Genomic DNA, 245,751 nt, shown 5'->3' with positions numbered 1-245,751 from the left:
ACTGCTGATTCAAGGGACATGTTTCTAAGTTTACAGTGAAGACAGTTAATTATGGAATATATTGTCACCTACTGATAAACATCTGAAAGAGAAATGAGATCGTTTTCCAGATAGTTTTGAAGAATACAACAGTCTAATAATATTTGTTTTCCATTTGCTATCTTCTCTGACAGTTTACAGCTGCTGTTAAACAGAATTATGTTTGCACTGAGAATCATTCTGTGGATTTCTTTATGTGTCAGATATGATTACCCAAATGAATTGTGGTGAACATGAGTTGAGCAAAAGAAATATTTGTGTCAGGCTACTTATTTGTGTAAGGACAAAAGATTTTCAGAAACGAGAAAATGTCATTAGACCAATCAAATGTATTACTTTCTTCATCAACCCCATCTATCCGGTATTCATTATTCCTTCCCTGCTCAGAAAAACAATGTCTCCCTGATGTCTCCCTTAATGGTAAAGCTATTTCCTGGTCAGGAATCCAATTTCTGGATGGGTGACTTTGCAAAGTCTCTATTCAAAAGGATTGCCATTAGTGTACTGCTTTTGGGTTCACTAGCCAGTCAGGCGGTGTGGACAGAGACCTAGTCTCTCAAAGCAAGGGTTTCTATTCAAAGGGACCCCGTGGATTTTTGAGGCTGCAGCTGCAACTGGAATGTCGAAGAGACAGGGAATCACTTTGACCTGGGTCTGACTTCAGTGGCTGCAGTGAGATCCGCTCTCCCAAGGACAGAGGGATGAAGACAAGCTCTTCAACCAACAAATCTTTGTTGGAAGTGGTCAAGAAATCTAACAGCAGATCTGTGGCTTCTTTAAGCTGGAAATGGTGTACTAAGAGAGTCCAGGACGTCAGCAGGCCATGTCAGACGATTAACATAACACTTTCCTATAGCAAAACCCCTATGCTGACTCACAATGTTCTCCTACTACCTCATCATGGACTTTTCAGTCACCTCAATATCTTTGCTGTCAGGTCCATGGGGTTTCTCACTTAGAATCTGACTATGGACAGCCTGAGGAGAACAGGATGGCATCAGTATTGAGAGCCAAATTAATTTTCCAGGATGTTTCCCCCAACCAGCTCCAGGAACACTTTTGTCTGAGTTGGGAAAATTCTGCCCATAGTCACGAGTGTGTTTATACTGTTGGGATGACTTCACTCCAATTTATTCCACAGCACTATTTCATTTTGGAGTGAAAAAGACCTGCCCTCACTCGCCTGGGATCCCAACTTCAATCCTGGGCCTGATCCTCATTGCGGTACCCACAGTGTCCCCATGTCGCTGGCGGAATGGAGAGCTGATAATCTCTGGTTAGGGGGCAGCTTTGGGGGTGAGGTTTCAGACCCTGTCACTATCCAGGGGGGTACCTGATACTGGTCAATCAAGTGCCTGATAGCAACTCAAAAGTGATTTCAAGAAAGTAATTCTGCAACCAGTTGGTGGGCAAGATCCTGTATCCCCACAGCAAAATATATCTCAATGTGCAATGTGGGAGAATCCTCTGTTGGACAATGACTGCGGAGGGAGAAAAAAAATACTATCACATTTCAAAATCAATGAACAAATACCAATGCTGATGGGATGATTAAATGCAAGTAACTGAAACTTGAAGTGGGCTTTACATTCAGTTCTCATTTATGAATATGATGAATCCATGTATTTCCTGCAAATATGAATAATTGTTTGTGAGAACATTTTGTGCTTCTTGTATCAGCAATTTTTCTTTAATGATTTCCTGCTGGTTGGTCATCTTATGGTAGTGAACAGGAAAGCACCTTTACACTTGGTCTAAACAGTGGGGAAATCCACGCAGTCTTCACTAGTGAATCACTCACTAGAGCGTACAAATTTCTGTAAACAGATTGTAAGGTAATCAATCCAAATTCAGATATAATAATTGGAAATTATTGCCTTAAGTATATGAAGGAAAGCACTTGACCAATGTAAATGACTTTTCCATTCAAGACAAGTGGTAATCAAAGGAAAATGGCATTCATAGTAAGAGCCCCACAGAAACCTGAATAATCTGTTTTAGATTATTGGCGTCTGGAAAAGCATTTACGAGATGACAGCACTTGTTTTCAGCACAAAAAATAAAGTGCCTGGCATCTAAAGCTTTTGATGCAATTAGAATTTTATTGCTGGGAAATAAGCCATCAGAAGTTTCTAATGTTGCTTGAACTCGAAAGGACTATGTGCTACAGAATGCTGTAGAGCAGCACAGGATAAAAGAGATGAGCATTAATGTGATGAAAATGACATAAACCTGTGACATTTTCCCTTTATGAAACAATCTCTAGAGAGTCTGTTGAGGATAGTTTGTTAAACTCACATTGCATTATTTCAGATATTATAGCAGCAAGTGCAAACCAGGAAATGTTAATGGCTGGGAAATCAATCTGTGCCACGCTGTGATTTTCCATCCTCTGCTTCCTGGAAATATTGCCCTGCCTGGTTGTGGAAGCAGCACTTCTCTGCTTAGCAGAATTTCTTGGCATCAATCCCTGCTGTCAGTTTAATGCATGCACCATTTTTATGCTTTCTTGTGAATAATATCCACTTTTGGCCATGTCCTTTCAAAGCTGACAAGTTTCTCCTTACAACTCAATCCTCCAATATGTGGAACCTGCCTTGTGACTCTTCAAAACATTGCCAGTGTTTGAATGTCCCTTGCATTTTGTGCCAAGAACTGAACGCATCAACCAAGGTATGATCTGATCAGAGCTCCACGCAGTTTAAGAATGACTTTCCCTTACTTGTACTCTAAGTTCCATCTAGCTTCATCCAGCGTTCATTAAGCTTTACTGAGGTTTATTTTTAAACCATATGTAACGATTCTTGGCCATCTTTGGGTAAATTCAGTATCATTGTCCTTGCGGTTCAATTCTATGGTAATCTTTTTGAGGCATTTATTCAGTAAGTTAAATGTTGGGGATATAGAACTGAGGGCAAGAGAAAAAGTGAGTCTGTGGACTTTTTGCTGGGGTTAACAAGACAGGATCTATCAATATTCAAGTTTAGGTTGGATATGTGGATGGGATAAGAAAGTGTGGTTTGAAGGATATGGGAAGAGGATAGATAAATGTGATTATTTGTTTGGCATAGGGTTAGTGGTGGTAAAGGCTCTCTGGGCCTCATGACCTGTGAGCATGTGCTACGTCTGTGTATTTGATGTATCTTTGTTTAAGACTAAGGTCAGAATTTTCTCCTCCAGGGTGTGGCGTGGGCAATGGTGAGAAAGTTGGGAAAATACAGCAAGAGTTTTAAAAATCAGAACCTCCACACTCAGAAAAATCTTTCCAATTAATCATGCAAAATGCCTTCTCAGTGCCCTTCTTGGTGGAAGTGCCCATCACTGGCAGCACCTTCTGAAGTTCATGTCACTGGTGTCATACTTCCACTGCACAATGAATGGAGTAAAGTCTGTTCTCACTATATTACAACAAGGGAGAAAAACAAAAAGAAAACAGACACAATCACTCACCCATTTATTCCTCAAGCCATGACCAATTATACCTCTTCAGCTCTAACTGAGTTTGTCTTGTCACTGGACAGGACTTCCATAGACATGTTTGCTTTTCTGGAATAATTTCTGGAAGAGGGCTTCCTCTTGACCTTTAAATGGCAACTTCAGAGACTCACTTTTGAGTGCTGACTACCCTTTATACGCATCTCAATAATAGCCCAATTCACGTCATATATACACCAGCCCCAATTTTTGTCTCCTCCACCAAGAAAGTAGTAATGTAAATTCCTGCCATAAATCAGACCAGGTACCTGGTTGCTGCAGCTCACTAATTGCTTGGCCTGACCATCAGGCATCTCTGTCTTTACCACAAAGTCCCTACATGCTCCATTGATTGCATCCTCCTTGGCAAACCACTGACCTTACCACAACATTCTACATCTTATTGAAACAACTCATACATCTCTTCATCCCTTCAACATCTTACTTTATAGCTCAGGTGCACCTATAACTTCCCTGTTTCTGTCAGGTGGCATCTATTCTATGCATCTGTACAGGATGCATCTTTTGGCTTGCTTGCTTAGCTGTCACTCACTTTGTTCTTATTTGGATGCTGCCTGCATCTGTATGCTTCACATTGCTTTTTAGTGTTGCTGGGGTAGCACGGTGGCTCAGTGGTTAGCACTGCAGTCTCACAGCACCAGGGACCTGGGTTCGATTCCAGCCTCGGGTAGCTGTCTGTGTGGAGTTTGCGCATTCTCCCCGTGTCTGTGTGGGTTCCCTCCGGGTGCTCCAGTTTTCTCCCACAGTCCAAAGATGTTCAGGCTTGGTGGATCGGCCATGCTAAATTGCCCATAGTGTTCTGAGGTGTGTGGGTTACAGGGGGATAGGTCTGGGTGGGATGCTCCAAGGGGCAGTGTGGACTTGTTGGGCCAAAGGGCCTGTTTCCACACTGTAGGGAATCTATTCTAATGCACTGGGTTTTTTAGTTCTCAGTTGCAGGCTGCAATCTCCTGTGGCTTGCATAACTTTAGGTGCAAAGGGAGATGCAGGCAGCCTATCACTTTGGGGAGCGCTGGGCTTCAGGAAGTTCAGAAGGAGTTTAACTACATGCAGGAGTAGTAGCTAATAGAACCTGGCAGCTGGAGCTATGCAGTTGTGCTCAAGCCAAACTAAATGGATCCAAAAGGCCCTGCGTGGACTACCAAAAGGTTATTGCGGTGACCAGAGCTAATTCCCAATTGATATTCCATCATGATGTCATTAACAGTGTATCATGATACATGGGGAAAGAATTCGAGTGACTGGAAGCCCTCTTCCAGAAAATGTTCCAGAAAAGCAAACATGTCTGTGTAAGTCCTGCTCAGTGACAAGAGAAACTCAGTTAGAACTGAAAAGGTATAATTGGTCAAGGCTTGAGGAATAAATGGGTGAGTGATTGTATACGTTTTCTTTTTGTTTTTCTCCCTTGTTGTAATATAATGAGAACAGATCTTACACCATTCATTGTGCAGTGGAAGTATGACACCAGGGACATGAACTTCAGAAGGTGCTGCCAGTGATGAGCACTGCCACCAAGAAGGGCACTGAGAAGGCATTTTGCATGGTTAATGGGGAGAACAGTGGAAGGCTGGCTGAGATAAGTCACTCCAAGTCAATGAAGACCAGGTGCCATGAATCTCAGTCGACAAAATACTTTAAATTTGTAAAGAAAATTCCACCCCAATTAAACGCTATGGCAGATCATCATTCTTTTTGCTTTTTCTTGTGGGATGAAGATATTATGGGCAAGATCAGTGTTTGTTACCCATCCCTTATTGCCCTTGAGGAGGTGGTCGCGAGCTGCGTGTTCGGGCCATTGCAGCGCATCTGGTGTGGGTACTACCCAAACAGTGTCAGAAAGGCAAACCACTGATATGTCCAAGGTTCTAGTGTATATACAGAATATAGCTGAGGGTGAACCCAGGATATGATGCAGCAGTAAAACCACTTAATTTGGACTCCGAAGCCAGGATTCACCAGTGGTGTCAAAATTGCAGAAGAGTAAGCCATTTTCCCTAAAATTCAGAGCCTAGAGATAACCGTGTGCCGCATGCAACTGAGTTTAGTAATATTAATAATGGACACCAGCAGATAGCAACTTTTATTGCAAAGCATATGACATAGTTTCACAATAATGTGTCTAACTGATGTGATATCTTTTAGTCTCTACATTCCTGCAGTAATTTCTGGCTGAGGGCTATACCGAAAAAAATGTCTAGCTTACAATTAGTACCAGTGTTCCTGCGAAGTTCAAGCTTTCTGATGTCAGAGTTTGTCTGAAATTCTCAGAACAGCATTATCTGAAATCTCTTAAATAAACATCATACAGACCAAATCATTTCAATCTGACTTCCAATAATATCATTTGTTCATTTGAAAGTTAATATTTTGTACTAATATATAAAACTGACTTGTAAATATATTGATAGCTCAAAAATTATTCCTGCATCCAAGTATTGCTTACTAATGTATATCATGTTTAACGTTTAAGTTGGCAATTCAGATATAGCTCAACATATAACTGTGTTTTATTTATTCTGGAATAAGAGTTTCAATTGATTACTTCTTTGTCGTATGTTGATTTTTCTTGGCTATTTCTCCTCGATCAGTTGATAGTTGAAAATGAGGTGAGCTTGTTAGTTCAAGGTGATGCGTAACATTGGATTATTTTTTGAACCATCTATCCTAAACTGGTTCTATCTTATGCTTTTGTCCCTTCACTGGCTGGGAGTTGAGCAGTTTCAACTTGACTTTTCAAATCTCAAATGTAGAAATTCAAAACATGACTTGCAACCGTACCCAAAGCTAAAACTAAACCTTCTCTGTAGCTTATTGTATTACACAAACACTGTAAAAAGTGGTCATTGTAAATTAAAAACACGACGGACGTAATAAAATTTCCCTTTCTGTGTGGAATAAATGTTGATGAAATGGTGAGCAATCATTCAACCAGCAATCAAAATGTGATGATAGGAGAAGTCTACATAGGAACTGTTAACATTCTAGCTTGAATGCCTATTACGAAAGAATTTGTTGATAGGTTCATTTGATTTGAGTTTTGAGTGAACACAACTTGAATGTAGCCTTTCATTGGTTGCAGTGATGCGATTGTTATGATCGTTGCTTTGGTAAAATTTGAGTATAAATGCTTGTCATGTTTGGAGGAAAATGTTTTAGTTGTCCCCAGAACTGGAATAATTCATGGTGAAGCATGGTTGTTAACAAAAGCATTTGTTGCTTTCTTTAATATCTCACAAATCAAATCTGTTTCCTTAATTGATTTCATTGATGTCAAAGTGTGGACATCAATGGTAAGGCCAGCATGCATTACCCATTCCTGACTGCTATTGGGAAGATTATAGTGAGCTGCCTTCTTGAAAAAAATGACCAGATGACTGACTAAACCATTTCAGAGGACATCTAAAAGTAAACTACGTTGCTGTGGAACTGGGATAACTCATAGGCCAGACCAGATATGCTCAGCAGATTTCTCCCAGAAGGGTCATTATTATTCCAAGCTTATTTGATCTACAGTACTTAAATTCCTCAGCTGCTGTGGAACTGGGATTTGAAATTAAGTCTCTGAATCATTAGCTCAAGTTTTCAGGGCTACTTTTTTAAAAATTGAATTAGCTTTATTGTCATGTACTCACCTGAATACAGTGAAAAATTTACAAGTTGCCACTTATGGTGCCATTTTAGGTACAAAAGTGCCTAGGTATAGATTCTTGAGTACAAGCTCTTGGGGAAAAAAATTAGAAAATAAAGAAATAAAAACTCCAGCATTACAGACCTCCAAAAGTATAAAATCATGGTTATATTAGAAACATAAAGAGATAAGTAGTTCGGAATAACAGTCCTTCCACGATAAGTTAAGAAAGGAGCAAAAGAGACATTTTTATAAAGGGAGAATTAAAGACAAAGCCCACTTCGCCCATTTCACAGCTGTGGGCTCAAGGAAACCCCTTCTCCCTTCCCCCACTGGAATCCTGGGCCAGACACACCACGATGCTGATACTGGAGTAACGTTTCATTGTGATGCTGAATGGAGTTACTTTAGCAATCCAGCTGACACCCAACCTGATACTTCAGGAAGACAAGCAGAACTACTTTCTTCCTGGAATAATTTTCTCACAATTTAAAAATGGTTTTGGCACCCAGCATTTGCTTGCACACATGAGAACCAGAATTGGAGGGTCTTTCCATACCGAAGGTATTGATTGTTCAAAAACGGGTAACTTGCAAATAGTCTTCACCTTCTAAAACCTATCTCATTCTAGATATTTTCAATATTGTCATTTTTCAAATCATTTCACCACAAATATTTAAATATTGTTTATAAAATGTACATAAATGTATTTGGGAAGAGAGTAGTAAAAGGCTACAGCTGGATGGCCCTTTTATGGAAAATTAATAATGCAATAAACTCAAGTGCCTTTTAGTAAGAAAACTGGTCCCAGAGCATTTTTAAATTGCAACAAATATAAGCATTTGCTTTATTTAATGAAGCGCAAATTCCATTCAAATAGATCATAACTGAACTCCAAACCTATTCCATTTACCAGTCTTTGCTCTCTGATACCAATACTCAATATGCTGAACAAAAATCTGCCTTAAAAATATTAAGAGAGCCAGTATTCACAGCCATTGGATGAGAAAGCTCCAAATTTCCACAAAAAGTTACATGGAAAAGTGTTTCACTTCTGAACATCCAAGTCAGAATTTTAAAACTATGCCCAATTATTCTGGGTACACAACAAATGTTACCAAGTCAGGATTACTGCAACTTTATCGGGAATAGTTCATTGGTAATCATATTCTAGTTTTCCACAACCCACTACAAATGTACAAATCCCAGTTAGACCACCAAAGTGACAATTTGGCCTGAATGACTGCAATTCAGGATGAAAGCAATTCTTACCAGATTTTTACCAAAGGAGAAAATAAAAACTATTTGTTGAAACACACTTTACTTTAGCAATAAAAGCAGAAAAAGAAAGGATTTCTTACCTACTACAGTACAGCTTAAACAATAACACTTTGAAATTCCCAAATACACAGATATTCAACCATAGCAGACAGACCAGCAAAAGCCTTTAGGATGCGTTTTCCAAGAGGTGACGATCACATGCAGATGCCACTTGTCTCATTCTTTTTTGTGCTGTGAACATGCTCCACATTTATGACAAGAGATTCCAGTCAGGTATCCCTCAGAAATGCAGAGCCATCGCACGTCCATCATAGTGCATTCGTTGATTTATTTATGGAAGGGTACCTGGTAGGTAGGGGTTAGGATCCGAGGTAAGTAGGGTGCCAGGTCTCAGTTGGAAAGGGGGAATGTCCAGTCTTGGTCTGGGTGATATAAGGGCCCTGTGGGAAGAATGTATAAATTGGGTTGGGGGTGCTGGTTGAATAGTTAGTGTCGGATTTGTCGAGTATCATAGCAGAGTGGGGCGTTTCTGAATGAGCCTAGCAATTTTGTCATGCCATTTTAACAAACTTGCTTCATTAATGCCTGCTACATCCCTATCGTGCCTCTCTCATCCAATGCTAGCCCAATTCTATCACTCAATGTAGCTGTAAGAACTTGCTGCAGCCAGGCTACCCCAGAAAACACCTAGATCACTGATGCCTGTGCCATCTTTAAAAGTCTGCCAGGTACCACTAGAGTTGCACTGTACAACTTATGACACCTGCCCCAAATGTTGCAAAAAAAGGGAAATTGGTGTCCTGTGTTGCAGACATGCACCTGAAGGTCCTGGTGGACGGAATGGGGAGGGGGGGAATGTGTGTGCAAGGACTGAAAAAGGAGACCATGACACCACTCCCCTGCCAGCTTGGTCCAGAATTGCTGCATGGGTCACTATCATCTCAGCCATCTGGAGGACTGTCCAGCAGTGAAGGAAGAATATCAACGACACCCTGTCTGTAGACCCAAGGTGAGTGGCATCAATTTCCCTTGGGTATCTCACACTCAATCCATTTCTGCTAATGTATCCACCTCCCAGCAGCGCTCATGGTCCATGACTCTCACTGTCACTTGCAGAATCGTCCCTCACTTGCTATCATAGGCCTTATTTCCCCCTCCCTCCTAACCCTGCACCCCCTCTGTGCTGCCTACTCATTTTCCCGGGGCACTTCACTACTGTTCTCCCACAGTACCAGTTGTGCCAATCTCCTTGTTGCACTCAATCCCTCCCATTCTCTCATTCCAGGTAGAAAGCTGGACTGTGAGTCCGGTATGTCTGGCTGAGGGGAAATCTGCACAAAGTTAGGGCATGGGAGGGATGCTGTGACCATTAAGGTAGGCTCAAGGTGTGAATGTCAAGGGAGCAAGCACAATGCCCATAGATATAGTCCAGTCCCATCAGTGGGCTGGGTGCCTATCCTCACATGGGAAGTGTCCTTACAGCAACATTGCAATGATGGTTGCCAGTCCACCCTGTCATGCAGACTTAAACTGGAAAAGGGTCCTTTAAGTGGATCCAAAAGGTGACGTGAGGGTCCTGAGAGGCTAGCAGGGGCCGATGCCAGCATCCATCTTGAGATGTTACTGCAGGATGTAGGTCTGGAATAACAAGCAGTGAGCTTGTGTTGCCAAGTCACTGCTCTGACTTTCATGTCAGGAATTGTCAATGTCTAGGTTTCTTGTGGTGAATGCTGGGATAGGAAGCTGCAAATTAATAAAGCGAGATTTACAGCAAATTAGACCAACAACAAGCAATAAATCCTACTACAAGCCTCCCATGCAAAACCTTTCTTTGCCATTCACAACTCTGTCTGAAAATGCAGCAAGTTGCTCCTGATGTCAATAAAGGCTTAGCCCAGTTTCTCACATGATTCCAGATCTGTCAGCTACACCCACATCATTCAGGGCCCTATTAAGTTTCAGCCTTTCAGCAGTTAAATGTTTAACTTCTGCTGATGAGCTATTTACTTAACAGCAGCACAACCTTCTGAATTCTCTAATTTAAATGGATATTTTTGGAGGGTTCCAGGCACAGGGGAATTGCTGGGCTCCCTATGTATAACTCTCAGTCATGCTTGAGAAATAGTCATCTGGCCAACAGAAATTCCAGGCCATGGGTTTAACACATTTACTAAGAGCGAGAAAAGAATGTAGACAGGGGAAATGAAATTCTGAAAATAACGTGTTCAGACCACAAGGTGGAAAGTTATTAGCATTAACGCTGTTGTCTGTAGGGTGATGGATGTTCGATAGTTGATCAGGCGGACCAAAGCTTTCTTGTTTCTTTTCTGCCTTTTTCCCCACACAGAGAGGACTAGAGGGGTTGAGATGGAAGTTTTCTGTCTGCAGGCCCTCAGTTGTTCCACCTAAGGCCTTGGTTTTTACAGCTTGTAACACTCTGCAGCTCAATCAAACACAGGGCCGTTGCCAGGCAAAATTTCCCCAACTCAGAAGCCTCTTGCTGCCGTTCAGTCTCAAATTATCCCCCTCACTGTTTGAAGAAGAAACAGTTTATTGTAAGGCTGAAAAATATGCAGCGCTTGACTTTTAAGTTGTGAAATTCTCCTGGTATTTCCAGTCCAGCTTCAATTTCTATTTATAGTCCCAAAATGTGGCCTCTTACAGGACAGTGTGCGGCTTGAATGGGAGCTTGCAACTTGTGGTTTTCCAATGTTTCTGCTGCCCTTGTCATCTTAGTTAGTAGAGCCCATTGGTCTGGAAGGTTTTATTGAGTGCTGTACTGTATCCTGTAAGTGGCACATACAGCTGCCACCGTGCACTGGGCCACTGTGGTGGAGGGAGTGAATGCTAAGGTGGTGGATGAACATGGATCAAGTAGGCTGTTTTGCTATGAATGGGATTGAGCTGCCCGAGTGTTGTTGGAGCTGTGCTCATCCGGGATAGTGAGGAATAATCCATCACTCTTCTGACTTGCAGATGGTGGAGGTTTTGGGAGACGGAAAGCGAGTTGCTCACACCAGAATTCTCAATGTTTGACCTGCTCCTGTAGCCACAGTATTTATGAGTCAGGTCAAGTTCAGTTTCTGCTCAATGATAACCCCCAGGATGCCAATAGCTAACAAAAGTTCTGTAGAATTGAAGTAGCACTTTGTTATTTTTGGTTGCCAAACATCTGAAGATATAGGCTGATAGTTCATTAGCTTTTTGACTATTTGTGCATCCATGCTTTATGTTTTGAGTACATAGGCAACTCATTGTCTTTGCTCTTTCACTACTCTCTCATTAAGGAAACATTCTAACTATACTATTTGCAGGGGGTTGGAGAGGAAAGCAGAATTTTACAGGCAAAGAAACCTGTGAACACAGAGGTCGAGTTAGACATAACAGCACGATCTCTGTGACTTATTATTCCCTGTCTGGCCACTGACCAGATTAACAGGCTTGTCCAGCAATCAGGAAGAAAGGCCTGTAATACAAGGCTATAGCCAATGACAGCGGAGTAAATGAAAGAGAAGTTGCAGACTATCCCCGGAGGATATTGCAAGTTAGTTTTGGGGGACAGAGAGTGGTGGGGAGATTATGTGGAGAGATCCTGGTCATTTTAAGGGGTACAGATTATTAAGAGTTAGCTTAGAGTTTAGGGTTCTAGGACCAGAGGAATGTAGTTCTTTTCATCCTGAAGCAGATTTTGGACTGGAAAAGCATTTAGCAGCTTGATCTGGCAGTTACCACCTTCCTGTAGCTACTGGGCTTCTTGACAGCTCAGAAATCATGCCTGCAACTGACAAATCAAGATGGTTTCTAAATTTTGAGCCTTGCAGCCACAAAAACCTTTGATAACTTCCCTCACGCTTTTGAGAGTGAGCTACTTACATCTGGTTGAACCCAGACGTAGCTGCAGATGCGGGTGTGTTGAGGTCAGTTTCCCCCTTTTTAAGAATGGCACTCCAGCGCTGTCTCATCTGTAAAACTGAGTTAAAGTTCCCTCCTCTAGGTTGTCTTCCTCACATCAGAAGGACATAAACTCACTCGCCCCACATTGTAACCCATCTGCTATCGGTGTGCACACTCGCTTGCTGTGTTCATGTCTCCATTAAATTGTTGCTTCTATCGACATCACCAGCCGTGCCTCCAAATTTTAAAGTCCTTTGTAAACTTTGACATGCTACTCCTCCTTCCATGTTGTGAATAAATATGATGAGCATTCCAAATCCCTGGTGGTAAACCATGGGTCATGCCACTTTTTACATCTCACCAATCAGAAAATAGTCTTTTTCATCTTTGAATGAAATTCAGCGCCTCCTCAGTAGTAATGTTGGGGGGTAAGGGGGTATTTAGTCATGTGTGAAGGCACAGGGCCCTACCATTACTCTGCCTTTGCCTGGGTAAAGCCAGGGCAGGAATGGTCATGGATGCCCCTCCCACTCAGACATTAATGGAAGCATTTAAGCCTCATCTCAAAGGGAAAGGTGAGGCATCATCACATTGGGGAAGGAACAAAGAAAACCTGTAAGGTTTGCTTGTACGCTGCCAGGGAGAGACAATAAGATGTAATAACGTAAATAGGCCATTCAGCCCAACAGGTCTGCTCTGCCATTCAACGAGATCATGGCTGATCTGATAGTCATCAACTCCATGTTGCCTGCCTTTTCCCCATATTTCTTTATTCCCACACTGATTAAAAACTTGTCTATCTCAGCCTTGAATATCCTGAATGATCCAACCTCAACATTCCTCTGCAATAAAGAATTCCGCAGATTCACTACCTTCAGACAGCAAAGAATTTCTCCTCAACTCTGTCTGAAATTCTTTGAAACACTTTGAGAATATGCCATTTGGTCCCAGACTCTCCCACAAGTGGAATCAACCTCTCCACGATTACCTTGTCAATTTCCTGAAGAATCTTGTACATTTCAATACAGTTTTCTCTCATTCTTCTGAACTCCAGTAAGTACAAGGCAAACCTACTCAACCCTACCCGAAAAGACAGACCCACCATACCAAGAATCAGCCTAGTGAACCTTCTCTGGACTGTTTCCAATGTCAATATAACTTTGCTTAGATAAGGGATGATAATGAGGAGCTCTCTTATCCAAAAGCATTCAATGCCTCATTGAGGAAACGTGTGTTGGGAAGGGGAAGGCAGATAAACTACTGAAAGCTATCTTTTACTCCGTCTACCAACTCCTCTCTGCTTGCACCATCCACCTGTGATCTGCATCCCTTATTGATTCACACTCTGTGCTGCCACTCCTAATGACTCTGATGGACCAGTAGCTTTTGGGGATGCATTTCCAGCCCAAAGGGCCTAAGTACCATGGAGAACCCAGTGCTGGCCATGTTAAGTGCTTATCGAGCACTTAGTTCCAGTGGGCCTACCCCAGTGGAGGAGCAACCAACATTAAATTCCACCCTTTGTTTCTTCCTCCCAACCTTCTGACATGATGATACAAGGTTAACTCTCACACCGCACATTTACATTTTTGCTAATCTTTCATGCAGAACCTTCTGGAAATCTATACAAATAAAATTTCTAAATACTCCTTCATCCACTGTGCAAGTGATCTTCCCAAAAAAAAATTAATCAGTGACTTCCCCTTCAGAAATCCATGCAGACATCTCTTTAATAAATTGACAGTTTACAAGTTTTAGTCCCTGTGCCCTTAATAAGAACAATTTCACATTGCAGTCATACTGACGGGTCTGAACTTACCTGGTTTGTCCCTTCCTTGCTTCTTAAGCACATAAACTCTACCGCAACAAAACCTACTCATTGGTCTCATATTGGTTCAAAAACATCCGAAATCAAAGCCCTCAAACCGTTTACTCTTCAGTGGGATCCATGGATGCGGAGAGTGATTAGAAAGTTGTAATCTAATCAAGAGCTTGGACAGTGTCAAAATCTAATTATAACAGAAATTAATATAAATGGTTTTATACATGTCAATGCTTTTATCCAGGTCCCTCAATTTAAAACTGTGAGAGGCAAGCAAGCCGTATGCAAGATTCATTCCAGTATTCATCATTTCTATTCTTACTTCATCAGAATTTATCTGTGGGCAAAAATAAAATGTTTTCTCTACTAACAGCACAGTTGATAGGAAATATTGCATTTCTTATTGCTGTAGACTTTAGGGGTCTCTTGCTGATCATTTGTATGTTTCTGTGTTAAAGTGACAGCTGCAGCAGGGTATTAAAAGTGATTTGTGATATCATTAGAGTAGATTTACTGAAGAATAATCTGTAAATTACAGTGAAATAGCATATCTAAAACATGACATAAGCTATTTTTTTATATATAGCTTCTCTGATACAGATACTTCTGTGGTTAAGAAATTCAAACTACGACCAGTTTAATTGCAGCCAGCAACTAACTCTAAGTCTTCTCACATTCACCTAACCTGTGCCTGACCCTGTGCTTAGCCTTCTACTTAGATCAATTATTATATAGCTGCCCTGATATTTGAATTAATCCTTTAATCACTTCTTAACTGTTACATAAAATTGTGTCCTTCTATTTATTTATCTCCAGCTGTACAGCTGTCTTTCCTCATATGCCTTTTTGTTTTCCATAAGCAAAGTCTGAATTTTGTTCCAGCCATTTTGCTAGTAGCCTGTTCTGGGTCACACACCGTTTAAAAGGTCTGCTGATTGATAGAAAGTAAGCAGCCGAACATCGTAACTGCCTTTGTCAAGTAACAATGCAATATCCTTTTTATTACACCCCATTATAATTCATTCCAGAAAAGTTCATTGTAACACATGCAAAATTAAACAACATGCAGCACTCATGGTCCCTATCTGAACCTAAACTTCTGGTGATTTCCCACACAAGCATCATTAGTATTGTGGTTGTAAGCAACAACTTACATTTGTGTAGCACCTTTAACAAAGTAAAACTTCCCAAGTCACCATCAAAGAATTGTATTGAAATATGACTCTATGAACCTATAATGTCCTCCACTCCATTTAATGCTATTTTTCCATGTTAGCTACCAGCTCCATCATTGTCCCTGGGCTCTCTCTGAGGCCTAGTCAGACTATTTACCATCTTGGTGGCAGATAACCCTGAGATGACCATCGACCACATGTCTGTCCCATTAGGATTTATTTCCACTCGACCCCTGTTCTAGCTGAGGTACTGTTGGAGCCTTCGTTTGTGTTTTTGTTATCTCCAATTCTAACTATTCTATTGCAATTCAGACCAGCCTCCTACATTCCAAACTGTATAAGCTTGAGGTCATCCATAAACTCTACTACCTGATTGGTACCGAATTGTACCAAATCTCATTAACCACGCCCCTACTGGTGATACCCATTAGCTCCTAGTCAAAAAAATGTTTGGGTTTTAAAGTTCTTACTCTTGTTTTCAGATCTCTCCATGTAGTCCCTACTTCCTTTATGTGTAGTTTCCTCCAGCCCACACACCCAAGGATATCCTCGAATTATGACCTTTTGATCATCTCTGCTTTAAATTGCTCCACCGTGGCATGGGTGCATCTTCAGCTACCATGACTCTAAGCTCTGGAGTTCCCTCTGAAAACCTTTTGCCTCTTCTGTCTCTCTTTTGTCCTTTAAGACACTGCTTAAAATCTATCTTAGAGAAGTTTATTGTTATTTCCACCTACATTGACTTAATTTGAACTTAGTGTCAAATTTTGCGTTATAATACTCCTCAGTTGTTTTATTACTTAACGCTACCATATAAACTCATGTTCTTACCATTGGCTCTCTGTCATCTTTCTGATGGACCTGACAGAAGTTGAAGGATTTAATCAATCTCTAGTATCTCACACACATCTAGCCCTTCCTCTGATGGATGGACCAATACTGACATTTATTGGGTTATTTCATAGAACCATAGAACCCCTACAGTATGGAAACAGTCCATTCGGCCCAACAAGTCCACATTGCTCCTCTGAAGAGCATCCCACCCAGACTCATTCCCCTACCCCTGTATTTCCCATGTCCAACCCACCTAACTTAAACATCCCTGGGCACTATGGGCAATTTAACATAGCCAATCCACCTATCCTGTACATCGTTGGACAGTGGGAGGAAACCCATGCAGACATGGGGAGAATATGCAAACTGCACAGAGGCAGTCACCCAAATCTGGAATCGAACCTAGGTCAGTGACACTGTGAGGCAGTAGTGCTAACCACTGAGCCACAGTGCCACCCCTAAAGTCACCATAATCCTGCTGACTCATTGGAGATTGGTGGTTTTACCTGAGAGGCACTCTACCCTCAGGCAAGGAGAAGAGCTTGAAAACCAGAGTCCTTCATGAAGTCATTGAAATAGCAATTCAAAGTGAAAACCATGCATATTCATTTTCCCATCTTTGATTCATAGTATAGTTTTCACATTGCCGCTTCAGGTCTCAGCTCTTCAGAAAGGGCTAACCATAAAAAGTTCCTGGTTTTTTTGCCTTGGTATGATACACAAGGGTTTATGTAACCACTAACCAACAGAACATTGATTCTAACTTTTTTCTCATGATAACACAGCACTAGTTAAGTACTGAGATAACACGGTGTGAAGCTGGATGAACACATCAGGCCAAGCAGCATCAGAGGAGCAGGAAGCTTTGCTACAAAAGACTTTCTATTGTATCCAATTTTATCTCTTGAGTTTGACAAAATTAGTCTTTGTATGATATGTTTCACTGAGTAACATCCCCTAAAAGTCTTCAGCCTTTAATAATACATTCATAGCTTTTATTGAGGGAAAAAAAAGAACCAATTAACCCACATTTTATTCATGCAGCAATCAGTGGCTAACACTGCTGCCTCACAGCACCAGTGACCCAGGTTCGATTCCACCCTCAGGTGACTGTCTGTGTGTCCCTGTGTCTGCGTGGGATCCTCCAGGTGGACCAGTTTCCTCCCACAATCCAAAGATGTGCAGTTTAGGTGGATTCCCATGCTAAATTGCCCATAGTGTCCAGGGATGTGCAGGCTAGATGGATTAGCCATGTTAAGTGCAGGGTTACAGGGATAGGGTAGGGACTGGGTCTTGGTGGGATACACTTCGGAGGGTCAGTGTGGACTCGATGTGCTGAATGGCCTGCTAACTGTAGGGATTCTATGATCACATTTCCTTTATCAATTGTGGTGTGACAACGGATGGGGCTCACCATACACTACTTATTCATTCTGCACCTTTCAGTTATTTCAAGCTGGTCAGGTTTGTTGTATCACACCAGGAAAGAAATGCAATCCTGATTCAGCCTTAATGTGCAGGAAAATTGGTGTTGGTATTGATGTAAAACATTTCTTATTTCTGACTGCTCTGTCCAGCCTGAAAGCGATTGTAGTATTGAAGAGAATGGTTGATTGCAAGCCTTGTAAGGAATAAAAGACATGCTTTTAATTTTGGAAATCATTTCTAGTTTGCCGACTGACCTTAATCCCAAACATTGCAAAGTTATCAGCTTATTAGCCAGAAGGGAAATTTCTCCCTGAATGTTCTCAATTACAGCTGTGAAGTTGAATAGCAAAGAGGAGCCACACTCTAACTGATAGGTTTCCATTTGGATCACCCCAATGTCATTTTTTCTTCACCTGAAGCCACAAGTAGTGGATGAGGACTTCTTACCTTTCACTCTTCTTCACCCTCCATCCCTTAACACATGAAAGAAGTATTCTCTACTACATGAAAGCACTGTCAATACCCTTATCAAGACAAATAAATCCAAATTCCTGGATGACGTTGACCTAAGGAAGCAGAACTGGAGTTGAAAGACCAACAGCAACAACTATATCATCACTCTTTCCTTTTCTATTTACATTGGACCTTCAATTAATTTTGAATAACTTTGAATCTAGATTTACAGATGGTGCTCACTTGGTTGAGTTGCCATTGCTGCACTATTATTTGATTCTGTCAATTTATTTTCTGGTAAATGAAAGTTTCCTTTTATACGTTTTATATTTTTTGACTTTGGGTTAAGTACTTTGCATATATGTAACAATGATACATTCCATTTAGTTTTTTCAACACATTACACATTGTCTACCAACCTGATTATTTTCAACGGCCTACATGGCCCAGTTTGTGGGGAAGAAGAAAACACTTGCATGTTTTTCATTTGTTCAATTTTTGATACCATTTCATGCCTAGGTGTCAAGAGGAAGAGAGTGATGGGGTACAAAGCTTAGATCTTTGCTCTGAAAAGACAATCTGGTCTTCTCCTGTCCTTTTATAAATGTTAGCAGTTTACTTTTGGAGGAATGTCATTCTAGTTTGTTTCTTTCACAATTACATACAGTTTACTGATAGAAGAGATAAATTGATTGATTTTGATTTGATTTGATTTATTATTGTCACATGTACCTAAGTATAGTTAACACACAAGGATATACAGATAGTAGGGTGATTGAACAGTGAGGCATCCAAAGTTATGGCTGCACAGAAGATGCACAGAAAACAAGATAAATATTAGATTTGAAATTTGAGAGACCCATTCAGCAGCCTAATAACAGCAAGGAAGAAATTGTTCATGAAACTGTTGGTACGGGTGTTTAAGCTTTTGTATCTTCTGCCTGATGGAAGAGATTGGAAGAGATTAATAGATAATTAAAAGATAAGTTTTAATCTCCTTTTCTCATCATTTTATTAATATTTCTTCCATTTAACTAACAGTGTGTGGCCAGCGCTTTGCTCTGCTTCTTTTTATAAAATGACTTGTTTGCGGCAAAATTCAAGAGAAAACTGAAAGGAACCATCTAGGGTAATATTTTCACTGGTCTGCTCCTAGGCATGCACATCACACAATTCTCTCCCTTTCAGCTCATCGTTTTCCACCCATTAACCAACGCTACATTTAACAATTGGAGATTATAGCTTAATATTGAATCCTTCCTTTTCAAAACAGACATTCATTCTATGACAAGATAATAAAATGTGAGGCTGGATGAACACAGCAGGCCTAGCAGCATCTCAGGGGCACAAAAGCTGACGTTTCGGGCCTAGACCCTTCATCAGAGAGGGGGATGGGGAGAGGAAACTGGAATAAATAGGGAGAGAGGGGGAGGCGGACCGAAGATGGAGAGTAAAGAAGATAGGTGGAGAGAGTATAGGTGGGGAGGTAGGGAGCGGATAGGTCAGTCCAGGGAAGACGGACAGGTCAAGGAGGTGGGATGAGGTTAGTAGGTAGATGGGGGTGCGGCTTGGGGTGGGAGGAAGGGATGGGTGAGAGGAAGAACCGGTTAGGGAGGCAGAGACAGGTTGGACTGGTTTTGGGATGCAGTGGGTGGGGGGGAAGAGCTGGGCTGGTTGTGTGGTGCAGTGGGGGGAGGGGATGAACTGGGCTGGTTGAGGGATGCAGTAGGGGAAGGGGAGATTTTGAAACTGGTGAAGTCCACATTGATACCATATGGCTGCAGGGTTCCCAGGCGGAATATGAGTTGCTGTTCCTGCAACCTACGAGTGGCATCATTGTGGCAGTGCAGGAGGCCCATGATGGACATGTCATCTAGAGAATGGGAGGGGGAGTGGAAATGGTTTGCGACTGGGAGGTGCAGTTGTTTGTTGCGAACTGAGCGGAGGTGTTCTGCAAAGCGGTCCCCAAGCCTCCGCTTGGTTTCCCCAATGTAGAGGAAGCCGCACCGGGTACAGTGGATGCAGTATACCACATTGGCAGATGTGCAGGTGAACCTCTGCTTAATGTGGAATGTCATCTTGGAGCCTGGGATAGGGTTGAGGGAGGAGGTGTGGGGACAAGTGTAGCATTTCCTGCGGTTGCAGGGGAAGGTGCCGGGTGTGGTGGGGTTGGAGGGCAGTGTGGAGCGAACAAGGGAGTCACGGAGAGAGTGGTCTCTCCGGAAAGCAGACAGGGGTGGGGATGGAAAAATGTCTTGGGTGGTGGGGTCGGATTGTAAATGGCGGAAGTGTCGGAGGATGATGCGTTGTATCCGGAGGTTGGTAGGGTGGTGTGTGAGAACGAGGGGGATCCTCTTGGGGCGGTTGTGGCGGGGGCGGGGTGTGAGGGATGTGTTGCGGAAAATACGGGAGACGCGGTCAAGGGCGTTCTCGATCACTGTGGGGGGAAAGTTGCGGTCCTTAAAGAACTTGGACATCTGGGATGTGCGGGAGTGGAATGTCTTATCGTGGGAGCAGATGCGGCGGAGGCGGAGGAATTGGGAATAGGGGATGGAATTTTTGCAGGAGGGTGGGTGCCCCACCGAAGTCTCAGCCTGCTCCTGCCCCACCGAAGTCTCAGCCTGCTCCTGCCCCACCGAACTCATCTCCACCTATCTGGACTCCATTTTCTCCCCTTTGGTCCAGAAACTCCCCACCTACGTCCGTGACACCACCCACGCCCTCCACCTCCTCCAGGACTTCCAATTCCCTGGCCCCCAACACCTCATATTCACCATGGACGTCCAGTCCCTGTACACCTGCATTCCGCATGGAGATAGCCTCAAGGCCCTCCGCTTCTTCCTCTCCCGCAGGCCCGACCAGGCCCCCTCCACCGACACTCTCATCCGCCTAGCTGAGCTCGTCCTCACACTCAACAACTTCTCTTTTGACTCCTCCCACTTCCTACAGACTAAGGGGGTGGCCATGGGCACCCGCATGGGCCCCAGCTATGCCTGCCTCTTTGTAGGTTACGTGGAACAGTCCCTCTTCTGCACCTACACAGGCCCCAAACCCCACCTCTTCCTCCGGTACATTGATGAGCGCTGCCTCTTGCTCCCCAGAGGAGCTCGAACAGTTTATCCACTTCACCAACAAATTCCACCCCAACCTTCAGTTCACCTGGGCCATCTCCAGCACATCCCTCACCTTCCTGGACCTCTCAGTCTCCATCTCAGGCAACCAGCTTGTAACTGATGTCCATTTCAAGCCCACCGACTCCCACAGCTACCTAGAATACACCTCCTCCCACCCACCCTCCTGCAAAAATTCCATCCCCTATTCCCAATTCCTCCGCCTCCGCCGCATCTGCTCCCACGATAAGACGTTCCACTCCCGCACATCCCAGATGTCCAAGTTCTTTAAGGACCGCAACTTTCCCCCCACAGTGATCGAGAACGCCCTTGACCGCGTCTCCCGTATTTCCCGCAACACATCCCTCACACCCCGCCCCCGCCACAACCGCCCTAAGAGGATCCCCCTCGTTCTCACACACCACCCTACCAACCTCCGGATACAACGCATCATCCTCCGACACTTTCACCATTTACAATCCGACCCCACCACCCAAGACATTTTTCCATCCCCTCCCCTGTCTGCTTTCCGGAGAGACCACTCTCTCCGTGACTCCCTTGTTCGCTCCACACTGCCCTCCAACCCCACCACACCCGGCACCTTCCCCTGCAACCGCAGGAAATGCTACACTTGTCCCCATACCTCCTCCCTCACCCCTATCCCAGGCCCCAAGATGACATTCCACATTAAGCAGAGGTTCACCTGCACATCTGCCAATGTGGTATACTGCATCCACTGTACCCGGTGCGGCTTCCTCTACATTGGGGAAACCAAGCGGAGGCTTGGGGACCGCTTTGCAGAACACCTCCGCTCAGTTCGCAACAAACAACTGCACCTCCCAGTCGCAAACCATTTCCACTCCCCCTCCCATTCTTTAGATGACATGTCCATCATGGGCCTCCTGCACTGCCACAATGATGCCACTCGTAGGTTGCAGGAACAGCAACTCATATTCCGCCTGGGAACCCTGCAGCCATATGGTATCAATGTGGACTTCACCAGTTTCAAAATCTCCCCTTCCCCTACTGCATCCCTCAACCAGCCCAGTTCGTCCCCTCCGCCCACTGCACCACACAACCAGCCCATCTCTTCCCCCCCACCCACTGCATCCCAAAACCAGTCCAGCCTGTCTCTGCCTCCCTAATCGGTTTTTCCTCTCACCCATCCCTTCCTCCCACCCCAAGCCGCACCCCCATCTACCTACTAACCTCATCCCACCTCCTTGACCTGTCCGTCTTCCCTGGACTGACCTATCCCCTCCCTACCTCCCCACCTATACTCTCTCCACCTATCTTCTTTACTCTCCATCTTCGGTCCGCCTCCCCCTCTCTCCCTATTTATTCCAGTTCCCACTCCCCATCCCCCTCTCTGATGAAGGGTGTAGGCCCGAAACGTCAGCTTTTGTGCTCCTGAGATGCTGCTAGGCCTACTGTGTTCATCCAGCCTCACATTTTATTATCTTGGAATTCTCCAGCATCTGCAGTTCCCATCATCTCTGATTTCAATCTATGACATATGGCTTAAGGAAGTCATGTCATATTTTGTTCAGCCAGAAGGCTATCTTTGGTGAATTGCACAGAAAGGTTATTATCCTATTAAAGAGAAATGAAGTAGGCAGATTGTGGAAAAAGATGGACCACTTGGCACAAGCCTTTTGGAAAACTATAATTCACAGATTAACGTTACGAACCATTTGACAATATTAAGGCCCATAAAAGCTAACACTGGTTGGCAAACTGAAAGTCAGGAATTTAATTGGACAAGAATATTGTTACAAAATCCTACAAAAGTTAGCTGAAAGCTACTTAGGGGGACCTAAAATTATGCATTTCAACAATGACACACATTTACATAAAAATCCATGTAAAAGAACATTGTAGAGCACTTCAGGAGAGGGAATGCTGGGCATTGAACAAGAGGAAATTTGGTAATGTGGAAGGAGAAAGCAAGATTTTGGATAAAAGAAAAATATAGTAAGAAGGTTTTGAAGGTAGAAAAAAGGACGGGAAGGTAAATACTTTTGGAAGTATTCCAGAAAGCAAGATGTAACAGTGAAATGAAAGGGTCAGAATGGTAGGATTAGAAATAAGCATGTTTATTATTCATCGTTACCATTAATGTACAAGCCCTCCAGCTCTTTAAACCAGCATTTATTTTGTACTTGAAGACCCATGTAAAAAAACTAAACTATAAGAGAATCTGGTAATTTAAGTTGAACCACTTTTACATCAACAACCATACACAAACAATACATCATCACAAAGGCAATGTGAAGTTTGCTTGCTTGCAACAAAAATTTAAATCATGGGTGTACCAAGATAACAATCTTGAAAAGAGATAATAAGGAGTGAGAAAAGGAGACCGTGAGGTGAACAGTCTCATTTATTAGTGGCTAAGATTGCACAACAATTTCATAAGAATACATTCCCTTGTAATGATCTGTTCTGATAATTGCTGGTTGCCTTTCAAGATATGAGAGGGATGATTTTACCATTTTAGGTGATAGCTCATACCTTAAGGGCAATTAGAAGATCAACATACAAATGTCCTATGGCACAGGATGCAGCTCTTCAACAATTGAGAGCTCATGGGAAACCTTTGGAACAGTGGTAACAGTGGGGGCTACTGCAGCATTTCAATAAGAAAGTTGTGGATGGAAAAAGAACTAAAATATTTATGTGCAACAAACTCATCATGGGAATTCTGCTAGACGTTTGAACCAGAAACATTGAGAAATGCTAAAACTATGGGTGGGATGTCAGGAATGATCAGGTTTGTTTGGAAGGGTGGGTCCCTATTTCCAGACATATGCAACCAAAAGGCTCCCATGTATTGGAAAAAGTCTATAATTCAGACCAAAATTATTTTAAAATTGTGAACGGAAAACAGCAATTCCAAAATATTTATGCCATGATCAAGGAATTCCACTTGATTAAATCCAAGAATATGTTTTCACTTAAGGCACATCTACTGCAAATCACTCCAGTAAAGGTATTTTATTATGGAGCTAAGTCAATGTGGAATTCATCCATAAACCACATACTGAAAGGATTCCTTAGGAAGCTAATCCCTTAGGATTTGAGTGTGACATAACAGGGTAGTGCTCAACAGCTTCTTTGACTTCATGCCAGATTGGGCTCCAAACATTGGAAATATGGAAATACCATTCTGGTATTCAGTATAATAATTTGCTACAAATCAAACATTTTCCCCAAGGAACTATGCTGGCACTTTATGTTAGCAATTTTAAAACAAGATTTGCATCTATATAGCAACTTCCACAACCTCAGTAGATCACAAAATGTTTACAGTCAATGAAGAGTAAAAACTGTTTTATGTAGGAAATGCCTTTTTCGTAGTGATTTTCCATCATTGTACCTTAAGTCAAAACATATTCTTAGGTGTGAGAGTGATTGTGTTTTTTTTCTTTCATCAGTGTCTTCTCACTCTTCTGTTTCTTGCTCTTCCAACATTGCCCAGCCAGGTTGTAGTTATTGAGTACCTGAAATGACAAACTCCCAAGAGTTTTGGTGAGGAGACAGTTCACTAACTAGAAAAGATTTTGGGATCAGTGGAATTTAGATCTGAGAAGGTGTATTAGATTTGAGTAAGCCCTCAACTTCAATTGCTACAGCCCCATCTTCATCAACTGCCTCAGTGATCGCTATTTGAAGATGACAGTCAGCAGTTCATTGGGATAAAGAGCGGTGGCCGTGCCTATTTCTATTAGTTCATTCCTGATATGTCTGGTCATTCTCCAACTTTGCCCACAGGAGAGAGAGTAGTGTTTGGTTGCCATGGTTGAACAGTTAAAAGTTTGTGTAAACTGTAAGATGTGTCTACAGGGCTTGTCAAAGTAACTTGTGTGTGAGGGTGAGTTGAAGCTATGAATATTAGGAATAAATTAGGCTCACAAGATTTTTGGTGGATTAAGCAATGCAAGTGTGGTCAATTGAGAAGTGAATTAGGGTTGTTGTGCTGTTGGTGGGATATGCAGTTTGAAGATACCATCACTTAACTTCATAACTCTTGTGAGATCATTGAATTTTTTTGAGGTAACTCCATCCAAGTCCTTGACTTTGGGTGTGCACCATTAGTTATCTGGCCCCACTACCTTTTTGGCTTTTGTCTGGAGCGTCTCCTTGTTCCCCTCCCCCTCTCTCCTTCATGCATTCTTGTATTGCAGCCTTTAAAAACATGCTCACTCACTCTTGCATGCACAATCACTCTTTTTCACACTTGCATCCAGCAACTCAGTTACTGACAGGAAAGTCAGTAGAGGAAAGATGGAAAGTGGAGACGGCACATAGTGAGTCATTGAGAATTGGAGAGTTAAGTGTTTAAGCTGAGCAAATTTGTCAGTATAATTGTGGTAGCACACATGAAATCTGAAGCAGAACAGTTGCTAAAACATCGTATAATGTAGACACCCTAGAAAACTCTCCAGAAAGTCATGAACATCTTAGATTTTTGCTTTGATTCACCTACATTCAACACGTGTCAATTTTAGAGAGTTTCAAGGAGAGCTTCTCTCTATGAATTCAACTGTATTTTCACATGCAATTCTATACAGCCTGTCTTGCTCTGACACTGTACACAAATAGTTTCAGTGCTGGCTGCTGCCAAAATGCACCTGGCTAGTTAACAACCTAAATGGTGCATGAATTTGGTGGTATGGCCACATCAACAATGTGTTTAGTGTAGACTGCACACAGCAAGTAAGCAGTTTGCTTAAATTCTCATGTTTGTTTTCAATGCCTATTGAAGTTAACCCCTTTTACTTGATCTGGTGCCCTTCAATAATTCATTTTCCTTTATCTGCTGCAGACTAACTGCACCACCAGTGCAATAGTTTTATTGTGTTACAACATCAATTCTCTCACCTATAATTTGCTGTGGAGCAACCAGTTCCTGCAAGATATCTTTCTGTCCCTGTTAACAAGTCCTTATGCAGTGAATCATATCCTGTTTATTTGTACTGTAGAGGAATTGCTTTAAAGTAAAATCTTTAGAAATGTGAAACCCTGAAGCAAGTAGAAGGAAAGGCTTACATTTATATGACACTTTATGTGATAATTTGGATGCCTCAAAGCATGTAGCTGATGAAGTAGTCTCTTGAAGTGTAGTCACTGTTGTAATGTAGGAATTGGGACAGCCAGTTTGTACATAGCAAATTCCCACAGATAGCAATGTGATTAAAAAAGTCTGTTTTGTATGAGATTGATTAAGCAATTAATATTAACCATGAGACCAAGGATAATTCTCCTCTTTCTGCCGAAAGAACTTTTACATCCCCCCTGGAGGTTAGATGGAACCTTAGTTTAACATCTCATATGAAAGCTGACAGTTTTCGCAGTGTATTACTTCATCAGTACTACACTGGAGAGAATCCTTAATTCTTGAGCTCAAGCCCAAACAGTGAAAATGGGATAGTCTAGGACAGGTCTCTAGTTTTATTGGCTGTGTGTTAATCATCATTTGGCCAGAGCACAGAACATGAAATCTGGCAGGGGTGTTTTCATTCGATTGACAGAAACTGCCAGATCTGCCTTGCATTGAAATGAGCAGAACAGTGTCAAAGATTCATCCTGCCAGATTTCTCTTTCTGTGGCACACAGGTGATATCTATTATCAAAGCAGTGAAGATCAAATGTACACTTCTCCGACTGATCATTCATACTGCTGATAAGCTTTTTAAAAACTGTATTCCTTACTGAACACTGTCATAGAAGCTAGTAAGTTGGCTTTTTATTTTTAAAATTATTTCGCATTGGAGTTGCTGCTATTACTATAGGAAATTGTTCCGAATGCACCATATGAATTTGCTGTCGTAGCTACCCTTTCCAATTTGACTAACCCAATTAACATGAAGATTAAAGTCACCCATAATTATTGCTCTATCTGTTTTTGCATGCTCTTATTTTTGTCGATTTGTAGCCTTTCCCACAAAGTGGCTACTGTATGTGAGTTTGTACACTATTCCTATCAATGTCTTCTTTCCCTTGTAGTTTCTTTAATTCTGCCCAATGGACTCAACATCATTCGAGCCTAGGTCATCTCTCACAACTGTCCTCATTTTATATTTTACTAACAGATTCAGAATCCAGGAAAGGAGGACTAAAAAGATAATAAAAACAGAGAAAATAAGCTACAAGGAAAAGTTAACAAGGAATATAAAAACTGATAATAAGAGCTGCTTTAAATATATTAAAAGGAAGAGAGAGGTCAAAGTGAATATTGGTCCCTCAGAAAATGAAACTGTCTTTTGGGAACAAAGAAATTGCAGAGAAGTTAAGCAGACATTTTGCATCAATCTTTATGATGGAAGATACTCTGAACATCCCATTAGTACTAAAGAACACTGGGAGGAATTAAGTACCATCGTCAACATTAAAGAAGTAATATCAGACAAACTAATGGGACTAAAGATAGATAAGTTCCCTGGCCCTGATGGCTTGCTTCCTAGGATCTTAAAAGAGGTAGCAACAGAGATAGTGAACGTATTGGTTGTAATTTTCCAAAAACTGCTGGATTTTGGAGAAGTTCCAGAGGATTAGAAAACTGCCAATGTGATACCCCGATTCAAAAAAGGAGGGAGGCAAAAAGTGGGTAACTGAAATCCAATCAGTCTAACATTTATTGTTGGAAAAGTATCGGAATCAATTATTAAGGAAGCACAGGCAGAATATTTGGGTAATCACAACCTAATCAAACAGAGTCAGCGTGGCTTCATGAAAGAGAAATCTGTTTGGTTAGTTTATGAGAGTTTTTTGAGAAGTCTCAACCAGAATGGATAAAGGGGAACTGGCAGATATGTAGTCTTTGGATTTGCATTTGTTAAGGTGCCTCAAAAAATGTTACATCATGAGACATGAGTCCATGGTGTTGGTAGTAATGTCTTAGCATAGTTAGAGAATTGGCGCATGGACCGGAAACAGAGTAGGAATCATGGATTCTTTACAAGGTTGCTATCCTGTGACCAGTGCGGTTCCACAGTGTCGGTGGTGTGACCACAACTGTTGGCAATATATATTAATGACTTGGAGAAAGGAAATATGCTATAGACAAATTTGCAGCCAACTCAAAAGTAGGTAGAAAGGCAGTTTGTGAGAAGGATACCGTTTACGGAGAGATTTTGATCGGTCAAGTAAGTGGGCAAAAAATTTGGCACATGGGGCATTTGCTCATTTTGGAAGGGAGAAAAATAAAAGAACGGAGTATTACTTAAATGGAGAGAAATTGCAGAAAGCTGTAACACAACGGGACTTGGGGATACTTGCGTTTAACCTATAGAAAGCTAGCACACTGAGGCAGCAGGTAATCAGGAAGGCTAATGGAATATTGGCCCTTATTTCAACTGGGGGGCATGGTTTGGAGTATAAAAGGAGGGAAGTCTTACTGCAACTGTGCAAAGTGCTGTGAATCTACATCTGGAGCAGCGAGAGCAGCTTTGATCCCCTTATTTAAGAAAAGGTATCATTTCATTGGAGGCAGTTCAGAGAAGGCTCACTAGAATAACCCCTGGGAAAGAGTGTCTTATGAGCAAAGGCTAAACAGGTTGGGACTGTAACTATTAGAGTTTAGAGTAATGAAAGGTGATCTCATTGAAAAATATAGAAATCTTAAATGGCTTGACAGGGTAAATGCTGAGACGATGTTTCCCCTCCTAGATACATGTAAGACAAGAGGGCATTACGTCAGAATAAAGGAGCACCAATTTAAGAAAGAGGTGGGGAATAATTACTTCTCTCAGAGGGCTGAGAGCCTTGGGGCAACTTGGCACAGAGATCTGTGGGCACAGAGGCCTTGTGCATATTTACGGCTGTGATACATAGATTCTTGATAAGTCAGGGAATTATGGTTTACGGGGCAAAGGACAGGAAAGTGTATGTGAGGAATGTTAGATCAGCCATTATTCTACTGAATGGTGGACAAAGTCAGAAGTCACACGACACCAACAAGTTTGCTCAAAATCGCACAAGCTTTCAGAGTGCAGCCCCTTTGTCAGGTACAGTGAGAAAGCAGAGCACACAGACCCAGAGTTTATAGGCAGAAAGATTAAGGGCAGAGAGATCAAAAGATCATACAACTGGTGTGAGTGGAGTGTCACAGGATAAGTCTCTGCATGTGGCCTAGAGTGTTAGACAGTGTGTAAAGTGTCAACAGCTGAATAACTAGCAAAGGGAAGACCTATAAGCAGAGAGATAATTACAAAAAATTAAAAATAAAGTGGTTGTGGAGACAAACGAAATGACTGGAATTACATGATAGGTATAAGTGTCACATGCCGAGGGGCTAACCAAAGTAATAAGCATTTCAAAACTGTCCAAATTAATTAAGATAGGGAGATTATAACAAGTTATCAAGATAATGCTGCCAAAACAGGACAGTAAGGAAGATTTTACAGATACTGAATAGCGTGGTGGGGTCACATGTAGTGTGACATGAGCCCAAGGTCACAGCTGAGGCTGCCTTTGTGCGTATGGAACATGGCTGTCAGTCTCTGCTCAGTGATTCTGCGTTGTTGTGTATGTTGAAGACCTCCTTGGAGGATGTTTACCTGAAGATCAGAGGCTGACTACCTTTACCTGCTGAAAATTGTCCACAACTGGGAGGGAACACATTGACATGGATTTCACTATCACATAGTGGGAACGCCACACACAATGTGCACTGCAGGTACTTGTGTGACTTGGCTAATCTTGTCTATCTCATATATTGCAGGCAAGGATGCCCTGAGGCATGGTATATTGGAGAGACCATGCAGATACTATGACAACGAATGAATGGATGCTGTGCAACAGTTGCCAGACAAGAACGTTCCCTCCCAGTCAGGGAAACACTTCAGTGGTCAAGGGCACTCAGCCTCTGATCTTTGGATAAGCGTCTCCAAGGTGGCCTTTGAGATACACAATGCAGAGTCACTAAGCAGAGACTGATAGCCAATGTCCATACCCGTGAAGACGGCCTCAACCGTGACCTTGGGTTCATGTCGCGCTACACGTGACCTCACCACACTGCTCTGTAGCTATAAAATCTTCTTTATTGTCTGTTCACACAGCATCACCTTGATGATTGTTATGATCTCGAATTACTTATTACTTTGGTTAGACCCTTGGCATGCGGCTATGATATACATATCATGCTATTCCAGTCATTTAGTATGTTTCCAGCACCACCCAATTTTTAATTTTTTTTGTAATTATCTCCCTGTCTCACTTAATTGGATTATAGGTCATCGCTTTGCTGGTTTTTTAGATGTTGACAATTTACTCACCATCTAACACACTTAGTCACCTAAAGAAACTTATCATTTGACACTCCACTCACACCAATCATTATGTTCTTTTGGTCTCTCTGCCCTTGATCTCTCTGCCTATAAATTCTGGGTCTGTGTGCTCCTCTCTCTCACTGCACCTGACAAAGGGGCTGCACTCCAAAAGCTCGGGTGATTTTGAATAAACCTGTTGGACTATAATCTGGTGTTGTGTGATTTCTGACTCTGTCCACCTCAGTCCAGCACCAGCACCTCCACATCTGTTGCATAGTGAAGCAGGGTCAAGGGATTGAATAGATTCGTATTTCTTATGGTCTTATGGACTGCTGCACATGATGGTACAGGAGGCCGTTCAAGTGGAGAAGCATTAAAAAAAAGTGGTAGTCGTAGGGGATTATATAATTCAGGGCACTAATGGCATCCTTTGTAAGCAAGATCAAGAGTCCTGCATGATGTGTTGTCTGCCTTGTGCCATGGTAAGTGACATCTCGAACTGACATGAAAGGAGTTAGGGAGAAATCATCCCAAGGAAGAAGAAATACACTAAGGGGACAACAAGGCAACTATAGCTGACAACCATGGTCAGAGACAGCATAACAGCAAAAGAAATATATAATGTGGTGGAAGATTAGTGGGAAGCCAGAGGATTGAGAGCTCTTTAAAAAACAGTGGAAGACAATGAAATAGACAATTTCTCAGCTGTAATATGAGGGTGAATTAGCTAGTTAGTAATATAGAGAAGATTGCAAGAGATTTTTTTAGAAATATTAAAGTTAAGAGAGGAGTAAGAGTGGAAATTGGACTGCTGGAAAATGAGGCTGGAAAAGTAGGAATAGGAAGAAAGAAATGGTGGAGGAATTAAACAGGTACTTTGTATCAGTTTTCCCATTCTAAGACATCAGTAGCATACTAAAACATGAAGAGAGTCAAGTGGCAGAGGTGAGTGTAGCAGCCATCACTAATGAGTAAGTTCTGAGAGGCTGAAAGGTCTGAAGGTGGATAAATCATCCATACCAGATGGACTGTACCCTAGGGTTCTGAAGGAGATAACTGAGCGAATTGTGGAAGCATTGATGGTGATCTCTCAGGAATCACTGGAGTCAGCAAGGGTCCCAGGAAACTGGATGTGGCTAATATAACATCCCTGTTTAAGAAGGCAGGGAGACCATAGGCGGGTTAGCCTGACCTTGATCATTCATAAGATATTAGAATCCATTATTAAGGATGAAATTGTGAAGCATTTGGAAATGCCTGGTAAAATAGAACCAAATCAACATTGCTTCAACAAGGGGAGGTCATGCCTGACAAATCTATTAGAATTCTTTGTGGAGGTAATGAGCAAGTTAGACAAAGGAGAGCCAGTGGATGTGATACATTTGGATCTCCAAAAGATCCTTTGAGAAGGTGCTGCGCAGGAGGCTGCTAAATAAGTCTAGAGGCCATGGTGCTAAGGGAAAGATATTTCTGTGGATAGACAATCGGGTGGACAGGCAGACAGCAGAGAATGGGGATAAAGGGGTCTTTTCAAGGATGACAGCCAGTAACTAGTGGGGTTTTGCAGGGCTATGATTTCAGACCACAGCCATTCATGCTACACGTTAACGATCTGGATAAAAATGAGGGTATTATTGCTATGTTTGCAGATGACACAAGGCTAGATGAAGTGAACTGATAGTTTGAGGAAGTGGGGAGATGCAAAAAGATTTGGTCAGGCTAGGAAAGTGGGCAAAGCATTGGCAGATGCAATATAAATGCACTCAGTATGAGGCTATGCATTTTGGTAGGAAGAATAGATGGGAAGACTATTTTATGAATGGGTAAAGATCTTGGAAAACTGGAACAAATAGGGACTTTGGAGTCCTAGTTCAGAATTCTCTTACAATTAGCATATAGGTTCAATTGGCAGTTAGGAAGGCAAATGCAATATTAGCATTCATCTCAGGAGGACTAGAGTTCAAGAGTAGGGCCGTATTGCAAAGGCTGTTAAAGGCTCTAAGCGACCACATTTGAATATTATGAGCAGTTCTGGACCTTTTTAAGGAAGGATATGTTGGCCTTGGAAGGGACCAAGAGGACATTCACAAGAATGATCTGGGAATTAAGGACTTGTCTTATGGGGAGCAGTTGAGGACTCTGGGTCTGTATACTATGGAGTTTAGAAAGATGAGGGGGGATCTCATTGAAACTTCCAAAATACTGAGAGCCCTGGATAGAATGGATGTGGAGAAGATGTTTCCATTTGTCGGAGGGACCACAATCTAAGGGAACAGCCTCAGAGTGAAAGGATGACCCTTTACTACTGAAATAAGAAGTAACTTCTTCAGCCAGATGTTTGATTTCATTTGATTTGATGTACTACTGTCACATGTACCTAGGTACAATGGAATGTTTTGTTTTGTGTGCAGCATAGGTAGGTCATACCATACAAAGATCACAGGGTGATTGAACAGAGCAATGAATACAAAGTTATGGCTGCAAAGAAGATGTATAAAAAGCAAGGTCAGCATTAGATTTGAAAATTGAGGGGTCCATTCAGCAGTCTAATAACAGTGAGGAAGTAACTGTTCTTGAACCTGTTGGTACATGAATTAAAGCTTTAGTATCTTCTGCCTGAATGAGGTTGGAAGAGTTTATAACTGGGATGGGAGGTGCCTTTGATGATGTTTGCTGAAGTGAGAAGTGTAGATGGAATCAATGGATGGAAGGTTGGCTTGTGTGATGGACTGGGCTGTGTTCAAAGCTCTCTATAATTTTTTACACTCCTGGGCAGACCAGTTGCTGTATCAAGCTGTCATGCACCTGGATAGATTGCTTTCTATAGTGCATCTATAAAAGTTGGTGAGAGTCCTTATGGACATGTCAAATTTCCTTAGCCTTCTGAGGAAGAAGAGGCATTGCTGTGTCACATTAACCTGGGTCATCCGGGACAGATCATTGGTAATAGTCACTCCTAGGAACTTGACACTCTCGACCATCTCCACCTCAGCTCCATCAATGTAGATACGAGTGTGCCCTCCACCTTGCTTCCTGAAGTCAATGATCATCTCTTTAGTTTTGCTGACATTGAGGGAGAGATTGTTATCTTTACACCGCACCACTCTATCTCTTTCTTGTATAGTGTCTTGCCTTTGTTTGATATCTGGCCCATGATGGCGGTGTCATCAACAAACTCTCAGATGGAGTGCAGACGGAATTTGGCCACACAGTCATGAGTGTACAGGGAGTACAGTACAGGGCTGAGTATGCATCTTTGAGGGGTGCTGGTGTTGAGGATTGTCATGAAGGAGATGCTGCTGCTTATCCTTGCTAATTGTGAGTCTGTAAGTCACGAAGTCAAGGATCTAGTTGCAGAGGACAGAGCAGAGACCTCGGACTCTGAGTTTTGACATTAGTTTGGTTGGGATTATGAAAGCAGACCTGTAGTCAATAAGTGGAAGCCTGATGTAGGTATCCTTATTATCCAGATGTTCCAGGGTGAAGGAGATGGCGTCGGCCATGGACCTGTCGCAACGGAAGGCAAATTGCTAGGGATTGAATACAGCAGTGAATCTGTGGAACTCATTAACACAGGACGCTGTGAAGGCGGAGTCATTCAATGTGTTCAAAACAGGGATGTATAGATTCTTGATTAGTCAGGGGATTAAGGGTTATGGGGAGAAGGCTGGAAAATGGGGTTGAGAAACATATTAGTCTTGGTCAAACAGCGGAGCAGACTCAGTGGGCGAAATTGCCTACTCCTGCTCTTATATCTTATGGTGTTGTGATCTAAAACAGGGTGCGCCTATTTTCAGATGGCTTCATGGGTTATATTAGCATCATATCATTCACTGTACAATGACCTTCTGGAATTCCAAAATTGGCAGGACCAACTTGATATCATAATCCCATTCTGGAACAAGCTGCCAAAGGAAATGTTGTAGTCTCATCACTTGAGATTCACAAGACTCATCTCTAGAATAGTTCCATTTCTAAGTTTCCATTATCAGAAGTACTAATTCAACAGGTCCAGTCTGGTTTAACTAACGCTAACCATATGCACATTGGTTCATCTACAATGCCAAGACACCAGAAGTAGCAGTAGAATCAATTGCCCTAGACCCAGATTCTGAAATTTGTCTTCCAAATCCATTACCACACTGTCCTTGATTAAGACTATTTGTTTTACCCAGGTTTTGATCAACTGGCCTGCAAACTCCATTCATGACTGGGTATCTATTTGACAATGTTCATGTGATGTACTGTGGAACACTTTATTTCACTAAATGTAGCATGTAATTGTTAGTTGTTTTTAATGGAACATCTTCATTTTGCACAGTCCCTTTACTTTGATTTGTCTTGGCAAAGGCATATAGGCCCTATTATGGATGTGGATGAAAGGATGGCTCCCATTTCAAGTGTACCTACACATACCTTTGGAAACCCAATCCACACAGATTTCACTAAGTGATTAATTTATCGTAATTTGCACTTATCTCCCAAAACAGAGCCGAATTTAATATCCTCATCCTCAATGTGAGTTTGGCAGCAGGAGCATTTCATCAGTGGGTGGGGTGGGGGAAGCGGTACTGCTGTGTGGGACCCTGTAATTTTTCTATCTCTGCCATTATTAAGATTGGGTCAGGAAAGTTGGTAGATGGCTTTATTGGCCCACCATCAGTTGAAGTCTTTAGGTCTGCAACAAATATCCATTTAAGGGCGCACTCCTGCTGCCACCAGGAAGCCTGAAAAGCAACCCCTGGAAGGCTCTGGTGTGATGAGGAGGACTTGCTCCTACTTGATGCCTTATCAAGGGACCCATCATCAAGAAAAGGATGTCCACTAGGAACCAGAGAAAACACAGTGTGGAGCTGGAGAAACACAGCCGGCCAGGCAGCATCAGGGGAGCAGGAAAGTTGCCATTTCAGGTCAGGACCCTTCTTCGAAACTACTATCTCCACTATGAACCAAGCAGCCGCCCTTTATATCAACCATTTCTTTGCTCTGTCACCCGAGCCCATCTGTGGCCTGCGTCGCTCAGCGTCTTTCTGGGAATATTGCCAGCAACTGCTTGTGGTGTATGGTTCAGAATGCCTCGACAATGAGGCATACTCTAAGCACCACCAACTATGATGATCTCATATATATGTGGGGGCTGAACAGCTTTGAATCTTAAAGGAGTGAGATTTAACATTTAGTGCTCCTCAAAGTCTCTATAACATTGTCTATCACATTAATGTAACCTGTAAATGGTGTACTAACATGCAATAAACTTCACCTTGTTAATTCCAAGTAACTCTTCTAGTTCATACAGGAAGTAGTTATTCTATATCACAACTGATAAAGCATGCCTGATAGTATCCCATCATCAGTCAGAATGGAGACAGCAATCATTATCATGAGCAGAGCCAAGACAGTGTAGTGAGCTGGCTGATCCATATAATAGCAGTCCCTACTCCTGATGGTGCTGCCTGTAATATTCTGTTTTTTTCTTTTGTTTAACAAATCGGATAAGTTGACTTTTCTTATATTATACTTTGTATCCAAATTTTAATCCACTCACTTATCTGTTTCTTTTTATAGACACATTCATGCCCTTTTGACAGCTTACATTCATGCCAATCTGCCAGTGTATCTACCGTACAATTGGTCACTTCATCCAAGTAATTGATGTAGATTGTAAATAGTTAAGGGCCCCCGTACTGATCCCTTACGACATTCCACTAAGTACATTCCACCGACCCAAAAATTGCCCTTTAATCCCAATGCCCTGCTTGCTATTCCCGAAGCAGTCCTCTATCCACAATAATATGCTATTAACTACAACATTAACTCTTTTCTTTCATCTTATCAAATTTCATACAGGAATAGCTGCTTGGAGACAAGGCTTACCCATTCTAAACATGGCTGATGATGCATTTACACAACTTAGACTGCTGCAGAATGACAATGCAGTGTTGCTCACACTTCCACAGGCCATAGGCCTTCTGTCATTGACGTTTCAAGCCTGGACCAGTCCGGCACTACGGCCCAGAAAGGATGTGTCGCATGGTGGTGGTAAGATATATCTTCACAACTGCAGCTGACAAAACAAGGGATTCCTGGTTGCAGACAAAATGGAGTAATGACAGGAATCCTTTTCTTATTCCAGCAATGGCACCAGGGAGACCTGGCGTACTGTGCACATGGGTGTCGCTGTCAAGGCCAGTGGCTTGTTACTTATTTCTAATTGAATTGAGTGGTTTGCTGGGCTACTTCCAAGGGCAGTTGAAAGCCAACCCTATTACTGTGGATTTGGAGTCAAATGTAGGCCAGGCCAGGGAAGGTTGGCAGATTTCCTGCTCTAAAGGATATTGATGAACCAGGTGGGTTTTCATGACAACCACCAATGGGTACATGCAATAAACCTTTTCTTGTTAATTCCAAGTAACTCTTCTAGTTCATCCAGGAAGTAATTATTCTGTACTGCAATTGATAGAGCAAAAATTTCTGTTTTATTGAATTCAAATGCTATCATATGTCATGATGAGATCCAAAACCTTATCCACAGAGCATTAGTCTGAAGTTCTGGATTATTAATCCAGAGGCATTACCACTGTTCCACTCCATCTCTTTAAAGGCTTAAGGTGAGACTGAGGATCTGAACGTTAACCAGGATAGATATCCAGAGGATTATGACAGATCAATGCATGGTCAAGTGTGAGAAGCCAGAGCAAAGAAAATTGAAATACACTTCTTGGATGAGTGATAACAAAGTGTGAAGTTGGATGAACACAGCAGGCCAAGCAGTATCTCAGGAGCACAAAAGCTGACATTTCGGGCCTAGACCCTTCATCAGATCAAAGGGTCTAGGCCCGAAGCCTCAGCTTTTGTGCTCCTGAGATGCTGCTTGGCCTGCTGTGTTCATCCAGCTTCACACTTTGTTATCTTGGATTCTCCAGCATCTGCAGTTCCCATTATCACTCATCCTGGATGAGTGAGCTGGGTTTTAACATCCTCTAATCATTAACTTTCTGTGGTAATATGGCAGGCAGGCTATAGTGAATGCAAAGGACATGTGAAACTAATTATTTTTGCAGTCCTTGATCTGCTGTTTTGCTGAATGAATACTTCCTTATTCATTTGATTGTATGTTTGGTATTTTCAGCTGAACCCACTTTCAAGCAGAGGCTTGGGGACTGCTTTGCAGAACACCTCCGCTCAGTTCGCAATAAACGACTGCACCTCCTAGTCGCGAACAATGTCAACTCCCCCTCCCATTCCTCAGGCGACATGTCCATCCTGGGCCTCCTGTAGTGCCACAATGATGCCACCCGAAGGTTGCAGGAAGAGCAACTCATATTCCACTTGCGAACCCAGCAGCCCAATGGTCTCAATGTGGATTTCACAAGCTTCAATATCTCCCCTCCCACCACTGCATCCCAAAACCAGTCCAGCTCGACCCGCCTCCCTAACTGTTCTTCCACTCACCTACCCCTCCTCCCACCTCAAGCTGCACCTCCATTTACGACCTACTAACCTCATCCTGCCCCCTTGATCTGTCCGTCCTTCCCGGACTGACTTATACCCTCCCTACCTCCCCATCTATCCTCAACTCTACAGGCTCCATCCCTGCCCCTTTAACTTGTCTGTCTCCTCTCCACCTATCTTCTCCTCTATCCAACTTCGATCCACCTCCCCCTCTCTCCCTATTTATTTCAGAACCCTCTCCTCATCTCCCTTTTCTGATGAAGGGTCTAGGCCCGAAACGTCAGCTTTTGTGCTCCTGAGATGCTGCTTGGCCTGCTGTGTTCATCCAGCCTCACACTTTGTTATCTCACTTTCAAGTGTCTACACTTTGCAGCTTCTCTTCACTGTTCCGGAGAAAACATCAGTCATTGAGACCGGGGAGAAATATTGCTTAGTGCCAAGGTTTTGTAGCTCAATGGCAGATGAATGTCCCGGTATTTTGTGTAGGTGTTCACTGTAGAGCATACAGGGTACAGAGAAACAGAAATGAATGATGAAATGGAAGGGAAGGGAGGGAAAATTACAGGAAAATTACAAATACCAGAGAAGTGATGCTGATAACTAGTTGTAGCTGTGACAGTCTTAAAAGAATAAACTAGTGAGATGCATTGATTTTAATTTTTCAAAACTCCCTTGATTCAGGGATGGTCTCATGAGATTCAAAGACAGCACATGTAATTTCTTTATGCAAAAAGGAGACAGAAATACATTCTCCCCGTCTCTGAGTGGTTTTCCTCCGAGTGCTCTGGTTTCCTCCCACAGTCCAAAGTTGTGTAGTTTACATGGATTGGCCATGCTAAATCACACATAATATCTAGGGATGTGTAGGTTAAGTGGATTAACCATAGGAATTACAGGGATAGGCTGGGGGAGTGATGACCCTCAAAGATGCTCTTTGGAGAATCGGTGTGGACTAGTTGGGCCAAATGGCTGTTTCCACACTGTAGGGATTCTACAACTGTATGATTCTATGAAACAGGAAACCACAGAACAGTTCACTTGACATCTATCATAGGGAAATGTTAGGAGCTGTTATTAAAGAATTCATAGCAGGGCATGTGGAGAAATTTAAGGGATTCAGTCAGAGCCAACATGATTTTGTAAGAGGGAAATCAGACTTGATCAATCTGTTGGAGGTTTTGAGGATGTAACATGTACTGTAGATAAAGGGGAACCAGTGGATGGACTATACCTTGGTTTCCAGAAAGCATTTGATAAGTTACCACATCAAGGTTTATTGTAGAAAATAAAAGCTGATATTGTAGGGATTAGCACATTGGTATTGATAGAAGATCTGCTGGCGAACAGAGTAGACAGTAGGCATAGACACGTCTCTTTCGGATTGGCAAAGCAGAACTAATGGTGTGCTACAGGGATTGGGTGCTGGGGCCTCAATTGTTTACAATTTAAATGACTTAATGGAAGTGGTTAGAAGTATGGTTGTTAAATTTGCAAACGACACAAAGATAGGTAGGAAAGTAAATTGCGAAGAGGACAAAGACATAGATATGTTCCATGAATTGGTAAATATGAGGCAAACGGAATGTAATGCGGGAAAACATGAAGTTGGCAATTTTGACAGGAAGAAGAAAAACAAAGAACATAAAAGTCAGGAGGTAATGTTTCAGTTCTACAAAGCACCATTGAGACCTAGGGCACTGTGTATTGTTTCTGTGTACCTTATTAAAAAAAGGACATAATTTCACTGAACACCATTCAGAGAAGGTTTACTAGACTAATATTTGCTAGATGTTGATGAGGCAAGGTTGGACAGGGTAGGCCTATATCCAGTGGATTTTAGTAGACATAAGAGATGAATTGATTCTGAAGGACCTTGACAGGGTACATGGGAATAGGATGTTTCCTCTTGTGGAAGAATCTAGAATCAGGGCTCACTGTTGAAAAATCAGGAGGTTACCTGTTTAGAACAGAGATTAGATGAATTCTTTTCTCTCAGAGGATCATGAGCTTTTGGAACTCTCTCTCTGAAGCAGAGACCTTGAACACTTTGAAGGAAGAGCTAGATAGATTCTTGTTAAGCAAGAGGTGAACATTTTCAGATATGTGTGGTTTTGTGGATTTGAAGGTTCTTTCAATCACCCATGATCTTACTCATTGGGTTAGCAGACTTGAGGAACTGAATGGTCTACTGCTATGAATTCACACTTTTGCATGCAGACATCCCAGGCCAGCTGACACACCCAGATGCAGGCTTGTCATCCTGAGCTTGGACCTCTGCGGGTTTTGGCATCAAAGGTGATCCTTTGTCTCCCACTTGCCTTGCCACTGATGCTTAGCGGAGTGGCTACAAGATGGAGGGCAGATCCATGCACATATTTACATGACACTAAGTGTTCTACCAGATCTGTGTCTCCAGGTGGTTGCCAACCTGCCCATGGAGGGAGCCAGATGCACAGAAGTCAGCCCAATATGGATCTGATAATGAAGGTGGACTTCCTTATCCTTTAATTCAGCTTAATGTCAGCATCTGTCAAGCCTGTATGTTGTTCTGTGCCTGCCTGTGCTTTTCCATGAAGTCATTAATGGCTGACACTATGGGATCATCTCTTGCCTGGGCCTAATCAAGTCTCTGGTCTCTGGCAGTCCTGTACAGTGTCCTGTAGCATTTCTTCCTCAGCCTGCTTTGAACTTGACTCAGTGAAGTACTCATTGGATTGCGCTCCTAAATCTAATCTGAAAAGCCCCTGAGCCAGTGGATGGTGCAGGTGGAAGCCTTGTTGGTTCTTCCTGTGAGGGATGAGTGGCTCCCTTTTCAGAGAGGGTGATGGAACTGAAGGCCTCTGGTGCTGGCCTTTTTGGGACGGAAATTTGCTGGGTGCCACTAATGCCTAGGTAAGAGGTGAGGGAATTTGTGCTGTTAAATGGATAAGAGCTTGTGCAGCTTAAGAATGAGTTACCATTCGTGGTAATGCAATATCCTGGATGAAACGCAATGCAGAAAGAAGGTGAATGACCTTCTGTGCCCTGCAAGTGTAAATATTACCATCTTCCCCTGCTACCTCACACTCATTGGGCCAGCTTTCATTCAAATTCTGTCAGGACACACACTCCGCACCAAGCCTCATGGGCTATAACTCTCAGTATTGTATGTGTCACATGAACTCATCCTCCCAAGCACCTTCCTGCTGTCTGTGCTTCCTACTTAGACACGGGAGAAAACTTATCACCTCTCCTTCCCACACAACACTACAAACAATTATTCTGACAACTTCAGTTACACTCAATCCCTCGTCCTGTCCTACTTTATGAGAAAATGGCTGAATGGGCTTAAAACCAATGAAGAATCAGTGAACATAAGGCTGTTCCTGCCATAAATGGAAAAAAAAACCTTGGATTCAACCAGAGAAGCAAATGCCCACTCATGGGAAGGCAGGGAAGCTCCATGGGCTCTGTTGTGATAGAATGGGATTGATTATTTTACATCTTTTATATTATTGACTGGTTCACAGTTTAGAATAACTAAGTCAATGGATACCTAATGACTTTAGATATAGAAGACTTGCATGGTTCTACCAAGTTATTTTGCAAGCAGGGACAGCTATGCATCTTATGCTGACATGGACACATATATCTTGTGGATCTGAGCTTGTATTTTGGCGCTCACTGACTTTAGTGCTTGCATGGATACCTTTGTATTGCGTTTTTAGCACTCAAGACCTTGAGTGCTGAGTTTCAGGCTGCCAGCCTTTGTGGTTTAGTTTGCTATTTAGCACAGCTTGTAGAGGTGGGAAGCACTGAATAGTAAACGTAAAGCTTGTGCCAGCAGCTTTCATGGTGACATACTGCAGGTGTTTCAAATGAATGGCCATCTGTGAAAGTCAAAAGGAAAGAGTCCTTTGTGGGTGGAAGGGGGAACCACAGTCAGTCAGGGGGTACCATGACAGTCAATCAAGGAAGACACCCGATTATAGTACAGAAGTTTGGCATAACATAGTACAGGGATCCATGCTGTCAAGCCTAGGGATTGGACAATGTTTCTGCCCTCCAGGTCAGGTGTAAGCAATTTATAATTATATGCAGATCAGTTGGAGTGCTCTTGAGATATGAATCTGGTGGGTTAGCTGGAGCTGTCTGCTTGTCATTCTGGGGAGCAGGCAATGATTAATTATGAGGGGGTGGGTTGGTCACTAATGGTCAGGGGCTTTTGTCCATGGAACCCTGAGGAAAGCGGGCTACTCAGTCTGAGGATTGGCATCATTGTACTAGGTCACTGACGAAATAGTTCCTACCATTGGGAGCAAATGCACATAGTCGGGTGGGACCTCAGTGAATGAGGAGGTTCATTCCTCACATATAAGGAGGTTCAAAACAGGTTATAGTTGCTCTGGTCTTTACATGGGGAAGGTATAGAGCCCACGGGGCAAGGGAATCTCCACAGTCATTGGCTTTAGTTTAACATTAAAAGTTATGTGAAAGGCTCACCTGAAATGGGAGGAAGCTGTAAAGTCACGGGGACAGCAACAGAAAAGGGAAAAAGGAAAAAAGGGGGAAAGCGAGTGCATCACAAATGGTGCCTACAAATCATTCACGCCACCACACAATTGGAACCTTGCTATATGGAATCGAAAATGAAGACTACAATGACATCACAAAATGGCTGCAGCCATCTGCAAAGTGGTTGAAGTAAGTTACTGTCACGTTTGTTTTGGGAGTGAAGTTAACAACTTTGATTTTGAACTCTCCTAGAGTGAATTGTGGTAATCATACCACTTTGCATTAAGCAATGCCTCCCATCTAGCATCGATCTGGACCTAACCTGCAGGTCAGTAATTGTTAAAGAATGCAGATCTCAAATTATTCCCTCAAGCATTCATAAGAATTCTATTGTGCCCACTGATTGCTTTCTTGTCATGAAAGCACATCAAGTATTATGATAATGAGGAAGTTGAAAACCTGAACCTGAAGTCCCATTTGGTAACCACATTCCACAGCAGGTTCTCAAAGTCAGTGTATTGCTGTTGTCATATTCTCAGACTGAAATATAAGTATGCAAGAACATGGCTATTGTGTGGAATATAACACTTCCCTTTTAGTGTAGAATGTTCTTATATGGCTTCTTGCTGACATAATTTACTGCCAGTGGAGCGTATGCACTTTAGTTGTCCACCGTGTAATTGGATAAGGTCACAGACCTCAGAGCTCTTTGTCAAGATATGACAATGACCTCCTGGTGGAGCCTGCAAGGCATAACATTTACATTAGTGTTGTGATGGATGTGAGGGTTCAGGAGTTCCTTCAATAACACTGCCTTATCTTTCTGACACTCCCCTTGGATTACTGTTCTTTGAGCTTACGTTGATGATGCAGTCAAACTATAAAACAAAAAAGTGCCGATGCTAGAGATCTAAAACAAAAAACAGAAATTGTTGGAGAAATTGAGCGGGTCTGGCAGCATCTGCCGGGAGAAAGCAGTGTTAATTTTTCAAGTCGAGTGACTCTACGATATTCTGCCATTATTAGAATGTTGTCTACTTGTTCCAAGTAGAAAATAATGACATAAGGACCATTTGTAGTCAAATCATTTGGCGAAAGTAATCTCGAGAGCCCATCAGCAGTCCTATGTAATTTGGATTCTGTACTTTAGCTGTATGTTGTTTGTGATGTTTTCTCAAGCCTACCCATTAAATGTGCCTTTTACTGTCACAGTTTCTGCACACAGAAGTGACAGTCAGCAACAAGCTTTTCTCAGTCACTGCAACTTGCCTTCAAAAGGGAAACACTGCTTGGAAGAGCTGGACACGAACTGGATATACGCTTGCCTCACATGCTTTTAGGTCACTTTGTGAGCATACAGTTAGCAGTATAGATTACACTGAAATAATTGAGGAGGCATCTCAGAGCTGGTTCCCTGCCTGCCTTAACTGCATAGCATGTGGTGCTTGTACAAATAACGGCTTCTATATGCAAAAACAGGCCTTAACAATTTTTAAATCATTGATTGTAGAACTTTGCTCCAGTCATGTAGTGAATGTTTCCCTGCAACCAATTTTGTTTTGTTTTGAGTAAGGATATCCTTGCTGATTCAGTGTGCACTTAACAGTTTACATCATGCTTTGAAAATAAACAACTAGTCACCTCCCTCATCTCCCTTCAGAGCTCTAAACAGCTCTTTCAAGTGAGACAGAGCTGCACCTGCATCTCCTCCAACCTGGTCTACTGCATCCGGAGCTCGCAATGTGATCTTCCCTACGTCGATGACACCAAATGTAGATTAGGTAACTGTTCTGCTGAGCATCTTCACCTGGCCCGTATAAGACAACATAACCTCCCAGTCACCACCCATTTCAACTCCCTGCCCCACTCCCCACCCTACCCCCGACACGTCCGTCCTCAGTGTCCTCCAGTGTTGCAGTGACTCGGAATGCAAATTTGAAGAACAGCACCTTATCTTCCACCTGGACACCCTACAGCCCGGACAACTCAACATTGAGTTCTCTAATTTCAAATAACCTTGCCACCACACCTCACCTCCCCTTCCAGCCCCACCTCCTCCCTTCCATTTCACCTTCTGACCCTCTCTTCCAGCCACCAACCGGATTCATGCCTCCCATCGTCCAACCAGGTGGTACCTACTACCAGTGTCCACCTATCACCACCGTACTGCCTCAACATCTTCCCCTTGCCACCAACTTCATCTGCAGCTCCCCCTACCCCGACATCCAGTCCTGAACAAGGGTAATACCCAAATGTTGACTGCTCCTTTCCTCCAGATGCTGCCTGGCCTGCCTCCTGCTTGTCTACCCTTAACAACGCCCTCAAAACACACAAAGGACTTGGACTGGGTCATGTGAACTTTTTACAACTGCTAGTAATTCAAACATAATTGTTTAGTCCAATTATAACTCAATTAGCTTGTCTGGAGAGCTATCTTTAAAAAAAATCAAATCCTTTTGTCCATGCAATTAACCTTTGAATGGTTCATTGAAATCAAGAGGGCACAGATTTAAAGTAATTGGAGAAAATAAACAACTATGATATAAGGAGAAAGCTGTTTTGCACAGTGAGTGAGTAGTTAGGGCCCAGAATGTGCTGCCTAAATAAATAGTAGAGACAGGGTTAATCAATAGATTCTAAAAGGAGTTAGGTTGTATTTGAAAGGAGCAGCATGGAGAGATATAAGGAGAAAGCAGAAGAATGAAAATAGTGAAGCGCTTATTTTGGACAGCCAGTGCAGATATGTTGGATAAATGGCCACTTTCTGTGTTGAATTATTCAATGATCATGTGATTCATCTGCTAAGTAACTTAGAAAGCTTCCTTAGACAATAATGGTCAAAAGGACATGACGGAAGGTCATTCACAGTCCCTGGGATATCATTGCCATTACAGAGTCAACATTTCGAGTCCCGTGACCCTTCCTCAGACCTGGAAGGACCGAAACATTAACTCCGTAATGGCAATGATATCCCTCGGACTGTGAATTGGTTCTGAAGAAGGGTCACCGGACCCAAAATGTTAACTCTGTTTTTTCCTTCACAGATGCTGCCAGGCCTGCTGAGCTTTTTCTGCAACTTTTGTTTTTGTTCCTGATTTACAGCATCTGCAGTTGTTTCTGTTTTTATGTCATTGCCTTTAATGAGTTTTGCAAACTTACTGTTTTCTCCCCCAGGGTTGAAGTGTGGAATATGTAAACAATAAATCTATTTTACAAGCAGTGAGGTAAATCAGTGTTAACCATTTTGATGTAAGTGGATACTATTTTCATATGTTTTCAAATAAATCTGAGATTTTAAAAGTCCAATTCCTGTTTCCAGTCAATGAAAAAAAGTTGGTATTCAACATGAGGATACCTAAAGATGTATTGACCAAGGCACCACCAACACCTCCCCGTTACATCCTGTACATCCTGTCCAACTGCTGGCAGACTCACCGAAGGTAGCATCAGACTGGTATACAATTGTGAGAGTGTTGGTTGCCTTGGAAGTCCTTAGCATTGACTTCAGATCCCAGCATGTCTCATGATATCACTGTCAAGCATGGGCAAGATAGCCAGTTGCTGATTAGCACCCCACTTCTTGCCCGTCAGCTGATGAATCAGCACCCTCCATGCAGAACACCAACTGGGAGAAGGACTTAGAGTGCAAAAATACTGAATGTATGATGGATGGGTGATTTCAATTTCCACATTGTCTCAGAAGCACGACTACTGAATGAGCTGGCTGAGTCCAAAAGGACACAGTTACTAGATTGGGTGTGCATTAGAGGGTGAGGGTGAGGGAACCAACAAGAGTGTAAAAGTGACTTGACCTCATCCTCACCTGTCTACCTGTCACAGATGTATGTGTGCATGATTGTAATTGTAAAAGTGACTGCTGCTTAGTCATTGTCGGCACAGAACCTCATCTTCACCTTGAGAATATCCTTCATCAAGTTGTCACTAAAAACATGCAAAATGAGATTGATTTCAAACATAATAAAATGTGAGGCTGGATGAACACAGCAGGCCAAGCAGCATCTCAGGAGCACAAAAGCTGACGTTTCGGGCCTAGACCCTTCATCAGAGAGGGGGATGGGGGGAGGGAACTGGAATAAATAGGGAGAGAGGGGGAGGCGGACCGAAGATGGAGAGTAAAGAAGATAGGTGGAGAGAGTATAGGTGGGGAGGTAGGGAGGGGATAGGTCAGTCCAGGGAAGACGGACAGGTCAAGGAGGTGGGATGAGGTTAGTAGGTAGCTGGGGGTGTGGCTTGGGGTGGGAGGAAGGGATGGGTGAGAGGAAGAACCGGTTAGGGAGGCAGAGACAGGTTGGACTGGTTTTGGGGTGCAGTGGGTGGGGGGGAAGAGCTGGGCTGGTTGTGTGGTGCAGTGGGGGGAGGGGATATTTTGAAACTGGTGAAGTCCACATTGATACCATATGGCTGCAGGGTTCCCAGGCGGAATATGAGTTGCTGTTCCTGCAACCTTCGGGTGGCATCATTGTGACAGTGCAGGAGGCCCATGATGGACATGTCATCAAGAGAATGGGAGGGGGAGTGGAAATGGTTTGCGACTGGGAGGTGCAGTTGTTTGTTGCGAACTGAGCGGAGGTGTTCTGCAAAGCGGTCTCCAAGCCTCCGCTTGGTTTCCCCAATGTAGAGGAAGCCACACCGGGTACAGTGGATGCAGTATACCACATTGGCAGATGTGCAGGTGAACCTCTGCTTAATGTGGAATGTCATCTTGGGGCCTGGGATGGGGGTGAGGGAGGAGGTGTGGGGACAAGTGTAGCATTTCCTGCGGTTGCAGGGGAAGGTGCCGGGTGTGGTGGGGTTGGAGGGCAGTGTGGAGCGAACAAGGGAGTCACGGAGAGAGTGGTCTCTCCGGAAAGCAGACAGGGGAGGGGATGGAAAAATGTCTTGGGTGGTGGGGTCGGATTGTAAATGGCGGAAGTGTCAGAGGATAATGCGTTGTATCCGGAGGTTGGTAGGGTGGTGTGTGAGAACGAGGGGGATCCTCTTGGGGCGGTTGTGGCGGGGGCGGGGTGTGAGGGATGTGTCGCGGGAAATGCGGGAGACGCGGTCAAGGGCGTTCTCGATCACCGTGGGGGGAAAGTTGCGGTCCTTAAAGAACTTGGACATCTGGGATGTGCGGCAGTGGAATGTCTTATCGTGGGAGCAGATGCGGCGGAGGCGGAGGAATTGGGAATAGGGGATGGAATTTTTGCAGGAGGGTGGGTGGGAGGAGGTGTATTCTAGGTAGCTGTGGGAGTCGGTGGGCTTGAAATGGACATCAGTTACAAGCTGGTTGCCTGAGATGGAGACTCAGAGGTCCAGGAAGGTGAGGGATGTGCTGGAGATGGCCCAGGTGAACTGAAGGTTGGGGTGAAAGGTGTTGGTGAAGTGGATGAACTGTTCGAGCTCCTCTGGGGAGCAAGAGGCGGCGCCGATACAGTCATCAATGTACCGGAGGAAGAGGTGGGGTTTGGGGCCTGTGTAGGTGCGGAAGAGGGACTGTTCCACGTAACCTACAAAGAGGCAGGCATAGCTGGGGCCCATGCGGGTGCCCATGGCCACCCCCTTAGTCTGTAGGAAGTGGGAGGAGTCAAAAGAGAAGTTGTTGAGTGTGAGGACGAGTTCAGCTAGGCGGATGAGAGTGTCGGTGGAGGGGGCCTGGTCGGGCCTGCGGGACAGGAAGAAGCGGAGGGCCTTGAGGCCATCTCCATGCGGAATGCAGGTGTACAGGGACTGGACGTCCATGGTGAATATGAGGTGTTGGGGGCCAGGGAATTGGAAGTCCTGGAGGAGGTGGAGGGCGTGGGTGGTGTCACGGACGTAGGTGGGGAGTTCCTGGACCAAAGGGGAGAAAATGGAGTCCAGATAGGTGGAGATGAGTTCGGTGGGGCAGGAGCAGGCTGAGACGATGGGTCGACCAGGGCAGGCAGGTTTGTGGATTTTGGGAAGGAGATAGAAACGGGCCGTGCGGGGTTGGGGAACAATGAGGTTGGAGGCTGTGGGTGGGAGGTCCCCTGAGGTGATGAGGTCGTGAATGGTGTTGGAGATGATGGTTTGGTGCTCGGCTGTGGGATCATGATCGAGGAGGCGGTAGGAGGTGGTGTCGGAGAGTTGGCGTCTGGCCTCGGCGATGTAGAGGTCAGTGCGCCATACTACCACTGCGCCACCCTTGTCTGCGGGTTTGATGGTGAGGTTGGGGTTGGAGCGGAGGGAGCAGAGGGCTGCCCGTTCTGCGGGGGAGAGGTTGGAGTGGGTGAGAGGGGTGGAGAGGTTGAGGCGGTTTATGTCTCGACGGCAGTTGGAGATGAAGAGGTCGCGGGAGGGTAGGAGGCCTGGGGGTGGTGTCCAGGAGGAGGACTTGTGTTGGAAGCGGGTGAAGGGGTCAGTGGAAGGAGGGTTGGGTTCCCGGTTGAAGAAGTAGGCATGGAGGCGAAGACGGCGGAAAAACTGCTCTATGTCCGACCGTGGCTGGTATTCGTTGATGTGTGGTTGTAGGGGGACAAAGGTGAGCCCCTTGCTAAGGACTGAGGACGAACGGTCAGTCCTTAGCAAGGGGCTCACCTTTGTCCCCCTACAACCACACATCAACGAATACCAGTCACGGTCGGACATAGAGCAGTTTTTCCGCCGTCTTCGCCTCCATGCCTACTTCTTCAACCGGGAACCCAACCCTCCTTCCACTGACCCCTTCACCCGCTTCCAACACAAGTCCTCCTCCTGGACACCACCCCCAGGCCTCCTACCCTCCCTCGACCTCTTCATCTCCAACTGCCGTCGAGACATTAACCGCCTCAACCTCTCCACCCCTCTCACCCACTCCAACCTCTCCCCCGCAGAACGGACAGCCCTCCGCTCCCTCCGCTCCAACCCCAACCTCACCATCAAACCCGCAGACAAGGGTGGCGCAATGGTAGTATGGCGCACTGACCTCTACATCGCCGAGGCCAGACGCCAACTCTCCGACACCACCTCCTACCGCCTCCTCGATCATGACCCCACAGCCGAGCACTAAACCATCATCTCCAACACCATTCACGACCTCATCACCTCAGGGGACCTCCCACCCACAGCCTCCAACCTCATTGTTCCCCAACCCCGCACGGCCCGTTTCTATCTCCTTCCCAAAATCCACAAACCTGCCTGCCCTGGTCGACCCATCGTCTCAGCCTGCTCCTGCCCCACCGAACTCATCTCCACCTATCTGGACTCCATTTTCTCCCCTTTGGTCCAGGAACTCCCCACCTACGTCCGTGACACCACCAACGCCCTCCACCTCCTCCAGGACTTCCAATTCCCTGGCCCCCAACACCTCATATTCACCATGGACGTCCAGTCCCTGTACACCTGCATTCCGCATGGAGATGGCCTCAAGGCCCTCCGCTTCTTCCTGTCCCGCAGGCCCGACCAGGCCCCCTCCACCGACACTCTCATCCGCCTAGCTGAACTCGTCCTCACACTCAACAACTTCTCTTTTGACTCCTCCCACTTCCTACAGACTAAGGGGGTGGCCATGGGCACCCGCATGGGCCCCAGCTATGCCTGCCTCTTTGTAGGTTACGTGGAACAGTCCCTCTTCCGCACCTACACAGGCCCCAAACCCCACCTCTTCCTCCGGTACATTGATGACTGTATCGGCGCCGCCTCTTGCTCCCCAGAGGAGCTCGAACAGTTCATCCACTTCACCAACACCTTTCACCCCAACCTTCAGTTCACCTGGGCCATCTCCAGCACATCCCTCACCTTCCTGGACCTCTGAGTCTCCATCTCAGGCAACCAGCTTGTAACTGATGTCCATTTCAAGCCCACCGACTCCCACAGCTACCTAGAATACACCTCCTCCCACCCACCCTCCTGCAAAAATTCCATCCCCTATTCCCAATTCCTCCGCCTCCGCCGCATCTGCTCCCACGATAAGACATTCCACTCCCGCACATCCCAGATGTCCAAGTTCTTTAAGGACCGCAACTTTCCCCCCACGGTGATCGAGAACGCCCTTGACCGCGTCTCCTGCATTTCCCGCGACACATCCCTCACACCCCGCCCCCGCCACAACCGCCCCAAGAGGATCCCCCTCGTTCTCACACACCACCCTACCAACCTCCGGATACAACGCATTATCCTCCGACACTTCCGCCATTTACAATCCGACCCCACCACCCAAGACATTTTTCCATCCCCTCCCCTGTCTGCTTTCCGGAGAGACCACTCTCTCCGTGACTCCCTTGTTCGCTCCACACTGCCCTCCAACCCCACCACACCCGGCACCTTCCCCTGCAACCGCAGGAAATGCTACACTTGTCCCCACACCTCCTCCCTCACCCCCATCCCAGGCCCCAAGATGACATTCCACATTAAGCAGAGGTTCACCTGCACATCTGCCAATGTGGTATACTGCATCCCCTGTACCCGGTGTGGCTTCCTCTACATTGGGGAAACCAAACGGAGGCTTGGGGACCGCTTTGCAGAACACCTCCGCTCAGTTCGCAAAAAACAACTGCACCTCCCAGTCGCAAACCATTTCCACTCCCCCTCCCATTCTCTTGATGACATGTCCATCATGGGCCTCCTGCACTGCCACAATGATGCCACCCGAAGGTTGCAGGAACAGCAACTCATATTCCGCCTGGGAACCCTGCAGCCATATGGTATCAATGTGGACTTCACCAGTTTCAAAATCTCCCCTTCCCCTACTGCATCCCTAAACCAGCCCAGTTCATCCCCTCCCCCCACTGCACCACACAACCAGCCCAGCTCTTCCCCCCCACCCACTGCACCCCAAAACCAGTCCAACCTGTCTCTGCCTCCCTAACCGGTTCTTCCTCTCACCCATCCCTTCCTCCCACCCCAAGCCGCACCCCCATCTACCTACTAACCTCATCCCACCTCCTTGACCTGTCCGTCTTCCCTGGACTGACCTATCCCCTCCCTACCTCCCCACCTACACTCTCTCCACCTATCTTCTTTACTCTCCATCTTCGGTCCGCCTCCCCCTCTCTCCCTATTTATTCCAGTTCCCTCCCCCCATCCCCCTCTCTGATGAAGGGTCTAGGCCCGAAACGTCAGCTTTTGTGCTCCTGAGATGCTGCTTGGCCTGCTGTGTTCATCCAGCCTCACATTTTATTATCTTGGAATCTCCAGCATCTGCAGTTCCCATTATCTTTGATTTCAAACAGTTCTAGCACTCAAAACAGGGCATCTAAGAAGCACTGTGAGACATCAGCAGCAGTAGCAACAGCAGCAGAACTATATTCAACCATAATCTGTAATCTCATGGCCCGGCATATTCCCACATTCCTGTTACCATCAAATCACAGGATCAACTACTTTTCAATGATAAGTGCAAGAGGCATATCAGGCTCAGCACCAGGTGTACCTAAAAACGAACTGTCAACCTCACACAATCGCAGAAGTGTTTTGGTGAAGAAGAAGGCCAGTTGACCCATTGTATCTGAACTGGATCTTCAAATGAACATCATTACTTACTGCCAAGCTCCCACTTTTCCTACACTGGACTTTGGGTTCAATTCCAGCCTCAGGCAACTGTCTGTGTGGAATTTGCACATTCTCCCCATGTCTATGTGGGTTTCCTCTGGGTGCTCTGGTTTCCTCCCACAGTCCAAAGATGTGCAGGCTAGGTGGATTAACCATATTAAATTGCCTGTAGTGTTCAGGGATGTGTTGATTAGGTGGGTTATAGGGGAATGGATCTGGGTGGGATGCTCTGAGGGTCAGTGTGGACTTGTTGGGCTGAAGGGCCTGCTTCCACACTATAGGGATTCTATGATTCTATGATTTCCTTGTGTGTTATTTTTATCCAAGTAATCATCCAACATTCTCTTCAATGTCTCAATTGAACCTGCTTCACCACACTTCCAGGCAGTGCATTCCATACCCCAACTATCTGTTGTGTGAAAATATTTTTCTCACGTTGCAGTTGCTTCTTTTATAAATCACTCTAAATCTTTGTCCTCTAGTTCTTGAACTGCTAGAGCAACAATCAGAATTGCTCACGTCACTTTGGACACCATACTGAACCTCGTTTCCATTCCTTCAAATAGTTGAAACTACACATGATAAGTTGAGGGAAGGGATCCCACAAACAATGAATCAGATCCGAGATCTGCAGCCCTGATACTTCCAGCTGTAAATGGTGATGGACAATAAAGCAATCAACAGGAGGATGGTCCACAAATATCCCTATGCTTAATGATGTGTGAACCCAGTTCATCAGAACTAAAGGTGTGGCTGAAGCATCTTCAGTCAGAAGGGCTGAGGGGAAAAAATATCATCTCAGCCTCGGCTTGCACTCACAGCACCACAGATACCAGTCTTCAGCCAATTTGATTCACTCCATAATGTCAAGAAACAACTGAAAGCATAGGTTATTGTAAAGACTGTGGGCACTGGTAATGTGGAAAATTTCCCAAACATGTCCTGTTTACAAAATGCAAGTCAAATCTAACCTGGAAAATTACAGCTTCATCAGCCTATTGTTGATCATCAGTAAAGTGCTGGAGGAATTCATCAACAGTGCTATTCAAGTCGCACTTGTTCAGCAATAACCTGTTCATGATGCTCAATTTGGATTCCATCATGACCACTTAGCTCCAGGCCTGATTACAACCTTGTGCCAAATATAAACACAAGTGCTGAGGTCCAGAGGTGAGGTGAAAGTCCCTGCCCTTGACCTCAACACAGCACTTGATAAAGTTGGGCATCAAGGAGTCCTTGCAAAACTAGAGTCAATGGTAATTGGGAAAAGCTCCCATCTCATTCGAGTCATACCTTCCACAAAGCAAAATGGTTATAGTTCTTTTGGAGATCAATCAAATCAGTCGCCGACATCATTACAGGAGTTCCTCAGGGTTGAGGCCCAACCATCCTCAATGACTTCATCGGTGAATTTCTCTATGATCAGAAGTAGGGATGTTTACTGATTATTGCATAATATTCAGCTCCATTTTCAGCTGCTGAGATACTGAAGCATTCCATGTCCAAATTCAGTAGGAACGAGACAATATCCAGGTTTGAGCTGCTAAGTGACAACTAACAATTGTACCATAAATTGACAGATAATGACTAACAGAAACAATCTAAAAATCACATATAATGGCATAACCATCACTGAATCCACATTAATAACTTCCTGGATGCTGCATTGTTCAGCATCTACAAGGCTCAAGTCAGGAAAGTGATGGAATACTCTACACTTGTCTGGAAGAGTGCAGCTGCAAGAGAACTCACAAAACATGACACCATCCAGGACAAAGCAGCCCGTTTGATTAGCACACCACCATCCACTCACCAATTCTCCAACTTCAATATTCACTGGTTTATTCAGGAATGTAAAATGGCAGCAGTGTGTACCATCTATAACACACATTGCAGCAAGATCCAAACCGATAACTTCGGGTACCGAGAAGGACAAGGGCAGCAGTTATATGAGAACACCACCAGCTACAAATTCCCCTCAAAGCCACCCACCATGCTGACTTGGAACTATGTCACTGTTGCTATATCAAAACTCTGAAACAAAAACAGAAATTGCTGGTGAAACTCAGCAGATCAGGCAGCGTCTGTAGGAAGAAAGCAGAGTTCACATTCAAGTCTAGTGATTCTTCATCAGAACTGGTAGCAGCTGGGAAAACTGTTGTTTATACTGAAGGTGAAGTTGGGGTTGGGAATAGGGGGAAGAGAGGTGAGTGGATAGATTTCTTTAGCCAAAGATTCCCCGCCACTGTGGTTCACAGGACCCTTAAATGTCCAACCTATATCCTGTACGTCTGCCCCACTCCTTCCCTCCCACATCAATGATAGGGTCCCCATTGTCCTCACTGACCACCCCGCCAGCCTCCTTCCTCATTATCCAAGGCCCCAGATAGACCTTCCAGTGACATGGTGATTTACCAGCACTTTACTCAGTCTAGTCTACACTATTCATTGCTCATTATGTGGTCTTAGCTACAATGGGGAGATAAAGTGCAGACTGGGTGACCACTATGTAGAACACCTATGCTCTTCCATAAAATTGGCCCTGAACTTCCAGTTGCCTGCCACTTCAACACACCACCGTGTTCCCTGGCCATCATCGCTTTCTCGGATCTGCTGCAGTCCTCCAGTGAGCCTCAGCACAAGCTGTGATTAATAACTTCACAATTCTGCTTGGGCACCCTGTGGCCACTAGGACTCAACATTGAGTTCAACAACTTTAGAGCCTGAATCCACCCTTCTGTATTTTTCACTGGTTCATATCGGCCCTATTGTGACATGGATTGCTTCCAGCACAGCATACTAATTCTTACCTACCTACCAGCACTCATTATCGCTTTTTCAGCTTCTTTTCTGTCCTGGCCTGCTATAAATAACCCATTCATCTGCCCATCCCTTTCAAATCTCTCCTCTGTGTTCATCTCCACTTATCCGCCCATATCTTCCCACCTTCCCCAGCTTTTCCTAGCCACCATCAGTTTCAATGAAGAGTCACCAGACTCAAAACATTAACTCTGCTTTCTCCCCACAGATGCCACCGGACCTGCTGAGTTTCTCCAGCAATTTCTGTTCTTGTTTCAGATCTCCAGCATCATTTCTTTTATCCTAGGACCTTTATGTAGTACTTTGGGTTTAAATTAGCCTCCATATTGGACTGAAGCAGTTGAAAAAGGCAGATCAATGCCTTCCCAAGGGCACTTAGGGATGGGCAATACACGCTGACCTAGTGTATTCATGTTCCCTGAGTATTTTTTTAAGAAAGTGACACTTATAAATTCAAAGTAATTTTTTTGTGTATTAGAAGTTCCAGTCCCACTACAAGACTTGAGAGCACAATTATCCAGGCTGGCACTTCTGACAGTACTAAGGGAGTGTTGCATTGTCAGACCTGTGTGTGAGGCATCTGCCAGCGTGACAGCATGTTAAAAAACTTCTACGGCATTATTTCAAAGAAGAACAGTGTCCTGGGCAATATTTATCTTTCAATCAACATCACAAAGAAACAGATAATCTGATTGTTGTCTAGGCCTAAATTGCTGCCATGTTTCCTGCATTACAACAGTCACTACATTTTAAAAGTACTTCATTTTCTGGAAGGAACTTTGAAATGTCCAGCTGCTGCAAATTTTGTGAGCATTTTGTTTCTTTACTTTTATGAATAAAATACTGACTAGTGTTATCAGAAAAATATCATTTATTGATAAATTGATTGAAAGTTCTGGATGTGACTAGGAGTGTAGCTTTTTTTTAAAATAGGTGTTAGTTTAAGGACTTTTGACATGGCGAATTAGGACGATTTATTTATTCCTGCCACCTGCACTCACATTCAATTTAGATTCTATGAATGTACCTTCTTTTTCACAAATCAATTTGCATATTAAAAAAGTGGGATTGCACATCAACAGTACAAATTATCATCCATGAATGGCACTAATTTGCAAAGAGATAGACAAATAGAATTAGTTTGGAGCGAAAAGAAAACACTCCCATTTGCATTAGGAGCCACTCTTCTGATTCAACCTCAAAGTAATTTAAACAAGAGATTTGATTCTGAATTTTATCTTTATGTCTGTATGGAAAATGCAATGGATCTTTTTTTCCAATTTTGTTTTCCCTGGGGGTGAGGCTCCCACTGGGAAAACGAAATTAGAAAAAGATGCCTTGTACTTTCCAGGCAAGGCTCCTGTTGGGAGTGCATTTCAGGAATTAAGACGCGCATTGTGTATCATTTTCCAGTATTCACTCCCAGCTCTTTATGGCATTGGGGATTGGGAACATGTTTGGTCTGTTCCAGCTGCCACATGTTTTAACAAAAGGCAAAATTTGCTGAACATCTCCTTCCAGCAGTAGACATTGCGCATCAAAATAAACGTAACGGTGAAGGAGTTCTGTATTTTTTATCGTATATTTAAAGTTAATGACCATTTAGGTTTCATGCACTAATGGAGATGCATTGGATCATCATCACTCAGCAAATTTTTCTGTCACTGCACACTCAAGGGCTTTATATCTGGTTCACATTCATCCAAGGCAAATCCTTTTCCATGACACAATTCTCAAACCTCAGTGTGCCAGAGTATTTTTTTCCCATTGGTGGTATCTATTTCAATGCTTATTTTCGTAACCTCTGGTCTTTCTTCTAGTCTTAATGACCTATTTCAAGAACTTGTAATCTGCACTGATTTATATCTGGTTTGTGTCTAAATATGTTCCGTTGGATTATTAATATCTCATACATAATCTATAATATAAAGAGTATTGACATTTATTTTGATGTCTTTTTCAGCAACTTTTACTTTGCTGCAAGAAACATCTGCTAGACGCTGATGATAGTGGATTTTATGTGATCTCTCTTGGGTATCCCTTGCACAATTCACTAAGTTTTATTTGGCAATTGCTTGTCTATGAAAATATCAACCTTGTTGTGTCTGTTTCAGCTATGATGTTGTCAAGATCTATGAACCCATTAACCCATTATTATATACTTAAGAATGCTCAAAGAACTAGATTTCACGGAAAAATATTGAAGTCATAAATAATTGAAATTGTTAATTAGTCATAACTTTTAAGGGAACAATATTGTCCCGATGAAATGCATCCATGTATACAAAAAGAAATTAAGCAGGATGACAGAGCACCATCACGTCAATAAAAATCATTGGAAAAGTGAGGAGTGCCAAAAGGCTGGCTGAGCTAATGTGATTTCTATATTTAAGAAGAGTGATAGAATAAGAAGAGAGACAGACTAAATTGCTAGACGTCATTGGTAGGAAAGATAATGGAATCCTTACTCAAAAATGTAATGGAAAAGATGTCTAGAGACTTAAAATACAATGCAGTAGTCAGCACAAATTCTAAAAGGAAAAATCATTCTTGCCCAAACTTGTTGGATTTGTTGTAAAGGTACCATGAAGGATATCTAAAGATAATGTACTAGACATAATAAATTTGGATTTGCAAAAAACTGTAGATAAAGCTCAGCATAATAAACTCATTACTAAGGTCAGAACATGTACAATCAGGGGACAAAAAGCAGAATGGATAGTATGCTCGCCACAAATTAGAAAACAGACCAGAGATTACAATGGTCACTCAGACTGGGAAAGGGTGGGAAATATAATCAGTGCAAGGATCAGTCCTCGTACCAGTGTTGTCCATAATTTACATGAATAGTTGGACTTGTGACATAGAAGCTCTATTTAAATATTTATGGATGATAACAAATTGGGAGTGCAGTTGAAAACAAAATATGGGTGAATATTCACAAAGTAGTGGAATGTTTGTGAACTAATAATTGTGAAGTGGTCAATTTTGTAAGTAATGAAGTCACATATTGCTTGGAAAATAACAACCTAAGTAGGGTAGAGGAACTGAAGGATATGAAGGCGCAGATACACAGAACCATTTTCCAATGCTCAGCTCGGCTACTCATTCCTCTTGCGCTCGGCAATATAACCTTTAGCACAGTAATTAGCTTTGACGATTTGCATTCTGTTTTCAGGGTTGACATCAGAAACATAATGTTTCTTTGCTAGCTAAGGTAAATATTTGCAAATGGAAGATCCACTCTTGTATTGCTCAATCTGCTGAAATGTTATTGATTTATTAGTTGCATTTTTATTTGGAGAAAATTTACAATCAGGACTAAGCTTTAATACAGATTACATTATTTCTTTGATGTGTAAGTCCTTGGTGAATATAGCTTTAAAATATTCTTCTCCAAACTGCAAAGCTCTCCGAGACATTATTTTGAAGGTATTGGAGTCAATTTGTTAAGTAGATTGAATAGAGTTCTGTAAAGTAATCCCAGTGAATTGTAATGTCATTGGAACATGTCAAAAAATGAAACTATAGTTACTGACCTACTCCAAACAACAGCTAAGCAAAGCAGGAGTTAATTCACCACATGCACGACTCTGACTTATCATCCTAAGCTATTAAAAAGAACTCTCATTAATATTCTTGAATCATCTTTGTTGACAAAATGTGTGCTTGTTTGTATGAACACAGACTATTTATTGACAGGAAACTTCTTTGGTTGCTCCTAGTTAATCAAATGACACTACTGCTCTTCATTCCAACAGAAAAGCTCCAAGTTTCCCTTATACTAGTGGCATGAATACAATACAGCCAGTGCTGGATAACAGAGAAAGTAATGGAACAAGTAGAAAACCATACAAACAAGCTACAGAAAAAGAAAAGACTTGTTTGGCGCAATGATTTTCTTCACTGTTACTGATGTACTTCCAAAGCGTAGTAATGGCTGTGATGCAGGGCTAGCCAGCTGCCAATTTGTGCACAGCGAACATCTACCAATAGCAACAAGCTAAACGGACACATAATTTATATTATTGATACTGGTTGAGGGATAACTTCTCACCAGCTCCTGGATTATAATGCTTGATAATTGTTCTTTAAAATAGGCACGTTAAAAAATTTGGTGGTGAGAAATAAAAACTGTCCAGAGGTATATTGTAACATATCTGTATGGAATGAAAAGAGAGAATTAAGAAAAATAAAACACCAGTTCATCAAAAGAGCTCTCTGATTTTACCTTACAAACAGTGTCATGGATTTCTTTTAAAAGGGCAGTTAAAGTTTCATTATAATATCTCTTTGAAGGAGAAACATAAATATTTTTATGAATTATTACATTTCTCTGATGTCACCTCTTCGAAATCCCATCAATGCTGAATCACATTTCAATCTTCACCCTTGATCCCTAGTACAAATTAGAACCAATACTCTCTCACACCCTCATTCTTTCCACGGTATAATCCTGATCTCTGCTCCCTTGAGGAACGTATACTTGACTGTTGGTGACAGACAACTGGCTTGACCATTCATTGCCAGATCTGATATGACCACATAAGATATGCCAGATCCGCTTCTCTTCTGCCAAAACTGCTACTGACTTACTGCAGAGAGCCAGGTGTGAAAGATAGAACTTCAGCCAAAGATCAGAAGCATGGGACTGAAATGCGGTCAAAAATTGTGCCCTCAGGTAATGGAAGAGGGGCTGCAATTTCAGACATTTCACATAAATGTGAAACATTGACTCCTTCAATCTATAGAAATTACAAATAGTCGGGGAGTCTGTGAAATGATTTAATTGTCTATTGTGTGGATCTGCCATGTGCAGCGTACTGTTTGCAAATTGCTCATTGGCAAAAGAATGACTTCTATATAGAATGCCTTCCACCAATGATTCCCATCTCCTCTGAATGATAGAACTGAGCACTAAGGCGTGTCTGGATGGTCAAAAATGGTGGAGGGTATGCAAGGAATCTTGGCTGCGCAGAATGAAATAGCATAGATGGGATTTCCGGCAGATGACTTCAGCTGTGATGTCCAGTCTTCTGAGAGAGACTTCAAGGCCCAGAATAATGAGAAAGTCTTTCTAAATGGGGGTCAGCTTGGACACAAGAGCTTCAGCTGCCTGAGCCACGTGAGCACCAAGTTCTGTCAAAGTCAAGCAGTACTACAAGATTCTCAATGCCTTTAGCTGGTGGATATTGCTATTGTGATCATCATCAGCTGGCAGCTGGATTCCTTTCAAGGACATATATGCCAGCTTTTCTGGCAACACCAAGCCTGCTCCTCCACTATCCAGTATGTCTTTGACTCTGGTCACCTTGTAAACCATCATCCCTGTTCTGGCTAACCAGCTGTAATGGTGTAAGTGTGGATTCCTGAAAAGTAGCTCTCAGGTGATGGCTGATATCTCTGGCTTGACATGACCAAGTTCAATTCCCTGATTAGTTCCTGGTAAAAGAGAGGGACCCTCTGCAAGGAGGCTTTTAGATCCTATCCAACCCAGGTTTGTAAACTGCAGCCATATGTCCTAATTGAATCCATTCACCTGGCTGAAGAAATTCATCATTAGTACACATCACTTCAGAGAAGGCTCAATGTAAAGGTATCCCTTAAGTGCTTGAAGGTGCAAAGTCACTATTAGTGCCTGACTGCTTTCATCACTATGCTTGGTGCCAAACTCTAGAGGAGGAAGCATAGGTAATCAGCCAGCCCTTGACTCTTGTTGTGCAATGCTTGAAGCATACAGTCCAGTGTCCTAGGTGAGTGGCACCCTTGACTTTGAGCTATTGCCAGTTCATTAGCAGGGGCTTCATCAGGTGGAGGAAGTCAGTCATGTTTCAAACTAAAGGGCTCAGCTCTGCTGCCAGGGATCTAGTCACCATTGGTCCACCAGGAATCCAGAATGATTTACCCTGTTGAGGCTGGTGTGTTACAGACCTGTTCATATTCACATACTGTCTGCAGATCAATGGGATCGTGACCGTGATAATTGTTGATGTAAACTGACAACTGTACCTGACCTGCATGGAGGCAATCCCATCAACATCTTCTACAAAGAGTGCAGAAAAGGCTCAACAGAGGTGATATTTATTTGGTTGGGTATGGGCACCCTTAACACTCTCCTTTCCCAAAGCAAAAGAGTGCCCTCATTATCATCAATTAATCATCATCTAACACACCAAAGTGTGCACGGTAGTCAGACTTGGTTAGCAAAGTTAATTTTCAGTCTAAAATCCAGCAGTCACAAATAAATATTCATGATTCACACTGTTGAGTGCCTTCTGCTGATCCAGAGAAAGAAAGGAATCTAACAGACCAGGCCTTTGGAAAATGCTGGACCTTAGCAACAGCAACATAATTGACTGACTTTGGACTGTGTCAGACAGGTTCGGTTGGATCATGTAAGCCCACAATCTTCATCCTTCTCTCCCTTTTCTCACGTACCTGTCCGACGAGCATGTTGGCAACATTGGCATCATACTTAAATATTACATTACAGCCAAGACTGAAATGTAGCTCTATCTCATTAGTATTGTCTGATTCTACAAAATTCCCAGCTCAATTGCTGCTGAAATCTGTACATTTTTGTTATCTGTGAATTTGGTTATTATAATATTGTTCAGGCCTGTCTCCCCATCTTCCATTGTCCATAAAATTGATTTCATCTAAAACTCTGATGCCCAATCTTTACTTGCACCAAATCATGCTCACGTATTGTTCTTGTGCCTGATAAGTTGAATTGCATTGGTTCGAATTTGACCAAAGCCTCAGTGTTAAACTTTTAATCTTGGTTTTCAAGTCTTGATCCACAGCTTTGTCACTCCCTAACTCAGCAATCCTCTGCAGTGTTACATGAATCAAGGATGTCTGTGACCCTACAACGTCTGACTTCTGATTTCCTTTGCAAACTGATTTTAATTGTTTACTATTGTTTGGGCATGCCTTCAGTTTGTCAATACTCTAAACTTTGCAGTTACCCCCGTTAACCTATCACCCCTTTTTCTTCCTTTAAGATGCTACTTATAACCATCTTGCTTGAAATCTACTGTTGAGGTCAGGCCTTAGGTAGTTCAGTGTCAAATTTGTTATTACTAGTGTGAAATATTTCATTATATTAAATGCAATCTCATAGCAACACTGCTATGAAAGCATCTTAATTTCTTTGTTTTAATTCAGTTGTTGCTGTTGGGATTTTTACTGAGAGTGGTACTTCAAACAAGAATTTTCAAATAGTTCTGTTTTTCCACGTCATTTTTCCACATTCGGATACAGAATTAAGAAAGCCCACAATCTGCTTTTCCCCTTAATTCTCTGAGGCGATGCGGAAGTATTTAAAGAACAACACACGTTTTTGCCCTTGTTGCGAAGTTAAAAGACCTAGAAATTGCTGGAGAAACTCTGCAGGTCCGTGCGGAAAGAAAGCGCAGTTGGCGTTCAACGCAATTTCTGTCTTCGTTTCAGATCACCACCATCCACAGTTCTTTGGTTCACGTAGGTGATATTAAACTTGGTAAAGCACATGACAATGAAACCACAGCGCTCCAGGCGCGCGGGTGTCGCCACACGGCAATGAACCAAAGGGACTACAACAACCATCATTCACTGGCGGGGTGGCACGCGCATGCGCTCTTGCTTGGAGAGCTGACGCCTTTAGGTGGGTGTTCCCCGTGCCGGAGCGCGGCCTGTGGTCGAAGTGGGTGGAGCGGCGCGGGGTGGCGTCAGCAGCGTGTTCGACAGCGGGCGCGCTGTGGTGCTGGTGGGGGGGCGCGCGCGCGCCGGCCGAGCACGCGCACGCGCGATGATGAGGCTCGGCAAAGTTTGAGAGGCGCAGCGGCGGGCGTCGGTGGAGCGGGGGCTGGGGGGGGGGAAAAAGAGAGAGCTCGGTTAACTGTTTCCAAACGGGATAGCAAGAGAGTGAGTGAGTGTGTGTGAGAGAGAGAGAGAGAGAGAGAGAAAGTGTACGAGCGGAAAAAAAATCAAACAACCTTCCCCCCCTACCCCAACCCCCCCCACCCGGAAAAAGTTGGCGGAGAGAGCCGGACCTTTGCTTCTGTTATGAACTTTATTAAACAAGTAGGGGAAAGGGAAACTGTAACCGATGACTACTGTAAACAGTGGCAATGACGAGTTTGACTTTAGGCTGATATTTGGTGAAGACGGTCCGCAGCCTGGACTAGGCCCTGCAGGTCTGTATGCGGGAAGGAGAGGCGCGGGTTGAGGGAGTGGGATCCAGATTGAGGGGGTTTAAAATACCGAGGGGGGGAGGAATCAAAGTTACAATTCGGTAGTTTGTTTTTATTTGAGCTGGTTTTTTTTTGTTTTGTAAAATCTCTTGGTTAAATCCTGAATGTAAATTGTTGAGGTTTCGGGCATTATGCTTGCGGCGTTTAGTTTGAAATTTACAAGGAAAGTAGAAAGGCAGGTTTCACATCCTCGTCTTTTTTTTTCCCCTGTGCTCACCCGATTTGTGGTTTCAGGGTACACGTTTGAGGCGTATGGCGATGAATTGTATTATTTGCACTCACACAACTGTTTTTGTACTGCTGGGGTCAAGTGTGCCTTGCACATGGATTGTATATTGAGGTCAACGGGGGTCTTATTTTCTTCTTATTGAAAGAAAAGTTCCAGATTTGATGATTTATTTTTCCTCCAAGGAAACTGAATCGTTCCGTAAAGCAATTGCAACACGACTTCATACGAATTGCATTAATATCTTGCAAATTTTACTTAAACCGCAGCATCGAATTTCTAAGTGGATGTTGCCCACGTTACCTTCTGTTCTCTTCCACCCCCCCCCCCCCCAAACTTGGTTTAAAGCTGGTTTGGCAAACGGCTTCTACCTCTGTGTGCATTATGTTCGGTGTCCGATCGGACGATAGCTACAAAACGTAAATAAGGGAAGGTGTAGTATCTCTGCTAGTTCTTGAGGGACGTGGGAATATATTAAAGTAGCCTTGGAAGTCAGCCCAACATCCAAGTCATCAAATTTGCCTAGACACGCCATGTGTAGTTCAAATGACAGTGGAACTTAAGACGAGGGAGGTGATCAGAAAGGTAGATCACTTCTAGCAGCCCATGGATAGTTGAAATGTGCTGTTAGATCTGATCGCTAATTTTGGCGGATATCATGTACCCACCTATTCACTTAGTGCAAATATCGCCTATATTCTTTGAAGTGGTCTCTAGGTTTGATAGGAAGATTGACAGTACAAGACCCGAAAAAGAAAGCGGAGTACGAGTTACTGCAGTGTCTGAGTAGTTCAACGACTGTAATTTCATCGGCCTCCTGGTCAATTATAATTAAATATCAGACTGACTTTGCTGTGAAAGGACTATCACGATTTCTAAACCTCGTAGGTGGACGTTTCTTTAAGACTTCAGATTTACTCTGTCCAGTACCAAGACTACTAAATACATGATGCTTTCTGGCACATCAGGTGAGCAGTAATTTCTAAATTAAACATTTTAAATCGTTTTAGATATTTTAAACTGGATCAACTGATGACATTGGTTTAAGAATTAATTTTCAGTTGATGATTTTGGTTTGATTAAAATTGCAGTTGCTGTTACCAAGTTGGATTTCAGTTGTTCTGGAGCTTTTCTACCAAGTTCAGTAGCATTGTTCCAAAATACTGTTTTGCACGTTGTTTCTGTTTGTATTTGTTCCAAGATTTTATGAGAAAGGGGGCTTTCTGTAAACTCTAGGTTGGCTACTTTAAATGTTGGGTACTGCATGTTTTGCCAAATAATGCGAACAAGATTTCTTTCCATGGAGTATAGTCAGATAGCTATGTATGGTATTTCAGTAGCTTAAATTAATATAATAGTAATTATAGTTGTGCAGTGACACGACTCATTCTTAGTAAAATAGGGTATAGTTACTGAAATGTAATTGCATCACCTTTCTCTTTGTAACTCTGGGGTTAAAAATGCGCACCTTGGCTTTTCCTCTCAGAACAATCACAAAGCGTCTTCGGCAAATTTGTTGGTCCAAATATAATATTTCGGTTGTACCCCACTTTTTAAAATTTTCATCCTGAATTTGTAAGCCAGAGGAGGGCAGACTGCTGAATTAATTTGTCCATATCATCGAACTCTGAAGACCAAGGAAGAGAAGGGGAAAATTTAGGAAGGAAGATTTGATTAAAAACTCTTTCACTTTGTACATTAGCTACATAATTTACTTTAATTGTATACTCTTCTGCATTAGGTTAGCTACCTAAAAGAAAAGTTTGGTTGTATGGAACCAATGATTGCTTTTCTTCTGCATCTAAAATTTAATATTTGTCAAGTTGAATTGGACAGGACAAAAGTCATGATGATTAAACCTCTAATTTGATAACACAGTCATTACTTGCTAGTGGAAGAGGGAAATAAGGACCAAGGAAAGATCCAGGTAGTGCTTAAGCTGTCATGTTCTAATATGTAGAATATGGCAGAGGTAACTGAACATGTTAAATAAATGTTTAACTTTCTAGTGATTTTAATACTGAGAGGAATATTAACATGAAAGAAAACTAACTTAGTATTGTATATGAAGATAAAAGGCATATTCTAATGCCTTAAGGAAATCTGTTCTCAAACCATAAGATTGAAAGGGAATAGTATCAACACACTGGAAGATTTTGAGATACCCGTCTCGTCACAACTTAAGAGAACAGAACTACACTGACGCAAATATGTTAAGACTAATATTCTCCCTTTGACAATATCTCCTTTAATTAAGACACAAGTCTTAGAGTGGAGAAGGGGGATAAAATTATTCCTAAAATGTGGACATTTTGTGCATATGATGCATTGATAGTCTGTATGTTTTCATTCTCTTTGATAGTGAATGAGGTGGATATTAAGAATTGTAGATGTAATTTAGGCCTTGGAAAATGTTGGTCAGAATTTTAAGAATTGTGATTCTGCAGTTTTTTTGTGGCCAACTTAGTTTCACTTGTGCGGGTTACTGTGAACTATGCTGCTGGTGTGAAATGTTTTGTTAAATGCTTTTCATTCAGCTTTAATTTGTTTCTACCATGTGTATTTATTGGATTGGAAAAAGCTTAATTTTAGCTTCACTCAACAGCTGAATATCAAACTTTAATTTTGCTTCAAAAACAGAAATTCCTGGAAAATCTCAGCAGATCTGGCATCATCTGTGTAGAGAAATCATTTCAAAGGTCCAGTGACGCTTCCTCAGAACTCAGTTCTGATGCTGCCATTTCTGCTGAGATTTTCCAGTAATTTTCATTATTGTTTCTCATTTCCAGCATCTGCAGTTCTTTTGGTTTTTTTTATTCCACTTTACTTCCATGTCAGTTTTTATAAAATATTTTCACTTTATCAATGAGCGCAAAGTTTTGATATGGTAAAAGTGGAACAGCGTTCATCAGTAGGAATGTTTCAGCCTTGTGTAAGCCTTTACGTAGGTGGCTGCTAATTATAGCAGTGGTATTTTGAAGTAGTGCATCAGTGTTGTGTTGACAGTAGCATTTGGAGTTGCTTGAGTATTTTCTGAGTAGGCACATCAACTGGCTTCAGCTATATGTCGGGGCTTTTATTTTGCAGTGTTTTTATTCATTTATTATAGGAGGGCAACGTACTGCATTTTCACTTTGCTTGGTTGAAATTGATCACAATGCCACATTATTTGTCACAAACAGTGATGTTTATTCATTGTAAGCATGTTATTTATTTATTTACAATTGTGAATTACAGAGCTAGTGTTTGAACTGTCATTTGCCTAGGTGCCAAATGATATCTACAGCTGTGTTTACCAAAACAACTGTTCTCAGCTCAACAAACTGCAGAAAAAAATCCTGCTAATTAACACGAGCTTCTCTACAATGCTAAATTTCAATTTTTGAATGACTTTATATTTGCATTTTACTTTGAGGAAGGGTTATTCTTGGGATGCAAGTATAAGCCTGCTCCCTTGTCAGGCATCACTTTAGGAAAATAAGGAAATTATATTTTAGTGCAGACTAGAGTCTTTCACTTGTGAACTGTTAATTTTTGAGAGTGTTCTGATTAATTTGTCCTTAAAGTGGCATGTGGTTTTTGTTGTTGGTTGTTAGTCCTGTTAGCGAATTCATTCGAGAAATCAAGCATTACAGTGCCGTGTTTTGAGTTGCTTTCTGAAATGGTCTGTACTTGTTCCTTTCTAATTCTCCAACTGAAAATGTTGGCTTTTAAAATATTCTTTGAATTGGCTGTTCCTGGTTAAAATGATTAATTGTTGTGCATATAGTAGAAATATTGTGGCTATCATTCAGCGTAGCAAATAGAGCTTGTATTTTCTTTTGGGAGAATTCAAATCAGAGTGAGATTTGTCAAAATTCTGCCTACTGAGATTGCATTGTACTCTTAACATTTATTTTACGTAATTAGTTTTATTTTCTGGCAGTATTTGTGCTGAGTGTGCAGTGTAAGATTGAGCATTTGTAGAGTGTGATCCAGGGTATTGCTTGAAATTGAAGCTGTATGGTATCACATGATAGGAGCGCAATAGTTTTATTCTGTTTGGAAGATGTAAATAATTTTAGTAGTTCATTAATATACGTGTGAAGTGTGCATATACAACATGTATTTCACTTTCTGCATTACTATGTTGAACGTAGGTACTTCAGCACAAGACCAAATGATTTTTTAAAAAATTCTTTGATTTGATGCATTGCTAGCAATGCAAACATTTGTTGTCCATCCCTAGTGGCCTTTGTATCGCTTCCTGTTTATAGTTGTGAACAGTTGGTGAAAATAGTAGTGTTAGTCTTGAAAGCAAAATGTCTTCTCAATGAATGTTTTGCAGCATTTTACATGTTTGCAGTAGGTATAATTTTTTTTCAGGTACATCTTTCATGATAAGACATGGGTAAACATTTGTGTAAACAAAGGAAGAAGAGAGTTAGGGTAAGTGGGTAATTTTCAAATTGGCAAACTAATTAGTGCAGTGTCATAAGTTTGTGACTATGGTGAAGAGACTAACAATTTTGTGGCCAAAACTGCTGGTGCTATGATAGTTATGGAAGTGAATTGTAATGAGTATACAGAGTCCGAAAAGTGATACAGTGAGGTTGAATGAAAATGTAAGAACCTGGCAGTTATAGTATAGTGTGGGAAAATGTGAGACAACAAGATGAGCTGGATGAACACAGGAGGACAAGCAGCATCATAGGGGAACGAGAGCTGATGCTCCTGGCCTAGATCTTTCTGAAGGAGGGTCTAGGCCCGAAACATCAGCTCTCCTTCCCTTATGATGCTGCATGGCCTGCTATGTTCGTCCAGCTCTACACCTTGTCTCAGATTCTCCAGCATCTGCAATTCCTGCTATCTCTAGGACAATGTGAGGATGCCCACTTTTTCAGGTGAGATAGAAAAATAGAAGGATAGAGACTGTAGAATGTGACAGCTCAGAGAGATTTGGGTGACTTAATCATGAAAGGTTATCATGTAGCTACTACAAATAATTTGGAAGGCAGTTGAAATATTGCCCTTTATATTACATCTGACTTGCAAATAAAATTAGTTAAGTCTATCCACGATTTGGTGAGACACCACTTGTAGTACTGTGTGCAGTTTTCGTCACTTATAGAGTAGGAGTCATACAGCCTGGAAACAGACCCTTTGGTCTAGCTCGTCTGCACCAACCAGACATCGCAGTTTGACTTATTCCCAGAGATAATAGGAACTGCAGATGCTGGAGAATCCGAGATAACAAGGTGTGGAGCTGGATGAACGCAGTAGGCTGAGCAGTGTCTTAGGAACAGGAAAGCTGACGTTTCGGGTCTAGACCATTCTTGACTTATTCCCATTTGCCTGCATTTAGCTCAGATCTCTCTTAACCCTTCCTATTCAGATACCCATCCAGATGCCTCTTAAATGTTGTAATGTACCTGCTGCCTTCACTTCTTCTGGCAGCTCATTCCAAACACGCACCAACCTCTGCAAGAAAAGGTTACCCCTCAGGTCCCTTTTAAAATCTTTCCCCTGTCACCTTAAACCTATGCCCTCTAGTTTTGGACTCCCTCATCCTAGGAAAATCACTTTGGCTATTCACCCTATCCATGCTTCTCATGATTTTATAAACCTCTATAAGGTCACTCCTCAGCCTCCAATGCTCCAATTAAAAAAGGCCCCCCAGCCTATTCAGCCCTCCAGTCTTGGTAACATGCTCATAAATCTTTTCTGAACTCTCAAGTTCAACAACATCCTTCCTATAGAAGGGCGACCAGAATTGTACACAGTATTCCAAAAGTGACTTCACCCAATGTCATGCACATCTGCACCATGACCTACCAGCTATATTCAGTAATTTCACCAATGAAGGCAAGCATGCCAAATGCCGCCTTCACCACCCTGTCTGCCTGGGTCTCCACTTTCCAGGAACTGTGCACCTGCGCCCCAAGGTCTCTGTTAACTATGTAAGTCCTGCCCAGGTTTGCCTTACCAAACTGCAAGACCTCACATTTTTATCTAAAGTAAACTACATCTGCCACTCCTTGGTCCATTGGCCCACTTGATCGAGGTCCTTTTGTATTCTGTGATAGGCGATGCAGTGGACAGTGAAGTAAACTATTTTGGTGTCATCTGGAAACTAACTAAGCATGCCTGCTGTATTCGCGTCCAAACTTAGTGAGGGATGTACTGGCATTGGAAGTTGTTCAATGAAGGTTCACTAGCCTGATTCCTGAGGTGAAGGAATTATCTTATGAGATAAACTTAAGCAAATTGGGCTATACTTGTTGGTATTTAGCAGCATGAGTGGTTATCTTATTGAAGCATAGGATTCTGAGGAGACTTGACGACGTAGTTGAGAGAATGTTTTCCCCGGGGGAATCTGGAAATGGGGTATCACAGTTTAAAATGAAGAGTCTCCCTACTGAGACAGAGTTAAGGAGGAATTTTTCTTCCAAGAGTCATTGTGCTTTGGAATTGTCTACTTCAGAGAGTAATCAAAGCTGAGTTAGAGAGGAGTATGAGGGTTAAGGGGCAGGCAGAAAAGTGGAGTTGGGGCATGATTAGATCAGCCATAGTCTTATTGAGTGGTGAAGGAGACTCAGTGGGCTGAATGACATGTAGCTGTTTCTATTTCATATCTTAAATGTTGATTTTTACACTGTATGAATGTTGTGATATAATACAATACACGATACTATTAGCTGCTGACGTGGTGCTTAGTTTATAAGATGTCCAGTTTCTCTGTGGGCTTGAGTCCAATTATTGTTAATATTTACAAATGAAACCAATGATCAGGAAATCAACAGTTGAACAATGCCAAGCTTCAGCTTTCATATAAGAAACACAGCTGTCCTTTGTATGCTGTGATATTTCAAAAACTCATCTAGTTCCCTTTTGAATACTTGCAGAAGACATCATCTTGTTCAAAAATTCAGTTGAGCCCTTTGGATATTATTTGTATAGCTTGCACTGGTATTTCCAGGTCAAAGTAAAATAAAAAATGTCTATGCTTTTCACAGTTTTGACGCTTGAAGTGCATTGGAAACATACTTTAGCAGTTTTTTTTCATTCATTCATGGGATCTAAACCTTGCTGACAAGACTTGTGTTTATTTGCTACTTCTGTTTGTGCTTAAGAAATGGAGGGAAGTTCCCTACTTAATCTGCTGAATTTCATGTTATGTCGATAAACGCAGTACTATTGGGAGAAATTTGACCCAGGGACAGTGAAAGAATGAAGATAAAGTTCCAAGTTAGAATTGTGCATGATTTCACGGAGAAGTTGCAGGTAATGGTGTTTCTATACACTATCTTTGTTCTTTTAGGGTACAGATGTTGAGAGTTTACAAGGTGTTGTCAAAGGAACTTTGGCAAATTGCTGCAGTCTCTTGTATAATATGTACTGCTGCCACTACACCAATGATGGAGTAAATGTTTAAGGCAATGGATGGGGTGCCAATCTGGCACTCTGCTGTGTCCTTTGTAAAAATGTTGTGTGAATACACCTTATCACACATGAAATCTATCAGTTTTACGATGTTATAGACTAATCAGTGGAGATTATTGGAACATTTCATTTGGAAATATAAAGGCAGTAATATGAAGACTCCAAAGATAACTGTGCATAGCTAGAGATTTGACCACAAGTGTCAGAACATCAGTGAGAGACTTTGGAATATTTTCATCATCTCCTTTTTTGCCTTTCAGAATAACTATAATTACCAGGAACAACTACTGTTATAAACTGAACATTTGCAGATAAAAACATTTTTTTTCTCTTTTCCTGAAGAGTGCATGTTTGGGGCTTTGATTTATTTAGATGACATTTATACGTCTATATTGACAACTTTGTATATTAACCAGTTATTATATCTTCCTTGAACAAATTTTATTTTAATAATAAACCAATATTTTCATTTAATAAATAGACCTGGTTGATGGATTGTTTAATTCAAAACCTGTTCTTGATAAGGTACTTAAGTGGCTATGATAGTAGTAGAGTGAGTTACTTTTACTTTGCACTGTATTGTGTGCAATAAGAGGACTCGAGCAATGGTGCACTCTTTCAGCTTTGATTGTAACATAATCTCAGATGCATGCTTCCTTAACAAGCATCAGCCATCATTCAGTAAGTAGGCTTGTTGTCATTCTGACCAATGTTTATAAAATCCTAGCAAGAATATGTCGGGCACAGTTCATCTTGGTACGGCTTGTGTGTTTTATCCAGCAGCTGCAAGTAATACTTTGACGTCATCAGTAATTTCCAAGTGAAATCAATAATGAGATGCCAAAGGTCCATTCTGCTCTTCACACAGAACATGATTGGATACTGCTTGATGCATGCTCTGACATGCCTTGTTACAGCTGTTTGTCCATTTGTCAACAAACTTTCAAATATGTCCAAATATCCTTCATATGAGTTTTATAATTACTATCCTAATGCCCTTACCTATTATTTATTTTATACTTTAATAATCAAAAATGCACCTGGATGCATAGAGTGAAAGAGGTGCATAGCGTAGAAATGGTCCCTTTTGTCCATCTCATCCATGCTGCCCAGATATCCTAAATTAATCTAGTCTCATTTGCCACAATTTGGCCCATCTGCTTCTAAACCCTGCCTATTCGTATACCATCCAGATGCCTTTTAAATGTTGTGATTGTACCAGCCTCCACCACTTCCCTTCGCACCGCTCTCCATGTGAAAAAGTTGCCCCATTGCTCCCTTTTAAATCTTTCCTCTCTCACCTTAAACCCTGTGCCTTCTAGTTTTGGATTCCCCCACCTTATCTATGCCTCTCATGATTTTATAAATTGCAATAAGGTCACTCATCAGCCTCTGCTCCAGGGAAAATAGCCCCAGCCTATTCAGCCTCTCCCTATAGCTCTAACCCTCCAACTCTGCCAAAATCCGTGTAAATCTTTCCTGAACCCTTTCAAGTTTAGCAACAGCCTTCCTTTACCAGGGAGGCCAGAATTGAATACAGTTTTCCAGAAGTGATTCCAAGGGAGGCCAGGTCATTGAGTATATTTAAGACTGAGAAAGATAGGTTCTTGATTGTCAAAGGGATCAAGGGTTACGGGGAGAGAGCAGGAGAATGGCGTTGTGAAACGTATCAGCCACGATTGAATGGTGGAGCAGACTTGACTGGTTGAATGACCTAATTTCTGTTCCTATGTCTTATAACCTAAGTGGCCTAACTGATGTCCTAGATAATAAAATGTGAGGCTGGATGAACACGGCAGGCCAAGCAGCATCTCAGGAGCACAAAAGCTGACGTTTCGGGCCTAGACCCTTCATCAGAGAGGGGGATGGGGAGAGGGAACTGGAATAAATAGGGAGAGAGGGGGAGGTGGACCGAAGATGGAGAGTAAAGAAGATAGGTGGGGAGGTAGGGAGGGGATAGGTCAGTCCAGGGAAGACAGACAGGTCAAGGAGGTGGGATGAGGTTAGTAGGTAGATGGGGGTGCGGCTTGGGGTGGGAGGAAGGGATGGGTGAGAGGAAGAACCGGTTAGGGAGGCAGAGACAGGTTGGACTGGTTTTGGGATGCAGTGGGTGGGGGGGAAGAGCTGGGCTGGTTGTGTGGTGCAGTGGGGGGAGGGGACGAACTGGGCTGGTTGAGGGATGCAGTAGGGGAAGGGGAGATTTTGAAACTGGTGAAGTCCACATTGATACCATTAGGCTGCAGGGTTCCCAGGCGGAATATGAGTTGCTGTTCCTGCAACCTTCGGGTGGCATCATTGTGGCAGTGCAGGAGGCCCATGATGGACATGTCATCTAGAGAATGGGAGGGGGGAGTGGAAATGGTTTGCGACTGGGAGGTGCAGTTGTTTGTTGCGAACTGAGCGGAGGTGTTCTGCAAAGCGGTCTCCAAGCCTCTGCTTGGTTTCCCCAATGTAAAGGAAGCCACACCGGGTACAGTGGATGCAGTATACCACATTGGCAGATGTGCAGGTGAACCTCTGCTTAATGTGGAATGTCATCTTGGGGCCTGGGATAGGGGTGAGGGAGGAGGTGTGGGGACAAGTGTAGCATTTCCTGCGGTTGCAGGGGAAGGTGCCGGGTGTGGTGGGGTTGGAGGGCAGTGTGGAGCGAACAAGGGAGTCACGGAGAGAGTGGTCTCTCCGGAAAGCAGACAGGGGTGGGGATGGAAAAATGTCTTGGGTGGTGCGTTCAGATTGTAAATGGCGAAAGTGTCGGAGGATGATGCGTTGTATCCGGAGGTTGGTAGGGTGGTGTGTGAGAACGAGGGGGATCCTCTTAGGGCGGTTGTGGCGGGGGCGGGGTGTGAGGGATGTGTTGCGGGAAATATGGTAGACGCGGATGTCCTATACAGGTGCACCGTAACCTCCCAACTCTTACACTCCAAGCTTTGACCAATGAAGACAAGTGTACCAAACGCTTTCTTCACTGTCCTGCCTATCTGTGACTCCACTTTTCAAGAAACTATGAACCTGCACCGCAAGGTTTCTTCGTTCAGCAACACTCTCTAGACCTTGCTATTAAGTGTATAAGACCTGCCCTGATTTGCCCTGTAAAAATGAAGCACCTCTCATTTACCAAAATTAAACTGCATTTGCCACTTGGCCCACCTGATCTAGATCCTCTTGTACTCTGAGGTAACCTTCTTCACTGTTCAAACGTCACCAATTTTGGTGTCATCTGCAAACGGCAGTTTTATAGTTATCCACAAGGGTGCCATGCAGTAGAATTACGATGTTTGCAAACTTTTGTTTCAGTACATCATACTGCTTCACTTAAAGCTGGTGTACTTGGTCATCGAGATAACAAAGTGTGGAGCTGGATGAACACAGCAGGCCAAGCAGCATCTCAGGAGCACAAAAGCTGACGTTTCGGGCCTAGACCCTTCATCAGAGAGGGTCTCTGATGAAGGGTCTAGGCCCGAAACGTCAGCTTTTGTGCTCCTGACATGCTGCTTGGCCTGCTGTGTTCATCCAGCTCCACACTTTGTTATCTTGGATTCTCCAGCATCTGCAGTTCCCATCATCACTCATACTTGGTCACCGCCTTTGTGCACTCCGACATAGCATGCTTGGAAAACTCTCCAGGTAGTATCAGGTTCATGACAGTCTCGATCTTGTGGGAACACCAAGTGTTGCATTTATTGGAATGGGCTAGGCAGAAAGACACCCCCACGATGCACTCAGACATCATTGATGAATGAGTTCATAATGCTTATGACCTTGGAGGAGTTAAATGTTAGGGCGAACCTGCTTCATCACTTTGTAGTTGTAGATGAAATGACCATCTTTAACTGGACTTTCTCTTCTTGCAGATCTTTGCTGGTGGACTCTTCACTGCTTTCTTAGTGCCTTTCTTGGCAACTTTCCTCAACCATGGTGACTGCCAACTGCCAGATTTTCTGCTAATTATTCTCCCAAGTAAAACTAGAATTCCGAGCTCTAACCTGAATATCGATTAACCTTTGAACTCAATTGGTGTTTGTTTAATATAAAGTAGCTTTGGTGCTCTTGTGGCTCAATGATTCTGTTCCTGGGTTCAAATACAATCTGTTGAAGAGGTATGCAATAATATCTCTATAAACAGGTTGAACATAAAATATCTGTAAAATTGCTTTAAGGAGACATCTTGTAGCAGATGTTGTATTGTGTTTTACAATCTCTGATTTACAGTTAACCACTACAGGAGTAAATTGTATGTCTAATACATATTTCCTATTCATTGTATTTCTCTACACTCAAATTTCTCTCAAATAATTATTAATAAAATAGACCAGACTAGCTTTGAGCACCTTCTTTTAAAAGCATTTTGTCAAATTTTTTCTAATTCTAACAGCTCCTGAGTTTTATGATTAAGACCCCATTAAAATTAAGTTAACTTTTTCTTTCTTATATCTTTCGAGAATGATGAAATCTGATGACTCCACTGGATCTCATTTTATAGAAGTTACTCAACCTAACACCTTGAGGGAGTGGAATTAACTGTTGTTACAGTTGTTTGTGGGAGCTGAATTAATGTTAAATGGAAACAGCATGGCTTAAACTGTTTCTACAGATACTGACAACTTTTGTCGTACTTTCGTCTCATGATCTACTATCTTCAATTCCCACAATTATGTCAACAGTCATTACTTAATGCACATTGTAAACTTATGCAAACTAGGTGTCTTTGTTGTCAGTGTTGCTGTTTATCTTCGACCAGGATTGCAAGTTATCTAAGGATCATTTTCAGTTGATCTAAAAATGTGCAAGACGACATTAATAAAAACTGAAAGAACTGTGGATGCTGTAAATCAGGAACAAAACACAGAAGTTGCTGAAAAAGCTCAGCAGGCCTGGCAGCATCTGTGAAGAAAAAACTCAGTTGATATTTCCGGTGACCCTTCTTCAGACTACATTGGTTCCTGGACCTATTATGTTTTAATATGATTGTGGCATGTGTGATAATGGAATTACCTTGTATTGCAGGTATCAATTGACAAAATATGGAAGCCAGTTCCTTTAAAGTCTTCAGACAGGTTACTTGTGAGTTTTGAAGTAGTGTCACTGGATCTGAAACTTTAATGCTGTTTTTTTTCATGATGCTACCAGACCTGTTGAGTTTCTGCAGCAATTTCTGTTTGTGTTTCAGATTTCTAGCATCTGCAGTTCTTTCTTTAGTTTATTTTTGTTATTTTCTGATTGAGATTGGCCATAGCAATAATCCATTTTATTATCTGTATGTAGTCAGATTAACTATTATTTAAAAGTTGTTTTGCAATACAATCTGCTAACATAGTGAGTTGGTTGATCTGGTATTTGACATTTTAATGGGTAATAGTTTTAAACTATTCCTCCCGTTTAATATAAAAGCACCTGTTACTACTGGATACCTGCTGCTTTTTGGCATTTTATTAAATTTTTGTACAATCTTCTTCTCTGGATGTGTAAAAAGGATAGTACCAGAGCAACATAAATTTGCACAGCGCCCCTGGGCTTTAGAAAATTGGCCACAGTGTATATTGGATAAGCGACCTGCTACTCCCTGTTTTAAACTACTTCTAAAATTGACAGTTCTGTTTGTTTTTGCAAAATGGGAATACATTTTGCTAGCTGTTTACATAAATTATTTAAATAAAGTGTGTTCGGTGAAAATTTTAAAATATTCTTTTATTAGCCAATATTCTGCTACCATGGCTGTCTGCGTGCATGTAGTTCCTAAAAGCATAAACGTCTGGCTTTAGTGCAACCGTTGAGCTAAGATTTGCAGTAGATGTTTAAATCTTTCATACTTTTCAGGGGCTTTTGAATTCCATGAAAATGTTAATGTATGTTCTTGGCATGCTTGTAGAAACATATAAATTCATATATAAACTGCAGTTGTGCAGTCTTTAACCTCCTTTGACACTTTGCAAGGCTTTCTCCTTCAGGTCGGTGAATCTCCAGTTGGGTTACAGTGCATTACATCACTAATATCTCGTATTAATTGTGTATTAGTTTTATATTAATCACCTTGAATGTTACAATGGTCTCTTACCAATACAATAGTATGTGTCAAGGTGTTGTAATTTGTTTTGTAGAAAATTCAGGTTTAAAATATTAGAGAATTTCAGATCTTTAGGGAGAATTTTTAGGACTTTGTATCTGAAATGGCTCCAAATGGCCTTAACACTTAACATATACTGAGTTACACTTGAATTACAGTTGCTGATTTATCAGTAAATGAAACAGGAGCCATATTGAGAAAAGCAAAGTCCCACAAGCTACAGTGAGTATTTGTCTTGGAGTAGTACAAGTTTATTTTTCTCTTTGGAACAGCTGCTTGGAGTCTTGTTAAATATCTAACCTGGAGGATAGCACCTTTGGCATTGTTACCTTTTTTTAAAAAGCACAGTGCAGAAATGCTAGCCTGCATTATGTGCTAGAATGGGCTTGAATTTATAGTTAGCCTTGAGTGAAAATAACTCGAACTAAATTGACACTGATATAAGTTTAAATTATGGGTCAGGGCGTAGAAGAGTTATAGCAACTGAAAATTTTTCTTGTACCTGAAGATTAATTCTATGTCTCAGCCATTTATTGCTTAGTGTTTTGTAAATCTAACCCTGGATAAAATTGGGATAATTGGCTCAAATACAAACAAATAAATGTACTAATTACACACACTTCCTCCTGAAATAGAATCCAGTATGTTTCAAATGCATGATTATTTTATAGAAATCCCAAAGAAAAGGAAAAGATTATGCACTTTTATTGTATATTAGTGAAATCAACAAATCTTGTATAACATAATGGAAGCCATAAGAAACATGGATGCTATTGCTCATTTGCTTTGTTTGTCTTTCAGATACCGAGCCAGATGATTCTACATCATTTCACATCTTTAATGAAGGCAACCTTCAATCAAGTATAAACCAACCAATAGGTGTTCTTCACCATGAAACACAGACACATCCTACAGCATTTTCATCACCTCATCGGCTGCAGACGTCTAATATCCAAGAGTCTAAATACAGTCCTGTAGGTGCTCCAAAAGCATTTGAATGCCCTAGTATTCAAATCACCTCTATTTCTCCCAGTTGTCAACAAGGAATTGGTCCTAATGAAGAAGTGCATGCAAATGGCACAGATAATGACTATTTGGAAAGACCATCCAGGGACCATCTGTACCTTCCTCTTGATCCAGTTTATTACAGGGATGCATCACTAAGCCCAAGTCCTGCTAGCAGCATTTCCTCCAGGAGTTGGTTTTCGGATGCTTCTTCATGTGAATCTTTCTCTCATGTATATGATGATGTAGACTCTGAATTGAATGAAGCTGCTGCTCGTTTTACACTTGGTTCTCCTAGTGGGTCACCGAGATGTTGCCCAGCAGATGAGACCTGGCAGCCAAATTATTCATTTGCACAATCACTGTCACCTAGACAATCACCCTGCCATTCACCTAGAGCTAGTATTACTGATGAAAACTGGCTCAGCCCTCGCCCAACTTCAAGACCATCTTCTAGGCCTACATCTCCTTGGGGAAAGCGGCGGCATTCAAGCGCAGAGATCTGTTATGCCGGTTCACTTTCACCTCATCATTCACCAACACCATCTCCAGGTCATTCCCCAAGAGGAAGTGTCACAGAGGATACGTGGCTTGGTAATACTGCTCTTCAAGGTGCCTCAAGTGTAAGTCCTGGGCTGATACCTTTTCAGTGTTGTCCCCCAGAGACTGACATACCTTTGAAATCAAGGAAAACTTCTCAGGACCAGGCTGCTACAGTGTCAGGGAAAGTAGATTTGACTTCAGATGATCAAGGAAGTTTGTCCCCTTCAGTTGAATCTCCAGTCGATGATCTTTCTGGCTCTCCACACCCATTAAAAAAAGACTTGACAAGTGAACAGTTTCTTTCTGTTCCTTCACATTTCACTTGGAACAAACCAAAACCTGGTGGCCATACACCCATTTTTCGGTAAGTTTGTACTCGTTTCAGGATGCTGTTTGAAGGAACTTTTTTGCTAAAAATTAGTTGGGAATAAAAATGAAGCTTCTGTTGAGCTAAAGTCATCCTGGGTGTACTTGTAATCATGAATTCTTGTTTTGTTATGCACGTTATCATTATCATTGTCACAGTCCAAATTACTGATTTGGTTGCTGGAAGGGATGAAAGTTTCTTGAAATATTGCACAGTGCCCTCTTTACAAATGCCATAGCCAAAAGTAAAATTAAATTAGCTCTGTGAATGTAATTTGTCTAAAATTTCTCGAGTTCTGATAATTTTTTTTAAGAAAAAAGCAACTACTGGCCAAACATTGGCATTGGTTTGATCAGAATAAAAATGTGGTAAACTTTTAAATTGTCAGTGCAATTCCAGTAATACAAATAGGTGGAGTACGGTCAGTATTTGAAGTTCTTCTACCTAAAAGCAAAGAAACGTATTTGGAATGTAAACAATGCAGGGTCATGTTAAAAAATAAGTAGATTTGCTATAACAGTCATGCACATCTCAAAATGAAGAGGGTTCTTGTGTACCTTGGCTCAAGTCTAGATCTTATTGTGTTAAAGAGCGCATTTTTTATCTACAAACAGCAGTAATCCTTTGGTGTACGTCTTAAAATGGAGGAATAACTGACCTTGCTTGCTTCCAGTATTTTACTATCCACAAATGTCTGCAAATTCAAAAACCCGTGGCTGGCATCTGTACACGTGCCATTCTGTCACCCTGAATTTAATGATCTGTTGTTGCTCCAGGCTCCGCAATATCTCATGTTTCAACTTCTCTTCGTTCTCTTCAAATCCTGCCATGACAACAGTTATCCATAACCACTCCCAGCTCAACAACTCTGAAGTCTGTTTTTACTGTTCTGCCCTTTTAGAATTTCTAGAGTTCCTGCATTCCAACCTTGGTGATTATGCCCTCAACTCCTTAGGCCTCAGTCTCCAGAATTGCCTTCTGTCTTCTCTTCCTTTTTTAAAACAGTCTTTGAAACCTAACTCTTTGACACCTAACTCTTTGACCAAGCATTTGAAAATCTCAAACACTTCTAAAAAATGTGGAGTTCAGGTTAGCTGAAAATTTCCAGATTAATATTGTTTTTTATTTTGTTAGGCAAGCGATTTAATGGCAATGGGTCAGATTAGCCAGGATCCACTTGAATGACCAAAGAGGTTTGAATTGCAGATGTTGCTGTTTTCATTCCTATCCTAATTTTTTTTTATGCTGAGCAATGTTTTAGTCTGCCTGTTGATGCCCCTCTGAAGCACATGGAGATTTTGTTTACGCTAAAGGCGCTATATGAATACAAATGGATAGTGCTGTCACTTGATCTTTTAAGACAGATTTCCCACAAGTTGATATTGAGACTGAGACTTACCTTGATCTATGTTAACAACCTATCATTACAGTTTATTAAGTTGCAGATGGTTCAAAACCTTAAAGCATTGTTAACTGAGGAGAATAGTGATAACCTTTACGAAGACATAGGCTGGTGGAATGGTTGGATACATGGTTGGTGAAAGTTAATGCAGAGAAGTGTGTTGTGATACGTTTTGGCAGGAAGGTGAACAGAAGCAGCATATAGCAAAAGATACAATTCTAAAGGCAGTCCTAGACCCAAGACTACATAGACATGATTTTGAGTGCATTGATAAGAACTACTAACATTAACCAATAAGTGGTATGAAAGATAGGAGTTTATAAATTTGACAATCAATTTCAGGTGAGCTTTATCAATTTTATGTGTGGGTTCAAACTTGGGTTGGAAATTGGATGAAAATCTTTATGTTGCCTATAAAGATCTTAACATAAATAGTGTTTGATTTAGTCAAGGACTGATTCTGATTGGTCCTGCAATTCAACATATTTTATTAATAAAAGGATTGGTATTGCTAGAAATGGACTTTGTGCTGGTGCAGCAGGATTGCACAGGGATGTGCTTTCTTCTGAAATTAGAAGGTGAAGTCACTGCACTTGGTGCACAAGTGAAAAAATAACTTTAAAAATAGACTGCTAAAGGTGTATGCGTCTAATTTTCACTATCGGTGTACACCAATCATTTTAATAGATGGATTATTGGAAGAATCATATACCCAAATCCCTTCAGCTTTTATTCTTTTATGGGATGTGGGCATCACTGGCAAAGTCAAATTTTGTTGCCCAACCCTAATTTTCCTTGAATTGTGTGGCTTGCTGGGCCACTGCAGAGGGCAGATAAGAGTCAACCATATTGCAGTTGGCCTGGAGTCACATGTAGACCGGACCAGTTCAGAATACCACATTTCCTTTCCTAAAGGACATTAGAAATGAAATGCTAAATACAAAGACCCACTGTCACATATTTAGCTAAGGTATAATGGTGAATTTTAATAACAGTTATAACCAGTCTCCTCTACTAGTCAACGCATTCTGTGATAGAAGCACCTTTAAACAACCAGCTTCCTGATATGCACCAGGGTAGGTGAAGCTTTCCTTCATGAAGTTCTTTGTCAAACCAACCCAAAAGATGTGTTAAAAGCTCATTTCTTTCCCTGTGCCAACCCTACCAAAAAAAAAGAAAATATTCAAAAGCAGTAACATTTTGATTGGAAATTGCAAATAGTGCTGTTCTTAAGAAATGTCGTTTACTCTGGAATTTCTCACTAAGATTCTGACTGTGGTAAAGTGTGAAGAGTTTGTATAACTTCATTTGTGTTAAACTTTGAATTAATTGTCTGGTCACATCTATTCTTGTTTATGTAACATTGATTCCCTGCAGAAATGGAATCTCTTCGGTATAACAATTTTTGAAAAACTGGTGTATATTTTGTTTGAAATGAAACTGAAGTTATGGAGTGAAAATGCAAGTAGATATATAAATAAAGGAAAATGTAAATGAGTGATTTCCATTTTGTGCTGTCAGAATGTCTGCTGAGGATCTTTTGGTGTGGAAGTGGCATATTGCCTTCTAAGAGAGTAATTAATTGGAAAATGTAGCAGTAACACAAATCCTTTTATTCTACTACTGAACATCAGAATTCTCCAACTTCCGCACTGTTGCAGACGAGTCGTCTGGCAACCTGTACTGCACCAGATTGCAAATATTGCTCAATATCCTGTTGCTTTTAACAGAGTGCCTGAGATTGCAGGTGGTTTGCCTCTCTCTGTTAAATAGGAATTTCAGTTGTGCTTTTAGAACATGTGACTCCATCTTCCACCTGACATTGGAGCCTGTGACCTTCAAAGCAAAATATGGGTCTGTTGAAGGAAGTAGTAAATGCACTCACTCTTATTCCCCCACCCCCTCCAATCTCATACTGAGACAACTTGGTGGTCAGGTGGATAGAGATTTCTGCCAAGGAAAATTTGAGACTTCGTGGCTGAAAGAGATCAAGTCCCAGCTCAGCCTTTTAGTCATCTTTTATTGGCTAATAAATAAAGATGGTTAAAGAGACAAAATACAGAAATGGCCTCTGAACTTTTTCAGGGTGACGGCAACAAACTTGGGATAATCCTGGAGGGTTGGCAAACCTCGATCATACTTTAAATCTTATTGATGGGATGGAGGCACAGATTTCAATCTGTAGTCCTGCTTTTAAAAGTGGTACACAGATTATGTTGATTCTCCTGAGGACTGCCTTACAGCATTCTTCATTGACACCAGTGGAGAATATTTTGATGGTACAGCTGCAGAATATGTAAGATATTCAATGTGAAGTAGTTAGGCTCTCCATAAGTTTATAATGTCTAGTTCTAACTATTTCAGAAAAAAAATCTACTTTTGCAATGACTGGAGATTTTAAAACAAGTCACAACATAGTCCCAGGGCATGCAGCTGGCTTGCTTAGACTTCTTGCATAAGATGCAACAGCAAAATTGGAGACTAGAGTGGTTACAAAAGTAATATTTGTTATGTTGGCTGTTTGAAACAGGTGTGACAATGCAGAGTTCAGCTCGGACCTCTATGTGCACTCAAAGCAGATTCCCTTTTGAGTTGTAGAGATCCTTAAGTCAAATTTAAAACAAATACTTCAATGTACACAGTGTTGACTCAAGCCTCTAAAAGCCTTGAATCTAAAAATACTAGGCTTGTTATAGCTTTAGTCCCTTGGTATTTTTTTCAGCATTTGCTACTTGCTGAAATTGTTCAAGGGAATGTTGGCTGGTCTTTTGGGATATAATCAACAGAACAGCAACTAAAATAAACTTAAGTGAAGGTTAAATAATTTAGATTGTGGGGTCAGAAGAAATCTTATTTACAAAATCAGATACTTGGGAACAAAGTGCTGAATGGGCAAATTCTGACAATCTCCTGAAAGTAGTAGTTAAGTTACAATGTAGTTTTGCATTAATATGTATTTTTAGTGTTGAACTGCTTCATCTTTGCATTCTAATTGTTTAGCAGGTTGTTTTGATGTCTTGACATTGCAAAATGACATTGTAGTTTGCTGGTTGTAAGAGAAGCATTTTAAGAGGAATGGATTAACAGTTAATTTTTAAAAGTTTATTCAGGGCATGTGGGCTATGCTGGCTATGACAGCACTTATTGCCCATCTGTAATTTCCCTTGAGAATGTGGTAGTGAGCTACTATCTTGAACTGCTGCTGTCTGCTTTTGTGTAAGTACACGTGCAATGCCGTTAGGGACAGGATTCCAGGATTTTGACCAGGCTCAGTGAAGGAACAGCGATATATTTCCAAGTCAGGATTGAGAGTGACTGAGGGAGAAACTTGTCAACAGACAAGCAGATAAAGATGTTTGCATGTAACTGCTGCCCTTGTCCTTCTGGATGGTGGTGATCGTGAGGTCAGAAAGTTCTGTCGAAGGAGATTTGGGGAATTTCTGCAATGTATCTTGCAGATGATGCACATTGCTGCTACTGAGTGTCAGTGGTAAAAGGAATTAATGTTTGTGGATGTGACTTCAATCAAATGGACTGCTTTGTCCAGGGTCGTGTCGAGTGTCTTTTGCGTCCTGGCAGCTGCAGACAAGTGGGGAATATTCCATCGCAGTCCTGATTTGAACATTTTAGGGAGTGGGAAGACTCTGGGATGTCTGGACATAATTTGCATGATGCAAGACTGCCAGCCTTTGACCTGCTGTTGGAGCCACTGTATTTTTATGGCTAGACCAGTTCAATTTTGAGTCATTGGTAATTCACAGGATGTAAAATAGGGATTTAGCGCTGGTCATGCCAGTTGAAATGTCAAGGGACAATGGTTCAATTCTGTCATTGATAGTGATGATTGCCTGACACTTAAGTGGCAAGTAACATTTGTGCCAGATATCAACCCATGTGTGGATATTGCCCAGTCGTTGTTACTGCTGTTGGACCACTTCTGTACCTGAAGAGTCACAAATGGTGCCAAGCATTGCAGAATGAATCATCCCAGTTTTTCACTATGTGATGAGGAGAAGGTCATGGATGAAACAGCTTAAGATGGTTGGGCCTGATTGATTTAAAAAAAACTACCCTGTGAAATTGGGGCTATTGTGGTGCAGTAATAGTGTCTCCACCTCTAAGCTGTAAGTTGTGGATTCAAGTCTCACTTGCTCGTAGGTATGTTATAACATGTCTGAACATGTCTTAAATCAGTCAGTTCATTGATGTTACAGCACAAATCTGGGACATGTGGGACTCAATTCCAGACCTTCTAGTCCAGTGGCAGGGATTTCAGATGCCTAGGCCCAATCATCTTATGCTGCTTCACCCATGACCTTCTCCTTATCACGTGGTCAGAAACTGGGATAATTCACTATGCAATGCATGGCACCATTTGTGACTCCTCAGGTGCAGAAGTGGTCCAACCCCAGTAGTAACGACGGGACAATATCCACACTTGGGTTGATAACTAGCTGATAAAAAATGCCTACATTGAGAAACTCCTGCAGTGATGTCCTGGGACTGACCAACAACCAATGAGTTTCCAGCAAAGACAACTGAACCAAAATTCTGAGGATTAGTTTTGAAAAAACTCAAAAATGAAAACAGTTTGTTTTTAATAAAAATATTCCTGCTTTCTGTAGTGATTCTGAAGTAGATATCTTGCCTATTATAATCTTGTTTCATCTAATTGTTGTAAAGGTTGATGAACTATCCAATTAAATTTGAGGAAATTTTTTGATGCATATTGCTTTCAACTTATATTTAACACAGTTGCAAAATTAGCTTTGTGTTTGAAAGTGGCACGTTCAAGCAGGTAAATTTGAGACAAATATATTTTTCAGGAAATGCAGGTCTGAATAATCTGTTATTTTAATTAAATTAACTGTTCAAGTGCTGTCCATCTTGCCATTTACTAAAAGGAAAGATAGACTGGCATTTATTTAATGCATTTTACAACCAGCTGAGTACTTTTGAAATGTAATCACAGTTGTAGTCTGGGAACATTTTCCTTGTTGGTGTCCCAAGTTTCTTAATACATTATTTCTAGCATGTGCGTGTTTCTGTCACTGTATTCTATCCTGCCTAATCATTTTTGTCTGTTCATTGGGACTTTGTCTGCTAATGGTGTAAGCTTGAAAATCTTATCCTTAACTTCAGATCCTTCCGTAGTGTACCTCCATCCTACCTCTACAATCTCCTGTAGTCTACAGTCTAGTTCAAGTCTGCAGTCTACCCAGTTAGCCCAGTCCTGCTATTTTATTGGTGCTTTCAGTTATCCAAGAGTTATGTCATGGAATGAGTTCTCCCCACCTATGACTTGTTGCTTCATTCTTTACCTTTTAAAAGCTACCTTAAAACCTATTTTTAGTCAACTTCCCTAATTTTCTTGCATCCCAATCAATTGCATAGAAGCATAAAAGATAGGAGCAGTAGGAGGCCATCCAGCCCCTCACGACTGCTACTCCATTCATTATGATCATTGCTGATCATTGAGCTTAACGCCTACATCCCTTAATCTCTAGCTGTATTTACGTCCTTCGTGAAAGCAATGTTTTGGCCTCAACTGCTTCAACCACCTCAATACATGACTATCTGGATGAAGAAATTTCTCTTCATCTTGATCATAAAAAGTTTAACCCTTATCTTTAAACTATGATCCCTGGCTTTCGACTTGGTCCCATTGGGAACACTTTTCCTGCATGTAACCGGCAGGATATTCTGAAATTTTCTCTCCTCTTCCTCCCCATGCCCCCCAAACCAGAAAAAAAAATTCTTATAAACTCTAGCAAATGAAATCCTAACTGACTCAATCACTGTTCATACATGAGTCTTGTCGCCCCAGGAAACAGATTGGTAACCCTTCTCTGCACTCCCTCTGTAGCAAAAGCATCCTTCCTCACATAAGATTAAAACTGCACACAGTATTCTAGGTGTGTCCTTATCAATGCTCTGTATAATTGTAGAAAGATATCCATGTTCTCAAACTTAAATCCTCTTGTTATGAAGCCAGAATACAGTTTTTCTTTTTCACTGTCTGCTGCACCTGCACACTTGAACAATGGTTTTGGCTTATTTTAATACAGGTAGCTTATTGAAATATAAATTGTTTTGTTCATCATTAAAATTTCAATAACGTATGTTAATACTCATCCCTTCGTTTGTTGTGAAAGTGATCATGATGTGGATCAGATTATTAAAGTAGTTCCCAGCTAACCTGCCGCCTCACAGCTTATCACAGTGTGTGTTTCAGACTGTGATTTGTCACCATCTGATGCATGGCCTGTTACAGATACAGATGTGCATTGGAATTGCTGAGATCAAATATAGATGAATCACTGTCCTCCAAACTAGATTCAATTTATCTTGTAAACATTGTATTTTGAAGAATGTTCCCAAATCTGGCGTTCTTCGAATTAATGCTGAGTTGGCATTAATTTTTAAAAATAAGGAAGTGGCAACATGAATGCCAAATGCTGTTACTAATGTAGCAGAGCGACACGGTCCTCGTTTATATTGAATATTAAAACAGAAAGGGGCCTTGTGTTAAAAGCTTTGTAATGAAGTTCCTATTTGCAGACTCTCATACAATTATAGAGCTAGTAGTAATGTAAAATGTCATAACCAATGAACTTAAGTTTACTGAATTGAAAGTATAAAATTTGTTAGCTATTAATATATTGGAAAACTTTATATCATTCTAATTTTGACTGTACATTTACTAATTTTGGCATGCGTTGCAAGGACCACTTAGAAATGTGGAAAAAATGCTATATTAATGCAAAACAAAAACAAAATCATATCCTGGGATGTAGAGATGGTGTCAGGGAGGTTTGGTTACTTGTATCAGTACTTATGGTTTGAGCAGAGTATGGATGCTTCGTCTAGTGCCTGTTTCTCTGTAGAAGATTTTGATTAGATGGCAGTAACTTAATGGGCTGACTAGGTTATACGATTATAGTTTTAACAATATTTAGGTAGGTCAGATAATCTGAGAATTGCAGTAAAGGGAATTGAAGACTTTTATTTAATGCTAACTCTCTTTGACAATACAGCTGTAACATAGCAGTTAAGATGTGAATACTTCTGGAGGTGGCCAGTGGCCAAGGAGAGCAATATGGATTATTTCTTAATTAGAACTAGAATACTCTAATTACTGTATTTATTCTAAACTCCTTCTTACCAATTGTTAATGAGTTAGATCTAATGCTTCTAGTTAAGTTTACCTCCTAGTTTTTAAAACTTATTTTTAAGCGATAACATAATGGATACTCATGCATTAGTTAGAAAAATAAATTATATTTAATCAACCAGTGCAAGCATGTTATAACACATTTGGGGCAAATGGGCCTTGGACCTTCTGGCCCAGAGATAGGGACACAAGGCTTTTTCGAAAAAAAAATCAGTATTTCTCTTATAGAGTATAAATGTTGTTTTATCCCCACTTCATTGGTATTATTATGAATTCCCTTGATGCATGCAAGACAAACAGCATTTGAAAAGGTGACTCTCAGCAGTACTCAAGTCCTGTCCTACTAAACAGTTTAAAAAAGTGACATTCTGTGCCCATGAAAAGCACCTTGTGCTTTAGATTCTAAGGACTCTAGAACATTTCCTATGGTTTGCAGGGTTGCTAATGTCAACCCACTTTTTAAAAACCCAGGTGGAGAGAAAATTGGAAAAACAGGACCAGTTAGCCTGATGTTGATAGTGGAGAGAAAATGGTACAGTCCATTATAAAAGATTTAATAACCATTTGTAAAACAGTGACAGAATCAGACAGTGATAATGGGACCTGCAGATGCTGGAGAATCCAAGATAACAAAGTGTGGAGCTGGATGAACACAGCAGGCCAAGCAGCATGTTAGGAGCACAAAAGCTGATGTTTCGGGCCTAGACCCTTCGATCCACAACACCTGGCACCTTGCCCTGCAACCGCAGGCAGTGCTACACTTGCCCGCACACCACCTCCCTCCCCCCCCATCCCAGGCCCCAGGATGACCTTCCATATCAAACAGATGTTCACCTGCACATCTGCCAATGTGGTATATTGTATCCATTGCACACAGTGTGGCTTCCTGTACATTGGGGAAACCAAGCGGAGGCTTGGGGACCACTTTGCAGAACACCTCCGCTCGGTTCGCAACAAACAACTGCACCTCCCAGTCGTGAACCAATTCAACTCCCCCTCCCATTCCTCAGACGACGTGTCCATCATGGACCTCCTGCAGTGCCACAATGATGCCACCCGAAGGTTGCAAGAACAGCAACTCATATTCTGCCTGGGAACCCTGCAGCCCAATGGTATCAATGTGGACTTCACAAGCTTCAAAATCTCCCCTTCCCCTACTGCATCTCAAAACCAGCCCAGTTCCTCCCCTCCCCCCACACTGCATCCCAAAACCAGCCCAGCCTGTCTCTGCTTCCCTAACCTGTTCTTCCTCTCACCCATCCCTTCCTCCCACTTCAGGCTGCACTTCCATTTCCTACCTACCACCTCATCCCGCCTCCTTGACCTGTCCATCTTCCCTGGACTGACCCATCCCCTCCCTACCTCCCCACCTATACTCTCCTCTCTACCTATCTTGTTTTCTCTCCACTTTTGGTCCGCCTGCCCCTGTCTCCCTATTTCTTCCAGTTCCCTCTCCCCATCCCCCTCTCTGATGAAGGGTCTAGGCCCGAAATGTCAGTTTTTGTGCTCCTGAAATGCTGCTTGGCCTGCTGTGTTCATCCAGCTCCACACTTTGTTATCACAGAATCAGACAAAGCCAGCATGGACTTACAAAAGTGAAATCATTCTTGATAAATCTACTGGAAATTTTTTGAGGGTCGGGTTAGCAAGTTGACACAGGGGAGCTAATTAATGTGGTTTACTTGGCTTTCAGGAGGTTTTTGATAAAGTCCTACATAAGAGACCATGTAAACTTAAAGCACGTGGGATTAGCGTTAGTGTGCTGGCATGGATCGAGACATAGATTGCTCAGGGAGCAAAGAGTGGGAATAAAGGATCCTCTTTTTGAGTGGCAGCCATTGACCAATGGGCTCAGTGTTTAGACCCCAGCTGTTCACAACGTATGTTAATGATTAAGGCAAGGGAACTAAATGTAATATCTTCAAGTTTGCAGATAAAACAAAGCTGGGTGGGGCTGTGAGCTGTGAGGAAGATGGAGAAGCTTCTGTGTGACTTGGACAAGTTGAGTGATTGGGCAAATGCATGGCAGAAGAAGGAGAATGTGATAAATTTGAAGTTATCCACTTTGGTAGCAAAAACAGGAAAGCAGATTTTAATCTGAATTGCAGTGGATTGGGAAAGGGAGAAGTGCAGCTAGTGTCCTTGTACAGTAGTCTCTGAAAGTAAGCATTCGGGTGCATCAGATGGTGAAGGAAGCAAATGCTATGTTGGCCTTCATAGTTAGAAGGTTCAAGGGCACAGGGAAGTCTTGCTGCACTTGTACAGGGCCTTTGGTGAGATCACACCTAGAATATTGTGTGCAGATTGGCCCTCCATATCTGAGGAAGGATGCTCTGGCTCCAGAGGGAGTGCAGCGCAGACCTATCAGATTGATTCCTGGGAAAGCAGTACTGATGTATGATGTTGGATTCATTACGTTGCTATTCACTGGAGTCCAGAAAGGGGGAATTGAGTTGAAACCTATGCAACTCTGACAAGACTACACATTGTAAACAAAAGAATGATGTTTGTGTTGACCAGGGAGTTCAGAACCAGGGTCGCAGTCTAAGGATATAGTGTAGGCCATTTAGAACTGAGATGAGAGGAGCTTTCTTCATGAAAAATTGGTGAGCCTATGAAATTCTCTGCCACAGAAATGGTTGAGGCCTAAACATTGAATGTTTACAAGCAGGAGCTAGATCTTGTTCTTGGGGCTAAAGGGATCAAAGGGTCGGGAGAAAGTATCTTTGTTAACTTCATTAGTTCATTCAGCTTTAGTAAATGATTGTAGTGTTTAAATGAATATGTACGTGTTAAATCCAATTTCAGGAACTTTGACCCCTCTTGCATAGAATTTGTGTTAGTCCAACATCTATGGATCTGAAACAGATGCTACATAGAGGAATTGATTTTGACAACGGAGTCTCTATAAGTTTCTGAGCAAGTTTGAAATTTACAGGGCTTCATACTGCTGGTGCAATGTATTTGTAAAGTTACTTGAAATTAGTAAATAATGTTCATTTCTGAATTAGTTACCTCTTTCTTTATCTCATAGTGCAACTTGGTGATTTTTAGTTGGTCTGTTTTGAGCTATTGTTAGACTGACTCGTTAGTTAGTTTCCTGTAAGGAATTTTACAAGTAACTCGGGCAGTTGAAGCTGTAGCACATCAGGGATGTCCTCAAAATTTCCCTGTTGAGGTCAAGTACGTCTGCTGATTCGTGAGAGATGAAAAAGGGGAAAGCTTATTATGTGGTGCAGTAGTCCTTTAAGATACTTCATCAGGAAAGCCATGCCAGAAGGAGAACACAAACATCCAAACAGCCCATCTACTCAAACCTTCAAGCACCAACAACTGTCTGTGGGGCGGAGTCTGTAGACTGTGCATTGAACTCTTCAGCTATTTCAGCACCCATTGAATCTGAGTGGAAGCGAGTCATCCGTGATCCCAAGGGACTGCCTAAGAGAGAAGGCAAGTGCAGTCAATGTTTGCCAGCAATTTGTTATTTCAATGGTGTATCGCCCCGGGACCAAACCCATTGTATGTTTAATTACCAGAATAATAGAAAAACATCCTATTTTGATGAACTATTTATAACATTTTAATGGCCTCCTTTTAGTTAATCTGCCAGCCTGCCCTGGTAGTTGTAGAGATATTGTTATTAAAGATTCAAAATTGGGAGACTTGGCACCTGCTCCATTTACGGGTTCTTTGAGAAAAAGATATTTCGAAGAAAAACTTGTGTTTATGTTGTACGTTTAATGCCTACTGGGTACCTCAAAGCTGTCACCCTCTAATTAAGTACTTTAAAATCTAATTGTTCTTTTACAGTGTAGAAGAATGGCATCCAACTTATGCTTGGCATGCTCCCAGAAACTGTAATTGATAATGCCCAGATAACATGTTCTGCTTTTGATGATTAAGAAATTAACACCGGCCAGGACATGATCTAGATAACCTTGACCTCTTGTAAAATTGCACCAAAGGATCTTTTTATGCCTGTCTGAAAGGGCAGATGGAACATTAGTTTGATATGTCAACCAAAAGGTAATACCACTTCAGTACTACATTAGTGTGTTTTTTTTTGGCTCACACATTCTGGAGCATGATCGGAGTTGACTGTACTCTGAGCAAAAGTGTCCAGAATTAAACCTCAAGTGAAATGTGTGACTGACTACTCCCAAAAACTATTGGAGGTCTGAAGATTGTCGAGTGCACGTTTTAGGTATTGTCAGCTATGGAGATTGCAGTTCATTAGCAGTACTTGTGTCAGATGAAGGTATTAAGATATGCTTTAGTTTATTCATATATTTGAGTTTGCATTGTGCCCTGCTGCACCCTTGGATTTTATATACCCTAAGAGGCTGATACTGCTTCTCTCACTTTACATTTATATTAACAGACAAACCTCAGTTTCGTGTCTTGCTGGAAGAAATGTCCTACGATGAAGCACTTATTCAGCACTGCATTGATATGGAGTTGGGTTTACACCTGTATCCTGTGATTCAGAATTAAGGTGGGACCTGTACAAGAAGGACGGGCTGCATCTGAACTGGAAGGGGACCAAGGTCATGGGTGGAAGGTTTGCTCGAGTAGTTCGAGAGGGTTTAAACTAGTATGGCGGGGGGTGGGAACCTGAGCTGTATACCGGAGGTGAGAGTTGATGCAGGTGAGGCAGTATCAAGAGGTAGACCAGCTAGTGGGAAGGAACCAAGGGATCGGTTAAAGTGTGTTTGCTTTAACGCAAGGAGTATCAGGAATAAAAGTGATGAACTTAGAGCATGGATCAGTACCTGGTGCTATGATGTTGTGGCCATAACAGAGACATGGGTTTCTCATGGGTAGGAATGGTTGCTGGATGTTCCAGGGTTTAGAACATTTAAAAAGAATAGGGAGGGGGGGAAAAAGAGGAGGGGGTGTAGCACTACTAATCAGAGAGGGTATCACAGCTACAGAAGCTTCCATTGTCGAGGAAGATCTGCCTACTGAGTCAGTATGGGTGGAAATTAGGAACAGCAAGGGAGCAGTCACCTCGTTAGGGATTTACTACAGGCCCCCCAATAGCAGCAGGGAGATTGAAGAAAGCATAGGTCGACAGATTTTTGAAAAGTGTGGACGCAGTAGGGTTGTTGTAATGGGTGACATTAACTTTCCTAATATTGATTGGAACCTCCTTCGAGCAGAAGATTTGAATGGAGCTGTTTTTGTAAGGTGTGTTCAGGAGGGTTTCCTAATGCAGTACGTTGACAGGCCGACGAGGGGAGAGGCCATTCTAGACTTGGTGCTCAGAAACGAGCCAGGGCAGGTATCAGATCTTGTGGTGGGAGAGCATTTTGGTGATAGTGACCATAACTGCCTCACATTCTACATAGCTATGGAGGAGAGGATTAGGCAAAATAGGAGGATATTTAATTGAGGAAGAGGAAACTATGACGCGATTAGACATGAGTTAGGAAGCATGGACTGGGAGCAATTGTTCCATGGTAAGAGAACTATAGACATGTGGAGACTGTTTAAGGAACAGTTGTTGCGAATGATGAGTAAATATGTCCCTCTGAGACAGGCAAGAAGAGGTAAGATAAAGGAACCTTGGATGACGAGAGCGGTGGAGCTTCTTGTGAAAAGGAAGAAGGTAGCTTACATAAGGTGGAGGAAGCTAGGGTCAAGTTCAGCTAGAGAGGATTACACGCAGGCAAGGAAGGAGCTCAAAAATGGTCTGAGGAGAGCCAGGAGGGGGCACGAGAAAGGCTTGGCAGAAGGAATCAGGGAAAACACAAAGGCATTTTACACTTATGTGAGGAATAAGAGAATGGTCAAAGAAAGAGTAGGGCCGATCAGGGATAGCATAGGGAACTTGTGTGTGGAGTCTGAGGAGGTAGGGGAAGCCCGAAATGAGGTTTTTGCTTCTGTCTTTACGAAAGAAACGAACTTTGTAGTGAATGAAACCTTTGAAGAGCAGGTGTGCATGCTGGAATGGATAGAGATAGAGGAAGCTGATGTGCTGAAAATTTTGTCAAACATTAAGATTGACAAGTCGCCAGGCCCGGACCAGATTTGTCCTCGGCTGCTTTGGGAAGCGAGAAATGCAATTGCTTCGCCACTTGCGAAGATCTTTGCATCCTCGCTGTCCACTGGAGTCGTACCTGAGGACTGGAGAGAGGCAAATGTAATTCCTCCCTTCAAGAAAGGAAATAGGGAAATCCCCGGCAATTACAGACCAGTAAGTCTCACGTCTGTCGTCTGCAAGGTGTTAGAAAGGATTCTGAGGGATAGGATTTATGACCATCTGGAAGAGCATGGCTTGATCAAATACAGTCAACACGGCTTTGTGAGGGGTAGGTCATGCCTCACCAACCTTATCGAGTTTTTTGAGGATGTGACTAGAAAAGTTGATGAGGGTCGAGCTGTGGATGTGGTGTATATGGAATTCAGTAAGGCATTTGATAAGGTTCCCCATGGTAAGTTCATTCAGAAGGTCAGGAGGAATGGGATACAGGGGAACTTAGCTGCCTGGATACAGAATTGGCTGGCCAACAGAAGACAGCGAGTGGTAGTAGAAGGAAAATATTCTGCCTGGAAGGCAGTGGTGAGTGGGGTTCCACCGGGATCTGTCCTTGTTTGTAATTTTTATTAATGACTTGGATGAGGGGATTGAAGGATGGGTCAGCAAGTTTTCAGACGACACAAAGGTCGGAGGTGTCGTTGACAGTATAGAGGGCTGTTGTAGGCTGCAGCGGGACATTGACAGGATGCAGAGATGGGCTGAGAGGTGGCAGATGGAGTTCAACCTGGCTAAATGTGAGGTGATGCATTTTGGAAGGTCGAATTTGAAAGCTGAGTACAGGATTAAGGATAGGATTCTTGGCAGTGTGGAGGAACAGAGGGATCTTGGTGTGCAGATACATAGATCCCTTAAAATGGCCACCCAAGTGGGCAGGGTTGTTAAGAAAGCATATGGTGTTTTGGCTTTCATTAACAGGTGGATTGAGTTTGAGTCGTGAGATCTTGTTGCAGCTCTATAAAACTTTGGTTAGACCGCACTTGGAATACTGCGTCCAGTTCTGGTCACCCTATTATAGGAAAGATGTGGATGCTTTGGAGAGGGTTCAGAGGAGGTTTACCAGGATGCTGCCTGGACTGGAGGGCTTATCTTATGAAGAGAGGTTGACTGAGCTCGGTCTCTTTTCATTGGAGAAAAGGAGGAGGAGAGGGGACCTAATTGAGGTATACAAGATAATGAGAGGCATAGATAGAGTTGATAGCCAGAGACTTTTTCCCAGGGCAGAAATGGCTAGCACGAGGGGTCATAGTTTTAAGCTGGTTGGAGGAAAGTATAGAGGGGATGTCAAAGGCGGGTTCTTTAAACAGAGAGTTGTGAGAGCATGGAATGCGTTGCCAGCAGCAGTTGTGGAAGCAAGGTCATTGGGGTCATTTAAGAGACTGCTGGACATGCATATGGTCACAGAAATTTGTGGGTGCATACATGAGGATCAATGGTCGGCACAACATTGTGGGCTGAAGGGCCTGTTGTGTGCTGTACTGTTCTATGTTCTATGTTCTATGTTCTAAGACTGCTTCACTAAAACTCTTAAGTTCTGTTGTGCTTGAAGAATCGTAAATAATTAACAGTTTCAGATCGCAACCTATACTCTGTACACTCCCATCCCTACAATAGGAAAGATATTTGAAATGGTGCTGAATGCTAGGTTAAAAGGATGCTTTTTTAGGAAGGGCTATAAAGGAGAGCAGATGAGTAGAAATCATGATTTAAGGATGGAGTTCCAGGTATTGTTGAGTTGATTGAAGATTGCTACTGACATCAAAGTGTGGAAAGTTATGCAGGTTTGATGGAAGTGGCTCTTGACCTTTTACAAGCTAGTTTTTAAAAACACCATGGACAAGCCTATGAAGGGGTCTCTTTCTCTCCTACATATCCTTGGATTGGGTTGGAATCAGATCTCACAATTACATTATATTGCACAAGCCTCTTATTTCTTGTTAAAAACACAATTAAAATGTGCCTTTTTTAAATTGTCTATCAGGAGCTTGTGTGAAAATATTCTATTTGTCTTAGTCATTTTCTTTTAAATGGAAAGATGACTGTACAAATGAGAATTTTGCTAGCGTCATTCAACAAAGCCTTCCAGCTTCAGCACTGTCTGTTCTGACTGGAGTTAACTGATGTGACAATTTACACTCAGAAAGCTTTCTGTTTTTGTTAATCACAAAGTGGCATTTGCCCGAGTATGAAAAACCTGTAGTGCTCTGCCTACAGAACTGGTACAGCTAAACATTGTTGCAAATGTGACAGGAAATTTATTGAAGGGAAGCTTCTAATGTCCTGTGTAAAGCATAATTTGAAATGTCTGTGTGCTAGGTGATTTCAGATACATGTACTAATATATCACACAGTCCAACTAAAGCGCATATAAATTTTGTCTTTTAGCACATCATCGTTGCCTTCTTTGGACTGGCCTTTGCCAAGTCAGTATCTACAATATGAACTAAAAATAGAAGTCCAGCCAAAGACCCATCACAGAGCTCACTATGAGACAGAGGGGAGTCGAGGAGCTGTGAAGGCATCTTCTGGAGGACACCCAGTTGTTAAGGTAAGTACTTTGTTCAGTTTCTGACAACACTATTTGTGTCCATGAGATTTGGTGAGAACATGAGCATTTGTTGCACTTGAATGTTGGGATCAGCTGCCTCATAATTACTGCTTTCTGGTTGGCATAGTGCACCCAGAATGCTGATAGGTGGGTGAGTCAGAGAATTTTGATCCATGGATGAGATTTATTATGCAAACCAATTTACCTTACAAAAGGAAAAATAGTTTGAACGCATGCCAGTTTTAAAATTGAAATGCTGTCATTATTGTGAAATGTGATATACAGCTGGCAACTCTTTCAGTTTTGTCAGATTTTGTATTGAATTTTATTTTAATAGTGCTTTAATTCTCAATTATGTGTGTAACTGGTTTCTCATGCCTTGTCAAACATTAACTTACTATCACTTGCTTAGGCTTATGGACAACAAGAAAGTTGATTGTAAAATTTTCATGATTTCTTGTTATTATTCTCTCCTGTCTTAATTTTACAGCATCATTTTTATTATGGATATTTGTGTTTGGGCTGCTTGGTTTCAGAAGTTTACTATCAGAAGATGGTGCTGAACTGCCTTCTTGAACTGATGCAGTCCAACCAGTTTTAGGTGTGCATGAAAATTGCTGTGGAGAATGATGTTCCAGAGTTCTGTTCCATTGAAATGAAGGAACAGGGATGGAGATCCAATCCAGGAGAGTGTGCATCTTATAAGGGAGCTTTGGTTGTTTACATTCAGCTGCTGTCCTTGTTCTTCTGGGTTATTAAAGTGGCATGTTTGGAAACCTTCACATGTCACTGCAGTGCATCATGTAAATAGTACATGTGCTATGTGCCAGTAGTGATAGCGGGAGTGAACATTGGTGGTGGGTGCAGTGCTACTCGAGCAAGTTGCTTAGTCTTGGATGGTATTCTTCCTTGTGTGTTATTGAAGCTGCATTCGTGCAGGTAAGTGGAGAGTAATTCACTTGTGCCTTTTAAATGTTGAATAAGTTTGGAGTATCAAAAGACTTTCGGCGGCAATAACCTCCATTTTGACCTGCTTTAACATAGCCATGTTACTAATGTGGCTGGTCAGGTAATTTGTTGGTCAATTATAAACCCTAAGTGTTGATGCTGGAAGATTTGGTGATGATAATATTGTTAACTGTAAAGAAGTTCATAGCGTCCCTTCCATGTGGAAGCAGGCCATTTGACCCATCAAGTTCACACTGACCCTCCAAAGAGCGTCCCACCCGTACCCACCTTGCTACTGTATCCCTGTAACCCGGTGTTTCCCATGGTTAATTCACATCACCTAAACATCCCTGGACACTATGGGCAATTTAGCATGGCCATTCCACCCAACCTGCACATCTTTGGACTGTGTAGAGGAAACCCACGCAGACATGAGGAGAATATGCTAGCTCCACACAGACAGTTGCTCGAGGGTAGGATCGAACCTGGGTGCCCGGCACTCTATGGCTTAGCAGTTAGTACTGCTGCCTCATTGCTGCCCAGAAGCCGGTTAGAATATCTCTTGTTGGAGATGGTTATGTCCTGGAACCTGTGTGAGGAAGTGTTTCCTGCCTTCACCATGCAGTCTCAACCTAAACTCCCTCAACTGGTGGGAATAGGTTCTCACGCTATCTTCTGCATCTGTTCTTCATAACTTTAAAAAAAAATTCAGTTAAAGTTCTATATTCCATTAAATACATCTCTGGTTTATATAATTTCCCTTGTCAATTTAACCTTTGGAATCCAAATTTTATTGTAGTAAATTTATGCTGCATTCCTTCACCAGAGTAATATCTTTAAGATGTGGTGTCTGGAGCTATCACCCAACTTAAAGGTTTCATGTAACCTGGGCTTTGTGTGAATGAAGCAGGACTCCTAATGCCTTTTATTCTAACCCTATAGATATGAAGGCCAGCATTCCACTAGGCTTTGGATGTTTCTTTTAGTTTGGACCCTGATGCCATTTTAGACTTCCGTTACTTTTAGAAAGTACTAAAATGTATCCATTTTAGGCAAAAAGCCATTGTGTTTATTGAGATCCATTTTGCCATTGCTTTGCCCATCCATTTAATTGTTAATACTACTGTTTATTTGTTTCCATTGCTACCTACTTCTGTGATCTTGGCACTTACCTCCATCATCTTAGGTAGTTAATAAATAACACGAACATTTGAGGCTATAACCAATGTTTTCTCGGATGCCTGACCAAGTAGTAATCTGAAAGCTTCAACCCCAACCACTTACAAATTGGTACCTTTAGATTATCACCCTTCCGTGATCACATCAAAAATGTAAAGTGTCTCTGCAGAAGCAAACAAAATTTGAGACTACTTTAGCCCTGACACAGGTTCCTTTAGGATATCACTAGTTGCATTATGCCAGTTGCAGTACTTGGCTGTTATCCCTTCTTGGTCTCCAGCCGTCATAGAGCAATCTCTTAACCAGGTGAATAATTTGCTTCCAAACCTGTATATTTTTTCTTTGGAATAAACCTCAGTTCTTCAGCTACTTTAGTACATATACAGTAACATTTTCAGAAATGACAATACTTATTAGTATTCATTTCAAAACAACAAATGACAGTTTGATCACTTGAAAGTAGTTGCTCACCAAAGTTATTTAAGAGGTTTTGTGTGGAACTTTAATGTAATATTTGAGAGATCTTTTTTGGCAATGTTAAAAGAAAGCTACACTCAGAAGCTTCACTGGGCAGCTAGTTAGAGATGTGCAACATCATGGAATTGTTGTTATGTGAAACTAGCAATAACCTTCAACGTTACATTGACAGAGCTGGTTGACAGCTGTATAGGAAAATGCTATCCCTTTGGTGCTGAAGGTGTTCTTTGGTATGAAATGATAGTATCGCATCATTGGCATAGAGCAAACCCCTGAGAACTTGGCATACTCTTTATGTTGGAGCTCAGGCAAACAGGCTGAACAGTTCTGTCTCTATTTTAGAAAGTAAGTTGGTATCCCCTATGAATGATTTTGAATGTTGTTGACAGTAGCAAAGAGAATATGCTAATAAGAAACAGAAATGGAGTTTCTGGAAAAGCTAGCAGGTCTGGCGACGTTTATGGAGAGAAATCAGAGTTAACACTTTGGGTCGAGTGACCCTTCCTTCGAACTGATGGTAGTGATCACATAACCTGCTATTACACACCACCAACAGCCCCATTAACAGACAGTCACCCTCCCAGCCAGATCGTTATCCACTCCCTCGTCTGTCTCGATGCTCTTCTGTCTTTTTGGGCTCTATCTGCATCTATCGTTTACCTTTTAGCACCTCTCCCCACCCTATCCTCTCTGTATAAATCAATATTTTCCTCGCTACCATCAGTTCTGAGGAAGGGTCACTTGACCCAACTGAGTATAAGGCCTGTTTGTGGGGGTGGGGCGAGGACATGGGAGGGCTCAATCCCTAAAGTTATTGAAATTGATATTGAGTCTGGAAGGCTGCAGGGTCCCCAGGCAAAAAATACGGCGCTGTTCTTCCAGCTTGTGTTGAACTTTGCTGGATCACTGCAGTAAGTCTGAGACAGATGTTGGTCAGGAAACAGGATAGTGTGTTAAAGTGGTGGGCAACTGGAAGTTCACGGTCTTCTTTGCAAACAGAATGCAAGTCTTCTGCGAAGCGATCACTCAGTCTACGCTTCGTTTCCCCAGTGTAGAAGAGACCACATTGTGAGTGACGAATGTGTTTGATTAGATTGTGTGATGTGCAGGTAAAGTGCTGCTTCACCTGGAGCTAGTGTCTGTACGCTTAGATATTGCGGAGGGAAGAAGTAAATGGACAGGTGTTGCACTTTCTGGTTGCAGGGAAAGGTGCCATGGGGCTGTTGCAGTGGGGTAAGTGTTGGGAGTGCAAGGAGAGTGGACCAGGGTGTCATGAGGGGAATGAGCAATGCAGAAGGCTCATAAGGAAGGAGAGGGAAATGCATGTCTGGTGGTGGCAAAAGTGACACCTAATGATCCCCTGGATGTAAATGCTAGTGGGATCGTAGCTAAGGATAACGGGGACTTAAGTACTGTTGCAGAAAGGAGAGCAGGTGAAGGCTGAAGTATGGGAGATGGGTCAGACCTGGCTGAGGGCCCTAACAACAACCGTGTTGGGGAATCTTCGGCTGAGGGAGAAAGTGAATGTTTCAGAGGCTTCCTCGTTGAAGTTGGCATCGTCGGAACAAATGCAGCAGAAATGGAGGAACTGGGAAAATGGAATAGAGTACATACAGGAAGCAGTGTGTGAGAATGTATAGTCCAGGTAACTGTGGGAGACGTCTGGTTTATAGTGGATATTGGTAGCCCAGAAATGGAAACAAAAGTTGAGGAAGGAATGGGAGTAGTCAGATGGACCAGGTGAAGGTGATGGCGGGGTGGAAATTGGAAGTGAAATTAATAAACTTTTCCAATTCTGGATGAGAGAGGGAGGCAGCGCTGATGATAACATTGATATACTAGAGAAAGAGTTGTGGATGGGGGCTAGAATATGACTGGAATAAGGAATGTTCCACGTAGCCCAGAAAGAAACAGGTGTAACTGGGGCCCATGCGCATACCCGTGGCCACCCCTGTGGCCTGAAGAAAATGAGAGGAGTTAGAGAAAGGTTGTTCAGGGTGAGGACAAGCTTGGCTAGGTGGAGGAGGCTGATAGTGGATGGAGACAGTTCAGGCCTTTGTTCCAGGAAGAAGCGGAGAGTCCTGAGATCATCATGGTGGGAGATGGGCATGCAAAGGGGTTGCATGCCCATGGTAAAGAGGAGGTAGCTGGAGCCTGCAAACTGGAAATTCTGAAGCTGAAATAAAGTGTCTGAGGAATCGAGCATGTAAGTGGGCAGGGACTGTAGCTGGCGAGAGGAGACTGAATCAAGGTAGGATGAGATGAGTTCTGTGGGGCAGGAGAAGTAAAGACGATGGGTCTTGCCATTCAGTCCTGTTTGTGAATTTTGGGAAGAAGGTAGAAATGAGCTGTGTGTTGGGGGTGGAGGGTGTGGGGGTAGTAGTAGAGATGAAATGAGGTTGATGACAATGGTTACCGCATTGGCCTGATGTTCCATCATTGGGCCATGATCCAGGGAGAGGTATCTGAGAGCTGGTGCTCAGCCTCTGCAACCTAGAGGTCAGTATACCAGACTACAACAGCACCACCCTTTTCATCAGGCTTAATTACAAAGTCAGGGCTGGATCTAAAGAGTATCAGTGCCAAATTAAAACGCTGTTTGACACCTGTGGGTCTTAATGAGTTTGAATATTGTCCCATCATAACTGACCTTACTCACCATGTTTCCGAGATAATAGGAACTGCAGATGCTGGAGAATCCGAGACAACAAGGCGTAGACCTGGATGAACACAGCAGGCTAAGCAGCATCTTAGGAGAAGGAAAGCTGGCGTTTTGGGCCTAGACCCTTCATCAGAAAAGGGGGAGGGGAACGGGGTTCTGAAATAAATAGAGAGAAAGGGGGGGTGCTGGATCAAAGATGGATAGAGGAGAAGATTGGTGGAGAGGGGGACAGGCAAGTCAAAGAGGCGGAGATGGAGTCAGTAAAGGTGAGTATAGATGGGGAGGTAAGGGGAGATAGGTCAGTTCAGGGAGGCCGGACAGGTCAAGTGGGGGGGATGACGTTAGTAGGTAGGAAATGGGGGGTGCAGCTTGAGTGGGAGGAGGGGATAGGTGAGAGGAAGAAGTAGTTAGGGAGGTGGGGATGAGCTGGGCTGGTTTTGGGAAGCAGTGTGGGGAGGGGAAATTTTGAAGCTTGTGAAGTCCACATTGATACCATTGGGCTGCAGGGTTCCCAAGCAGAGTATGAGTTGCTGTTCCTGCAACCTTCGGGTGGCATCGTTGTGGCACTGCAGGAGGCCGAGGATGGACATGTCGTCTGAGGAACAGGAGTGGGAGTGGAAATGGTTCGTGACTGGGAGGTGCAGTTGTTTGTTGTGATCCGAGCAGTCCCCAAGCCTCCACTTGGTTTCCCTGATGTAGAGGAGGCAACACCAGGTACAGCAGATGCGGAATACCACATTAGTAGATGTGCAGGTGAACATCTTCTTGATGTGGAAAGCCTTCTTGGGCTTGGGATGGTGATGAGGGAGGTGGTGTGGGGACAGGTGTAGCACTTCGTGAGGTTGCAGGGAAAAGTGTTGGGTGTGGTGGAGCTGGAGGGGGTGGTGTTTGGACAAGGGAGCCACAGAGAGAGTGGTCCCTCCAGAAAGCAGACAAGGGTGAGGAGGGAAAAATGTCTTTGGTGGTGGGGTCGGATTGCAGATGGCGGGAGTGGTGGAGGATGAGGCGTTGGATCCGGAGGTTGGTGGGGTGGTATGTGAGGACGCAGGGGATTCTTCTTTGGTTGTTATTGTGGGAAATGCGGGAGACGCGCTCGAGTTCTCGACCACTGTGGGGGTGATGTTGCGGTCCTTGAAAAATGAGGACATCTGAGATGTAAGGGCGTGGGATGCCTCATCCTGGAGCAGATGCGGCAGAGGTGAAGGAATTGGGAATTGTGATGACATTTTTGCAGGAAGGTGGATGGGAGGAGGTGTATTCTAGATAGCTGTGGGATTTGGTGGGCTTGAAATGGATATCGGTTTCTAGGTGGTTGCCCGAGATGGAGACAGAGGGGTTCAGGGAGGTGAGGGAGGTGTTTGAGATGGTCATCCCACCCCCTTGACCTGTCCACCCTCCCTGGACTGTCCTATCTCCTTCCTACTTACCCAGCTACACTCACCTTTACTGGCTCCAACCCTGCCGCTTTGACCCGTCTGTCTCCTCTCCACCTATCTTCTCCTCTATCCATCTTTGATCCCCCTCCCCCATTTCTGATGAAGGGCTCAGGCCCGAAACATCAGCTTTCCTGCTCCTAAGGTGCTGAGGAATCGAGCATGTAAGTGGGCAGGGACTGGACCTGGCAAGATGAGACTGAATCAGGGTAGGATGAGATGAGTTCTGTGGGGCAGGAGCAGGTAAAGACGATGGGTCTGGCCAGTCAGATGCTGCTTGGCCTGCTGTGTTCATCCTGCTGTACACCATTTGTTATCTCGTTTACTCATATGTTGTCAGGAAAAGGAGATCATATTGAGCAGATTCTCCAGAACCTTAACATGACTACCTCTGCTCAGTTAAATGCCTCAACAAAACCTTACAACAAAGCCTGCTTATAGGTTTCCTGTGCAGTTTTCCCTTCTGAATGTTCTTCGTTGGTCCACTTTGAGCGATTGTTATGTATTCTGCTTTCAGTGAATATTGTGTGTCATAGGGAAGCTATATAAGTTTTTTGCACATCTGTCTTGGACATGTAGTTAACCATTTAAAAAGCCTGTGCTCAAAGTCCTGATCTTCATTGTGTTCACATCAGCTTTGTTGTGTTTTGTTTGTTTGCCTCATCGTGGACACTCCCTTGCAGTTTGGTAAACGTCATAATGTGAAGCAAGATAATAAAATGTGAGGCTGGATGAACACAGCAGGCCAAGCAGCATCTCAGGAGCACAAAAGCTGACGTTTCGTGAAGGGTCTAGGCCCGAAACGTCAGCTTTTGTGCTCCTGAGATGCTGCTTGGTCTGCTGTGTTCATCCAGCCTCACATTTTATTATCTTGGAATTCTCCAGCATCTGCAGTTCCCATTATCTCTAATGTGAAGCAACCTGTTTGAAAACCAAAGCAGAATCACATCATCACAGCACAGAAGTAGGCAATTCAGCCCACGGTGTCTGCACCAGTTCTATTGCCTAGTGCCATTCTCCTTCCATTTCCCTCCAAATCTCCATCATTTCTATCCAAATAAACATCAATGACCTCTGAACTGACTTAATTGAATTTGCCTTCACCACATTTTGAGCAGTGCATTCCATACCCCACCTTTTTCTCACATTACTCTGGTTTTGTTTGCACATCACTTGAAGTCTATGCCTTCTCGTTCTTTTTTGTTTTATGAATGGGAACAGCTTCTCCCTAGCTACTCTATCCTGTTCGCTCGTGATTTTGAAGACCTCTATTAAATTCTCTTAACCTTCTCTCGAAGGAGAACAGTCCCAACTTCAAGCAGTCCTCCTAACTGAAGACACTCATTCCTGGAACCGTTCTGTAAATTGCTTCTGCACTCTCTCCTTTGCATTCACATCCTACAATCTGGCGCTCACAACTGTGCACAATACACCTAAGGTCTAATAAGTATATCGTACAAGTTCAACATCACCTCCCTGCTCTTGTACTCTATGTTCCCTATTAACAAAACCGAGAACGTGGTATACTTATGCTGCTCACTCCACACACTCTGAAACTTAGAATGATCTGTGCGTGTATATATCCAGGTGCCTGTGGCCTGCACCCCTTTTAGAATTGTTGTTACAATTTTATATTGTCTGTCAATGTTCTTTCAACCAAAGTGCATCACCTCACACTTCTCTGCATTGAACCTCATCTGCCACCTATCCAATGTTTGGTTTTATTTTAATTTTTGGAGACTGCTATTGTTACAACAAGGAGTCAGGCAGCCTTTTCTACCTCTTTATGCACAACACAGTAAAATTAAAGCCTTCAAAGATCCTCAACAGTTACTGTAATGGATCCCAATCAGACTTTTGAATAACTAATCTCAAACTTTGTGAATAATTAATTCCAGACACTGGTTTTGTATCATAAATAGAAGATTTAATAACTTAATGTGTATGCAAAAATTTCATGAAAAAATTAAACAAGGTAATCTAATTAATGTCTATACTTTCTCAGCATCCATTTACACAAAAGATGGATAAATAGACAAACAGACAAATAAATACAGTCAGGGGATAAATGAAAGAAAATACGAAACTGACCAGATCAAATGTTTCTCACTATGCATTGTTTCTTGGGCATAAATATGGTCTCTGGTTGCTTTTCTGGCAATATCGATCAGGACCACCTTCTTTAGTTCATTCAAGTAAAGTAGTAATACTTGTAACTCAGCTTTCTACTCTCCTGGTTTCCAAAAGCTGGTGAGGGAGATTAGGCAGAGAGCTTTCAAATCTTTATGCTGTGTCATCAGCAGCCAAACTCATCTCCCAGAAAACATAGCTTAAAAAAAAGCTTCAATCATAGCCATGCCCTGCTGAACTGACCAGCTTTTCCGAGTCCTTGATTACATTTCAACATTGGCCATTTGTTTGAATATGTGTTCTCTTCCAGACTTTGTGGAATCAGTTCCTCAATACTGACCTTATTAATAACCAACTTCTGCTGTATGTTTAAACATAATACTCTTCCTAGGGTTGCAGTAGGAACCCTTTTAATCGAAAATCAACCTGCAATTAATCTCCAATCCGGCCTTGCAACCAAAAACCTTGTTTTGTCAGTTCTTTTCTTTTACTGCAAGATGTTTCCCAAAGTCCAAAAGTTGCCTTTGGCCCATAATTCCTAGTTTGCAGCCCAAAACATAGTAGATAAAAGTATAAAATTAAAAATAATGAAAAATCAGTGAGTGTTCTAACGTTAAATATCGATTAAATTGCAAATGAGTACTGTTGACTTCCTTGTGAGCATGTTAGTTTTCAAACTGAATTCTACTGTCCTGTGATAAATGTGGACCATATTGTCGTCTTGTAACTGGTGTCATTGTTTTTTTGTCACATTCTTTTGAGCTGAAATGGTTCAAATAGAGATGATATATGCTTTCCGCTGAGAGGAAGGGGGCATTCACGCTGAAATACTGAAAATCCTGAATAGCATTGACAGAGAATGCCTAATTGTGATGTAAATACTTTATTGTCTAGGGAGCATGTGACTGAAATAGACAGTTGGGCAGCTGTTTAAGACATGATTCCCAGACGTCTAGATCATACGAAATTGGGTTTGATGCCTTATTTAAATTCTGTGTGTAAGTGCCCTAAGTATGTTGAGCAATAAAATCTGAATTCTCTGATACTTGTTCATTGTCATCCAGAAGAAGTATGACACAGCGAGAAAAAAATTGGAAAAAGAACAGTAAATTCTGTGCATCCACGAAATCGCAACTTGCGAATTTGCCTATCCATGCAAAAAAATAGATAACAAGAATCAAAATCCACGGGCAAAAGTCACACAGCCGCAATATTTAACCTACTTTTAATAAGGTCCCCAACCCTATCCCCACTCCTTCATTTGTGGAGTGGAATGGAATGGAACCCTCGTGAATGCTGAGGAATGACTTTTTTTTTAAGTTTGCCGTTTTCAGAGATTTTATGTGAAGTTGTGGTCGTTTATGCAGCCTCTGCATTTATCGTTATTGTGTACCTTGTTATATCCTCAAATCAGACTCTGGAACTTTGGTGTATTTAAGCCGTTTTGTCAATGTTATCCTTCTTGAAGAATTTCCAAATAGACTTTCATATTACCATACCACATGGAGTTGTTTGGAATTAAGTATGTGCTTTTGTTTTAAGTTCTTTTCCCTGCTTACCTTTGCACATTGGTACACTGTTCTTACAGCAAAGGACATGGGGAAATAAATAGCAACATCTTGAAAATATCCATATGGCAGAGGAGGAGGTGCTGAATGTTTTAAAATGCATAGAGGTGGATAAACCCCTCAGACCTGATCAGATAAACCCTGGAACTTTGTGGGAAGTGAGGGAAGAGATTGCATGGCCCTTGCTGAGACAGTTGTCTCATCGATAGCCACAGGTGAGGTGCTGGAAGACTGGAGGTTGGCTAATGTGGTGCCACTATTTAAGAAAGGTGGGAAGGAAAAGCCAGGGAACTGTAGACCAGTGAGACTGACGAGGCCCAAAACGTCAGCCTTCCAGCTCCTCTGATGCTGCTTGGCCTGCTGTTCATCCAGCTCCACACCTTGTTATCTCTGAGACTGACGTTGGTGTTGGACAAGTTGTTGGAGGGAAACCTGAGGGACAGGATTTACATATATTTGGAAAGGCAAGGACTGATTAGAGATATTCAGCATGGCTTTGTGCGTGGGACATCGTATCTCACTAACTTGAGTTCTTTGAAGAAGTTAGAGGATTGGTGAAGGCAGAGAGGTTGATGCAATCTATCTGGATTTTGGTAAGGCATTTGACATGGTTCCATGTGGTAGACTGGCTGGCAAGGTTAGATCTCACGGAATACAGGGAGAACTAGCTATTTGGATACAGAACTGGCTCAAAGATAGAAGATGGAGTGTGGTGGTGGTAGAGGATTGTTTTTCAGACTGGAGGCCTGTGACCAGCAGTGTGCCGCAAGGATTGGTGCTGGGTACACTGCTTTTTGTCATTTACATAAATAATTTGAATGTGAACATAGGAGGCATGGTTAGTAAGTTTACAGATGACATGAGGTATAGTTGACAATGAAGAAGGTTACCTTTTGTACAACGGGACCTTGATCAGATGGGCCAATGGGCTGAGGAGTGGCAGATGGAGTTTAATTTAGATAAATGTGAGGACTGCATTTTGGAGAGGCATAGCAGGACTGAATTTATACAGTTAATGGTAAGACCCTGGGGAGTGTTGCTGAACAGAGACCTTGGAGTGCAGATTCATAGAGGAGTTGCAGGTAGGTAGGATTGTGAAGAATGCATTTGGTGTGCTTGCCTTTATTGGTCAGTGCATAGGAGTTGGGAGATCATGTTGTGGCTATACAGGATGTTGGTTAAGCCACTTTTGAAGTATTGCATGCAATTCTGGTTGCCCTCCTATCTGAAGGATGTTGTGAAACTAGAAAGGGTTCAGTAAAGATTTATGAGGATGCTGCCAGGCTTGGAGAGTTTGAGCTATGAGGAGAGTCTGCATAGGCTGGGGCTGTTTTTTCTGGAGTGTTGAAGGTTTATAAAGTCACGAGGGGCATGAATAGGGTAAACAGGCAAGCACTTTTTGCCAGGGTGGGTGAGTCCAGAACTAGAGGGCATAGGCTTAAGGTGAGAAGGGTAAGATTTAAAAGCGACTTAAGGTGCAACTTTTTCACACAGAGAGTGGTGCGTATGTAGAATGCGTTGCCAGAGGAAGTGTGGAGGCTTGTACGACTACAGTATTTAAAAGGCATCTGGATATGTGTAAGAATAGGAAAGGGTTTAGAGGGTTATGTGCCAAATGCTGGCAAATGAGACTAGGTCAGATTGGGAGGTCTAATCAACAAAGACGAGTTGGACCGCAGGTCCTTTTTAAATCTTTCTCCCTTCACCTTAGACCCATGCTGTCTAGTTTTGGTGGAACAATACACCTGCACCTTTAGGTCTGTTTATTTGGCAGCATTGCCCAGGGCACTACCACTTATGGATATTTCTGTTATAACTCCTGTTTTGTCAATGTGAATTGGCTGTAATGCAATTGATGAATAGTGGACACTGTTTGGATAACACAAACTTTTTACTGTACAGTATGGCGATTTTCCCTATAATGCAATTCTCTGGCAATGATCTATAATACAAGGTCACAGAAGAATGCACCTATCACGTTATATGAGAAATTACTGTACTGTACAATCTTGCCTTATCAAAATGCAACACCTCACATTTATCTAAATTAAACTCCATCAGCCACTCCTTGGCCCAATGGCCATTCTGATCAAGGTCCCGTTGTACTCTGAGATAATCTTCTTCACTGTCCACTGTTCCACCTATTTTGATGTCATCCGTAAACTTACTTACTGTGCCTCCTATATTCACATCCAAATCATTTATGTAATTAATGAAAAGCACAGCACCCAGCAAAAGTCTTTATGGCACACCACTAGTTAGAGGCCTCCAGTCCAAAAATAAGCACCGCCTTTTTGTCTCCTAATTTCAAGCCAATTTGTATTCACTTGGCTAGCTCCCCTTCAATCCCATGTGATCTAACCTTACCATCCAGTCTACTGTGCAGAGCCGTGTCGAATGCTTTGCTGAAATCCATATGGGCAACATCTGCTGCTGCTCTGCCTTCATCAATTTTCTTGTCACCTCATCAGAAACCTCAATCAAGTGTAATTTCCCATGTACAAAACCATATTGACTATCCCTAATCCATCCTTGCCGAACCAAATGCGTATGAATCCTGTTCCTCAGAAACCCCTCCAACAACTTAAACATCACTGATGTCAGGTTCACTGGTCTACAGTTCCCTGGCTTTTCCTTATAGCCTTTCTTAAATGATGGCGCCACGTTAGTTAATCTCCAGGCTTCTGGCATCTCACCTGTGGCTGTTGATGATACAAATATCTCAACAAGGGACTCAGCAATCTCTTACCTCGCTTCCCACAAAATTCTAGGAAACACCTGACCATGTCCTGGGGATTTATCTGCCTTTATGCATTTTAAAACATCTAGCAGCATCTCATATGTACTATGTACTCATTTCAAGACATCTCCTATTTATTTCCCCTATTTCCCCAAGTTCCCTCGATTCTGTGTCCTCCTTTGCAGAAAATACTGACACGAGATATTTGTTTAGTAACTTGCCCTTCTCTAGGTTCCGCGCGTAGATAACCTTATTGATTTTTAGAGGACTGTATTTTCTCTCTGGTTACTTTTTTGCCCTTAACATATTTATAGAATGTTTTTGGATTCTGTATAACTCTATTTACCAAAGCTATCTCATGTTCCATTTTTGCCCTCCAGATTTCCCCCTCACGTATACTTTTACTGCCCTTGTACTCTTCTAGGGATTCACTCGATCCCGCCTGGTATACGCTGCCTCCTTTTGCTTGACTGGAGCCTCATTTTCTCTAGTCATCCAGCAGTGCCTACACCTACCTGCTTTGCCCTTTACAATAACAGGGACATAGAAACATAGAAGATAGGACTAGGAGGAGGCCGTATGGCGCTTTGAGCCTGCTTCACCATTCTTTACGATCATGGCTGATTGTCCAACTCAGTCGCCCAGTCCAGCTTTCTCCCCATAATCTTTGATCCCATTCGCCCCAAGTGCTATATCTAGTCATCTCTTGAATACATTCAATGTTTTGGCATCACCTACTTCCTGTGGAAATGAATTCTACAGGCTCACCACTCATTGGGTGAAGAAATGCCACCTTTATCTCTGTTTTGAATTGTCTACCCTGAATCATCATATTGTGTCCCCTGGTTCTGGACACACCCACCACTGGGACAATCCTCCCTGATTCACCCCTGTTCAGTCCTTTGGAGTTTCATAAGCCCCTATGAGACCCCTCCCTCATTTGTCTGAACTCTGGCGAAAACAATCTCAACTTGGCCAATTTCTTCTCATACGTCAGACTCGCCATCCCTGGAAACAGCCTGGTAAACCTTTTCTGCAGTCTCTCAAGAACAAGAGCAACCTTCCTCTGAAAAGGAGACCAAAACTTCAAACGATGTTCTAGATGTGGCCTGACCAAGGCCCTGTATAACTGCAACAACAAATTCCTCCTCCTGTACTGGAAATCTCACATTGAAGGCCAACATATCATTCGCCTCCTTTACTGCCTGCTGCATCTGCATGCTTGCCTTCACTGACTGGTGCACAAGGATACCCAGGTCCTGCTGCACACTCCCCTCTCCCAATTTATAGCCATTCGGGTATTAATCTGCCGCCTTGTTTTTGCTTCCAAAGTGATAACCTTGTAGTATATTTGGATAAATGTATCTGCCATTGATTTGCCCACTCACCCAAACTCGCCCAAAAAAAATTATTAAAGACATTTTTAACAGGCTTACTACTTTAGTGTTCTTAGTTGGCATTTCCATTTGTTATTTTTGACAAAAGCTATACTTGCGCTCAATTTGAAATACATGGCAATGCATTTGTGTGGGAATGAGTCCTCCTGAGCTTATCACAGCTCTAAATAACAAATTTGTGAGTAAATCTCCTGGAACTTTGTTGGACTTAATCAGGGTAAAATCATTTACAGCAAGTTCAATAAAGAGGTGGGAAAAATGAAAAAGCCAGGAGAAAGAAGCTTAAGGAACAAAGTAAAAGGAATGAAGTTTACATCTCAAACAATGATTTAAATCTGATGTTTGTATGTGGGTTATACAGTTATAGTTTGTCAGGAGATACAACAAGATGTGTTCCTCTCATCATCTGCCCCTGTTCTCCTAGGTGATGGTGGTCTTGGGTTTGGAAGGTGTTGTTGAGTTGCTACGTTGCATGGTGTAGATGGTACTTGGTACAATGAAGATGCTTATAAATAGGGTGTCAGTCAGTTGGGTTTCTTCGTCCTGAATGGCATCACTTCTTGAACGTTTTTGGAGCTGTACCCATTCAGGCAATTGCAGAGTATTTATCACACCCTGACATCTGCCTTGTGTATATGGTGGACAGACACTGAAGTGACAAAGTGCAGTAGAATCCCTCCTTTCTGAGCTGCTGTTGTAGCCACACTATTTATATGCTGGTTCTTATCATGGATAACTCTTAGGATGATGATGATGATGATGCAATTGAATATTGAGAGGAAATAGTTAGTTAGATTCTCTCTTGTTGGAGACGGTCATTGCCTGCACTTGTGATGTGTGTTACTTGTCATGCTTGCCTTAGAGATTGTTTGGCTCTAGCACTGATCAGGGAATTGCCCATTCTATTTTGACGCTCTACAATAGAAGATTGTTTTTGGGAACAAGTCAGTTCAGGCTATTACAAAATCAAATATTGTACTCCGTTTTATCTTGTACAATAGAGATCAGAATATTAAGAAGTTGGGGCTTGTTCTGTTGTTTGGTAGACAGATTACTTTCACTGAGTTTGCTTTCTTACTTTGTTTACAAGGATTTTTGTCTTCTAGTTTGACGTGATCTTTAAGATTTAACACTTGTAGTAAGTTTTAGTGAAAATCTTATTGCATTTTTACATCTGTTTAACGGAGTTCTGTGTTTCACGAGTATGTTCCTTTGAAAACTGAATTCTTCTTGGAAGTTGGAAACCTTGTCATTGTTTGTGTCTCATTTTCTAATGGGATGTGCCACCTAAATAATTTGTATGTTAGATTTGAGTAAATGATCAATGGAAGAAAGGTGGGTGTCAAGTGTACTGCTTGTAACTTAGCTATGTATAATTTTAGATTAAAAAAATTGCAGCGTCTTTCCCACCTGCTTCCAGAAAGAATGGAATGTGGAATAAAGTGGAATTGCTTAAAGGAAGGCCCTTTATTGCCAATTTGAAATTTGGTAGTTTTTTTTGCCCATTGATCCACTAACATTTTAAAGGGAATGTTTATTCCTTATGAATTAAGAAATCTGTTTCTTATGTTAGAACCTTACTGCAATGGAATGTTTGATAAGTTTATTTGTGCAAGAGGTTGTGCTCTTCTACACTCAATTTGCCTGTAATCTCATTCATTATTTATTTCAATGTTAATTAATAATGATAAAATGAATATCTTATTAACATGAATAAAATGAACTGTTTTATAGCAGTCTGTGGAAAAATAATCTCTTTTCATGTATAGAAATATGAGTGATACTGAAAATTTTTGTTTTCCATACTCTATGGAAGACTGACCCATAACTGTGCATGTGTGTGATGCATTGTAGCAAGGTGATGACCTGTTTTCCTGGGTTGAGGGAGGATTTATAGGATATTTGGGTTTCAGAAGGAGTTTACTACATGGTGAATGAGGAGGAAAATCTAAATAGGTTTTATATTTCGTTGAATGTTTCCTTCTGATTATAAAAATATAGGTGGGGGAAAATATCAAAGGCAATTTGTCATGATGCAGTGCATTAAAGATCACACATTAAATCTTAGTAAGTAGTTATTTTATATTGTAGCTGTAAGGAAGAGAGGTGGCATATCTGGAGGGGACAGCAAATGAGCCTATAGAAATTCTTTTTATCTCTCTTGTGAAGAGTTTGTCATAGTCGTTAATTGCCAGAGATTTCCTATTAACTTTGGCTTCACTGGCTAGCCAGTTACAAGTTAATTTTATCAACAACTTTATTCATGCTCGTGTATGTTTTTATATGTGGATTAGTTTGCTGTCTGGCACTACAGAGTAAATAGGTTTCATGTGATTAAAGTACAGTATTGTTTCCCTTTTAAAGGTCACCCAAGAATCCATGTTAAATATCATACCTATGTACTTTGCTTTTTTAGCTGAATAATTTGACTTTTAAAATGATTTTTATTTAGCCTTATCATTTATTTAGTTGAGTGGTATATGACCAAGAACAGCTACAGTGACTGGAATTGCACATTTGCTTGGGATTGCTTTTATCCTGCAATGACCTTTGGTGTTAGCCCCTTCGCTGCAATTTTATTTACGCACACACTGACCTTTGCCATGGAAACACAAGAGAAACATAAAGAAACAACTTGGCAGTGGTTCTCTGTACAAGCAATGGGTGTCTTTGCAAGTGTAATGTTACATGTAGGGGGGAGAATGGACTTCACTGCTGACACTATATAATATGTAATGACCCACTAAAGTAACTGAAAGATGATCTGTATAATTTTTAAACTTTACGATGTTTTTGAAGAGAATTTAATTTTCTGGTGTTTATAAGCTAATTTGCTATGCTATAACTGGAGAGTGCTGATAGAACAGATGGAGACCAAAATAAAATGTCCTTAAATTAGATGATCAACATATGTAATATTATACAGCAGTTTTATTTTAGTTTCTGTTTACTATCTCTGCTGAAAGGGCATGTGGTGGTTTTACTGATCTGGAAGGTATAAATGTCAGTACTTTAATATAACTCAGAATTCATATGCTTGAGTTGTGATGTGTAACAGCTGGTCGCTGAGGTCTTGTTAGATTAAATAACCATGAACCCTGTAGACATTGCATTCTTCCCTGTTACATCGTGTGTTTGATCTGCACTTGCCAATTGAAATTTGGTATGTGATTGATGAAAGAATGGCAGGTGCATTTTAAGAGAGCAATAATCCAATATTGTTCTCATTCATGGATATTTTATGAGGTGAAAGAGTTGTGCTTTTATCATGATAAGTTGAAATGTGGCTAACTCTTTTCTCTCTCTCTCTCTCTCTCTCTCTCTCTCTCTCTCTCTCTCTCTCTGTCTGTCTCTCTCTCTCTTCCCAGCAAAGACTCTTGTCTTTAAGCCTCTATGCATCTTAGCATAATAGAAATTTATTATTATTTATAATACATGAAACCAAAATGCTCTTTTGAAGTTCCATTGTAACTTCGGTGAACAATCATTGGAATTCATTTATTGCATAATTAATTTTACCTGAGTTTACCTTTGTTTTAGAAAATGTCCTCCGCTAGGTCCTTAATCTGGCAGCTGCTGAACCTCATCCTCGAACTTCAGTGTAATTCTTCACTGCTGATCTCTTATAGCTTTGTCTATAGGAAGTGAGACAATATAACATAACCTTAATATGGTGGCATCGGTAGTGAGGTGCAGTGAAAAAAAGCAGGTGTACCTGAGGAAGCATAGGACTGGTGAATTGGGAGTCCAGAAGTTTCATGGGCAACTTGAATAAATAGGAGGAGAACTGAATAACGTTGGCTTAGTATGTCTTTGGAATTATATGGAAGGTTATGTTGAAGATTCTTAATGACTGGTAACTATTGATAATTTTGTCAAAAGCAAAATGTTTTAGATGCTGAACATCCGAAATAAAAATAAAATGCTACATGTGCTCAACAGGTCAGGGGAGCATGATAAATGTTTCAATGATTGGTGTCCTGAAAATTATTCTTGCACTTGAGGGCCATAACAAAGTGATAGTTTACAGCTCAGAAGGAGGTTGTTTGATGGAACAATCTAAAATTAATTTCACAACGATTCCTGCTTCAAGAATTCCATGCACGCTTGGATATTATGAATTGATGGCTTTTTGTCACTGACTTCTGAAAAATTGGAATTTCTCATGATCCTAACGTCTATTAAGTCTTTTATTAACCTGCCTGGTCCAGTGGGGAAAAAATACCAAAAGAACTGCGAATGCTGTAAATCAGGAACAAAAACAAAGTTGCTGGAAAAGCTCAGCAAGCCTGGCAGCATCTGTGGAAGAGAAAACAGAGTTCATGCTTCAGGAGATGGGAGAGTTTACCATGCACCACTTTGCTCCCTGGCCAACATCTCTGTCTCTGGCTCGCTACAGTGAAACCCAGCGCATGCTGGAGGAACAATGCCTCATTTTCCACATGGGGACCCTACAGCCTTCCAGACTCAATATTGAGTTCAATAATTTTAGGGCCTAAACTGTCCCATGTCCCAGCCTCCCACCCCGCACACCAGGCCTTGTGACCACATAGCCTGCCACTACACACCCCCTGTTGTGAGTCACTAACAGCCCTCATTACAAATATTCATCCTCCCAGCCTGATCATTAGCAACTGCTTTGTCTGTCCAACTGTCTTTCTCTCTCTTTGGGCTGTATCCTATCATTTACTCCCTACCCCACTCACCTCCCTATTTTCATATATAAACTGACGTTTTTCCAGCCACCACCAGTTCTGAGGAAGGGCCAGTGGGAATAGTTCTTTATACTCAAGTCTTTTCCCATAACTACAGTTGTTCATTACTGGCATTATTTTGATGAATCTGTACGGTGTATATGACCTCTGTATCCTCTCTTTATTGGGGCAACTAAAACTGCACACTACTGTCTCCCTAACAGTTTGTGCATGTTTTTTCTGATTTCTTTGCTTTGTATCTCCTTGTCTATAAAACTGTTAATGCCACTTATCCTTTCTATAGTGTTATCCATCCTGGTGATCTCTGACCTTCCAAAGTTAAAGTAGCAGATCAGAACTGAAGGGATAGAAGAAGACCAATGAAAAATGATCAAGAACTCTTGCAAAGCTAGATTGACCAGTCAAGGAAACCTAAGAATTAAAATAAGAGGAGTTGTACCAATTGAATCATACAGAAGTATTTTGAAGAAAATAAAATCAATACATTTCTTAAACTAAATTTCCACTGTCATAGAGCCTAACAGCACAGAGACAGGTCCTTCGGCCCAAACTAATCCATGTTGACCAAACTGTCTATCCATGGTAACCCCATTTCCCTGCATTTGGCCCATATCCTTCTCAGCCTTTCCTATACATGTATTCATCCAAATGCCTTTAAAATGTTGTTAATATACTTGCCTCAACCACTAATGCTGGTGGCTCTTTACATATGCATACCACCCAATGTTTTTTTTAAAAAAAGTGCTTCTCAGATTCCCATGTATTTTTTCCCTCTGACCTTAAATTGATGCCCTCTAGTCCTCAATTCCCCAACCCTGAGAAAAAGACTGAGTGCACTCACTCTATCCATGCCTCTTGTGATCTTATATGCTGCTGGTTATGTGTATTTTGCTATACTGTTTGTGCTTTTTGTTCTTTGGTTCCACCTTTTAGTGTTTGCATATTACCTGCCTCATATACTTAACTTTCTCATGTACATAAACAAACAGAAACTTTTGCCCATTTTTAGTTAGGTGTATGCAAACTTCTCGGTGTTGTTCAATGTAGTGCATGCTGCACATTCATTATACCAGCAGGTGAAGCACAGCAGATGATCCTTCTCGGGACAGGTGACTCTGAAGCAATAAGCCACATGCTGTAAATATCTTCTACGTTCTGATGGCTGGTGAAGAAAGAGAAATGAAGAGGGTGCAAATTCAAGGCTAGGCTGGAGCTAATGTCGGGAGTACTTGGCATGGGTGCCAGGATAGGCAAGTGCAGCATAATTGATGTCCCTACGATTCAGGCCAAGGAGTTCCATGATTTCATTGCATTTGTGGGAGATGGACTAAAGAAGCAAGGGAAAGTTATTCAAGGAAATGTTTGGTAGAAATAGAAAGGACGCTGGGATTTACCATGATAGCTATGAAATAATCTGCTTTGATAGGAGTGAAGCAGTTAGTCATATTTTTGGTCTTGCTTAGGTTAGTAAATAACTAAGCTAGTTCTGTACAGTAATTTTCAAACTCTTGCTTTTTGGAACCATAGATGGGATATGTAACATGGTGAATAGCCAAAGTAGAAGAAAGGAAGAATTTTACTGGGAGCAAGAACTTCAAAGCTCTATGCTTTTCAAAGAAAGCAGTGAAAAAGTTGTTCAGATATGTTTTTCAAACCCAATTACATTTATCATAGCACAAATGTGACATCTCAAATTTATTTACATTAATTTGAATTTGTTTTTTAATTGTTTTATTTATCACCTTTGTTTTTTAAACAGGAAATAATTGTTAACAGTTTAGGAGCCAAAATGCATTATTCCAAAACCATGAAGTGCAAATTAAAAAGAAGCTAGAAAAATATCGAAGTATTTTGCTTTATCTGAATTCTTCGAAAAATGCAGTTTAAAGCTTCAAAATATTTAAAGGAAGGTGTCTTCAGATCTCTTAACTAACTGATGATGTCTAACGTGGGCTGCATAATCTGAGACAGAAGGTGATACATTTAAGTCACACTGTAGTTTACTGCATTTTCGGTAGCAGATACACCTCATAACTACTTGAATTGACTTAAGCACTTTGGGACATCATGGGGTAATGGAAGGTGCCTCCATAAATGCAGTTCTGTCTTTCCCACTTGACTGAAGATCAGGGGGATCTAGGTATGCTTTTCCACAGATCCCCAAAGGCAACAAGACCGGTAGCAAAAGTGGTCAAGAAGGCATATGGGATATTTGTCTTTCTTAGCTAAGATATAGAATATAATAGTAGGGAGATTGTACTGAACGTATGTAAAATTCTAGTTAGGCCACAACTGGCATACTGAATGCAGTTCTGGTGACCACAACATTGAAGGGATGGGATTGCACTAGAGAGAGTACAGAGAAGATTTACCAGATACTTACTGGGCTAGAGACTGTGAGCTGTAAGGAAAAATTGAGTAGGGTAGTGTTGTTTTCCTTGGAATGGCAAAGGTAGGAAGAGGATCCATAAGTCTATAAGAAATAGGAACAAAAGCAGGCTATTTGACCCCTCACCCACTGTGCCATGCAATAAGATCATGGGTAGTCTGACACTCCTCAAGTCCACTTGCTGTCCCTTTCCCCATAACCCTTGACTTCCCTACCAATCAACCGTTAATATACGCAAGGCCTCTACTCACATGGTTCTCTGTGTCAGGGAGTTCCAAAGACCTTCAGCCCTTTGAGAGGAGAAATTCCTTCTCATCTCAGTCTTAAGTTGGTGTCCCTTCATTCTGGGCCTATGCCCTCTGGACCTAGACTCTCCCAACATGGGAAGCACCCTCACAGCCTGTCAAGCCCCTTAATAATTCTATTATTTTAATTAGATCACCTCTTATCCTTCTAAATTCCCATGCTTAGAGTCCCAACCTGTACCGAAGGTTATAAGGGAAGGGCATAGATGGGATGGATAGGAAGGTCTGCTTTCCATTATTTGAGGGGCAGTAAATTTAAAATAAGAGAACACGGAGAGGGGGCGATAACATTTTTTATTCAGCGTGGGGTTGAGTCAGAAACTCTCATCTAAATATTTCATAATTATTACTATTTATTTTGTTTTTGTGACAGCCTTGAGGGCTGTGGGCCAAGAGCTGGAAAATGAAATTAGTGTCAATCAAATCTTTGTTGACCTCAGACATGGTAGACTGAATGGCCTCTGTCTGTGCTGTAAATATGTATGAATCAGTTAATGCTGCAATTGTATGCTTCAGAACAACTTCCATTACTATATTTGTGTTAATATAGTAAAATGTTCCATTGTGTTTTACATTAGGGGTTTGGAATTGAATAGGAAAGATATTAGAGTAATGAGATGAAGACATGACTTTTAAGTAGCTTTCGTGTTAGGATCAAGATGGCAGAAGCTATCTAGGGTAAAATGAAGAGACAAGGAACTCCTAACAGAGTATAGTAGAAGAAATGGAAGATAGATATAGAGCTACAGAAAGAGATAAAAAGATTGTGGAGTTAATCATACGTTGAGAGATTTGTGACAGATGAAATTGTGAAGTTTGATGTGTTGAGCAACAGGATGCTGTTAGAGATAATGGGAACTGCAGATGCTGGAGAGTCCAAGATAACAAAGTGTGGAGCTGGATGAACACAGCAGGCCAAGCAGCATCTCAGGAACGCAAAAGCTGACGTTTCGGGCCTAGACCGTTCTTCAAAGAGGGGGATGAGGAGAGGCAACTCGAATAAATAGGGAGAGAGGGGGACGCGGACCGAAGATGGAGAGAAAAGAAGATAGGTAGAGAGGAGAGTATAGGTGAGGAGGTAGGGAGGGGATAGGTCAGTCCAGGGAAGACGGACAGGTCAAGGAGGTGGGATGAGGTGGTAGGTAGGAAATGGAGGTGTGGCTTGAGGTGGGAGGATGGGATGGATGAGAGGAAGAACAGGCTAGGGAAGCAGAGTCAGGCTGGGCTGGTTTTGGGATGCAGTGGGGGGAGGGGACGAGCTGGGCTGGTTTTGGGATGTGGTGGTGGAAGGGGACATTTTGAAGCTTGTGAAGTCCACATTGATACCATTGGGCTGCAGGGCTCCCAAGCGGAATAGGAGTTGCTGTTCCTGCAACCTTCGGGTGGCATCATTGTGGCATTGCAGGAGGCCTATGATGGACATGTCTGAGGAATGGGAGGGGGAGTTAAAATGGTTTGCGACTGGGAGGTGCAGTTGTTTGTTGCGAACTGAGCGGAGGTGTTCTGCAAAGTGGTCCCCAAGCCTCCGCTTGGTTTCTCCAATGTAGAGGAAGCCACACCGGGTACAATGGATGCAGTATACCACATTGGCAGATGTGCAGGTGAACATCTGCTTGACCTGGAAGGTCATTCTTGGGGCCAGGGATGGGGGTGAGGGAGGAGGTGTGGGGGCAAATGTAGCACTCCTGTGGTTGCAGGGTAAGGTGCCGGGTGTTGTGGGGTTGGAGGGGAGTGTGGAGCAGACAAGGGAGTCGCGGAGAGAGTGGTCTCCAGAAGGCAGATGGAACCCCGCCCATAATGGACGCCGACGGAACCCCGCCCACGGCTGACGACCTCATCGCTCCGCCCACAACCTCCACAGCCAGCAACCCCAGAGTAGACAGCCACACTGAGCCGAACCTTCACCACCCCCCCAGACCTCTCACTGACCGAGGATGAACGGTCAGTCCTAAGCAAGGGGCTCACTTTTGTCCCCCTCCACCCACACATCAACGAATACCAGTCACGTTTGGACATCGAGCAGTTTTTCCACCACCTTCGTCTCCACGCTTACTTCTTTAACCGGGAGCCCAACCCTCCCTCCACTGACCCCTTCACCCGCCTCCAACACAAGTCCTCCTCCTGGACACCACCCCCAGGCCTCCTACCCTCTCTTGACCTCTTCATCTCCAACTGCTGCCGAGACATCAACCACCTCAACCTCTCCACCCCTCTCATCCACTCCAACCTCTTGCCCCTCAGAACGGGCAGCCCTCCGCCCTCTCCGCTCCAACCCCAACCTCACCATCAAACCTGCAGACAAGGGTGGCACAGTGGTAGTATGGTGCACTGACCTCTACATCGCCGAGGCCAAACGCCAATTCTCCGACACCACTTCCTACCGCCCCCTTGATCATGACCCCACCCCTGAGCACCAAACAGTCATTTCCAACACCATCCAGGACCTCATCACCTCAGGGGACCTCCCACCTACAGCCTCCAACCTCATTGTTCCCCAACCCCGCACGGCCCGTTTCTATCTCCTTCCCAAAATCCACAAACCTGCCTGCCCTGGTCGACCCATTGTCTCAGCCTGTTCCTCCCCCACCGAACTCATCTCCACCTATCTGGACTCCATTTTCTCCCCTTTGGTCCAGGAACTCCCTACCTACGTCCATGACACCACCCACGCCCTCCACCTCCTCCAGGACTTCCGATTCCCTGGACCCTAACACCTCATTTTCACCATGGATGTCCAGTCCCCCTACACCTGTATTCCTCATGCAGATGGCTTCGAGGCCCTCCGCTTCTTCCTGTCCCACAAGCCCGACCAATCCCCCTCCACCGCCACCCTCATCCGCCTAGCTGAACTCGTCCTCACCCTCAACAACTTCTCTTTCGATTCCTCCCACTTCCTACAGACAAAGGGGGTGGCCATGGGTACCCGCATGGGCCCAAGCTATGCCTGCCTCTTTGTCGGTTATGTGGAACAGTCCCTCTTCCGCGCCTACACAGGCCCCAAACCCCACCTCTTCCTCCGTTACATTGATGACTGTATTGGTGCTGCCTCTTGCTCCCCAGAGGAGCTCGAACAGTTCATCCACTTTACCAACACCTTCCACCCCAACCTCAAGTTCACCTGGGCCATCTCCAACACATCCCTCACCTTCCTGGACCTCTCAGTCTCCATCTCGGGTAACCAGCTAGAAACTGATGTCCATTGAAAGCCCACTGACTCCCACAGCTACCTCGAATACACCTCCTCCCACCCACCCTCCTGCAAAAATTCCATCCCCTATTCCAAATTCCTCCGCCTCCGCCACATCTGCTCCCAGGATGAGGCATTCCACTCCCATACATCCTAGATGTCCACGTTCTTCAAGGACTGCAACCCCCCCCCCCCCCCCCCCCCCCCCACAGTGGTGGTCGAGAATGCACTTGACCGCGTCTCCCGCATTTCCCGCAACACATCCCTCACGCCCCGCCCCGCCACAACTGCCCCCAGAGGATCCCCCTCGTTCTCACATACCACCCCACCAACCTCCGGATACAACGTATCATCCTCCGACACTTTCACCATCTACAATCCGACCCCAACACCCAAGCTATTTTTCCATCCCGCCCTTGTCTGCCTTCTGGAGAGACCACTCTCTCCGCGACTCCCTTGTCCACTCCACACTCGCCTTGAACCCCACCACACCCGGCACCTTCCCCTACAACCGCAGGAAGTGCTACACTTGCCCCCACACCTCCTCCCTCACCCCCATCCCAGGCCCAAGATGACTTTCCATGTCAAGCAGATGTTCACCTGCACATCTGCCAATGTGGTATATTGTATCTATTGTACCCGTTGTGGCTTCCTCTACATTGGGGAAACCAAGCGGAGGCTTGGGGACCGCTTTGCAGAACACTTCCGCTCGGTTCGCAACAAACAACTGTACCTCCCAGTCACGAACCATTTTAACTCCCACTCCCATTCCTAAGACGACATGTCCATCATAGGCCTCCTGCAGTGCCACAATGATGCCACTTGAAGGTTGCAAGAACAGCAACTCATATTCCACTTGGGAGCCCTGCAGCCCAATGGTATCAATGTGGACTTCACCGGCTTCAAAATCTCCCCCTCCACCACCGCATCCCAAAACCAGCCCAGCTTGTCCCACCTCCCCACTGAATCACAAAACCAGCCCAGCTCGTCCCCTCCCCCCACTGCATCCCAAAACCAGCCCAGCCTGTCTCTGCTTCCCTAACCTGTTCTTCCTCTCACCCATCCCTTCCTCCCACCTCAACCACACCTCCATTTCCTACCTACCACCTCATCCCGCCTCCTTGACCTGTCCGTATTCCCTGGACTGACCTATCCCCTCCCTACTTCCTCACCTATACTCTCCTCTCTATCTATCTTCTTTTCTCTCCATCTTCGGTCCGCCTCCCCCTCTCTCCCTATTTATTCCAGTTCCCTCTCCCCATTCCCCTCTCTGATGAAGGGTCTAGGCCCGAAACGTCAGCTTTTGTGCTCCTGAGATACTGCTTGGCCTGCTGTGTTCATCCAGCTCCACACTTTGTTATCTAGGATGCTATTGGAGGCCATTGAGGACAGTGTTATGGGTGTAATGGGAAATTGTCTCCGTAGGAAATGGACAGTGATGCTTTGGGTAAATCAAAGTTTGAGGTGAAATCTGGACCAGTGATGAAGTCATTGTTTTGAGCCTGTAGAGAACAAAGGGAATGTGAGTCACGGCAAATGTTGAACCTCTGGTCAAGAGCTGATCGAGCTCACCGGGATGAGGTTGGTAAATTTGAGTGACTGATGAAACTTCCTTTTTATTGACTCCTGTCTGCTAATGGAGAAAGTGCCTTTGTGTTCACCCTATCTCAGTCCCTTGTAATCCTATAACCCTCTGTCAAGCCCTGTTTCAACCTTTGCTAGACCAAAGCAAAGATTTCTGGTCCCAACCCGATATGTCACCTTTCCTGCTCTTCTGATGCTGCCTGGCCTTCTGTGCTTCTCCAGCTCCACACTGTGCTACCTCTGACTCCAGCATCAGCAATTCTTCCTAACTCTTTGCCTTGCCAACCTGTCCACTTTTTCCTCATAGCTGATCCACTAGTCCACATGACATCCTGGTAAAATTTTTCTTCACCTTCTGCAGTGCAGTTGCCTCCTTCCTGTAACGTATTGGCCAGAAATGCACGCAGTACTCCAGTTATAGACTAACCAGCATTTCATATAGTTCTAACATAACATTCCAGCTCTTGTATTCTATGCCTTGGCTAATAATGGCAAATATCCCATTTGCTTTCATAACTGGATCCAGTATTCATTAATAGTGAAGCAGTTTGAAAGCTGATTTACTCAATTTGGTATTAATAGTTGTCAAACGGTTTACAGGGTGAGTATTGTTTCCAAACATTTCTATTTTCTCGGCATTTCGAATTTGAAAATTAGCAGTTGGGTTACTGTGTTAGTTTCACTAATATCTGACATCTTAATTTAAATGTTAGTGTTTTCTGATCATTGTAGTTGTGGGTTTTCCAAAGCAAATCTAGTTTTGGAGATGACCTGCCTTGGTAAAATGAAAGCACAGAAGCATTTCATTATGTGTTGCCTAGCTTTAAATCATAATGTTATCATATTTGAAATAAAATGCATCATTAAAGTTATTTCTACTGAAAAAATAGAAATATTGTAGTAGTGAACTATAAACTGTTGAATTATTTGACTAGGCTTATTAAGTTGGAGTGACTTTTTTGAACAAAAGTAGAGGAAAATGTTTGTATTCACATCAGCTAGTCTAGTTAACCTTGGAAAAGGAGCCTAACCTAAGGAGGGAAAACTCGCTCATCACCAGTTCAGCACCAGAAAGCTGACCACAAAACAAAATTTTGGGCGAGGAGTGACATGGTTTATTTAGTTTCCTATTCGTGGAGTAAAAGAGATGTGAAGTGAGTAAATTTTAATTGTAACATCTCTGTGGTTATTTTCTATCTGTAAAACAAAGCAACTTAATATCTGGTTTCATCTTCCTAAAGTATTTCAGTGCATTTACCCAAAACATTGGAGAAGTGTTCGTGGGGTTGTGTGAAAGGAATAGGTCAGGATTTTCCCTTTCCTAGACGTGTTGGGAAGTGTGGTGGATTAACAAATAATTTTAGTGAAAAGGTGCCAAGGAGATTTACATCCATTCCCACCACCCCTGGAATTAAATTCTGAGTGGGATGACCCATGGTAGCTTTTCCTGACCCACTGCCGATCAATGCACTTCACTGTTCAATTAGTAATAATTTAAAGGTCTCAGCTAGCCACTGACACTGCTCTGATTTCACTGATTTACCGCAGGCAAGAGAAGTGGCATCCAGTCTGACCGCTACAGCAAGTCAACCCGGTACCGATTGGGTAGAGTATAATTTTGATTTTCCCCACTGTTGGGCCATTGAGGGCTTCGATGGAGCCAGGACACAGATCCTTAAATCTGTACCCTGTTCTTGCATCTGAATCTTATGTCCCAACTGTCACTACCTGTACCTCCAAACTGGTGCAGCTCCTCGTGGTGACTGTCAGCCTCCATGCAGGGTGGAACATTGCTATCAGAGGCACTGATTTAGCTAACAAGCCCACCGTGTAAGTGCCTGGTAAGAACTTGATCTCATGGACTTTCTCAATAGGACAGTATATCTTGCTGTTATAGATCCCCATCTCCATGCTTCAATTAAAATGGGGGGAGAATACCAGCCAAAGACATTAAACCTAATTGGGCCTGTGCCAATTCCTATGCAACTAATTTGGTTAAACCCAGAGGCCTTAAAGTTGATGGAAATTTGATTTTTGGCGACATATTTAACTTGAGATATTGGGCTCTGATCATGCCTCTATAAGAAAGATATCATTTTCTGGCTAGCTGTCTAGCCGGAAGCAACTCTAGATATGAGGTGTGGGGAATGGAGTGGGATGTTGAGGATTAGTGGCACTTCTGTTTCTCCTGATACCTGAAGGAGATAATTAAAAGTTTTAATAACTTTATATCAATAATATTTTATTACTTATATTTTCCAATAGCCAGTGGGATCGTTTGTGCCTGCTTTATTGACCAGTGTTGAAAAGGGGTTTTTTTAACATCTGTTATGCCTCTAATTTATCTATTTGTTGAGCCTAATGTGTGTTTTGGGCACATGTCAAGAATGTCAACAAAAAGGTTTTAAGAGTGGAATCACTGCAGTGTTCCACTGGTTCTCACATACCACCCCACCAGTCTCCAAATCCAGTGCATCATCCTTTACCATTTTCACCATTTGCAATCAGACCCCACTACAAAAGAGAGATTTCCTACCTTACCTCATCTGTTTTCTGTAGGGACCACTCAACGCGCGACTCCCTCATCCACTGCACACCAACCCTTCCACCACACCCAGCACCTTTTCCCTGCAGCCACAGAAATTGCTACATCTGCTCCAACACCACCTCTTTCCCCTCCATCCGAGGCCCCAAACAATCATTACAAATCCGACAGGGATTCACTTTCACATCTTCTTATAACCTGGTCTGTTGCATTCATTGCTCTTGATGTCTCCTGTACATCGGAGAGCCCAGGCTTAGACTCGGTGACCGATTTGCCCAACATGTAGGCTCTGTATGTGCTAGTCAACACCAACTTCCGGTTGCCATCCATTTCAAAAACCCCCCCCTCCCACCCCAATCCCATGACAATGTCCATCCTGGGCTGCCTCCACTGTCACAACAAAGTCAAATTAAACTGAGGAACAACACCTTGTATTCCATCTCAGGAGTTTACAGTGAAATGGCCTCAAAGTAGAACTCATCAGCTTCAAAATCTCCCCACCCCGATCTCATCACATGCCCAGCCCTCACTGTCATCCCTGCCTAATAGTTGAATAGGTTGTTGAATCTGTAGTCTAAAGCACATGCATGACAGTTTCGTAGAAGAAAGTGTCACTGCCACCCTTTTGATTTAATTTGCACTCAAACACACATCACCTTCAGTGCAAACTAAGCCACCGCTGTAGGCAATAAATTACCTGTGGAGTGTAAAAGCTAGTCATTGCTTTCCAGGACTGGTGTAGGTAATGTTGCTCCTCCTTTTCCAGCCATTAGCAGAACCATTGCCGTTCTGTAAAATTCTGGTCATTGCTTTCAGGTGTTTAGGGATGATTTGGTCTTTTGAAAGGGTAAAATTAATATAATTTTCTATTTTAAATTTAATTACATGAAGTGCAAATATACTAAATCATCTATGTAATGGTGATGAAATTCAGCATTGGATGTAATTGGTCTCATTATATTGAACTTTGTTAGTTACCCAGGCAACACAAACCGGATGTGCTAGGTTGTTCTATTACTCTGCATTGTACAGATTTAAAACATTGGTCATCAAAAATAGGAGGATTATTTAATTGATAACACGTGTCTAAATGTTAGTCATGTGACAGTGCTACGATACTAAAGTCATTGTTGACATCCACCCACCCCGAGCATCATGGGCACAATACTCTTCTGTGTACATAGAAAAATTGGGCAGTGAGTAATGTGATGAGAGAATCTTCTTATCTGTCAAATTTATGACTTTGACAGTTGTTTTCAATTTCATTTGTATCATTCAACAAAAGTGTTTAAGGGGTCTTAAAAGCGGAAACAACTGGCTCATTATAGGGAAGATAGTTCTGTACCATCTGAGGTTATTTCTTCCTTTATACTTCTGATCCTCAAAGTTCGAAAGAAGTTAACTCCTGAAACTTATATGGCTATGGTTTTAAAATCTAGCATTAGGATCTGGGGAATAACATTAGGCTTATAGCATGGTTGGAAATAAGTTTTTGTTTCTCTCTTTCAACAGGAAATTGTTAGTTTCTCTTTGTTACAACGAATAATACAAATTTGGAGTCAATTTGTCTCATTGCCACTTCTTTTGCCTCGCTGTCTAGTCTGTCCTGCCTTCCACCCTGTCAAAGACCTTTTGCTTTTGTTCTCCTCTGCTCTCAAACTTCAGTGTTTCTGTACTAACTTAAAACTTGCATTTTTATAAGTCCAGCTCCAGTGAAAGGCCATCGACCTGACATTTTGATTGGCTGTCCGCAGATGCTATCTGACCACCTGTGTGTTACCATCATTTTCTGTTTCTGTTTCAGGTTTCTTGCATGTGCAGTATTTTACTTCTTCAAATCTCATGATTTTTGTTGCCTTCCTAAATTGCTGTGGTGCTTTGTTCATTCTGATAGAATTCCTAAGTATGTTATCATATGATCAGAAAATCCCTACAGTGTGGAAACAGGCCCTTTTGGCCCAACAATTCCACACCGAACCTCAGAGAATGCCACCCAGACCCATCCCCCTGTAATCTACCTAATTTATACATCCCTGAACACTGTGGGCAATTTAGCACGGCCGGTTTACCTAACCTGCACATCTTTGGACTGTGAGAGGAAAGTGAAGGAAACCCACACAGACACAGAGAGAATGTGCAAACTCTACACAGTCACCCGAGGGTGGAATTGAACCCAGGTTGTTGGCGCTGAGGCAGCAGTGCTAACCACTGAGCCACCGTGCTGCATATAATGGGCAGAAGCCAGTGTATTTTTAAAGTTGCAATGACAAAACTCTTAAAACTGCATTTCTGTTTCCAAATTTGGACACTGGTACTTTAAAACTCTTGACTACAAAGTTTCAGCATCCCTTTTACAATGTAATATGAAGTTTTGTTGGCAGGCAACAAACATTTTGCAATAAATGACCATTATAAGAATGATTAGGCAATTTGATTAAATGTTTCTGATGATGTGCCATTGCTGTATTTTGAAGTTGCCTTGTCCATGTTGAACTAGTAAAAACTTGATGTAAGTTGTTATTATTTATTTGTTACTGTCTCCTACTTATTAATCTGGTGATGCTAAATGGAAGTCTTATTCTTTTGAAAAAACCCCTTTTGAAGATAAACACCTCCTTGTTGAAGAAACCCCATTAATCTTCTGGCTCTCGTTTTCTATTTTGTTCAGAAAATCTGATAGCTTTTGCTTACTGTAAATATGTTTGTCTTTTGCAGCTTCAAGGTTACACTGAAAAGCCAATCAACCTGCAGATGTTCATTGGTACTGCTGATGATCGCTATTTAAGACCACATGCATTCTACCAAGTGCACAGAATCACTGGGAAGACTGTTGCTACAGCTAGTCAAGAGATTATAGTTACCAGTACAAAGGTTCTTGAAATTCCCCTTCTGCCTGAAAACAATATGACTGCCAGGTAATTAGCCACACCTCTGAATGTGATGGTATTTAACTGTTCAATTTCTCTCCTGTTTGAGTCCTTTACGCTTGAGAGACATAAACCCACTGAACTTTTTTGAGTTCATCTAATATGAAGTTACAGATCATATAATAAAATTTCTGAAAATATTTTTGCACAAATTGGAGAGCGTCTCATAAGCAGTCAGTTACTGATTCAAAAGAATATTCTCAGGTTAAGTGTCACAGAGCTCTTGTCTTCGAGAATTCTGAAAATAAATTGCAGAAGATAAATGGAGAAAAATATTGTTTACAATGCATTGGGTAGTTTTAAAGTTTCATTCATAGCTCCAAGACTCAAAAGATAGATTTCTTAATTCCTATCACTCCATGTATTTGAAGTCACAGGAAAGGAAAGATAAAGAAGTGCCATGCTTCAGTAACTAGATTCCAGTATGAATCAAAGACTATAACTGTCCACTATATAATAAATTTGAAAAAGAAACTTGGATGAAGCTGTATTTTTTTCCAGTTGAATGCTTGAGACCATATTTGATCTTGTGTGTTCCTTTTAAGCAAAAGTGGATGTATTTGTGACTTATAATACTGGTACTTAATTTTTTTTCTTCCATGTTAAGATGGAGAAAGTTCTCAATGTTTATTCACAGTAGATGCTTTAAGGGTATTTGACCCATTTTAGGGTGAAAAACATGAAGTATCTGACAGGAATGGGTAGTTGTTTAATATATGTTCAAACTATGTATGAAATATTGAGAAGCTTCTCATAGAATGGGATTGCAGGCAAAAATAGAAGCACAAGTGATGAGGACCTTTAACAAACTGATTTCCTAGCATTTGAGCTATAGAAGAGTATTTGATGTGACTTGCTTGGTTTTTTTTGAAGAAGTAAAACTACATTTAAAAAACCATTCAAAGTATGAAGTGTCTAGTCAGAAGTGTCTAGATAGGGAAATATTTAGCATTGGGGAAAGGTTTGTCAACCAGATGATACTGATTCAAGATGATTGTGTACAAAGCAAGTGGTTAGGATTTGCAGTGCACTATCAGAAAGTGCAATGGAACAGATTCAAGCACAGCTTTATAAAGGGAGTTATATAAGCTTTGAAGAGAGAAAAAGTTTCAGGATTGAAGAAAAGTTGCGTGTCATTCAAGTTGGGGAAGTGAAGGATTGTGTTAGTGATGGTGATGATACGATACCATGGATCATTTTCTGGTTGGTAAGGTGTAACGAGTGGTATGTCACAGAGATCACTGCTAGGGCCTCACAATTTACAATTTATAAAAATGATTTGGATTTAAGGGTGGAGGGTATGTTTGCTAAATTTGCTCATGATGCAAAGATGTGTAGGAAAGTAAGTTGCAAAGAGGACACCGAGTAAAGTGATATAAATGGGTTAAGTAAGTGAGGAAAAAATGTTACATATGGATTATAGAGTGTGAAAATGTCAAACTGTTCATATGATATGAAGAATAAATACTAAATATTTTATCTAAAACGTAAGAGATTGCAAAGGGATCTGGGTGTGCCTTGCATGCATTGCAAAAGGCTAGTATTAAGTACAGCAGGTAATCAGGAAATCTAATAAAAGTTATAATTTAATGGTGAGAATTGAATACAAAAGGAAAGAGAGAGCACTTCAATTATATGTGCCTCTACTGAGATCACATTTGGAGCTTGTGTATAGTAATGGCCTCACACTACATTAGAATCAGTTGAGAGGAGGCTTAGTTGATAACCTCCGGAATGAATAGGGTGGCATATGAGGGAAAAATCAGCAGACAAGGCTTGCATCTGCTGGAGTTTAGAAATGTCAGAGATGATTTCATTGAAACACGTAGGATTCTGAGTGGTTTTGACGAGGATGATGTGGAAAGGATAGTTTTTTTTGTGGGAGAATCTATAACTAAGGGTCAGTGTTTAAAATGAAGTAGTCATCAATATAAGTCAGATAAGAATTCTTCCTTCTGTCACAGAAGATTGAGTCTTTAGAACTCCATTCCTCAAAAGATGGTTGAGACAGCGTCTTGAAATATTTTTAAGATAAAATCAGATATGCCCTTGCTCATCATAAATCTGTCTTGTTGTACTCACATACCATCTATCCAATCAACCACAACCTTATTGAATGACACAGTTTAATGGTATGGTGCATCTATGCATCAGACTGTTGTAGAGCATTGTGGGCTTAACAGACTTTCAATTGAATGTGTGAAGCAACTGCAACAAAACAGGTGAAATTATAGGGATTTGAACTTTATTCTGAGCCCAGAGTACCAACATTTTTGTTGAGAAATAACCATATTGACAAAAAAGACACCGGCTGATTTAGAAGGCAAACTAATAAGGGCTGTTGCGATTGATATCAAACATTTTTCTGGCCATGGCATGGCACAATACATAATTTCAACAAGTGTCAGTCTGCCTAATCCGTGGTTGCAGGGACTTTGGGGTTTCCAATTCTTGATCCTTTGAACTAGCTGACTGACTACATCCTTTTGAGATTTTAGGTTCGCCGATTTAGCTCTGACACGTACACAAATTTATTTATAGCTTTAAGACTTCAGCTCTAGTGAATCCTTTTTTAAACTCCTAAATTCCCATTCTATCTTACTGCTTTAAGCTTCATCCTTCACAGCTACACGCTGTTGACTGTCTTTCCTTTCTGTCTCCTGTCAAACCAGTCTAACCTCAGGACAGCTCTGCCATCTGTTTTCCCTCTTTAGCAAGTATATCTTTGGTAAAGAGACCAAAACTACATGCAATACTCCAGTAACAAAGGCAAAATCGCTGGAAAAGCTCAGCAGGTCTGGTGGCATCCGTGAAGGAGAAAATCAGAGTTAACGTTTTGGGTCCGATGAAACGGCGGGTCACTGGACCTGAAACGTTAACTCTGTTTTCTCCTTCACAAATGCTGCCAGACCTGCTGAGCTTTTCCAGCAACTTTGCTTTTGTTCCTGATCTACATCATGTTCGGTTCTTTCTGTTTTTATGTAATACTCCAGGTTTGGTCTCACCAAGGTACTATTAGCGATCGGCTGGTTACTGTTGAAAGTCTTTGCAAGATGTATTTTCTTTATTTCTATATTTGTTTTATTTATTTCTTTCCTTGCCCCACTCTGAATATTGTGGTTGGTTACTTTTTAATTAAATTGATGTAATCTAGATTATGATCACAGTTTCAAACAAATATTTCTGATAAGCTGAACATTATGGATAAGGCAGAATGCTTTTCCTAAACTTGAAAGATTTGGAATCTGTCAACGTATAGCAAGTTTTTACACTTAATGGGATAATAAATTTTTCATCTCATTCATTTCCATTTGGTGGCCAAATGTTTTTCCATATGGAAGGGAGGAGCAACAAGTTGAGGAGACTTCCTTTTGTAGTCTGGCTATCCAGCACCTCATTAAAGCTTTTTTGCCTTGAAGACTCAGCTATTCAAACACATCCTAGCTAGTGTGCCATTTTCTACTTTGCCTATCGTTGAGGTCATCCAATACCCTGCTGCCTATGAACAAATTTGCAATGAGGTCTTTTCCCCTGTATTCCCTGTGCTCACTGACCTACATTCGTTCTTGGTTAAGCAACGTCTTAACTTTAGAATTTGTGTCTCTGTTTTCAAATTCTCCAAGACCTTGCTCCACCATATCTTTGTAATCCTTTCAAGCCATACGAAAGGGGTTGAAGGCAATGGGACAGGTAGAAAAATGGAGCTAAAGCTGCCATTGTCCTTCCTACTGGGTGTAGGAAGTAAGGATTTTGTGACCAAAGTCAACAGTTTTCTTTTATCCTGATGTGATTGATGACAAAAAGCCAGTTTCTGGGAGATGGCCTGATGCTTCTAATTAATACTGTAGTGGTACCGCTTTATGCAGTGGTAATTTTTTTAAAAAAGTATAAAATCTAACTGACAACTTAGAGTATGTGTATTTAACCCTGTGAATAGAGGGAAGGCTGAAGCAACACACTAATTTGAAACTAAACTAACATGAGCAGTTAGTCTTTGAATTAGCCTCAACATACTTTAGCAGTTGGGCAAATATCCCCTTCAGAAATTATAATTCTCAGGGCTCCCATGAGTTTTCTAAATCAAGGAGCATCTTTGAGTTGATGTGTAAAATTTCATATCACTAAACTGAGCAAAAAAAATGAAGATAACATGACTGCAATGTAGTCTTTTCAATATCCCTGATTAAATTTGTGAAAATTAGTGCTCTGGTTTAAATTACTCATTGACCAAACTAATTAGTGTGGCTTAGTGTTAACCTGTTTAATTTTGGATATTTTGTTTTTGTTTTGATAAGGAACTTCATATTTTATTTAAAATATATTTTAAAATGCAAGACACTTTAAAGTGATCGTATTTAGATTCATGTAATCATATTTCTTACAGATCTGTTTTTTTTATAGCATTGACTGTGCAGGAATTCTGAAACTACGCAACTCTGATATTGAACTTCGCAAGGGTGAAACTGACATTGGAAGAAAAAATACAAGAGTTCGCCTTGTTTTCCGCGTGCATATCCCACAGCCCAATGGAAAAGTTGTCTCACTGCAAGCAGCTTCCATTCCTGTTGAATGCTGTTAGTATTAAATTCACATTCATTAAGCTTTTTTTCCTAATTTGTTTTTCTTCATGCTTCCAGATTTTCCCCGCAGATATTGCTACATTTGTGACCTGTTTTATTTGGCAGGTACAGTTGTCTAGATCTTGTGCCTCCCACCAGTCGTTGTCAGTTCTTTATGATTAGCTTGTAGGAGATCAGTTGATAGTAAAATTTGATGGAAGAATTCTTATGTAGAGATGGCGTACCTACCTCTGGGACAGAAGGCCCAAGTTTGATACCCATCTGCTCCAGTGGTCTTCTGCAGTAGGTTGATTTTCAAAGTACCTACATCTTAGTTTTATTCATGTACAAGGGGTTCTTGCGGTACAGTAGTCGTGCTCCTACCTCTGAGCCAGAAGGCTGGAGTTCAGGTCCCACCTGTCCCAGAAGTGAGTCATATCACATGTAAATAAGTTAAATTAAAATATCTTTCACAAAATTTGAGGGAAGGGCTCATGTGGTGCAGTGGTACCATTTGTAGATCTTGGCCAGGGGACCCAGGCACGAGTCCCATCTGCTCCAGATTTGAGTAATAACATGTCTGAACAGGTTGATTTAGAAAATAACTATAATAACATTTGATGCATCTTTCATTTCAGTTCAACTTCCTCTTCGCTCCTTCCATCTATTTTCATGAATTTCACTCTGGAAACCTGAAATGTGACAAAACCAACTTCTAAAATCATAGCTAGTCCTGGTCATTGGCTTACAGGAGGAAAGTGTAAAGGAAACAGGGAAATGTTCTCAACTTGTACCTTACTCAAGAATCTTTGTGTATGGAATTCTTCTTGTGTCACGAGGAGGCAGTGGTAGATTCAACCAGAGATATTCTGAGTTAATATACATTGGCGCTATTTGCAATGTCAGCATCTGCAGTTCTTGGTATCTTACGATGTCAGATATTTTCGCTAACTGGCTTTGAACATTGTTTATTCTTCACACTGTCTAAATCTGTAGCAGAGGCACCTTTTATGCTTTGCCACTATTCAATAATGTATGGACACAAGCTTCTTATTGTGCCCATCTCTCAATAATTAAATATTTCAGGTGTAAAATTTTCATGTGACCAGTCTTTCATTTTGTAATACTTTATTTCTGATGCATTAATCACTAAATATTTCCTAAGCGCATTGATTTTTTAATGCTTTAGATTTTTAGTTTAAAAATGAGCATATTGATTAAACATTGAGTAAAAATATCTGTTGAATATTTTACACTTGCATAACTGTCCTATTATTTCAACACAATAAAAATTCAAAAGGAGACCTTTCTTAAGTCCTTTTTAACTGTATTTGGTAGTAGCTATTAAATGCTCTGTTGATACTGAATTTGCCCTAAATTACACAATAGAATGCTGGAATAGATTTCATATTTGTACCATGCAGACACATCCTTTAATTGGGAAAAATAGAACTGAACTATATTTGCACAAAAGCAGTTTTTAAAGTTTGGTTTTGTAATATATGCAAGGTTGTGCACTTTATTCTTGTGCGCTATAATTTGTTGACCATTTATATGACCCTTAATACATTGCATGAAATTGATGATACAGCATATGTTATTTGTTAAGTCTTTTTGGTAATCCCAGTTGTTTGATTAATACAGCCCAGCGATCGGCTCAGGAACTTCCTCAGATTGAAAAGTACAGCACCAATTCGTGCTCTGTCAACGGTGGAGAAGAAATGATCGTGAATGGCTTCAACTTTCTTCCGGAGTCTAAGATTGTCTTCCTTGAAAAGGGCCCAGGTATGGAATTATGGAATTTGACTGCAGTGAATATCATTTTAAGCTGTAAATATTTATAATAATGTTTATTTACAGGACAAAGTGAATTCACTTTGATTTGGTTTGTTGTCACATATACCTGAGTACAGTGAAAAGTTTTGTTTTGCAAACAGTACAGCCAGATCATAACATGTAAGGACATAGTGTTTAGACAGAGAGACATACATGGTTACAGCTACACAGGAGGTGCACAAAAACTAGATCTGCATTAGATTTGAAATTCGAGAGGTAGATTTGGCAGTCTCGTGACAGCAAGGAGAAGTGGTTCTTGAACCTGTTGGTGTGTGTTCAAGCTTCTGTACCTTTTACCTGATGTCAGAGGTTAGAAGTGTGTATTTCAGTTGGGAGGGGTATTCTCCTTAAATTCAACTTTACTTGCATGCTAACCTCATGTTATTTTTATAATTCTTCATTTGGTTAACATCATACCAGATTGGAAAATTGAACAGTAAATTCTAGGGTATTTTATCTAGGAAAATCTTGACTGCTGCATTTCTGTGACTACTTTTTTCATTTTTGTCACTTATTAGATTATTGCAGACTTGGTGTTACACTTGACACAGGGCTGAATTTACAATGATGTATTCATGACATTAAATGTAAAATGGCATCATGGTCAGCACAGTCAAGGTGGGCCAAAGGGCCTGTTCATACACTGTAGTGTTCTGTATTCTGTGTTCCTGTAGTGCCTCAACGCCTTTGAAGTAACTGTACTCATTTAATTTTTTTTATTGTATAGGATGTGCGTGTCACTGACTGGGCCAGCAGTTGTTGCCTATACCTAATTGCTCTTGAACTAAGTGGTCAGCTAGGCCATTTCAGAAGGTAGTTAAGAATCATCCACGTAGTTTAGAGTAGAGAGCCACATGTGGGTCAGACTAAGTAAGGATGGCAGATTTCCTTCCTTAAGGGACTTGGTGAACCACATGAGTATTTATAACAATCTATATTGGTTATGTAGTTGCCATTAGATGAGCTTTCAATTCTGGATTTTCATTGGATTTAAATTTCACCATCTACCATGGCAAGATTTGAACCCATTGTCCCTAGAGCATTAGTCTTGAAACTGTGTAGATATGTCCTGATTAGGGAAAGCAGGACAAATCTAACCTGGCCAATTACCACCCTATCAATCTGTTGTCAATCATCAGAGTCATGAAAGAAATCATCATCAGTGTTGTCAAGCCACCCTTGTTTAGCGCGTTAACCAACTCTTTGATGCTCCATTTGGGTTTTGTCAGGGCCACTCAGCTCCGGACCTCATTACAGTCTTTATCCAAACATGGAGAAAAGAGCTGAATTCCAGAGTTAAGATAAGAGCAACTGATGTTGAAAACAAGCCAGCATTTGACTGTGTATGTTCCTGGAATTCAAGCAAAACAGGAGTCAGTAGGAATCTGAGGATAACTCTCTGCTGATTGGAGCCATACCTAGCGCAAGGGAAGATGGTTGTGGTTGTTGAAGGTTCATCATCTCAGCCACAAGGATGTCACTGCAGCAGTTCCTCAAGATGTATCCTAGGCCTAATCCTCTTCTGATGCTTAATCAATGACCTTGTCTCCATCATAAGGTCAGAAATGAAGATATTTTCTGATTACACAATGTTTAGCACCATTTGCAATTTCTCAGATACCGAGACACTCCGTATCCATATGCAGCAAGACCTGGACAACATTCAGGCCCAGACTGATTAGTAACCAGCAACGTATGTGCTGAACCAGTGGATAGGCAATGATGGGTGGCAAAATAAAAGTTAATCCGATGACATTCAATGAAGAACACTCATTGAATCCATCACTGTCAACATCCAGGGGACTACCATTGACCAAAAACTGAATTGGACCAGGCGTAAAAAAAACTGACTACACGATTGAGTGCAAAGCAAGGAATTTTGAGGCGAATAATTCACCACCTTTTTCCCCAAAGCCATTACAAGGCACAAACCAGGAGTATGATTGAATATCCCCCAATCGCCTATATCACATAGGGCAAGTGGGAAATATTTCTGATTCTGGAGAGAGACTTTAACTAGGCCGAACAGCCAAATGACAGTGTAGTATTTCTCAGTAACTAGAATAATTCTTCTAATGGATGAGTTGTATGGTGTTCATGTATTTTTGTAAAAGTAATGGCTTTGGAACATGTTTTATTGGTAGAACATTAAAGCCAGATTTTGATTATTTGTCTCAACTGCCAATCAGAGTAGCAACTCCCTTGCTGGTCATTGCATTCAGATCTCTCCTGCCCTTTTTGTTAGCATGGCACTATTGTAATCCTCTGTATTCCAGATTAGAGACTGTAGATTGAGCTGATTGGCAAGTAACTAAGTCAGATTGTTTGTGTGTGGGTGTGTATAAATTAGAGTAATTGATAAATAATTGGGAATAAAGAAACAGTATTGGATTCATGACCTTGAAACCCACTGTTAAGAAACTAATTAGGGAGCCAGGCTGTTTTAGATCAACGTATATTGAGACAGAGTTAATTTGTTTTCTTATACTTAAGGCCTGCTTTGTTGCTTGGTTATCCCTTTACCACGTACCATTTAAAAAAAAACTCCATTGTGTCCCTATCTTTTTTGAACCAAGAGTCCTGGGTTTAAGTACCATCTGTTCCGTAGGTTTGTCTGAACAGGATAATTAAAACGATCCACTCGTCAAAGCTTACTTGTGCACCTATTTCTGTGTTCCTAAAATGTATTCCTGTTATCTTTCTAATTTACTCATGAAATGCCTGTATTTCTGGCTGCCCAGCATTTATTGTCCATCCTTAGTTGCCCTTGAGAAGGTGGTGGTGAGCTTCCTTCTTGTTCCACTGCAGACCCTGTGCAGTAGATAGATGTACAGGAAGGGAATTCAGGATTTTGACCCAGTGATAGTAAAAGAGCAATGACATATTTCCAAGTAAGGATGGTAAATAGCTTGGAAGGGAACAAGTGTTCCCATGTATCTGCTGCCCTTGTCCTTCTAGATGGAAGTGGTCGTGGGCTTAGAAGATACCGTCTCAGGATCTTTGGCGAATTTCTGCATTGCATCTTTTAGGTAGTACACACTGTTGCTAATGTGTGTGGGCGATGGATGATGTGAATGTGATCCCAGTCAAGCGGACTGCTTTGTTGTGGATGGTGTCAGAATTCTTGCGTTTTGTTGAAGCTGCACTCAGCCAAGTAGGTGGGGAGTTTTCCACCACACTTCTGACATGTGCCTTGTAGATAGTTGACAGGCTTTAGGGGGTCAGGAGGTGAGTTATTCGCTGCAGGATTTCTAGCCTCTGACCTATTTATTTTGCCCCTTTTGGTCACACTTGATTGACTGTTGTAAATATTATGAACAAGTTTGTTTTATTTGTTCATGGAATGTGGACATCTCTGGCTAGGCCAGCATTTATCTCCCATTCCTATTGGCCAGAGAGCAGTTAATAATCAACTGCTTTGCTGAGAGTCTGAAGTCACATTTAGTCCAGACCCATAAGGATGGCAGATTTCTTTCCATAAAGGACATAGCTCACAAGCACTGTGTCTGACTGAATCATTTACAAGATAAATGCATTCCGGGATTTCCTGATTGATTTAGAGATTTTAGAATGTGCAGAGAATATTTGGGGGACAAAAAAACAGATCAACGAAGAGGTAATAACTTTGTTGTTTACACCTAGCTGCGTAGATATTATAATAGGATTTGTCACATTCAAAAATCTAGAACATTTGGCGGAGAAAGATCAGTGGCAATTTGTTTTCTTTTCCCCTCTGGAGAATTTACTGAAATACCCAATCCTTAAATACCCTTCAAACAAGCCATTAAATTGACTGTTCTCAAATTGAAATTATTTATTCCCAGATGATGAGGGTCTTGTGGCACAGTTCTCATGTCCCTGTCTCTAAGCAGAATGTTTGTGTTCAAGTCCCACTCGCCCTGGAGCAGTGTCATAACTTGTCCAAAGAGGTGGTTGAAAAGTAGTCTATTACTGATAGATATTCTCATCTTCACCAAGTGGGCTGTTTTAAATAGCAGATTAACAACTTGTACGCTGCAGGGTAAAGCATTCCTGCTATCGTAAAACAGCACACTATTTGATTATTGGGCATTGTGTTGAATCTAAATAGTTTTGGCGAAATGTCAGTTTTGTCAAGTTTCATTGAGTTTTTCTCTATACAAGGCCATGCAAATTCCCTCAGTAAATCTAAGCAAACTTGTCTTTTCAGTTAGTGACCCTGCTCATAAGAAGCCTCTCGTGCAATTTCCGCTCTACCCTACTACTTGTGGTTCCCAGAATAGCTCGCCACTGCCAGGATATCCCGAGATTGGCCAGCAATCCTAGCGTCTGCGCCACGTTTCAAAGGCAGTTATACACCCAGAATTTTAAGCCAGATTTTTCCTGCTCGAGTCCTGACGTTTGATCTGTCTGCTACGTCCAGCTTCCCCAGTTCCTTTCCAAGAAGAAAATAGCTCATGATAGGGTGGAAGAGGTCAAGGCAGGTGATAGACTGTCTGACATTAATTTCTTTACCCCTTATGTGGAGAACATTCTGACCCTGATGACTCTGTGCAACTGACTGACCATTTCCAAGTCCCTGGACAGGTATAGTTAGCTGGGCTTAATTTACTAGGCTCAGAACTCGTGACCAAAAAGACTGTATACCTTGACTGTGGACTGCTGACAACCATAACATGCTTCTTGGCTTTGTGTTTACACTGGCACAGTTAGGTAGTGTTTCAGTGATTCTGGTACCTCTGGCTAAAAGGCAAAGCAGGCAAGGAAGCTATGAGTATCCACATAGTACTCGGTCACTCTGAACCTGTGCGAGCCTGTGCCTGCGCCTGTGTCCTGGAGAGGCAACTTGGGTAAGTCCATGAGCTAGTTGTGTGTACCTGAGCATGCAGTGTCTTTGAAGCAGCGTTATAATAGTTGCCAGTGCAAGCCAAGGTGCAGCATTGAAGTTCAGAAGCATACTGTAAGTGGTTTGGGAGATGTCATAAGGTTTCTTAGAGGCTGGTATATTATTGAATACCAGTGGCTATGAGCATGGAGTGCGTGTGTCAGGCACCCATTGAAAGTAGTCTGAGAGGCTCGTGCCTGGTATCCAACTTAAAGGAACTTCAAGCAAGTGGCAATCTGAAGTCACCAGGTACCCTCTGATTTCCATGTCAAGAATTCTTGATGCCTAACCAAAAACACCAAGGAACTGTGGATGCTGGAAATCAGAAACAGAAGTTCTGAAGAAGGGTCACAGGACTTGAAAAGTGAACTCTGCTTTCTCTCCACAGATGCTGCCAGAATTGGTGAATTTTCCTAGGAATTTCTGGTTTTGAATCTTGATGTCCATCTTCTTTGGCATGTTTGGAAAGATGGCAAGCTGAATTTTAATGAAGCATTTGACAAGCTATTAGCCGCCTTAATTGGCAACTCATCAATGTCTTAACTCACTGCTTGCCAAGTGCGTAAAGGATGCAGCATTTCCTCCTGACATCGAGAAAGATCTCATTGAACTACTGTCACGTCTCTGCCAGTAATCTCGCCATAGACCAGGTTGCTTATACCTTCTATAAAATTCCACTTTCTGAATCCCGTTTAGCTACCTTGGGAGGCACTTTAACTGCAGTCTTCATGTCACATCTTTCAAAGATAACATATTTAGAATTTTGCAGCACACTTCAAAGTGTCGTGTCACAAGGTATCACAGTTCTGAAACATAACTGACTTGCAATGCAGAAATTCAAAATTGGCTCATATAATCCCTGATCTGTGTGTTGTCAGTCTGATAAACTAAATGTGAGCCAATTAAATGCTTTGAAGTGCCAATGAGGCAGGAGAATCTTGCAGGGAAAAAAAACAATTCTTTTTTTGAAGTCGCTCCTCATGAATTAGCAAGTACAACACACTAGTAAGATTCACATTTCACATAATTTTTTCCAACATCAATACTTCCCATCATATAACTGAGTGTCCACAACTTGAACTAACAAAACAAATTTTGCAAATAGTTGTTACGTAATGTTTGAAATGGTGCAGAAAATTTCCCTTTGTAATCTCCTTTATCTAAAGTTTGTTGAAAATTTCACATGTGCTTACGTGGTGAGGTTTCCAGCTACTGTGGGTACGTTTTGGCTCCTTATATCGAGGTAAAAAAATCAAAGGACTTAAAGTTCTAAATTTGTCTGTCTGAAACCACATTCACTAAAATATATTGTAACACCAAATTGAAAAGTTAAAAATGCTAACTAAGTTGCAAGTGGTGGGGAAAGGCAAAATCTATATTTTTCCCCACCCTTCAACACTTAGTCACTGAAAAGTCATTAATTGAAAATGTCATTAGCCTAATTATGTTTGGGAAATGTTTAATATAGTATTGCTGAGGGTTGTTTTTTGTAAATGACTTTTGGAAGGATTGTTAGTGAGATACTCTAATGCTGAGTTTGGACACAAACTAGAGTCAGTCAGATCGTACTAATGAAGGAACCAGAAGCTTTCAAAATAAAACCCTGCTTTGACAATTTGTAAAATGTAATTAGTTAAAAACATTCAGCTGTTTAGAAGACATTCCAATGAGGCTAAAATTGAGAGTAAAAAATACAATTTACTTTATCTCTAAAGGAAATGAATTTGAAAATGTGTGAAACTTAGATAACACTAATGTGAACTTCCTCACAGCAAATTATAGCATGCAAGCTGAGAATAATTTGATGGTCAATTCCAGTTTCAGTTTTTTTTTTGCTCAGTAACCTAATTTGATGTGATATGCGAAGCAGTAATGAAATTAGTGCTGAGTTACTGTCTTTAGTTTTGCTTTAAGACCCTCTTTAAAACCCAACCCTCCCATTCTCTTGATGACATGTCCATCATGGGCCTCCTGCACTGCCACAATGATGCAACCCGAAGGTTGCAGGAACAGCAACTCATATTCCGCCTGGAAACCCTGCAGCCATATGGTATCAATGTGGACTTCACCAGTTTCAAAATCTCCCCTTCCCCTACTGCATCCCTAAACCAGCCCAGTTCATCCCCTCCCCCCACTGCACCACACAACCAGCCCAGCTCTTCCCCCCCACCCACTGCATCCCAAAACCAGTCCAACCTGTCTCTGCCTCCCTAGCCGGTTCTTCCTCTCACCCATCCCTTCCTCCCACCCCAAGCCGCACCCCCAGCTACCTACTAACCTCATCCCACCTCCTTGACCTGTCCGTCTTCCCTGGACTGACCTATCCCCTCCCTACCTCCCCACCTACACCCTCTCCACCTATCTTCTTTACTCTTCATCTTCGGTCCGCCTCCCCCTCTCTCCCTATTTATTCCAGTTCCCTCCCCCCATCCCCCTCTCTGATGAAGGGTCTAGGCCCGAAACGTCAGCTTTTGTGCTCCTGAGATGCTGCTTGGCCTGCTGTGTTCATCCAGCCTCACATTTTATTATCTTGTTCTAACCTGTTGATTATCTGCCCCAGTATCTCCTTATTTTGTACAGTGTCAAATTTATGTTTTATAGCACTCCTCTGAAGCTCTCTGGGGTACTTTGTTACTTTAAGGGTGCTATATAAATGTATGTATGTCTCTACTGATGTTGTACCCTATTAGACATAGGAGTGGAAGTAAGGCCATTCGGCCCATCAAATCAACTCCGCCATTTAAATCATGGCTGATGGGCATTTCAACACCACTTCCCTGCGCTCTCCCCGTAGCCCTTGATTCCTTTTGAGATCAAGAATTTGTCGATCTCTGCCTCGAAGGCATCCAATGTACCGGCCTCCACTGCACTCTGCGGCAATGAATTCCACAAGCCCACCACTCTCTGGCTGAAGAAATGTCGTCTCATTTCAGTTTTAAATTTAGCCCCTCTAATTTTAAGGCTGTGCCCATGGGTCCTAGTCTCCCCGCCTAACGGAAACAACTTCCTGGTGTCCACCCCTTCTAAACCATACATTATCTTGTAAGTTTCTATTAGATCTCCCCTCAACCTTCTAAACTCTAATGAGTACAATCCCAGGATCCTTAGCCGTTCATCATACGCTAAACCTATCATTCCAGGGATCATCCGTGTGAATCTCCGCTGGACATGCTCCAGGGCTAGTATGTCCTTCCTGAGGTATGGGGCCCAAAATTGGACACAGTATTCTAAACGGGGCCGAACTAGAGCCTTATAAAGCCTCAAAAGCACATTGCTGCTTTTATATTCCATCCCTCTTGAAATAAACGACAACATTACATTCGCTTTCTTAATTACGGACTCTACCTGCAAGTTAACCTTTAGAGAATCCTGGACCAACACTCCCAGATCCCTTTGCATTTCTGATTTGTGAATTTTCTCACTGTTTAGAAAATAGTCCACGCTTGTATTCTTTTTTCCAAAGTGCAAAACCTCACCTTTACTCACATTAAATTTCATCAGCCATTTCCTGGACCACTCTCCTAAACTGTCTAAATCTTTCTGCAGCTTCCCCACCTCCTCAGTACTGCCTGCCTGTCCACCTATCTTCGTATCATCGGCAAACTTCGCCGGAATGCCCCCAGTCCCTTCATCGAGATCATTAATATATAAGGTGAACAGCTGTGGCCCTAACACTGAACCCTGCGGGACACCACTCGCCACCGGTTGCCATTCCGAGAAAGAGTCTTTTATCCCAACTCTCTGCCTTCTGTCAGAGAGCCAATCCTCAATCCAAGCCAGTAGCTCACCTCGAATGCCATGGGCCCTCACCTTGCTCAGCAGCCTCCTGTGAGGCACTGTATCAAAGGCCTTTTGGAAGTCTAAATAGATAACATCTACTGGATTTCTCTGGTCTAACATACTTGTTACCTCTTCAAAGAATTCTGACAGGTCTGCCAGGCACGACCTCCCCTTACTAAAACCATGCTTACTTGTTTTAACCTGACCCTGCACTTGCAGGAATTTAGAAATCTCATTCTTGACAATGGATTCTAGAATTTTACCAACTACCGAGGTTAGGCTAATCGGCCTATAATTTTCCATCTTTTGCCTTGATCCTTTCTTAAACAAGGGAGTTACAACAGCAATTTTACAATCATCTGGGACTTTCCCTGTTTCCAGTGACTTTTGAAAGATCATGACCAAAGCCTCCGCTATTTCCTCAGCCACCTCCCTCAGAACTCTAGGATGTAATCCATCGGGGCCAGGAGATTTATCAATTTTTAGACCCTTTAGCTTTTCTAGCACTTTCTCTTTTGTAAAGCCTACCTACTCAACTCTGCCCCCTGACTCTCCTTAATTGTTGGGATACTACTCATGTCTTCCACTGTGAAGACTGACGCAAAGTACTTATTAAGCTCTTCAGCTATTTCCTTATCTCCCATCACTAGCCTTCCAGCATCAATTTGGAGTAGCCCAATGTCTACTTCTGCCTCTGTGCAATAGCTATAAACCATTGGTCACCATATATCTTTCCCATTTTAACACAATGAGGTAAGAAGAGGAAGACCCCAAAACTAACTACCTCATGCTGTATGGGAACTGAACCCATGCCATTGATGTTGCTATAATCCACTGAACTAACAGGCCCTCATAAATTCTTGCAGTTATAGTATACCTTATTTGCCAAAATATTTAATGTAGTTAACTAATTATATCAATTGCATTGATTACATTGGTCCACTCCCTCCAATACCAACACTCAGTAGCAGCGGTGTGTACTGTCTACAAGGTACAACTGCAGAAATTCACCAAAAATCCTTGGATAGCACCTTTCAAATCTGCGATCACTTCCATCTACAAGGGCAAGGGCACACCACTATCTGCGAGTTCCCCTCAAAGCCACTCACTATCTTGGAAATATATTGCCATTCCTTCACTGTGACTGAGTCAAAATCCTGGAATTCCCTCCCTAATGGCATTGTGGATCAGCTTACAGCAGGTGAACTGCAGCAGTTTATGAAGGCAGCTCTCTACCACCTTCTCAGGGTCAATGAGAAATGGGCAATAAACAATGACCAGCCAGAGACGCCCACTCCCGCAAATGAATTTTTAAAAAGTTACATTGGGATGTTGGTTTTAAAGATTTTTTAAAAAATTGACGACTTTGGCAAGAAGTTAATTTCTTTTTACAGAACAATTATGCATATAATTTAATATTTTCATCCTGCCTGAGCAAAAATTATTCTAGTGTTTAGTATTAAAACTTGACTCATTTTCTTTGTCAGTAAGCAGGATTCAAGCTTGTAGCAAGTGCTGATCAGTTTGAAATTAATTTCCATTATATTGTTATAATTGCATCAGAAAGACCAGTGAAAATCAATATTACTATATCTATTGAGGTGCTGACAAGATTCTTCAGTTAGTTATTGTAGTTTAAGGTGCAACATTGGTCCCTGTGACGCTCCAGTGATTAGAGTGTGCCAACCCAAAAAAGACCCATCTATCTGTACTCTGTTGCCAGTTAGCTAACCAATACTACTAGTCCGTACTGCACCATTTTTTAATTTTGTGTTACCTTTGATGAGGCACCTTATCAAATGCCTTTGGAAATCTAAATATGCTGCATACACCGGCTCCCTTTTAACCAAATAAAAACCAAAAGAACTGCGGATGCCGTAAATCAGGAACAAAAACAAAGTTGCTGGCAAAGCTCAGCCGGTCTGGCAGCATCTGTAAAGGGAAAAACAGAGTTGACGTTTCGGGTCCATTGACTCTTCCTCAGAGCTCGGAACAATTCCGAGGAAGGGTCACCGGATCTGAAACATTAACTCAGTTTTTTCCTTCACAGATGCTGCCAGACCGGCTGAGCTTTGCCAGCAACTTTGTTTTTGCTCCCTTTTAATCACCTTTCCTGTTATTTCCTCAAAAAGGTCTAATAAGTTAGTTAAACATGAGATGCCTTTCACAAAAGCGTACTGACTCTGCCTGATAGCGTAGTTATTTTCCATGTAAGTGCTGCGATTTGCTTAAAATGAATTCTGGCAATTTCCTCATGACCAATGTTAGGCTAACTGGCCTTCAGTTTCCTGCTCTCAATCTTCCATTTTTCTTGAATAATGGTACATCAGCTGTTTTTCACTTTCTGGAAATCGAAGGAACTTTGGAATTTTCAAACAGTTTATTGAGAAGATTATTTAGCTGCATAATATAGAAAAGGCAATTAGCATGTTTGAAACGATGCATAACCATAGTTACAGGTAGTGAATAAATTTGTATGAACTGTTTCTGACAATGGAATATATTTGTCGACAGCATAAAATTATGTACAAGGATAGACTATAGTGGAACTGTACAGAGAGAGAACAGAGACATTTAAGGTAATGGAGCTAGATGCCTCATAGTTCGAGTGGACCCCTACAGGTTCTACAGGAAGAATTTATAAACTGAATTCAACTGGTCAAATGAGCTGATAATTAGGAATGACACAGAATTTGGTAAGGTGGCCTGATGACTACAAAATGGTACAAGATTCAAGTGAAATTTATGGACATGGATGGAGGAAATGACACACAAACCGCACATAGGTAGCAAAGAAAGTGAGTGATGAAAAAGACTGATGTTTAAAGAGTTAAGCATTATAATAAAAGAAGTGAAGCAGTTTTTGGAGGTTCAAACCTCAATGTTCAATCGTTGGAGCAACAAAGCAAAACAAATTGTGAACTGCACAGCTAAAGTATTGGAAAACAAATGGGAAAAATAAATCAAATTGTGTTATATCAGACCACACTCCTTTGTAAAATTTGCTTAATCAAAACGCAAGCAAATCATTTAAGCTGTGAAAACAATTCAGGGAAAAATTCTGTTGATCCTGAGTATCAGAGTATTGAGTCAAGCCAAAAGACTGGAGGAACATGGGTCAAGAAATAAATGGCATGACAAAGGTAAATCTACAATATTTGATTCAGATGGTACCATGAAACAGGACAAAGAACATATGTATGTTGACAAATTCAGGCATGATTTCAGAAAGCTCATCACTGTGTGATCAACATATGGATTGAGCATCTGTGTAGGTAAAATTCCTGCAGATATGTAACAATTCAATGTTATGATATGACTCCTAGTGTTTTTCTCAATGGGTATGCTACGATTGATTGCATGATTTTCATTATCTTGTAAAGCAAAGGGCTTGCACCCTTGCATTTACTTGTTTCTTTATGAAACACTGGAAAATATGAAAACTTGGAATTTTATATGTGTTTTTATTTCTTATCTGGCTTGTATAGGAATTGATATCTTTGTGTCTGTGGAATGAAATCCAAATTTTCTACATCATAGTATGTATTGCAAGAAACAGTGGGATTAACAACAAACAAAATATTGAACTTTGTTTATTTGCATTGGATTTTTACTTTTTTTTTAATGATCTGCTATCGGACACAGGCATTATTGACAAAGCCACCCTTTGTTGTTCGTTCTTATTTGTCACAACAGAGTGGCTTGATAAGCCACTTCAGATGGCACTTTACAGTTGAGCATATTGCTCTGGGCCTGGACATGTATATAGGCCAGGCCCAGATAAGAATGGCTGACTTCCTTACTAGATGACATTTCTGAATGGCTTGAGTTTTTATGATAATTGATAGCTTGCCATGACCATTACTGGGACTAGCTAACAGTTCCAGACTTAGTGATTCATATTGCGAAACATCTTGAGGATCTCTCCTTGAGGGGAGTACACAAACTGCAATTCTTTTCAAAATTAACTTATTTATTACTAGGAGCACTTTTCAACTTTCAACCTACATCACTCATTGAGGTAAAATTCACTGGATGACCTGGAACAGTATTATGATGTACTTTTTAACACTCGTGTGATCAACGAACTTTGCTAGCTTGGAAACATTCTGTAACTGTAAGCTGAGAAGTCATTTTTTTTTGGTTTCCTTTGTCCGTACTGCAGACACGAGCTGAACTGTCCATCTTACCCTCTACTCTAAGTTTACAGTTAGTTTATCCCCAAAAATGATGAATTTGATGTATTATTAACATTTCCAAGCTGGCTAAACCAGTCTATTGTAAATACCAACAAAATGCTATATGTAGATTGTACTTTAAAAGCAATACAAATTATTATGAAAAAGTGCTATTTTGATTTAAACTATACATTAGAAAACATTATGAATTATGTTTGCCGTTGTGATTTCCCTCTGACTTTCTATGGTATTGATTGATACAAACCAGAAGACTCCCATTTTGATCCCGTGGTCCATTCTGCGGGCACTGGCTGAAATCCCAGGCTTCTATCCATGTTAATTACCCTCTGTGTGAGTTATGTGAGCCAATAATTTTTGAACCAAAACTGTCCCAGTTAAGGACTCATTGTTCTAAGTTTGGAAGCTTTTGGATTTCAAACTATGCTGTGGACTTGAATAAATAATTTTGCTGATAACCAGCGCAGTAATCGGGGATTGCTCCATTGTCTATTGACAGCCCATGAGGTGATTGCTGACTTTTGTGTAGCTTAAAATCAGAGAGCGGTAAGGGCGTGGAATGCCCTGCCTGCCAATGTAGTTAACTTAGCCACATTAGGGGCATTTAAACAGTCCTTGGATAAGCATATGGATGATGATGGGATAGTGTAGGGGGAGGGGCTTAGATTAGTTCACAGGTTGGCGCAACATCAAGGGCCAAAGGGCCTGTTCTGTGCTGCATTGTTCTATGTAAAGTGTTTAAAATGTGGAATCTGATCGTTTTATTCTGTTGGTAAGTAACTGTACTTTCAAATTTTGCTGCCTTTGATTTAAAGGTTGCTACCCCCAAATGAACTAAAGAAATTTTGGAATTGTAACAAAATAAATTCTCAGATTATTCTGATGTGTTTCACAGATGGGCGCCCTCAATGGGAGGTAGAAGGAAAAATTATCAGGGAGAAGTCTCAAGGGGTAAGATCATTTTTTTTTGATGTTATTCAGTATGGTAACATTTAGACTGCCTTATATATTTTGAGTGATTACATATCAATGTTTTTAAAAAAACATAAGTAACCTTTTCAGAATTTCTTCCAGATAATATTGAACTGCCTGAACTGTGAAGATGAAAAGCAGTCTTCAACTATTTTCCCTGCTATCCATGTTGACTTGAGCAATGGAAATTTTTTTGATTGCATACAAGACTTTTTTTGTAATTCTGCTAATTATCTTATAGGCAAAGGGAATGAAACTCCATTTTAAAGTTGCCTCTCTTTTCAATAAGTTTGAGTAGAAGAAAATTCATCTTGAAAAATTTATTGCTTTAAGTGGTTTTGGAGAACTTATCAAGTCCACACATCACTCCTTGATCAGAGTTTTTGGTTTGCAAATAAGTCGTATTCTTAGTATTTTACCTCGAGCATTAAAATAGGCTAAAGTCTTAACCTGGCCTGATATTAGAAGTTGTGGTCTTGTGCCAATGAAAATGCTACTGCACGCTTAAGCTCAGCCAAATTCTATCATGCTGCCATTATTCAGTTACTTTTTGATTAGAAATTTTTGTTTGAGTATTTTGAAACCTAATCTTTGGATTCTAATTATATTTATAAATTTAAACCACTTAAGTATTTTACAGATGTTTTGTCATTTTAAAACCACAAGTTCATATTTGATCTCCCCAGTATCTCCTCAATCCATTCTTCGTTTTACTGAGGAGTGAACTGTAATTATAGTTTGTTATTGGTATTGCTGTTCAAAATTCAAAAGCTGTCTTGATGACATGCATCAACATTTACATTTTTAAACTTTAAACAGTAGAAGGCAAACTTGGCGTGAATTTAATTTTGAAGTTATCTTGTTTCAGGTTAATCTTGTTGTTGAAGTCCCTCCATACCACAACAAAAGTGTTACATCTGCAGTTCAAGTTCAGTTTTATGTTTGCAATGGCAAGAGAAAAAGAAGTCAGTCCCAGCGCTTTACTTACTTGCCAGGTAAATCATTTCATGTAGTTGATTCTATTTTGACTACAAAAGATGGGCAGTTGTATTTTCTGTTCAATAAAATTGCATATTTCTTTTTAGCATTTGATCGTATTGCCATTTCAAAACTGTTTGTTGGCTTTGAATAGGCAAAGTTCGAAGAAATGGACCCACAATACATGGTAAACTAAAAAGTTAAAATACAATATTAAACTCAAAAGAAAAGGCACATAATTGTAAAAAGGTGGCAGGTCAGAAGATTGGACTGAATGTGAAAACAAAAGCAAAGAATTATTAAAAGATTAATAAGGAGAAAGAATTAGAGTAGAACAGAAAATTAGCCAAAAATATAAAAGCAGATAGGAAAAATTTATTTAGATAGTCAAAAATAAGTTGGTTAACAAAATAAGTGTTGGTACTCTAGAAACTCTGGGGAATTAGTAAGAGAAAATAAAAAGATGGCGGGTGAATTGAACAGAGATTTCGTGTCTGTCCTCAATAGAGAGGATATGACTAACATTCCAGAATAGATTCAAGAATTGAAGGGGATGGAGGAGCTGAAGAAAATTGCAATTGCCAGGGAAATAGCATGGAGTCTGTTGTTGGAACTGCAAGTTATCAAATCCACAGGTCATAAAACCATAGAGTTGTACAACAGGGAAACAGATCCTTCGGTCCAACTTGTCCACGCTGATCAGATAATCTGAACTCATGATGGGTTTCATCCCAGGATCTTCAGAGAAGTGGTTAGTGAAATAGTTGATGCATTTAAACAATGTATACTTGGATTTTAATAAAGCCTTTGGCAAGGTAGACTAATTAGTAAAATTGGATCACATGGGACTCAGGGCAAGCTTGCCAATTGGATGTAAGATTAGCTTGATGGGGGAGGGTTGTTTTTCCGATTGGAGGTCCGTGACCAGCAGTGTTCCACAGGGATCAATATTTGGTCCACTTTTGTTTATGATTTATATAACAGATTTAGATGAGAATGTTGAAAACATGTTTAGTAAGTTTGTGGATGACCCCAAAATTGGTGGTATAGTGGACAGTGAAAAGGTTAAGATTTCAAAGAGATATCAATCACTTGGGTTAATGGGTTGAAGAGTGGCAGATGGAGTTTAATTTGGATAAATGTCTAATTACATTTAGGTGAAACAAACAAGGACAGGAGTTGCATAATTAAAAGTAGGGCCTTGAATAGTGTTGTTGGACAGGTGAGACCAAGGGTTTCTGGTATATAATTCTTTGAAGCTTGCGTCACGTGTAGATTCATTGCTCAGACCTTTGAGTTTAGGAGTTGGGATGTTATGCTGAGGTTGTTCAAGAGATTGATGAGACCTCTTCTGGGGGATTGCGTTCAGTTCTGATGACCCTGTTATAGGAAGTGTATTAAGCCTGAGAGGGTTCAGAAGAGATTTACTAAGATGTTGCCAAGAATGGAGGGTTTGAACTATAAAGAGTATTTGACAGGCTGGGACTTCTTTCACCGGAGCATAGGAGGTTAAAGGATGGCCTTATAAAATCATGAGGGATACGGATAGGATTAATGGCAACTGCCTTTTCCCTGGTGTGAGGGAGATCAAGATTAAGGGGCATATTTTTAATGAGAGGAGAAAGATTTTAAAAAAAAGACAAGAGGGTCAATTCTCCTAGCAGTCATTTTACGTGGGGAAAGAATTTCGAGAGGAAGTGGTGGATGTGGCACAGTTACAACATTTAAAAGACATTGAGATAAGCACATCAGTCGGAAATCTTTGTAGCGATATGGGCCATGCGTAGGAAGGTGGGACAAATTTAGTTTGGGATTATGGTCAGCATGCACTGGTTGAATCAAAGTTCCTGTTTCTGTGCTGTATGATTGAGACTCTGACTCTAACAGATCATGGTATTTGGGGTAATATATTTGGCATGGATAGAGGATTGGAGCAGAAAGTAGGAATGAATGGGTATATTTCAAGCTGGCAAGACGTCCTGAGTGGTATACCATAGAGTTCGATGCTGGGGCCTCAAATCTTACAATTTGCATAAATGATTTGGATGAAGGGACCAAAGATATGGCAGCTAGAGGTATCTCACCACTCACTTCACCTTTAATGGCCAAATATTTGAACAGATCAGCGGGACACCCGTAGGATCACCTGTATCCGGACTAAGAGCCGAAGCGGTGACACGGGCTGGCAAGTATGGCCCTTCTGCTAATTCAACCAAATCTATGGATACGATAACGTGGCCTACACCTTCATCATTCTTACACGGACCAAACTGGAGGAGTCAGACAAACTAATAAACATCACCCTCACTGGGATCAGATTCACCAGAGAGGAGGAGAAGAACAAACAGCTCCCATTCCTGGGTGTCATGGTAGAGCACAAGACAAATGGAGAATTCTTAACAAAGGTACACATCAAAGCCACACATTAACCAAGTACTGAATTTCAACAGCAGTGGCCCTAACACACACAAGCGAAGTTGCATGAGAACATTATTTAAACAGACAACAACACACTGCAGCAGCACAGAGCTACACCGAGAAGAAGAATACCACTTCCAGGTGTCCAAGGATGGTGGGTATCCGAAAAACTGGGTCAGAAGTTGCCTACTTAACTAACAACACCAGGAAGACTTTACACACCCCGACACACTCATCACTCTACCTCACATCAGGAACACATCGGAACTGACCACAAGACTCCTCCGACCACTGGGCATCAGAGTAGCACACAAACCAACGTTAACCCTTAGTCAACTGCTCACTTGAACTAAAGACCAACCACCCACTATGGACAGGACTAATGTCACATGCAGAGACTGTGACAAGGGCTACATCGGACAAACAGGAAGGAAATTAAAAACAAGGGCACATGAACATCATTTGGCGACACAAAGACGAGACCAACACACACACATCCCTATCCACGTGGATAAGGAGAACCACCAATTCGATTGGGACAGCACCAAGATCCAGAGACAAGCATGGGAATTCGTAGAAGCATGGTACTCCTCGAAGAAAGCCATCAACAAACAGAGCTCAACCTCATATACACCCCACTGTGAAGGAAAACCCACAGTGAGGTAATCCAGCTCAACGGACTTCAGAATTTAAATAACAGGTGGGAAAACACAACAACACTTCATCGGAGGCTGCACTGATGATTTTACCCAGCAGGGTAATGAAATGTGTGCGAAACAACGAACCAGCTCAGCGAGTCAACCAACAACAAATTTACCTATGGCACAAAGATGGGTAGAAAAGTGAATTGTGAGTAGGACATAAGGAGCCTACAAATTGATATAGACAGGTTAAGATATGGCAAGTGGAGTATAAAGTGGAAAAGTGTGAAATTGTCCATTTTGGCAGAATAAAAAAAAGCATATTGCCTAATAATGAGAGGATGCAGAGAGATCTGGGTGTCTTAGTGCATGAATCAAAGAAGTTTAGCATGCAGGTGCAGCAAGTAATCAGGAAAGCTCATAGATTATTGTGATTTATTACACGGGGAATTGAATGCAGAAGTAGAAAAATTATGCTTCAGTTAAATGGGCATTGGTAAGACCATATCTGGAGAACTCTGCAGTATTCGCCACTATATTTATTGCAGGATGTTGATGCGTTGGAAGTAGTTCAGAGAATGTTTATTAAACTAATACCTGGAATGAGCAGATTGCCTTTGGAGGAAAATCTGGGCAGGCTAGGTCTGTATCATCTGGTGTTTAGAAGAGTCAGACGAGACTTAATTCTGGATTCTCTCTCACAGGAAACATCCCTTCCACATACAAACAGCCAAATCCCCTCAGAATCTTATGCTGCAATTAAGGGTCATCAGCTATAAATGGACAAAGTATAGAGTCGTGTAGCATGGAAACAGATCCTTTGGTCCAACTAGTCTGCACTAACCATGTTCCCAAACCAATCAAGTCCCACATTCCTGTGTTTGGCCCATACCCTTCTAAACGTTTCCTATTCATGTACTTATCTAAATGTCTTTTAAATGTAACTGTACCACTCTGGCCGTTCATTCGCATGCAAACCATTCTCTATTTTAAAAAGTTGCCCCATGTCCTTTTTAGATCCTTTTTGTCTCACCTTAAAAGTGTGCCACCTAGTTTGGAACACCCCACCGTAAAGACAAGACCCTTGTCACTCACCTTATCCATGATTTTGTAAACCTCTGTAAGGTCACCCCTCAATCTCCTATGCTCCACCTAAAAAAGTCCCAGCCTGTTGTCATAACTCAAATCTTCCATTACTGACAATGTCCTATTAATTCTTTTCTGAGCCCTCTCCAATTTAATAATATCCTTCCCTCAGCAGGTGATCAGAACTGTACACAGTACTCCAGAAGAGGCCTTACCAATGTCTTGTACGACCACAACGTAACATCCCAACTCCTGTACTCAAAACTCTGAGCAAAGAGTTTGTGTGCAGCATGTTTTTTGTAGAGTGTGACACACCAGCTGATTGTCATGATCTCCTTTATTGATTAGTCTAACTAAAATTCAGCTATGTAATGCTCTGAATAAAGCGGCAATAAAAAAAAATTTGGTACAGGAGCATAGGGCTTTACTAGAGTTTTCTGAAGGGCAGTGAGATACACCAAACTCAATGCAATGTATTCCTGCATTGATTAGACCAGTGAACATTTAGCTACAATAATTACCCTGATTTAAAAATAATTTTCTTTGCCTCAGTTTATTAGTACTTCCTTAGCTATTACTGTACTGTGCTTAGAACAGTGCTAAGTGCAGGAATGGTTTAGGGGAGCAAAAATAGAAATTATTGAATGCAGAAAGTAGAACAATGAAGATGGTGGAGAAATATCCATGATAACAACCTGGTACTGTACAATGCTGCTGCTGCAACAACCTGAACTTCCTGACACCCATCTGATCAATGGTGCTGAGAGCTTTTCCATTCAGTGTGAAAGTCAGCGCCACAACTTTTGTCCAATGGACCAGTTTCAGGCAGTTTAAAAGTCTTTGGAATTCCTTTCCTCAACAGGAAGGATCTTTTGGATATTTTTAAGGCAGAGATAAATAGATACATGATTATCAGAGGGATGAAAGATTGTCAGGGATATACAGGGATGTAAATTTGAAGTTAAAAACAGAACAGGTATGATCTTATTAAATGATGGAGCTGGCTTGAAGATCTTAATGACATACACTTGCTTGTAAGTTGTCATGATAATTTTTTTTTTCTTTGTTGCAAAAGAAGCAGGATAGAATGCTGGGTTGTACCAAACATTGATCACTCCCCTCAGCAGTTCATTGTTTGGGAATTGGAATAATTTAGGTGTCTTTGACAGTCACAGTTCTCTTAAGAAAAGTATATTCAATCTTGATTCTTTGCAGCTGTTGGCAAAACTGCCTGCAGAATTTAATTTTAAAAGAATGATAGAGCTGAGGGAAAAACTAATGGAATCATGACACACCCAAAAAAAGTGAAATATGAGGACAGAGAGTTCTGATATAAGGCTCCCAATGACTTCCAGCATTTGCTATTTTTCTTTCTACTCCACGGTTCAGAATCTCAATTTTTTTGTGTGTGCTAACAGCTGCACTGTTTTGTTTGGCAGCAGTCCTTTGAGTTTTGACATTTGTAATGGTAATTGCTGCTACTTTCAAACAAAAAAAAAGGATCATAGTAGAGTATTTTAAAAATGATATTAAGGATTATGGTATTCAAGAGTTTGCTTATTCTGGTAAATGTAGTTATACTTTCGATTGGTTAGGTCAGAATTTACTATAAAAATAACATACTAATGACATTATCTGTGGATTTGTCTGTAAAACAGACAGTTTGAAGAAGACACATTTTTTTTCTTTCATTGGATGTGGGCACCAATTCCAATTTGCCCTGGAGAAGGTGAACGATGATTTATTGTCACTTGTTCTCTGCAGTGTACCACACAATAAAATACAGTGAAAAGCTTCAAATGTTGCCACAATCCGTTGTCATTTTGAATAGTTTAAGAATAAAAAATATAGCTGAAAGCCGTTCCATCTTCATTTTGCCACCTCTGTCATGAGTCCTGAGCTGGCTGACCAATGACACCCACATTGCCACCCCTGCCACCTACACTGTACCCAGCCATGTCAGAGTCCCAACTCTTCAGGTGCCATCTCTTAGCAACTGGGCGTACCTCACCAGTAGACTGCTTATGCCAGATCCTAATCTGGATCCATACTCGCCCCACAACCAGGAGCTCCCGCCTCAGCTGCCATCGCCACTTCACCAATAAACAGGAGTTGCTAGCTGTAGGACTACCACACCAGAAGCAGGCATCGCCGCCTTGCCTTCATGAATAGCTTCACTGAACTGCAGTTGGTATATAGCTTATAGGGAACTTTTAGGTGATGGTGCTCCTTGTTTTTCTGAGTGGTAGAAATTGTAGGTTTAGAAGGGATGCTGTTGAAGGTGTCATGTTAATTTGTTGCACACTGCATCTTGCAGGTGGTACACAATGCTACCATTGTACATTAACAGTGAAGATTGTGAATGTTTAATGTGGTGAATGGGGTGTTAGTCAAGCAGTTTGCTTTGCCCAAGATGTTAAGCTGCTCAAGCATTGGATCCCATTCATCCAGCGAACGGAGAGTATTTCATTAATCTCTTTGACTTGTGTGTTGTAATGAATAGTTAAACTTAAATCTAGAAGATTGATGCCTTGTTCTGACGTAGGCTTTACAAACACAGCGTCACCATCTGACTTCTTATTGAATTGCATTGAACAGTGTGTAATTCCTGTATTAATGTCACAGATATAAGGGAAACTAATGAAGTTGGGGTTTGTCTATTTCAGTCTTAAATAGCCCTTTGACTAATTGCTTTGAAAGTTTACTTTTAAAAGTGTTAAAATTTTATTTAGTTTTGGAAATTATTTTTTATTTGATCTTTACCATTTTCCCTTTCTAATCTCCCTTCATCCAGTCTTTACATTCTCTTTTTATTTTGCTTTGACATTGTGACATTGAAGTCTCTCTTTCTAACTTTCATTTGTAAATAATAGACACAGTTTAACTTAAATCTAGAAGATTGATACCTTTTGTTGACATAGGCTTCATGAACACAGCAAGTGACATTCTCATCACACAAATGTCAGGCTATGGCCATCACCAGCCACCACCCCTTGACATTCAATGGTGTTACCATCACTGAATCCTCCACTATCAGCATCCTGGGGGTTATCATTGACCAGAAACTCGACTTGACTCATCGCATAAACACAGTGGCTCCAAAAGCAGGTCAGAAGCTAGGAATACTGTGTCAAATAAATCACCTGACTCCTGAAAGCCTGTCCACCATTTACAAGGCACAAGCCAGGAGTGTGATGGATTTGTGCAGCCCCAACAACACTCAAGAAACTTGACACCATCCAAGACACAGCAGCCTGAATGATTGGCACTACATCCCCAAATATCCACTCCTTCCACAACCGATGCTCGGTAGTAACAATGCACAAATTTACCGAAGATCCTCTGACAGCAAATTCCAAACCTATAACCACTTCCATCTCGAAGGATAAGAGCAGCAGACATATAGGAACAACACCACCTTTGAGTTCCCCTCCAAGTCACTCACCATCCTGACTTGGAAATATATCACTGTTCCTTCACTGTCGCTGGGTCAAAATCCTGGAATTCCCTTCCTTAACTGTATTGTGGATCACCCCACAGGAGGTGGTCAGCAGCAGTTCAAAAAAGCAGCTCACCACCACCTTCACAAGGACAACTAGAGATGGGCAAGAAATGCTGACCAGCCAGTGACATCCACATCCCACAAATGAATAGCGGGGAGAAGAAAATTTCCTGATACAAGCTCTATACCACTTATAAACAAATTTTCGAACTCATTGATGAAAGGAGTTATTTTGCATGCTGTGTTTCAACGGATCCTGAGTGCTGTGTAATGGATGCCAATCCATTTCATAATACCAGTTACAGCAAAACGCTTGGACAATCTTTCGTAAACTCAGACTATTACAGCACAGAAGGAAACCATTCTGCCCATTATGTTCACACTCCTCTGCAAAACTACGTCGATTGCGTTTTCCAATTATGGCATATAGTCCTGGATGCTATGGCAACGCAAGTGTGCATTTACATACTGCTTTAAGTGTTACGAGAGTTTCTGACTTAACCACTGAGAAAATTTCTCATCGATTCTTCTAACCTTTTTACTTGCATTCACCACTGACATAAAGGGGCGCCCAACACCAGTCTCTGAGACCCTCCTGGAGACGGAAGTCCAGTTACTGAAGCATCCTTCTACAGTCATCCTCTGTTTTTGCATGTTCGCCAATTTTTGGATCCAGCATGCCATTTTGCCTTGGATACCATCGTTTCTTACTTGATCCCTCTGCCATGAGAGACCTGATTACAGTTTTGTGAAAGTGTGTGGACCACATCAAATGCATTATCCTCATCAGCATTCCAGAGGTTACCATCTCAAAAAATGTGACCCTGTTCATCAAACATGACAATCCCATAACAAATCAATGTTGGGACTACCCCTCATTAATCTCTGTGTCTCCAGATGCTGATATACTCTCTTCGTCAGAATTTTTTCTAATACCTTGACCAACATCAAGTTTAGACTGACTGGCCTGTAATTTCCTGATCTATTCCATCCTTCCGTTTCTAATAATGGAACAACGTTAGCAGTTCTCCACCTTTTGGCACCTCATCTGTGGACAGAGTTGTCAATTACATCTACGACCTCTGATATCTCCTTCCTTTCCTCCATCAGCAGCCTGGTGTTTGTTTAATCCAAAACTCTGGATTTTTCCACTTAGAAGGATACTAAAACCTTTACTACCTCCCTTCTCTCTCTCTCAATTTTTTCCTGATGATTCAACATCCTCTATCTCTTACTATTTGTACCTGTGTCTCTATTTCGGAAGCGCAGTATTCCTTGAGGATTATGCCCACCTCTACTGTGTCCACTCAGATTGTCTTTCTGGTCCATAATGGGCCCTAATCTTCGGCTAATTATTTTCTTTTCCATTTTATATCTTTAAGAAATCCCTTTATGTTATTCTTTACTTTCTTTATCCTCTAATGCTTTTTCATGCCTTCTCTTTTCTTTCTTAATTTCATTTTTAAGTTCTCCAGTTTCAACCCCACCACGCACACTTTTTATACCTGTCTAGGGGCTCTACTGGTGTGGGCCCTCAGCATCTGCTTTTAGTAACTCTTTGTTTTTCTGGAAACTAATCCTTAATGTTCCTTCATGGTTCTCCAGTTTAGTCCCATCTTTTGTCGTCAGGGGAACATGAATGCCCTGTACTCTTGCTGTTTCCTCCTTGAATGCCTTTCACTGGTGTAACACATTTGGATCAACAAGCAGCTGTTCCTGATCTACTTGCCCAAGATGTATCTTTGTAAAATTAGGCTTTTCCCGGTTCAGAAACTGTTATTCCTAGCGCATCCTTATCATTTTCCATAACGATCTTAAATGTAATGTCACTATTTCCAGAATGCTCACCTGCTGATATGCCTTCCATCTGCCCAGATGCATTTCTGAATATTCACTTGTTGAAATAGTGAACCTTAATGATGTGCGTTCATCTTTTAAAATAAGCTCCAACCCAATATACATGTCCAAGTCACATAACCAACACTATATAGCAGGTTTTTGTTCACATTTTTAAAAGTGCAGATGACTGCATTGTATTTTTATGCCTTGACAATTTAACAGTGTGAAAAAACATCAATGGTTATTGGATTTTACATTTGATGGTGTGATTTGGGTTCCTACACCTGCAATTTTATCCAAGCCAAGTCATATGAAAGTAGTCTTCATGAAGTTTTTCAGCTGTATTTCGAGTGAGTAGCTCGGACCTTTTTTTAAAACATTGTCTTATTCTTACCCTTTTATTGAAAATGCATTTGGAAGGTGAAGCCATACTTTTGGACAGTGGAAGACAGATGGAAGTATGTGATGAACAGTGGGAGCAAGATCACAGATAAGAAAAGCTGTTAGACTCACCGTTTATCATTTGAGGAAGATACTGTGTTTTCAAATCTCAAAAAATCTCTCCCTTGCTCTGGTGAAGGTATTCATTATTCGCTGGTGTTGAACCCTTTGACATGATATTGTCAGCCAATTATTACTGTAGTTATCATTAATAATAAAAGAAGGGACGATTGTCACCATGTTATTTGACCACTGAGTATGACAGGTGAATTCAATGCCAAGCAAGATTCTTGGTAGGCCAATTCGTATTCCTTATGAGATATGGTGGAAAACGTTCAGCAGCAAAGATTCTGATCAATTGTCAGTTTTTCTCCTACTCACATGTAAAGATATTGAATCCGTTTATCACACTCCCACCATTGCATTAGCTGCAATTAGTTAATTTGGGACACAGTGAGATTCAAGAGATGCTATCTAGATTAGTCTTGCTTAATGGATACATTCAAGAGATTACTCATAGCTGTTTTCAATTTTATGTCAAAAACTATATGCCACAATCTTAAGTTTATTTAAAGTAGTTTCGCCAAAACTTTCACCATGTGAAATTTCTCATATAAAAAGCACAGCAAGACTTACCCAAAATATGAGTAAAAGAGGATATACGTTTAAGTCGAAAAGCTCCTTTGTGGGGAAAGAAATCAAAATTTGCAGAATAAAAAAAAATTTTATTTTGTGATGCAGTTTCGGCTTAGTTGTTTTGGAATGAATTATAGTAACTTATCAATTGTTTTGAGCCTTATTGTTCCTTTCCGATATTTTGATATTCTCATTGGACAATGTTGGTAATTCTAAAGAGTAAGATAACTAGTACTAATCTTGATGTAGTTAATCGAATTGAGCAGTGTTAGAATATTCAGAAATGCAAGGAATAGGGGATTGAGCAGTAGTGTGCAATGATAAGCCTGTGAATGCAATGATAAGCCTGTGAATGCAAAGAGCAACGGCACATGTTAAGGTATGTTAGGGCGGGAAGTATGCAAGGGTGTTGCAACTGGGAGATGATGAACATAATTCCGCAGGAATAAATAAAAATGCGACTGGGTCTCATGTAAGTTATGGGATCATGACTTACATTTATAGTTGGGTTCATGAAGGCATCTGGCAAAAGCCTCATTCACCATTACCCCAACAGGAAATCAGCAGTAAGTGGAGTTGCTTAATTTTATCTATACTCTTTCTTCCTAACCAACAGGAGAGAATTAACTTTTCTTATTATGTCTGTTAGTGATAATAATTCTTTACTCTTGTATTACCATAGAGCTGTAGAATAATAATAGTTCACTAAAGCTGAGCGCACGTAACACAGCCCACTTGATATATTTCCTGTTTTCATTGTGAGAAACATTTAGTGGACCAATACTGGATCAGGACAGGTGTTGGCAGGAAGTGGCTTGTTGTATTGCTAAGCAGTAACCAGTTATTATCTGTAAACCACGGTCTCCTGCTAAACTGGCAGAGGCTGAGGCTTGAACATGTCACAAACTGTTTGTCACTAACAGCAGTGTCTGTGTAGGCGTATGGCACCTAAAGCAATGGGAAAGCAGTGTGAAATGTGTAGGCTTGTGTTGTCATCTGAACACTTGAAGTAAAGCGGCCAAATCTTTTTGGTTACTTGTCTCAAATCATCAGTTTTGAGAATCGGTTTATTTTAGAAAGTGGTTAAGTGATGCCACAAAGTTATCTTTTGTCAAAGCAAAACTATTTCTCATTGCATCTGAAAATATTAATTACTCTCCCTTGCTTCAATTTACCTCCTCAACCCCACCCACCTCCAAAACACAGTCTCATTCCTCTTGGAATACATGCTCATTTAAAAACCATTTTGCCACAGGAAACAAGAAGTCTGCAGGTCTGGAAAAACATACTTTTCAATGTCTGTTAGAAAAATCCTGCATTAGCTTTGATTTCCATGCCATTTGGGAAAGCCACATTTCTCTGTTTTGATGCCTTCACCAATTTCTCTTGAACATAAGAAACTACATGGAATTAGGTGAAAGGATGTAAAAGACTTTGAACAGTTGCACAGTACATGTGCTTTAGAAAGTGTTTTAAACTCATTTTAAATATCGTTTTTATGGTATCCTGTCAGCTTTTGAACATATGTTAGCTATTGCCTTTTTGAGTACTTGTCACATATGCAACTAAAGATTTGGAGTTGGTAGCCAGGAGATTAATTTGTATGCAATAGCTTTTTGATACAACTTAAATAAAAGACTTTTTTTAATGAGGTTTGGAGTTTTAAGGATTCAAGAGACAAGTTTTACCAACTGCTGATTTTAAGTGAAATACTGGATTAAGAAGGGGCACTTAGTTTTTATTAAAATTATAGGAATATAGAGGTTTTATGCTGCTTTGTGAGCAATTATAAGTATTTGTACATTGCATAGTGTAACTGTGCTGACATTATAACAAAAAAATCCTCCACGGGAATGAGAAATACCATGAAAAATCTGCTAGTGTCTTTTCAAATCTTTCCTAGAAACTGCAGCTAGAAATTTTTATTTGTAAGTCAAGTAGGCAGCAAGGCATTTTTTTAATCAAATACTTCAATTGTAAACTTACTTTTCTTGTGTAGGTTTATGAATTTATGTTAATTCTAAAATATCAAAATATTTAAATGGTTGAATGTGAAGCTGTCATATGGGGTAGGTAGAAATATGTTCGAGTTAAGTAACACATTTAATGCAACTGCTACCATTTGTTACAAACTATTTGATAACATTTAAATGGACCCACATTCTAAATGCTGAGTGCCATCTTGCTGCAGTGCATAATGTGACTTGGCTAAGAAATTCTTCTGTTTCCTAACAGCAGCAACTGTTATTTTATCCCTTTACCAATTGATAAATTTGACTGATAAAAACTGGGATAAGTGGCATGATTATGAAATGATTTTAAAGTTACCCATTTAAAAACTCTCAAACTAACAGTTAGGTACTTTAAAGACAACCCTTCATCCCTTTTAATGTGAGTTATCCATCCGTGCTCAACATTTTAGCAGTTCTGCCATATGGGGTTTGTGAACAGAACTCTTAAAGGAAAGGTAAGTACCTTTTGACTTAAAAAATTGCTTACACTGTTGATATTTGCTTATTTATATTGATTTTTGCATTGTTAGTATTTGTATGATGTAATTTATATTGGAATCTTGTGGACCCAATTTTAAGGTTTCATTTGTAAGAAGTGGGACAGAGTTGGCATGAAAGGCAGGTGCTTTCTGTTGCAGTCCACCTGTATTAAGTAAATGTCACATTGAGTGATTATTATACTCCTGAGTTTTGATGGGTTAGTTTGTTATAGTAGGAAAGAATGCAGGAGTTGAACAGTAATTGCAGTGAGTGTGATTTCAGGTTGCACTTAAGTAGTGCAGTTTATATTACTTTTGCTCTGAAGACATGACATGAGTTAAGACTCACTAAATGAAAGTACTATCTTGAATGAGATAGAGCCACAGATCACATGGATTTGATCCCTTGCTCAATTCACTGATCAGAGTTAGGAGTGTTTACTTGGGCTATGAAAGGAAAGAAAAACAAGCTGGTTCCCAGAGCCCTGGTCTCTGTCCAGTGGCATTTCATGTAACATTCTCAAAAAATTGCGTAATGTTCAGTGTGAGATCTTCTGTTTACATAGCTAGTTAACATTCATTTCCTGTGATCCCTGCTACCAAATGGTCAACTGGATATAGCTTTGGGAATTGGTATTGATCAGGAAAGCTATAACTTTTGTGTGCATCTTTCTTATCCCGTTACACTTCAAATTGACTTCAAATACACTTCAAAATTTTAAGTAATATTGCCTTGGCCTGTGTGGAATCCATACTGTAAGCGGTTATAGCCTCGAAATTGTAGTAAAATGAATTATCTATTTTTATTTGTTGTTTTGGTGGAGAAATATTAGCACCTCATTGAGTAGTTTTGTTGGATCTTTGTCCTTGCAAACTACACTGTAGCCAGGTATAGCCTTAGTTTAATATTTCAATTGCATGATTGAATAATTGAAAATGTAATACTCATTCAGTACTGTACTGGTGTCAGTTTGCATACTTCAGTCATAGAATGCTGTTTGAGCCCACACTTTTCTGCATTATTTGGTTAAAAATTCATATGAGCTAATACATAAAATACTGACACTACACTGGACGTGCTATCAGCAAAAATGGTGAGAAACTGGGATGCGTTAATGCATTTAAGGCATGTATTAATCTCTATACCACTTAATTTATCTTTTCTATTTCTTTGCAGTTTTAATCAAACGGGAGCATACAGATGAGAGAGAATTGCACACTATTCCTACCCTTCCAATGTCTGTTGTACACACTACCGGTCTACATCAAGTTGCATCTCAGCTGCCTTCCTCAGATACTGGTAACCTTCATGAAAATTTGACACCTACTTCACAGAGGAACCTCGGTCCTCCAATGCAACAGAGTTACCCACCTATGATTTCTCCATCGGCAACGTGTATGCCACATCTTTTGGGAAGGAGCATTAGTCCGGGTTCAGAATGTTCTGTTCTGCCTCCCTTGAGTCACCAGTCCTTCCCGACACCAGCTCCACCTATCAGGCCTTCTTATCAGCCTATGCAATCTAACATGATGTATAATGGACAGCCAGGTCTTCCCATGAACTCTGTTTCTAGCCAGAGATATGAAAAATTATCTTATCAGCCTGCTGTAGCTGGTCCACTTCAAATCAACCTTGGATGTCAACAGATGCAACAAATGTACTGTTCTCCGAATCCAAGTATGGCTTCATCACCATCTCCAACAACAGCACACTCTTTGGGACATTCTCCACACTCTGGACAAACCTCATCACCACTACAGAGTTCAAATTTAGTGAGCCTGCCTGCACCTCCTCCATTGACACATCATAGTGTGTGTGACCCATCATCATTTTCAGCACCAGAAAGAGCATCCCTGAACATTAAACAAGAACCAGAAGATAGTGAGTTACCTTTTCAAGCCATAGGCCTGCAGGATATCACACTTGATGATGGTAAGTAATTGAATTTATTTTAAACTTACAATTCTATTGTTAAAAGGTTATCGCCCAAGAATTAGTGCACAGATTTAGAAAACAAGTGCCTGAATACATAACTAAATTGGACTGTCTTTGGAAATTGTGCATTACGTGCAATTCTGTAAACGTTAACTGACGAAAAACAGTTGTCTTTTATCATATTTTTGTAGTACTGCCTATGCAAAGCCAACACATCCTTTTAATTAGCAACTAAATAGACATAATTGATTTAAATATTTTGTATTTGTTGGACTGACCAGGAAAGTGGAAAATTCTTATTAAACGTAGCATCAGAGTTATATGTTACAACAAGGTGAATGGTCCAGAAAAACGGTAATAATAAAAACGCAACAAAAAAGTCACTAGAAATATTCAGCATCTCAGGTAGCATCTGTGATGAGAGGAAGTGTTTTTCTTTTACTGATGCTGGAAAATATAAGAGATATAACAGTTACACATAAGGCCATTGACTGGAAAAAATGGGTAAGGAAGGAAGGAACAAGGAAAAAGAGGGAATAGAGGGAAGGAGGGTTAATAAATTGAAATGTTTTCCCTTCTTTCTATAAACTAGTAACAAAAGTCTGACCCATCAATACCAAAATACTAACTTGGGACAAACTGGACTCACACCACAGGCTTAACATTAATTTGGTTTTTGCATTGTTTAATGCCAGTATATATTAGTCTTATCTTGATGAGCTGACCAAAAGCTCCAACTATTCCACAACATTTGGCATTCATGAGTCAGAAATTAAGCCAGTGAAAAGTAAATTCATAAATTTCCAAAGTTGTTACATTTTTGCATAAAATGTTCAGGAGTGATTTCCTCTTTTGTGATAGCCACCTATGTAATGAAAGGTTATGAGATATCTCTCTTGTAAGTTGGAAAGAAAGACTGTTAAAAGACTTGGCATGGGTTTTTTTTAAAAGAGCAGTGGATATTTTAGCACTTACAATTTTTTGTCCATAAAAATGAAGAATCATGTATCATTAGAGTATTAGAGATAATGGGAACTGCAGATGCTGGAGAATTCCAAGATAATAAAATGTGAGGCTGGATGAACACAGCAGGCCAAGCAGCATCTCAGGAGCACAAAAGCTGACGTTTCGGGCCTAGACCCTTCTTCAGAGAGGGGGATGGGGAGAGGGAACTGGAATAAATAGGGATCGAGGGGGATGCGGACCGAAGATGGAGAGTAAAGAAGATAGGTGGAGAGAGTATAGGTGGGGAGGTAGGGAGGGGATAGGTCAGTCCAGGGAAGACGGACAGGTCAAGGAGGTGGGATGAGGTTAGTAGGTAGATGGGGGTGCGGCTTGGGGTGGGAGGAAGGGATGGGTGAGAGGAAGAACCGGTTAGGGAGGCAGAGACAGGTTGGACTGGTTTTGGGATGCAGTGGGTGGGGTGGAAGAGCTGAGCTGGTTGTGTGGTGCAGTGGGGGGAGGGGACGAACTAGGCTGGTTTAGGGATGCAGTAGGGGAAGGGGAGATTTTGAAACTGGTGAAGTCCACATTGATACCATTAGGCTGCAGGGTTCCCAGGCGGAATATGAGTTGCTGTTCCTGCAACCTTCGGGTGGCATCATTGTGGCAGTGCAGGAGGCCCATGATGGACATGTCATCTAGAGAATGGGAGGGGGAGTGGAAATGGTTTGAGACTGGGAGGTGCAGTTGTTTGTTGCGAACTGAGCGGAGGTGTTCTGTAAAGCGGTCTCCAAGCCTCCGCTTGGATTCCCCAATGTAGAGGAAACCACACCGGGTACAGTGGATGCAGTATACCACATTGGCAGATGTGCAGGTGAACCTCTGCTTAATGTGGAATATCATCTTGGGGCCTGGGATAGGGGTGAGGGAGGAGGTGTGGGGACAAGTGTAGCATTTCCTGCGGTTGCAGGGGAAGGTGCCGGGTGTGGTGGGGTTGGAGGGCAGTGTGGAGCGAACAAGGGAGTCACGGAGAGAGTGGTCTCTCCGGAAAGCAGACAGGGGTGGGGATGGAAAAATGTCTTGGGTGGTGCGGTCAGATTGTAAATGGCGAAAGTGTCGGAGGATGATGCGTTGTATCCGGAGGTTGGTAGGGTGGTGTGTGAGAACGAGGGGGATCCTCTTGGGGCGGTTGTGGCGGGGGCGGGGTGTGAGGGATGTGTTGCGGGAAATGCGGGAGACGCGGTCAAGGGCGTTCTCGATCACTGTGGGGGGGAAAGTTGCGGTCCTTAAAGAACTTGGACATCTGGGATGTGCGGGAGTGGAATGTCTTATCGTGGGAGCAGATGCGGCGGAGGCGGAGGAATTGGGAATAGGGGATGGAATTTTTGCAGGAGGGTGGGTGGGAGGAGGTGTATTCTAGGTAGCTGTGGGAGTCAGTGGGCTTGAAATGGACATCAGTTACAAGCTGGTTGCCTGAGATGGAGACTGAGAGGTCCAAGAAGGTGAGGGATGTGCTGGAGATGGCCCAGGTGAACTGAAGGTTGGGGTGGAAGGTGTTGGTGAAGTGGATGAACTGTTCGAGCTCCTCTGGGGAGCAAGAGGTAGCGCCGATACAGTCATCAATGTACCGGAGGAAGAGGTGGGGTTTGGGGCCTGTGTAGGTGCAGAAGAGGGACTGCTCCACGTAACCTACAAAGAGGCAGGCATAGCTGGGGCCCATGCGGGTGCCCATGGCCACCCCCTTCGTCTGTAGGAAGTGGGAGGAGTCAAAAGAGAAGTTGTTGAGGGTGAGGACGAGTTCAGCTAGGCGGATGAGAGTGTCGGTGGAGGGGTCTGGTCGGGCCTGCGGGATAGGAAGAAGCGGAAGGCCTTGAGGCCTTCTGCATGCGAAATGCAGGTGTATAGGGACTGGACGTCCATGATGAATATGAGGTGTTGGGGGCCAGGGAATTGGAAGTCCTGGAGGAGGTGGAGGGCGTGGGTGGTATCACGGACGTAGGTGGGGAGTTCCTGGACCAAAGGGGAGAAAATGGAGTCCAGATAGGTGGAGATGAGTTCGCTGGGGCAGGAGCAGGCTGAGACGATGGGTCGACTAGGGCAGGCAGGTTTGTGGATTTTGGGAAGGAGATAGAAACGGGCCGTGCGGGGTTGGGGAACAATGAGGTTGGAGGCTGTAGGTGGGAGGTCCCCTGAGGTGATGAGGTCGTGAATGGTGTTGGAGATGATAGTTTGGTGCTCGGGTGTGGGGTCATGATCGTGGGGGCGGTAGGAGGTGGTGTCGGAGAGTTGGCGTCTGGCCTCGGCGATGTAGAGGTCAGTGCGCCATACTACCACTGCGCCACCCTTGTCTGCAGGTTTGATGGTGAGGTTGGGGTTGGAGCGGAGGGAGCGGAGGGCTGCCCGTACTGCGGGGGAGAGGTTGGAGTGGGTGGGAGGGGTGGAGAGGTTGAGGCGGTTAATGTCTCGACGGCAGTTGGAGATGAAGAGGTCGAGTATTAGAGTATTGTTGTTATTTATTAATATATAAAATATATTTCACCATTTAGTTGTAATATAGACTGTTAAAAAAAGTTAAGATAATCTGTGCAAGGCACTGAAGTCCTTACATTTTGTTGCCACTTCTGGAGACCTCTGCAGTGTCAGCCAAATTAATAATAAAATATTCTTGCAAGCAGTAAACTTGCAGTCAAATTAAACTTGTCATTTTCAGGTGTCAGAATTGTTCTTGATACTATAAAGACATTACTTACATTTCTATACCAAAATCTAGAGTTAGCTAGAGTTTTAATAACCAGTGATAATAGAAGAAAAGTGAAACCTATTCAAATAAGCATTATGTTTAATTTTGAAGAGCACTTGGAGAGGCGATGGTATTCCAACAACATTACTATTCATGCTCATCTTGGCTGTACGGGAAGCGGGTGCTTTCACAGCAACCTTGGTGAATTGTTTGTAGTATGTCCTATTCGTCATGCTTACTGGAACCATGATATATTGGTTGATGATAAATATTGAATCCATGTCACAAGCGCCAGTGAAATAAACAGCCATGTCCTGGATGACGATGAATTTCTTGTTGTTGTGAAAGTTTCAGATTTTTCAGTATTCCTGACATGAACCTTGTAGATTGTAGAAAGCTTATGAAGGGCAATTGCAGGATACTCACCTGCCAATAATAAAGAAAAAAAATTAAATAGCTTCATTTCTTGAGATGTGTTGGAGGTGATGGTGTGCTCCCACAGTTCTGTTCTTTTCCTTCTTGACAGTAGAAATTACAAGGGCGGAAGAGTCAGTAATCTTGATGAGTTGGTGCAGTGTATCCTGCAGTTCATCTGTATTGCTGCCACAGTATCTCAGGGACCAGGTGATCCAACAAACTGTAATGCCCCATTCTGATGAAGAATGAACATTTTCTTTGCAGATTCTACCTGACATTTTCTGTGTCATCTTTGTCCTAATTGTTGTTGAATAACTTAAAATTTAAAGAAAGATAGTAAGCGTTTGATCACACTTGACCTAAACTTTCACAAAGAGGTGAAATTCTGAGGAAACTGGAGGTGCGTCATTCTTCAATGTCTATAGACTGTGCACTATTCAGTTATGATCCCCAAGATATTGGTTGTTGAGGATTCAGTAATTGAAGGTCAAAGGAAATAGCATGGATTTCCATTGTCTGAGATAGTCTTGTCCTGAGACTTACGATGGCATAATGTTACTTGCCACATTGCAGCCTGTGGGTGGATGTTGTCCAAGTTGTCTTGCAGGCCACCATGGAGCTAACAGTGTGAAATCCTTACTGAATTGCACCACTGCTGACATTACAGTAAGGTAATTGAAGAAATAGTTAAAAATAAGGTCGAGGATGTTCCCTTGAGGAATCCTTACAGTGCTATCTGGACACATGGTGATTTCTGCCACCTCATCTGTTTTCATTTTGAATCACACAATTATAGCTACTGGATGCTTATCACCCTCCGTGACTCCCATTTTGTGTGACCTCCTTGTTGCTATATTCTCTGAAACGCTGCCTTGAACTTATGAATAAAAAACATTGCAATGTAAATTGAAGTGGCATGTAACAGTTGGAAGAGAAATAGATCTTGGTTGCTTCCAGATGTTGACTGTCATGGGTACCCAGCATTCCCTCTACCAACAGACCTCGAGAATAAACTCAAACATAATCCAACCGTCCAGAGCTACCAATCTTCACAGTCCTTCTCCATTGTAACTAAACTCTCAACTCCCTCGTTCGATCATTCCCCAGAACCATTTCCAAAATGTTACAAAATGTCACAAACACATTTTATCAGGGCTGCAAAATTAATGCATGACCTAGTTAGCTGTTTGCTGCCTGCAGAACTTTCTTTCATCTAGACTTTGGATCTGGCCTTTCTTTTAATGAAGGTAAAGGAATGTATTGTCAAGAGTGAATTGGAGTTTTCACAAAAATCTAAATCATTGATGTAATAATTGTGTATGATGATAAAAGTTAAGTTTGATTCATCACTTTTGATAGGCTCTGACAATACTTGACTATTTGACAAGCAGTGTAACTTACTTTTGATAGCTTGGGATGATTCTCATCATGTAGATAGGCATGAAAACAGTCTGTAAAACTTTAGTGGCCTAAAGTTCCCCATTTTGTTACATTGCTCTTCTTTCTGCCTTTTTTTTTCTAACCAAGAAATAGAAATTCATGTTAATTCTTGAATTGGCCCCAAGTTTACATGTAGCGAGTTACCTGAATTCATTGATTTAACATGACATTTAAAAACTGTACATGTATGCCTTAAAGGAAATCATTTTTTTTCATAAAACCACTTAAGCGCTTTAAAATATCCTGAAGTGTTTCATAGGGATATCAATAACCAATATTTGATACAAATATTACTTCAGATGACCAAATACTTGATCAAAGAGAGATATTTTAAGACTGAGTTTTAAAACAGGAAAGAGAGGCCCAGGAAGTGACCTGCAGAACTTGGAGGTTTGTCAATTGAAGCCATCGCGCTGCTGGTGGTAAGATAAAATTTAAGGAAGCTCAAGAGGCCAGTAATGGAAGCGCAGATAGTTTGGAAAATTGTGGTATTTGAGATTACAGTGAAAGAAAGAGGCAATGCCTTGGTGGAATTTGAACTCAAGAATGAAAGTCTTACATTTTCAAGGTGTTGCCTAACTGTAAGCAATGTAGATTAGCGAAAATGATTAATAGATGAATAGGACTTGGATAAGTACAGAACATGAGCATCAGAATTCTGGATGACCTCAGGCTTATGGAGAGTAGAACCAAGAAATAGGTGAGGTTTCCGCAGAAGCTGAGCCAAAGAAAGGACTGAGTTGAGCAATATGATTCATGCCGAAATAGGCAGTCTTAGTAATGACATGAATGTGTGGTTGGAATCCACCTGCAGCTGAAGGAAGTTTTTTTACTTCATATAGAGGATTAAGTTTTTAAAAAAATGCTCCACAAATATAACCAGCTTTTGAAGTCTTATTTTATTTTAAGATTTCAGCATTCTAAATAACTCATTACCAGTTTTGGTGACAAACAGTTACGTGCATTTTTATGCAAACGTTAACTACTTTTGAAGTATTTCGGTGTTAAGTGCTTCCCACAGATGTCTGATTTTCACAACCATATGTAATTTTGATTAGCTTCTCATTGAATCACACTTTGACTAATCTACTTGTCCTATAAACAATGAAAATGTATAACTACAATGCATTCAAATATAAAAATTCAGCTTTTAAGATTTATCATATTACTGTCACCACTTTGGTGGGCTCAGAAGACATCTGCTTTGACATGGAAGTCTTTACCACATTTACTGCAAAGGAAGATATTGGCTGAGAAGGTGCCCAGTTCAATGGCCCCTGTTTTCTCTGGGTTGTCCTCTTAGCCAGCTGAGGTTTTTGTTTCTGCTCACTTATTCCAATTCTCTTCCAAACGGCCAGTCATCACAACCACAGATTATGTCCCCCCCAGCAATCAGTCAGTATCCACCACCTTCTTAAGTCAAACCCAGGTATCCTTTTAGAGAGATGTCAACAGGAAGAGATGATGACCTACTAGCAAATTCACCGCAGAGATGGTCTTTGGATACAAGGCTATCTTTCCTCCAATGAATGTAGCCACACCAGCACAGAGCAATGACTTAGTAATGAGTTTTGCTGATGTAATCGGTACTCTTTATAACCTTGAGTTGGTGACATGTTCCGTCAAATGATGTCATGGATGTGTCTGAGACAGGCTTGGGAGAATCGATCCATTTGCCACAGCAAGTGTTCCAGATTATGGAATGTTAGTGCCACATCATCAGCATAGAGCAACTCTAAGTGCAGGTTTTTGTTCAGCCTTATTTGCTTAAGATTCAGATCAGTTTTCTATAGGTTATAGTACTTAATTAGGTACCCTTCAGATGATGAGAGAAGAATATGTCAGAGTGCCCATGTGAGAACACAGTCCTGTTTAACTCTACTGTAAATTTCAGATGTTTCTGATATTCCCCTGTCATCATTTCACGGAAACAGATCAGATTGGTTAGTTTCTGCAGGTAACCGACTTTCTGTAACAATTTCAATGGACTGCCACTGCTACATGATCAGATGCCAATGTGAAATTGATGAAAGCAACATATAGTGGTCTTCTTTGTTCATAGCACTGCCAAACTAAGTCTGTGGTCCATTTTGTTCCAAGTACCTTTTAGTAAACTTTTCAAGTGTGAGTTTGATATCTGGCTCTGTCACAACAGATAAACATTTTATAGCAGGGTTTCTCAAAGTGGAGCTCAAGACCCCATGTTGATCCACAAGCTGAAACTCTGGAGTCATAAACTCCAAGCAGCAATGACCGGCCCCTGCTGCTTCTGTTCTCATAGTCCACTTGTGCATTGCTCACCAAGGAGATTATAACAGTTTGCAGCCTCAAAATGCGATCTAAGTCTTGAAATGTTTGGGAATTGCTGTTCTATTGTGTTCAGAACTTTGCCCATGACAACACAAGATGATGTACAGTCCATCTCTCCAGTTGTCTTTTGGTAATGATCTCCCCAGGTTTTGATTTCGATGGACTCTCTTTCTTTGTGGACCTGTTGCCTTTGCGATTGCTTCATCCATGCTCCTGACGGTCCCTGTGTTGAAGAACACCTGTCTGGTAATACAGCAGAGTTCTGTCTAATTATCATTAGCAGATCATACAGCAGACCATTGGATTTTCCTTCCCTTATTTAAGAAGGGCTGTAAAAAAAAGCTAGGGAGCTATAGACCTGTGAACTTTTTGTTAGTGGTGGTTAAGTCATTGCTGCAGATTCTAAGGAACAAGCGAAATGCAAGGACTGATTAGGGATAGTCAGCATGGCTTTGTGAGCAGGAGGGCATGACTCAATAACTTGACTGAGTGCTTTGAAGGAGTGACAAAGAAGATTAAGGAAGGCAGAGCAGTAGACTTCGTCAATATGAACTTCAATAAAGCATTCGACAAGGTTCTGCATGGTAGACTAGTTAGTAAGGTTAACTCACATGGGCAGGGGAGCGAGCCAATTGGATACAGAATTGTCTCCTACCTTTCAGCTAAGGGGTGGTGGTGGAGGGATATTTCTCAGACTGGAGATCTGTGACCAGTGGTCTGCCGCAAAGGATCACTGCTGGGCCCACTGCTTTTTGTCATTTATATAAATGATCTGGATGTGAATATAGGAAGCAAGGTTTGTAAAACGCCAAAATAGGTGGTGTCTTGGACAGTGAAGAATATTATCTCAGATAACAGGACCTTGATTAGATGGTCCAGTGAGCTGTGGAGTTGGGAGATGGAGTTTAGTTTGGATAGATGTAAGATGTTGCATTGGCAAGACTTATACAGTAAATGGTAGGGCCCTGGGGAGTGTTTCCGAACAAAGAGACCTTGGGGTGCAGGTTTATAATTCCTTGAAAGTGCAGTCCCAGGTAGACAGGGTAGTGAAGAAGACATTTGGCATGTTTGCCTTCATTAGTCATAACATTTGAGTATACGAGTTGGGATGTCATGTTGCAGCAGTGCAGGACATTGGTGAGACCGCTTATGGAATACTGCATACAATTCTGATTGATTTTCTATAGGAAGGATGCTGTTAAACTTGAGAGGGTGCAGAAAAGATTTATAAGGATGTTGCCAGGAATGGAGGGTTTGAGCAAAAGGAGAGGCTGAATAAGCTTGGGCTTTTTTTCCCTGGAGTGTCAGTGGCTGACAGGTTCCCTTAAAGAGATTTATGAAATCGTGAGTGGCATGGATAGGGTGAATAGCCACGGTCTTTTTTTCCTAGGGTGGCAGAGTCTAAAACTGAAGGATGCAGATTTAAGGTGAGAGGGGAAAGATTTAAAAAGGATGTGAGGGGTAAATTTTTCATGTCTGCATGTCGAGAACGAATTACCAGAGGAAGTGCAGTTGGTAAGTAGAATTGCAACATTTTTAATGCATTTGGATGGGCACATGAATAGCAAAGGTTTGGAGAGATATGACCAAATGCTGAAAAATGGGACTGGGTTACAGTCTGGTCTATGCGAATGAGTTGAATGGAAGGGTTTGTGACTCTTGTGATTCCGTGACTCTATTGGCGCTTAGTGAAATGAGTTTTCTTGTTCAAATATCTTATAATTAAACAGAGTGGGCCACTTAGGTTTCTCCACAGTGATGTTAGCTTTGAACTCGTCATCATTATTCCTCTAATATATTGAGAGTGCAGTAGCATCACAGTGCCTCAAAAAATGTTCAGTTTTGCTCCTGTCCTCTACTTGGGAGCACTGGAGAGGAGCTGTTCGTTTCATTCATGGAACTGTTGTTTTTATCTGGATCAACAATATGGCTGGCATTTCTGCTTTGAATGAAAAAGCTTCAGTATTCGAGGAATGTCTGTCCCCATTCTAATTTATCTTTCCCAGGCCATAATATCTGAAGCAGGAGGCCTGTCCACCATCATCATCTGTACCCAGTCTTGTGTTGAAATCCTCAAGTAGGTAAAGATGCTCTGAACTGGAGATTCTGCTGAGGATTGTCAAGCTCCTTGGTTAAACTAGCCTCTCACTTTTAGGTTTACGATATGGCATTATAACATTGAAACTTATGAGGTTAATTGACTCTGAGTTCGGTTGGATGGAGAGAATATGTTCTTGAATCATATGTGGTGGTCTGTCATCGAGTATGGTGAGTTTCTCACAGTGAAGCTTCCACCTTGCTCATGTTTCTTCTGAACTCATTCATCTGGCAGGACAAAGTGTAATGTCATTCTTTGATAATCTGTTCTCAGCAAGATTGGTCTTTTGAAGTGAAGATATGTCAGTGTTCAGTCTATCACGTTCCTGTTTAGTGCATGTTAGCAGTAAGCTGCAAGTTGTGTATCAATCTTATACACATGGTCTTGATATTCAACTGGCCAAGAAAAGAGTTGATATCTCTGAGTTGATACTTTTATGTCTGTTTAGTTTATATGCTTGGTGAGCAATGACACAAGGCTTCAAGCATCCAACGAAGCCAATGAACAGTGGCAGGTCAGTATTTTGCTGGTCTAAGACTGCATGTCTGGAGGAGTGGATGGCTAACTAGTGAGACATCATGATCATTCTGGAGCACCTGTTTTCCACATCAGCAAGTTAGCTTTTCTTGCATGTTGTGATAATGCTGCGTAGCAAAATTGGAGTGTTCTCCCCCTACCCCCCAGATGTAAATCTGTACAAAATGTATTAAGTCCCTCAGTTGTCTCCTCAAATTCATTATTTGAATTTGAAGGAATGCTACTATTCCATTTGCCATAGATTTGGTTGTTGGAAAGTTGACATGTTTAGAAATATCCAGCAAGTTGGAGTGTGTGTGTGTGGTGTATGTATGTATGTATGAATGAATTAGCATGCTTTACACCCCGGGTGCTTTTTTTGCTTCTTATTTTCAGCCTACACCCGTGGCCTGCAGCAATGTGAAAAAAATACATAGGTATCTCCATGTCATCCACTCAAACAGGAAGGCCCCACGCCTGCCTACTCAGAGGTGCGAAAGTTTCAGGGGAGCTCTAATGAAGTTTGGCACCCAGACATACAGCATTTGTACCCTCTGGCATGTGGACATTCCTTGGCATTCACCAGCCAGACTCCCAGTTGTGAGCACAGCTTTATGGGTACCTCAGGAGAGTTGAAGGGTCAGGGCATAAAACCCTGACTAAAAGCAAACCTGGAGCGGAGCCCAAAAACAGATGGATGTCCAAATATGGCACCTCATAATAGTATTGTTTTGTGGGAGAGTCACAGATAAAGTCCTTACAATCCTCAATATTTTCTAATTTAACAAGTAAATGCAGGTGTTTTTTAAAACCTTCCGAGCCATAGTGTTTCAATAATGATCAGTGTAGAATAATATTATTTTGTGAAAATAATATTCCCTCATAATCTTTCCCTTTTAATTTGCATTTTTCAATTAATTCGAAACAGCTGTTGTGCACTTGGACATTCTTGTTCTGATCTGATTAGTGTTCATGCTTTTTATTTTGGAATCAGAAAAAAGTCTGTTCTTTTTGGTTTTCTTTAAAATTGCTGTAGTCATTACAATTTGAAAGCTTTTGAAAATTGTTACTTCAAAGTGAAGATTTTAAGAGCTAAATTTTTATTTCTGTGTTTTGTTTGTGAATTTTAATAGACTGCAGTGACCCCTGCACAAAATAGTATCTTTTAAAGAAACATATATTGCACATAATATGTAATAAGCTGATAGCCTCAAACTGAGTAACTAATTATGCAAGCCGAGAATATTCTAAGTTTGATCTTTTGGACTATGCTTCGTGAGCTGAGAAGTCCAGGCAGCAATGAGCTTATGCAATTGGTCAGCATTTCTGCTGCAGCTCTATTTAGTGACCCCTGCTGGAAATGAAGTTGTATGGATGCAGCCTGCAGTACCAGATGGTGAAGCTTGTAATGTCCCTGTCCATCCACGTGCAAATAGTTGAGTACCAGAATAGTAATATCCCAGTGCACTCAGTCCAATTAAAAAGAATCAGCTATTTGAGAGCAGGGGGAAATACTTGCAAAAAGGAGGAAGATAAGTAAAAACTGTAGTCTTCACAAGATTTTCTTAAACAAAAGCAGAGCTAATCCGTCCCGTTCTGCAGAATAATTGCGTTGTAACGCAACATGATGCTTTTATGAATGAATGAATATTGATATTCAAAAACATATTTCCAAACTTGAGTTGTAGCTATATTTAAAGTTACAGCACCTTTGTTATCTTAATCCATCCACCTCTGGGCTGCTACGTATGGATTGCATTTAAATTATGACCCATAGTAATTATGGAATGCTGCTTACATTTGATGATTTATTGTGATTTCACACAACTGAAATAATTTGTAATTAGATAACTATATGCTGAACACCAAGCCTGACATTTCCAATGAGTGTGATATGATGTAACTATAGGAATGTTATTGCTAGTACTATTTTCCAAGGAAAAGAATGATCTTCTTCAATGCAGTTCAGGTTCCAGAACATGTTCTTCAGTCAGAAATGAAATGAAATTCTTCCACCTTTTGAATCCAACCACACAGGCTGAAAGGAGTTTGTTTGTTGTAAAATCATTCGCACGACTCCATTATAAACAATTCACAAAAGTTTTGTTTATTTTCTCCATCTGAGTTTGAGAGCACTTGAGCTCTTCTAGTTTCATAGTCCTGGTTTTGAGTCTGTTTGGGCTGAACTGCATTATAAAGTTTGCTTAAAAATACACCTTCTATCCTTCTGCCCACAAAATAGCATTTATTGCTCATCCCTGCTTGCCTTTGGAATGAGAGGTTTGCATGGTCTTTTCAGAGGGCGGTAAGAGTCAACTACATTATATCACTGTTATACCTTCCTAGCATACAAGTCAACTTCTCTTTTTATGGACTTGCTCGCATTCCCACCTATTTATCCACCACTGTATCTTGCCCTTATTGATTGTAATGCCTTGGCTTCACTGTCACCCTAACCATATGTATTTCATCTATTAGATAAATGTAGGTAATTACTTTCACTCATATGTTTCTTGGCCTGCATAGGATGAATCAGGTGGCTGTTTCATCTTATGGGAGCAACTTGAACTGGGTAACAGTTCAAAAGTAAAGGCCTCTTTTAATATTTAGTTGAGAATTTTTTTATGCAAGAGTTGTAAGTTTGTAGAATTTCTCTACAAGAGACAATTCTATTCAAGTGGAGACTGGGTTACTTAATTTATTCAAGGCTCAATTGGATAGATCTTAAAAATGCAAGGGAATCCATGATAATGTGGATTAAACAGGAAAGTCAAATTGACAATGCGATTCAGTCAGTCAGAAATGTGTTGGCTGCAGAGCAGACTCCAGGGGTCAGATGGCCTACACCACCTAACTTCTTTGTGTCAATTACTGTGGATTTGGAGTTATGTGCCAGGACAGGAAAGATAGCAGATTTCCTGCCTTAAATGCAAGTTTTTAAAAAAATCAAAGTGACCACAGTTCCAGAGGACTATCAGGCTCCTCATTAGAGTGGGACAATTAGTGGTGAGTTTAATCTGATGTCACCACGCCTGAGGTGAGGGGCAAATTTGAGAAGGCAGGATCTTCAGGGTGACCTCAGTCGGTATAGGAATTGAACTCATGTTGTTGGCGTCACTCTGAATCACAAACCAACCATCCAGCTAATTGAGTAAAGTCCATCCAACTCATAGTAATTGATAATTTCATGGCCACCATTACTGAGACGAACTTTCAGTTCCAAATTATATACATTATAATAATTGAATTTATATTCCACTAGCTGCCGTGCTGGTATTTGAATTAATGTCTCAGTCATCAGATTACTAGGCCAATGACATTACAATTACACCACTGCCTCCCCAATTCTAAATGCCCATTTGCTCACCTGTACTTTGTTAATTCTTCTTATTTTGAAGCCCTTATTCTTCTTTGTCTGACCAAGAAACTGGACAATTAGGTCACTATTAATCTTCTGTCTGTACTTTTGTGTAGCTTCTTTCGAAGTCTTATTGTAACTTAGAAAGGTTATCATTTTACTTTCTCTGAATGGGACTTTTGGATGTTTCAAGCAAAATTAAAGGAATTTGTAAGAGCACTTGTCCAAACATGTACCGTGCATGTAAGAGAGCTAGAAAAATATGCTAAGTTACAAATGTGCGGTGTAGTGTGCTTGCCGCTTTAGAAGTTGTTTGTAGCTTAACGCATTTCTAGATTTAGGAAGCATATGCATGTGATAAATTTTAAATATTAACTGTCCTCATTGAAAATCCTGCAGCTTGGTGCAGTTTATAAACTGATTTATAATGTGATTTTTGTTAATCTTGAATTTGTCTTATTGCTGTTGCCCTTAATTTTGAAAGTTTTGGAGCAGGTAGCTCTTCTAATTTTGGGGTTTTTTTAAAAGAACACAGTGAACTGAACTCTTGTATAGTTCAATAATGTACAATGAAAGATGCATAACTCTATGAGGAGGACCACTTTGTATTTTCCATTTAAAAAAAACGAATAGAGTATGAACTTGCTAGAACTTGAAAGGTGATTAATTGACAATGAAAAATTCTGTTCTCAGCATTATGCTTGGACAGTTAACAGTGATTTAATCCATTTTGCCGAGTAATCTCTAATCAAATTGTGGTGTTTTTCTGCAAACTAGATTTAACAAATATTAATGTCATCATTTGAATAGAAAAAATCACCATCTTGTTGTTTTGTATTTAAATGTCCACAGCTTGGATAGCATTTATTTAAACTTTGTATTTCGGTTTTTTAATTTACACTCAAAAGAAAGGTGAATTATATTGCTTTCTCATTTATCTATATTACTGCTTTCTTTCTTTGACATTTCTACCTCTGTCAAAGCACAGTTGATCTAACTAAAAGTCACAGTCTATACCCTCTATGGCTATGCACCTGTGGTGGGTCACCCTTCCTTCACTCCATTTAGAGCTTTTGACAGGATCATCCTCACCATTCTCTTCCAGTGCTCTACCCATTCATTTTAGTACAGTGATACTAGTTCTGCTTTTGACCTTTTTGATTGTAGTGAGTATTTCAATTCCATCTCAGCCTTGCCATTCTGTTTTTCTGCAGTCCTACGCATTCCTCTATATGCTCCCCTCAATCCTCATTATGACCATTTTTGCCCCTGAATAATGGCCTTCACTTCAACTGTCTAGGCACCTTGCTCTTTAACTGCTTAATAAAATCCACGTCTTTAGCTAAATTTTTCAGTGTCTCAATACTTCCTTCCATGGATTAGAATCTCTTTTTGACTTATGTTTTTGAGAAGTACCACTTTCTTCTTTTTTTGTTGAAGGTGCTATGAATTCAGTGTTTCACCCTTAGCTAGTATAAAGTAGTAGATAAGTTACTGACTCAATAGTTGTAAAGGTTTTTTGAAATTGTACTTCACTCCTGAGTGATATCGTGGATAAATCATACCAAATGGATAAATTCTGTAGCATTAATCAAAATCAAAAGATGAATCTACTTGAAATGATTCTGTTTGCAGTGTCATTTGTCATCATGAAGTTCTACTAAATATCTAACATTGATCATACTAGCGCAGAGATTGCAGCTGTTGCTCAACTATAAGAATAATCTGGTTTAATTATAGGTGAAGGCTGCTGTTATGGTGAAAGTTGACACCATACCAGCTACTGGTTGTGCTCTGTCACGGACAAATCTAAATAAACTTTGCTAAATAATCTGACGCAACTGGGGGAATCTCTACGTAGCCACAGCTGTTAAAACAGTGCAGCTAGATGATAAGCAATTGGCCCTGAATGTTCAGTATTACCTTTTAAGCTTCCTTCAGTTTTACCCAATTAACCAAGATTAACTGTAATAATTGCTGAAATTTTTGGAATGGAGTGAACAATCTCTGGGGAGCAAATAACGTTAAATGATGCAAGCACCTATAATAAATAAGTTGGCTACTGTTTGTATTTAATTTATAATGTAGCTGCTTGAAGAGTTTTTGATGCTATATTTTTGTTTTTATTGCCAACTTAGTAGAGTGGGTTGCCTGTAGTTTGTCTGATTTTCATTTCTTTTGTTATGAGTAGAGTACAAATTAGGCAGATTCTGCTATCACTTGGAAATTTACTTTACTTTGCTAAGTCATTATCCACATACTAAAGATATAAAATTTCTCCAGTTTATAAATTTTTTTTAATGTATTCATGGATTGTGGACATCCCTGGCTAGCCCAGCATTAATTGACCCTCCCCAGATGGCATTTAAGAGTCAACAATGTTGCTGTGGGTCTGGGGTCACCTGTACGACAGCAATTTCCTTCCCTAAAGGATGTTAGTGAATCAAATGAGAATTTTTCCCAACAGTCAACAGTGGTTTCGTGATCACCATTGGACTTGAATTCCAGATTTTTTTTCGTTGAGCTCAAATTCCACTACCAGCAGTGGCAGCATTCAGACTTCCTCAGGACATTACTTGGATCTCTGGAATAATAGTCTTGTGATGAAACCATTAGGTCATTGCTTCACCTGTAAGTAAACTAATGGTGAACGTGAAACTATCAATTGTTGTAAATGCCATTTGATTCACTAACATTAATAAGGTAGGAAATCTGCCAACTTGACTGTAAGTAAATTAATTCGTAAGTATCTTGAGCTTTATTACAATTTGATACGTTCTTTTATTTCCACTAAATCACTTTTGCAAAAGCAATTTTATCACATTCAGTTATTGCTTTCCATTTAAGTACCTGTTTTGACTGAAATTTCATTGGGAATTGCATTCAAAGGAGAGTTTGTGGGGTTTTACTTTGTTTAGACAAAATGTGAGCAATATATAACCCTCATCCCTTTCAATCACATGGATTTGTCCAATAAGTGGCAAGCATTGTGTCTGCAGAGATATTTATCCAGTAGAACAGCATACCATCCTAAGCAAAGATGCAGAGTGTATATTACTGTTTTAAGGTAAATATAATATTGTTTTCCTGTGACAAATATCTATATTGGAAAATACCATGTCTTACATGACAATGAGGTAATGATGTATAATATACAATATGAATTGTATACAAATACCACACTGACAGACTTAAACCAGTTTGCAAATGACCCTATTGTATGTGCTGGCAAAAGACTAATTATCCTTGCACATTTCAGAAATGATTGCTGCCACAATTAACATGATGGTATTGAAGATCACTTCACACTGAGTCTTGCGTCATTTATTAACCTAATTGAATAATTTTCTGGAAGATGCTACTCGGGGGGGGTGGGGGGAGAACATTTTGACGTGAAAATATTTATCTGATGCAGGAAAAGAGACATTTTATGATTCCTTGTAAACTACACATCTTTTTCCCTCCTATTCAGAAATTAAAGTTGTGATAACAATATTGACACATTTGAATGCAACCTTTTTTCCACATGAGTACACATTTAATAGCCAATTAATATAATATTGTTAAATCATAATCAAAATGGTTATTTTTCTGTTTGTCCTCATTGCTGCACAGAAGTAAAGTCAGCCAGCCAATGTGGAGAATGACTGAGTGTTTCCTTTGTGAATTTTGGAGAATAAACTATTATTTTGCATTGTAAAGTTGCATTTTGTATTGGCCCCTGTGTTTATATTTCCTTTGATGCACTTCGTTGCTGCTTTTGTACATTAGTATTGTGTTATTTATGAACTGCTAACTTTGTACTCAATCTTTGACAAATTTGACTGTGAACCATAATATAGGATCAATGTTCCACATAACTCATGAAAAAATATCTACAATGCTAGGAAGCTATTCTCCAAGTGAAAAGTAGCATCTATGTGATTCCAGAAGTGTTTGGAAGGAACTTGTGATGCCAACTATCTCCAGGAGTTTAAGCTAATTGGTGTCTGAGATGCTTTGTCCGAAGGTTGGTCACTGCTCTTTCTATGGTTCGAATCACTTTAATATGTGGAATTAACTTCAATCATTGATGGTCAGTATTGTACCAGTTATCGTTTTAACTTGTTGCTTGCTGCCCCAGGCATGATGAAAAGGTCATGTTTGTGGCAGTGCTGGTTCTTTGTGCATTCGATGGTAACCAATATAACGTGAGTAACTATAAAGGTATTTACATGTGTCTATTTTCTTTAAACGTTTTACATCTACACGTTGCATATTAAATATGCATATTTTAAATGTTACTTCATTCTGTCTATTTAAATTACAAAACTACATTTAAATAGTTGGCTTAAATAATCAGAAATTAGAAGAATAATACTGTAGAAAATTGGCAGATTTAGCATGAAATCTTCTGTGGAGAGAAACAGTTCACATTTTTGAGTGATGACCTTTCATCAGAAAAATATCCTAGAAAAAATCAGAAGCTGATTGTTTCTGATTCACCCAGATACCTGATTGCCACCGGGTCCGATTAGAAAGGAGAAACCAATCACCATGAGATTAATCAAATCACTCAGCATCGTCAATGAGAGATAACAAGATGTGGAGCTGGATGAACACAGGAGGCCAAGCAGCATCTTAGGAGCAGGAAAGCTGACAGCATCATTGCTGAGGGAGGGTCTAGGCCTAAAATGTCAGCTTTCCTGCTCCTAAGATGCTGCTTGGCCTGCTGTGTTCATCCAGCTCCACACCTTGTTATCTCAAATTCTCCAGCATCTACAGTTCCTGTTAACTCCGTATTGTCACCCCATTTCAACCTCATTTAAGCCAGTATGTGGAGATAAGAATGGAAGCTTAAAATTTCCACTGTCAAAATGGTGATCACTGTTTAAGAAGAGAATTCTGAAAGTCACTTGCTCATAGTCCTGTTTTTCAGTACTATTTTTGATGGTACTGTTATTAAAACCGTTAAGATGAGTGAACTATTTGTTTTGAACAGCCAAGGATGTTGAAGAGGAGACGAGTGGTTTAACCTTTCTCCAGTTATAATGTGGCTAATTAATTTTAGCTGTGAGCAGTAGGAGCCAATCACAATATTTTATTGAGTGTAACAGAGAATAATTTTACTGACTGCTAACCTCAAGGAAAATGAATATCTGAAGTGAAGCATATAGCTTTATTGCAATCACTTGGGCCCACAGGCACGCACATAAAGGAAGATGAAAGAATATTCTTTTACTTTACTTTACATGTCCTTGAGGCATAATGTTTTAGTCTGAGACCATGGTTGCTCAGTTAGTTTCTTGAACCATCTGTATTAGCCATTATTGCAGCTGTCATTTAAATTTTTCAATTTTTTTAAACTTCTGTCCAGTCAGCACTGTTGAACGAAGTGCATTGCTTCTTGAGAGAGTCTTCTCAGCCTGTGTTCTGTTCTGCATTCATAATTATGCCTCCTCTGGTTTGTCAAAAGCTTCTTTAAATAGCAGCTTGTTTTATATTCTGTGTCTGCTGGGATTATATTTTTGAGCTTTGCAGATGAAGTGCCTTCTGCACCATGTAAAGATTCTTATGGTATGTAACGAATAGAAGATGTGGATCTTCCCATGCTTACATCAGGGACTGGCAGTCTTGTTGAATTGCCCCTGGGGAGTATGTCAATTTCAGCTCCAACTATGTTTGATCTAATCCAAGTGAGTCTCATGAAACCTGGACAATCTGCATGGGTCAAGTAATAAAATGTGGTCTTCCTATGCCAGTGCTTTGTTCTTTTTTCAAAATCATCTCAGTCCATAAAATTGGCCAATAGGATTCAAAGATCAGTCGCCACATTTTACATCATCTTGATGCTAATGTCAGTCTCCGTAGATTTTCTTTTCGTTTCAGTGGAAATACTGAGGGATTCTACATCCATTTGAGACCTTACATAATTCTCCTATAAATATGTGAATAATGTTACAGAGAAATTATTTGGAGTTAACCAAATTGTTCCATTTAAGGTTTAATTATGAGTACTATTCTTATGCTTGTTCATTGATAACCTCAGACCTATCAATTTTTCTACCAAATACCCTCCATTTATGCCATTCTCTTTTACTTCTGCTTCAAATTTTACATTACAATATTTGGGACTTTCAGACAGCTTCTCTATTCTCTTATGCCTTCCATTCTGGATCAGTGATCTGCATTGATAAATATTGACTTTTGTCTGATATGGAGCTCATGACACTTGCTGCTTTTTAGCTAGTTGCAACTTGGAATATTGTTGTTCTACCTTCTGCCATTAAAATCAACAGACCAAATTTTTGATTATTCCAATTTTGATGAAAGCCCGGTAAAGTAAGTATTGTGGAGACTTGATAACATGGCAACTTCCAAAGAATTAATTGAAGTTTTCTTTAGTTTTAACACAGAACTTGCATTTTGTTTAGATTAATCTCCCCTGTAAAGTTTATTTTTATTATAATGTATACCCTGGATGTGTAACTTTTTCCATTGAAAAATAAATTAAATAACTTTATAGCCTCAAAAACAGGAAAGTAATTTACATACTGTCTCTTTATAGTTGTAAGATTTGTGTTTAATTAATTTTTGAAGTGTCAACGTGTATTTGGCTTTGAGATTGTAAAGGTTAACGTTTTCAGAGTATCAGTTAGTGTTTTGACATATTGAGTCCCTGGTTTCCTAACCAAACGTGAAGCAATAGTTTGGATTAATTTTGTTTTTAATTTTCATCTCAATTTTTTCTGTTCTAATCCTTTCAATTTGTCTGTTTTAAATGCAGAGGGGAATACCTTGATTTTGCTTTTCAAATTAAAGATACCTTTTGGGACAATATTTTCCAAAGAGGGTTGTTTTTAATATCCAAATTTAGGAATTCTTTGTTGTTTTCAGTAGCTTATGCTAGCTTTCTCTGAAAAAGAAAGTTTAATTTTAGCTTCACTTTATTGCACATTTATCAATTTCAAACCTAGGAACAAAATGTGGTTTGGAACTTATCACTTGAGCAAGCAGTTTTTCTTTTGCAAAGTTGCGTGGGTTGTTTAAACTTCAAATAATATCTTGTGGTTCATGTCACACCAAAAACAAGATGGGTCAACAGGAAACAATATCCTATATTTTGTACTAATTGTACTTGTGTTAAAATACAGCACGTAATTTAGTTGCTCAGGTCTCTTTGCCAAAATAATAGCAGATTAATGTTGTGCATTGTTGTTAATGTCTAAATAGTCCAACATCTTATGGCTAGTAAAGATGTATTGAATTGTGAATCATCACAAATCATTGGCAGTTTGTCTTACTCTGCCTTTGGCATTGTGTAAACAGCAGTTTGTCTTTGCCCTCCCTCTGAATTTCATGAAATCGTTGCATTAATTGCAACAATTGTTAACTCACTGTGATAAGTTAAGCTTTCTAGTTGTTAATGCAGCAATGTCCAGTCCTATATTTCCAACAACACTAGTCAACTTGCCTAGCTCTGAAGGGAAACAATTTAAGCTGTGGTAGTTCATTCCTCCTACAAGTAGAAATTGTTAGAGATTTATTAAAAAAAATTCTTTCTCATTCTGGTTTCTCTTAATATTTTATTCTCTCAATAACTGATTTGACTGTAGTTCACTCTGTTACTTCCTTGGTTATTCTTCATCTTTTTATTCCTTCAAATATGAAGCCTAATTTGCTAAGATAGATGATTGGTCCCATTTTCTACTAAGGTCAAGCTGATCCATTGCAGTCTCATTAGTCGGCTTGAACTTCCAGCAAACTTGCAAGGTAAGTTTCTTGATCTGAGGAACAAAATCTAACATTTTTTTTAAATAAAGAAACTATATGGTGCTGTACCCTAGCAAAATCTGGGCAATATATATCAACAGACTTTTTCTTTAGACTCTCCTGTGAAACATGGATTGTTCATATAAAAACAAACTGCTGCAGATACTGGAAATCTGTAATACAAACAAAATGCTACAGAAATTCAGATCTGACAGCATCTCTGAAGGGAGAAACTGAGTTAATGTTTTTCATTTAATGACCCTTCTTCGGAATTTCTTCTCAGTTCCTCTGTCTAAGGATTGTTAGTCCGTGACTCAACAGCTTGTAGTTTCAAGTCCCACTCCAGGAATTGGACACAAAAATCTGCAAAAAGAACTTTGCAGCAGTGCAGTGCGGAGGGAGTGCAGCCCTGTCAGAGTTCTCATAATTTGAATGGAACCATAAAGCTCACCTGCTCTCTCAGCTAGATGTAAACAATTCTGCAGAATTATTTTGAAAGAAATGCAGTGTTGCCTCCAACTTATGCCTTGATAAATGTCACAGAAACACATTTTCTGGCCTTAAAACATTGCTCTCTGTGGATATATATATATATATATATATATATATATATAAACTTGCTGAAATTACTGTATTTAAAGTATAATTAAAAATATTTAATTGATTATAAAATATTGTGTGGTCAGGAAAGATACTCTATAGGGGCAAGTCCTTCTTTCTTGTCCTGCAGAATGTAATCTGATTTAGGGATTGGCTAGTAATGTAAAACTTTTCTTGCTGTTCTTGAAGAGCTCTTCCTTCCTTTGAGTGGCTAAACCACAGGATTTTTTTAAAAATCAGTGGTGCATTCTGGGAGAATTCTGTGGAGCTTCAATTGCAGTATTTGCAGCCAAGGCAGTGTCATTTTGGGAGTTTAAATCCTTAAGATGTCCATATCGGAAGTCGTTGAGGAGCTAGAGATCGTGTTTTGATGCAGAAGTTTCAGTCAGATGTGTATCGTAAGCATATCTAACAATGGCATAGCAGTATTTTAATTATTCTATTCAGTGTTGAAATGATGTAAATTACTCAGGTTAAAATTGGATTTTATTTGTGAAAACTGTGAAGTTTGATCATTTTTTATAATACTTTTCACACAGGCTTGTGATGTCCTATTAGCTGTTTACACTAATTTGGCATTTTTTCTAATATAAATTCAACAATCCACAGAACAAGGCTTTGCGGTCTATTTACAATAACTTTTTATCCCACATATTTATTTTTTGGCTCTATTTACTCTCCAGCCAATAGTCTCAGACTGAACATAATGCTGTTTACATTGTCTTGTTCCTAGGCTAGAACTGTGGCAGTCCAACCCAATATAGAATTACCAATATGCCTAGATACGATGTGTTTAAAGTTCTCAACAATAGGTTAAACATTTCTAGCCCTCAGATTTCACTAAGTGATAAGAGATTTTAAGGAATCTGGCAGTTAAGTACACTGAACTGAAATTGCTCATGTTTCAGTAAAGTGCTTTTCAGTGTAAGGTTCATGGTACCCACTCTGCCATGGCCCATGGCATCTTCACTCACACAATCATCCATTCTTCATCCCTTCAATTATGCCACCAGCCTCATTGATGCCCAACCCATAGAATCATGCAGCAGGAAAGATGGAAGTGTTCACTGCCGAGGCTTCGCGCTGTTCTTTTTGCTAGTGTCAAATTTAAATTCGAGCTGTTAACTCTTTTAGACACAGAAGGCCAAGAACTGCCCTTCATACTGTCAATCTGCATCACTATTTAAAAGGAAATGGCCCAGAAAGAGAAGTTAGCTCCTTGGTTTGAAAGACTTGGAGGCACTGTTGAATGGCATGGCAGAAAGGAAGCCAGTGCTTTTTCCTGCTGACTGGCAAAGGAGGCCATGCCACCAGTCACATACAGCTTCGACTGAGACAATGGACCAGGTCAGTCCACTGTTCTTAGTAAAGGAAGGAGAGCATCAATGATCTTCAGTACTTCACAAGGGTAAGTGCCACCATTTTCTTTCGACATCATGCTCACAGAGTCAGAGCTCTGACTCTGCACACCCATCTCACCAAGGCTAATGGACTACATCTCATTGTTGCATGAATCCTATTCACTCTTTGGCCCTCACCTTCCTGCTGCCTGCACTTCCTACTCACTCACAAGGAACACTTGACTGCTCTTCCATTCAGGGTCAGTCCCTCCCTATGAGTCATTGCAGAAAGGGTTGATCCCTCCAACTAATATCCCCACTGTACTCCAGCTGATGATTATGTAATGCATGGGCTGGTTAGACCTGCAGAACAAACCATAATCATCTCTCTGGTTAGAATCAGACAAGCCCCTTTGCTGAGGCTTGACTATGGATCTGACTGATTATAGCAATACAGAAAGAAATTGGACCTCAACTTCATTGTCTAATATTATCACAGGGAAAGGAGACAGGCTTGTGAAGCTGTTTTTCTTCTCTTCACAAGTCCAATAAAAAAATGCCAAATTTCAAAGGACACTCCTGGACTCTTTGGCAATTGTTTTCCAATTATGGAATCACATCTAACATGTACTATTCTATATTCTGTTTTCTACGTTAGACATTATGTTTTGAACTTTGCAAGTACATCTGGCAAAGTACATTGAGCGCTGTTTAGTGTCCTGTAAATAGTCGAAGTGACATGCTGTTTGATATGCTTTGCCAATCATTGTAACCTATGGCCTATTTACTTAGTGTTGCCCAGCACTGAAATTCATTAACAGAAAACTTATTGTTAACTGGCACCTATGGAATCAGGAGTCTGCCATTGATCAAATATTCTGGGTATTCAAGAAGTCCACATAATCAATGTAAAAACACACTAATAGAAATGTAATGTTTTTAGTCATCAGGCAGGAGGCACCTATAACAAACTGCACCATGCTCATTAAGCAGAAGGGCAATAACTGCAGTGAGAGATTATACTGGTTTTGTTCACCAAGGCTACCAGCAGCAGTGCCAAAAGATTGGTGCCCCCAGCTGTGAGACTCTTAGGCGATCTGTGAGGGTTAGTAACCTGTTTTAAGATTACGAGAGAATGTGGTATAACGTCTGTGTCATACTTAAGAAGTGGAAAAACTATGATTCTTAGAATTATTTAGCAGCAAGTTTGATGAAAGTTTATAATTGGGAACTTGGTTCTAGAGTTAAAATGGAGTTTTGGTTTTAATTTTGCGAGGGTGGTTTTTCCTTTTGTTTTTAAAAACAAGGGGAGTTCAAGTCAGTGATAATGGGAACTGCAGATGCTGGAGAATCCAAGATAATAAAATGTGAGGCTAGATGAACACAGCAGGCCCAGCAGCATCTCAGGACCTCTCTGATGAAGGATCTAGACCCGAAACGTCAGCTTTTGTGCTCCTGAGATGCTGCTGGGCCTGCTGTGTTCATCCAGCCTCACATTTTATTATCCGGGAGTTCAAGTCATGTTTCCAAAGGGTCTTGTGACTTAAGCTAAATGATTATTAGGCTAATATGAGAGAGAATTGTTCAAGTAGTTAAATAGTTTAATGATTTACAACAACAGATCTATGGACCACGAGGAGTTTTAGTTCCAACAATCCACTCCAGCAGAAAGTGAGTTTTTTAAAAATTTGTGAATACCTTCAGGCCATTCTAGTACTTCAAGTAGACAGAGCTGAAAAAAACCAATGTTTTCTTCTCTGAATTCAGTGAGGAAAGGTTAGCGAGTTGACCTATCTTGACTCTCTGAGGTGAACAGAGGGTCTTATCAATAAACATGCAGAAATTCACTGAACAAAAAAGTTTGAAATCCCATCAGTTGAACAAGAAATTTTAAAGCGAAGATTTTATTCATTCAGGCAAAATTCACTGACTGGGCCAATATTATTGCCCTTTCTGACTGCCTTTGAAAAGCTGGTGGTAAGCAGCAATACTGCTGAACATTGTGCACTCCTCACTTCTGACCTTATGGAGGAAATGTCTTTGCTGAAGCAGCTGCAAATGGTTGAGCCTAGGACGCTATCTTAAGAACCTTTGCAACAAACATTGTTCTAGGTATGACTGAACCAGTAGGGTGTTTCCCTCTAATTCCCATTAACTAGTTTTTCTAGGGTTTCTTGATCGAGTGCTCAGTCAAATGCAGCTGTGTTGCTGAGGTCAGGAGCCGTGTTGCCCTTCTAGAGCTGAAACCATTAGTGATCAGCTTACTGATAAGCTAGTACTATTGATGACTCCCCCTCATCACGTTGTTGATGGTGATGGAGAGCAGATAATGGGTTGGTAATTTACAAGGTTTCATTTTCATGGAGAGGACGTACCTGGGCAATTTTACGCATTGTTCGGTTGATGTCAGTGTTATAACTGCACTAAAGCAGCTTGGCTGTGTGTCCATAACTTCTGGACCACAAGTCTTCTGCACAATTGCATAAATATTGTCAAGGCCATAGTCTTTACAATTTCATGTCTTCATCCATGGAGTCAGTTGAACTGACTGAAAACTTGATGTTGGGGACCTCCAGTGGAATCTTCTGTTCAGACTTTCTGACTTAATGTAAATGATGTGGCAGTTCATGCGCTTCAACATAATCTCAGGCATTTTTCATCCTGTTTGGTAACAAACACGAAAGGCATTTTGGGTTATGTTTAAGATGTTACGTGAATGCAAGTTGTCTTTGTTTGTGTCAGCATGGGAGGCATGATAGATCTTTTCCAGTAGAGTGGTCTTACATTTTACGAACTGAACATACCAACTTTAGACTTACTTCAAGTTTTGATTCTACAAAATTGGTTTTGCTTTGTTTTAGTCAAAATTGAAGGGAAGAAAACGGTTAACAACAGTCCAGTTTGTAGAATAACAAAAATGTGATAGTGCACAAGAATATGTCAACTAACTTCATGAAACATCAAACGACCAGGTCCCTAAACATGATGAGAGTTCAGCTAGTAACACATACGCAAACACTGATCAAACTAATGTGCACTTCCAGCATTTATTGTTTTTCCAATTTGTCAAATATTGCACAGGTTTGTGATTTCCTTAGAGTGGCAGCAAACTAATTATCTTTTAATAAAGCAAAGAACTGTGGATGCAGAAGTTCCGAAACAAACACACACAAATTGCTGGGGAAGGTCAGCAGGTCTGGCAGCATCCGTGGAGAGAAAAACAGTTAACATTTCAAGTCCACTGGCCCTTTATCAGAACAAGTTTGTTTCCTGCCTATTTTTAAATTAGCAGGTAGTTTTGAGTTTAATTTCTGTTTTCATTCATTAATTAGAAACACTCTGTTAAAAACTGCATGTGAGGAAGTTTTGAATTTTCATTGGTTTTAAATTTTTAGCAGAATAGAAAGTTGATTATATTGGCAATTTGGTTAAATTGTTTTCTCTTGTCAAAAACTGAAAATTTGCTAATTATAGGTCCAGGTTTGAAAGAATACTCTAATAATTGACCATTGTAAAAATAAATTCACTTTCTGTTGAATTTAAGTTTCTTAAATAAATTCTTCACAAAATATTACTGGCATTTGAGACTGCTTATATTGTATAGCAATGTAATAAAATTGATGAAATGTTTCCCTATACAACTTAATGCTATACTGAATAGATAATGTTTTGAGTTACTTGTTTTATAATTAAGTCAATAAAACCCCACTGATTGCAAGAGTTGTTTCTTATTTTGATCGTTTTAAGCACATCATATCAAAACTATTACCAACTCATGTATCGGATTTTTAACAATTTGCACATTTGTACTGTGCAATTGTGCAGCAAATTCATATGGGTTTTTTATGCTCGGAATGTTTGTTTCTTCCAGAATAATTGTCTTGTCTACTAAATGAATGCATCCATGACAAAAACAATTTTTGTAACTTCATTTCCTGTCTTTCAATTCTTGAAATGTAGGTGACCTGCAAGATTATATCGATGACCTTTCTCAGTTGCCCTAAGAAGGAGGTGGGTCCAGGCACAGCTTATGGTGATGGTGACCCCACAGTGGTAGTAGTAGGAAATACCAGGATATTAACTCTGGAAATGAAGCAAAAGTGATGTACATGTATTTTTCAGAGCAATATTCAATTTGGAGCTTGATGATATTCTAGTTACCTTGTTGCTTATCCTTGGTGTTCTGTGTTGTAAGGGAAGGGGGTGTTATTAAGGTAACTTAAAGTTTTACTAAACCTAGGAACTCAAAAACAGGCCCCCAGAACAGGAGGGGATTGATACTGAGGTCACTGGCACTGGAGGCATTCAAATCAATTTATTTCTCTTTGGTGCTGTTGATTTTTCTGGAGTATTTTTGTGGAATGTGTTAGATTTTCCACCTCATTTGTGCCTGAAGCTTGTTGATGCTCTTGAGTTAACAGATGAGCATCTACCTTGCCTCTGTTCAATTTTTTATAATATGGAGCTGCTGATGTTGGATTGAGGCGGGCAAGGTCAGAAATCACACGACACCAGGTTATAGTCCAGCAGGTCTATTTAAAAACGCAAGCTTTCAGATCCTCGCCCCTTCTTCAAGTATTCTAGTCTGTGATGACTGCCAAGATATTGATGTTGTGGGACTAGGTCCTGGTTCTGTTGAAAATCAAGATTACAGCTGGACATTTTATCCAGATAGTCATTGTCTGCCTACAAGTGGTAATAATGCTACATGCCAGTGCCAGTCCAAGATTTGATAGTGTTCAAAACCATCTGTAGGCTGGGCATTTGCTTTTACATAATCTGAGGAGCTGTGAATAGTGCTGGATACTGAAACCAAAGGAAGAATCACATTTGTCACCTTATCACAGGGCAAGTGCATTGATGAAGCAGTTAAGACGGGCTAAGGATGCTTTCCTTGGATGGTCCTGCAGTGGTGTCTTGGTGGTTCAATAAATACAGGGCTGCTTAATGTTATATGTGATCAAAATCATTTGTTGTAATGATTCTTAGCATATAGGTGGTGCTAGCAAGGCTGACATTTAGCGCCTGTCTACACATAAGTAGAGCTGCATTTGCCACCTTGAGCAGCTATTATAGATGCTGCATATTGTACAAATGTGTCTGAAATGATGTTGGGAAGGAACATCTGTGATATTGATTTGGCAAAAATGAAGGAAGAACAATGTATATTTAATAGAGGTTTGTAAGTGTCTTGGGAAACTTTAATTAGTATTGAATAGGTTCAGTTGATGGATGTTAATTCCCTACTGGTTAAAGGTAAAAAGGTAAACAGGTATTATATACTGATTTGGTGAATTATTCTTAGATGTGTAAAGGACTCCTGTGCCTCATCACTGTTGTCTTTAGCTCTGAGCTAGGAGACTTGGGTTCGAGTCCCACCTGCACGTCCTGTGTAATGATGTAATAATGCACAGGCTAATTAGAAAATATTTTTTAAAACTCGTTAGGATTATTGAGAGTGGAGATGTGAGCTCTGTGACTAGCAATAAGCTGTTTTATAATCTTGATGTGTATTTCACAAATAGGTTTGTGGGCCCTTTAACAACTTTGGAGCTAACTGTGGTCCTGCGCACCTGCTGTCCTTGTCCTTCTGAGTGGTGTAGATTTCATGTTTGGGAGGTGGCACCAAAGAAAGCTTGGAGAATTGTTGCAGTGCAGGAGTAGAATGATGATACAAGGGATCAGTATATTATGAAGAGGTAAAGTACTGATTAAGTTCCTTGACAGTTGCTGCAATTGTATGAATTCAGGCAAATTGAGAATACTCCGTCATGGTTCCGATTTTCCTGTTGTAGGTAATGGATGGCATGCCTTAAGATTAAAGGGAAATCACTTTTCTGCACCATTCAGTTCTTATGTTCATGTGTGGCTTAAGGCTATGGCAGAATCGAGAGGTTTGTGACTGTCACGAATCCTGAACTGTGTGTTGGCAAGTCATTGGTAACTATGACTTAATAACATCATTAACAACTCATTCCATCTTTCTACTGATGTCTTTAATGAACAAAATATTAGAAATCAAAAAGCATACACCTGTCAAGATAAACACAAATTAAGTAGAAACACACCCTAGGTTTGTCCATAAACATGTGATGGTGAAGGTATCAGTTATTTGTAATTACTTTTGTATTTGCGAACATCAAATCTGTGAAATCACTTTTGTAATCCGTGAGCTAGATTTTCATTTTAGGACAGAAAATACATTTCAGGAATGTTTCCAGTCCCTGAACCTGGCGAAAGGCCACTCATTGGAATTTTCAAGAGTACTCCCTTAGTTGAGATGGAGACTGGCTCTCTGTTCACTAAATGGCCTTCTTCTGCACTGAGCATTTTATCATGTATGATAAATTCTGATGGATGGGCTCTACAAGTTAGAGTGATAATACTTCCAGTTGGACTACAGTTGGATATAATGGCAGATAGGTAAGGTTGAGTGTGAAGATACCCTCTTGCCAACTTGTTTGAAACAAAGCAAGATGACTGTTATTGAGGGAAGCTCTTCAAGGCAGCATGGGGCTATTCTCACACTCACAGAGAGCCTCTAAACCTACCTGGAGCATGATATCTGAAACCTGGCGTTAGAACCGCCTTCCACTGATCCAGGAAACTGGGGTTAAGCTGGGGACACGTTGGTCTCCTTTAATTGTACTGTGCAAGGGTCTTTAGTCTAATGGTTTACTCTCCATATAGAGATGGGAACTCTCCCAGCTCTGATTCTGCTTCCATTGGAATGTCTGGCATCAGGATTTATGGACTCTGTCCACTATTTTTCTGGATTTCTGGGCAAGGATTGACAACCTAGTCCCATGACTTAAAACTATAATTTTAATACCTGGCATTTTTTTCATGCAATGAATCAACAGCTACAAATTTCAATATTTTGACAACTTTTAATGATGATACTTCCATTTAAGTTGATTTATTAATCTTTTATTCATGCGGATGTGAACTGTAGCAATTGTTGTCCAATAGGTAATCACATAGTTATTGTTTTTTTTTGTAATCTTTTATTGGATATGGGCATCACTGACTGAGCAGCATTTATTGCCCGGAAGGCAATTAAGAGTCAAGCACATTGCTGTGGGTCTTGAGTCACATGTCGGCCAGACCAGGTAAGGATGGCAGTTTCCTTCCCTAAAGGGCATTAGTGAACCAGATGAGTTTTTCCGACAATGGGCAACATATTCATAGTCATCATTAAATTCGTAATTCCAGACATTTAGTGAATTCACATTCCACCGTCTGCTATGGTGGGATTTGAACCTGGGTCCCCTGAACATTATCTGGGTCTCTAGATTAATAGTCCAGCGATAATACCACTAGGCCATCTCCTCCTCTAATCTATGTTGTCATACAGGGATGATTTATGCAATAGAGCAGGTTAGTATCAGATAAGGAAAAGGTTGCAGGTACCGGGCGGCAGCAGCAGATAAATTAGATCAGGATGAAAGAGCTTTTGTAGGTTATGGAGCCAAATACTAATGTACTTAACAGCAGAGTTTCTCTACAAATGTGGCCAGGCAATACTAAGAAATACAGCAGGATGTAGTCTTAGTGGTGGATTTTTTTGGGCTAGTAGGTATTTTTAAAACTTTATGTATGCTGCTTATCAAAAATTAAAGGATATTATGATGCTACAATGAAGTGTGTTGAAATGCTATAAAAAGCTGCAGTCTTTGTTTAGAAAACATAAATTTTCTTTGAAAAGTCTGTCCCCACAGAAGAGATCATTGTTCTGATTAGGTATCAGGTTTACTTTTATCAGCACAGTAGTTTGCTGGTGCATGGCAAACATGTTCAGTATACATAGTAATTACCAGTACAAAACACTGAAGAAACTCCATGCCTTTTTTTAATGTATAAAAGCATATGATGTTCCTGTAGGTAAAAGCTATTGTGCATAAGTAAAGACAATCATTTACTTTCTCGTCAGAAAGTATGAGGTTATGCACTTTGGTATGAAGAATAGAGGCATAGACTATTTTCTAAACAGGGAAAGGCTTCAGAAATTGGGAGTCCTAGTTCAGGATTCTGTTAATGTTAACATGCAAATTCAGTTGGCAGTTAGGAGGACAAATGCAGTGTTGGCATTAATTTCAGAGGTCTGGAATACAAGAGCATAAATGTACTGCTGAGGATGTATATGGTTCTGGTCAGACACATTTGCAATATTGTGAGCAATTTTTGGACCTCCTATCTAAGGAAGAATCCAGAGGGGGTTTACAAGAATGATCCCAGGGATGAAGAACTTGTCATTATGAGGAGGTATTGAAAGCTCTGTGTCTGTAATTAGAGTTCAGAAGGATGACAGTGAATCTAATTGAAATTTACAGAATACTGAGACCGATGGAGCATATGCTTCCACTAGTAAGAGAGGGCAGGATCTAAGGTCACAGTCTTGGAGTGGAGGGACAACTCTTCAGAACTGAAATGAAGAGGAATTTCTTGAGCCACAGATTTTGTTAATCTGTGGGACTCATTACTGTAGAGAGTTGTGAAGACCAAGTTATTGAGTAAATAAAGACAGAGATAGATAGGTTCTTGACTGCCAAGGGGATCAAAGGTTATGGGGAGAAGGCAAGCAAATGGGGTTGAGAAGCATATCAGCCATTATTGAATGGCAGAGTAGACTTGATCAGCCAATTTACTGATTTTCTGGCTAGTAGTCTTGAAGTATTGTGAAAAGTTTGAGGGAACTGAATGATCATTTAAGTTAAAAATTAGAGTCAAATACTTTAAACTCTGATACTGTGTATCACTGAGAGTCAGTCTTTCGGATGTTACCTAACAGTCGTTGAATGACTGGGAATGAACATCTCTTTGTTTTAGGGGCATGTTCTCTGTTCCCACCCCCTGCCAATTTTGTTTTGTTGATCGTTGTTTAGAGTTTATCCGTAGTTGCTTTTTTCTTTATTTGTTTTGAATGTAACAGTTCTTCATAATTTAAAAAAAGTCACTCTTGGCAACCTGATGCAAAAATTCCTTTCCCAACTGTATTCTCTGCAGTAAAAAGGTGGAAATGCTGTCTGATAATGTGTAATTCAATGTTTTTAAATAGTATGAAGATTATTTCTAAGCATTATGAGCCCATTCCTTTGACTAGTAAGTGGAATCATTCAAATTTTTCCTAGTCAAGCCAGTAATTGTTGACTTCCATTGGCCTTCATTGCAGTTCATTAAATTAACAATTGGCTTCTCACTCGTGGGATCTTACTCTTAAAACTGTTGTGCATTTTCTCACTCGTGCTTGCAATTATTTTCTATCCCTCTCTGCCTCTCTTGCTCTCTTTCTCTGTTTTCCCTCTTTTATATACCATATCTTATGGTTCTACCTCTCTTATTTCTCTTTTTTTTCCCTCACTATCACCTCTCTCTCTTGCCCTCCTTCACTTCACATTCTTCTTTTTTAATTTTGCACACCTGTTTCACATCTAGATTCTGTCAGCTCATGATGGAGTTGGCCAGAAAAAGTTTAGGCAGAAGGGTAAATAATGAAGAAGAAGAACTTGGACTGAGTTGGAAAGCCAGAAACTGCTCAGGTTGAGCAAGTGGATCACGAAGCACTCTGGCTGATGGACAGCCATGTAAGTTGGAGACTGAGAGACAGTACGTTTAGCAGACACTGAGAAGCAGGAGGGCTGATTGGTGAACATCTGAAGTGGATAGGTCAGGAAGTAATGACTCAGTGTAGGACGAACCCGCAAATGCTCATGGAAGGCGAGCTAAGAAATATTCAAAATAGATTACTTTAATAGTTAAACTGAGTGTGACTATACTATGATTTTAAGAGGTGCATTTTGTACTTTTTTTTAATAAAAGATTGAGATAGAGGTGATAAGTGGTCTGCTCAAAGCCTATAAAGTAAACAACTTGTGAGGCCTTGGCTTATATTTTAAGTTGGAACAGTAGAAGCAGCCTGAATGAATGGGGTCAAACTCCTACAGAACAGGATTTTTAGCTGTAGCCTTCAACAGCAGTTGCTTGGGGTATTGAAGTTGGATGTAGAAACTCTTATTAGCCTCTCTATTACAACTAAAAGCTGGCATTCTCTTCCAGCTGCTAGAATTACATGTGAGACAATTTATTTTACAGAATTTGCCTTTGTCAAGGGCATGTTTATGGAATGTTATTGTATTAGAACGGCTTATTAGTAGTAGTTAATATATATTACTTTGTTAAGCATTTCAATACAGTTACAGATAAGCCAATTCTTTATTTTGTGTGAATTTTAACTGCGGTGTTAAAATAAACTGTGTTTTACTTAAAGTCAAACAGATTGACCATGAAATTGTATCTGGAATGCAAAATCTTACACTTAAATAAGAAAGCATTAGGGTCTAGGTTAATTTCTTTTGAGGTTTGGCCTAGTCTTTAACATGAACCAAAACAACTATAAGTTAATGTCGGCTGACCTGATGAGAGAACGCATTTTATTCAAAATAGTTTGATTTTCCAATCTTTTAAGCAGTTTTTTTTTGAGAAATTTTTATCTCCAGGGAAAAGTTTCAACAGCTTAAATCAATATCGCAAAATGTTTTGAGATATGTGTTTGTTTAATTTTTATATAATCATACCGTACAGAACTTGCCAGGTCAAGATTAGTATATTTGGATCAATAGCCTTTAAAAAGAAGTCATTGATAATTAACTGGTACCTTCAGGTTATAACCTAATCTGGGTTTTACACTAAATTTTAGCTTTGCAACATACTTACAGTTCTTCATTTTCAGCTCCTGGTACCCTTTTTACTGCCAATACTTTTTGTTCTGACAGCTCATCAGAGCTTTTGACTTTGATTCAGGAGTCTGGAACATTTCTCTACAATTGTAAGTTATTTTGGCTATCTCCCTTTGGAGGCAGAAGTAACGTTAATGTGTAGGGTTTTGTTTCAGTGTTTATTGAAGCTGTTTGACTTCTCATGAAAATGATCCATTTCTGCCTGAGATGTAGCAACGCATGTCGCGTTATAACAGTGAATTAAAGAAGCTTGTGATTACTGTTGGCATTTTAAATTTATTAATGCACACTCTCAAAACGTCATGTTTTTAAATTTTATTTTTGCTCTTTTTGGCTTAGTAATGTGCCAATAAATAGACAATTGTAATTTGAAATAAGGGTTACTTTTGTTAAATCTAGGCATGTGAATGTAGGCAGTGTACATGGGAACTAATATGGTAAGACTGGGGAAAAAAAAAAGGTGTTAGTATATGTATATTTGATGCAGTGTTTGTCTTGAAGAAAATTTCAACAAAATGAACAATCAGAAACAATTTTTGGACTTGGCTGCACAGTGTTTTTCTTATGAAGTCCACATTGATGTATCCATTATGTGATAGCCATGCTTGCCTTGGTTAATTTTTTGCTTTTTGTTTAAATTTAAAATGAGCCGCACAGTTTTAGTTTTGTCACAAGTTTTAATGATTTTGAAACCGTTTTAATGGTTTTATTTTTACCAGAAAATAAATAAATTCTTTACAAATAAATCAGGAAATAGTCACAAAATAGAAAAATTATGCAGGTACAGTGCACATTATTACTAATGTGCCTTAGTTACTTCTGGGAATGCAAGGAAGCACAGAAAACAGGAAAAGCATTGATGAATAAAAGGCTTCACATTGCAAATGAGACACAGCGGCCACTGAGTTTGGAATATTTTATTTCTTAAACTGCAGCTACATCACTCGTTGCTTTTGTTGTGACATCATAAAAGAAAACAAATAGAGTGACATTTGGCAGGAGGTCTAATTTCTTTTTTGGCTATTTTACCAGAAACACTGGTGCAACTTCCGTTGGTGTCGTCAGTAAACCCTCGTCACACGTATATATTTTTCAATATTGATGGGTAACTCAGAGCATGTAACACTACAACAAATATGTACACACCCAACCAATCTCATGGTAATGGCCAAGAAATCAACTAGTCACCACCTAACAAAAGCACTCAATGAAAGAAAAAGTAATACATTCACTGTGTTTTCCAAGGAAAAAGTCCTACTGTCAAACATGTTTATGTATTTAAGAAGGGATTATTTGAAGATGAAGAGATGACAAGATGTAGAACTGGATGAACACAACAGGCCAAGCAGCATCAGAGGAGCGGGAAAGCTGACATTTCGGGCCTAGACCCTTCTTCAGAAATGGCAGAGGGGAAGGGGGCTCTGAAATTAATAGGGAGAGAGGGGGTGGCAAATAGAAGATGGATAAAGGAGATGATAGGTGGAGAGGAGACAGACAGGTCAAAGAGGTGGAGGTGGAGCCAGTAAAGGTGAGTGTAGGTGGGGAGTTAGGGAGAAGGTAGGTCATTCCAGGGAGGACGGACAGGTCAAGGGGGCGGGATGAGGCTAGTAGGTAGGAGATGAATTTGAAGATGAATGTCAGATCGCACACCTTTGAGCAGGAAACATGAAATGTGGAGTAACAAAAGTATCCATTGACAAAGGAAAAGGTCTAAAAATGTTTAAAATTTAGTTGAAAGTGTCCAGTTACGATATTGGTGCTATGTAATTGCCAGTTAACATACACTTCAGTTGCATTTATCTATGTCACAAAAAATTACTTTTTCCTTGTTGATCAGTAAATATAGCCAAATTTGGAAAGTTTATTTATTGTTTTGCGTAAGTAAGTAAAGTCACCGTAGACCTACTGGACCATAGGGCTGTACTTTCATTAGACAGAGATGACTGGTGGTTGTTTAACCTAAGGGTCACCCATACCAGGGAGTGGTTGAGAAAGAGAAGTCTTCCTGGTAACCTCAGCTGTGAGGGAATTGAACATTGTTGACATCACTGTACATCACAAACCAGCCATCCAGCTAATGTGTTGATAGAGTGTAAATTAAGATTTGAAAGGAAGAAGTTGGGTCTTCTCACTGAGACAAATAAGATACAAACAAGACAAGGAGAGAAATGAGGTAAGTAGCAGGGAGGGGAGAAAGGAAGATGGGATTAAGGAAAAATTGAGAACGCGTGTCATGTGGCTACTTTCTGAAGTTTTGACATTAAGTCTTGAGTCCTAGAGGCTGTGAAATGCCTAAGAGGAAAACCAGGTGTTATTCTTTGACCTTGCATTGTGCTTTGCAAAATATAAAGTGCTAAAGGTGCTTATCTACATGAATGATATTGAAGAGCAAAGAAGTTACAGTGGGCTTGAGTACAAAAGTGGTTAAACCACTTTGGAGTACTGTGTACAGCTTTAGACTCAATATAGTAGACAGGTGTTAAAAGCATTGGAAAGAACTAATGAAGATTTTATTGGATGATACCAGAATTGAGAAATTCTATCCATCAACAATTATTGATTGGCCTGGGACTGCTTTGTCTAGATAAGAGAAGACTGAGGGGTGAGCTGAGACCTAAATTATGAAAGGTTTTGAAGTGTAGATGTAAACATGTTTCCATTTGTACAGGGTCCAAAACTAGGGACTATAAAAATCAAATAGATACTAATAAATCTAATAGAGATCAATAGAACCTTCTTTACTTAAAAACTTGAAAATGTGGAACTTGCAACCAACTGAAACTTTGAATCAACAAATGAAGAAAAGGAATGGAAAGGTTAGTTTGACCAAATGACCTTGTTTAGTATTGGAAACTGGTTACCATTTGCCTTTAACTTAGCAAAACATACACGTTTGAGATTGGAAAAATTAAAAAGGGCTAATCTCAAACACTTAGACCAGATCCAACAATTACGATCTTGAGCCTGTTTTGTATGGTGTATTCAGCCATTGACAATGGGAGAGGGATATTTTTAAAATATGGACAAAAATTATTTGGGGGATTAATTTTTCCTTCATTCCTTCCCCTTTTTATAATTTGTAGTCCTCCATAATTTGAACAGTTGTTCAGGGACGCTGCATTTTACTACTAACTGATTCCATTCCAAGGTCTGTCATACACTTTTCATCTCCACGGATTAGATTTAGCTTTGATCTGAATATAATGTCCTAGAGCTAACTCACTGGAGGGAAGTGATAAGTTACATATTGAAACATGGAGTGGAAAAACAAAGGTTTGGAATAGACTATAGATATTATTTCTTTAATTTAAACCTTTTACTCCTGACTGCAGTGGTTATTTTGAAAAGATTCAGTGATGGTCAAAAGATCATATTCAATTTTAATTCATGTAAAATCAGGTAATAATAAATGCACTGTCTTTAAAATGATTTTGTTCTTGATGGGTACTTCTACAACAAAAATTTTGCATGTAAAAGATTCTAGCAATACCAACTGCCATCAAGACTTGAACCAAGATCTTTAGAAGTGTAATCATTAGTTTCATTCACTTTACTTATGCAAGTGATGGGTCTTAGTAAAACACGACATTACCTGTCAGCAAGACAAAGTCGTTGCTGTACAGAACCACTATGTACAATGTTTAGTGACATTCTCTAATTTTGGAGGAAATATATGAAACCAACAACATAAAATCCACTTTTAACTCACCAGTAACTTGAAGAAACGTATTTATTTGGTCTGAAATCAAGTTGTGGAGAAGACCAGCTGTGGATGAGTTTCTTGTTGCCTATTTAAAACAAAATATGATTTGTAGCAGTGTTGTCAGATTTTTGTAAAAGTTAGTATTTTGTAGAGCACTTTATTACCAATTTTTCATTTGTTTGAATTGTAACTGCAAACAAAATTAAAAGCATATTGTGATCTTAAAGTAGATAGAACTGAAAACAAGAGATTTTTCCCCTTTCACTTTAACTCAGTAAAATGAAGCACGGCATCATGAATATTGTTTAAGTTGATAACTAATAGACCCATGAGTATAGAAACATAAATGTGGCTCATTTCCTCTGTGAACTAATTGTTTAGTTTTAAAAGATTGCAGTTAATTCATAAAACACAAGGTGACCAATATTTCCCCCAGCAACAGTGCTCTGTAGCAAATTAAACGAAGAAGTGGATTGTAGTTAAAATGTTCACCTTCAGGGAGTAGTTTTTTTTGCTTAACAAGTCACTCAGTTATTGATTCGGTGTCATGTATTTCAGACACTCATCAACAAGTTGTGAGATTTGACAATAATGCATCCTTTGACTGCGCATTTTCAGAGTCAGGTGTTTCATGCAAGGTGTGAAAAGGATAAAAGAGGCTGTTGATTAAGCAAATTTGAGTCGGCAAACTAGTGCATGAAAACAAAATCTTGAGTTGCAGGTGGTTTGTCAGGGTTGTTCATTACCTTTCACCACCCGAAACCTTCTAAAATAATATCTCTTGCTGAAGTATAATTCCAGCAATTCATAATTTGCATCTTACTAGCTATTTCAGTAATTTGGAAAATGCTCCATATTCTATTTTGCCTGAAAAATTACATGGACTGCAGCTCAATCTTCAAAAGCATCTCCACAACCTCTGGATGTATAATACTAAGAGAATAAATCTTCAAGAGGATTATTTTTCCTACTGTGCAATTCATCAGTTCTGGAAACATTACAAATGATTCTGTTAATACTTTTTGCATTTGTACATGGGTATAATTTGTATTTGTACTAGGTTGTTAATCGAAGTTTGATTAAATAATACCTAATTTCATTCGGAGTATTGAATGAATAAAATGAAAGATTTCTGTAATCTTTTGGAGATAATTTGTATTCTACATGTTGCATTTGTAAATAATTGTCATCAGAAGCAGAGTTATCAAATTTAATCAGACTTTTAATTGCTTCACTTTAAGTTTTGCAAAAATATGTTACAGGGATAGTTTGTGTAGGGTATGAATAGTAAGGAGAATGTGGGCAAAAGTTTTACACAAGTGAGTTCTGTTACTCTGATATCTGCTGTCATTCCTCATGCCTGTTCTAACACCTGTGACTCCAGAGCAGCACTCCATTCATATGAAATTTGCCAATTCAGCTTGTATCAAGTTTTCTGAACTTGAGTAGATGGAGCTGTCCGCTCTGAGAACAAAACTTGTATTACTTGTGTTCAGCATTTGAAGTTACCCATCTAACTTTTCAATAATGACCATTGTTAACGTCCCAGCAGCAGAATTCACTTTGATGTTGAGATATTTATTTTAAAAAATTGTGATTCAAAGTAATTTTAATCAAATAATTATCACTTTGTCCCAAGTCCATGTAGAAATACAACAGATGAGATTATTGAACATATGGATATGTATATCCTTTTATAACCTTCATTTACCTGAATGCAAAGCATATTTTGAGGGCTGTTAATATAAAAGATCTGAGGTCTTCCCATAATACTCTTGACGCACTCCCATGGATGAACCATGTGGGTGCTGACCTAGCACAAGAACATAGTTAAGAGTCAACATGATTTGGGTGGACAACATAGCTATTGTTTACAGTTTCACCAAACAAGCGGGAATATTCTCGTGTCCCAATATCAGTGCAATTCATCTATTGAAAGGGTCCTTTCCCTAGACCCGAAACGTCAGCCTTCCTGCTCCTCGGATGCTGCTTGGCCTGCTGTATTCATCCAGCTCTACACCTCGTTATCTCAGATTCTCCACCAATAGTTCCTACTATCTCTGAAACCTTTTAATCAGTGTTACTTGTTATTTGGGTGTTTAAAGCATGTTTCTTAATGGTGCTTTCTAGATGTTTATAATGCTAGGCATTTGGTTAATATTTAGCAGTGCCATTAATGAAATGCATTCACAATGTGTTGCTGGCAGATCTGAAATAAATTGCTGCTTGCACATTATCTATGACAATTTCTGTAATTTCTGGTGACACCCCATATACTATAACTGAAGCACTGAATTGGTAGAGAAACGTAGCCTGCTTGACATTCGTGGACTAGGACAAAAAAAATTGCAGAGGTCTCATCTGATCACAGCTTCATGGAATGTGCTTGAATGTAAATACGTAGACAGAGTTTGACTTATCTGTGATGGACAAATGTTTGAATAATCTAATAGTATACATGGCCAGTTTCAGTGTGAACAGCGATCATAATAGGAGTGTTATCATTGACAGTGGCTAATATCCATATTTGTTGGGCTGGGCTGAAGGATGAAGAAAGGGGAGAACATTGATAATGCAGAAATAAAGCTGAGGTTTGATTTCAGAATTTTAAAAAAATCATTGCCTTTTCTTGATTTGTAGTTATGGGTCATCTATGATATTTATTAAGAGATGAAAGATGGAGTTAATACCATTTTATCACAATATAAAATGTACTGGTATTTACTTTCTTTCCTTTTTAAAGTCTGTTCCATCCTATTGAGCTTGATTAGCTGTTTTCTACTATTGTCACTAAGAAATGTATGAAGTTGGCAGGGTTTGCTGCCCATTTTGAAAAAAAATAGTTTCTATGCTGTATGATACCTCCTCTGGCACAGTTGAAATCTGGGCTTAATTTTTGATTGGGAAAAGTTTGTATTCTGGTATACGGTTACTGTAATCTACTGCATTAATGTAATTTACTTAATATGCTGTGGTGTTGCTGCCACCTGAGTTATTCACATATAGCAGTCATTGGGCAAATAGCATTTGCTCAGCATGTGTAATAAAGGTCCAAGCCAAATAGATAGCCAAAGCTATATTTTTTACCACGGAGCTGTGAAGACTGAGTCGTTCAATATTTTCAAGACTCAGAATTCTATTCGGTAGGGGACTTGAGTTAATGGGAAAAGGTAGAAAAGTGGGATTGAGGATTACAAGATCAGCTATGATCTCATTGACTGGCAGATCGGACTTGATGGGCTGAATGGCATGCCTCTGTTGGTACATTGTATGCCCTTAAGGGCTACTTAAGCTTTGAGCTGTGTTTAGAATGAATGAATTTTTAAAAATTGTGTAGGGGACTGAGATGAGATAATGAAGTGTAATTTGGATTTTCCCTCTGCTGGAAAATATTCAGGCAATTCGTAGATAGCAATCTTATAGTTGAGCAGTATGAATGATGCTCATTCAAAAATGTGGCATTTTCTATGGCACTTACATCTGGTATTTACAATCAACCTATTTCATGAAATGAATATTTCTAAATGAATTCTGGCTTTGTCAGTTGATGACAAGCGTTATCTGCCCAAGAGACACTATAGTTTTTGTTTAAACGAGCAAACTAAATAAAACATTCAGCAGTTCTATTCCAAGTTGAAAAGGTATTTCACTACTGCAGTTCTACTCTTGGGCTGTATTCCTGAATGTGAGGATACATTAAAATATACTTTTTAATTTGAAATGAAACTTGGTAGATGGAAGACAGAAGAATTTCAGCAGTTCTTAATGTGCTAAACAAAACTTTATTCATGTGTAGTTCAGTATTTTTTTCAAAACATATTCATCAATGCACAGTACTCTTCAAATTGGCTGTTTATTTTTGTTCTTTTGAAAGTTTCAACATAATTATAGTCAAGTGCTTGTGGCTCATTTGATTAAACTGATGCAGCTTAACTGTACAGTTACTTTTTTCAGTGCAGAACAAATTTATCCTCAATTACTTTCTACTTCATTTGGTCTCAAATGACCAAAAGAAATGCACCCAATTGACGTCATTGTCTCATTTTCAACTACCCACATTGTTGATTCAAAGAATTGACGTCATTACCTGTACCATTGTCTGCAACACCTTACTGTTTCCTCTGCAAGCCACAAAGCATATAGTGAATAGGTTGATCCTCTTAGTACAGAAACAGTGTCCTGCTGCAGTAGTGGTCATTAGAAATGACCATGTGGTAACTAGAGCAGTGTTTGAGTGTTCCTTGAGCTTTATTGTTGTAAATATTTAATGTTTATTTTCTAAGAGGATAGTATACGATATAGAAGCCATTCACTCCATTCGTTGCACCATGATCACTCTACAAGAGCATAATCTCTCTCCGCTGCCTGTTCCCTGTGGCCGTGCAGTTGCTAATATTGCATCAAATAATTATTCACATCTCTATGAATAGACTCAAATGCATGATTGAATACCTCCACTTCAGTATCAAGCAGTACATTCCACTTGTTACATTTAAATAAAAGTGATTTTCCTATCAACTTGAACAGTTCCTTGCAATTGACTCTATCAAGACTCCAAGTTTGAACACAACTATGAAATCTCCTCTTAATATTTTTAAACTTTACTGATGCGTAGAGCCATACAGCATGGAAACAGACCCTTTGGTCCAACCAGTCCATGTCGAACATAATCCCAAACTAAACTAGTCCCACATGCCTGCTCCTGGCCCATATCCCTCCAAATCTTTCCTATTCATGTCTTCCTTTATCTGTAAGGAGAATAGGATGAGCTTTCCCAAAGCATCCATTTAACTGAAGATCCTCATTGCTTGTACTATTCTTGTGAATCTTTTCTGTGTTCTCTGTGTTCACATCGTTCCTAAAATGCGGTGTCCAGAAGTGGACACAGTATTCCAATTGAAGTCAACCAAGTGTTTAAATGAGTATATCATAAATTGGTTACTATATGATTTTATTTATAAAGCATAGGATCCTGTATGCTTCATTCATTGCTTTTGCTATTTGTCCTGCACTACACCCCCAGCTCCTTTAGCTTCTCTATACTCTTTGGAATTGGACTCTCTTTTTTTACATTTTTAATGCTGCTCCTTATTCTTCCTATAAAATGAATGATTTCACACTTCATTAAATATCATCTGTCACTCATTCATCTGTTATATCATCCTACTTATATATTCTTGATTTTAGCACTGATTCCCCATAAAGGGGAATTGATTCACTGTTTTCTTTTCTATAATTGGGGCCGCAGATTTAAGGTTAGGAGGGTATTTAAAGAAAAATGTTTTTATCTAGAGGTTTGGAACTTCTGTCTAAAAGGGTGGTAAAAGCAAGAACCCTCAAGATATTAAGAACTATTTATATGACGACTTGAAACACCAAGTGTATAGCCAAGTGCTGGAAAGTGGGATTAGAATAAATGGATGTTTGATGATCATCATGATACGATGAGCCAAAGGACCTCTTTCCATGCTACAAAAACTCTTGACTGCTCTTGGTCCTTGGTAAAGACAAATGCACATGGTACTGATTAGTCCCTCAGTCATTCCTTTCCCAAACCATCCTCCCATCTCTCTTCCATCATCCAGCGAGCTGTAGCATTGTTTGTTCCACCTTCTCCCCCCCATATTAAAATGTACTTTGCCTTTACCTGAATTGTTACTACAGGTTTGCCTGCCACTCTTTGAATCTGGCCCAGACAAATTAGAATAGTCTCAACCTATTTGGCTGGCCTTTCTTCAGTTAACTATTTTCACACTAGATTACTTTTTAGACCATGAGATATTGGAGCAGAATTAAGCCATGTGGTGCATCAGTTCTGTCCCACCGTATGATCAAGTCTCATATGTTTCTCAATGCCACTGTTCTACCTTTTCCCTGTAATCGTTGAACCCCTTGTTAATCAGAAGCCTATCGATCACTGTCTTAAATATACATAATGACCTGGCCCCCTCAACCCCTGTGGCAATGAGTTCCACAGATTAACGACCCTCTGGATGAAGAAATTCTTCATCGTCACATTTGTAAAGGATTGTCCCCCCCACTCTGCAACAATGCACTTGGGTCGTAGTCTCTGCTGCTAGTGGAAACATCTTGCCCACGTCCAATCTGTCAGGGCCCTCAGTATTCTGTAAGTTTCAATCAGATTCCCTCATCCTTCTAAACTCCAAGTACAGACCCAGAGCTTTACTGCAATTACTCCACAATCCTATCCTTAATAATAGTCTCTAAAATTGTTGAAATGTCCTAGGTCAGGCTAACCAACCTATGTTCTCGCTTACCTTATTTGTCACACTCTGCACATTCACATGCATGAATAAAAAGCTGAAATTCGATTTTACTACAAGCCCTTTTATTCTGACCCCATCGAATGTGATGTTACTTCCTATACTAGTGTTCTAGTCATCTAGTGTCTGTGTAACTTGGTTTGACTCCAGACTGCTTCCTGATCCCATGCCCCTGCCAAGATGAAACCCTTTCCGATAACAGTAGCAACTTCCATCTGCAAGTGCATTAGTCCCAGCTCTGTTCAGGTGTAATCTGCCAGTTTGTGCTGGTCCATGGTCTGTGGAACCTGTCCCAAGGATTTAAAATCCTCTCTCCTGCACCTTTTTTTCCAGCCACACATTCATCATCCCCTCACTATTGGTGCTGTTTGTGCACATTCACTTTCTCTCACCATCTCTCTCATCCCCCTAACCATCTACTGCCCCCTCAGTTTCTCTTCCCTCTATTCTCTTTCGCTCATTCCCCTTCACACATTCAGTCCCCACTCCCTCCAGTTCTCAGTCCTCTATTTTCCCCTTCTCCCTGTCTCTCTTACCCTCTCGCTGTCCTCTCTCCCCAATGCCCTTTCCCTCTTCCGTCATTGCTTTCATGCAGCCAGCACTTACTTTCTCTTGCCTCCCATTCTGTCCCACCCACCCATGTTTTGCTGTGTTTGCAGATTTTTGGGAAAATACAAAACTCTTGGTTAATCTTCAGTTTGCTGCTTTCAATTCGTCCTATTATTATTTTCGAGGGAATAACCCTAGTGATGTCAGTAAGATTTTCTATTATTAAATAATACTTAAACTGGAGTTGAAATGTCCAAATTAACTTCGAAAATATCCTTTTTTAAATTTGAAGATGCACTAAAATACATAGATCTGATTGCTGAACTTAATTGTTCAGTTCTTTGTGTTGATGGGTTTTAGTGGACTTCATTGTGGAAATTAATATGCTAACATGTATGACTAGAAATGCTCTGATATTTTATTTCTCTTTATTTCCCTAGTGAATGAAATTATTGGAAGAGATATGTCACAGATTCCGACGTCTCGAACAGCAGCAGTGCATGTCCAATCACAGTGTGTGTGCCCTGGAGCTTTGGAAAGTGGAATACCTGAGGGAGTCTGATGTGACTTACTGTCACCACATATTCTTCCCAAAATCAGCCCTTCCTACACCCCCCCCCTCCCAAAACATACCCCTCTCTCCAAATAAAACAGAAATTGTTGTGCTTCCAACATTGTGGCCTTTTATAAACTGCAACTCGAGTAGATCCTGCAAAAGGTGCTGCAGTTCTGGATTGAAAGTGAATCATGCGGTGTCAGTCCTCCATCATAATGCTCTACAAATGCTGTGTCCAGTTGCCTGTGTTTCACTGGAACAGGCAAAACACTTTCTGAAAAATCAGAAGGGACTTCAATCTACTTTAGGGGTGCATTTTTGAGAGGTGACTCTCCTTTAGTAGATTAATTCAACTAGTCTACAGTATATGAATAATGTTTTATCACAAGGTGTTTGTATCTGCTGTAGTATCTATTGTAAATATTACACTCAATTTAAGCTAAAAGAGGGTTTAGTGAAGTGATATATAAATAAATAATAAACAAGATGCTGTATGTAGTGGCATATTCTGCATTCTGTCATCCTGAAGAGTGTTTAAAATGTAGGATGTGCAGAAGACTTCTTCAACATAAACTTCCAGACACAAGAAAGCCTGTCCAGTGTAGCCAATGTCATGGAAGTATCATGTAAATATCTAATAATTGGTTGTTAATAGGAAGCAAAGCCAATATGGTACTGCATTGTTTCTAAACTTAAAACAGTATCTTGTAGATTCAATAGACCATTCCATCATGGAAATATGTGGTCGGGGATAGGGGGGTGGGAAACAACATTCCAAATTCAAGGAGTTTTTGAAACTTTGTAGATATGTTTCTCTATACTTCAAGTTAGCACAAATGCAAGCGCCTTACTAATTTAGCTTTTAGAATTTGTCAGAAGCTTTCATAGAACTGATGTATTTTGTAATAGGGCTCCAAAATAAATAACTTCTACTTTGTACAGGATTTAAGTTGAAGCCATTGAAATATAATTTAAATTACTACAGCTTGTAAAAGATTTCAAGTGTTTTGAAGTGTTTTAGTCATTCACAATAGATAAATGACACCTGTATCTCCAGTGGCTGTCGTCATCAAGCTGTAAGTGCAAAACAGTGCATTGGGAAGAAAGCTGGTGCTTCGTTCTCAGAGCAATACTTGTAGTCTGTCTAATGATTTGGATGGTTTAGATCAGATCCATTTTGGTTTATTTTAAAATGATTGTATTTGTGCTGACAATTCATATAGTATTGCTTTTGGTACAGTGGAAATTTAATTGGCAAACAATTTGTATGTGTTTTTCATCCCACTCAAATCATATAGTACACAAGGACTGGCACAAAAAGAATAATTGGAATCATTTTTATCACCTTCTTAACAGCCCCATAGCATCTGTCATCATCCAGTATTCATAAAACAAAGTGTAATTGCCATGGATCCGAGATGTCAATCAAATTATTTAAAATGCAAACAAGTGAAATTCAAATGATGTATATGGCAGTTTTGCATCAGTTTCATTCAGAAAGCACACTCACGCAGTTTTATGAAATAGCATAAATGCATTTTAAAGAAAGAGACGGGGATGAGGTAATGTAAAAAGTAAAACAAAGGGTGGCTTTTATTTTTGCCAGCATTATAAATTCTGTATTTATTTGCTTGTAATGCTAACGACTTGTTAAATGCAAACTTAACCTGCACCATACATGAGAAATAGTACAAGCACACATGAGAATATTTAATTTTAGTACCCATCACGAAAAAAAACCGCAAGTCTTACCTTAATTCAGATTGCTGTGGGGCCAGTGAAAAGTCCTATTCATTGTTAATTGGGAGGTGTTGAGTTTTTGAGTTTAGAGTCAACCTTTTTAACTGCCAAATTACAATTTTATTGTTGCTTGGTTAGGTACCATTAAAACCATTACTCTTAAGAGAAATGGTTAAGCAAGCAGATTCATTTTTTTAATGCCACTGTTGTCCCGAATAGGAAGCTCTGAGCTGAGTATCACTCATAATGTTTTTAGTACTTATGTTGATAGTAAAAGGTTGAGTTGCTTTCATCTTCCTGTACTGAACCATAACAATATGTTGTTCAGGCATGTTTTCTTTCACAAGATATCTAGCACTTATTACATAGTTATTACGTAACAGATTCTATAAAAGCTTAAACTGTTTCCCTGCCTTAGCTTTTGACCTTGGATGTCATAGCATGTGGGTTTGTAATAACTGTGCACTATCTGAGTTTTCTTTGTAAATCCTCGAGTGACTTATGAAGCTGTACTGTACTAGTGTATGGAGGCCCATACAACCCCCAAAAAATCCTATGCACTGAACCTCCTGATGCCTTTGAATTACCTTGACGCCTGAAGATGTAGAAAATCTAGAACTGCTTTTTAAAAGTAAATCCTTTTTAAAAAAAAATCAATAGCAGTAGACAACCACTTTTGTTCTATGTATCTGCTTTGCCATGAATTACGTGCAAGGGTCTTAATAAAACTACAGTTTGTTGCTTAAATCTTTCATAGGAGTGTAGAAATAAACAACTTTATGGAACTTTGTTTTAATTGATTGTTCTAAAAGCACAGACTTATCAGGCTATGCAAATTCAGTTTTATAAACAGCACGTTGGGGTTTTGACCTGTTGGCATGCACAAAAAGAAATAAGCTGATGTTGATGGTACCCTTTGTACTACTCTGTATATTTCAAAAAAAATTTCCTGACTCTCAGAATGTTTGGAAAGCTGTAAGAAAGCCTTAATTCTTATTGTGTTCAAAAACTACCAGAGAAAAATAAGTCTGTAAATGTCAATGACTGTCGTTGTATTTTAGTAAAATAAACTACATTAAGGGTACTGGAGTATAATCACATTAGTTACAAAAAGGATGGAATAGGATTGTATAATTTGGAACTGAAACTGGCTTCAGTACAATTATGTTCATCCTTTTGAATAACATTACTGTGTCAATGAGACTGCCATCCTTTTTATAACCAAAGAATAAAAACTTTCATTTGCTGGTGTGAACACTTGCTTTAAAACTCTATTTTTGATACTCAAAACAGATGTCATTCCTAATGGTTGAATTTGTTCAACAATTGTACGTTTTGTAGAAGGAGCAAAACTACTACAGGCTAAGTCAACTGTTTTGCAGATGTTTACAGAGCCTTGTAATTTCATGTACATTTTGTATTTTAAAATTTTGTAAGGAATTTTAAGATTGCTGTGCTGTTGAGAGACATACAATGAAATAACTTGCATCCTAGGCTCTTAAATCATAGTGTTTAAATAAAATGTAAGATGTGTAAACTTGAGTGTTTTTATTAGTTATTTGATATCTAGACAGTAGGCTTGAATGTTATCTTCCTACCTGTTTTATACTTCACTGTTTCAAATTCAGTGTAAAATATTTTTATAAAGAGAATAGGGTGGTAAGGCTAACATAAGTAATGTGTAAAGTATTATACGGTAATAATTAACAGTGAAGTGGATTGCCCTTGTTCAAGTGGCGCAAGTGATCTCCTAAACCAGAACAATAGTTTCAGCACCTCTTGCTTGCTCCCTCCACTCTCTTAAACTGTCAGCCTGCTTGTCAGAAATCCAGTATTGGATACGCAGAAACTTCTAACACAAAATAGTAGGGAAGCTATTGTCTTCAATCCCTGTCACAAACTCTGTGTCCTTGCCATAAACTCGGTTCTCTTGCCACTGACTCCATCCCCTTCTGTGGCAATTACAAGGTTGAACCAGGCTAATTGTATTCTTAATATTATATTTGACCCCAAAATGAGTCTTCTACCACATACCTGCATCATCTTCAAGACCACCTATTTCCATTTCTATAGTATTGCCTGACTCATCACAGAGTTCTCTTTGTGGCAGAGAATTCCAAATTCTGACCATCCTCAAGATAGACTTCCTTGATTAGTACTCAAATTATTTTTGCTGTTTAAAATTGCCATTTAAATTACTTGCATTGCCTGTTACATTCAAAATTCATCATTTCACATTTCTCCATTGTGATAGTCCCCATAGAGATCATTAAAATATAAAGAGAAATTTGAACATCCAGTGATTAACGGAAAGAACCATTTTCACATTTTTAAGCAAAAGCAAACTTTGTTTTAAAAAAAATTGACAAAGCAAGCATTACAACACAATAGTTTGTCAAGACTTAAGAACATAAAACCTTTTTTACTTTCTACATCCATCTGAATTTCATTACACATAATAAAAGCTTGAGGATTTGATCACTTTCTCTTCAATGTTCTAGCTATTCTCCGAAGTATGAGATTTCGAGAGGATTCTTCTATTGGCTTTTGGAAAGTGATCCCCATCTTCTCTTCAAAACCCCGCAACAATGGTCTTATCAGATCAAAGTAATTACATTTGGGATTATCTACAAAAAAAACTATTGTTCTTAATTGCCTCTACACGCCTTGTTCCAGCTTTGGAACGACTGAGTTCACAACAGGAACGAATCTATCTCTGAACTGAGCTACCAACTGCCCACTTAGAGTAAAACTACAAATAAACAAAGCAGTCCCCTGAACTCCCACAGCCTATCTCCATGACAACTTGGCATATTTTTATTATTCCACGCTGAAATATAAATTAACTATCTTTACCTTCAAAACAACAGCTATTGATTCTGTGATCCATGTAACTAATTTATCTCTCAAAATGTTAATGGCCCTCTTTGGCAAGCTTGTTGGTTCTGCTCTTGTCTCCAAATGTTTTCAGCTTCTTTAAGTAATTGAATAACCTAAATCTCTTATTGACATAATTGTCGATCTCCTGTCCCTAACCAATAGCTCAAAAGTGGATCAGTCATTGTTTGAAGTTTTGTTACCTTCAGTTCTAACCTTGCTAAAGGCAGAAAAGGCTCTGTTGGCTTGCATATTAGGATCCTAAAAAACCATTGGATTTGGACAAGTGCTAGAGAATTAGAAAACTGTTAAAGTGATACCCTTATTCAAAAAGGAGGGAAGCAGAAAGCAGCTATCTGTTGGGTGATGTTGGAAAAGCATTAGAATCCATTATTAAGAACATAATAGGAGAACATTTGGAAAATCATAATCTAACCAAGCAGCACTAGCATGGCTTCATGAAAGGGAGATTGTTTCTGATTATTGGTGTTTTTCAAGGAAGTCTCCATCAGAGTGGTTAGAGGGGAACTAGTAGATGTGTTTTTGGACTTCCAGAAGGTATTCCACAAGGTATCTCACAAAAGGTTAAGTCATTAGATAAGAGCTGGTGTTGTGGGAGGTTATATATTGGCATGGATAGAGAATTGGTTCATGGCAGGAAACAGCAAGTGCAGCTAAGGGATTATTTTTCAGGTTAGTGATCTGTGACCAGAGGCATTCCCCAGGGAGCCATGCTAGAACCACAACTGTCTGTATTATTGACTTAGAGGAAGAAAGTGAATGTAAGGTAGCTAAATTTGCAAACAACACAAAGATAGGTGGAAAGGCAGGTTGCAAAAGGGATAGAGTTTACAGAGAGATGTTGATAGGTTAAGTAATTGGGCAAAAAGTTGGCAAATGGAGTATAATGTGAGAAAATGTGAAGTTGTTCATCTTAGAAGGGAGAACAAAAGAATAGTATTATTTAACGAGAGAAACTGCAGAAAGTTGCAACACCAAGGGACTCGGGGTTACTTGTGGACAAAACACAAAGTTAGCTGCAGGCAATCAAGATGACAATTGCAATTATTTCAAAATGGTTTGAGTATGAATAGGGAAGACTTACTGCAAATGTACAAGATTCTGGTGAAACCACATCTGTAGCACTGTGAGCAGGTTTGCACCCCGTTTCTCTCTTTCTTACGGTCTTATTAAATTAGCACAGCATACCCTTTAATCAGTGATAACAAGGTGTAGAGCTGGATGAACACAGCAGGCTAAGCCGCATCAGAGGAGCTGGAAGGCTGATGTTTCGGGGCCTAGACCCTTCAGAAAGGTCTAGGCCCGAAACGTCCACCTTCCTGCTCTTCTGATGCTGCTTGGCCTGCTGTGTTCATCCAGCTTTACACCTTGCTGTCTCAGATTCTCCAGCATCTGCAGGTCCTACTACCTCTGATACCCTGTAATCATCCCAGATCGAGTGATCACTTCCCAAACTAAGTGTTTCAATTTATCTCCACTTTTAGTTTTAGGAATTAATATGTTTTACTTCCAAAACACAGGAATTATTATGTTGAAACGCACATGCTGATTGTATTGTTTTGACAGTTCTTGTTCCAAATTAATATTTAAAAATTTCAATTTTATGATAATTAGGTTCTGTCTGTCCAAATTAGGGTTAAACAAATGACAAATAGGGACAGGTTTCTGTTCCTCCCATCCTGCAATGCTATCCGCTTTTGTGCCACTAAAGTATGTAGGTTGATATTTAACCTTTTTTCTGCCTGCCAATCACTTCTTGCTAGGAAAGTAAAGTAAATCTCCGGAAGTAGTCTGTGACATCCCATGTTAGGTATAGTGAGGCAGGAGACCGTAAAAACAGAATCTACTGAAGATGTGGTAACCCAGATAAGACCATTTTCCAAATCCACCCTGGTATTGAAAATGGTTTACTGCACATATGTTGAAAGTAAAATTAATTTGAGGATAATTTACTCAAGTTATTACCCTGTGCCCAATTTTCACTACTGGCCAGGTAGTTGGAAAGAGTGTACAGACACAGTTTGAACAACTACGTTTTCACTCTTTTCTCTCTAATTCCACAGTGACGTCTGGCAGTGACTGGAAATGTGTTTCCTGTGCAGTCATTGGGAAACATCTTATTAACTGTAACCTGAACTGTGTTATGCTCTGTATTTTAAACATTTGACCTCTGTTTTAAACATTAGGCGTTATCAAATTCAGGTCATTTAAATGAGTTTGTGAAACACAGTAGTATCTGGCAAAGGATATCTTGGTTTTAAAAAAGAGCAATGTCTAGAACAGTAAAGGTGATAAGTTTTTAATGATGAGCTTGAATAGCCACACTGCTCAACTCACCACAGCTATCATTGGGTGATTGAGAAAGTGACGCACATCTTGGTAATTGCAGAAAGAAAGGATTCAAAATCTTTTTAAAAGATTAATATGGCTTGTGTAAAATTTAAAGGTATGATTCAACAGGTACCAGTATCCGTGAGCCATCCAAGTTAGAGTACAATTCTAGATTTGGTTATAACAATAAGAAGCTGAAATCTATCGGCATGATTAAATGTTGTTGGGATATTTTATAAAGTAAAGGATCCCCAAATTGAATTATGAAATACTGATCGAATTGCAAAACGGTTTCAATAGGCAATGGTTTTGAGCTCTAACACAACTCGACTGCTTGACCATCATTAAAATTGATGTTTGTGGCAAGTATCTGAAAGACTAATTATTCCAATCCATCACTTCCTTCAACTGCAGCGACCCTGTTGAAGAATGGGATTGAGGAAATTCTCCTTGATATCCAAGTCTTCAAAGAAATGAAAAATATTAGAATTTTCTTATTTTCAAGTGTTTTATCAACTGAGATTTGTGACACCATGTCTTTGAGTAATTTTTCTCACATGGTCCTCTGTTGATTACCTCATGGGCGTTTGAGGAATTGTGCAGCTGGAAAGACAGAATTGCTCACACATTCCAGTGTTCACACCTTTGGTGCAGTGTTTAAAACCCAGCGGCATACCACTTCAAGCATCGTAAGCCAAGTAACAATAACTCACTGTGGTGTTCAAGCCTCTAAATTCAACACATGAAGGTAACTCCATGTGTTGTGACCTAAATGTGTTCGTGGAAAGGATGGTAGAGACAGGAGTGGAATCGGACCAATTTTCTTCTCCTAGACCAAAGGTGCTGCTGCTGCTGCTAATGTAAAGTCCCTAGTGTCCTAACTGGTTTTGTAGATCATAAAAATCCTGTGGGTTGCAAAGAGCCAAAAAATTCAGTCGGGGTCAAAGTCAACATTTCTCCCTTCACCAATGTTGAATCATACTGGGAAATGAAATATTAACTCTTTCTCTCTCCACAGATACCACTCAGATGGCCCAGGACTCTCTTTTTATTTCAAAGCATGGTTGATGTGTGCTGTGGATAAATATCACAGGCTGTAGGAGCTTCTCAAAGGAATGCTACACTGCAGCTGAGATACAACATTGGAGCAAAATAAAGGGACATCCTCTATGCAGCAGTTATATCTATCCAGGGCGTTGTTTCTGACAACACTGGATATCTTAAATTGGAAGAGTTTAGCACTATAGCTCATCTCAAGTAGCAGAAAAATTGTATACATAGCGTACATTAATATACAACCTTAACATTTTGTCCCAGAAATACTCAAAGCAGTTGGTATTGAAATAATCATGACAGAAGGGCATTAACTTGAGCAGTTAATTAAGTTCATTCTGGCAGATTTACTAAATAGCCAATACATCTGCTGAGTGACATTGATTGAGATAGGAAGATTGCTTGGAAACTGGGTCATTTTTTGGACAAATTTGTTTTATTTACAAAAATGAAGCATCACAAAAATTGCTTCTTTGATCTGAAGACAGTAAGAGTTCTTCATTATACTGAGTATTTCCATTTCATGCAGTCTTGTTCCGTTTGTAATTCAGTCCAATTTGATTAAGTTGATGTCTTTAGGCCCAAAGCACATGGAAAACTCTGAGGCAGTATTTGTGGATCAGGCCACGGTGAGCTGCGCTCAAGTGGGAGCCCTGGCCAAACTTCTCTAATTCCCTAGGGTGTGCCCCATCATGTACAGGGATTAATCAGTCTTTAGCCCTGCTAGTTTCCCTGCTTTAGTGATTATTATTGCATTTATTTCCTCTCCTCCATTTGTCTCTCAATTATTTAGTAACTTTGGAGCTGCCTGCCTTTTTCTCTGCACTAAAAAGCAATTCATGTCACAGAGGCTGGCAGCTTGCAACTGAATGCTAAAGACCAGCTTCCCCTCAAAGTTTCTTTTCTTCTGCATGGAGCCCTGAGTTCATATAGCACAGCAATTTCCAGAACTTGAACTTCTTGCTATGCTTGGCATTGGCATGCCGACAGCACACAAAGCCTAGAGGAAATGTTCCTGAGTGGTAAGAAAGCAATGTGAGAACAGAGTGTAGCTCAGTGCTGAATTAAGTAAATACACTAAGAAATCAACATGAATTATACAAATGCTGGCAGCTCTTAAGTATGCGGTAAGTCAGTGAGTGTGAAGAAAGCAAGCTAAGATTTAACCTCTGAAGTTCTGCATGCGTCCCCACATGTGAAAGAAGCTGGCAGAGGCGTGTCAGTTGTATGTGTTTCTGAGCTCCAAAGCACTCAGAAATTGAAGTAGCATGAGAGTTGGTCCCAATGTTGATGTGATAAAGCAGGTGATGTGCTGATGCTGACTTGTGCAGATGACTGGTTGAGAAGGATGGTGTCCATAGAGCAAACAGGGCCATCATTGTGAAGCAGCAGCTACGTGCTACTGGGGACAAGGATTTAGTAGCAGCCTGAGCCATGACCATTTCCGTGACTGCTGCGAAACCTAAGTGGGATTGGTCCACGAAATATCTCCACTTCATCTGGAAGACTGATTGAGGAGCACAAACCTGCTGAAAGCAGAGGAGCTGAACTGCAACATGAATCAACCTTCATAATTATTACAAAATGTATAACTAGGAGACAGCATTTTTCTTTCAAACAGGCACACCTTTTATGTAATTGGTTGAAATGTTGCAATGATGATGTTTCAGTGTCTGATTCCTTAACTTGGGATATCACAAAGAATTATCATGGAAAAGAGAATTAACAGCAATAAGCTGTCTCCTCTAAGAATACCAGAGCTTAGTATAGCTGAGTTAGCATTATTTGGAGTTGACTTTCATATGAACATCCAAACATTGATTGAGAGGAAGGCACCATCTGGCACATTGAACTTGTCTGTCACAATTGCAGTGTTTTGTGTTTCAACTTTTATGTACTTTACACCTGACACTTATATAATCTTCTTGGTTTCAACCCAGGCCAATTTGGCAGTGGAAATGCAATGTTGAAAGTTTCATTTTGGACCCTTAGGTAAGCAAAGCTAAACCTGGAGATCATTTTAGGGCTAACAGTGGCACACAGTACTCACTTTTTGTAGGAGAAATCTGCCAAAGACCCATCCGACTCTCGTTTGCAGGAATTTGCTGAAATTGTTTTTTTTGCTGCCTCAACTGTCAGTCTGTTTTACATCCAATACTCTTTGGGGAAAAAGTGGCCTCTTGTCCCAATATTCAACCTTGTTTCAGCCATGTCTTGTGTGAAATTTTGAGCCATGCTGCCCAATTAAATTAATTATGTAAATTGATGCATGCAACAAAATTCACTTTCAAGTGCTTTCTCATGCACAAGAAAGATAACCTTGAGCAGCAGTGGGGCAGAAAATTAATTGTTCCAAGCATACCTGAGGCGAGGAGAGGCTGTTAAAAATTACAAGGGATGTGCCAAGTCAGAATTTGATGGTTAGAGTTCGAAAGAATTGATATAATGGCTACAAGAGTGGATGCTAGTGCTAGGGTTGCGGTGGAGTGATCCTTTATGTTGGAACAGCTGCTTCAGAAGACTGTGGCAATATCATTGAATATTTGTAAACCAAGAAGATTTTAGTGTAGAGATAACAAGGTGTAGAGCTGGATGAACACAGCAGGCCAAGCAGCATCAGAGGAGCAGGATCAGAAATGAAGAAGGGTTTGGGCCTGAAAGGTCAGCCTTCCTGCTCCCCTGATGCTGCTTGTCCTGCTGTGTTCATCCTGCTCTACACCTTGTTATCTCAGATTGTCCAGCATCTGCAGTTCCTGCTATTTCTGAAAAGATTTAGAGTAAACTTGCCAAAGGAAGAGAAACAGAGGAGGCCTTGTGATAATAGAGGTGCAAGCTATTGTGTGGGTAAGGATCTAAGTGACGGTGCTCAGGGTGAGTTGCAAGGATGCAACCAGGGAGGCCCAAGGAACAATGTTGGAAAAACTGAAATTGAGTTGACAAAGGTATAGATTATAATTTTTAACACAGTGGAAGAGAGAGGGGATGCGGATTGGTAATTTTTCAGAAGCTAAAGCATACAGAAATGGCTTAGAACTCATGTTCAGCAGTACATCAAGCAGTTGCACCTATGAATTTAGCCTGAAATAAGCATTAAAAAGGTTGATAAAAGGGCAGAGATGTGTATTTTCTGAGAATAGAAGAACGCAGCTTCCGTTTTGTCAATTTAAAAGTGGAGCAAATTCTTCTGATCTGGGTCTTTAAGCCACACAAGCAAAAAGAGTGGATGCTAATGACCCTGAAATCGATGGAGAAAATTGTGGAGGAGTCATGCTGGCACGAACATGGAAAATACAAATGAGTCCTAATATAGAATAAGGAGGTTACTCAAAAGATTTTAAGGAAACATTTTTTCATGCATTATAACAATTGTATGTAGAGGCTGTGACTCTAAAGATGAGGCAAGTGGCCTGTGTATTTTTCAATGTAGTTATCCTCATGTGGAGCTACCTGACTTGGAGATATATTGTGATTCTTTCAGTGTCGCTGGGTCAAAATCCTGCAGCTCCCTCTGTAAGGGCATTTGTGGATCTACCCACAGCACATGGACTGCAATGGTACAAGAAGCTCACCACTACCTTCTCAAGGGCAACTAGGGAGGGACAATAAAAGCTAGCTAGCCAGTGGACCTCATGTCCCATGAATGAATGATAGAAATATTACTCAGTGAGACACCTCCCACAAACAAAAATAATAAATGATGCTATATGATATATAATATTGAAAATCTGATCTATGCAGCTGACCTCCGGGATTAACCTAATGGTTACATGCAAGTCAGATATTTCTCTTGTGGTTTGTAATGTCTTCTGATTCTAAAATTGCCATTACCTGATTGTGATCATTGCAGATAATTCTTTTTAGTTGGTTATAAAATATTTAACTGCTTCTGAAAGATGTCAGCTCAGTTCAGATTGCCTCTTAAAAATGTAATGACCTGTTGTGGTTACTGTATAAGGACAGTTGCAGTATTAGTCTCACTGTTGTGTGGGATGTAATTAGGCTCACATTGACTGAAAATTGTTTGATTTGTTCATGCAGCAGACTACTCATTCACTCTGCAGATTGCTGAAATGATGAGATCATCTCTTTGTAGTTGAAAAAAATTGCAGTGACCAAAGCTCTTCAAAGGTAGGAAAATTGTTGTTAGTCATGGAGATTAGTACAGTGTGATTTCGCAACATACACAATCAGATACCATTCTACTTATAAATGAATATTTCTCAGAAGATCAAGTGTTTCCTCCTATGTGCCTCATGCTTTCCTTAAATATCATGCCTTAACTGTCTTTCATCTGTTAGATCTGTGCATGTGAAGTAGTTTTTGATTTATCAATTAGGGAAAGTGTGAGTCAATTGCAATTATGAACCATCTGCTTTTAATGTTATTATGTGCATATTTCAGTGTGATTTTGAATTTGGTTGATTGACAGCTCCACATCCTGAAGTGCCAATGGAATGGAAAATCTCTGCAGATTTCTCTGATGCAGTTCGGTTGGGTAAAATGACCTCTAGATTTTAAAAAAATGAGAAATTATCTCATTGAAACATATTCAATGATTAGAGGCCTTGACAGAGTAGATGCAAAGGGACAGTTTCTCCCAGTTGGAGGGTCTAGAAATCAGGATTCTCATCACAAGGTTTCTGCCATTTAGGACTGGGCTAAGGAGACATTTCTTCAGTTGCAAGACTGGGGATCTTTGGAATTGTCTACCCCAAAGCATTGTGGACTACAGCCGTTGCAACTATCTTATAAACTGAAGTTGGTACCTTTTATTAAAGGGAGAGAGGAATATGGATGTAGGGAAGAATATAGTTGATATGCAATATCAACCATGGTCATATTGAATGTAGAATAGGTGTCATGGATTGGATGGCCTACTCCTGCCCCTATTGTTTCTATGTCATTTTGTTCAAAATCATTTGGATGACCAGCATTGGCATTGGAATAATACCATCTATGTGTAATATTTTGGAAAAGCTACAAAAACCTGTTACGTATAAATCACTGCAGATTTTCTGAAAGGGTCGACATTCAGTACTGAATGATCAGAAATTTTCTCCAACTAAGTATGGGAAGACTGTGTTCCAGTCCTTGCAACAGACTTTGTTTCCAAGCTGCTGGCTACATCCCCCTCCCTGCCAGCAGCCCGAGATAAAATCACCTATATCTACCTCTATAACATTGCCTGGCTTCGCCTTCTCTCAGCCCATCTGCTGTTAAAACCCTCCTTCACATCTTTGTTATTTCTAGCCTTAACTGAAAAACTAGACCTACCAGAAAAACAAAATCTATCCCCTTATTCTGAAAGACTCTTGGCTGCTCTCCCACATTATACTCTCTATCAACTTGAGGTCATCCGTAACTCTGCTGCATGTTCCTCTCCCACACCACTGGCTTTAGGTCAAATAATGTCTTGATTTTAAAATTCGCATCCTTATTTTCAAACTGTTCATGACCTCCCTACCTTTGTACTCTCCTCCATCCTCTCATATCTGCATTCACCTATTTCTAGTCTCTTAAGCCAGATTTTAATTGCCCCTGTAGTCGCACAGATCCTAAGATTTTGAATACACCCCTTCAATCTCTCTATTTAGGACATTCCTTTAAAAGAAACTTGTTTTGCCCATCTTTGATCACCTGATCTAATAATGCCTCATGTGACTTAGAAAAGTTATACTTTTTATTATTGTCCCTTTGTAGTGCCTTGAGATGTTTTTCTCACTTTGGAAGTGTTATTCACAGATAGGATTTTTTATGTTATGCCTTACTTGTCAGGAATGTGGAAACAGAGACTGTGGAACTGGGGGGAGCCTGTTCGGCCCATTGTATCTGTTCTAATTGAAACTGAGTTATCCAGCCCAATCCTACTCCCCAGCTCTTGTTCTGTTCCACTGGAGGTTATAGCACTCCAAACGTATTCCAGGTTTTTTTTTATTAGATGCCTTGTGAGTTTCTACCCTTGCCTCCATTTCAGGCAGTGAGTTCCAGAGCTTCTCATCTGCGAGTCAAAGAAATTTCTTCTCACTAATTCTTGCATTAATTACTTTAGATTTATATCCCTGGGTTGTTGACCTGTTTGGTAAGGGAATAGATCCTTCCTATCCCCTCTATCAGCTTGCTCATGATTTTACACACTTCAAATAAACCTCCCCTCGACCTCTTCTGTTTGAAAGGAAACAGGCCCAGTCTCTCCCATCTTCCCTGAGTTAACATTCTCCATTTCTGGTTACACATTCAATAGTCTTCTAGAGATAGTGGGAACTGCCAACGCTGGAGAATCTAAGATGACAAGGTGTGGAGCTGGATGAACACAGCAGGCCAAGGAGCAGCAGAGGAGCAGGAAACCTGATGTTTCGGGTCGGGACCCTTTCTTCTGAAGAAGGGTCTAGACCCGAAACATCAGCTTTCCTGCTCCCGTATGCTGTTTGGTCTGCTGTGTTCATCCAGCTCTACACCTTACTATCTCAATAATCTGCTACGTGGCTTCTCCACTGTGAATATATCCTGTGGTCTAACTAATGTTTGAAATACTTCTTGCACAACTGTTTTCTCTTGTAGTCTATGCCTTGATTAGTAAATAATCTCTTTATTCCTTTGCAGCTAGCACTCTTAGTTTTAGTATGAATATAATTCTCCCGTCGTCTCCTAAAGGCAGTAAATATTGGAGAATATGACGGGTATTACACAATCTCCAATATGTTTCTCATGATTTGAAGGTAATTGTTCATCTCACAGGTTATTCCCAGAATGTATATCCCAATTGTGGACATAGACATGGATCTCATCTTTACCAATCCGCCAGCTGCAGATGCACCTGTACATAACATTGTTGGCAGGTGTGGCCACTGCACTGTCCCTTGTGGAGATAGACAATAGACAATAGACAATAGGTGCTGGAGTAGGCCATTCGGCCCTTTGAGCCAGCACCACCATTCATTATGATCATGGCTGATCATCCACAATCAGTATCCTGTTCCTGCCTTATCCCCTTAACCCTTGATTCCACTATCTTTAAGAGCTCTCTCTATCTCTTTCTTGCAAGTATCCAGAGAGTTGGCCTCCACTGCCTTCTGGGGCAGAGCATTCCATATATCCACCACTCTCTGGGTGAAGAAGTATTTCCTCAACTCTGTTCTAAATGGCCTACCCCTTATTTTTAAACTGTGCCCTCTGGTTCTGGACTCACCCATCAGCGGAAACATGCTTCCTGCCTCCACAGTGTCCAATCCCTTAATAATCTTATACGTCTCAATCAGATCCCCTCTCATCCTTCTAAACTCAAGTGTATACAAGCCCAGTCGCTCCAATCTTTCAACATATGATAGTCCCTCCGGGAATTGACCTCATGAACTTACGCTGCACTCCCTCAATAGCAAGAATGTCCTTCCTCAGATTTGGAGACCAAAACTGCACACAATACTCCAGGTGTGGTCTCACCAGGGCCCTGTACAGCTGCAGAAGGGCCTCTTTGCTCCTATACTCAATTCCTCTTGTTCTGAAGGCCAGCATGCTATTAGCTTTCTTCACTGCCTGCTGTACCTGCATGCTTGCTTTTATTGACTGATGTACAAGAACACCTAGATCTCGTTGTACTTCCCCTTTACCTACCTTGACTCCATTTAGATAGTAATCTGCCTTCCTGTTCTTGCCACCAAAGTGGATAACCACACATTTATCCACATTAAACTGCATCTGCAGTTTAATGTGGATAGATGAAATCCCTCATTGACATTGAGAATGCCCTCCATCGTGTTGTGTGCCAGTATCACTGTTCTAAATGGGACAGACTTTCAACAGATCTAGCAACTCCAAACCTGGCATCCACGAGTCACTGTGGGCCATCAACAGCAGCAGAATTGTACTCCAGCACAATCCGTAACCTCATGGCCTGGCACATTCCCCCCACTCAACCGTTACCGTCAAGGCAAGGGATCAACCCTGGTTCAATGGGGAGTGCAGCAGGCCATGCCAGGAGCAGCACCAGGAATACCTGTAAATGAGGTGTCAACCGGATAAATTTACCAAACAGGACTAAACGCATATTAAACAGCATGAACAAGTGATAGACAAAGCTAATCGATCCCACAACCAACAGATCAGATTTAAAACATAAACAGAAATTGCTGGAAAATCTTAGCTAAGCTCTTCTCATACAACTACAACTCTAGCATCTACCCAATAATATGAAAAATTGCCCAGATATGTCTTGTACCCAAAAAGCAGGACAGATCATACCCTGCCAATTACTGCCCCATCAATCTCCTCTCGATATCAGTAAAGTGACGGAAGGTGTCAGCAACAGTGTTATCAAGCCGCACCTGTTCAGCAATAACCTGCTCAGTGACCCCCAGTTTGGGTTCCACCAGGACCACTCAGCTCCTGACCTCATTACAGTCCTGGTTCAAACATAGATAAAAGAGCTGAATTCCAGAGGTCAGGTGAGAGTGACAGCCCTTGACGTCAAGGCTGCATTCAACTGAGTGTGGCAACAAGGAGCCTTAACAAAACTGGAAAAAATGGGTATCAGGGGCAAACTCTCTGCTGGTTGGAATCATACCTGACCGGTAGGAAAATGGTTATGGTTGATGGAGGTCAGTCATCTCAGCTCCAGGACACCTCTGCAGGAGTTCCTCAGGGTAGTATCCTAGGCCCAACCATCTTCAGGGATGTTTGCCGATGATTTCACAATCTAGAAGGGCAAAGTCAGCAGATACCTGGGAACCGCATCATCTGCAAGTTCCCCTCCAAGCCACTCACCATTCTGATTCGGATATATATCGCTATTCCTTCATTGTCGCTGGGTCAACATCCTGAAATTTCCTTCCAAAAGGGCATTGTGAGTCACCCCACAGCAGGTGGATAGTGGTTCGAGAGGCAGCTGACCACAACCTTTTCAAGGGCAACTAGGGATGGGCAATAAATGCTGGCCAGCCAGCTACACCCACTTCCCACAGATGAATAGAAAAAAAGGATCAAATTGAATAGTTTGAATTGTAATGGTGTATCCAGTTTATATGTTTACTATGTACAACAGTATTAGAACATGGTCACGTTGTAATTGGTTTAAGTATTAGTATTAGATGCAAAAAGAAGTACGCACACAGCAGGCAGCACTTTAAAGTGGATTCATGTGTATCTGTTTAAAAGCAACACTGTTCAAGGCTTTTTCTGGATGCTTGTGGGACGGTGGTAATATCCCTGTCTCTGAACCAGCAGGCCTGGGCTTGGGTTCCATCTGTTTCAGAGGTGTGTAATAATGTAGGTTCATTATAAATAAATTAATGCTTCTCCAAATAAAAGAAGGAATATAATGTATTAAATGTAGTGTTCTAGGCTGAACTATCTTCAACTGCTTTGTCAATGGCTTTCCCTCATAAGGTCAGCAGTGAGATGGTCATCGATAGTTAGAAAATGTTCAGCACCATTCACAAGTAATAAACAATAACCATCCTCAACATCTAACCAGAGATAATGGGAACTGCAGATGCTGGAGAATTCCAAGATAATAAAATGTGAGGCTGGATGTTCCTGAGATGCTGCTTGGCCTGCTGTGTTCATCCAGCCTCACATTTTATTATCAACATCTAACCATCTCTTTTTGGTGTTCAATGGCATTACCATCGCTGAACCCCCTGCTATCAACATCCTGGGAGCTGCTATTGACCAGACACTGAACTGGACCAGCTACGTAAGTACTGTAACTACAAGACCAGAACAGAGTGTGGGAATTCTATGGCAAGTAACTCACCACATTGCGCCCCCAGTGTCTATTCACCATCTTCAAAGCAGCAATCAGGAGTGTGATGGAATACTATCCTCTCGCTTGGCAGCTGCAGCTCCAACAACATACAGAAGGCCTGACATCATCCAGGAGAAAGCACATGATCGGCATGGTGGCGGCAGTGTATACCGTTTACAAGATGCAATTTGCCCAGTCTCCTCTAATAATGCCATCTAAACCTTCAACTTCTACCACTTAGTCGTACAAGGGAAGAAGGCACATGGGAATGGCACCAACCTATAATTCTCCTCCAAGCCATACTGCATTATAATTAGGATAATGCATTTTACCTTCACTGTTGCTTGGTTAAAATCCTGAAACACCTTAAAAACAGCTCTGTGAACATGCAGAGCGCAAGGCAATTAGGGAAGGGCAATAATTGCTGGCCCAGTGCACTCCACATCCCCATGATCAAAAAAAAACAAATCTCAAGTTAAGTCTGTGTGATAAAATGATGTGTGGCTGATTGTGAATGAACAGTATATCAAAATATTGAAATACTAACTGCCGTAGATGTTGACATATTTAGTGCTGCAGTTAAAAATAGAAAACTAATGACAATCGAACAGCTTTTGATCTTTGTTTTTGTTTGACTTGTTTGTGCTAACACACGACCACTTCAATAACATTGTGTGCAACTAAACACATGATCAGATCATATTTTACTTTCATTAGCATTAAAAATTCAATATTGCAAATCCCTGGCTGGCATCAAGCAACATCTTTGAATGCCCAAACTATTGATTTTGCATCTGCTTTAAATTAAAAAAAAAGCTCTTTTAACGTAGTTGGTTTCCTTATTGCAAAAATTTGTTTTGAGTTTTATCCCCTGCAAAACTAATAAGCTATTTGAGAAAGCAGTTCACCAAGTAATGGAGTAAATATCAAAGAATCCCAAGGAACCAGTAGTCACATCCGAGAGAAGTTACATTGCTTGCTCAGGATTAGCAAACCACAGCCAGGACAAGCAGCGAACATAGCTCTCAGCAATAACACAGCCCCAGTAAAGCAGGACAGAATCAGAATTGTGATAGCACACAAGGGTGTTATTCAGACCAATGTATCGGCTTTGGTTCTTCTAATGAACACACAACCTGGTGCCATCACCCCTGCTCTTCGTCCCATAACCTTGCTCATTATCCAGGTAATAATCCCAAACAGTACCTCCATTCAACCTGATTCCCGATCTGAATAAATTACTGTAAAGCAGCTTGTCGTATCTCTTTTATTCCTTTTGGCAATTACCATAAATCTGTGACCTCTTGTTCATGACCTTCCACATTGGAAGGAACGGTCTATTTCTATTGACACTGGCCGGACACCTTGCAATTTTGAATAACTTTGTCAAATGCTCACTCAGCCTGTTTTTTACTCCCAAGAAACCGTCCCAACTTCTCCAATTTTGATAAATGCTTATTATATGGCTGGGTGTCAGTTAGCTCAGATGACTGGTTTGTGATGCTGAGTGGGTTGAATTCCTGCTGTAGCTGAGATTACCATTAAGGATTCTCCTTCCCAATCTCATACCTTGCCTGAGGTGTGGTGACCCTCAGGTTAAACCATTGGCAACAGTTACCTCTCTTTAATGAGAGAGTGGGACTACAGTGACTACTTATTTATTTTGCTAAGTATAAATGCCATTTTTGAGATTTGGATTTAAAATAGAGGCAGGGGTTCAATGGAGAGTGCATGAGGGCATGCCTGAAAATGAGGTGCCAACTTGGTGAAGCCAGCAAACCAGACTACTTGCACACCAATCAGCTTAAGCAGTAAGTGATGGATAGAGCTAAACAATCTCACAACCAACAGATCAGATCTAAGACCTGCAGTCCTGCCACATTCAATGCTGAATGGTGATAGACAATTAAACAACTCACTGAAGCAGGAGGCTCCACAAATATCCCCATCCTCAATGATGGAAGAACCCAGCACATCAGTGCAAAAGATAAGGCTGATGCTTTCACAGCAATCTTCAGCCAGAACTGCCAAGTGGATGATCCATCTCGGCCTCTTCCAATGGTCCCCAGCATCACAGGTACCAGTCTTCAGCCCGTTTGATCCACTCCGTGTGATATCAAGAAACAGTTGGAGACACTGGATACTGCAAAGGCTACTGGCCCTGACAACATTCCGGCAACAGTACCATAGACTTGTGATCCAGAACTTGCCGCTCCCCTTGCCAAGCTGTTCCAGCACAGTTACAACACTGGTATCTAACCGACAATGTGGAAAATTGGCCAGGTATGTCCTGTACACAAAAAAACAGGACAAACCCAACCCAAGCAATTATCGCCCCATCCGCCTATTCCTGCCCATCAGTAAAGTGATGGAAGGTGTCACCAACAGTATTATCAAGCAGCACCTGCTCAAAAATAACCTGCTCAGTGATGCCCTGTTTGGGTTCCACTAGGGCCACACAGCTCCTGACCTCATTACAGCCTTGGTTCAAACTTGGACAAAAGAGCTAAATTCCAGAGGTGACGTGAGAGTGACAACCTTCACATCAAGGCTGCATTTGACTGAGTATGGTGTCAAGGAGCCCTAGAAAAATTGGAATCAGTGGGAATTGGGGGCAGACTTCCACTTATTGGAGTTATATCTGGCAGATAAGAAGATGGTTGTGGCTGTGGGAGGTCAATCATCTCAGATCCAGGATATGTTTGCAGGAATTCCTCAAAGTAGTGTCCTCGCCCCAACCATCTTCAACTGCTTCATCAATGACCTTCCTTCCATTATTTGGTCAGCAGTGGATATTTGCTGATGATTGCACAATGTTCAGGACAATTTGTGACTCCTCAGATACTGAAGCAGTCCGAGATGTGGAAGATATGCTGGCCTAGGCTGAAATGTGGCAAGTAACATTTGTGCTACACAAATACCAGGCTATGGCTATCACCAATAAGAGACAATCTAACCACTGCCCCTTGACATTCAATGGTGTTACCATCACTGAATCCCCCACTAACAGCACCTTGAGGGATTGACTTACCACATAAATACAATGGCTGCAGTAGCAGGTCAGAAGCTAGGAATATTGAAGCAATTAACTCACCTCCTTACTCTTCAAAGCCTGCCCACCAGCTAAAAGGCACAAGTTTGATGGAATACTCCCCACTTACCTGGATAGATGCAGACCCAACAACACTCAAGAAGCTTGACTCCACCCAGGACAAACCAGCCGGCTTCTTTGCAAGCATTCACTCCCTCCACCAACAACACTGTGCACACTGCTACTACAATCTACAAGGTGCACTGCAGAAATTCAACAAACATCCTGAGATAGCACCTTCTAAGCCCATGATCACTTCCATCTAGAAGGACAAGGGCAGCAGATACATGGGAACACCACCGTCTGCAAATTCTCCTCCAAGTCACTCATCATCCTGATTTGGAAGTATATCGCTGTTCCTTCACTGTCACTGACTCAAAATCTTGAACTCGCTTGCTAAGGGCATTGTGGGGCAGCTCACCACCACCCAGAGACAGGCGATAATTGCCAGCCAGCTAGTGTTGCTCATGTCACCCAAGCAAATTCATGAAAAAGGTGGCATTGTTTCAGTTCTTAAGGATTTTGTGCAATGAATTTGTAGATTTATCCTTGTGGCTAGTCATCCCATTGCCACTTCCACACATCTCTTTGGAGCTGAATGCAACTCTAAATGAAACCTACTTCTTCAAAACAATTCTTCATGCTCAGTCCTTTGCCATGAAGACACAGGCTTTACTTCATAAAATCACATAAAATTGGTCATAACCACCTTCTTTGTTTTCTGCAATAAAATATCACTGTCACTATTGTCAGAACAAACCTATCAGAGAAGCCTGGCTTAAGCGAAATACCAAGTTGTGGATCAGTGATGACCTTTTAGTAATAACTTGCCCCAGAAGTCTACAGACTCCAAAAACAAAACTTTTGAAAGAGTAGGCTTTTGTTGGAACAGTTAAGCTGTGAGCAGAGAAGCTGAATGTGCTCTCCTCGACACCAAATGGGTACACGTCCAATGTTCATGTTCCCAGCAGGGAACATCTCCTGCCAAGATTGCATATTGGAGATTCCAGTCCAAGCTGCATATGATTTTCCAACCATTAAATATACAATAATGGACGGTGTATGCTGGAATTTCCAACATGCTCTCTCAGCAGGTGAGGCTGCCTGCCAGGAATGCGAAGGTGGAAAATAAGGTTTCATTTATACTGCAACTGTCACAACACCGTGAAATGGTTTCAGCAATGTCAAATTTGCAGCATAAATCTGGAGCCAATGGTGAAAGCAGTCAACTCTGATGCTGGACAAGAGTGTTGGTGTTAGACTCATGTCCCTGAACAGACGCTCAGAAGCAGAAGCACTGAGCTCAAACCCATACCCCACCCTCCTGGATTTTGGTTGACTTCCCTACTGCTTTACTTGGAAAAGGATTTTCACATGTCACTTAAAAATGTGCATTTTTTAGTGACTGATACATGCTAGGTCATGCTTTAGAGGAAGCAAAGTTTTTAATAATTTCGGAGAAGTGCAACTCACAACAGACCTTAGCCTTAATGGATCCCTCAGCCAGCCATTCATGTAATGATATGATATCAAATTGAATAAGTGCATTTGTTGACTATAATGAAAAGTCTGCCTCTCGAGCTGACATGCATACAGAGATAGACAAAAGGATACGTCATGTAGTTTTTTAAAACTGCTTTTCTGGGATGGGTCAGGAGCTGAGAGACATGGTGAAACACAAATTGAGTGTCAGTGAGCAGTGAGCATTTTATAATTGTTGTTTAAATACACTGTTGTTCACCCTTCTATCACTTCATGTGAGCAGACTGATAACGACAGTTTTGGGCTCTTGCTGATAGAATTTGGAGACAGGTGCAAAAACCTTTCCTTGTAAATATTGTCAAGCATCTCCAGCAGTGAACTGGAAATAACAGCTGACACAGCATTTCCAGGCAAACAAATCTTGAAATTCAGATCATCAGGATCAACATCACCCGTTTGAAACTTTTTGAAGCCAATATTTGAATCAGACTAGCCTTTTGATCAACAGAGGTGAAACCTTTATTGTAAAATGTTATGTCAGTTCTGCCAACATACTGTAGTCATTGGTTTCTGGTGGAGCCATCTAGGATGGCTTGGGCAGAGTTGCTGGCAACAATCCTTCTTGCTGTTGGTCATCTACACTGGTAAAACCACGTGGGCAAGCTAGATACCAAAGTACCAGGGAGGTATGGAATCATGTTGAACTCCTAGCTACAGATCAGGTAGTGGGTTATGGCTGTGTAAACACCATTTGATAACATCTTTCCATCACTTTGCTAATCTTTGAGACAGACTAATAGCTCAATAATTGGTTGGATTGAATTTAGCCTGTTTTTCCTAGTTGAGATAGATGTCAGAATTACTGGTGCACTGGAGCTGCTTGGGTAGGGATTTGGCTACTTCTGAAACACAACCCTTTAGAATTACAGTAGGATCTTGTCAGGAGCCCAAGCCTTTGCTGTATTCGAGATAATAGGCACTGCAGATGCTGGAGAATCTGAGATAACAAGGTGTGGAGCTGGATGAGCACAGCAGGCCAAGCAGCATCAGAGGAGCAGGAACCTGACATTTTGGGTCTAGATTTCTGAAGAAGGGTCTAGGCCGGAAACGTCAGCCTTCCTGCTCCTCTGATGCTGCTTGGCCTGCTGTGTCCATCCAGCTCCACACCTTGTTATCCCTTTGCTGTATTCATTGTTCTCAATCAGCTTTCCATATTACTGTAGAGTGAATCAATTTGCTTGTGATATTGGACACCAGAGGAGGAGAATGATATGCAACACCACTTAGCACTTCTAGCTGAAGCTAATTGGTACTTAAGAACAGGAGTAGTCCATTCAGCCCATCGGCCCTGCTCCACCATTTAATGATCATGGCTGCTGAAACACTTCGAATGCCTTTTACCCAAACTATCCCCAGTGTGCTTTATGCCATTGGTAATCAGAAATCTATCAATCTCTGTTTATATTCAAAGACCGAACTTCAACAATGCTTTGATACAGAGAATTCCAAGGATTCACAACTCTTTGAGTAAGACAATTTCTACTTATCTCGCTCCTAAATCACATCCCACTTATTTTAAATAGCACACCTGCGAAGCTAGACTCTTCAACCAGTGGAAACGTATTACTTTTAGGCACCTTGTGCGGTTCAATGAGATCAGCTCTCATTCTTTGAAACGCTGAGGAATACAGGCCCAGTTTGTCCACTTTCTCTTCAGAGAACAGTTTCCCCTTCACTGGACAAAGTCTGATGAATCTTCATTGCACTCCCTCTATGACAATAATCTCGTTCCTGAATTAAGAAGACTAAACTGCACACAGTATTCCAGGTATGATCAAACTAAGCTCTTAAACAAAGAAGCAAGATTTCACTATGCCTTTACTCAAATCCCCTTACAGCAAAAGTTAACATTCCATGAATGTTCCCGCTAGCTTGCTGCACGTGCATGTTAGCCTTCAGAGACTTTTTGGCAAGGATAGCTAGGCTCCTTTGTACATCTACACCTTCTAATCTCTTACCCGAGGGGCAATGTTTTCACACCAAGGATGGTTTATATGTGGTTTGGACTGCCAGGGGAAGTGATAGATGCAGGTACAGTTTTGACATTTAAGACATTTGGACAAGTACATGAACGGGAAATGTTTAGAGGGATATGGGCCAAACACAGGCAAGTGAGAAACTTGGTCAGTATGGACGAGTTGAAATGATGGGTCTGTTTCTATGCTGTATAGTTCTATGACTTTATAAATAATCTGCATGTCTGCTTTTCCTGTCAAGATATTCCATCTGCCATGCTCTTGCCCTTTCATGAAGTCTGTCCAAATCTTTTTGAAGGTGCTTCCTCAATACACACATTCCTGCTTATTTTTGTTTCACCTGCAAATTTAGAAATATTACATTTGGCCCCCACGCTTAAATTATTGGTTTAGATTGTGAATAGCTGAGGAAAATCCTTGCAATGTCTCATTAATCACAGCCTACCTATGTGTGAATGATTCTTTTATTCCTACTCTGTTTCTGTCTGTCAGCAAATCCTTAATCCTTGCCAGCAAATTACCGACCACCTACCGCCAGGGTCTTTATCAAAAGACTTTAATATCTATTGGTTCTCTTTTATCAATTTTGTTCATAAATGTCAAACATGATTTCCATTCACAAGTCCATGCTGACTATGTCCAATCATATTAATATCTACAAGGTGCCTGTTTTTCCTATCCTTTATAGTAAATTCCAGCATTTTCCTTATTACTAATGTAAGGCTGACAGCTGTGTGCCTCGCTATTTCTCTCTTGCTCCCTTCTTAAATAGTGAGGAGACATTTATGACCTTCAAGAATCTATGGAATTTTGGAGGATTATCACCACATATATGCCAGGATATAGTAAGCTATGCACCAAGTGCAGGTAAATGGAACGGTGTCGTTTGGTGTTTGTTAGTCAACATAGATTTGATGGGCCAAAGGCCTTGTTTCTTTGCTTTATGACTATGGCTCAATACATCACTCTTGCCACCTCATTAAGTACTCTGGGAAGAAGAACATCACATCCTGGGGACTTATCAACTTTCAGCCTCATTACTAGTGATAATTTTTTTCAACTCTTCATTCTCCCAAGTAAGTTGGAGACATCTAGTTCTGGGAGATTTCTTGTATCTTCCTCAATGACAACAGACATAAAATAATCATTTAGCTTCTCTGCCAATCTACTCCCCATTATAAATTCTCCTGACTGTGGCTGTGTTGAAAGCATATTCATTTTTGAAAAACATTTCCTTTTCATGTACCTGTTAAAGCTTTTACAGTCTATTTTTATGATTTTTGTTGTGTTATATTCATTCTGTTCTTATTTTTCTCATTACTCATTTTTGCTCTCCTTATCAGTTTCTTAGTCCACCATTGATGTATTGTAAAAACCTCCAAATCGTCAGATTTATTACTATTTCTGTCCATTCTAAAAGTCTTTTCTTTCAGTCTTTTCCAGGCCTTGACTTCCTTTGCTCTCACCTTGCCAAACCCTCTTCTCTGCAAACACTTCAGCCTTGTCTTTTGAACTGACTTACTGGGCTCCATCTTAACTGAGGATGGGGATGTTGTTGAAGTCTCCTCCTTTCGCACGATCCTTATATTGATTACCACCCATTAGTGACTGGATGTGGCAACGTTGTTACAGGTCTTTTGTTTGGAGTGTAGTCTGACATTTTCACAACCTGCAACCAACTTAATTTTGGGGAATACCGGGAAGTGGAAGAGATGGAGAGACAGAAAGAGAAGAAACTGGAAAACACCTTCCAACACTTTCAACCAAAAAGCTTTCTTTTTACATCCGGTAGTTTTAAGTAATGTTGCTATGTGATTAGAATAATGCATTTTGTTCATGATAGGATGGAAAGTATTGTAATTATCTGATGAAATACCTGTCAGAGGCACAGGTTAGAATTTTCCTCCTCAGGTCCTGAGTGTATGAACTTATTCGGAGCTAAGTGCTTAGATCACAACTTTTGGTAGCAACTGCGCACAACTTTCCTCCCATTAAATTTAATTGTGCGTTTTCCTCTGATTAGTTTAAATGTTACCCCCACCCAGCACCACACCCCCCCGCATTCCATGTCTGGCTCTAATGCTATAATTTGAGAATGACTTCGTTTAACCTGTTTTAGCTATAAACTCAATAACTTGTTGTCTTTGTTAATTGCTGTTCCTATGTTTGAACATGTGGAGCCTTTATTCTACTAAAACACTGAGATTCTTTCAACTTAATCCTTTGCTATTTCACCATTACTCATAGAGTGCTTATTATTGGTCATTTCTTTTTTCCTAATTACTGTACTTTAAAATTGGCTGTATTAAACTTCACCAATCCTCCTTACGCCCATTGACATGTTTGATCAACTCATTTTGTAGTTTGTAAAGGAACCCACTTCATATCCCACTGTTCCTCCAATCTCCATTTCAGCTGCAAATCTAATCAGTCTTCTTTGACCTTCTAAGTAAAAGTCAATAATCTCTGTTACATAAAACCATCAATAATCTCTCTCTAGTTGTGCTGGAAGAAAAACCTTGTTAAAGAAATGAAAGCAATAGTACTCTGGATGCTGGCAATCCAAAATAAACATAAAAGCACTGGAAATACTCAGCAGGTCTGGCAAGGCCTGTGGACAGAGAGAAATGAAGGTAACATTTTGAGTCCAGTATGAGTCCTCTTCATGTCTCTTTCTCCTCTAGTGAAGAGCCCCTAAAATCTATTTGTTTGAACAGGATTCCTTGCTTGCCTTACTATCCCCTCACATAGTTCCATGCCAAATTTTGTTTGATAATGTTCCTGCAAAATGCCTCGGGATGTTTTACTAAATTAAAGGTGTTTTGTAAATGTACATAGGTGTTGTTCAGGTAGAACTGGCTTCAAAAGTTAATTTTGCCTCTCGGTCTCTCTCTCTCCACAGATGATAAATCCTTTTTTATTATCTTGATGAACAAGATTACAAAAATGGAGGGAATTCCCTTCCCTTTGTACCTCCTGCTGAAAGATACAGGATTTTAAAACTCTACTTTCTCTGTTTCCTTTCCTGCATATTACTCTTAGACACCCAGATTCCAGATCCCTCTGCATCTCTGAGCTCTATGGGGTCACATTAGGAAGTTTGAAGCCCCTGTTAGCCTTTTAGCTATTGAATAAACAGAAAACCCAGTGATATTCCTGCTCCATCTGTGCACCACTAAACCCAGCAACCTTTGTGCAAAACATGCAAATGTCATGAGACTGACTCAGGTTAGTTTTTTAATTTTATATTTGGGTAAAGTCACGCTTATACCAGAGCAGACCTTTTCATTGCAAGTCTGAGAGGAGCGTGAATTGTGTGTACACTTGTTAAGAGTTAATAGCAGTCAGTGATGTGGGAGACTGAGGGGAGGAAAGCAGATAACAGCACTTGACTAAATAAAATTGCGTTTGTTTTTCAGACAGTTATAATTAAAAGGTAATGTTAAAAATAACACAGGATGGGTTCATAGGTCTTTGGTTGGGCAAGGTGTAAACAAACAAAATTGAGCTAATTCCACTTTTGTCCTCTAAAACAGATTGTTTAAACTGCTACTGCTTGAATTGTTAGCTGATGAAAGAGATCATCTGTCTCGTGTTGGTTAATATTTTTCTGACAATGAATTTCTACGGTAGTTTTAAAGAAAAAGACATTTGGACTTATTTGGATTAGATTCCCTACAGTGTGGAAACAGGCCCTTCGGCCCAACAAGTCCACACCGCCCCTTAGAGCATCCCACCCAAACCCATCCCCCTATAACCCACACACCCCTGAACACTGTAGGCAACATGGCTGATCCACGTAACCTGCACATATTTAGACTGTGGGAGGAAACCGGAGCACCCAGAGGAAACCCATGCAGACACGGGGAGAATGTGCAAACTCCACACAGACAGTACCCGAGGCTGGAATTGTACCTGGGTCCCTGGCGCTGTGAGGTTGCAGTGCTAACCACTAAGCCACCGTGCCGCAACTTTATTTAGAATAAATATGGCCAACAAAATATATTCAGATTATAACTACGGTGATGTAGTGTAGGAAATTCAGCATTCAATTTGTATGGAGCAACTCCTATGAAACAGTGTTATGTACAAGAGCTTCTGCTTATCGTTTTGTTGGTTGATGGATGTATGCATAGTGGAGGATAGAGAAGACTCAATTTGCGTATGCGAAGGTCTTGAAGCTGCTCAGGGCCGATAGCTTTAATTTGTAATTTTTAATGATGTTGCTGAAAAGATAAATATTGAGTAGGACACCAGAGGAATTCACCACCTCTTCTTTGAAATTGTGCTATGAGTTTTCCACTTCGATCTGAGAGGACAGATTTGGTTCAACATCCCTCCTGAAAGGATGCACCTCTGATCGTGCAGTATGTTCATAGAAGCATAGAACCCCTACGATGCAGAAAGAGGCCATCTGGTCCATCAAGTCAGAACTGACCCTCCAAAGAGAATCCCACCAGAATTACCCCATTCCTGTAACCCTGCATTTCCCATGCTAGGTAGATTAGTTTGCACATCCTGGACAGTGCAGGGACAATTTAACATGACCAATCTACCTAACTTGCACATCCTTTGGACTGTGGGAGGAAACCGGAACACCCAGAGGAGACCTGTGCAGACACAGGGACAATGTGCAGACTCCACACAGAATGTCACCCAAGGCTGGAATAGAACCCAGATCCCAGGGTTGAGGCTTTGAGGCAGTAGTGCTAACCTCTGAGCCACCATGCCACCCCCACTCCAGAAGATAAGTGTACTTAAGCAATACCAAGTACACATTTTTATGTGAGAGCTTTATTTCAGTTAACACAGTCCATACAATTCTTATCCCACTGGTCCCAGGCTTCCAATATTTACACAACCATTCATCCTTAATTAATGTATCTACGTCCTATTCCCTCAGATCTCAGGCATCTCTTCAGATGGTGTTAGATTATACAGCGCTGCCTCTTTCCACATTTGAGTCTTAGCCCCAATTATGGGCTCAAATATCTGAAATGAGACTAGAATCTTTAATGTTTTGACATCAGCTATGACTCAGAGGTAGCACATGTGCCTCTGAGTCACAGCTGCCACCTATGTGTTTGCAAGTCCATACAAACATACAAATGAAATTTAAACAAATTACTTACCACTTTACATTTACTTTTTGACCTTGACTGAAACACTATCATGAAGTTAATGAGGTTTGCTGAAATTTCCATATTATACTATGTACAGAGATCTGATTTTCCCATGTTTATGGTCCAATTTTTCTTTATTTATTCATTTTGTACAATGCAGGCAACATTTTTTGCCCACACCTTGTTGCCCCTTGAGAAGGTGGTGGTGAGCTGCCTTCTTGAATTGCTGCAGTCCACCTGCTCTGGTTGACCCACACTGCCCTTAGGGAGGGAATTCTATGATATTGATCCCGTGACAGTGAAGAAATTTCGATATATTTCCAAGTCAGAATGATGAGAGGTTTGGAGGTGGTGCTGTTCCCATATGTCTGCTGCCATTGTCCTTCTAGACAGAAACGGTCATGGGTTTGGAAGGTGCTGTCTAAGGATCTTTGGTGAATTTCTGCAGTGCATCTTGTAGATAGTACACACTGCTGCTACTGAGCGTCAGTGGTGGAAGGAATGGATACTTGTGGGTATAGTGCCAATCAAGCGTGCTGCTTTGTACTGGATGGTGTCAAGCTTCTAAAGTGTCGTTGGGGCTGTGTTCATCCAGGCAGGCGGGGAGTGTTCCATCACACTCCTGACTTTTGCTGTGTAGATGGCTTTGGGGAGTCAGGAGATGAGTTACTCCTCACAGTATTCCTAGCAGCTGACCTGCTCTTATAGCCACTGTAGTTATGTAGTGAGTCCAGTTGAGTTTCTAGTTAATTATAACCGCCATGATGTTGATAGTGGAAGATTCAGTGTTGGTAACACTGTTGAATGCCAAGGAGCAATGGTTAGATTGCCTCTTATTGGTGATGGTCATAGCCTGGCATTTGTGTGGCACGAATGTTACTTGCCACTTGTCAGCCCAAGCCTGGATATTGTCCAGATCTTGTTGCATTTTGACATAGACTGCTTCAGTACCTGAGGAGTCATGAATGGTGCTGAACATTGTTCAATCATCAGCAAACATCGCCATTTCTGACCTGATGATGGAGGGAAGGCCATTGATGAAGCAAGTGAAGATGACTGGGCTAAGGACACTACCCTGAGGAACTCCTGCAGAGATGTCCTGGAGCTGAGATGATTGATTTCCAACAAACATGACCATCTTCCTTTGTGTCAGGTATGACTCAAACCACCAGAGAATCTTTCCCCAATACCCACTGATTCCAAGATAACAAGGTGTGGAGCCCAGCCGAAACGTCAGCCTTCCTGCTCCTAAGATGCTGCTTGGCCTGCTGTGTTCATCCAGCTCCACACTTTGTTATCTCAAATTCTGCAGCATCTGCAGTTCCTACTATCTCTGAAGCAATTTTAACCCATTGATTCCAGTTTTGCTGAGGCTTCTTGACATTTGGTTGAATGCAGCCTCGTTGTCAAGGCTGTCACTCTCACCTCACCTCTGGAATTTAGCTCTATTGTCCATGTTTGAACCAAAGTTTTAATGGGGTCAGGAGCTGAGTGGCCCTGGCAGCACCCAAACAGGGTGTCAGTGAGCAGGTAATTGCTGAGCAGGTACTGCTCGATAACACTGTTGACGACACCTTCCATCACTTTAACAATATCGAGAGGAGACTGATGGAGCAGTGATTGGCCAGGTTGGATTTATCCTGCTTTGTGTGCACAGGATGTACTTGGGCAATTTTCCACATTGTCGGGTAGATACCAGTGTCATAACTGTACTGAAACAGCTTGGCTAGGGGAGCAACAAGATCTGGAGCACAAGTGTTCGGTACTATTGCCGGAATGTTGTCAGGGCCTGTAGCCTTTGCAGTATCCAGTGTCTCCAACAGTTTCTTGATATCATATGAAGCACATCCAATTGGTTGAAGACTGGTATCTGTAATTTTGGGGACCACTGGAAAAGGTCGAGATGTGTCATCCACTCGGCACTTCTGGCTGAAGATTGCTGTGAAATCTTCAGCCTTATCTTTTGCACTGGTGTGCTGGGCTCTTCCATCATTGAGGATGGGGATATTTGTGGATCCTCCTCTTCCTCCTCCAGTGAGTTGTTTAATTGTCCACCACCATTCATGACTGGATGTGGCAGGACTGCAGAGCTTAGATCTGATCCATTAATTGTGCGATCATTTAGCTCTGTCTATCACTCGCTGCTTATGCGGTTTGGTGTGCAAGTTGTCCTGTTGTAAAGGCAAAGCTTAATAAAAACAATAGAAATGTCTCTTGGATTCCATCTCTTATGAAGGGGAATAATAATTGAATTGAGGAGGGATTGTGCTGGATGACAGAGATAAACTGATAGTGTAGGTAAGTGTGTCAATGGGAGTGTGGTGATAGAATTCAACAGCCAGGAGATGAGCTGGAAAGGATTGAGGGAGCAGACCAGAGGACTGATTGATTAAACAAATTGCAAACAATGAGAATGACACAGTGTTCACTGAATACTCCATCTGGAAAACTGGGTGTCTGAGGGAGTGAAGAGAGCGAAGAGCATTAGTCACAATGAGAATGATCTTGGTCACTATTTTATCAGCAGCAGTCACCCTGTTCACCCATCGGGAAGGCAAGGGGCAGGCAGGTTCCAGCTGGCCAGCAAAGCCCTGACCAGAACATATATCCATCAGGAAGTTCACCGCCTGCAGTCAGGCCTGCTACCCCTTTAAATGTTGGGATCCCCCCCCCAAAGACTACCCGCATGGACGATCAACAGTTCTTCAATCCCATTTACCCTACCAGAGCCAATGGTTAGTGGTCTGCCCAACAACAGTGGAGGAGACAAGGCCTCAAATATAGTCAGGGCCACCCACATCAGTGGTCATGCAACAGCGCAGTGGGGCAGAGCGTGTAAGCTGTACAGTAAGGGGCACCGTCCATGTGCCACAGCAAGGTTCACCAGGGTATGCTGGGCTGTCTCCCCACATGGCAAAGTGGACAGCTGCCACCTGTTAAATACCATGGCAGTAGAGAGACAGTGGGCATCTCCTAACCATCCCACCCAATTTTACGCTCCTATGTCTGCCTGCCTACACGAGAGGGGTCGAATCTCAGTCCTGGGATCTGAACGCATCATATCCTGTGATAAGGGCCTGAGGTAAGTGGGACAGCTGGAACCTCAGGAGGCTGTTGTTTGTGGAGAAAAATAGTTTAGCACTGTTTCATCCTATCTAGAATTACTTTAGAGAAATGAGAGTGAATATCCAGGGAAGTGACCTTACAGCTTGAGGTAGTTATGGATGTGACCATAACTCCTTGTTTGAAGTCTCTAATTTTGCCCTCCTGTGGTATTGACATGGCCTTCCAACATCACAAATGGCATTCTCAGTGATGTGACCTTTTTGATCTCCCTGTGGTTTTTGACATTACTGACCACCCCTACCTCCTCCAACTCCTTTTCTCTTTATTGTCTAGGTTCAGATTACTCTGGTGGGTATATTCTTGTACATCAACTGCCTGAGAATAGCAGGTCCGTGCTTGGCTCCTCCCTTTCATGATCTACATCCTGTTGGGGCAACATTTTCTGCAAATGGTTCCCCCACATACACCATTGACTTTCAGCTTGACTTCATCATTATCCAATTTCACTGCTTCACTGCCACAATGCTGCCACCCTTCTGCTTTGAATTCTAGTCTTAACCAAAGTCCAATATTTTCAACTGGGGAGATTAAAGTTATCATCTTTGGTCCTTACTGGTTCCTTTTTTGGTCATTGCCTGCTCTGCCACTCTACCTTTTGAACTCTGTTATCATTAGCCTGGCCTCTTCTGCATTCATTCTCTTTCCATGCATCATTAATAGCTCTGTCTTTCGCCACTGAGATCCATGTGGTAAATCCCTGTTTTATTACGTCTATAGGATCTTCATGGAAGCCCACTCCTTTGATGAAGCTTTTATAATTGTCCTCTGAATATTGCTTTTTGTGGTTAAATGACCCTTTTATTCTTATACCTCTATGATCACATGGCATCTTTTCCCTAATACTTCACCATATAAATACAGTTCTTTCATTGTTAGTGCACCTCATAGTCAATGTGGGCATCTTATCTACAAGTTCTACCTCAGAGGGTGGACAGTTGCATAGCTGTACCATTGGCTGCATTGACAACTGCAACTTGCCACTAGCAAAACTAAGTGCCAGTTGTGACCTGAAAATTGTCTACCAGCTCCCAGTGCCATGCTGGATGGTAATTCCTGCCTCTGAGCATTGTGGTGACTATTCTCCTTTGTAACCATCTGGTGCAGCATCACCTTCAAATCACTTTAGGATATTTTCTAATCAACCTGTTCAAGGATTATTACACACCTCAGGAGCAGGTGGATCTTGAACCCACAAGTCAAGAAGGGTCATGGAATCCGAAACGTTAACTCTGATTTTGCTCCCCAGCTGCAGCCAAGCTGCTGAGATTTTCCACCAATTTCTGTTTCTATTTCTGATTTCCAACATCTGCAGTTCTTTCGGGTTTTTATTCAGGTTATCAGTATGTTCAGTTAGCCATTAAAAATACACTTGGGCAATTCACAATAACCACCCTTCCTTTAAGTAACAATCCATTAGACTTGTGGCGAAAATGTTTTATTTAAAAATTGTTTTTAAAATCTCACTCTGAGATATTTGCTGCATTCTCCAGGCCAACTGTATATTCTGGTCACCTCAACTTCCAGCACAACCATCTCACCCCATCTCTTAGCTTCTAGCATAAACATCTCACCCCATCTCTCAGCTTCTAGTGTAAACATCTCACCCCATCACTCAGCCTCCAGGGTAACCATCTCACTCCATCCCTGAGCCTCCAGTGTAACTATCTCACTCCATCACTCAGCCTCTAGTGTAACCATCTCCCTCTGTCCCTCATCTTCCAGTGTAACCATCTCACTCCATCCCTCATCTTCCAGTGTAACCATCTCATTCCATCCCTCAACTTCCAGCACAACTGCCTCACTCTGTCCCTCATCTGAGGTGTAACCATCTCTCTCTGCCCTTCAGCTTCCAGTGTGACCATCTCACTCCATCCCTGAGCCTCCAGTGTAACTATCTCACTCCATCACTCAGCCTCTAGTGTAACCATCTCCCTCTGTCCCTCATCTTCCAGTGTAACCATCTCACTCCATCCCTCATCTTGCAGTGTAGCCATCTCATTCCATCCCTCAACTTCCAGCACAACTGCCTCACTCTGTCCCTCATCTGAGGTGTAACCATCTCTCTCTGCCCTTCAGCTTCCAGTGTGACCATCTCACTCCGTCTCTCAGCTTCCAGTTTGACCACCCCCTCCAATCTTCAGTTCCCCAATGAATATGGTGAACAGAGTCCCAAACAATCAAATGTATCATTTTATCAGCTGGATTGAAAGGGAATGAAACAAAATTGCTGCAGAGCAGTTTTGCACCTTGTTTTATGAACAGGAATAAAAAGATCTCTGCAGTCTGAAAGATTGCATTCACTAAAATAGGAGTACAAACTGCATCCTTTCCTTTTAACAGAGTCCTTCAGTCAGATGAATCCTGTTTAATATTGTAACATCAACACTTTATTTTAAGCTGTGGTGCTTGAACATATGGTGTACGAGATCTCTGCCTGAAACCTACAGCCTACATTTTTAATGCATTCCCTTTAATTAATATTTAATAGCATCTATTCCAAGGTCCACAATGCAGTGGTTAGTCATAAGCACATGCACTTTCTGCTTTGTATGTGCTGCGGCTGCTTTCTAACTATTCTCTGCAATCTAAAATCATAAACAAATCCCTACACTTTCATTAATGCTCAGTCATGAACGTGTCATAAAGCTTTACCAATAATGTGCAACCCAAATGCAGTGGAACCCGTTCAGAGCAATCAGAAAATGGGAAAGCTAAGCCTGTGCACAGAAACTGACTAATAGCATAAACTAAAACAACGCTTTGGAATAAATCCCAGTCCCGTCAGATTCCTTGTTATTTTTAGTGAGCTGGGGGCGTAATAATACTGAAACACTTCATTGGGTAAGGTGAATGTCGGGGATGGAAGCATTTTGTCCAAGATTCTATGTTCATTAGAATGTCGACGAAATACTTTCCCTGTATGCACTGCTCTTCACTCACACTCGCATATAAATGGGATGGAAATGACAGGAACTTTGATGTCTTAGGGCATCCTATTATTTCTGCCTTCAGTCCTGTTGTCCTCTGCCTCATTTACAGTAAGGCCAATAAAGTATTGATTTATTACAATCAGCAAAGCCTAATGCAAGTGCTCCTCTTAAAGATTGTGCATAACCTGGCCAACTTTTACCCACATCTTCCACTTACTTCAGTGTTTTTATTTTCTGCTTCAGGAAGCAGCTGAGCCGAATAGAGAGAAAGACTCCAGTCTCTGTTTCAAACTTGAGGTAATTGAGTGGTGACAAGAAAAAGCATGAATTTTCCTCAGGATGTCACCTTAAATATGATGGGTGAGAGAAAAGAGGTGAGAAAAGAAAAGCAAAAGAAAGTGCAGTTGTGTCAAAGAAGGATAAGGCTAACTCCCTATTTCCCATTGTTATGAAAAGACAAAAATGACATTGTCTGACCTTGATGGCCTTGAGAAGCTTGGGTGACCCGTATCACATTTACAAATTGATTTTTAGCCCCAGTCATCTTGCAGAAAAGCATTGACAGGTTCAGGGATGTCTCGCTGCAGTTGTACGGGGCTTTGGTGAGACCACACCTGGAGTATTTGGTGCAGTTCAGACCTCCCTGTCTGAGGAAGGATGGTGTGCCTATGGAGGGAGTGCAGTGAAGGTTTAGAAGAATGATTCCTATGAAGGCAGGATTAACATACAAAGAGAAACTGGATTGGCTAGGACTATACACTCAGAAGTTTGGGAGAATGAGGGGAGATTTCA

At 40.9% G+C, this 245,751-nt stretch overlaps 1 protein-coding gene across 2 annotated transcripts; it reads left to right on the top strand.

Annotated features, from left to right (window-relative positions):
* The first annotated feature begins 62,524 nt into the window (after nt 1-62,524).
* nfatc3a (nuclear factor of activated T cells 3a) lies at nt 62,525-212,687 on the top strand. 2 transcript variants are annotated; one of them, XM_048546622.2, is made up of 10 exons: nt 62,525-62,863; nt 77,431-78,541; nt 95,546-95,708; nt 127,683-127,882; nt 132,296-132,468; nt 134,098-134,238; nt 148,025-148,080; nt 148,970-149,096; nt 163,311-164,066; nt 209,295-212,687. In XM_048546622.2, exons 1-10 carry the CDS (start codon nt 62,776-62,778, stop codon nt 209,414-209,416), a joined length of 2,937 nt encoding a protein of 978 aa, XP_048402579.1. In that variant the 5' UTR covers nt 62,525-62,775; the 3' UTR covers nt 209,417-212,687. The 2 variants fall into 2 exon arrangements, with proteins under 2 accessions (XP_048402579.1, XP_048402581.1); XM_048546624.2 differs by lacking the exon at nt 62,525-62,863 and adding an exon at nt 63,658-64,114.
* Nucleotides 212,688-245,751: the final 33,064 nt, after the last annotated feature.

Source organism: Stegostoma tigrinum, chromosome 16 (assembly GCF_030684315.1).
Source record: "Stegostoma tigrinum isolate sSteTig4 chromosome 16, sSteTig4.hap1, whole genome shotgun sequence".
NCBI classification, from domain to species: domain Eukaryota; kingdom Metazoa; phylum Chordata; class Chondrichthyes; order Orectolobiformes; family Stegostomatidae; genus Stegostoma; species Stegostoma tigrinum.
The sequence above is the reverse complement of the archived record's forward strand: the minus strand, read 5'-3'. Positions and strand labels throughout refer to the sequence as shown.

Excerpts from the sequence above, each read along its gene's own strand:
- nfatc3a (XM_048546622.2), top strand. The coding sequence starts at position 62,776 with ATGACTACTGTAAACAGTGGCAATGACGAGTTTGACTTTAGGCTGATA. Across the intron at positions 95,709-127,682 it reads GAGGACACCCAGTTGTTAAG|CTTCAAGGTTACACTGAAAA; the intron begins GTAAGTACTTTG and ends TGTCTTTTGCAG. Across the intron at positions 148,081-148,969 it reads TCAGGGAGAAGTCTCAAGGG|GTTAATCTTGTTGTTGAAGT; the intron begins GTAAGATCATTT and ends ATCTTGTTTCAG.